The 279,052-nt window shown below is 55.2% G+C and overlaps 4 protein-coding genes and 3 long non-coding RNA genes across 21 annotated transcripts; 4 read left to right on the top strand and 3 right to left on the bottom strand.

Annotated features, from left to right (window-relative positions):
• Positions 1–45,684: 45,684 nt before the first annotated feature.
• LOC138845390 (uncharacterized) lies at positions 45,685–49,170 on the bottom strand. Its single transcript, XR_011382456.2, has 2 exons — positions 48,999–49,170; positions 45,685–46,954 (listed from the first exon to the last, which is right to left on the bottom strand). It is a non-coding gene; the product is annotated as an uncharacterized LOC138845390 (long non-coding RNA).
• Positions 49,171–60,196: 11,026 nt separating this feature from the next.
• RPS24 (ribosomal protein S24) lies at positions 60,197–65,840 on the bottom strand. 8 transcript variants are annotated; one of them, XR_016221693.1, is made up of 7 exons: positions 65,475–65,840; positions 64,061–64,126; positions 63,753–63,962; positions 62,927–63,037; positions 62,311–62,813; positions 60,636–60,656; positions 60,197–60,280 (listed from the first exon to the last, which is right to left on the bottom strand). XR_016221693.1 is itself a non-coding variant. In XM_070057904.2 (7 exons), the coding sequence occupies exons 2-5, from the start codon at positions 64,091–64,093 to the stop codon at positions 62,323–62,325; spliced, it is 360 nt and encodes a 119-aa protein (XP_069914005.1). In that variant the 5' UTR covers positions 64,094–64,126; positions 65,475–65,840; the 3' UTR covers positions 60,197–60,280; positions 60,636–60,656; positions 62,311–62,322. The 8 variants fall into 8 exon arrangements, 6 of the variants coding, with proteins under 6 accessions (XP_069914005.1, XP_008268134.1, XP_069914007.1 ...); XR_011382454.2 differs by having other exon boundaries at positions 65,799–65,840; XM_070057904.2 differs by having other exon boundaries at positions 62,311–62,328.
• Positions 65,841–67,537: 1,697 nt separating this feature from the next.
• Positions 67,538–117,296, top strand: POLR3A (RNA polymerase III subunit A). 7 transcript variants are annotated; one of them, XM_008269916.5, is made up of 32 exons: positions 67,538–67,759; positions 70,089–70,224; positions 70,369–70,506; positions 71,567–71,738; positions 71,919–72,073; positions 75,658–75,897; positions 75,993–76,155; positions 76,451–76,587; positions 79,587–79,690; positions 81,513–81,654; positions 84,395–84,535; positions 87,987–88,056; positions 88,869–88,996; positions 89,154–89,292; positions 91,430–91,594; positions 92,649–92,821; positions 94,474–94,585; positions 95,610–95,728; positions 96,358–96,495; positions 98,505–98,675; positions 100,302–100,415; positions 101,327–101,362; positions 107,898–107,984; positions 108,071–108,153; positions 108,703–108,873; positions 110,192–110,285; positions 110,482–110,574; positions 112,160–112,324; positions 112,755–112,919; positions 113,174–113,305; positions 114,334–114,466; positions 116,673–117,296. In XM_008269916.5, the coding sequence occupies exons 1-32, from the start codon at positions 67,716–67,718 to the stop codon at positions 116,819–116,821; spliced, it is 4,209 nt and encodes a 1,402-aa protein (XP_008268138.1). In that variant the 5' UTR covers positions 67,538–67,715; the 3' UTR covers positions 116,822–117,296. The 7 variants fall into 7 exon arrangements, 5 of the variants coding, with proteins under 5 accessions (XP_008268138.1, XP_002718445.1, XP_089170243.1 ...); XR_016221692.1 differs by having other exon boundaries at positions 67,544–67,759; positions 100,306–100,415; XM_002718399.6 differs by lacking the exon at positions 101,327–101,362.
• A 27,797-nt stretch (positions 117,297–145,093) lies between these two features.
• On the bottom strand, positions 145,094–156,146 carry LOC149122035 (uncharacterized). Its single transcript, XR_016221690.1, has 2 exons — positions 152,900–156,146; positions 145,094–145,335 (listed from the first exon to the last, which is right to left on the bottom strand). It is a non-coding gene; the product is annotated as an uncharacterized LOC149122035 (long non-coding RNA).
• Positions 151,991–258,921, top strand: DLG5 (discs large MAGUK scaffold protein 5). 2 transcript variants are annotated; one of them, XM_051823772.3, is made up of 32 exons: positions 151,991–152,542; positions 197,152–197,220; positions 207,135–207,297; positions 209,045–209,188; positions 209,787–209,970; positions 221,121–221,380; positions 222,606–222,918; positions 225,976–226,160; positions 227,514–227,639; positions 231,157–231,289; positions 231,627–231,754; positions 232,280–232,455; positions 232,718–232,821; positions 235,064–235,156; positions 237,061–238,080; positions 238,272–238,395; positions 238,788–238,932; positions 241,010–241,122; positions 241,572–241,661; positions 241,843–241,993; positions 244,584–244,746; positions 244,835–244,968; positions 245,530–245,676; positions 246,229–246,412; positions 246,749–246,897; positions 247,517–247,687; positions 248,261–248,457; positions 254,217–254,360; positions 254,465–254,592; positions 255,496–255,605; positions 256,222–256,331; positions 257,400–258,921. In XM_051823772.3, the coding sequence occupies exons 1-32, from the start codon at positions 152,239–152,241 to the stop codon at positions 257,501–257,503; spliced, it is 5,766 nt and encodes a 1,921-aa protein (XP_051679732.3). In that variant the 5' UTR covers positions 151,991–152,238; the 3' UTR covers positions 257,504–258,921. The 2 variants fall into 2 exon arrangements, with proteins under 2 accessions (XP_051679732.3, XP_089170242.1); XM_089314116.1 differs by lacking the exon at positions 151,991–152,542 and adding an exon at positions 176,122–176,142.
• Positions 258,922–261,358: 2,437 nt separating this feature from the next.
• Positions 261,359–263,079, top strand: LOC108178468 (coiled-coil-helix-coiled-coil-helix domain-containing protein 5). Its single transcript, XM_051823774.3, is given in 1 exon segment — positions 261,359–263,079. A coding segment is annotated over 1 exon segment (264 nt). The 5' UTR covers positions 261,359–262,687; the 3' UTR covers positions 262,952–263,079.
• A 2,348-nt stretch (positions 263,080–265,427) lies between these two features.
• Positions 265,428–276,724, top strand: LOC149122034 (uncharacterized). Its single transcript, XR_016221688.1, has 3 exons — positions 265,428–267,157; positions 274,087–274,265; positions 274,803–276,724. It is a non-coding gene; the product is annotated as an uncharacterized LOC149122034 (long non-coding RNA).
• Positions 276,725–279,052: the final 2,328 nt, after the last annotated feature.

Here is a 279,052-nt window from a genome sequence, read left to right as displayed (position 1 = left end):
GGGAGCTGGATCAGAAGTGGAGCAGCTGGAACTCAACTGGTGCTCTGACGTGAGATGCCGGCATGGCAAGCATCAGCTTAACCCACTGCCCTGCAAGGCCCACCCCTAAATCACGAAGTTGGGGAGTCGTTTGTTCCTGCATCTTGCATCAGAAGCTGCCCCGTGGAAGGCGTTCTGTTAATTCTCAGCGAGCATCTCCCACACACCAGGCGCTGCGTGAGGACCCAAAAGGAAGCACGCCAGGACAAGGTTCATGGTCTGAGGGAGTTCACACTCCAGATAAGTGGCAGGAGCCACGGGCATCCTCGAGAGCAGTCATTCATTAGAACTCCTTCTGATAAAGAAGCAAAGGAGCTCATCGACTCTCATAAACAAACTCCAGGAATGCGGCATGAAGCGGGGATAGATCCTGCAGCAAACCACATTAGCAAGGCCTGTTCTCCCCACCTCGGGCTCTGTTCCTCTCTGCATCTCCATTCTGACAGCCACTCCTCCTGTTTGGCAAAACAGCCACCAGCAAATCCAAGCTGCTCCTTCACGGGCCTAAGACCAACTCCAACCAAAGCCCTAGCCCCAGCTCCCAGAGCCACACGGGGTCAGGAGCCCACGCCTGTGCCAGTCAACACCCAGGGAGATGGGATCCACTGACTGGCCCAGGCCTGGGTAGGTACCACCCCTGCAGCTCTACCCAGTGCCTTCAGGAAAAAGTGCTGGGTAAGCAAATCACGCATTTCCACACAGTTATCTCACTCCCCTGACCCACAATGCACTGGAACCAGCTCACACTGGCTCCCGGGAAGTGAGGAGACATCTTCTGGGAGGTGATGAGACGTCTCCTGGGAGGTGAGGAGACATCTCCTGGGAGATGATGAGGCGCATCTCCTGGGAGGTGAGGAGACGTCTCCTGGGAGATGATGAGATGTCTCCTGGGAGATGATGAGGCGCATCTCCTGGGAGGTGATGAGATGTCTCCTGGGAGGTGATGAGACATCTCCTGGAGGTGATGAGACGTCTCCTGGGAGGTGATGAGACGTCTCCTGGGAGGTCAGGAGACATGTCTCTTCTTCAGGAAGAATTCCTTAACTTCTGTGAGCCTCAGTTTACCATCTATAAACAGGAAAAACAACCTCACACTGGTAGCATAAAATCAGCCATCGTGGGGGTGTGTGCACCATGGACATAGGCACGCACTATGAATCAGGGCTCAATGGATCCCAGGGAAGGTTGTCACACATCCACCTGCACATCAGAGCCCTGACCCCCACCATCCTGCTGGCTGCAGCTCCAGCTCTGCCCCAAGTCACGGTGTCACTGCACAGGTCTCTGCCTTCCCTACACTGGACTGTGTGCAGCTACCAAGTGGGAAAGTTGGGCTCCCTGCTGCTGAGTTTTTATTTTGTCTCGGACAGTTGTGAGTCTGTGAGACCCTGTAAGGTGTGAGTGTGTGTGTGTGCAGGCATGCATGCATGCATGTGTGTGTAAGTTTAAATTTGCTCTCTCTGCATCAGAAATCATAAAGGCAGACATTGGCTATAAACTCCACTACAATTTGGTGAGCTGTACCTCTTCACTTGGGCTGTTAAATCATTTTCCCTGCAAAGGTACACATGTTGTGGCATAAGGAGCAAACTGTTGACAGATGGTAGGGAAACTTCAGAGGCCCATAATTGAGACTTATTTTCATACATGCGTGCCAGTTTGAAATCTAATTGCCAATAAAACAATACTGTGATACTGCCACATCTAATACCTGCACCACTCTCCAAAGTTACACTTGAATCCACTAGTAAATTCTAATCTCCCAGAGAAAAATCTTTCCCTCTCTCCATCGGAAAAGCAATGCTATAAATCCACGTACAGTGGTTCATTTTCAAATGCAGGCCTCCTTTCCCTGGTCCCTAAAGAGCCCTTACTCGGCTAATGTTAGTGGCTGCCTGAGAGCAGTAGATATTCTTTGTTTACTTGACAGAAGCACAGATGTGGCTTGGCGAGCCTGGGATGCTGTCTTTTTGCAGAGAAAGGCAAAAAGATTCTCTGAGCCACTTTGCCTGCCTCCCCACTCCTCCCCTGGACGCTCGTCCCATTTGTCCCAAGGGCAGGAAAGTAGCCAGCGATCCAGCCCAGTCTCCCGGGGAGGGGAGTGGAGGAGCCCCCGTCACCCCTCGCTGCTTTCCCGGTCTCACTCCCCTGATGAAAAGGTTTGAGGACAGATCGATGCAGATCAATTTGAAGCTGTAAATAACAAATGGGCTTTCCGTGGAACGAAGGAGCTCAGGGCTGGGTTCGTTTGTGTGGACTGAGGAACACACCTGTCACCTCCAACCGCACGCTTGCTAAAAGCCCCCCCGCGCCATCCTCCCCAAGCCAGAGCTTTGCCCAGCTTCCAAAGCGATGACGATGGAGGGCAGGGCCCCTGCCAGGTCTGTGCCAAGCACAGAGATGCCGCGACGAAGACCACAGATGTACGTGGTCTGTTCCTACGCGGTCGGTATGCTGGCCCTGGGAGGCGGGTTACTGTTTTTCCTGTTTCACAGGTGATAAAATGAGGCTCGGAGTGATTAAGGATTCTTCCTGCAGGATACAGACTAATTAGCAAAAGTGAGATTTGAACTCAGATGATGGGATTTGCCTGCAAATCCAATTCTTTTGTTGCAAGGATCAAGAGCAGTGATTAACTATGGAAGCTTCGTAAGGTTCTGCTCCCTCCCTCCCACGCCAAGCCTGCCTCTGCCTGTGGCCCAGCCTCTTCCATTTTTGACTCCATCTTCCCCACCTGCCAAATGACAGGCTTTAAATATGTCAAGACTGTTATCATAGCTTCCCGGAGGCCTCTCTTGTGCATACAAAATGCGCTCTGTTTCTTCAGACATCCCAAATCATGGCTTGAAATTCAGGCCAGGGACTCTCAAACCACAGGAATCATCTGGGGAATTTGCTGAAGTTTCGACTCAGGAAATCTGGGTAGGGCCTGAAATGCTGCATACCAGCGGACACGGATGCTTTTGGTCTGTACCCCATGTTTGAGTGGCAAAAGCACACACCTACCCCATCCAATGTGGTAGCCACTGGCCACTGAGCACCAGAAGTGTGCTTGCAGCAACTTGCATTTTTATCAAGTGAAGGTCTTTAAAATTTGAATTAAAAAATTAAGAGTTGTATGAAGTATTTTCTCACTAAACTCAACTTACTGTTTTGATAGTGACATGAGCCAGGCAGGGAGTCAGTGAACAAAAGAGACGAGAGATTCCAGCCGTCTTTGAGTTGTTTTTTTTTTTTTTTTTTAAGATTTATTTATTTTTTACTTGAAAGTCAGAGTTACACATAGAGAGGAGAAGGCAGAGAGAGAGAGGTCTTCCATCTGATGGGTCACTCCCCAATGGGCCGCAACGGCCGGAACTGCACCGACCCTCCTCCTCCATGAAGATGCCATGATGAGACACCATAAAACCTTGATCATCACTCTCCCCGAACTCCACCTTGTTTGTGTATTCAATTAGGGCACCACCCCTTGCCCAATGAAGAGGGGCGGTTAGACAGGTGGGCGGGATTCTGCTCATGGGGCTGCTTGCATTGACTGCTGAAGGTGCGCTATGTCCTTAAGCTCATTCAACAAATCCTGCTCCCCACGCTTGCACTTCTTCTATGTCCCGGCTTTGGAATTCCTCTCTTACACAGAGACAAGAACTTGGAATAAACACAGCTGGGGTCCCCAGCCCCACGGCAGTGGGGCTACATTTCATTTGAACCACTGTAAACCTAGTACTGGGTAGAGATGCTGAAGCTGAGCCCCCACTCCATGCCTGTGATGTAGTCTTCTTCTTCTTCTTTTTTTTTTTTTTTTTTTTTTTTTTGACAGGCAGAGTGGACAGTGAGAGAGAGAGACAGAGAGAAAGGTCTTCCTTTGCCGTTGGTTCACCCTCCAATGGCCGCCATGGCCAGTGCACTGCGGCCGGCGCATCACGCCTATCTGAAGGCAGGAGCCAGGTGCTTCTCCTGGTCTCCATGGGGTACAAGGCCCAAGCACTTGGGCCATCCTCCACTGCACTCCCTGGCCACAGCAGAGAGCTGGCCTGGAAGAGGGGCAACCAGGACAGAATCCGGCGCCCCGACTGGGACTAGAACCCGGTGTGCCGGCGCCGCTAGGCGGAGGATTAGCCTACTGAGCTGTGGCGCCGGCCTTTGTGATGTAGTCTTACTCAGGCCCTGTCTGTCTCAGTCTACAGGTCCTTACTAAAGATGAACTCACTAAACTAAGCAGGTGACACAAGGGCAAGGCCCCACTTACAGCACTGACCTAGACCCAGGAACCCCCTGACGTGGACATCTCAGTGCTGGCCTCGCTTCTGAGAGCTGAGAAGAACTTCCAGGACCTGACCAAAGTAACATCTGGTCTACCCCTGGACTCCAGACAGAAAAGAACCCACCTTTACTTTACAAAAGAAACACACTGGCCAATCAAGGAAAGGCCACAAGTGCTGTGGACCAATCAGAGACCCACAGGCAAGCTGGTTGTGCGATACTCAGCCTCAAGTCCGTAAGATTCGCAGCCCTCAATCCCTCGGGGCGGGGTGGGGGGGTGGGGGTCAGGGATTGAGCCAGACCTGCCTGACTCCCTGCTCCAAGCATTGCAAATAAAGCCCTCCTTTCTCCCACTACCCTGAGGTCAGGGATTGGCTTGTCACACCCAGTTTTGGGGGTGTTCACAAAACTAGTGTAAAATACACACTTGAAGTCAGAGTCGTGATCACCAGGAGATGGGAAGGGTGGAGAGAGAGGGCTTAGAGAGACACTGGGTAACAGGTACCAAACGGAATTACATAGGAGGAAGAGTTCCAATGTTCTATGGTACAGCAGGTGACTACAGTTCACAACAATTTACTCTATATTTTGTAAAAAACTAGAAGAGGGGAGTTTGAAGTTTTCCATCACAAAGAAATGATAAATGTTTAAAAACATGGAAATGTTAAGTATCTGGATTAGATCATTACATGTTATATACCTGTATCAAATGATCACACCATACCCCATACATACGTGCAAACATTGCATCTCCATTTTGAAAAGACTTAGTACACAGAGGGAAAAAGCAGGATACAGCATTAATAGTGTGTTCGTTTTAATTACACACTGAAATGATAATGTTTTGGATATGTTGATCATCTAAAGAGTATCATTGGCTACTAGTAAATTTTAAATTATAATTGTAGGCATCGTGATTTTAAGGGAGATATATTTGGTCTTCATCTCATAAAATCCTTGGAATATCTAGAACAGTGTCTTTCGTGTGCTCATGGCTGACTGTCAGCTGTAAGTCCCTTGGTAGCTTCAGGATGGGGCTGGTCCCCAGAAACACAGAGGCAGGCTTGGAGGGTTGCAATGTCCAGCCCCACCAAACCCTTAATTTGTAGGGAGGGGAGAGGAACTGAAGGTTAAATTGATCCCCAGGGAGGGCCAGTGTTGTGGCGTAGCACATAAAGCCACCATCTGCAATGCCGGTATCACATATGGGCACCGATTCATATCCTAGCTGCTCCAGTTCCAATCCAGCTCTCTGCTAGTGTGCCTGGAAGTGCAATAGAAGATGTCCCCAAGTGCTTGGGCCCCTGCCACACACACGGGATATCCCAGCCTGGCATTTATAACTATATGGGGAGTGAACCAGCAGATGGAAGATGTCTGTCAATGTCTCTCTCTCTCTCTCTCTCTCTCTGTCCCCCCCCCCACACACACACCATGTAACTCTGTTTTAAAATACATGAATCTTTTCTTTTAAAGTTTTAAACAACCAGGATTTCATCATGTGGGCTCCACTTCCAAACACCACAGTAGGATTATGCTTCCACCCTCTTAGTACCATCAACACAAGACTTTGGGGACCAAACCCTGAGGCTAGGGGGAGAAATAGTCAAACCATAGCAAAGGGAAAAAGACCACATCACATCCGTCCCTGTATGTTTTCCGATGGCCTAACGCATCAGGAGGTCTCCCACGCCCTCCACTTGCATAGTTGAGATTTCTGAAACACTGTTATAAATAATCCATTACTGTCTTCCCTCTTCACTTATCCTGTTTGTTTCAGCCCATCCTCCTTGCCAGTCAGGGGCTCCTTGCTTCTTGGTTCTGTCACTCAACACATCCCTCTCAACCTCACAGCCTCCTCATACTGGATAAGCTTGCCTTCATGTCGTCAACTCAGGCAGCAATTAAATTGCTGAAGGGATCAGCCACATCTCCAGTCTTATCACAGGGCCCCAGAGTCCTGCTTCTGGGATGACGGCAGCCCTGCTATCAGCACCCTTTGGGGACCGGTGTTCACTCCGCCTGTCTGAGCCATCACCCACATCTGCTCGTCCTCTCCCTGCAGGAAGGTGAATGAGCTCCTCCATAGCTCAGCTGCAGCCCCATGGCCAGAAAACTGCCCTGGGGAATAACCGTGGACAGAGGTAAAATCGCAGCCACAAGGCCATTCATCACAATGCCATTTATAAAAGAAAATACTAAGAAACAACACCCAGGATGTCTACAACAGGATGTGGTCAAGACAGACTAGAAGTCCACCTGCTGGAATGACTGGCATACATTTTTTAATGATGTTACAAAAAAATATTAATGGCATGGAAAATTATCCAGAATATACTAAAGTGCTAAAAGCATGTCACAGAGCAGTGCACAAAGAATGACACTAACCTTTAAAGTGTATTTATACATCTGGAGGGAAAGATGACACAAAAATACATTGCATGGTAAACATCTCCAGGTAGAAAAACCACTTTGCTTTTCCATGCCCAGGTTCTGCTTGCATTATCTTGTTTAGTACCTGCTACAACACCATGGCAGAGGCGAGATTATCAGCATTCCACAGAAGAAACCAACTCTGGGCCTCAGAGAGGTTCTCAGCCTGTCCTGGGCTCCTCCTTGGAAGCACAGGGTCACTGAAGAGCGAGTCTCGCCCTGGGCAGTGAGAGGGTCACACCTACATGAGTAGGGTGGGATAGCCAGATGCCGCCCAGTGTCAGATGCCCCCCAATCACAGCCAGGCTTCCATATGCACCCCGCCACTGCATGAGGACATGCCCTCAGTCATCTCTCCTGGTCCCCACATTTTCACGTGTCCCCGCTCCAGCCTCTCCTAATTCCACTCACCCCCCACCCAGTTACCACCCCCCACTTCTTTCTTTTCCTTTTCCACAAAAGTCTTTGAAAGAGGGGCACCAGGGAGTACTTAGCAAACAGTGCTGGTTACTAGAAACCCCATCAAACATAGAAATGAGAGGATAGGGGGCCAGCTTTGGGGGGCATTTCATGGCAGCTGTGTCCACTGGGGCTCAGAGCCAAGGTATCAAGGCACAGAACATTCTTGCACTTTACCACCTGCCTCCATAAACAGCAAGGACAGTGAGTCTGCACTTGGCATGGCCAGAGCACTGCCCCCTGTTCCCCAGCGGAAGCCAACAGGAGTGTGATGGAGCCCCCAGCTCCATCTTTAAGGGTAACAACAGGGCCAGCGCTGTGGCTCAATAGACTAATTCTCCACCTGCGGCGCTGGCACCCTGAGTTCTAGTCCCGGTCAGGGCACCGGATTCTGTCCTGGTTGCTCCTCTTCCAGTCCAGCTCTCTGCTGTGGCCTGGGAAAGGCAGTGGAGGATGGCCCAAGTCCTTGGGTCCTGCGCCCGCATGGGAGACTGGGAGAAGCACCTGGCTCCTGCCTTCAGATCAGCGCAGTGCGCCGGCCACAGCGGCCATTGGGGAGTGAACCAACGGAAAAGGAAGACCTTTCTCTCTGTCTCTCTCTCTCTCACTGTCACCCAGCTTGTCCAAAAAAAAAAAGGGGGGAGGGGGGTAACAACAGCAGGGACGACTCCTCCTAAGGGTGAGAAGTGAACCTAATGCAGCTTCTGGGTACGTCATGAGGTCATCAACACCTTTTCACATTTCCTGAGCACTTCTGTTATCTGCCCTAAAGGAACGCATGTGCTCATGGAGTCAGACAGATTTACACTGGAATCCTAGCTCTGCTACTTCCTAGCTGTGTAACCTCGAGAAAGCCATCCTACCTTTCTGAACCCCGATCCCTTCCATTGTAAACTAACGTCCATGAAGACCAAGAGGGGCAGCAAATATAACTGTCAGAAAAGCTGGTGCCCGGCGCACAGAGGCCTGTCAGATTGTCCCAAAGGACGGGTGCTTAGGCCTTCACAGCAGCACTGAAGGTTGTGCGATGATGTGGGTCCCTTTCCGCGGGGGCTGGCCCTCCCAGCATATGTCCCCTCACATGAGGGTTTTCCCTTTTGGTCACCAGCCTGTCCCCTGCACAGATCAAAGCCTCTAGCCTCAAGTCATAAGGAAGGGCACACACTGGTCTCAGGTGCAGTAGTTCAACTCCCGTGCAAAAGTGACGTGATCTTATGACGTCATAAGACCACGTTAGCATTGCAGTGACCTAATTTGAAAGGTTGTGGTGGCTCTAGCTTGTGAAGACCTGGCTTTGTCCAAAAGAACACAGCCACTCCCAGGTAGCCCCACGAGAGAGCACCCTCCAGAGCCCTCTGAAGGGCAGCACACAGTACACTTTGGGGAGCCACCGTTACACCCCTGTTGGGACCTCCCATCTGCTCCTGAGCACACACAGTGGACACAGCCCTTCACAGTTCCCAGACGACAGCATCCAGTCCCTACCATCAGCATCTGGGCAGCCGGGCCTTGTAACCAGCATGGGTCAGCTTTTTGTTACTACAGTGAAGCATTCGAGACAAACTACTTAGGAAGGAGAGAGGGGAGCTTCACTCTGGCCCCCAGTGTTGAAGGCTCACACTGCAAGATGGGTGGCCCCGTAAGTTCAGCCTTTAGTGGTTGCCGCTAGCAGCGTCCCAAGCTGACACTGAGCATGACGTGGCAAGAGGGAGTGTGCGTCTACCTGCGTCCTCGTGGCCCCATCAAGCCAGGGGTCAATCACAGGGCTTGTCCCTAACAACCCAATCCAGGACAATCACTCCCCAAAGGCCTCTTTCAAACACCATCATCAAGTTAGATTTCCTCCCTCTTAGCACCATGAACATCAGACTTTGGGTACCCAACCTTCAACACATGGAACTTTGGGGGACGTTCAGCTTCCAAAATATCTGAATCATAGGGTAACCTTTTATCTCCCGAGGGTGGGGCTCTTCCATTTCTCCGAGCAGCATCCAAGGGGACAGGGGAACGAATCCTTGCTTGCGTGGGCTTTACTGACACCTGGGAGCGCAGGGGCCAGCGTGCTTAGAGGGAAAACAACCCAGTCTCAGTTTCTCAGAACCAAGGGGAAATTCTCTTTCAGCTGTGCCAGTCTGTACAAGTGAGATATTGTCACCTGGTAACAATAACAGTGCTCAGTGCTATGGCTTGAACTGGGCCTCTCCCCAGCCAAATTCATGTACTACCCCCCAATTTGATGATATTTGGAATTGGGGACTTTGAGGGGAGATTAGGTTCATACAAAGGTGGGGTATTCATTATAGGATTAATGTCCTTATAAGACGACACCAGAGAGCTCGCTCTCTCACTCTCTCGCTCTCTCTCTCTCTTGCAAATAAACTTAAACATTTTTTAAATGATGTGGCCAAGAGAGCATGTAGCTGTTTGGGAAGAGCCAGCAGTTCTGTGTGGCGGAAGACAGGCTCCCTGGGAGGAAGGGCAGGGAGAGGAGAGCTCAGAGCCAGAGCCAGAAAGGTCTTGAAGACCACACCCCAGTGTTTGACCTTTAGCCTGCAAGCTGGTGAGGCTCTCTCTTTTTTTTTTTTTTTTTTTTTTAAGATTCATTGATTGATTGATATTTTTTGAAGGCAGAGAAAAAGAGACCTTAAATGTTCATTTCCCAAATTCCCACAACAACTGGGGCTGGGCCAGGCCAAAGCCAGAACCCTGGCACAACACCCCAGTCTCCCACATGGATGACAGGGACCTAAGTACTTGAGCCACCATCAGCTGCACGCATGAGCAGAAATCTGGTTGGAAGCAGAGCAACTGGGATTGGATCCGGCACTCCAGTATGGGACGCTGGTATCACAAGGGTGGCTTAACCCACCGTGCCACAATGCCCCACACTAGTAAGGCTCTTTAAAACAGAGGGGTAATAAGAGGATCAGGTGGCAACAGGGGAAGAACGGTCTAGAGTCCAGAACATGGGAGATGAACTATTCTGGGCATCAGCTGCTATTGTAACAAATCACCACAAACCTACTAGCTTAAAACAACAGCAGGCTCATTTTTGCTTGCAAATCTACAATGTGGACAGGTCTCAGTGGGGACAGCTGTCTCTGCTTCGTATGGCACCAGCAGGGCAATTTCTTTTTTTTTTTTAAGATTTATCTATTTACTTGAAAGTCAGAGTTACACAGAGAGAGAAGGAGAAGCAGAGAGAGAGGTCTCCCATCCGCTGGTTCACTCCCCCGTTGGCCACAATGCCTGGAGCTGTGCTGATCCGAAGCCAGGAGCCAGGAGCTTCTTCCAGGTCTCTGACGTGGGTGCAGGGGCCCAAGGACTTGGGCCATCTTCTACTGTGTTCCCAGGCCATAGCAGAGAACTGGATCAGAAATGGAGCAGCTGGGACTAGAACTGGTACCCATATGGGATGCTGGCCCTGCGGGCGGCAGCTTTACCTGCTAGGCCACAGCACCGGCCCCCCCCCCCCCCAGCAGGGTGATTTCAAAGGCTGGGAATGACCCAATGGCTTAGGGCTGGAGTCACAATATGGCTGCTGCAGCTCCCCTGTCACATTCCCATCAGGAAAAGTGAGAGAAGGGCTCTCCCTAAGTTCCCAACAAACATCTCATTGAGTACCTGGCTGGACCATGCATATCATTCTCTGAGCCAGGCATTGCACTGCACCGATTGGCCCAGCTTAGGTCACATGGTTTCCCCCCACACACTTGAGCTAGCGAGCCCTCTCTGGCATGCACCGAGAATGGCGAAGGCAGCATGTCCAAGTGACAAGCAGGAAGGAGGGAGGGAGGGTGCTGGGAAGGCAGGGGTGCCTGCCCCCTCGGCCTGCTCTTCCACCAAGGAAGCTCCCTGCGCCTGCGCCTTGCTGGGCGGAGGAATGCTAATGCCTCAACCAGGGAGCCTGGGACTCAGAAGGGCCATTTACACTCTGCTCAATACGACTGATGGAGCATAAACTAATTAATTCTAGGAGTGAGAGCATCCCTATCAGGTTTTTCCCAAACAGTCGTGAATCATTCTCAGCCCAAATCTCAGCATCGGCTTACTTGATCCATCCACCACCAGTCACAGGCGATTAGTGTCACCCGCCCTGTCGCCCCACTGCCCGGCAGCCTGCATCCCCGAGTCATTAGCCAGGGCCGCCAGAGGACCTCAGGCCTGTGACAAGATGGGCTTTTATGACAAGCACCGGCTGCAGCATGGGGATCGGTGGCTGCAGGCACGGTGGAAAAGTGACCTTTTTCCAGCTCTTAGAATCAAAAAAGTCGCAGAGTAGAAGGGGTTGTTGAGCCAAATGCTCCCAAACTTCTTAGGCACCTCTGGTGACAGCGAGCTCATGACCTCACGCGACACACAGTGTAGTGTTTTGCACATCCGACTGTTAGCATTTTGCAGTCTGTGCCCAATTAATTAGTTAATTATCTGCAAACGTGAGGCGGCTTGAATGAACATGTCCGATGCAAATAGACAGCAAAGGACAAAAGGGCAGGAGAAAACAAAGCGAAGGGTATAATATTAGCGTGCCGAAAGACGGACTATTCTTTCTATAAAGCTACACATTTGACATTAAACTCCTGATGGACAAAGGAAGCAGGAGCCATGACCAGCTACAAATTCGCAGCGTCAGTAAGAAATATATAACTGGAAGAGAGGTAGGTCACTAGGCATACAGACACATATGTGCATGTAGCTCCAGGGAGACACAGTAGATATGTGGACACATAAACACATAGATGCATTCACATACACACACAGGAGGGGATTTCAAAAAGTTCCAGGAAATGGCCGGTGCCACGGCTCACTAGGCTAATCCTCCGCCTTGCGGCGCCAGCACACCGGGTTCTAGTCCCGGTCGGGGTGCCAGATTTTGTCCCAGTTGCCTCTCTTCCAGGCCAGCTCTCTGCTGTGGCCCAGGAGTGCAGTGGAGGATGGCCCAACTGCTTGGGCCCTGCACCCCATGGAAGACCAGGAGAAGTACCTGGCTCCTGCCATTGGATCAGTGCAGTGCACCGGCCGCAGTGGCCATTGGAGGGTGAACCAACGGCAAAGGAAGACCTTTCTGTCTCTCTCTCTCTCACTGTCCACTTTGCCTGTCAAAAAAAAAAAAAAAAAAAAACACCAGCCTAGTACTGGTACAAAAGAAAAAAAAGTTCCAGGAAATGGATTTAAAAGTTAAAAAAGTTCCAGGAAATGGATTTAAAAGTTAAGCTTATTTTGGTACCAAAATTTTTTAATTCATACTAATCTTTGGTAATCTACATTTTTCATGAACTTTTTGAAGACATGGATTCAAAAAGATTGCCTCAAAATCAATATCATTTGATTTCATTTTCCACTGACTTTTTAAAAAAAATTTGTATGTATTTCGTTGAGAGGCAGAGACACGGAGAGACAGAGCAGAGAGAGCGCCCATCCACTGGTTCACTTCCCAAATGCCCACAGTAGCCAGAGCTTGGCCAAGGCTGAAGTCAGGAGCCAGGAGCTCAGTCCAGGCCTCCCGCCTGGGTGGGAGGGACCTAACTCCTGGAGCCATCACCACTGCCTCCCCGGGTGCACATCAGCATAGGAAGCTGGAGTCAGGAGCCAGAGCAGAATCTGGGACACAGGTATCCTAACTTGGTTCTTTTTTTTTTTTTTTTTTTTTTTGACAGTCAGAGATAGACAGTGAGAGAGACAGAGAGCAGAGAGAAAGATCTTCCTTTTTCCATTGGTTCACCCCACAAGTGGCCACCATGGCCACCGTGTTGTGGCCAGCGCACTGCACCGATCCAAAGCCAGGAGCCAGGTGCTTCCTCCTGGTCTCCATGCGAGCACAGAGCCCAAGGACTTGGGCCATCCTCCACTGCCTTCCCAGGCCACAGCAGAGAGCTGGACTGGAAGAGGGGCAACCAGGACAGAATCCGGTGCCCCAACCGGGACTAGAACCCGGTGTGCCGGCGCCGCAGGCGGAAGATAAGCCAAGTGAGCCGCAGCACCAGCCTCAACTTGGTTCTTAACTACCATGCCAAAAGTCCACCCCACAAACTTCTTGAGGTATCCTTATAGATACATAAAGAAATACATAGATAACCAACAACAAATGTTAGCATAACTTATTACTGAGCCTATGTTTCCTGAAGGCATTTTCTCATATTGAACCAAAATCTATCTCTCCTATAGTCCATCCACATCAATTCAACTCAACAGACAAGGAAGAAAGCCCCAGGGACTTTAATCCACTGACTTCCAGTGTGCGCCTGTGATGGGCAAACATCACATTGGCTCTTGGGGAGTCATGCTCCCCACGTTATTCCATGTGTCCCCCATGTGGCCTTAGGCAAAGCCTTAACTCGTGAGCCTCAGTTTGCCGCATCACAACATGGAAACACAGGCCCGCATGCCTCCCTCCCCAGCTGGGCGGTGCAATGGTAGGCGAGTTCTACCTTCTCACCAGTCACCCGCGTTCACACACACTCTGCTCGTAACCAGTCTGGCTCCCTGGGGCATCCCCACACTTCCACAGCTCCGTCTTCCGCAGCTCAAGCCGTGCCTTCCACTTGGGATGCTGAACGCTTGCCTCCCTACCTTCCCCCACACCTCTAGTCTCTAAATCCTGCCCGCCCTTCACAGCCCAGCTCAAACGCCAGCTGCGCATTCTGTTTACCTTCCCCAAATTCCCTCGTGTACATCCCCTTCCAGACTAGTGTAGCCACTCGGAAATCCCTGCCAAAGTTTAAACTTTCTTTCTACACTTAAACTTCTCACAGAGTCTAAATGTTTTTCCAAATCTCAATTCCCAAGAAAAAGCCATCAAGGAAACAAGTGAAAATATCAAAATTCCCCTGTGAGAATGAAAGTGCATCAATATAGAGACATTACTGGCACAAGGGAATGCATCACCATCAAGCGAAAGTCAAGAGCAGGCGATGCTGACGCTGAGCGGAACGTGCAGCCTGGCGCCAGCCAATGTCACTCATGGCTGTCCTCATGTCAGCAGTGTGTGGCCGCGGCCCCTTTGTGATGCTTGCAAGTAAAATAAACATTAACGTATCCATATGCATAGGACCCTTTACACAAATGCTATGAATGGTTTCCAAGATACAATAAGTTCTAGAAGAAAAAGAATTCTTACATTGATCACTTTGAACATGATTCTGTGTGGTGCTGCTAATTTTACTAGGAGACCTCAATGTCAAATTATTCTAATATCGCCCAGCAAAGCTTGCTAGCCTTTTCCCAGGTTTTAATAGACACTACAGGCTATAGTTCTACTCTCATAACTTTGTATTTGTTATTAACAAAAAAATGTATCTATACATAATGAGTCAAGAGAATGAGGAAAACCACAATCTTAAAGATAACACGATTTTGGCCACTGCCGCAGCTCACTAGGCTAATCCTCCGCCTTGCGGCACCGGCACACTGGGTTCTAGTCCCGGTCAGGGCGCCAGATTCTGTCCCTGTTGCCCCTCTTCCAGGCCAGCTCTCGCTGTGGCCCGGGAGTGCAGTGGAGGATGGCCCAGGTGCTTGGGCCCTGCACCCCATGGGAGACCAGGAGAAGTACCTGGCTCCTGCCATCGGATCAGCGCGGTAGGCCAGCTGCAGCGCGCCGGCCACGGCGGCCATTGGAGGGTGAACCAACGGCAAAGGAAGACCTTTCTCTCTGTCTCTCTCTCTCACTGTCCACTCTGCCTGTCAAAAAAAAAAAAAAAAAAAAAAAGGGCGCTGATGTCATCACAAGGCCCTATCCTCATGGCTTCTTCTAACTACCTCCTGCTATGGTGTGAATCTTTGTCCCTCCTCCTGAACTCAGTTTGGTCGTCAACGTTGTTAAGTCAGTGGTACTGAGAGCGAAACTTAAAGCAATTACAGCATTTGGAGGTGGGGCCTTCGGAAGTGACTGGATTGGATCAGATCCTTGGGATGGCATCCTACAAGAAGCCACAAAGATACAGGTGACCCATGCACTCCCTGTCTCTTGTGGTGCAATGCTCTTTGTCAGTTGAGGACTCTGCCAGCAAGAAGACTACTGCTAGATGGGACCCCAGAACTTGCGCCTCCAGAACCATGAGCCAAGCTAGACTGCCTTGGGCACTTCACTATACTCATGCAAAGCTTGCTAGTACCTCCCAAGGACGCCATTTGCACACACCATCTTGCAAAGGGGTTAGGGCATAAAAATAGAAATTGAGGAGGACATAATCCTTCAGTCCCTAGCAGTCACCTAGCAAGGCACCAGCCAGTCCATTGTCGCTCCCCCTCTTCATGGAGGAACGACACAGGACCCTGCGCTGTTCTTTCTGTCTGCTCGGCCCTCCCCGGGTTTGCTGCTGGTTCTTCCCGGGTTGGCTACTATCCCTTCCACCTCCGTGGAAGGGCAGTTCCCCCTGGCCACATTCCCCACTTCCGCAGGGGAGCGGCACACCGCCGGCCGGCTCTCTCGGGGGCTGCACAGGTGTTCCCCTTAGATGTTCCCCTTAGATGTTCCTGGTGCATGCCGTCTCTCTCCTCCTTTATAGTCCTCCTCCGCCAATCCCAACCCGGCTGCCCACACGCCGAGTACGCTGCTCTCCTCCAATCAGGAGCAAGTCCTAAAGTTTATTGGCTGAACTGGAGGCAGCTGTGTAGAAGCTGTTTTCTTCTCTCCCAGCGCCATATTGTGGGAGAGCAGATGCATAGAATAAGTCTTAATTCCAGTAACAGTCTAGTCCGAGTTGCTCCCCACAGTCCATAGCTTTCACTCCCAGGAACATGAATAAGAACTGGTGGTTCATTTTTCTTTCTTTTCCTCATTGACAAGGGGCTTACTCCCATACACCCAACACTAGCCTTCAAGACTGGGCTACGTCAGACAGAGGAGTACCAGGGTTCCTTCAGCTGCCAACAAGGCAGGGGACAGGAATCCAGCTCACAGTGGCTTCAGAAAATGAATTCATTGTCTCCAGTGAAGTCCAGGGTACACTTGGCTTCCATCGAAATTGAATAGAGGATCTCAAATTCTTTCTTTGGCTCTCATATTCTCTCTCTTTCCTCCATTCTGGTTTTTTTTTTTTAAGATTTATGTATTTATTTGAGAGGCAGAGTTACAAGTAGAGAGAGGGAGAGACAGAGAGAGGTCTTCCATCCACTTGTTTGCTTCCCAAGTGACCACAACAGGTAGAGCTGAGCTGATCCAAAGCCAGGAGCCAGGAGCTTCTTCCAATTCTCCCATGTGGGCACAGCGGCTCAAGGACTTATGCCATCTTCCACTGCTTTCCCAGGCCATCAGCAGGGAGCTGGATCAGAAGAGAAGCAGCCAAGACTCGAACCAGTTCCCATATGAGATTACCAATGTGGCAGGTGCAGGCTTAACCTACTACACCACAGCGACAGCCCCTCTCCCTTCTGTTTCAAGTTCATTCTCAGAGAGACAGCCCCTCCTTGGTGGTCCTTGTCTGGCTCACCTCCCACCAGCTTAATAAACTCTAAAAATAAACTTCTACATTAGCAGCAGAACAATTGGAAGATAACATTTTTTTAAATACTTTCCATAATAACATCAAAAAATATCAAATACATAGAAATGAACATAGTCAACAGCCTCCAGACTGGAAACAGTAAATCACTGCTGAAAGGAATTAAAGAAGAACTAAACAAATGGCAAGATCTACCATACTCATAGGTTGGAAAATTCAACATGGATGAGAGGTCAGTTTCCTCCAAACTGATCTATAGAGTCAATGAGATCCAAATAAAAACACCAGTAGGCATTTTGAGAAATCAAAAAGTGATTCTAAAATTTATATGAATAGCCACCACTGTGGCACAGCAGGTTAAAGCCCCAGCCTGCAGTACCAGCATCCCATAGGGTGTCAGTTGGGTCCTGACTGCTCTACTTCCAATTCAGCTCCTTGCTAATGCACCTGAGAAAGCAGCAAAGGATGGTCCAAGTCCTTGGGCCCCTGCACCCACATGCGAGACACAGAAGAAGCTCCTGGCTTCAGCCTGGCCCAGCTCCTGCTGTTGTGGCCATCTGGGAAGTGAACCAGCAAATGGAAGACTTCTCTCTCTTTGTCTCTACCTCTGTCTCTGTAATTCTTTCAAATAAATAAAAAATATTTTAAAAAATGTATATGAAAACTCAAAGGACATAAATAGCAAAAGCAACCTTGACAAAACAAATTTTAAAATATATGCAGTCTGGTTTCAATATTTACTGGGGCCAGCACTCTGGCATTGTGGATAAAGCCACTGCCTGAAATACCAGCATCCCACATGGGCTCCAGTTCAAATCCTGGCTACTCCACTTCCAATCTAGCTCCCTGCTAATGGCCTAGAAAAGCAACAGAGGATGGCCCAAGTGCTTGGGTCCCTGCACCCACATGGAAGACCCAGACGAAGCTCCAGGCTCCTGGCTTCAGCCTGACCCAGCTCCGGCAGTTGCAGCCATTCAGGGAGTGAACCAGTGGATGGATGATCTCTCTCTCTCCATAGCTCTGTTTTTAAAATAAATAAATAAATCTTTTTTTAAAAAAAATTTACTATAAAACTGCAGCAATAGGTAGTGTGATATTGGAGCAGACAAATAGATGCAAGGAACAGAGTGCAAAGTCCAGAATGAAAGTTCTGTAACAGGAAAAATAATCCATGGTGGTGAAAGTCAGAACAGTGGTTGCCTCTGGTGTTTGTGTTAGGGAGAGGGTGCCCGGAAAGAGACGGGAGGGAGCTGTGGGGTTGACTAGGAAAGCTGGGGGAATTCCTTAAGGTGACAGAAATGACCTACCTCTTCATTTGAGATTACAGCTTTAGATACATGTGCATGCACTTGTCAAAACTCTTCAAACCCCACTCTAAGAAGCTACACCTTTTCACCCTACGCAAATTACATTGCAATTCAGAAGAAAGAGATAACTTGTCTGTCACCAAGTTCTGGTAAGTTCTCAGGACTGTCTGTCATTGCACAGATGTGGGTCACATGTCCATCCCTGAACCAATCACTGGCCAAGGGAATGAGATAATCTGCTAGTGACCTGGCCGGGAACTCTAACAGAAAGCCAGCACCCCTGAAGCACGTGGCTTGCAGTGGGCTATTTCTCCAAAGCCCTTCCTGTTCAAGGGATTGGGGGAAGGAAAGACGGGTGGAGGGAAGGAAAGACAGGTGGAGGGAAGGAAAGCCCAGGTGAGGTAACCCGTTCTACCTTTCCTCTCTCAGCTGCAGTCTCACTGCAAGGCAGGTTGAGAAGAAGCCGGGGACATGCAAAAACCTAGTCACTTCCCATGTCTCCTAGCCGGAATCTTAAGTCTCTGGGAAAAGCCACTCATGCAAACATTTCCATTTTTTTTTTTTAAGATTTATTTATTTTACTTGAAAGTCAGAATTACACAGAGAGAGGAAAGGCAGAGAGAGAGAGAGTTCTTCCATCCACTGGTTCACTACCCAATTGGCTGCAACGGCCGGAGCTGCACCAATCCAAAGCCAGGAGCCAGGAGCTTCTTCCGGGTCTCCCACGCGGGTGTAGGGGCCCAAGGACTTGGGCCATCTTCCATTGCTTTCCCAGGCCACAGCAGAGAGCTGGATCAGAAGTGGAGCAGCCGGGTCTCAAACCAGCACCCATATGGGATGCCAGCACTTCAGGCCAGGCACTAACCTGCTGCGCCACAGTGCTGGGCCCCCAAGCATTTCTGACACAGCAGAAAGAGGGCGGCACATCCGGGACTGCAGGAAATGGCCAGGTGACCCCCACCTCTTCCTCAAGGAGGTGACCCAAAGAGAGCACACAAAGCTACCAAAAGGCAAACAGCTGAAGTGAAGAGAAAGAGGCCACTTCAGATGGGGACAAAGGGCCAAACCACAGGCTCTCCTGCCAGCTCATCGCCCACAAGGCCAGGCGCCTCCGCGGGGACCGCCAGTCCAAGGAGCAGACCAGACTAGCTGCAGGGGGCATGGAGGACACAAAGGGGGCTCTGAGGCCCCCTCTCCCTGCTGTCTTGAGAATGCAGTAACCCCACAAATCCCCAGGCACCGTCAGCCTGGAAAGCCTATGCACTGACCACGGGAGTCGCTGAGCAGTCGCAGAGGCCGTTTACAGCAGCCCTGATGGGGAGATCCCGAGGAGGAGGGGAACACTTCACCTGGAAGGGACGAGACAGGCCAGAGATGCTGTGAGTCAGCGTGCTCTTGTCCTAGTCCCCTGCGGGAAGGTCAGAGAGCCAGAAGGGGTCACATTTTGGACATTAGAAGACAGTGCAGGCTGGCGCCACAGCTCACTTAGGCTAATCCTCTGCCTGCGGCGCTGGCACCCCGGGTTCTAGTCCCAGTCGGGGCACCGGATTCTGTCCCGGTTGCCCCTCTTCCAGGCCAGCGCTCTGCTGTGGCCCGGGAGTGCAGTGGAGGATGGCCCAAGTACTTGGGCCCTGCACCCCATGGGAGACCAGGAGAAGTACCTGGCTCCTGCCATTGGATCAGCGCGGTGCACCGGCCGCAGTGCACCGGCCGCGGCGGCCATTGGAGGGTGAACGAACGGCAATGGAAGACCTTTCTCTCTGTCTCTTTCTCTCACTGTCCACTCTGCCTGTCAAAAAAAAAAAAAAAAAAAAAGACAGTGGGCCGGCGCTGTGGCTCACTAGGCTAATCCTGCACCTGCGGCGCCGGTACTCCGGGTTCTAGTCCTGGTTGGGGCACCGGATTCTGTCCTGGTTGCTCCTCTTCCAGTCCAGCTCTCTGCTGTGGCCTGGGAGTGCAGTGGAGGATGGCCCAAGTGCTTGGGTCCCTGCACCCGCATGGGAGACCAGGAGGAGTCACCTGGCTCCTGGCTTCAGATCGGCACAGCGCCGGCCATAGCAGCCATTTTGGGGGTGAACCAATGGAAGGAAGACCTTTCTCTCTGTCTCTCTCTCATTGTCTATCTCTGCCTGTCAAAAAAAAAAAAATAGTGCGAAGGAGTTTGCAGGTTCTGTGTCACAGATCTTACAGGGGTGGTGGTGCCGAGTAAAACTGTATGGCCAGGGTCACACTACATGGGGGAAAAATTCAGATGAGGCCCGAACAAGGTGTGCCTCCGCCAAAGATGCACTCCTCCGGCTGGCTTTGCCTCCCCACACCACTCCCCCATCCCCCCTCCACCCCCACCCCACCCCCACCCCACCACCCCCACCTCCACGCCCTCTGGAAGCTTTCCCCAAGGCCTCCACGCCCAGACCTCCCTCCAAATGGTCTCCCAGGCCCTGGGGGAGCAAAGCCAAAGTTCTCAGTCTGGCTCCACCTGCCCTGTTGCCCTCACACAGGGTTGCACCTGCTCCGTGCGCTGTGTCCCCAAGCCCAGTGTGTGCGCCCTCAGCTCAGCACCGTGCCTGCAGCACACACCCTCTCCCTGGAGGTCTTCCTCAAGGATGTCTCTCCTGAAAATGTCTCTCCTGCCTCGCTCCTCCAAACACAGCCGTCGAGCAGTTATTCCAGGTTGGAAAGCAGAGCTGGGTTGAAAGCTTGCCTACTAGTTGCTTAACATTGGATAAGTCGCACCAACTCCTGGTGCCTCCATTTAACTCATGGGATGGGACTGCTTACCTGACACAGCTGTCCTGGGAGTTACATGGGATAATGCAATTGTAAAAAAAAAAAAAAAAGTATTATTTCAATATATAATCCATTTAAAAATTATTAATGAGATAATTCACACTCTCTGCTTTTAGATTTATTTTTATTTATTTATTTACTTATGTGAGAGGCAGGAAGACAGTAAAAAAGACAGATAGGCATGGAGATAGAGAGAGCTCCCATTCACCAGTTCATTCTCAAATGCATGCAAAGGCCAAGGTTGGGTTTGGCTGAAGCTGGGAATGGGGAATTCAGTCTAGGTCCCCACATGGGTAGTAGGGACCCAGCTGCTTAAGCCGACCCTGCTGCCTCCCAGGGTCTGCATGAGCAAAAAGCAGGAGGCAGAGCTGGGAACTGGATGCAGGTGTCCTACCTAGCATCTTAACAGCTAGGTCAAATGCCTGCCCCCTGCACATTCTTTTTTTTTTTTTTTTGCTAAATCTTTGTGATCTAGTGCGTGTCTTACATTTACAATACCTCTCATTCTGAACTAGCCACCCTCCAAATGTTCAACAGCCATGGGGCCGGTGGCTACCAGGTTGGACAGCACCTGATCTAGACGTCCATTTACCAGGCTGAGACTATGTGGGGAAGGTCTGTGTTTCTGTGAGGGCTGCAGGCACAACAGCCCAGCCAACGGCTTCTGGAAAGGTGTCTGTTGTTCTTTGGCCCTGGGAAAGTCTCAGTCACCTTGCTCCTAACGTGCAAAGCACTAGGTCAGTGCATATCCCAGTCTCTAGTGAAAAAAATGCTATTACACTACCTAACGCCAAATACAGGGACAGTTACATAGTAGGTGCCCAAAAAGCACTGAATGAATTGGCTTTTGCTTGGTCCCCAAGGGCTTGGTGCTGGCATAACTTGATAGGGCTTCCAGGCACAAAGCTGCAGCCAATTGAGGAGCTCAGAAAACAGATGGCAGTGGCTGGTGTTGTGGCACCGTGGGCTAAGCTGCCACTTGCCACACCCCACATCCCATATCTGAGTGCTGGTTTGAGTCTCGGCTGCTCCGCTTCTGAACTAGCTCCCTGCTCATGCAACGTGGGAAAGCAGTGGACGATGGCCCCAGTACTTGGGCCCCTGCCACCCACGTGGGAGAGGAGGATGGAGTTCAGAGCTTCGGCCTGGCCCAGTCCTGGTTGTTGCAGCCATTTGGAGAGTGAACCAGAGGATGGAAGACAGATTTCCCTCTTCCTCTCTCTCTGTCACTCGGCCTTTCCAATAAATGAATCTCTTTTCAGAAAAGGCAGCAGGTGAGAGTGTGGAACTTCTAGGCTGGGGTAAGAGGCCACCTCACCCTGCCACCTTTGTCTTATGGACTTGGAAGCCAGGGTCTAGAACTGGCTCGCAGACCCAGGAAGGGTGACCCCTGTCTCCTGGTCCCAAACCAAAGGCTCAGTGTTTTCCAACGCACTAAAAGTCACAGGAAGTGCTTCCAGGCCTTTATTCCTCTGTTCTGCCGCGAGGGGCAGGAGAGCTGTGAGGAGCAGGTCCGACGCTCTCATCTGGACTCCGCCTCCAGCTTCCCACAGGCTCCTGAGAGAGCCCCTTCCCCCTTAGGGTCCCCACAGGGTCTAAGGACAAGTAACCCACGCACATGAGATGCTGCTGAGCTGCTACCCAGATTTCATAGCCACACAATCCCATTTTCCAGACAGCAAAGTGAAGGCTCAGCGACGTCAGGGGAACTGAGAACGTTGACCCGGAAAACTAGTGGCAGAGCCGCACTGAGAAGCCAGGCCTTTGACATCGGCCTGGTGCCCTATGCCAGGTAAGAGCACTCACTTCCTGTCCATCACACTTCTGCACGGGCTGCCGGGCGAGGCGGGGCGGGTTCCCAAAGGCCAGCTGGGCTGAGACGGGCAACACTCAGGCCCCCCCCCCAAAAAAAAAAATGAAATGCAGCTAAAGAGGAGAAAAGCAGAGACCGGAGGCTGATTCCAGCAAACGCACACACACACACACACACACACACACAGCCTCCCATCCCACGTCATTCAATTCCCCTGCGTGTTCTAAACCTAGATGATCAGATAATAAGAGGTTGAGTGGTATGCATAACATCAAGTTGATTAAATTTGTTTACTGATAATTCTTTCAGGTTCCCATGAAGATCGGGTAATTTCCTTGCCGTATTTCAAACAGATTTGGGCTAATGCGTTATTGACGGCACCCTTGCAGGCCAACCCCACAATGTCACACAGGATAATTATTTCACAACAGATTTCCAGAGCCTCTGGTTCCTGTTGGGATTCACTTGGGCATAAATTACAGAGCCGAATATTTAATCAGTGTCCCCATTAGAACCCTGTGGCTTATTTTTAGGGATGGAGGAGGGAGAGCCGGGGTGGTGGGGGAGAGGATATTTGTATTATTACAGCATGAATACATTTCTTCTGTGCTGGGTGGATTGTTGCAGGGTATTTTTTTTTCCTCCCAAAGCTCAACCAAGCTGAAAAGCAGCCTGAAGCATCCTTGCCTTTTTTAGAAATAAACACAAGCATTAATCTTTTGACTGCATTAAATTAAATATTAATGTTAACGGATCACATAATGTGAAGTTAAAAAAACCATTAACATTTACATCGCATTCCCTCGCCGTGACTTTTCCATTACACAAATTAGTCCGTCTCTCGACTAATAAGATCTAAGCCACGTCACCTGGGAAAGGTAGGACCAGGGGGCAGGGGCTAGAGCACTGTTGGGGACATTTGTAAAGGAGAACTGGGCGAAGCACCAATGGCCAGCCACGGACCCCACCCGCCTCCCGGAGCAGGTGGTGCAGTCGTAACCCAGGTGCGATGGAGTTGCAGCTCACGAGGAACCGTCTCAAGGCTGATTAGCAACGCCAAGGGTGTTGTGCTGGATCTGCCAGTGTTTGCATTTCCAGCTACTGGGGTTGTTCAGGCAGCAGAATCCGTGACGTGGGGAGCCCGTGCTGGGCGCCCACCCGGGAGCCGAGATTGCCTGCCCCCTGCCTCCCACTGCAGCCCAGCTTCACCCGCACCACACCAGGATGCCAAAGGCTTCCCGCGGCCCCTCCAGCCACCTCGCCCAGCCCTCTCTGCAGTGAAGGGGCCACCACTCCTCCTCTTGTGCCCCTGTGGCTTTGGGGCTTCTTTTAAGCTCTTTGCCTGAGATTCTGTATCACTTCCGGCCATCACAGCCTCCTGGCAATGCTGAGTCCCCTCCCCTCCTTTGTCTCCGCCTCCTCCTCCTTCTCTATCTTGACTGCTAATTTCAGCTCTGGCCTCCCCCACACCAGGACTAATTCAGTCCTACCAAGTGTCCCCAAGCCTGCTGAGTCCTCCAGGTGTCCCCATACAGGCTCACCCTGTAGCCTTACCCTGCCAGACACACTTCACAACTCAGGGGGATCCAGCACCTCCACCTGCTCCCACTGCCTCCAGGGAAAAGTCCCACCGCCTGGAGGACAAAGAGCCTGGTCCAGTCTCGGTCCACTTCCCGGCCACGCAATTCTCAATTCTCGCCGTAAACGGCTCGCATGTGCGCTAAGGAGAAACCGAGGCAGGTCTTTGAGCCTTCACAAAACATCTCTGTGCACCTCAGATTTGCCGTGGGGTGGGGGACGTCAACAAACCCAAATCCCAGCCCCCAGCTCAGCCTCGGCCTGTGGTTCTAAATGAAGAGTTCTAAGTCCCAACCCCACCCCCAGGCTGGCCAGGGACCCTGCATGGAGAGGCACACACGAGCTGGGCCTGAGCAGAGAGCAGGATTTCAGCAGGCAGAGAGGGTCCGAGCCGCTTATTCCACCTGATCGGCCCAAGGTCTGGGCTATGGCGGAGCCTCCACAAGCAACCGCCCCAGCCGGAGGAATTTCTGAGGGTCGCCCCCTCTCATCTGCACCTCTCAAACCTGCACCCCAGCCCTGGCCTTGCAAGGGAAGCTCTCTGAATCCCAACAGGGTGGCACCCATTCCCCACGCAGGTAGTCGGCAGCCAAACCACCTCTTTCCACCATTCAGATCACGAAGCAACAGGTAATAGCGAACAATCCTGGCTCAGCCACTCACCCGCGATGCGAGGTGCTCATGGGGCGTTCCTGGAAGACGCGCGCCCCCTTTCTTCGAGTGCAGAAGCGGGGTGACGTGACTCCCATCTTAAGCACGCAGGAGGTCGTGTAGGGAGGGGGCTGAGCAGAGGGAGCCCCACCTGTGAATACAACACTGCGCTCAGCATTGGCCCTCAGCTCCCGCCCTGGCACCTCTGGGCAGTGCCCGGCTGCAGCCCACAGGGAGGCCAAGCCTCACGGCCAGGCAAGCACTGCTCCGCCCTCCCGGGCCCCTCCCCTCAGCCCTGTGCACAAAGCAAGAAGGGGGCCCACTGCACCCATGTCTCCCCTTCCTCTGCAAGGAGCAGAGAGAGGCTGAGGCAAGTTGGGCCATTTGTGTGGGTGCCATAGGGTGTAGTGCCGAGGGCCACTGCCACTCTCCCTCTCCTACTTAAGATGACAAGGGCTCCTCCAAACCTTCAGGTAGTGGCTTCAGATGTGAGCCAGCGGCAGTGTCACCTGCAGAGCGCTCCGGCCCACCTGGAGTTTCTGGCTCAGTGGGGGCGGGAGAGGGGAGGCAAGAATTTGCACTTTTCACACATTTCAAGGTGTCGATGCTGCGGGCTCCCGATAGCCTGTCATGGCCCCAATGCAAGATCAGGACCTCAACTCTCGGGGGTTCGAGTCTCTTTCTCAACACAACAGGAGACAGAAAGTGAACTCAGAAATAAACCAGAATTAACAAGCTCGGGTTTCAGCATCATCACGACCCACCGGTGGAGGTGCCTGGTGGTTTCTCTGGTTTGTCATTGACACACATCGCACTCAGCCTCCCCATTCTGAGTCTTCTCCTTACACTGTCCTATCGCCAGGGGGCAGAGCCTTCTGTCTAGTGCAGAAAACAGTGCAGGCCTGCCGGCATTGTGGTGCAGCAGGTTAAGCTTCCACTTAGAGAGCCAGTTCGAGTCCCAGCTACTCCATTTCCAATCCAGCTTCCTGCTAATGTGCCTGGGACAGTGGATCATGGCCCAAGTACATGGGCCCCTGCTACCCATATGGGAGACCAGGATGGAGTTCCTGGTTCCTGGTTCCTGGTTCCAGCCTGGCCCAGCTCTGGCTGCTGCTGCCATTTGGGGAGTGAACAAGCAGCTGGAAGAGCTCCCCTCGCCCCCCCCCCATACTTGTTTAAAAACCCCTGCTCCTCTTAGTGGCCAGAGTCTAGCGTGAGACCAAGGGAGAGCCAATCAGAGCTGCAAGACCTGTAAGTGGAAAGGCCGAGGCAGGAGAGAATGCAGCCGAGTTCCCGGGGTGCAGTCACAGCCCATACCCCTAAAGATGCAGGTCCCTCACGTTCCAGGCTGACCCTTGCCTGTGGCACAGCTCAGATGGTGGTCCTGGACCCCAGCCTTCTCACTGCATCTCCCCAGCTTTCCTACTGCTGCTGTAACCTCCTTACGTAAATTCCTTTACTGCCTAACATTAGCCGGGGTCCATTTCTGTGGCTGGCAGCAATGAACTTGAACTAATGCTCACCTGCAGTAGAGAACAGAGTCCTCTGAAGGCAAGAGGAATCTCTGTCCTAAACTTCCTGCCCTGAATGGTCAGAGTGAGGAGTCTGTACTACGGGCTCAGCCCACCAAAGCTTGGGCCGAGGCTTGGTCCCCAGCGGGGTGGCGTTGAGAGGTGGTGTGGGTATCGGCCCTCGGGAAGGAATGGGTTAACTGTTGTGAGCATAGGGGTTTACAAAGCAGGTCAGCTCCTTTTCCCCCTCTCTCACATCCATGTGCACCTGGTCCCACCTTCTGCTTTTCTACTATGCACAGAACAGCACATGGCCCTCACCAGAACCCAAGTAGGCGCCAGTACCTTTCTAATACCCAGAACCATGAGCCAATCCCTGTTATTCTGTTACAGCAACAGAAACAGGACCAAGTAAGACATCATCCCTGGGAGACTGTGGGTCCTTCTGTTTAGCCTGCTGGTTACAATAATCCCTTATGCAAAGGCACCCACTCCATTCCAGCCTTTCCAAAGCCGTCCCACCCACTATTCCACTTCACTGTGAGGGAGACAGGACAGTTCTGTTCATTGGAAGTGAGGCTGACAGAGGCCAAGGAAGAAGGAAACAGGAAGACGGGGACTCGGGACACTGGAGAGAATCTCCCCTTTTAGATTTACTTATTTATTGGAAATGCAGAGCAACAAGGAGAGAGGGAGAGAGAAAGAGAGAGAAAGAGAGAGAGAGAATCTCCCAGCAGCTGGCTCACTCCCCAAACGCCCACAACAGTCAGGGCTGGGCCAGGCAGAATCTAGGGGTCAGGAGCTCCATCAGGGTCTCTCCCGCGGATCGCAGGAACCCAAGTACTTAGGCCAGCACCCTCCACCTCCCAGGTGCATCAGTAGTGAGCTGAGTCGGAAGCAGAGGGAGGCCTGGATCCCAGGCACTCTGATATGGGAGCAGGTGTCCCAAGCAATGGCTTAACCCGCTGTGCCTACCTCAAGGGTATTTTTGTTATTGCTACTGTTGCCTTTTGCAAGTATTGTGCTAAAGGCTTCAGGTACATCTTGCTACCCTGCACTGTGGCTGTTTCAATGCCCAATCTCTCACTAAGGAAACAAACTCAGGGAGGTTAGAAAACGTTGCCCAAGGGCATTCAGCGGCTAAGGACAGAGGAAGGACTTGAACCCAGGCCTGTCTGGCTCCAAAGCCAGAATTTTCTGCTATTATATTAGCCTAACTAAAGCCTGGCTCTCTGGACAAGCCACGTGAACCCCTCTGTGCTCCAGCTGCAAAATGGGCACGTGACAAGACCAACCCCCAGGTTTAAATTCTCCAGGTGGAAACCAAGTTCCCCGGAGACAAGATTATCTTGAGCCAAACTCTAGCAGGGGAAGGAATTCAGTTAGAACACAGCTGCCCCAAATCCTAGCACCAAGGCTGGCTGGAGAGGCTCACACCCAGGGCAGACACAAGGCCCTGGTTTTGCAGCCTCATCACGTCCTGTCTCCTGCTCTTCAGGCTGCCTTACAGGCAGGGTGGCTGGCTAGACAGGTTGGCACTGCCATGTTGTTAACCCAATGCTGACTCCCTCCACCTCCTAATGGGGGGAAGGATTCTGCTTACAAAGCCCTGGGGAGCAAGTGCTGGGCGCCGTGTGGACTTTGCTTCTCCTTCCCTTGCCCACCCCAGGTGGGGAGGCAGAGCCAAGGAGGGCTGGCCAGAGTGGGGGGCCGGAGTGGGGAGGGGGCGGCAGCCCCACGTAGCAACAAGGAGAGCATTAGGGTTTGGGCAGCTCAGGCGAGGGCCCAGATAGCTGACTCTGCCCTTTCAGAAGAGGTGGAGTCACGCCTACCCCCTTGCTCAAAACAGGTAGAGCTATGCCCACCCCCAGCCCAGTGGGACCAATTAGAGCATTTACAGCTAAACATGGGGGGGGGGGTTATGCCTCCCGGCTGCATGACATTACGCAGATGAATACTCCACTGAGCAAATGAGTCCTTGGGATTTCACTCACTACCTGTGGCTTACAGATTTTAATTGGCTCTAACGCGCCACAGGAATGGACGCACAAGGGGGGTGATGCGAAAGAAGACAGCAGAAACGGTGCCAGCCACACACACAGGCATGGCTTCTAGAGGGGACGGGGCACCATATCCCAGGTGCTGGCCCAAATCAAAATGGCTTGGGGATGACCTCCTAAATCCCATGCGTGGCCTGCAGTGGTTCTCAGAGTGGGGTCCTGAGACCAGATAAGCCAGTCTTCAGAGCTCCCCCGACTTTAGCCAGAACCCCTGGGGTGGGGCCAAGGACCCTGTGTTGGATCAGAACCCCCAGGCGGTTCTGATGCCCCGGGTTACAGTCAGCCTTGGGGCCAAGGCTTCCACTTCCACAGATTGAAATATTTTTTCAAAGATTTATTTATTTACTTATTTGAAAGGCAGAGTTACAGAAAGACAGAGAGAGAGAGAGAGAGAGAGAGAGAGAGAGAGAGAACCTCCCATCTACTGGTTCATGTCCCAAATGTCCGTAAGCCAGAAGCCTGGATCTCTATCCAGGTCCCCCTTAAAAATGTTTTTGTTTTTTTTTTTTCACATTGCATCTAGGGGCTAGCACTGTGGCAAAGCGGGTTAAGCCACCACCTGCAATGCCAACATCCCACATGAGGGATTCAAGTCCCAGCTGCTCCACTTCCAGTCCAGCTCCCTATTATTGCCCTGGGAAAGCAGCAGAAGATGCCCAAGTGCTTGGACACCTGCCACTCACAAGGAAGACTGGAAGGTCTTGGCTCCTGACTTCAGCCTTCCCAGTGCCAGCCATTGTGGCCATTTACGGGAGTGAACCAACAGATGGAAGATCTTTCTCTAACTCTGCCTTTCCAAGAAATAAAAGAAAAAACCTTCAAAAAAATAGAAATTACATGGAAGTACTGAACATGTAAAACTTTTCTTCCTTTTTCATTATTTACTGAACAACACAGTATAACAACTATTTGCATAGCATTTACATTGTACTGGGGACAAGAAGTTACCTAGAGGGGCTGGTGCTATGGCCTAGTGGGCTAAGACTCCACCTGTGGCGCCTGCATCCCATATGGGTGCTGTATGTCCTGGCCGCTCCTCTTCAGATCCAGCTCTCTGCTATGGCCTGGGAAAGCAATGGAAGATGGCCCAAGTCCTTGGGCCCCTTGACCTATGTAGGAGACCCAGAGGAAGCTCCTGGCTTCAGATTAGCCCAGCTCCAACTGTTGTAGCCATTTGGGAGTGAACCAACGGATGGAAGACCTCTCTATCTGTCTCTCCCTGTCTCTCTGTCTGTAACTCTACCTCTCAAATAAATAAATAAAATCTTAAAGAAAAGAGTAACCTAGAAATGATTTACAGTATACAGAAGGGTGTACATAGATTCTCTCTAAATACGATGATATTTAACACAAAGGCCCTAAGTGTCATGGACTTTGGCGTGGACACAGACACTGGACAACTGTGTTTCTGTGTCGAGAGAGTTCCTGCAGGGGCACACCCTGCTGTCCCCAGCTCTCTGCACTCAGCGCCTGGCCCAGGGCTCTCAGGCAATGGGCCTCCCACAGCTCAATACATGTGCAATGAGTGAGCGAATGAACACACGCACCAGTGAATGGACAGAAAGTGAAAAACAAATAGGAGCGAAATTGAGCATCAGATCCCAAAGAAATGCAAAGAACTTCTTGTTAGGCGCTCATTTAGATCTGACCCAATGGGGACATGCAGTGAAAGGATAATGCAGGTGCTGCAGGCACCCCTCCCCCAACCAGACCGGGCTTCCCGCCCCCCACCCCACCCCTGTACTGCGACCTGAGTGACAGCCCTTGGGCACTCAGCCACGCCAAGTCCCAGGTGAAAACTCTTGTCCAGATGACTTCCTGCAAACCCAGGAGCAAGGGAGCACATGGCCCTGGATGGCCTGGGCAGGCCCCATAAATTAATGACTTAACATCATTTGCAGAAGGCCAGTTGGGCTGGAGATGAATGGAGCGAGTGCTGTTCTTGGCATCCAGCTTCAAGATTCAAGGCGCCAGAAATACAAAGGAAGGTTTCTTTCCACTTGCAGAGGTGGCTGCTGAATACCACGGACAGAGTGGGCTGGCGCGGGGGGCCTAGATGAGCAAGGAAGCGAGGTCTCTTTGGTGAAGAAATATTAATCTCAATCTTCACGCGGCATTAAAATATATGTTTGAGATCCGCAGAATGAGATGTTCATAAATAGATAAGCTCTAAGTGGATGATTTTTGAGCCTTGATTTTCCTTTACTGAAATATAATTAACACTCCCTGCAACCAGCTAGCTTGGGATAATTTAGTTCAATTGTAAGTATGCAAAACACTTAACAATTAGCTCCATGAAAGAGACCAGCCAGCCCTGAGCGGACTTCATTAATGCCCCGGGTGCATACGCCCTATTTCTAAGCGGCTGCGGAAATACGGTATAAATCTGAAATGCCCCCTCGGAATGGAACGGGGAGGGAGTTTCCGACCATCTCCATTCACTCGAAAGCTGCAGCTCATAAACGCAGCGGGCTAAAAGATGGTGGCAATTGGTTTTAATATTTTTACAGCCGCTTCCGAGGTGGTAAAAAGAAAAGAAATCGTGCTATTATAATGGGGTCTTTAAAGCCAAAGTGATTTAACCTGCCATAAAGCAGGGGCAGCCCGGGCAGCCGTATTGCCTTGCACACAACCTTTCCTGTCTGAGTTTTCGCATCTATAAAATGGGGAAGACCAGGGGTACCACGCAAACAAAGCTCCCTGACCAATCAGAATGGCCACTGAGAGACAGGACCTGCCTGTGCACCTGGTAGAACATCCTGGAACACAGACTAAATGGGACCAGGCTTCAAAAGTCACAGCCTTTATTCAAACTCAGGAGACTTGCATGAGAATGGAGGCTGAGGGCCAAGCCTCCCTCCACTTCCAGAAGCTCTGAGTGGAGTGAAAAGTGAAGAACTGCCAAAGCTAGAATGCAAACAAATAAAAAAGAAGTGGAGAGGCCAGCACCCTAGTGCAGTGGGTTAGGCTGCCGCCAGCAATGCCAGCAGCCCATGTGAGTCCTGGCTGCTCCACTGCTAATGCACCTGGGAAAGCAGGGGAGGATGGCCCAAATGCTGGGGCCCCTGCACCCACATGGGAGACCCGGATGGAGTTCTAGGCTCCTGTTTTTGGCCTGGCACAGCCCTAGCCGCTGTGGCCATTAGGGGAAAGAACCAGTAGATGGAAGATAGATACCTGTGTATGTGTGTGTAACTCTGCCTTTCAAATAGATAAAATAAATCTAAAAAAAAAAAAAAAAAAAAAAAAAAAAAAAAAAAAAACCTGTGGGGATTTTGAACATGCACATTTACCACACTGCTGTTTTAACCCTCTGCCCAAAACAAACTACAGGATACTGTGGTTGTGCCAGTCGTAAGTAAGTTCTAGATTCCTAAAATGCTCTTAAGGGCATGACAGGGGGTGAGGCACAACTTCAAATCCCACACATGCACAAGCACACCTGCTTCTTTCAGTCCCACTGGGGGACACTGGGACTGCAAGTGTGACCTCACAGGGTGACCTCACAGGGGTGTATGCCTGAAGCTCTTTGCGGTGTGAGGTCTGAGCCTGACGCTCCAGCCGTGCGCTGGGTGAGGACAGTCACAGCACCGGGGTCTCCCTGAATGAGGAAGGGCCCACAAAGCTGGTTCCATCTCGAGAAAACCCTGGCTGAGAGCAGTCTTCCCCCGCTGCCTGCCCCTGAGTCTGTCCTTGTATTAGGGACCACACTAATTTCCCAGGTTCTTTTACTCCTAGAAGAATTCTAAATACAGGTCCAAACATGGCACGTAGCATGATAAACTTTACAAAGTGAGAAAAATACACAGGCCCATTAGGGCTTTTTCTCAGGAAAGGGGGCCAAAGAAAGCTAATTATCATACCCTGCTCTGCTTGTCCTGAGTCCACAAGAAGGAGAGAGCATGTCCATTCTTCCTAGCTTCTTATGCGCATAGAAAAACAGAAGTGTTGGACTGGCACTGTGGCACAGTGGGTTAATCCTCCCCTTGTGACGCCAGCATCCCATGTGGGCACCGGCTCTAGTCCCGGCTGCTTCTCTTCTGACCCAGTTCTCTGCTATGGCCTGGGAAGGCAGGAAGATGGCCCAACTCCTTGGGCCGCTGCACCCCTGTAGGGGACCCAGAGGAAGCTCCTGGCTTCTGGCCGGCTCAGCTCCGGCAGTTGCGCCCTCTTGGGGAGTGCATCAGCGGATGGAAGACCTCTCTATCTGTCTCTACCTTTCCCTATCTGTAACTCTAGCTCTCAAATAAATAAATAAAATCTTAAAAAAAAAAAAAAAAAAAGAAAGAAAAGCGGAAGTGTTTACGTGGTACCACCCCAAAGTCCCGGGTAAGAGGAGGTACTTCCTGGGGAGGGCCCCCTGATTGGCAGGTAGATGGACATGGCAACACAGGGCGAAGAAGACACGGCTTCAAGCTCATGAATTTAAAATTATCTGTCTAAGCCATCCCGCATCACTTGGGGCTGCAGGACAGGCTGGCTGCACCCAGGAGAGCCCCCAGACAGGAGGCAGTGACGTGACCCTTAGAGTCCACTTCTACGGACACAAATGCTCCCCCAGGGAAGAGTGGTGAGTGTCTCTAAGCCAGGGAGACATGGGGCGGGTAGGGGGTAGGGAGACAGATTGGGTTAGAACCTGCTGAATGCCAGGCCTGGGTCAAGCACTTTTCATGGGTTCAAACTTCACAGATTGGGAAAGGGAGGCTCAGGGAGATCCGGTGAGTGGCCCAGGAGCACGCGGCTGGGATTCCTGCTCAGATCTTTGCACCCAAGCCCCTTTTGTTAACACACTCATCACGCTGCTTCCAGAAGCACGCTCAGGGGGACGTGCCGAGCACACATGGCCTGGTGGAGGGACTCCTAACTCCTTTAGCGTTTGTATAGAAAATGCCAAGGGTGTTTCAGAAAATTCATGGGAGAATGGAATTTAAACATGATGTGAATTTTCCACTAACTTTTTGAAGCACCCCTGTGTGAAATCAGGATCTCGTACCTATCTCCTAGTGTTGCAGCAACAGATAGCCGCACACTTAGTGGCCGTGAAACAATGCACAGGTGTTAGTTCAGAGGTCTGGGGTGAGACATCCAAAAGGGGCTGGCAGGGCTGCGTTCTTTGTGGCAGCTCCTGGGGACACTGTTCCCTGGCCTGTCCCAACTCCTAAAGGCTGCCAGGATCCCTGACTGTGGCCCCTTTCAACTTTGAAGGCAGCAACAAACCATCTTCAACTCTCTCTCTCTCCCTGAAATTTGCTTCCATCATTAGCTTTCTGACTCTGTTCCTCCTGCTTTCTTCTTTTTTTAATTGTCTTTAAAGATTTATTTTTATTTTATTTGAAAGGCAGAGTAATGGCAGCGAAGTAGGGTGGTGGGGAGGGAGACAGAGAGAGATCTTCCATGGCTACTTCACTCCCCAAATGGTTGCAACAGCTAGGGCTGATCCAGGCCAAAGCCAGGAGCCAAGAACTCCATCCTGGGCTCCCATATGAGTAGCAGAGGCCTAATTACTTGGGCCATCCTCCACTGCCTCCCCAGGCATATTAGCAGGGAGCTACATCTGAAGCCGAGACTTGAACTGATGTGCCAATATGGGATGCCAGCATTGCATGCGGTGCCTTAACCAGCAGGACCACAATGCTGCCCTCACCACTTCCTTCTTAGAAAGACCCTTGTTCTTACTGGGGTCTCCCCAGATGGTGCAGGACACTCTCTCCATCTCAAGAGCCTTCAGTAAGTCACAGCTGAAATATCCCATTTGCACTGAAGGAAACATGGACACGGGATCCAGAATTAGCACCAGGACGTTATTCAACCACAGACTTTAACAAATAAGACCGGAATAGCCATGCCTTCTTTAGGAATTAGCCAAAACTATAGTATACAATTGTTTGTAAAGATGTATTTATTTATTTATTTATTTGAAAGGCAGAGTTACAGAGGGGCAGAGGCAGAGAGAGAGAGAGAGAGAGAGAGAGAGAGAAATCTTCCATCTGCTGGTTCACTCCCCAAATAGCTACAATGGCTGGGACTGTGCCAATCCAAAGCCAGGAACCAGGAGCTTCTTCCCAGTTTCCCACGTGGGTGCAGGGGCCCAGGGAGTTGGGCTATTTTCCACTGCTTTCCCAGGCACATTGGCAGGGAAGTGGGGCAGCCAGGACCTGAACCTGCACCCACAGGGGATGCTGGTGCCACAGGTGGAGGCTTAGCCTACTACTCCACAGCACCAGCCCCTGTGCTTTGAGTGAATTCCAGAAATGTAGGGTGAGGCTCAGCTTCAAAGATTGGGACTTCTAATCAATCCCAATACTGATTGGGGGCTGCCATTTCCACACTTGGTATAAGAAGCGCCTTCCAGGCTGGGGGTTCAGCGCCGTGGTTAAGTCAGCACTTGGGATGCCTGCATGCCATACTGGAGTGCTTGGGCCCGAGTCCCAGCTCCTCTCCCACTCCACCTCACTGCTAACGTGCACCTGGGAGTCAGGAAGTGATAAAGGTTCAAGTGCTTGGGTCCCTGCCACCACGTGGGAGACCTGGATGGAGTTCCCAGATCCTGGCTTCAGCTTGTCTCAGCTCCAGCTGTTGTGGGCATTTGGGGAGTGAACCAGTGGGTAGAAGAGTTCATTCGCTCTCTCGCGCTCTCTCTCTCTCTCTCTGCCTCAGCCTTATGAATAAAATAAGTAATTTTTAAAGTGCTGTCCAAGGAATAAGTTGTTCCACTCTACTAAGTGCCCTGTGATTTAGACATTGTTACCCCCAATTTTCAAAGCAGACACTGGGGCTTCAACAAATGCATGACTTGCTCAAGGCTGCATTTAGTAGTAAGTGGTGGTTTTGAACCTGGGCTGTCTGAGGTTGCAGTGTCTGGCCAGTCAGGAACTGTTGGCTCAGGAAGTATCTCCTGGGCTGGCACTGTGGCACAGCAGGTTAATCCCCTAGCCTGAAGCACTGGCATTCTATATGTTCACCGGTTCTAGTCCTGGCTGCTCCTTTTCCAATCCAGCTCTCTACTATGGCCTGGAAAAGTGCTAGAAGATGGCCCAAGTCCTTGGATCCCTGCACCTGCGTGGGAGACCTAGAAGAAGCTCCTGGCTCCTGGCTTCGGATCGGCGCAGCTCTGGCCATTATGGCCATTTGGGGAGTGAACCAGCGGATGGAAGACTTCTTTCTCTCTCTCTCTCTCTCTGTCTCTCCTCTCTCTGTGTAACTCTGACTTTCAAATAAACAAATAAATCATTTTAAAAAAAGGAAGTATCTCCAGCAGACAAACAACTGAATAACGGAAGAGAAAGTGCTCTGGAATATATAAAGATGTTCCCGGAGCTGGGGCTGTGGAGTAGCAAGTAAAGCCACCACCTGCAGCTCTGGCATTCCACATGGGTGCCAGTTTGAGTTCCAGCTGCTCCACTTCCCATCCAGCTCCCTGCTAACACACCTGGGGAAGCAGCAGAGGATGGCGCAAGTCCTTGGGCCCCTGCACCCAGATGGGAGATCCAGATGAAACTCTTGGCTACTGGCTTCAACCTGGCCCAGCTCCAGCCGTTGTGGCTATGTGGGGAGTGAACCAGTGGATGGAAGATCTCCCTCTCTCTCTCTCTCTACCTCTGCCTCTCTGTAACTCTGCCTTTCAAATAAATAAATAAATATTTTTTTAAAAAAAAGAAGAAGAGGTTCCTAATAGTAAAGAGTAATACAGAAGCTTGTGGAGCTGAATCCTGTCTCTGCCTCATGGGCCTCAATTTCCTCATGTATGAAATGGGTTTACTCACACCTGCCTCCTTGCGTTGGGGAGGAGTTTAAGATGAAATGTTGCTTAAGCTGCCTGTAACAGTGTTCCAAAGGCCGAGTCTTCAAATTTTTAATTTTTTTTAAAGATTGATTTATTTATTTGAAAATCAGAGTTACACAGAGAGAGGAGAAGCAGAGAGAGAGGTCTTCCGTTCACTGGTTCACTCCCCAATTGGCCGCAATGGCCGGAGCTGCACCGATCCGAAGCCAGGAGCCAGGAGATTCTTCCTGGTCTCCCATGCGGGTACAGGAGCCCAAGTACTTGGGCCATCTTCCACTGCTTTCCCAGGCCATAGCAGAGAGCTGGATCAGAAGAGGAGCAGCCAGGTCTCGAACCAGCACCCACATGGGATGCCAGTGCTTCAGGCCAGGGCATTAACCCGCTGAGCCACAACGCTGGCCCCAGTTTTTATGTATTTATTTGTTTAGTTGAAAGCAGAGTGACAGAGGATAACCACATTGTAAAATCCCTAATGCCAAGTGCCCCCTAAAACCTTCCAAATAAACAAAGTTAAACATAAATAGAACAAAGCAATCCCAGCCCCCACCAGCCCTTCGGGAAACGAAGGAGCCACCGAGGCGCAGGTTCCTGGCCGAGTCAGCAGGTCAGGCTGCCGCAGAGCTCAGGACATCGTGGCTGTGCTGTCTTTGGAGATGAGAGCAGAGACCTGGAAACTGCTCCTGGAGCTTCAGCCCTTCTCGGAGGAAGCTTCAGTGCAGCCATGGCATGACAGACGGCTCGTTTGGGTGCCTGGGGTCTCTTCAAATCAAAATCTAAGCCTTGCAGGCCCCAATGTCAATGGCAAGCAGGCCCTTTGTAGTCCTAAGACTTGAGTTTAAATTGTGGCTCTGCTCTGTGGCAGGAGGAAAATGCCTAAGCTTGCTGTTGCTCCAATTTCTCATCTCCCGTAGAGATAGGAACTGACTAGTGCGGCTTGGAAAGTATCAGCAAAATAAGGCATCTAATGTAAAACATTGGCAAAGGTTGTCCAGCTGCTTGCCTTTCTTTAACTATAAGTGGCCAGCAAAAAGTAGGTACTAGGACCAGCATAAAGCTACCACCTATGATGTGATGCCAGCATCCCATATGGGCACCAGTTTGTGTCCTGGCTGCTTCACTTCTGATCCAGCTCCCTGCTAATGGCCTAGAAAAGCAGAGGAAGATGGCACAAGTGCTTGGGCTCCTGTACCCATGTGGGAGACCTGGAAGAAGCTCCTGGTTCCTATCTTTGGCCTGGTCCATCCCTGGTCATTGCAGCCATCGGGAAAGTGAACCAGCAGATGGAAGATCTCCCCCTGCCCCCTGTAACTGACTTTCAAAATAAATAAATAAATAAATAAATAAATCTTAGGGGAAAAAAAGTAGATACTAAATAAATGTGTTGTGATGAGGGAGGGGGTGGTGAGGCGGCTGATTGGCTGGCTGGCTGGCTGATTAGGTGGATTAAGCTTCTAAGAAACTCACGAATGGTGGCGGTGGAAATCCAATACAATGAGATAGAGGGAGAAGTGTGGGTAATGTCTGGCTTTTCATAGGCACTGCTCTTCTCTCAACACTTTCACAAATACTAACGTCTCCTGTGCTCATCACACTCACTCAGGGAGGCAGAAGCACTCTTGCAAACCTCAGGTGAGGCATCCGACTCCAGATCACGTCTCTATCCCTCCCCAGGGTGATCCAATTCTCTATGGGAGACTCCAGGAGGGAGCAAAGCCGAATCAGGTAGACCAGTTGTCCCTATCCTGAGCACTGGCCCTTCATCAACATTTTGGTTGTGTGTTCTAGTGGAGACAGAGCTGTAGAGAGAGCCAAGGGCCGGGCAAGGAGGCCTGGGGGTCCCCCACACGGAAGTGATCATGGGAGACGTGGAAACAATTTGAATTCTTTGAATTGGGAGGTGACTTCGGGGGACAGGAGAGCAGGAGAAAGAATGAGGATCCTGGTGGTGTTCCTAAAACCATCCCAGTCGTGGACACACCCTCACTCCAAGCACATGCAACAGGATCTCCATTTGGGTTTTTACTGTTGCAAGGAGAGCCGCTGTCTCTCTGAGGGATTCTGTGAGGGATGGTGCTGGCATGAGCTGGACTCCGCCCCAAGCACTCCAGCCCCGCCATCTACAGCAGGACCACCACGTCAGCCAAGGCAGCGCAGGGCAGGACCCGAGTACAAAGTCTTTCCACCACCCACAGGGACCGCTTCTCCACCCCTACCCCCCCACGGGAAGCCCTGCCACCAACCTCAGAGAGGTGAGACCCAAGACCCGAGTCTCTGGCTAGACGGGGTGGGGGAGGGGGGGTCGGGGGGAAACCACCCTGCTCCCTCCCCGGTTCCATCGTGGGCAGAGAAGAGCCTCCATCGGAGACAAGCCCATGGCTGTGAACCACGCGGGGCCTCAGTGACAGCAGAGCTGCGGCTAACACCGCTCCAGCCGGCGTCAGGGGTAACCTGGCAGAGTTCAGCAGGGAGATAAAGCCACTTCGTGTCTCTGCGCCACCACGCAGACTCGTGCACCGAGGCCCTAGGCAGAAGCCCCTCTGGGCCAGCGAGCAAAGCCACGAGGGAGAGGTGGCGCAGTCTCAGCCCCACCTCTGTTTCTCAATAAGATAGAACTTAAGTTAGAGCCTCCTCAGTCTTAATTACCAAACAAAAAAATAACCAGACGAGCCGCTCACTGTATGTCTTTATTTATACTGTCATCTGCTCCAGCATTTTAATATCCAACTTGCCGTTGGAAGACAGATGCCTGGATGTTCACACCCGTTCTAATGGCTTAATACCCTGAGTACTGGAGCGAGGAGGGGGCTTCGGGGAGGGGGCATGAAAGCCGCCACCACATTGAGTACAACTTTGGAGCAAATGGGTTTGAATATTCATTAAACAACATTTAATTTAAACACCCAAACTCTGAAAGCAGCAGCATATGGCCTGTTTTATTTTACATAAACTGAATAGGAGGCTGGGCCATTAGTTTCTACAGACAACATGTTCATTACCAATGAAGAATGCCTTCCTCAGAGGGCGCCCCACCCTGCGCCAGGCCCCACTGCCCCCAAGGGGTCAGACAAGCCCAGGCCCAGGCTCCCTGGAGGCCCACTCGTGGTGGCTCAGTGACATCAGCCAAATCCCCATCACCCATCAGGGGGTGGATTAGACATTGTCGGCCCCTTGGTTTGCATCCGGGGACAGTGGGAAGAATCCTTATCCCGGGACCTCCTGGGCACCAGGGACTGGGTCCAGATGGTATGAGCATGGCCTGGCAGCCAGACGGGGCCTGGGAGTCAGGGCTGTGTGCACAGGCACAGCCAGCACGGGGTAAGGCCAGGTGTATGTGTCCACGTGCTTCTGTGCTCACGCATGTGTCTCTGCAGCCCCATGGGCAGGTCTAAGTGGTGCAGGTGCTTCTATGGGAGCATGTGGTTGCACAGCCCCATGTGCGAGAGGTAGGTGTGTGCAGGTGCCCCGCTGGCAGCGTCTCTCTGGGCGTGCCTGTGGTCTGCATGTGCACACAGCAGGTCCACTGGGCGTGCCTGTGGTCTGTGTGAAGTACGTGTGTAGGAGCACGTATCTGTAGAATTTCTCTCTCTCTCTCTCTCTCTCTCTCATACACACACACACACACACACACACAGTACTTCAAAAAGTTCATAGAGATGGGCATTATAAGATGAAAAATATTTTGAAATCCACACATATGAAGGACCTTCAAAGAGTTCACAAAAATGTGTACAATTATAAAACTGTGCACGGGGGCCAGCGCTGTTGCACAACTGGTTGAGCTGCTGCCTGAGACACCGGCATCCCATACGGGCACCAGTGTGAGTCCCGGCTGCTCCTCTTCTGGTCCAGCTCCCTGCTAATGCACCTCGGAAAGCAGCAGAAGATGGCTCAAGTGCTTGGACCCCTGCATCCACACGGGAGACCTAGATGAGGGTCCAGGCTCTTAACTTCAGCCTGGCCCAGCCTCGGCAGTTGTAGCCATTTGGGGAGTGAACCAGCAGATGGAAGATCTCTTTCTCTTTCTCTCTTTCTCCTCCTCCCTCCCTCCCTTCCTCCCTCCTTTCCCCTGGGTCTTCCTCTAACTCTGGCTTTCAAACAAATTAATAAATATTTTATTAAAAAGTCATTTGTCGCTCCCCCTCTTCGTGGAGGAACGACACAGGACCCTGCGCTGTTCTTTCGTCTGCTCGGCCCTCCCCGGGTTTGCTGCTGGTTCTTCCCGGGTTGGCTACTATCCCTTCCACCTCCGTGGAAGGGCAGTTCCCCCTGGCCACATTCCCCACTTCTGCAGGGGAGCGGCACACCGCCGGCCGGCTTTCTCGGGGGCTGCACGGGTTCTCTTAGATGTTCCCCATAGATGTTCCCGGTGCATGCCGTCTCTCTCCTCCTTTATAGTCCTCCTCCGCCAATCCCAACTCGGCTGCCCACACGCCGAGTACGCTGCTCTCCAATCAGGAGCAAGTCCTACAGTTAATTGGTTGAACTGGAGGCAGCTGTGCGGAAGCTGTTTACTTCTCTCCCAGCGCCATATTGTGGGAGAGCAGATGCATAGAACAAGTCCCAATTCCAGCAACAGTCTAGTCCGGTTTGCTCCCCACAGATCCCCCTTTCTTTTTATTTTTGGCGTTGATACGCGCCTGTCTTCGGTGTCCCGCGGCACACACTCTGCTCTACTTGCTAGAGTTGCCACAGGCTCTTACAAGTCCTATCAATCAGGAAAACCGAATCCGGGTCCTCTCTTCGCCATGTTGTGAGGAGGTTTTTAGGCGCTGATGCGTGCCTGTGTTCGGTGCCCTGCAGCGCATGCTCTGCTCTGCCCGCAGGGGACTTACAAGACCTATCAGGCAAACCGAATCCAAGCCTTCTCATTGCCTTATTGTGGGGGAGACTTATTAGTGTTGGTTCGTGCCTATCTTCGGTGACCTGCAGCTCATACTCTGGTCGAGCTTTGCTGGCGCTTACCGCCTTAAATCAGGCAGACCGAATCCAAGCCTCCTAATTGTTGCATTGTGGGGAAGCTTTACTGATGTTAATTCGTGCCTGTCTTCGGTGACCTGCGGCTAGCCGCCCAGGTGCTCATCGCCTCACTAATCGGGCAGACCGAATCCAAGCCTTCTAATTGGCATGTTGAGGGGAGGCCTTATTTTTCTCTATTTCTCTATCTCCGGGCATTCCTACCTCTCCCATTTCACTTCTATCTTCCAGCATTCCCATTTCTCTTTTACTTCACTTCCAAACTTCTGTTTCTCTTATCCCTGCGGCTTTCCGGCACCTCGCCCCGCCGGCGGGTTCCCGGCTCTGCGCCGCTTCAGCCCGCGCGCCTCTCTCATCTGCGCAGCTTCCCGGCTTTGCGCGGCTCGGCTTCGCGCGCTCCGCGGTCTCCACGCTTAACCCTTTCGCGTCTGAACCACGGCCTACGCCAGCCCCGTTCCCTATCTATTCACGCCCCGTGCTCTCTCTGCACGCGGCGGCTTCCGCGAGTAACACAGCGTAGCTTGCGTCTCCACCACTAGCATTCAATCCAAGTTCCCCGGGCTAGCCTGGCGAATTCAACCCAGCGTACGTCTCCGCCCCACGATTTGGCTTCCCGTCCTTTGCTCCCCGGGCTAATCAGACGGATCCCAATCTGGCTTACGTCTCAGCTTCTGGTTTCAACTTTTCGCCCCCTATTCCCGGGCTAACTTGAGAATCCCAAAGTGGCTTTCGTGTCCGCCTTGGCCTGCCCCCCACGGCTTCAATTTCCCTAACATTTTTCTCTACCCGGTATGTTTCCCCAAGCTTTCCTCCAACGATATTCCTCCCTCATTTCTCCTGGCCTCTCCCCACAGTCCGCGTCCGAGTCTGTTTGTTCTAGCTTTCACTTTCGCTTTCGACCTTAGAGATTTCTCCCAGCTTCCCCCCGTAGTCCGTATCCGAGTCTATGCCTAGGCTTTCAATAGCTTCTTCCGGCTCCTTTTTCGTCCGGCTTTTCCCTAGGCTGTTTGCTAGTTTCTCTCTCCGATATTTTCCCAATTCTTCCCGTTTCTTCCCGTTTCTTCCCTCCTAAGTTTGCTATCCGTCCTAGGTTTCCTATCCGAGCTAGGTTTCCTATCCGAGTTAAGTTTCCTATCCGAGTCACGGCACCATTATGTCGCTCCCCCTCTTCGTGGAGGAACGACACAGGACCCTGCGCTGTTCTTTCGTCTGCTCGGCCCTCCCCGGGTTTGCTGCTGGTTCTTCCCGGGTTGGCTACTATCCCTTCCACCTCCGTGGAAGGGCAGTTCCCCCTGGCCACATTCCCCACTTCCGCAGGGGAGCGGCACACCGCCGGCCGGCTTTCTCGGGGGCTGCACGGGTTCCCTTAGATGTTCCCCATAGATGTTCCCGGTGCATGCCGTCTCTCTCCTCCTTTATAGTCCTCCTCCGCCAATCCCAACTCGGCTGCCCACACGCCGAGTACGCTGCTCTCCAATCAGGAGCAAGTCCTACAGTTAATTGGTTGAACTGGAGGCAGCTGTGCGGAAGCTGTTTACTTCTCTCCCAGCGCCATATTGTGGGAGAGCAGATGCATAGAACAAGTCCCAATTCCAGCAACAGTCTAGTCCGGTTTGCTCCCCACAGTCATTGTTTTAAAAAGTACTGCACTTGAATCACAGAATAACTTATCTTTTTTTATTTTTTTTAATTTTTTTTATATAGGCAGAGTGGACAGTGAGAGAGACAGAAAGGTCTTCCTTTGCCGTTGGTTTACCCTCCAATGGCCGCTGCGGCCAGCGCACCGCGCTGATCCGATGGCAGGAGCCAGGTGCTTTTCCTGGTCTCCCATGGGGTGCAGGGCCCAAGCACTTGGGCCATCCTCCACTGCACTCCCTGGCCATAATAATTTAATAAACTTATCTTTTAATTCCATTTTTCCATGAACTTTTTCAGCATTTAAAAAAAATTTTTGGGACCAGCACTGTGGTGCAGCGGGTTAATGCTCTGGCCTGAAGCACCAGCATCCCATATGGACGCCAGTTCAAGACCCAGCTGTGCCACTTCTGATCCAGCTCTCTTCTATGGCCTGGGAAAGCAGTGGAGGATGGCCCAGGTCCTTGGACCCCTGCACCCGCATGGAAGACCTGGAAGAGGCTCCTGGCTCCTGGCTTCGGATCACCGCAGCTCCAGCTGTTAAAACCAATTGGGGAGTGAAGACTCTCTCTCTCTCTGCCTCTCCTCTCTCTGTGTAACTCTGACTTTCAAATAAATAAATCTTTTTTAAAAAATCAATAATTTTTCTAGATTTTCATTTTTTTAATAGGCAGAGAGATACAGAGACAGACACAGACAGAGGTCTTCCATCCACTGGTTCACTCCCCAGATGCCCACAAGAGCCAGGGCTGGACCAGGCTGAAGTCATTAGCCTGGACCCCAGTTTGGATCTCTCATGTGGATGGTAGTGACCCAAGTACTTGAGCCATCACCTGCTACTTCCCAGAGTGCATATTAGCAGGAAGCAGGAATCAGAAGAGGAGACCCCCAACACAGGAGCTCAGAGAGGGGATGGGGGAATTCCACGTGGTGTCTTATCCACTGCACCAAATGCATTCCACTCACATCCATGAACTTTTTCTTTAAAAAAATATTTTATTTATTAACTTGAAAGGCAAAGTTACAGAGAGAGAGAAAGAGAGGCAGAGACAGAGAGAGATCTTCTATCTGCTGGTTCCTTCCTCAAATGACTGCAATGGCCAGGCTGGAGCCAGGAGCCTGGAACTCATTCCATGTCTCCCACATGGGTGCAGGGGCTCAAGGTTTTGAGCCATCCTCCACTGCTTTCCCAGGTACATTGGCTGGGAGCTGGATTAGAAGTGGAGCAGCCAGGACTTGAACCTGTGCCCACATGGAATGGTGGCATCATGGGTGGCGGCTTAACCCGCTATACCACACTGCCAGCCACATCTGTGAGATTTTTCAAGTGTCCTCATGAAATGCCCACAAAAGCCAGGGCACACCACGGACACACACACACACACACACACACACACACATAGAGAAACTTGTTAAGTACCCGTCACTTTAGGGTTTGTAATTTGGGGCTCGAGGACACCTCCCATGGGGTCTAGGGATAGAATGCAGGGACCCGTGGACTTGGGTAGAGAATGACACCTTTATTTCCTCTAAGACCTCTAAGACATGGTGAGCACAGACAACAAAACCTCAAAGCATGAGCAGTCCCGGTGACTTCATGGCCGACGGAAGTCCCACATAGGTTCACATGACATCACAGCTGCCGATGTCTCAGAACGCCACTCAGGCCTGTGTGATGACTTGGAATTATAGTAGCTCTCAGACCTGCCACAAGATACTGTTATCACTGACTGCATTAATAAAAAAACAGTCACTTCCAGCCGGCGCCGTGGCTCACTAGGCTAATCCTCCGCCTAGCGGCGCCGGCACACCGGGTTCTAGTCCCGGTCGGGGCGCCGGATTCTGTCCCGGTTGCCCCTCTTCCAGGCCAGCTCTCTGCTGTGGCCAGGGAGTGCAGTGGAGGATGGCCCAAGTGCTTGGGCCCTGCACCCCATGGGAGACCAGGAAAAGCACCTGGCTCCTGGCTCCTGCCATCGGATCAGTGCGGTGCGCCGGCCGCGGTGGCCATTGGAGGGTGAACCAACGGCAAAGGAAGACCTTTTTGTCTCTCTCTCTCACTGTCCACTCTGTCAAAAAAAAAAAAAAAAAAAAAGTCACTTCATTATAAATGTTTCAATATTTTGCTAAGTGTATTTGATGAGAATCAGTTTTCTCTTTCAGTAGATGCTTTTTGTCCATTTATAAATACTCCAGGAAGGAGCCCACCAAGAGCAAGAACCCTGTTAACAGGTGGCTTGGAGCACCAGTGGCTCCAGCATGTATCACTCACAGGTGCCCGTGTGGACATGTGCAGGGACCTCCGGCTGCAGGGTGACAGGTGCCATCCCCTCTGAGTGAGACCTTCCCAAAAGGCACGTCCACAGCGGGAGGAGGAGGAGGAAGTTAGTGACTCTGCAGGAAAACAGGTTTCTCTCATGCTGTCAACAGAGCTGGGACCCATGCTGAAAGCCCAAGTGAGCTCCCGGTGAGGAAGACACAGCACTGGCCATGGAGGGCATCTGGGCAGTGAGCCTGTGACCGAGCTCAGCACTCACCTTCCAGGCCTGGTGGAGCTTGGAAGTGGACAGTGCTTCAAGGCAATGGGGCAAGAGAAAGCCACATCCACCGCTCCCCTAGCCCCGCCTGCCACCCAGCATTAGCAAGGCTAGGGTTCCACAAGGACACCCAGGGACTTCTGGCTTCCTATCATAGGGGCCCTGTGTCTGCACACCATCCTGCTGACACTCAAGGTGGGGCACCTGCTCAGAAAGAAGTGGAATTTGTGAGTGGCAGGGAAAACCAACTCCAGGAAACCCAACGATTAAGGCAGAGGCCAAATAAACGACCTTTATCTGATTGGCGAGCTGCTCTAGGGACCACTCAGCTTTAGTTTCCAGCCCACGTGGCTCTGTGATGTTTCTGCTTCCCTTTCACGGCTTCGAGACTGTGTGTTCCCAGCAGCAAGAGTGGCGTATGTCTTATCCTTTTATTATATCACAGAACAAAACAATTTATTTAACAATTATTTAGGAGCAAGTGTTTAGCTTGGCAATTAAGAGGCCACATCCTATACCAGGGTGCCTGGGTTCAATTCCCAGCTCCGACTCCTAACTCCAGCTTCCTGCTACTGTAGACCCTAGGAGGCAGCAGTGACAGCTCAAGTGATGGGCTTCTGCCATCCGTGTGTGAGATCTGGACTGTGTTCCCAGCTCCTGACTTTGGCCCTGGCCTGGCCCAAACAATTGTATTTGGGGAGTGAAGCATTGGATAAGAGCTTTCTCACTCTGTGGGTCTCTTTCTGGCTTTCAAATGAATTAACTAAAGAATTTTTTTTAAGAGAAAAGCAGTCATTCCCCTCAACCACATTCATTAGCTCCCATATCTAACATCCGGGAGTGGGTTTGATCCAGGCTCCAGTGCCCAGGCTGCCTTCTGTCATGGTAACAAGCTGTCCACGGCAGGTGCACACCCTCCTCAAAGTGCCCAGCCATTGACGGGAGCCTTCTCCTCCATGCCCAGGATGGGGAGAGAATGGATTCTCCATAAGGCAACCAGAAGCTCCTCCAAGATCTGTTTCCATGCACTGCAACATGCGCATCCCACAGACAGCGCCCTGGGGCAGGAGCAACCTTATGATCCCCTACAGCGACGGCTGAGAAAATGCTTCCTGTGTGCCCTCTGTCACCACGACGGGCCCTCAGCCTGGAGTTCACTGTGAGAGGCAGGAATGCCCAGGCGTGCCACGGTCTCCCCACATGGACCAACTACAGCTGCAGGCTCTTCTCAACTGAATGCGTCTAAACCTTGGCACTGTGCAGGCACCGGACCACCGACCCCTCCTGTCAGATTCTGCCACAGCCTCTGGGATGGTCTCCTGCTCCGGTTCTCAGCCTAACTGCTGCCTGTACCAGTCAGTCACTCAACAGGACTTGCTTGTTCGACTGGGCACCAGGCATCCTTCTAGGGCTGGAGGCACAGCACTGAAAAGTCAGACACACATACACATCTCTGGTGGCAGGTGTTTGGCCCAGAGGTCAAGCTGCCACCTAGGATACCTGCATCCCACACCAGAGTCCCTGGGTTCAAGTCCCAGCTCCACTCCTGATTCCAGCGACCTGTCAATGGGCACGTCAGGAGGCAGCAGGTGATGGCCAAGTAGCTGGGTGCCTGCCACCCACACTGGAGACTTGGATTGGGTTCCTGGGTCCTGGCTGCAGCCCAGCTCCAGACTGTTGTAGGCATCTGGGGAGAGAACCAGTGTATGAGAGAGGGCACGATATCTCTCTGCCTTTGTAATTAATTACTTTCTTTCTTAAAAACAAACAAAAAACCTGCTTCCACCAAACTTTCTTTCTAGGGGGGCCAATAGGCAAGAAAATATTCAGAATGACCACTGAGGAGAAGCAAGGCAGGCAGGAAACCAGAGTGAGGGCCAGGAGAAGGGGGCAGAGTCCAGGGCACAGGGCCATGAGGGTCAGGGCGATGCTTCAGGCTCCGCTGGGTGGGATGTGACGCTCCGCAGGGACCTGCATGGCGGAGCAAGCTCTCACACGGTCCCAGTGTCACGCTGGCTGCTGCCTGGCTAAGACACTGAAGGCAGAGGTGTGATCAGGAGGCCAGAGAGGCAGCCACAGAGGACACTGGTGAGAGGGGCAGAGGCTCAGACAGAGAGCTGTGGGGACGATGAGGCTGCAGATTTAAAGGGAATAAAGTGCCAAGATGAGCTGATGGACTGGATGTGGGGGCTGGGAGAGTTCAAGCGTGCAGCAGGGCTTTCAGGCCGAGCAGGTGGAGAGTGAGGGTGTGTGGGAAGTATCCTCACCTGTCCACTCAAGAGATGGCCTTGGACTTAGGAAGCACAGTGGAAGCGAGACTTTATTATCTGCCTTGAAGACCGGGTGCCTGATGAGCAGCAGGCACACCCAGCAGGTACAGCCAGCAACTTGTAAACTTGTATCCTGGCTCACAGGCCCCTCCCCAGTTCCTCACTGGCTGAGTACTATAGGGTACACCAACTTCCCTAAGTTACAGTTACCCTCCTCCTCCCCTTCTGCATTCTAATTGATTCTTGTGAGTTGGCTACTCCATTACATCCTGTTTGCCTAGTGACTTGCTACACCTGCAAGTCAACTATGAGTAACTTTCCATTCTCTGTTTTCTGAAAATGGACCCCCAGAGCCTAGCACTGTGGTGTAGAAGGTAATGCCGCTACCTGCAGCACCCCAGGTGGGCCCAGTTTGAGACCTGGCTGTTCCACTTCCAATCCAGCTCCCTGCTAATGTGCCTGGGAAAGCAGTGGAAGAAGATGGCCCAAGTCCTTGGGCCCCTGCACCCATGTGGGAGACCCAGATGAAGCTCCTGTGTTTGGCCTGGCCCAGTATTGGCCATTGCAGCCATCTGGGGGTGGTGAAGCAACAGTTGGAAGTTCTCTCTCTCTCTCTCTTTACCTTTCAGATAAATATTTCTTAGAAAGAAAGACAGAAACAAAAGAAAATGGACCCCTAGACATTTTCTTTTTATTAAAGATTTATTTATTTATTTGAAAGGCTGAGTTACAGAGAGGCAGAGGCAGAGGCAGAGGCAGAGGCAGAGAGAGAGAGAGAGAGGTCTTCCATCTAATGGTTCACTCCCCAGATGGCCGCAACAGCTGGAGCTGCGCCAATCCGAAGCCAGGAGCCAGGAGCTTCTTCCAGGTCTCCCACATGGGTGTTGGGGCCCAGGGGCCTGGGCCATCTTCTACTGCTTTCCCAGGCCATAGCAGAGAGCTGGATCAGAAGTGGAGCAACCGAGTCTTGAACTGGCACCCATATGGGATGCCAGCACTGCAGACCAGGGCACTAACCCACTGTGCCACAGTGCTGGCCTAGAACCCTAGACATCTTACAAGAAGCCGCCCACCCAGTGGGAGATCAGAGTAAGGAGCTAGGAGAAGAGGGGAAGCCAGGGACTCCACGCCAGGCCAGTGCCTCTGTAGAAGGCACACCTGATGGAGCCACATCTCTGCTTTCAAATACAGCCCCCTGCACAATCCGGGCTCCACACCCTGGCGGCCCGTCTCCCCACACTCCCCAGTCCTGGCACTGCTCCTACCCGAAGCCACTGGTTTTCTCTTGACTCTCGGGTCTCCAGCACCTGCTCAGATTCTTGCTCCTGCACAGTTTTTTTGTACTTGCAATTGTAAACCGTAACACGCTCACCTGCGGAAGGGGAGGGAGAGCACACACCGGAGAACTTCCCAGATGCCTCCTTCTACACACTCTGCTCCTGGTTTTCTGCACGCACATACCTGCCTGGGGCTGGGGAAGATCGGCCAGAGCCCAGTTAACAGTGTGGTCTTGGATGGACAGGAAGTTGCAAGCCAGGCTTTTCTTTTCTTTTCTTTTCTTTTTTGTCCAAAGGGACAAATATCATATGTTCTCCCTGATAGGTGACAATTAACTGAGCACCTAAAAGGAAACCTGTTGAAGTGAAATGGACACTATGAGAAACAATGACTTGATCAGCCCTCGTCCTGTCAAGGAAAAACTTACTATTTTATTCCTTTTAGTATTTTTTTGTTCTATTTAATACCATTGGTTGAACTTTTTAATTAACACACAATTATTCTTATGCATTTAAATTTAACTGAAAAATTATCCCTGTTAAATATAAGAGTGGGAATAAGAGAGGGAGGAGATGTACAGTTCAGCACATGCTCACTCAGACTTACCCCTAATGGTAGAGTTAGAAACGTGCCAGGGGATTCCAATTCAGTCCCATCAAGGTGGCATGTACCAATGCCATCTCACTAGTCAAAGTGATCAGTTTCAGTTCATAATTGATTATAAAGATAGGATTAAGTGTCAAAGGGGTCACATAAACAAGATTAGTGTCTGCTAATAATAACTGATAGAATTAAAAAGGAGAGAACAATCCAATATGGGAAGCAGGATACACAGCAGACTCATAGAATGGCAGATGCACTAAACAGCACTCTGGCCTCAGAATCAGCCCTTAAGGCATTCGGATCCAGCTAAAAAGTCCATGAGAGTTTCTCAGGCATGGAAAGCCAAGACACTGTGGCAAAAAAAATGACCTAAATGAAAGATCTCTATGAGTGAGATCCCAGTGGAAAGAACGGGCCATCAAAGAAGGAGGTACTTTTCTCTGAAGGGAGGAGAGAACTTCCACTTTGACTATGGCCTTGTCTAAATAAGATCGGAGTTTGTGCACTCAAGAGGCTTCCATAGCCTTGGCAGCTCATGACGGAGATTCAGGTGATTACTGACGTCATAAATAAGAGTGTCAATTGTTAAATCAACAAGAGTCACTGTGCACTTACTCCCCATGTAGGTCCTCTGCCCTTAATGTGTTGTACTATGCAAATTAACGGTGAAACTACTACTAAAACAGTACTCTATACTTTGTGTGTCTGTGTGGGTGCAGTCTGTTGAAATCTTTACTTAGTATACACTAAGTTGATCTTCTGCATATAAAAATAATTAAAAATGAATCTTGATAAAAAATGGGATGGGCGAGGGAGTGGGAGATGGGATGGTTGTGGGTGGGAGAGAAGTTATGGGGGGAAAAAGCCACTATAATCCAAAAGTTGTACTTTGGAAATTTATATTTATTAAATAAAAGTTTTTAAAAAAGGAAGAAAAAACTGTAGAATTAACCTTTATGTTTCATGTTTTCTTTTCCAAATACGTTTTGGCATCAGTTTTTTATGCATGTCTGGTTTTTCAACTTAAGCTATTACACCTTAAGCTATTTTTTTCTCACAAAAGTGTTTGTATTATATGTATGCTAGAATAAGCTAAAAGCTGGTATCAAAAAAATGTTTGTGTACTTTTAAGATTTATTTATTTACTTGAAAGGCAGAGAGGCAAAGGCAGAGAGAGAGGTTTTCCATCTGCTAGTTCACTCTCCAAATGGTCACAATGGCCAGAGGTGGGCTGATCCAAGCCAGGAGCCAGGAACTTATTCCAGAACTCCCACACAGGTGCAGGGGCCCAAGGATGTGGGCCATTCTCTACCGCTTTCCCAGGTGCATTCGCAGGGAGGTGGATTGGAAGCAGAGCAGCCGGGACTTGAACCTGCACCCATATGGAATGCTGGCACTACAGAAGGAGGCTTTACCCGCTATGCCACAGCACTGCAGGCTGACGCTGCCCCGGAAGCGCCCTGTGCATGGGCCGGCCCTCCCCTCTGCTGGTGCTGCAACCTCAGAGCCAGCTCCTGCAGCCCCACCCAGGAGCTCGTCCTCCTCCACACACTCGCACTCTCCATCCATCAACACTCCAGTTGGAGCCTTAGAACCACAAAGCACACCCTGAACAACTCCTGGGGAAAGTGAGCTAGGAGGGCAAGGGCCTGTCCCCCGCCGTGGGACCAGGAGGGAGGAAGATGAGAGTCACACTCTTGGTGCCAGACTGCTACAGACCGGGGTCCTCTCCAAGACTGCTTCCAAACATGGCTCCAATCCTGCCCCGACCCTGCACCCCAGGAAGCCATCCTGCCACCTCTGCAGCCTGCTTAGCGGAGGCCACCCTGGTCACCCCCGACACACCTAGACCCTGGTTTCACCTTGCTCGACTTCACACCCACCCCTCTCACCTCTGACAGGGTCACCCGGAAGACTTCTGCGCAGCAGGTGCAGCATAACCGCTCTGTGGCATCAGATCCTCCTGGGAGACGCACCCACGTCCAAGGGCAGCCTGTTCTCGCTGAGGGCTACAATGCAGGCTGCTCCCAGCCCCGGCGGGCGCCTACTCCCAACACCTCCTCTCACCTTCAGGACACAAAGGAGCTGGAGAGGACTCCCTTCTTCCCTCACCTTCCGCCCAGGGACGTTATGAGAATTAATGGGATAACAGATGAAGTGCCTCCAAGGAAACGGGCTACATAAATCCAAAGTGTTGTTATTAAACTCCAAATTTAGCCCTCGGGATTGGCGAGACATGACAGATCTGGGCTGGGGGCAACCCCAGCGGCATGGACAGAAAGTCCCTGTAGCATCAGAAGCCTTTAGGGGGTGCCGGAAACCCCTAAATCCCCCAGGCCTACACCTGGCCCAAGGCCCAAAGAGCCCCCGCGGCAGTCCCACCAGGAAACCACAGGAAGCTCAGGTGCCTGCTCTCTTCCACCAGCTCCCGCCTTACCCACTTCCCGTGGCTTGCACACTCTAGGACGAACCTCACCCTGCCCACCTGGGAGCCCTCCATGCACAGTGCCTCCCTCCAGCAGGGGCTCCACCCCTCCTAACAGGCCTCGCCTCCCAGGCCGTCCCCTTGGTCCCTTTCTCAGAGAGCCCAGGAAGACTCGGAAGGACAGTGGTCCCTTCACTCCGGGTGCCCACCTGCTGTGGAAGCAGTGTGCTTATTGTTTGAGTGACTCCAGCACCCTATGAAATCGCAAAGTCTGCCGCTCATAATCCTGGCTGCAGCTAGCATCCGGCTGGCCACCGTGCCCCTGTGGGAACAGCGGCCAAGCTGGGGGACGGGGGCACCTGCTGCAAGCAGATTCCAAGCGCTGGGAAGGGCCCAGCCCCGCAGCCATGTCTGAGGCCCACGTAGCCACTCTCAGTGGTGTGAATCTCGAGTTTTAGATCTCTGAAATGCAGGTAGTAACCCCCACCTTGAAAAACTGTTTTGAGAGCAAAAATTAATCCAGGGAGTATGCCTGGCACAGAGACAGGTGGTGCGCAGTAAAAGGAAGGGCACTGGGTGCTGTGGCACAGTAGGGCAAGCCACCATGGGGGCCAGCCACGTCTCACATCCATGTGTCCGGTTCAAGTCCTGGCACCTCTGCTTCCGAACCAGCTTCCTGCTTGTATGCCCTGGAAGGCAGCAGCAGATGGCCCAAGGGCCTTGGCCTCTGCCACCCATATGGGAGATCCAGATGGGCTCCCAGGTAGGCCTGGCCCAGCCCTGGCTATAGGAGAGTGAACAGATGGATGAAAGATATCTCTGTCTCTGTCTCTCTCTTTCTCTTTTCAAGTACATTAAAATAAACATTTTATAAAATAATAAAATTAAGGTATTGGGGCCCGCATTGTGGCATAGCAGGTTAAGCCTCCATCCCACATGGAGCACTGGTTCGAGTCCTGGCTACTCCACTTCCAATCCTGCTCTCTGCCATGGCCTGGGAAAGCAGAAGATGGCCCAAGTCCTTGGGCCCCTGCACCCACATGGAAGACCCAGAAGAAGCTCCTGGCTCCTGGCTTTGGCTCAGCCCAGCTCCCGCGGTTGCAGCCATTTGGAGAGTGAACCAGTGGACGGAGGATCTCTGCCTCTCTCTTTGTAACTGTGTCTTTCAAATAAATAAAAAGAAATCTTTAAAAACATGAAGGAAGGTACTGTTGTCACATCCATAGCCTTGCGGGGACCCTGGCAGCAACTCTGAAGGAAGTGGCAACATCGCTCACTACCTTTCCAACAAGGTGCCACTAACTTTCCATGGGGGAAGAGGGTCTTCTCAGCAAGCGATCTTGGGTTAGGCAGTGGTTTCTTATGTATGATATCAAAAACAAAGGTGTCAAAGTAAAAATAATTGATTTGTAATTCCTTAAGATGTAAAACACTTGCCTTTTAAAGGACACCGCTGGGCAGGCTTTGGCATGGCAGTTACGACACCACTTGGGACGAGCACATCCCCTTATCAGAGCCCCTGGTTCACACCGTGGCCCTGCTTCCTAGCCAGCATCACCATTCCAGGCAGCTGAAGCTGCTGTCAGTGACTGGCAGCCGAAGGCCTGTAACTCCCATTCAAGCGATGACAAAGCCAGCTCAGGGACAGCAGTGACAGACGTGTCAATCCTTGGCCTCCCAGAGAACACTTCCGTACCAGTGACAGACGCTGCCAGACAGAACAGCGCGATGAAGGTGCCCCCGACACCACTACAGGGCTCGGTGCCCTTAAAAACAGGAGGGAATGGCCCCCAGGTAGCAGAGGGCCCAGCTGCTGTCAGCGGGAGACTGAAGACCCTCCCCAACAGCAGTGAGCTGAGGGACTTGGGCAAGTCACCTCCCTCTCTGTGCCCTCACCACAAACAGAGGAGGAACCAGCACTGCTGTGTGCTGCACGGGTGTGTCACAGAGCAGAGGAGCCTTCCCCGCCTTCTCCGAGACGGCCTGACGGGCCAGGGCCTCTCCTTCCACACGTTTCCTCCACCGAGGGTGGAGCCTATGGCTTGAGCAATCGCTTTCTTTTTTTTTTTTAAGATATATTTATTTATTTGAAAGGCAGGGTTACAGAGAGGCAGAAGCAGAGAGAGAGAGAGAGAGAGAGAGAGAGAGAGAGAATATCTTCCATCTGCTGGTTCACTCTCCCAAATGGCCACAACAGCCGGAGTTGTGCCAATCCGAAGCCAGAAGCCAGGAAACTCTCCCAGGTCTCCCATGCAGGTGCAGGGGCCCAAGGATTTGGGCCTTCTATGGCTTTCTCAGGCCATAGCAGAGAGCTGGATAGGAAGCGGAGCAGCCAGGACTCAAACCAGCAACCGTATGGGATGCTAGCAATGCAGGCAGTAGTTTTACCCACTATGCCACAGTGCCAACCCCTGATGCTGGCACTGCAGGTGGCGGCTTTACCCACTACGCCACATTGCCAGCCCAATTTGTTTCTTTTTTAAAGGCAGAGTGACAAGGGCTGGAGCCGTAGTATAGCAGGTAAAGCCACCACCTGCAGTGCTGGCATCAGGGGCTGGTGCAGTGGTATAGTGGGTAAAGCTGCCACCTGCAGTGCCAGCATCCCGTAAGGGCACCGGTTCAAGTTCTGGCTGCTCCACTCCTGATCCAACTCTCTGCTACTCACATGGGATACCCAAAGCCAGGAGCCAGGAGCCCCATCTGAGTCTCCCATGTGGATGTCAGAGACCCAATTACTTGGGCCATCTTCTGCTGCTTTCCCAGGGAACTGTTTGGGAATTGGAACGGCAGCCAGGACTTGATGGAGTGCCCTGATAGGGGACACCCAGCGTCGCAAGCCACAGCTGAACCCACTGCACCACACCACCGGTCACAGCTCGGGCGACTTCTAACCAGACTCTGAACATCACCAAAGACGGTGAGAGCAGCAGGAGGCTGGACCAGATGTGGTCTTGGGGGCCACATGGCTCTGGGATGTGTGGGCTTCCAGCAGTCTGGAAAGGCAATTCAGTGCCCTAGCGAGGATCAGATGCCAGTCCCGGGATGAATGAAGGGACTGCGAAGTGCCTCGGAGGCCGTGTGTTTGCAGAGGAAATACAGACTGCAGCGAGAGCAGGAGGGCGTGATGTATGTCTTCCCTTCTTCCCACAGCGCAGGATAGAAATCCACGGAGGCAAACCCTGCGTGTCTGAAGATCTGGACTTCTAAATAATCCATTTTGACAGGTTCCACCTTGCTGCCTGCAACAAGCCCCTGGCAACGCCTCCCGAAACGGAGACAGGACATGGATGTCATGCAGCGGGGCTCACAGCCCTGCACACCCAGGTCCTGCAGTAGCCCAACTGGTTTCTTCCTCGACTCCCTGGGCAGGGTTTGCAATCTGGGCAGAAAGACGGACGCCAAGAGCTGCCTACTCAGCACCTCTCCTCCATCCCACAGTGCAGGAAACCCAGGCCCAGAGGAGAAAGGAGGCTCACCCGGGGCGGGGGAACAAAGTGGGGGGCGGAGTGAAGGCTTGCCGACAGGGCTCGTGGCCCAGCACCCTGGCCCCCGCTTACGCTTGTTAAAAGAGCAGAAAGAAGCCCACAACACCGCACCGGCATCTGGCTGCCGGCTCCAGTGCTCTGCCTCCCACAGAAGCCGCAAAGCTGCCTGGCTGGGCAGCTGCAGCCGGGGGAGAGCTGTTTGCACAGGATCTGCAGAGGCCTCGCGGCACGGATGGGTAGACATGGCCACGCACATGTGAACAGCACAAAGCCCTCCAGGTTCAGCTTCCCTACCAGGGCCGCATCCTATAAACAAGATTACCACCCCCATTAGACCCTCTCTGAGAAGAAAGAGTGACCTCTCCAGTTGATCTGGCATCAGGCTTTTTTCAGGCTTCCACGAGGGTAGCGGCCTGGACAACAAAGCAGGCGCCTTCCAAGCCTGTGCCCACAGCGCCCCCTTGTGGGAGGCCGCGTGGCACGTCAGATCTCTTCCAGCAACAGGACCACACAAAGTGCTGTCTTTCCTGATCTCCACAGCGCTCCCTCTCTGGAATGTCACCCCCCCCACCGTGGCTCTGCCTGTATCAGTCACCTGGAGCAGTTGTTAGAACACAGACCGCCTGGGACCAGCACTGTGCAGTAGTAGTTCAAGTCCCGGCTGCTCCACTTCCGATCCAACTCTCCGCTATGGCCTGGGAAAGCAGAAGATAGCGCTTGGGCCCCTGCACTCACATGGGAGACCTGGTAGAAGCTCCTGGCTCCGGATCAGTCCAGCTCCACCATTGCAGCCATCTTGGGAGTGAACCAACGGATGGAAGATGGAACTCTCTGCCTTTGCCTCTCCCTGCCTCTCTCCGCAACTCTGCCTTTCAAATAAATACATAAATCTTTAAAAAGGAAAACCGCCGACTGCCCAGGTTCTGAGCATGGCCAGCAACCTGCATTTCTAACAAGTTCTCAGGTGATAAGGATGCTGCCCACCATCTTAGCCGATCACTGTGCACTGACGCAAGCTCACACAAACCCCAGCCCCGCAGTGAGATGTCCCCCGACATCCTACAATGTCAGAGCCGCACAACCTTGACCATGTGCCTGAACCTCCACCAGCCTCAACTTCCTCACCTGTGAAATTGGGGGGCCACATCCTTCCCTCAGAGTGTCAGTCCCTGGGCAGGCACTCATGCTACCCTCAGTGCCGCTCTTACTAACAGCCCTAACACATCACTGTTCACTGAGCGGCTCACCGAGGACAGACACTGTGTCCGGGTGGGGACAGAATTCTCGGAGGCAGAAGGGATCTCGGGAATCTTCAGTTCAAGGCTTCCCAAACCTGCCTGCTGTGCAGCATCCCCCATGCCACCCAGACCCTGAACCCTGGACATCTAGGGCAAGAGGCTGGGTATCGTTTTCAACCAGCCCCTGGGTGTCCAGCTTAGGAACCACTCACAAAGCCCAGTGGCCAACACAGAGACAGGGAAATGGACGCCCAACCCCCACCGAGCCACATTGCTTACATGCCATCTCTCGACCTCTGACCTCATACACAAACCCCCTCTCTGACACACACGATGGTCAGTTGTATGCATTTTCTGTGTGGAAGAAGTCAGAGCGTGACAAGCACACTTGCTCTACCCGTGAACAGCTAATGATCTAACTCGCTGCTGTTTTTATTCAACCAAAAATGTCGAAGGCTAAGAACTCCCTAGCCCAGCATGCCACATCCTCCCTGACCTCTCCAGTCCCACTTGCACCCGGCCCCTGAGGCTGCGGACACCACGATGGGGCTCTCACTGCTGACTCCGCACGTCTGACATGCAGGAGGCTCAAGGCCGAGTGGACAGAGAAGGGACAGAAGACAAGTGAAGAAATGAGTGGAGGCGAATTCACTCCCTGGTCCCCCTCCCCCACCAACTCCCATCCCCCGGCCCCGGCAGCCTCCACTGCGCTAGCACAGCCCTCACGTCAGACACCTGCACTCTTGCAGCCCATCTGAAGTCTGATTTTGGAACACCATTTCTGCTACCGGACACACATCATGCAAGACCCTGCTGGAGGCCACCGGTCACACAGGGCCTCCTGTCCTGTGGACTCAGGAAGTGGCCGTCTGCATCTGCTGCCACCTCCCCAGGCTGGTCCTCACTTTCCCCTGGTGCTCCTCCCTCCCTGCTTCTCTCACCTCTTTCAAGGCCTCTGCTCCCATGTATCCAGCAACCATGCAGTGCCCTTGCCCCAGTTGGTGCTACTCCTCCTGGAAGCCCACCAGGCCCAGGCTCCCTGCACTGGCCTTCATAGTCCTGGTTCCTTTGACACTTGGGCACTATCTGCTATCTCACGCTAAGAACACAAGCCAGGCTATGAGGTCCGGGGTAAGCTATTCAACCTCCTCTGAGCTTCAAGGGAGACACTGCTGTTTTATCTCCCCAGGCCCTAAAACAGGGACAGTCAGAGCTCAGATGGGGAGTCTGGTTGGCCTCTAACATTTGTTCAACAACCCCACAGTAAGTAGCACATCGCTGGGCACACAGTTGGTAAGCAAACCTAAGTCTTGGACACATCCCTGTAAGCTCAGAAAAAAGCTGCCGTCAGTATTTGAGACTGAATAAACGCACAGTGCTTGTCAGACAAGTGTGCTCCGATCGCAGCCCCACAACTGGCTGGCTGGGAGACCACACCTGGCATCGTGCAGCCTGAAGGAATTGTTGACTAGAGGCCTGCCTTAGCTCCATGACAGTATGGTGTAAGGTGCTGTCTTCCTGGGCACCCCCAAACCACCATCCTGCAAGGGATAGTCCAAAGCTGCCCGACCACACAAGGATATAGCAACAAATGACTCCAGGGTGCAGGGCGAGCTAAACAGCACCCCAAGAATTCACTACACTTTATAGCAGCCCCTTTTCCAGGACTGCCTCTAGCTTCTCTCCTTGCCACTCTTCAAAGATGCCTGCTACCTCTCAGTAAGCTAATCTCCCACAGTGCCAAGCCGGGAGCAGGGAGCAGGCGCCACTTTGCGTTTCTGCGAAAGCTCTTCCCACGTCTGCTGACAGCACAGCACTGTCTGGCTACCGTCAGGGCCCGTGAAATGCTCCTCCCCCAGGAATCCTCAAGCTCAACAGCACAAATGTCCACATTTAGAGCGAGGGCCTACAAGTTCTCGCTTCTTGCCACACAGCTGCCTACCACATACTCGTCTCACAGCGAGGGTACCCCTTGAGCCTCAAGACAGCCTCATGAGTCGGCAGGACAGCAGGTACCCATGAAAACAGCAGCTGAAGTTCACCCACTCAAGGGCCACGTGAGCACTCCCTCAGACGGACTCTACAGCAGAAAAGCAAGCAGAGGGGACAGGCAGGTGACAGTGGCCTGGACACACCCCCATCCCGAGGGTCCCAGCCATCACCCCACAGAGGGCTGGGCCACTGTCGCTAGTTCACAAGACTGGCTATCTGGGCCTTTACATAAAACTTGCCGGGTTCTGAACCGCTCTAAGCTCAGAGGAGACTGCCAGTTTGCCTTCTGTGATCCCCCACAATTCCCTTCTCTAGAGAGGCTACTGGCTGAACGACTGCATTCTGCCCGTGCAGAGACATGCCCAGCAGAAGCAGAATTCCGCCCTGCTCAGGTTCCCTGCAGCCGTGCCCCTAATCTTCCCATCACATCTGCAGCAGACCACCCGCTGCTCCCACTAGCCCCGCCCCTGGCCTCACCTTAAGCTCCCCTCCCAGCACTCCACGACCCTGCCCTGCCTTGTCCCACAGAACTACAGCTCCTATTGCCACCTTTGGCCTCCATGCACTACTGCCAGGTCAGGAGCTTGGCCCAGAGGTTAAGATGTCCACAGTCCATATCCAAGCATCTGGATTCCATAGCAGGGTAAGGATTCTGACTCCAACTTCCTACTAATGCAGACGCTGGGAGGCAGCAGTGACAGCCCAAGTCCCATGGGAGACCCCAAGCTTCAGCCAAGCCCAGCCCTAGCCACTGTGGACATTTCAGAGATGAACCAGAGATTTTTCAAATAAAAGAAATTTGGAAAAAGCCGGCAAGTTAACCCATCAACAGATCCTGTTTACTCCAGGGGAAATGACAATGTGATCCAGTAATTTTCATTCCTACTAAAGCTGGCAGTCTAGGAAGATAGAAGATCAGCTAACAGTCCAACCAACCAAACAGATGGCGAAGAGCAACACGAGCCAATCCAACTACACCTAAATGCAAGCCCGCTGCAGATACTCCACACCTGACAGCCTCACTGTTACAGTGAAAGGCAGCGTGCGCAGGGCTCAGCAAATACCAGACTGCCTGGTTCAAGCACTGGCTCCACCTCAGACCCCAACTTGCGAATACACATTCGACACAGCAACTCACACAGGAAACCCAAGCTCCAATTCCAGGCTCCTGGCTTTGAAGGGTGGACAAGTGGATGAAGATCTGTCTCTGGATTTCCAATTAAATGGCTTGAGTTTGAAAAAAAAAAAAAAAAATTGGGGTATGGCATGCACGAGGCACAGTAGTTAGGCCACCACTTGGGACACCTGCATTGCATCCCTTCCTGTGCCTGGCTTCAAGTCCCAGCTACTCTACTTCCAATCTCGCTTCCTGCTTACGTGAGCCCTGGGAGAAAGAAGTAGGTTGATGGCTCAAATATGTGGGCCCCTGCCTCCCAGGTGGAGGTGTGGAGTTCCAAGCTCCTGGATTCAGTTTGGCCCAGCCCTGGCTGGCACAGACCTGTGGGCAGTGAACCAGCCAAGGTGGAAAATCCCTCCGTCTGTCTTTCAGATAAAATGAAATACATGAAATCTGCAATAACAGCAAACTATAAAACCGCTGCTGAATTTCAAATATAGTTCAAACAAGAGACACGTGAGAAAGTTTTTACAATTTATTAATTCCCATGAAAAATTCGCACAATCACTGTAGATAAATTCACTGCAAAATCTTTACTCCTTCGGCTGTGAAGAGAAAAAGATGAAGTTAGCAACTATCTTTAAAATTCTTTTAAAAGTTCAAAGTCTTCAACAAATCCTAAAATTAATAACATTCATGCAGAACAATTAATAACCTAGAATCAAATTATGCGAAGTCATTAACACAATGTAACATTAAGAAATAAAACAAACGTTCAAGTTAGAAAACAAAAATGGGTTAAATATTAACTACATTTTAAAAACAAAACCATGCTATTAGTAATTTACAAGGTTATAACTCTGGTAAATCCATCTCTAAATGATTTTTACATGATCTTTAAACTTAGTACACTGGTAAACCAAGTAGGTGAACAATCTACAGGAAAAGCTTGAATTATACCTGTTATCCATCTCCAGCTCACTGAATCAGTGGCAGGGAAGGGAGGAAGAAAGGGGGAAAAAAACATTTCATTAATAGTCCCTTTTCAAACTCCAGAATCGTCTTAGTGCATGCAATCAGACACCTCAGAAATGGCCGTGTGGGTCCTGAGGGCTGTGTGCACAGCCTCCCCCAGGCCCACTGACTGATTAATCCTCCAATTCTGTGGACTCCTGCCTGTGCGAAGATGGCATGATGACTTCACAAATCATGATGCCAACGTGCTACCACGTCCAGGTGTGGATGAAATATGCACACCTGAGCCCTGGCCCTCTGCTCTGCCCAGCAGTGTCATGCCAGGCTCACGGACACTGAGCCAAGAATCATTCCTAAGTCTAACTTAACCTCAATGGAAATGCTGAGAGGTACCATGTCTTTTAAAAAGGTAGCTCGGTTCCACACTTTAAAAGACATCATTCACAGCCACAAAAGTAGTGCAAGTAAGAAGGAATTTAGCAGAAATGTTACAATAATCGCTCTTCAAATAGGAGACCACTACAGACAACTGCACTGCACCCGAAAGGAAGCACGTACACCTACTGCAGCATCGGAAGCAGACTGGCTTATGGTGTCGGTGCCAGGGTACGTGTGCTCACATGTGAACTCCTCTTCCAGGTGGCTTTTCGAAGCAGCACCAGGGAACTGCACCAGCACAACTGGAAGCAGGACTGGCAACAGCGCAGGAGCTCCCCCCAACCACGCCATACATGAGACTCAAAGGTCAAATGAAGACTCAGTACTAAATGTCGTTCAAACCTAGGTCAGAGGACAACCTCTGGCTCCTCTCTGACACTGTCTACAGGTCTAATGGTCCCCACCCAGAAGCCACCGGTGGGTAGTCTCACTGGCAGCTCATCACCACCAGCCACTCCAGTGCTGGGAAGTGAAGTCAGTGTGATTACAGTCCTGGGCAGGGATGCCACGTTGGCTGCTCTGCCTAAGGAGTCATAAAAGGAAGCCAGGAACAGTAGACACTACTGTTCCAAAAGCCCACTGCCCTGCCCTCTAGCCTACTTAGTGTGTTACAAATTTAGGCTGTTCAAGTATGTTTAAAATGGGGTGTTGGTCCATTCTGACCAAATGTTCACAGGAAGACTTACCTACCAAAGGCTTTGATGTAAATTTATAATTATCTCAAAAACCTTCCTACAAAAAGGGTTCAACATACAGAAAACCGGAGAATGAAGAAAACGCTGGGAGGTGGCTGAGTGGAGACTACCAGGACAGAGGCTGTGCCAGATGTCACTGAGCAGCTTTTACCGGAGCTGCCCAGGACCCACTGGCCTCGTGGCTCCTGGGGGAAGACGGCTCACAGGCGACACGGCCCCTCCAAGCCCAGCGTTAACTACTGCAGTCTCCCGAGCATGTCGTTATCTGAGACAGAGCACTTCCCAAGTGCAAGCTGCAAAGGTGGCACCTATCTTCCTCCCGTGAGTCATTTCTCCACTTAACATGCGCTTGAGTCTCCAAAGTGAACATGATTCCAAAGTCGTTCTCCTTTGCTCATAATACACTAGTTTAAAATGGCATTGACATTAAGCTGGATCACACTATAAAATCGTTATCCAAGAGCCGACATGCAAAGCAAACTCAGTGAAGGTGATGCATCCCCACACCGTGCTTACAATCTCAGTACCTGCTAGACACTTCATTTCTGATGAACAACAAATCCAAGAAAGTAGAGGGAGAAGGCAAAAAAATTCACAGAACACTTGATTATTTGATAATTTAACAACCCACCACCTTAATTCCACTATTACAACTAGCTAGCAAAGCTGGTACAAAGCTGCTTATCATTCAAATCATCTAGGTCTGGACTAATTGGAGGAAAGCAATGCTAGGATCTCGCCGCCTCTACAGCGTGCCAGGCAAGCATGGGCCACATTGATCCAACTGTTCCTTAGGCCAGGATCCGGGGAGTTTAATCCCAGGGACCAAGAGCTGCTCCCCTCTAACAGTCCATGCCAATGAGCAGCGAAAGGGAGACTCTCCGACAGGGCCTGCCAAGCGCCCACCAGGATCACTGCACCAATGCGGCCCCCATGCTGCGCTAATCAGAGCTAGTGGGGAGGGCCACACTACTCTACTGGTGTGTAGGCACACTACGATGCCACACAGCTTCGCAGAACACGTTACCTTCTGTCATCCAGAAGAAGGGGAGGGGAAGAAACATTAAGAAAAGTCATTAACAAAGTTGCTCCTTTCTCAACACTGAAGACCCACAAACGGCAGTTTTCCTGGAGAAACTGTACCTTTTTGCCAGCACCAACGTTGGCCTTGGCAGTTCCCCTGACCTTCTTCATCCTGTTCTTACGCTCCTTTCGCTGCTTTCTTGAAGTCTTTTTCTTCTCATACAGGCCATGCTGAAGGAACAAGAATGCATAGGCTAGCAAACATTAACTCATCAGCACCCACTACCCTGGGAGAAAAGCGACCAGGTCAACCAGGTCAGAGCTAAGAAACCTGCTAGCAAACCTGCCACCTCCCAGAGGGCTTGCCTCAGGCTGTTGCCAACTCCTCCCCTTGCCTGTCCAGAGAAGCAGCTACCCTTCTTCTCCCCCCACCCACCTTTGCCTTTGCTGCTCCTGTTGCCAAGAGACTTTTCCACAGCCTCAACATCACCCCTCAGCAGACCTCCCCAGAGCACATCACCAAGTGCCACAGCAACCACAAGAGAACAGGCACAGCGTGCTGTCTACTCAGATGAGCCAGGACTCCTGCCCAGTCCCCTCTGTAGTGTCTGACACCAAGCAGATGTCAAGAGATCCTGCCATGGTTGCAAGATATCTACAGGAGTAAGCCCAAACTCAAAGGGCCTCACTCAACTCGGTGCCAGTTTTCCAAACTACGTATTTCTCTGGAAAATGACCCTTACCCCTGGCCTGCTCTGTGAGCACTATTGTACCCGCCCTTCCAAACCTAACTCAGGCCTCAGACAATATTCTGAATCCTCATGTCCTATCTATAACACAAACCAAAGACCCTTCTCAGCCCCTTTAGGGTCCTTGCCAGACTGCACGACCTTGTTCCTCCTGTACACCCACAACACAATGCTGAACAAACTCAACAGACACATACTCTTGCAAGTCTGTGTTTGGGTTCATTTTTCTTAGCATAATCCAAGGAATCGTAAATCATGCCAAAGCCTGTTGTCTTGCCACCACCAAAATGAGTTCTGAATCCAAACACAAAGATGACGTCGGGAGTCGTCTTGTACATTTTGGCCAGTTTTTCCCGAATCTCTGTCTTCGGCACCGTCGCCTTGCCAGGGTGGAGCACGTCAATGACCTGGAAGGAGACACCTAGTTTACTGTCCGCCCCAGGGAACTTCACCTTTACAGTAACCACAGACCCCTGCACAGACGGGCTGGGGTGCCCTTACTTACCATCTGCTTCCTCTGCAGTAGTCGGTTAGTCATGAACTTCCGGGTCCGGATGGTTACTGTGTCATTCTGAAACAGAGCACAGAGTTGTTAGAAGACTCCATTCCCTAGTCTCCAAGAGCTGGTACTACCAACTGTATACACACTAGCTATGTGACTACTTCACCGACGTTTAAACAGTCCTCCGCTGCAGTGCCCCATTCCAAGCGCTCACAGCCCGAGGGAGGACTAACAGCTCGGAAGCGTCAATAAGAAGTAAAAGGGAAATGCGAAATCCCACTCCCGACAAGCAAGCGCCCGGGAAAGGGCAGGCCACAGCTGTGTGAGCCCACAAGCCCTTTCAAGGGGCTCGCCCCAGAGCGGGGCTCCTCTACCTCAGCACTGGCTATGGCCTGTGGTGGGGGCTGCCCCTGTGTTTAAGATTACCTGTAAGAATTCTTGGCCTCAGCCAAGAGCATCATCCCACCCCCCACCCCCATTGGAGACAACCCATCTTGTCTCCATCCTGCCTACGGATTGAAAACCACCCTGGCTCACGGTACCCTCCCCTACCCAAACCCGAGGCGAGCATTGCACTCACCACCTACACGGAATCTGCCCTTCCCAAAGGGTCAAGAACTCACGAAACTGGGCAGTCGCTTTGGAACGACCCAACTGTTTTTCCCCTAAGTTCTTAGCAAGGAATGCTGGCTTCCGGTAAGTTTACCATGACTAACCAGGAATTTTACCAAAAAGTTGGAGGTGGGGGCCGGGCTTAAAAGCAGCCAAGTGAGACCCGGGCCAAATTAAATTCCTCCCCATGGCACTCGTTTTAACTTTCCATGCATCGGTATGTGTTAAAACGGTTAAGACTTGGGTACTGCATTTCCGTTCACAAACCTCGCGGAGTTACCTTTTCGACATGACAGCACACCTAGGCAGATCTATAGCTTTGTCCCCTTCGACAAGTTTTCTTTGGACAACTCGCCAGTGGGTACACACGGGTTTGGCAACAAGGGAAGTTTAAGAAAAAAAAGACCCTACAAAACGAAACCCTAGCTGTCTTGGAAAACCTTTCTCTTTTACTTACATTTGTCCTAGTAAGGAGTCCGGCTTGATAGCCACAACACCTCGAATCACAAAGGTAACAGGGCAACGGCACTCATTTATTGAAAGCAAAGCGCCAGAGAGCCAACAGCCTGCAGGCGCGGCCAGAAACAGGTGCTAAGCCTTCGATGCCCGCGCCGACCGGTCGGGACTCACGCAAGCCCACCTTGTGATCCATCCCTTCCCGGGGCTAATTTTCCCCAATAAGAGCACCCATTCGCCCGACGGGTTTTCTAACTTCCACGCGGACACGGTCTCGCTCGTCGCCACGCCCCGGCGCCGCCAGCCCCTGCCTCGCCCCTCGGGCTGCCGTCCCCTGCAGGGCGCCTACCCCAGCGAGGCGCTCCGGGCGGGACGTGCCTCCGAGGGTCTACACTCCACCCAACCCACTGTGCTCCGCCAGGTCGTCAAGCGCCCTCCACCGTTCCCGCAGTCTCCAAAGCCAGGAGCCCGACATGACGGGATCAGCAGCGAAGCCCGACAGCACCAACTCTTCGTCCGTCGCTCCGAGGCCCTCGGCAACCGGCCCCCGCCAGACACGGCCAGAAAAAAATCAGCCGGGCTTCCCGCAGCTGCATGTCACACATAAGGACCGAGGGACGAAGGATGGCTCGGATATGAGACGGATGAGAGGGGTCAGTCTGGAGAAACTCACCATGATGGCGGTAGACCCTCACGCAGCCAGGGAGGAAAAGAGAGCCACCCTTTGCCGGCCAATCATATCAGCGCGCACGGAAGGCCCCCGGGCGACGTCGGCGTGGGGGCGTGGCCTGAGCCGCGGGGCTGGCCGCGCCACTGCCTGATTAAAAGTGCCTGGGGTCCCGCCTCACCGACCTATGGCCACACCCCAGGTTTGCAGACCGGCCAGTGCGAGGGCTGAGTTTCAGCGGCTTGCACCCCAGTGGGCCGAATTGTCGACGCAAGCCTGGAGGGCATCCTCGGAGGTCTTCCAGCGCCAGCCCCTCACTCTGCAGCTGCCTGTCTTTGCTTGCTTGGCCCGGATATCCGTGCTGCTTAACGTGAAGCAGACGTACCAAGAATGCAAGCCGGCGCGTTTCAGAAGCTCCGAGAAACTGGTGTGGACCGGGAGCCCGCAGTGTAGACCTGGAAGACCCAGGCACTGGTGCAGGCGTGGTGGCGCAGCGGGCCGAGCCGCCAGCTGGGGCTCCTGCAGCCCACGTCACCGTGCCTGGGTTCGAGTCCCAGCGCCACTTCCGACGCCAGCTCCCCGCTGCTGCGCACCGTGGAAGGCAGCGTGATGGCCCCAGTGCCTGGATCTCTCCCTTCCGCGCGGGAGAAACCCCGATGGAGTTCCAGGCTCCTGGCGTAGGGGTTCTAGCAGGGGCATGGCTAAGGCACAGAGACGGCAGCAAGTCTCTCCGCCCCTTTGCTCACCAGCTAGCTCCCTACCTAGCCCAATTTGCTAGGACACAAGGAAGTTAAATAACTTGCCCGGGGTCACACGACTATAAGTAGGGATTCTAGATTCCCATGGGCTCCGTGACTCCAGGACTGTGCTCTGTATTAGTACTTAAAATTCTCTATTTTATTTGAAAGGTAGTTAGAGAGAGAGATATCTTCCATACGCTGTTTCACTCCCCCAGACGGCCACAATGGCCGGGACTGTGCCAGGTCAAAGCAGCCAGGAGCCAGGAGCTTCCTCCAGGTTTCCCAGGCGGGAGGACTTGGGCCATCTTCCACTGCTTTCCCAGGCCATTGGCAGGGATGTTGTTTTACTACTGGGGCTCCATGGCATATGAACACGGGAGAGTAACGGGCTGGGGCTGTGGTGTGGTGGGAAAAGCCACCACCTGCAGTGCCAGCATCCCATATGGGTGCCGGTTGGAGTCCCGGCTGCTCCACTTCCTATCCAGCTCCCTGCTAACGCACCTGGGAAAGCGGTGCAGCACAGCCCAAGTACTGGGGCCGCTGTAACCACATGGGAGACCTGGATGGAGCTCCTGGCTCCTGGCTTCAGCCTGGGCCAACCCTAGATGTTGCAGCCATTTGGGGAGTGAAACAGTGGATGGAAGATCTCTCTCTCTCTCTTCCCAAATAAAGAAACCAAATTTTGTTTTAGGCTTTTAACTTATTTATTTGAAAAAGCAGTGACACAATTACAGGGACACAGAGAACCTTCCACCTGCTGGTTCACACCCCAGATGACCGCATCAGTCACGGCGAGGCCAGGCAGTAGCCAGCAGCCAGGGACTCCATCCTGATCCCCCACGTAAGTGGCCTGCGGCCTGAGTACTCAGGCCGCCGGAAGTGGAGCAGCCTGGACACGAGTTAGCGCATATGCCGGCATAGCAGGTGAAATCTCAGGAGGCGCCGCCGGGTGGCGCTGCAGAGAGAAGCCACAAAGCGACGAGTCGGAAGCCTCTCTTGACAGACAGCCGTGCCAGCGAGTAGCGGAAGAGGAAGCAGGCGCGTGGGACGCTCTACGGGGGCCGGCAGGGTTCCGCGGATGCTGTAGCCCCGAATCGAGAAGCACCCCGGGGAGGTGCGGGGGGCCTCGGGCCGTCGTTTCTCTAACCCGAGTCCCCGCGAGGGCTCCCCTGCAGCCGCCGCCATGGTGAAGGAGCAGTTCCGGGAGACGGACGTGGCCAAGAAAATGTAAGATGGAGCAAGAGCGGGTAAAGGGCGTAAAAGTGAGGGGCAGAGAGGTCGGGGGTCTCCACGGTGAGGCGCAGTGGGAAGGGGAGGGCCTGGAGCAAAGCCCACGAGTACGACGGCGGGTTCGGGAGCAGCGGCCGGAGGGTCACGGCCCCTGAGGGCCCCTGGACTGGGGCGGAGAGGGCAGAGTGGCCGGGGCCAAGCGCCCGCTCTCCTGAGCCTGTACGGCGGCCCCGTTCTGTTTCCAGCGAGGCTTCGCGCAGCCGGCGCGAGGGCAGTGCCCGGGATCGGGTCTGCTGAGCGGCCGGGGTGGGGTTGCCAGGGCGAAAGCGGCCCCCCCAAGGCAGAGGCATGACAGCCTCAGAGGAGAGGCTGCTGGTAGACATACGAGTGCATCGTCCTCGCCGCAGATAACGCTGCAGAGCCGAGCGTGCGCTGGGCCCCGCACTGCCTGGCCTCGCCGGAGGAAATGGACAAGCCAGCGTTGGCTGCGGCCAGTGCAGCCCCAAGCACGGGCCTGGAGGGCTCTGGGAGCACGCCACAGGCCCAGGCAGGGGGCAGCCCAGGGGCCGGGGGGCTGGGGCGAGAAGGAAACAGGACACTTGGAGCTGACCGGGGGAGTCATTTGGAAGCCAAGAGATTTTGATCAGCATTCTCCTGGAAGGGTTAGGGAAGCCTTGGAGGCCACGGCGTGGAGCCGGGCCCTAGTCATTCCCTGGGCTCCACGTTGCTTGTCCACCGGGTCGTCTTCTCCTGGTCGTAAGGCCGCCAAAAGTCACTTTTACAGAGACTTTGTTATTAGTTTTTTTTTATTTACTTAATTGAAAACAGCAGGAGGAAAGAGAGAGGGAGGGAGATCTTCCATTCGCTGGTTCATTCCCCAGATGATGGCAACAGCTGGGTCTGCACCAGACTGAAGCAGGAGCCGGGAACTCCATTCAGGTCTCCCAGACGAGAAGCGGGGGCCCAGGCCCTTGGGCCATCCTCTGCTGCCTACCCTGCACCTCAGTGGGAAGCGGAATAGCCAGTCAGGACTCGGACCGGCACTTACAGGGTGAAAGAGTTCCAGCAAGGAATGGAGAAAGAGAGAGAGAGAGATACCTTCCACCCACTGGTTCACTCCCCAGATGACAGCAACGGCTGAGGCTGGACCAGGCCAAAGCCAGGAGCTTCTTCTGGGTCTCCCATGAGGGTGGCAGGGCCCAAGCATTTCCACAGCTTTTCCAGGCCATCAGCAGGGAGCTGGGCACGAGCCAGTGCCAATACGGGATGCCGACATCCCGGGCAGCAGCTGCACCCACTACACCACAACGCCAGCCCCGCTAGCGCGGTTTAACCGAGTGAACACACCTGGCAGTGCAGGCGGGCAGCTCAGAGAAGCAGCAAGTGACCAGAGGGGCTTTCTGACCGTGCAACATGGCGTAGTGGCCTCCACGTCCCTCCACCCTGTCACATAAGCCTACTTCTCTTCACCTGCTTGTGGTTATGTGTCTGCGTGTTCATCGTCTGTTTTTCCCACCCTGCACTGGGAGCTCCCTGTTGTCTGTCTTGTCTAATCTGTGTCCTTAGCCCCGAGCCTGCCATGCAGCAGAGACGAAGCTTTGTTAGAAGGATGAATGGACAGGTAGAGGGGAGAAAGTATGTCTCAGATACGTCTGATCTGGAGTGCCTTGAGATGTCCAGGTGGAGCTGTCCAGCAGGAGCTGTCCTGTCTCCCAGTGTGCAGCAGAGCAGCAGCAGCTGACCTGCAGACAGATTTGATAGGCCTCAGCGTGTCTACACTTAGGAGGGTGTGTGGCCTGGGAAAGCAGTGGAAGATGGCCCAACTCCTTGGGCCCCTGCACCACGTGGGAGACCCGGAGGAAGCTCCTGGCTTCAGATCGGCTCGGCTCAGCTCTTGCCATTGCGGCCAACTGGGGAGTGAACCAGCAGATGAGAGACCTATCTATCTCTTGCTCTGTCTCTCTGTAACTCTGTCTTTCAAATAAATATATAAGTCTTAAAAAAAAAAAAAAAAAAAAAAAAAAAGTGAGCGAGCAGTCAGCCTGGGGAAGAAAATCTCCAGAGTATGACGTCAGCCAAGGCGGGAGAAGGAAGGACTGTGGGGTTTGGGGCAGGCGGGGAGGGACTCCTGGTGCATCAGAGAGTTGAAGTACCTAGGTGAGTCCTGCTAATTTCAGGGGCAGGAGACACTGGATTCCAGTGGGGTGGAGAGGTGCTGTGAGAGAGGAGCGGGGCCAGTTTGAACCGTTGAGCCTGCGGGGGAGGGCAGCACCGGCAGGTGGGCCATGGACAGGTGTTAGCGCTCCCCTGTGTCTTCCTGTCCCAGAAGCCACATCTGTTTTGGAATGAAGTCCCCCGAGGAGATGCGGCAGCAGGCGCACATCCAGGTTGTGAGCAAGAACCTGTACAGTCAGGACAACAACCACGCCCCGCTGCTGTATGGCGTGCTGGACCACAGGATGGTGAGGCCCTGGGCCCTGATGAGGGCCAGGTGGGAGGGCGAGGCCTGCTCTCCATCTCCCTGTCCCCTGCACATCTCAGGCCGAGCCCGAGTCCTCTGCCCCACAGTGGTCTCTGTTAGTCACTGCGTGTGCTTTTCTCCAAAGGGTACGAGTGAGAAGGACCGTCCTTGTGAAACCTGTGGGAAGAACTTGGCCGACTGTCTGGGCCATTATGGCTACATTGACCTGGAGTTGCCGTGTTTCCACGTGGGGTACTTCAGAGCCGTCATAGGCATCTTACAGGTAAGCATACAGGTGTTGTTCTCCAAGGCATACATTCTAGATTAACTGGTCCAGTGCTGTGGTGTAGCAAGTAAAGCTGCCGCCTGCAGTGCTGGCATCCCATTTGGGCACCGGTTCAGTTCCTGGCTGCTCCACTTCTTATTCAGCTCTCTGCTATGGCCTGGGAAAGCAGTAGAAGATGCCCAAGCCCTTAGGCCCCTGTACCCACGTGGGCCGGAAGAAGCTCCTGGCTCCTGGCCTTGGATTGGCACAGCTCTGGCCGTAGTGGCCATCTGGGCAGTGAACCAGCCTCTGTCTCTGCCTCTCTGTAACTCTTTCAAATAAATAAATAAATCTTTTTAAAAAATTACAAAACAAATTCTAGAGTGGTCAAGGACGTTAGGATTAGAAATTGTGAGTGGTAGAGAATACATCCAGGTAAAATTCTATACTAAATATGTAATGTTTTCATCTAGAACTATGGTATATTACTTAAGAATTCTTTTTTCTTTTGAGAAAGTGGTAGCTGTATACCTTAAAAATAACAATGGTGCTAGTAATTCAAATAATGCAGAGTAGTGCGAAAAAGTTAAAAAAAATCCTACCGGAGTGAGTATTATGGGGCAGCAGGTTAAGCTGCCACTTGGAGCACTCACATCCCATATCAGAGTGTCTGCGTTAAGTCCCAGCTACTCCGTATTTCTGGTCCAGCTTCTGCTGATATACCTGGGTGGCAGGTGATGGCCCAAGTACTTGCGTTCCAGCCACCCATGTGCGTGAACTGGATGGAGTTCCTGGCTTCAGCCTGGCCTGGCCCTGGCTGTTGCAGGCATTTGTGGAGTGAACTGGCAGAAGGGAGGTATCCCCCACCCCCCATCATTCTGCCTTTCAAATAAATAAGTAAATCTTAAAGAGAAAAACACAGACCGTGTCAGCTGGGTAGGAACGCTACCGACATTCTCACAGGGGCTTCCCCGTGCCTGTCTGCATCGCTCAGGGCGCCGGGCAGCACGGAGAAGGGCGTCTTCCAAAGGGAAGACCTTCCCTCTCTCACCCTTGCTCTGCTCTGCTCCCTGTTCAGATGATCTGCAAGACCTGCTGCCACATCCTGCTGTCCCCGGAGGAGAAGAAGCAGTTCCTGGATTACCTCAAGAGGCCTGGCCTCACCTACCTGCAGAAGCGAGGGCTGAAGAAGAAGATCTCGGAGAAGTGCCGCAAGAAGAATGCCTGCCATCACTGTGGCGCCGTCAATGGTGAGGCCCGGGGACCCCCTCCCGCGCCACGCCGTGCCGCCTCCTGCTGCCCTGGCCACCGCGGGCCCTGTCGGAGCGTGCAGCTCTCGTGGGGCTTCCAGGGCTCTAGCAGCTTCTGTCATTTCAGTGACCAGACTAATCTCAGGCCACCCTGGGGACCTGATAAATGCACTTTTCCAGGTACTGTGAAGAAATGTGGACTACTGAAGATAATTCACGAGAAATACAAGACCAACAAGAAGGTGGTGGACCCCATCGTCTCCACTTTCCTTCAGTCTTTTGAAACGGCCATTGAACATAACAGAGAAGTGGAACCGCTCCTGGGGAGGGCACAGGTGAGCCCGTGAGCACATGCCCGTCCCGTACACGGTACACACTCACGTACTCTCCCTCCCTCTCCTGCCCCGCTGTGCCTAACTGCTTCCAAAGACCAAGACAGCGCTCCAGGCGTACTGCACGTGACTGTCCTAGGCTTTTATCTGGCCCCAGCTACAGAGTGGCCTGGCCTGGGACCTCCCCTTATTTTTGTTTATAAAGTTTATTTAAGACAGATAAAGAGCTCCCACCCCTGATTTACTCCCCACATGCCCACAACAGCCAGGGTTGGGCCCGGCTGAAGCCAAGAGTTGGGAACACAATCCAGGTCTCCCAAGTGGGTGGCAGGAACCTATGACTTGAAGCATCACCTGCTGTCCCCTGGGTGCTCCTGAGCAGGAAGCTGGAATGTGGAGTGGCACCAGGATTTGAAGCCAGCCACTCCAGTAAGGCACCTCAGCTGGTGTGGTAACCACTAGGCCGACTGCTTATCCCTACTCACATTTTATGAGATAACGGGTTAGGTTTTATTATAAATGATTTTTTAAAAGGTTTATTTATTTGAGAGGCAGAGTTAGAGAGAGAGGTTGGTCTCCCATCCACTACTTCACTTCCCAATTGGCTGCAACAGCCAGAGCTAGGCCAATCTGAAGCCAGGAGCCACAAGCATCGTCCAGGTCTCCCAAGTGGGTGCAGGGGCCCCAGCACCTGGACCGTCTTCTACTGCTTTCCCAGGCCATCAGCAGACAGCTGGATCGGAAGAGGAGCAGCTGGGACTTGAACACCAGTGCTCATATGGAATGCTGGTGCTGCAGGCAGAGGCTTATTCTACTGCGCCACATCTCTGGCTCCATTATAAATGATTTTAAAATCACAGCTGTCAGGGCATAAACTGAGAGAGGTCCTGCTCCTCATGTGGATAGTGAGGGACAGGAAATGGCACATAGGAAGAATGAGGGGTAACTTGATGAGCAGCCCCCAGGGAGGGGGGTAGGCGGGGAGGGCTGAGGTGAGTGGGTGCCCACACATGTAGTCTGGAAAAAGCATGAACTTGGCTGGCGCCTCGGCTCACTAGGTTAATCCTCCGCCTTGCGGCGCTGGCACACCGGGTTCTAGTCCCGGACGGGGCGCCAGATTCTGTCCCGGTTGCCCTTCTTCCAGGCCAGCTCTCTGCTATGGCCAGGGAGTGCAGTGGAGGATGGCCCAAGTGCTTGGGCCCTGCACCTGCATGGGAGACCAGGAGAAGCACCTGGCTCCTGCCTTCAGATCAGCGCGGTGCGGCGGCCATTGGAGGGTGAACCAACGGCAAAGGAAGACCTTTCTCCCTGTCTCTCTCTCTCTCTCTCACTGTCCACTCTGCCGGAAAAAAAAAAAAAAAAAAAGGAAGAAAGAAAAAGAATGAACTCTTGATGGACCTGATTGAAGTGGAGTTGTCTGATGCAGCTGCAGCTAAGCTGTGGGCAAGGTTGAGGGGCCACTGGCAGCCTTGGTCAGTGAGCGTGAGGAACGATGCACACTCTCGGTTGTGGCTTTACCTGCAGGCTCCCCGTGCACTCACTCTGCTCCCGCCTCCACCTTCCACTTGTAGTTGTCTGCCCAGGACCCTGCAGCATTGTCCTTGCCGTGAGAACCTTCCCTGCCCCTGCTCTCGAGTGGAGCACCGACTCTCCGTGGGTCTGCCAGGTGTTTTGTCTGCAAGTCCTGAGGGGCTTGGTCCTGGAGGGACCCACCTCAGTTCAGACTCACTGTTGCGTTTGCTGCTCTGTAGCAGCACAAGCCAGCAGCCTGCGCGTGTGCCTCTCAGGACTTGGTCACAGCACCGTGGAGTGAAAGCTCTTGCTAGGAAGCGGTTTCCAGACTCCTACCGGCCGTGTGTTCTGACCCCCTTCAGTTCCCCGACGTTCCTAACTCTTGCCTGGTGCTCACTGCACTGTTCCGGGTAAGGTCTGGCCTTTGTCATACTCCTGCAGTTCTGCTCATACACATGGGTGTTTTCTGCCAGATCGCCGCAGGTGGTGGTAAGGTGTCCCTGGCTGGGAGGCAGCGAGGTGGAGGCAGGGAATTCCGCCCCAGCTGAAAACCTGGGCAGACACCTTCTCTGGCTGGGTTCCTTCCTCCTCCCCTGCTGCCCCCAGGAGTCCCCCAGAGCCAGCCCTCTATTACTTTTCTCTAATTGCAGTGCCCTACACGCAATAGCTAATCACGTGTCTTTTCAGCTTTGTTCTTAGGAAATTGTGCAGAGCAGCTCCTACCTGCAGCATACACTCGGGCATCTGATCTTAGGTTCCCAGAAACCTTAATGAGAGCAGTAAGACTCAGGCTGAGTCACTTACCATTGATCTGTGGGTCTGGAATAACTAGCGTGGTTGCCACATTATGAATAAGTTGCTAACTGCATGGCACATGTTGCTCCAAGGCAATGTAAGTTGATGAACGTAAATTTCAGGGTGGAAAAGGAGAAAGGTAATTCTGCTCACCTCCAGACAGCTCTTAACAACATGGTCAACAATGCCTTTTCTCTGCAGAGCACTGGGTTTCCCCTGAAGGGAGACTGTTCACATGTCTGTTTCATTGGGCAGTATTTTATGGACTCTTCCCATGTCGGTTGTGACATTTCTCTGGTGTGTCTCTTTGGGTGTCTTCATAGTTTTCCACATGTGAAATTTTATCTAGCCCGTAACCCATTTGGCTGTTTCCAGCTATTCATTATTAAGAACAGCTTTGTTGAACATAGTTTAATCTTTGTATTCTTTCTTCTTCTTTTTTAAATTTTCTTTGTATTTGAAAGAGATGCTTGGGGCCAGCGTCGTGGTTCACTTGGTAATCTGCCAGCATCACATATGGGTGCCAGGTTCTAGTCCCGGTTGCTCCTCTTCCGATCCAGCTCTCTGCTGTGCCCCAGAGGGCAGTGGAGGATGGCCCAAGTGCTTGGGCCTCTGCACCTGCATGGGAAACCAGGAGGGAGCACCTGGCTCCTAGCTTTGGATTGGCATAGCTCTGGCCCTGCGGCCATTTGGGGAGTGAACCAACAAAAGGAAGACCTTTCTCTGTGTCTCTCACTGTCTAACTCTGCCTGTCAAATTAAAAAAAAAAAAAAAAAGCTTTAGCTGGCTCCCCAAATGCCTGCAGCAGCCAGAGCTAGAGCAGGTGCAGACCAGGACCTTGAAGCTCCATCTCAGTCTCCCACAGCTGGGTGGCAGGGACCCAGGTACTTGATCCATCCCCTGCTGCGTCCTGGGATGCACATTGCAGCTGGATCAGAAGCAGAGTGCCTGGGGCACAAACCAGGCATTCATAAGGGATGTGAGGGTCCCAAGCAGTGACTTAACTGCTTGTCCAGACGCCCACTGCTGTTGTGTTCACTTCTGAAATTGTACCCTTTGGAATAAATATGACAAGGGAGTCACTGGCTTTAACTCTTAAATAAAAGGCCTCACATTGTTCAGGCTCTTGCAGCCTAGCATGTCATCACAGAAATCTGGCATCGCATACGCAGCTGAGTTTAAGTGGAAGGTAGGTGAGAGGGTGTGGAGAAGTCAGACCTTTGGCCGCCCTGTGCAAAGCTAACATACTGCCTCCACCCCTGCCTTCTCCCTTTGCACAGGAAAACTTGAATCCCTTAATAGTTCTGAACTTATTTAAACGGATCCCGGCTGAAGATGTCCCTCTCCTCCTGATGAACCCAGAAGCTGGAAAGCCCTCTGACTTGATCCTCACCCGGCTCTTGGTGCCTCCCCTGTGTATCAGACCCTCTGTCGTGAGTGACCTGAAGTCCGGCACCAATGAAGATGATCTGACGATGAAATTGACAGAAATAATCTTTCTAAATGACGTCATTAAAAAGGTCAGTGCATCGTGTTTGCTTGTAAGTTTTCAGTAAATCTGTCCTGGAAGATGAGATTGACAGGCCTGTTTGTGTTCACCTTCTGCCCATATTAGCACCGGATCTCAGGCGCCAAGACGCAGATGATCATGGAGGACTGGGACTTCCTGCAGCTGCAGTGTGCGCTCTACATCAACAGCGAGCTCTCAGGCATCCCCCTCAACATGGCGCCCAAAAAGTGGACCAGAGGCTTCGTGCAGCGTCTCAAGGGCAAACAAGGCAGGTTGCTGACGAAGTGTCTGGAAGATAAGCCCACTGCCCTTGGTGCCCTGTGTGACGTGTGCTGAGGGCACCTCAGAAGTATGTAGAAAGTGCAGTTAAAAGATAAGGTTACTTGGGGACAAAACACTCTGAAATCCATGCATATGCACGTGCTGTGGGCTTTGTGAAGACCCCACGCGTGTCTAGTTCATCAGTCGAAGGTCACGGGCCTCCTGCAGTGTTGCTGCTCAGGGCACTCCCGCTGCACACAGCATGCCCTGGGGACTGATGATGACATACTCTCTCTGTTTAGGTCGGTTCAGAGGCAATCTGTCGGGAAAGAGAGTGGATTTTTCTGGCAGAACTGTCATCTCACCTGACCCCAACCTCCGGATTGATGAAGTAGCTGTCCCGGTTCATGTGGCCAAAATTCTAACTTTTCCTGAGAAGGTAAGGACCATTTGGCTTCCTGGTTCTCTGTTTAAATACGGTCTTTTTTTTTTTTTTTTTTTTTTTAAATGATTTAGTTTATTTCTTTGAAAGAGTTACAGAGAGAGGTCTTCAATCAGCTGGTTCACTCCCCAGATGGCTGCAATGGCTGGAGCTGCGCTGATCCAAAGCCAGGAGCCTCTTCCAGGTCTCCCACATGGGTGCAGGGGCCCAAGGACTTGGGCCATCCTCTGCTGTTTTCCCAGGCCACAGCAGAGCTGGATTGCAAGAGGAGCAGCTGGGACTAGGACAGGCGCCCATATGGGATGCTGGAGCTTCAGGCCAGGGCTTTAACCAGCTGCGCCACAGCGCCACACCCTAAATACAATCTTTCATGTTCTGTTTTGATGTTCCATGTAGCATGCAGGGGAAGGGCCACGGTATCCCACCCAACCGACAGCTTGATGTTTGTTTATTTTTAAAGATTTATTTGAAAGAGTTACAGAGAGAGGGAGGGAGAGAGAGAGAGAGAAATCTTCCATCCACTGGTTTACTCCCCAAATGCCCCCAACAGCTGGCAGCTGGGGTTGGACCAGACCAAAGCCAGGAGCCAGGAACTCCATCTGGTTCTCACATGAGCCATCTGCTGCCTCCTAGGGTGCAAGCTAGCAGGAAACTGGATCGGAAGTAGAGATGGGACTCCAACCCAGACACTGACACGAGGTGCAGGTGTCCCAAGCAGCAGTGTTAAACTTTTTTTTTTTTAAACATTTATTTATTTGAAAGAGTTAACAGAGAGAGGGAGAAATATAAAGATCTTCCATCCACTCCCCAGATGGCTGCAACAACCGGAGCTGGGCCGTTCTGAAGCCAGGAGCCAGGAGCTTTTTCTGGTCTCCCACATGGGTGGCAGGGGCCCAAGTTTGAACTGTTCTCCGCTGCTTTCCTAGGCACATTAGTAAGGAGCTAGATCAGAAGTGGAGCAGCCGAGACTCAAACAAGCCAGTGTTGCAGGCAGCAGCTTTATGTTACAACGCCAGCCCCTAAATCTTTATTTATCTGAAAGGCAGAATTATAGAGAGAGGTATGTTCAATCTACTGGTTCACTCTACAGATGGCTACAGTGGCTGCGCCAGACTGAAGCCAGAAGTCAGGAGCTTTTTTCTGGTCTCCCACATGGGCTCAGGGGCCCAAGCACTTGGGCCATCTTCGGCTTTCCCAGGTGCATTAGCAAGCAGCTGGATTTGAAGTGCAGCAGCCAGTACTTGAATTGGCACCCGGGATGCCTGCATGTTAGGTGGTGGCTTTACCAGCTACACCACAATGCTGGCCTTTTTTTTTTTGTTTAATATTTATTTGGAAGGCAGAGTTACAGAGAGAGAAAGAGATCTTCCATCCACAGTTCACTTCCCCAAATGGCTGCAATGCCAGGGCTAGGACAGGCCAATGTCAAGAAGCTGAAATGGAGCAGCCAGGACTTGAACTGGTGCTCAAATGGAACGTTGGCATTGCAGGTGGCAGCTTAACTCACTGTGCTGCAATGCCTGGTCCTACAGCTTTTTTGTATTTTTTTCTTTACAGTTAGGATCTAGAATACTTTTTATTTTATTATTTTTTAAAGATTATTTATTGTTTGAAAGGCACAGTTACAGAGAGGCAGAGAGAGAGGTCTTCCATCCACTGGTTCACTCCCCAGATGGCTGCAATGGTGAGAGGTGGGCCAATCTGAAGCCAAGAGCCAGGAGCTTGTTGCAGGTCTCCCATGCAGGTGCAGTGGCCCAAGGAGTTTAGCCATCTTCTACTGCTTTCCCAGGCCATAGCAGAGAGCTGGATCGGAAATGGAGCAGCCAGGACTCCAACCGGCACCCATTTGGGATGCTGGCACTGCAGGCAGTGGCTTCTTACCTGCACAGCGCTGGCCCCTTAGAATACCTTTTTTTAGTGTTTCCTATCTCAAACTGTAAAGTAAATGATAAATACCACTCCTAATTGATTTTCCTGGACTAGGTTCTTAAAACCTTAGGGTCACTGAGTTGAGGAGTTTGAGGCTTTTAAAAGCTATTACTGCACACCCAGAAGGGATTTACGTTGAGGCCTTGAAAACTGTGGGGCCAGTAACACTAGCTCTCCCCTGAGATTGACAGTTAGCCTGGATCTGGTAGAGGTTGTCAGATAGCCTCAGTTGACTCCCTAGTGACCCTGAGGTTTCTGTCTCTGAATTGGCGTTCCCTGAGACTGTTGTCCCAAGAGATGGCAGCACACAGCCAGCGCAGGTCAGGGGCTGTGTGCTGCTGTTAAACTGTAAGACCTTAGCAGGCCCTGGCAAGTAATTTCAGATGAAGTTGCTACCTGTTTCTAGGACCACAGAATATACTAGAACATCCATGTAGATCAGTCCATCCTACTCTGTTATGGACAGGGACAAACAAAGGCAAGAAAAGAAAAGGACTTGCGGGCTGACACTGTGGTGTAGTAGATAAAGTTGCCACCTGCAGTGCCGGCATCCCGTATGAGCACTGGTTCAAGACCTGGCTGCTCCACTTCCAATCCAGCTCCCTGCTAATGGCCTGAGAAAGCAGTGGAAGATGGCCCAAGTCCCTGGGCCCCTGGTGTCCACGTGGGAGACCCTGAAGAAGCTCGTGGCTCCTGGCTTCGGATTGGTCCACCTCCAGCTGTTGCAGTAATTTGGGGAGTGAACTCGTGGATGGAAGACTTCTCTCTGTCTCTGCCTCTGCCCCTCTATAACTTTGCCTTTCATCTAAATAAATAAAATCTTACATGCCAAAAAAAAAAAAAAAAAAAAAAGAAAAGAAAAGAATCTAGCCATATCCCCCAGCAAGTAAATGACAGTTGAGGCTGATCCCGCTTTCCTGTTCTCCTCACACTCCAGGCTGTGGGCAGCAGGCTCCCCAGGGTGCCGCTCTTCTAAGACGCCATACCTAGGGAGTCAAGACTAAGACGCAGCCCAGTGTGGCTTGCCAGCCTGAGTATCTTACCGTTCTTTCCTTCTGGTCCTGCAGGTGAATAAAGCAAACATCAATTTTTTGAGGAAACTGGTTCAAAATGGCCCTGAAGTGCACCCAGGAGCTAACTTCATTCAGCAGAGGCACATGCACATGAAAAGGTAACAGCTTCCCCGTCAGCCACCTCTTACCCCCTTCCCGCGCTGCGGCTCACCATTGCCAGCTCTGCCACAGACCGCAGTGCAGAGCGCCATGTGGCATTTTGGCTAGAGGAAGAGATGCGTAATGACAGTGAGCCAAGGCGTGTGCCTGCGCTGTGCTCCTTTGTACCCGGGCCTGAACTATTTTGCATGCAGATGGTCAGAATACCTTGAGACAACTGTGGGTCATTTTCTGCGCCACCTCGGCTCTCAGGTGTCCTCCAGTGTACTCTTCGCCCAGAGATGCACATTTCACCCACTCTGGGTTTTGTAGCGAGCTGAACTGACTGACCACCAGGGCCCTGTGGGGGAGCTGGTTTATTGCTGTATTTCTGCTTCTGAGAGAGTTTTCAGTAGTTCAGCAAATTGTAGTTCTCAAATTGGGATACATCTTGCGATCGGTCTGTCACGAGTGGACAAATAGTTTTCTTGGTGGCAAGTACAATAATGTTATGATTTAAAAGTAGAAACAAAGGAGGCATTTATCCTAGCAGTTCAGATGCCCGCACCTCAAATGAGAATGCTTGGGTTCCAGTCCCAGAACCACTTCAACTCCACCTTCCTGATAATGCACACCCCAGGATAAATACCACTCCCAGTTGATTTTCCTGGACTAGGTTCTTAAAACCTTAGGGTCACTGAGTTGAGGAGTTTGAGGCTTTTAAAAGCTATTACTGCATATCCAGAAGGGATAGCTCAAGTAAATACAATCTAGTTATGGGAATTTAGAGGGTGACAGAAGCCTTCCCTTTTGGAAACTTGATAGACACCCATGGCACACCTGGATTGAGTTCTGGCTCCGTGATTTGGCCCCAGCCCGGCCCCAGCCCAACCCCAGCCGTTACAGGCATTTGGAAAATGAACCAGTGGGTGGGGGCACTCTGTCTCTCTACCTCTCAAGTAAATGAATTCTTTTTTAAAAATTGGAAACCTCAGCCGGCGCCGCAGCTCACTAGGCTAATCCTCCGCCTAGCGGCGCCGGCACACCGGGTTCTAGTCCCGGTTGGGGCGCCGGATTCTGTCCCGGTTGCCCTTCTTCCAGGCCAGCTCTCTGCTGTGGCCAGGGAGTGCAGTGGAGGATGGCCCAAGTACTTGGGCCCTGCACCCCATGGGAGACCAGGAAAAGCACCTGGCTCCTGGCTCCTGCCATCGGATCAGCGCGGTGCGCCGGTCGCGGTGCGCCGGCCGCAGTGCGCCGGACGCGGCGGCCATTGGAGGGTGAACCAACGGCAAAGGAAGACCTTTCTCTCTGTCTCTCTCTCTCACTGTCCACTCTGCCTGTCAAAAAAAAAAAAAAAAAAAAAAAATTGGAAACCTCTAGAGCTGATGATATGTAGCAGGTAAAACTGCTTGGGAGTCAGCATCCCATATGGGCACTGGTTCATGTCCTGGCTGCTCTACTTCCAATCCAGCACCCACTTAGCGGCCTGGGAAAAACGGCAGAAGATTGCTCAAGTGTTTGGGCCCCTGCCACCCACGTGAAAGACCTGGATGAAGCTCTTGACCCCTGGCTTTGGCCCAGCCCGACCATGGCCATTGGTGGCCATCTGGGAAGTGAACCGGTGAATACAAGGTCTCCTTCTCTCTCTCTGTCTCTTTGTCTCTCTCTCTCTCTCTAACTCTGCTTTTCAAATAAATATTTTTAACAATAAAAGTGGAAGTGTCTTAGAGACAACGGCATCTATAAGATATGGCCGTTTTAGAGATTGAACCCTGGTCTGAAGGGGAGGACCTGCTAAGGAGACCTTGTTCTCAGTGATGGTGTTTGCTGTTGCACCTTCAGGTTTCTGAAGTACGGGAATCGTGAAAAGATGGCGCAGGAGCTCAAGTACGGGGACGTCGTGGAGAGACACCTGATAGACGGGGATGTGGTGCTCTTCAACCGGCAGCCCTCCCTGCACAAACTGAGCATCATGGCGCACCTGGTGAGCACCGCCTGCTGCCCCTCCTCCGTGTAGCGGCAATTGCCGGGCGCCTTCCTGCTTGTTTCTGGACTCCTCTAGTTAAAGTTGCCCTGCTTTTGGTCTCCTCCTCTCACTTCTTAGTTGGATTTAAACTTTTTAATTTCAGACTTCCCTCTAGGAATTCTAATATTGATAATGTCACGCTCACACACAACAGTAAAAACAGAGGGTCAAATTAAAAATCAGTGTGAAAGCGGCTAGCCTGATTTCACTTGCAAACAAAAATGTGTAATACATATGTGTGTGCACAAATTTATGTTAAAAATAGGTCTGGCAGAAAATTGACTTGTGATTTAAAGTTGCATATTAACTAAGAAACTGAAATGCTTCAAAGGCTTTTCTTTGCAGTAGTCCTCCAAGTCCTTCAGCCATATTTTTTGGTGATTTAGCTTTATAACAGCAGTGGTTCCTTTTTCGAGAGATTGAAAATGGAAATGAGATGGCAATTTTAGTTTGCTAAATATTCATAAATGCTCTTCTGTGCAAACTTGTTAAATCTGCCAGCCTTTGCAAGTAGTGTGTGAGCAGGCACTTTATGGTCATTTTTTTCTGGATTCAGTTTTTGGGTAGTTCACATTGGCCTGTTAACAAGAGAAATTGCAGAAATCGTTAATGATTATGGGGTTGTGGTTATGGGAATCTAGAGCGTGACTTTGGGACATTTTACTATAGAAATTGCTTTTTGGAAATCTTCTAATGCACACAAAAGTAGAAAGAATGGTATGAACATATATTTTCCCATTGTCTATACACAGTGAATTTGCAAGCTTTTTGTCTCTTTTTCAATAATGTATTTTTTCCATGTATCTTCAGTTTGTAGCCATATGAATAACTTAGCTAACACCAGTGCCATAATCACACCTAAAAAAATAGCCACTTCTTGGTGTTCTGTAGTAACCAGTCCATATTCAGATTTCCCCAGCTGTCTAAAAAGTGTCTTTTTTTTTTTTTCTTAAGATTTATTTATTTAGTTGAAAGAGAAAATTAGAGAGGGGGAGAGAGAGAGAGAGAACTTCTATCTACTCATTCACTTCCCAGAGGGCCACTGTGGCCATTTGGAGCCAGAAGCCAGGAGCTTCATCTGGGTCTTGGATTCAGGGGCCCAAGCACTTATGCCATCTTCCACTGCTCTCCCAGGCACATTAGAAGGGAGCTTAGAAGGGAGTGGCAGTGGAGCAGTTAGGACTTGAACTGGTACCTATATGGGATGCCAACGTTGCAGACGGTGGCTTAACCCACTGAACCACAACACCAGCCCCTCAGCAGTGTCTTTGCAGCTAATTTCTTTGACTTGGGATGCAAACATTTGTGTGCACATTACATTTAGCTGCTATGTGCCTTAAATCTCCACTGATCTTCAACCCTCTTTCTGAATGTTTTTTTTAAATTTATTTATTTGAGATGCAGAGTTAGAGAAGTCTTTCATCCACTGGTTCACTCCCCAAATGGCCACAATGGCCAGAGGTGGGCTGATCCAAAGCTTGGAGCCAGGAGCTTCTTCCTGGTTGCCCACATGGGTGCAGAGGCCCATGTACTTGAGCTGTGTTCCGCTGCTTTCCCAGCTGCATCAGAAGTGGAGCAACTGGGATTCAAACCGGCGCCCAGATGGGATGCAGGCGGACACTTAACCTACTACACTACGATGCTGGTCCTCCCTCTTTCTGAATTTCTGCATTATTGTTGAAGAAGCCAGGTCATTTGGAGGTTGTCTTGTTCTCAATCTGTGTGTGTGAGGGCTTAAGCAGCCCTTCATTCTTCCTTTCATTCCTGTTAGCTAGAAGTTGGCACTGAGGGGCACCCAGATTTATGTGCAACTTTTTGGCAGAAACAACTCAGATGGTGTCAGCTGCTTCCTTTTGTTGTATCAGAGGGTGCATATGTCTGGTTGTCCACTTTAGTTATGCCAAGAAGGTTACAGATGCTGATGTTTCGGTTGATGCCTCTTGCAAGGTTCCTCACCAGTCTTTTCTGATAGCTTCATTCATTTATGATCATTACTTCCTTTGGAGCTGGAAAATGAAGCCGCAGTTTCTTTCTTTTCTTTTTCTTTCTCTGTCTCCTTCCTCCCTCTCTCCCTCTCTCTGTATTTATTTGAAACACAGAGTTACAGAGAGAGGTCTTCCATCTACTGGTTCACTCCCCAAATGGCTGCAACAGCCAGAGCTGGGCTGATCCGAAGCTAGGAGCCAGGAGCTTCTTCTGGGTCTCCCACGTGGGTGCAGGGGCCCAAGGACTTGGGCCATCTTCTATGCTTTCCCAGGCCATAGCAGAGAGCTAGATCAGAAGTGGAGCAGCCAGGACACCAACTGGCACCCATATGGGATGCCAGCACTGCAGGTGGTGGCTTTACCTGCTACGCCACAGCAGCGGTCCCTTAGCATTTTTTACTCAGTCGCTGCTGTTAATCATCTTAATACTCAAAACTGTGATGTGCAGGGGAAAAGGACAGTAGGATCTCTTCAAGTTGGCTCATGCTGGTGTTTGCCTGATAGTGTTAAATCCACCGCTTTGTATGATGGGATAAAGCATCATGAATGAGTCCACAAATGATCTCTGTCACTTGACAGAATACACTAGACATTTGCTTCCTTAATGTGAAGTGTCCTGTTCTCCAGGCCATTTTCTGCTGATTTCACACGGAGAGCCCTTTGGATAAATGCCTGAATCCTTTTCCTGCCTTGCTTTGCTCTGCTCTCCACAGGCCAGGGTCAAGCCCCACCGGACGTTCAGGTTCAACGAGTGTGTCTGCACGCCTTACAACGCGGACTTCGATGGCGACGAGATGAATCTTCACTTGCCTCAGACGGAGGAGGCCAAAGCAGAGGCCCTCGTTCTCATGGGGGTGCGTAGGGCTTTGTGGCCCCGCTATTAGGTCACAGCTCCTGGAAGAAGCGGAAGGGGAGCAGGTGCTATCTGAAAACACTCCCCAACAGAGCCAGGAAGCCACTCTGGATTCCTAGCCGTATGCCACTAACTGCCTGTGTTATTTCATCTGTTTCCATTGATTGCTTTGGAGCCTTTGAATAGCCTCCCTTGGAAGTTATGGCATATAAGTGACGTGGTGTCCGTCACGGTGCTTACTATGGGGAGAGGGGGTTTTCTAATCTAGGATACGGATTCCTGGGAGGAAATACGTAATAGGATATGAGGACTGGCTATGAAAAGGCGAGTGTGTGGCAGTATGAGCATTGGGTGTCGCAGGGAAGGAAGAATGTGCTACGTAAGTAGATTTTCCATCAGCCGAAGGTTGTTTCAGCATCAGTGCGTTTCACTGAACATTCTGAATAGAAACGTCCCTAAAGTGCCTTCCTTCCCAGTTGTCTTAAGGACACGCCAAACCTGCTCATTTTACCACCATTTCATTGCAAGCAGTCAGGGAGTGCCTATGATAGACGACAGGACTTCAGGTGCCTGCCCTTGGGGAGCTTCTAGTGAGCTCCAGCTCTGGGCCCGTTTGTGCTCTTCTCCCCTGAACCAGCCAGAACCCAGTTGTGGGCAGTACTTGCCAGGTAGGGCTCCGCCCTCCCAAACTTAAGGGCCCCAGCTGTTGAGTGTTTACACCTTTAAACTTTATTTTTCTCAGTATCTCAGCTTCCTCATGAACTGGTCGTCGTCCAGTTGTAAGTGTTCCCACCTCCAAAACCACCCCTTACTTACCATTTCAGGTGTGATGTTGCTAATCTAGTGGTTCAGGCTTTTTGTATTCTCTGCATAGTTTTGGAATTTTAACTTAATCTATGCTTTTAGGGTTTTTTTTTTTTCCTATAATTAACATTTTTATAACAAAAAGCCATGTTGAGGATGTAGCTATGAGTTTACAGTCAACCAGTGCTACCAGCCATGCCATGGACATTTTGTTAGAACAGCATGTTTCATGGGTTAAAAATGACAACAGTGAAAGAGGATAGTGAGGTGGACTAGTTGCTGTCTGGACAACTGCCTTCTGAACATTTTGAATGTGTATGTCACATAGTTTAGGAAAGTTTCTCTCTGACCCAGCAGTTCTAGCTTGGGTTTGGTCCTGGATTACCCAGAGTACACAGATCTCAGCCTCGCGCAGGGGATAGGATCTCTGCTCCTATCCCTAGATCACATGCCACTCTAGCTCAGGGCAGAAGGGAGTAACCTGCAAGTGTGGAATAGAGGCACCTCGGGCTCAGCGGCTGTCTCCACCCTGGCTGCAGAATCCCTGCTCTGGGTGGTGTTCAGAGGTGGGCTGTATCATACTTGCTTCCGAGGATCAGAGCCCAGCAGACCTGAAAGAGTCCGTGAGCGCCTCCAAGCCAAGATTAGAGCAAATGTACTCTGAGACACAGAGCCCCTTGACATACGTTGACTTTGCCCAGTGGTGCATCCTAAATGTAAAAATTCGGTTGTTGGCTGTTGATAGCATGCAATGTCTTGAGAATTTCAGCGGTTCTGCCATCATTGTGACATCAGAGATAAAACCACAGTCCTCACATTCACAGAACTGAATTACTTATCTTAGAGAGAGAGAGATTTCCCGTCCATTGGTCATTACCCCGATGCCCACAATAGGAGGGGCTAGGCCAAAGCCAGGAGCCAGTAACTCCATCCAGGTCTCCCACATGGGTGGCAGAAAAGCAAGCACTTGGGCCATCATCTGCTGCCTCCCCAGTACGTTAGAAGGAAGCTGAAGGCCGGCGCTGCGGCTCACTAGGCTAATCCTCTGCCTAGCGGCGCCGGCACACCGGGTTCTAGTCCCGGTTGGGGCACCGGATTCTGTCCCGGTTGCCCCTCTTCCAGGCCAGCTCTCTGCTGTGGCCCGGGAGTGCAGTGGAGGATGGCCCAAGTGCTTGGGCCCTGCACCCCATGGGAGACCAGGGTAAGTACCTGGCTCCTGCCATCGGATCAGCGCAGTGCGCTGGCCGCAGCGGCCATTGGAGGGTGAACCAATGGCAAAGGAAGACCTTTCTCTCTCTCTCACTGTCCGCTCTGCCTGTCAAAAAAAAAAAAAAAAAAAGAAGAAGAAGAAGAAGGAAGCTGAATCAGAAGCTGAGGCAGGACTTGATCCCAGGCACTACAACATAGAATGCAGGTGGCCCAACCTACTGCACCACAATGCCTGCCCCGCCCCCTTTCCTTTTAAAGATTTATTTATTTAGAAGGCAGGGTTACAGAGGGGGAGAAAGGTCTTCCATCCGCTAGATCACTACTCAAATGGCCGCAATGGATGGGCTGGGCCAGACTGAAGCTAGGATCTTTCAGGTCTCCCATGCATGGGCCCAGGGACTTGGGCCATCCTCCGCTGCTTTCCCAGGCACATTAGCAGGGAGCTGGGTCAGTAGTGGAACAGCTGGGACTCCAACCAGCACCTACCCAGGATGCCGGCACTGTAGGCCCCATCCTAACCATACCTATACCAACTATACCTATAACCAACTATACCACAGTGACAGCCCTGCCTCTCCCTATTTTGAAAGAGAAACCTCTCTGTTGGTTCACTCCTCAAATGCTCACAATAGCCAAGGCTGGGCAAAACCACTGCCAGGAGCTGAGAACCCAGTCCACATCTCCCATGTGGTTGGCTGGGACCCAAGTACTTGGACCATTAACTCTGTCTCCCAGGGTGCCCATCAAGAAGCTGAAATCAGAAATTGAGCCAGAACCTGAACAGAAGCACTCTCATGAGGGATACATGTATCCCGAGTGACATCTTTGTTTTATTATATTTATTTATTTATTTGAAAAACCCAGTGACAGACCTTCAACCACTGGCTCACTCCTCAAATAGCCACAGTGGCTGGGACTGAGCCAGGCCAAAGCTAGGAGCTATGAACTCCATATGGGTCGTCTAGATAAGTGGTAGGGGTTCGAGCACCCACGTGGCTGCAGGGGCCCATGCACTTGGGTCATCTACTGCTTTCCCAGGCCATAACAGAGAGCTGGATCAGAAGTGGAGCAGCCGAGACTCAAACCGGCGCCCAACAGGATGCCAACACTGTAGGTGGCAGCTTTACCTGCTACGGCACAGTGCTGGTCCCTCTTGACAGAATTCTTGAACAGCAACATGAGATGTTTCATTTTTGTGTTGGTAGGAACCTCTGAGGTCAGTCTTGCTGGTGTTTTTTTTTTTTTTTCCCCTCACCTTGACATTGAAGGAACTGGTAGGTGGCGACACAGCTGGGATTTAAGACCCTGGCTCCTATTCTCAGGTTCATCTTCCTGCTGCTTGTTCTTTGTTCATAACAATTCAAAAACTGTGATGCAGGTTGTAGGACTGCACCCTGCATCTCAGAATAGCTAACTTACTGTGATTATTTTTCCTTCAGACTAAAGCAAATCTTGTAACCCCAAGGAATGGTGAGCCCCTGATAGCTGCTATTCAGGATTTCCTAACAGGTGGGTCTGTGAAATTCACTTAAAAGGTGACTTCTGACTGGAACACAGGGATTCTTATTCAGTGATTCATGGGATGGCTTGAAAAGGTGTTTAAGGCCGGCGCCGCGGCTCACTAGGCTAATCCTCCGCCTAGCGGCGCCGGCACACCGGGTTCTAGTCCCAGTCGGGGTGCCGGATTCTGTCCCGGTTGCCCCTCTTCCAGGCCAGCTCTCTGCTGTGGCTCGGGAGTGCAGTGGAGGATGGCCCAGGTGCTTGGGCCCTGCACCCCATGGGAGACCAGGAGAAGCACCTGGCTCCTGCCATTGGATCAGCGCGGTGCGCCGGCCGCAGCGCGCTGGCCGCGGCGGCCATTGGAGGGTGAACCAATGGCAAAGGAGGACCTTTCTCTCTGTCTTTCTCTCTCTCTCACTGTCCACTCTGCCTGTCAAAAAAAAAAAAAAAAAAAAAAGAAAAGGTGTTTGATTGCCTGTGCTTAATTCCTTTTGCTTACCGAGTTTGAGCATGAGCTATTGGATATCTTGTATTGGCTGGTTATTCATTGGTTCAGCAAGTTCCTGCTGAGCTCTTCCCAGGGACTGGCCGTTTGTAGGCCTAGTATTCACCTCGAATGTGGCCATTGGTTTGGGGATATAGCAGTGAGTCCAACAAAGAGGCTGTGCTGTGGAGCCTGGGCTCTCGGAGGGAGCTCCATGAGCAGCTGTGTGTTGTAGCTCGCCCCGTTAGTGGTCCACCTTCGTTTCGGAACAGAAACCTTGGGTTTCCTCATGTTCTCATTCATTTCCTTAGTTTGGTGGTGTTCTTAACCTTCGCAGGTGCCTACCTCCTTACTCTCAAAGACACTTTCTTCGACCGAGCCAAGGCTTGCCAGATCATTGCCTCCATACTGGTCGGCAAAGATGAGAAAATCAAAGTCCGCCTCCCACCCCCGACAATATTAAAGGTACGTGTGTGCCCAAGGGTCCTTTTGTGTTTGCAGTGAGTGTGTGCGTGCTGCGGGGAGGGTGCCAGGCTGGAGTCTTGTGCACCAGGCCTGGGCCATCTGCTGTTAATTATGTGACCATATGTAAGTGATTGTCTGGTTTTCTGTCCTCCTGCAGCCTGTCACCCTGTGGACTGGCAAGCAGATCTTCAGTGTTATCCTGAGGCCTAGTGACGACAGCCCAGTGAGGGCCAATCTGCGGACCAAGGGCAAGCAGTACTGTGGCAAAGGAGAAGACCTGTGTGTCAATGACTCCTGTGAGTGAGGGCGCCTGGGCGGGGAGGACAATTGCGGCCCTGGGGACTTCGTTCAGCCACCAGATCCACGCTTTTCTGAGGCCTTAGGCAGGGAGTTTGTTCTTCAGAGTCGTAACTGGTGTTTCTCACCTGAGTTCCTCTGGACACGTGAAACAGTGATTAGAATGTTCTTCTCCAAATGTGTTTTGTCATAAGGGACTAGTTTTTTGTCAATGCAATTTGTCTTTTATTTTTCCTTTTTGTTATTTTTATTTTTTTCCCCTGAACAGGGTCTCATTACTTAAGGGTATCATTTATTTTTTGTGTCAAGAAATGTGTCTGTGGTCTTAGAGTGTATTTGCCTGTCTCAGCTGGTCTGCAGGGTCTTGATGACTAGAATATCAGGGAGAGTATTTCAGTGTAAGTCAGCTGAGCCAGCCCGAGCCAGGGCAACCCCAGGGTGGTCCTCAGCACCGTGGTGTCCAGCAGAGCACTCTGATGTACTCGGCGTGCACGCTGCCGAGCACCCACCACACCACAAGCCAGCATTCCCAGCAGGCCACTCTGGGCGGCACTGCCCTAACACGGACTTGGCTGGCCGGCTTGGAGACTAGAATGGACCTGCAGGATTCTGTACTGAAGAACTGAAGGTCAGGCTTTCTACTGTCTCCCAATGATGAGTTAATGTTTTAAAGGACACTCATCTCCTCAGGTTTATTTCTTTGCAAATTGACTGTTCAAGGCTGGGCATTGTGACACATTAGGTTAAGCTGCTGCCTGGGACACCCGCCTCCTGTACCAAAGTGCCTGGGATCAAGTCCCAAGCCTCTGCCTTGGATCCAGCTTCCTGCTAATGCACACTTTGGAAGACAGCAAGTAATGGCTCAAGCACTTATGTCTCTGCCCCCCCAAAATGGGAGGGTCGAATGGAGTTCCTGGCTCCTGGCTTAGCCTCGGCTGCTGCAGGCACTGGGGAATGAACTGGTGGGTAAAAGAAGTTCTGTCTCTCTCTGCCATTTTACCTTTCAAGTAAATAAAAATAAATATTTTTAGAAAATAAAATGCATTTGTGTATTTTAGGTTCCTATTTAGGATATATGAGATTCTTTTAGGTTATTTTTCTAGATATGAATTTCATTTTTAAGTATTTATTTTTCTTATTTATTTGAAAGGCAGAAAAAAATGAGAGACAGATCTTCCATCTTCTGATTCATTCATCAGCTGCCTGCAACAGCCAAGGCTGGGCCAGTTGAAACCAAAAGTCAGAACTCAGTCCAGAACTCCCATGTGGGTGGCTGGGACCAAAGTACTTGAGCCATCATTTGTTGCCTCCTGGGGTGCACATTAGTGGAAAGCTAGAACAGGAAGTGGAACCAGAAGTTGAACCCAACACTCCAGTTAAGACATGTGAGCATCCAGGCAGCATCTTAGCAGCTGTTCCAAACAACTGCCACTATTCGGTTTTCTTGGAGGCTTTTAATGGGGTGCCACTGCTTTTGAGTATCTTAGGTAAATAGCAAATGGCCTTACATTCTTACAAAGCACTTACCAAATTTCATCTGATACTCCAAATACCTGTAAGTATGACGTAAGAGTGACAAGTGCTTGACATTGTCATCCACAGTCCCAGATGAGAGGGTGGAGGTCAAGTAGTTTTCAGGATTAGAACTATAATTAACTGAGGCTCACCTGCTCTCTTCAGTTTATCTTTGTTCCCTCAATTAAGAAAGCTCTTGAGGAGAATTTCTGGGGGCCAGCATCTTGGCATAGCAGGTTGAGCCTCTGCCTGCGAGGCTGGTCTTCGGTGTGGGCTCCAGCTTAAGTCCCGGCTGCTCCACTTCAGAGCCAGCTCCCTGCTGATGTGCCTGGGAAAAAGTGAAAGAGGGCCCAAGTTCTTGGGCCCCTGCCATCCATGTGAGCGACCCAGATGAGGCTCCAAGCTCCTGCTTCAGCTTGGCCCACTCCTAGCCATTGCTGCCATTTTAAAAGTGGACAGTGGATGGAAAATCTCTCTCTCTCTGTCTCTGTAACCCTTGCTTTCAAATAAGAAAATAAATCTTTAAAGATGTTTTTCTGTTTCTCAGCTGCCTCAAGTTCATTTTAGAATGTGGCAAAGGGATATATGTCTGTCTAAACAGTAATCGTTGCTGTCCTCCAGATGTCACCATCCAAAACAGTGAATTGATGAGTGGGAGCATGGACAAAGGCACTTTGGGTTCTGGATCCAAGAACAACATTTTCTACATCTTGCTGCGAGACTGGGGACAGAATGAAGCTGCTGATGCGATGTCTCGGCTGGCCAGGCTGGCTCCTGTCTACCTGTGTAAGTGTCCTAGCATCCTTGTGTCACTGCTGTATGGCGGGTGTAATCTTGTATTGTGCCTAAATTATCAATTAAACCTATCATAGGTATTGGGTGCTATCCATGGTTACAGCATCCACTGGGGGTCTTAAACACATCTCATCAGATGAGGGACGCTGCTATTTAGTATGCATTATAGTAGGTTTATGAGAGTGCTTCAGAGAGTTTATGGGAAACAAAATTGAGGGCCCGTGCTGTGACATAGCGGGTAAAGCTGCCACCTGCAGTGCTGGCATCCCATGTGGGTGCTGGTTGAGTCCTGGCTGCTCTGCTTCTGATCCAGCTCTGCCATGGCCTGGGAAGCAGAAGAGGATGGCCCAGTTCCTTGGGCCCCTGCCCTCTCATGGAGACCAGGAAGAAGCTCCTCGCTTTGGATGAGCCCAGCTCCAGCCATTGCAGCCATTTGGGGAGTGAATCAGCGGATGGAAGATCTTTCTCTGTCTCTTTGCCTCTGCTTCTCTGTGGCTCTCTGCCTTTCAAATAAATAAATCTTTAATTAAAAAAAAAAGCAATTGAAAGATGAGTTTATTTTGGTGCAAAAAATATTTTAAAGATTTATTTTATTTATTTGAAAGTCAGAATTATACACAGAGAGAAGGAGAGGCAGAGAAGGAGAGAGAGAGAATGTCTTCTGTCTGCTGGTTCACTCCCCAAATGGTCGCAACCGCCAGAGCTGGACTGATCCGGAGCCAGGAGCCAGGAGCTTCCTTCAGGTCCCACACACGGGTGCAGGGGCCCAAGCACTTGGGCCATCTTCTACTGCTTTCCCAGGCCGTAACAGAGAGCTGGATCTGAAGTGGAACAGCCGAGTTTTGAACCAGCTCCCATATGAGATGTCTACACTGCAGGCGGTGGCTTTACCCGCTACGCCACAATGCTGGCCCCTGCATTTTTTTTTATTATACACAATTTCCATGAATTCTTTGAAGACCGCATCATAAATCATATCTGATATGTTTACTGAGTTAACATATGTGGCGCTCTCCTCTTGTGCTACCTGCCTACTCTTAAATAGCAAACCGCGGCTTCTCCATTGGGATTGGTGACGTCACACCTGGCCAGGGACTGCTGAAGGCCAAGTATGAGTTGTTGAATGCTGGCTACAAGAAATGTGATGAGTACATCGAAGCCCTGAACACCGGCAAGCTGCAGCAGCAGCCTGGCTGCACAGCCGAGGAGACCCTGGAGGTGAGTGACTGAAAGGGTGCCCACTGGGTTGTACCATAACCGCAAAGAGCAGGTGGCAAAGGAGAGCGAAGAAAAGGCAGCGGTGTTCCTCGCAGCTCTGCCCTGGGTCGTGTGTGTTCTCGGCTGGTCACTGAGGGCAGGGCCTCTGGCTAGACGCTGTAGTCCCTTCCCAGCTCTCCTGTTCCATCCGCTCATCTGCCACGTGGGGCTGCTCTTGTGCCGACGTCACACCCAGGCCCCTCGTGTAACGCTGCTTATGCTCCTGCCCTTCCCATTTTTAGCATCCTTCAAATAGAGATTGGTACCACAGTCTTGGAATAGATGCGCTTTGCTTGGCTAGAGAAGAGGGGGAATTCATGTCAGATACTCACATACCCAACCTCTGCTCCCTCACACTGGAAACCCACTTAACTGAGCTCGACCCGCGTGGGTCAGCGTGGGAACCACCACCAGCTGCCGAGAGTCTCCAGGTCTCAGGCAGCCACATCAGCAGTAGGAACTCACCAAGGTTTTGCCTGGCTCTTTTGTGTGTCCCCCACAGCCTGTACTCTGAGTGGTAACTCCCCGAAGTATGAAAGAAAGCTCTTTAATGCATGAAGAAGTTTTCTGATGAAATCGATGTTTGAAGCAGGGAAGGGTCAGGATTGTGTGAGGTTTTCACTGTTAACTCAGTTATTGATCTCACCATGTCCTAAGGAGAGAGAAATAGATGTTTCTCACTCATACCTACCTAGCAAATAGCCTGAGGCCCTGGCAGGGCCGGGGTTTGAAGAGCCTGTGACTGACGGATGGAATGTCTCGTGTTGTGAGTTGAAGAGTGACATTCTGTGAACAAACACATGGGCCAGGATGTTCCAGAAGAGTCGCCTCATCACTGCTCAGCTTGTGGCAATCCACATGTGTACTTAACCAGAAAAGGGAGACAAGTTACAGGTAGCACAGGCAGTTCTCTGTTATGTACTCCATATTGTCTATTTTGTGTTTTTAAAGATTTATGTATTTATTTGAAAGGCAGAGTTACAAAGAGGCAGAGGCAGAGAGAGGTCGACCATCTGCTGGCTCATTCCTCAGATGGCCACAACGGCCCGAGCTGTGCCATTCCGAAGCTAGGAGCCTGGAGCCTCTTTGGGTCTCCCACATGGATACAGGGGCCCAAAGACTTGGGCCATCTTCCACTGCTTTCCCAGGCACATTAGCAGGGAGCTAGATTGGAAATGGAGCAGCCAAAACTTGAATCGGCGCCCTTATGGGATGCTGGCATTTCAGCCGGCGGCTGTGCCCACTACACCCCAGTGCCAGCCTCTCCATGTTGTCTTATATTTATTTACACAGGGATGGGGGTGTGTGTACACGTAGCTGTATATATGCACATACGTTGCTGCATACAGTACTGTAAACAGAGCTAGTGCATTCTACGTTGTAGACCATTTAAAGGAATTTTCAGGTGTTTGTTACACATTGATGGTAGAACCTTTGGAGGATGCAGCTGTACAGCTGATCATGGTGGTCCTCGAATGCTCTGCAGCCTTCACTGATGGGAAATCAGACAACTTGCTTCCAATTTTGAGATGTCTGTAAATGTCGGATGGAAGATCTGTCATCTGCAGAGCGTGGGAGGACCACCCACCACCGATTACCTTTTCTTCCACCAGGCTCTGATCCTGAAGGAGCTGTCTGTGATCCGTGACCACGCCGGCAGTGCCTGCCTCCGGGAGCTGGACAAGAGCAACAGCCCCCTCACCATGGCTCTCTGTGGTTCCAAAGGTGTGCGCCTTGCCTGCTGGCAGTGTGTGCTGCACGCAGGCCAGCTGGTTTGGTTCAGAAAATGTGACAGTCACAACTTCAGACAGGCACTTTACTTCTTATTTACCTTTTCTCTTTCATTTTTATTTATTTGAAAGGCAGAGAAGGACAGGGACATAGAGCTCCCATCTGCTGGTTCCCTCCCCAAATGTCTGCAACAGCTGGGACCGGGCCAGGCTAAATACATGAGCAGGGAACTCAGTCCAGGTCTCCCATGTGAGTGCAGGGACCCAGGTTCTTGGGCCATCACCTACTGCCTGCAAGGGTGTGCATTAGTGGGAAGCTGGAATCGGAAACAGCCTGGCCTCAAGCCCAGTCACTCCAGTATGGGTTGTGGGTATCCCAAGCAGCATCCCAACTACTGTGCCTACACAGTAGTGCTCTCCCCCCCATTTCTGTCTCAAAAACAGTTTAAATAAATGTTTATGAAGTGAAATCCAAGACTTTTTGAATAATATACTTAGTGTTGTAACAAAACTCTTTAATTTCAGTTACCCAGGCCCTTAAAGCGTTGGGTTTCATGGAACTGCATTCACATGTAGTCTCTGTGCTGCTTCTTCTGTACATTTTTTAATGGAATGAAATCTAGTCTCTTTAGTTTTGTTTCCTACTTCCTGTTCCTGGCACATACCCCAGGCTTTCCAGTTTCTGCCTTTGCTTCTGCTCTTCTATCCACTTCGGAACTCCCCCAACCCTCTTGGTGTGCAGATTACTGTGTCCTCCAGTGCAGTCACTGCTGTTGCCTTGAATGCTCACCTGGCTCTTCCCCAGCCTTTCCTGCAGCTCAGACGTGCCGCAGAGTCCTCGCTCAGCTGTGCCGTTACTGACGGCTCCACCCTGTCTTCATCCTGGTGCTGTCTTTCTCTATCCCTGGACTCAGCTTGTTGAGAATAAGCCTGTGCCTGTTGTATCCCTCCCTGCTGCTCGTACTTCAGTTAGTGCTATTTCGATACGTGAATGTTGTGTTGCTGACCTGTTTCCCCAGGTTCCTTCATTAACATATCACAGATGATCGCCTGTGTGGGGCAGCAAGCCATCAGCGGCTCCCGAGTGCCAGATGGCTTTGAAAACAGGTCCTTGCCTCACTTTGAAAAACACTCAAAGGTAAGACCCTTGAAGGCTTGTTCATAAGTTGTCCTCTAGGGAAGACAGACTTGTGTAGATCAAAGGCCATTGGCCATTTCATGTGCTGTTTTGTATGTGTGTTTTCACCATCTTATTGAGATGTACTTAATATCATAATATTCACCTTTTATAAAATATGGAGTTCAGTGACTACATTCAGAGGTGTGCAGCCATCACTGCCCCACCATGAGCCCTGTAACCCTTAGCACTGCAGCTCAAAATCTGAGGGTGGGCAGGCCTGGCCCCTGGGAGGGATGTCTTGAGGTGAGTCGTTCCCTAGGAAATGGACAGATTTTCTCCTGAGGTCCTTGGTTGCTCAGCTGCTGCCTTACACAATGCAGCCCAAAGTTGGCTTTTCCCTCTCCTGAGCCAGCTGTCCACCCTTGGCACCAGCACCAGCTCTGGCTTGGAGCTCACCTCGTGTCTGGGAAGGATTGTCCAGGTTATTTCTCCTGCAAAAGGCATATATAGCCTGCTGCTGCTTTGTGAGTGTACGTGGGCCAGGTATTTAAAGTCCAGAGGTGGGGCTTTCTCTGGTTTGAATGAGTTTTAGAATTATGGACCTTGAACTCTTTCTGTTTGATTTTTTTTTTCCTACCTCTCTGTAGCTCCCAGCTGCCAAGGGCTTTGTGGCTAATAGCTTTTATTCCGGTTTAACTCCCACTGAGTTTTTCTTCCACACAATGGCTGGTCGGGAAGGTCTAGTCGACACAGCCGTGAAGACAGCAGAAACGGGATATATGCAGGTAATGAGAAGAAATGAGGGCCGTTGGCGAGCGAGCAAGACAGGGCTCTACCAGATTTTACTGTTGAGTGTGTGCATGTTTTGTGCGTGAGCTATAATTTACCTATCTTGGTATTTAAAGGGAAAAACTTAGAAACAGATGCCATGGAAGTAATGACCAGGGGGAGGTGATATGTTCCAAATCATGCTGCATACCTGGCCTTGTCGAGGCCGAGCCCAAGCCACACATTGCAGAGCTCCCCTGGAGGAGACCGTGGACTGCATGTCGTGGAACCTCACTGAGCCCGTATCTTCCAGCACACACAGTGGGGGTGGTAACCGAGGGGATCCTGCCTCCCACTTTGTGGCTGTGTATGTTACTCGTTACTTTATCATGCTCACCGGCTCCACGAACCTAGGCCAGCGCCCATCAGAGGGCTGGGACACAGAGCAAAGCTGTGTCAGCCATGAGTGTGACTCCAGCATGGTTTGCTCCCTGGTACAGGGCTGCACTTTGCCTTTCACACTTCCCACATCTACCCCTAGTGGCAGAGGACTGCAAGTGTGACCTTATTGTACTCACAGACCACACTGTGGGATTTCTTTTCAATCTCCAATGATTTTTTTTTAATTTATTTATTTATTTGAAAGAGTTAGAGAGAAAGGGAGAGGCAGAGGGAGATGGAGAGAGAGGTATTCCATCCGCTGGTTCACTCCTCAGATGGCCTCAGCGGTTGTAGCTGCGCAGATCCGAAGCTTAGAGCTTCCTCCGGGTCTTCCCACGTGGGAACAGGAGCCCAAGGGCTTGGGCCATCTCTACTGCTTTACTAGGCCATAGTAGAGAGCTGGATTGGAAGTGGAGCAGCTGGGATTGAACCGGTGCCCATAGGGATGCTGGCACTGCAGGTGGCAGCTTTACCCACTGTGCCACAGCACCGGCCCCAACAATGGTCTTTCTACTCCGTCCTCCATAACTTTACTATTTGTTGGGAAAAAAAAAACTGTGAAAAAAATACTTTAAACTGCTTACGACGTCAGGTTGCTGGGCCAGGAGCCTGCTGTGGCCGTGTGTCCTCTCCCCGTCATGCACCCTGGGAAACGTGGATGAGTGCAGCAGAGATGCGAGCGAGGGCCAGGGAATGGAGCCGTCGGCGGGCTCCTGCTCCCACAGCCCCTTCTGTGCCTCGTGCGTCGGTATCGGATGCGTTTCATCATGTCTCGATGGGAAATTGCCCTTCAGTTCTGGAGCGCGCTGCTTTTGTCAGAAGCGTGACATGCTGTGAAATGCTTTTACTGCTCTTGCCGTGATGTGTTTTGACTTTGTTTTTCGTCTGTACCTTTTTGAAGTAGACAGTGTGACTTTCCCAGAGCAGTGTGTTAACCTAGAACAAATTAGTTTTGGCATGAGGGATTTTTGTTTTTTTAAATTGCCTGGAGGAAGATTTCCTCTGTCTTTAATCCACCAAGCTGCCACGACATTACTGGCTGGGGCACTGTGCTGGTGCAAGGTGCCCCGAGCAGCAGATCCGAGGGCTGGCTGCTGCCTGCTGGGTCAGACACAGAGCAGTCCCTGTTCCCTCCTTCCCACTAACCCAGAAGAGGGCCCCCACCTGATCTGCTGTAATTCATACTGAACTCTACAGGGGTCCTGGCTCAAGCTGTGTTTGGAAATGCAAAGCTCTTGCATTAATTTATACCTTGGGGAGAAAGAAAGGGAAGGCAGAACAGCCTAGGAAAACAGTTTTTGTTTGCAGAGTCCTTGTGGGTGATGGGGTTTAAATTGCATGTGTTCTAAAAACCACGCATGCGCCAGAGGTTGGAGCATGTTCTAAATCCCACTGCACAGGCTGGTGAGGCATGCTTGGCCTTTCTGTTCTTGGGGTGAGGGGACTCTTTTCAAGGGATTTCAAATGAAATATTTTTATGTGATTAAAGTGCGTGTGACCTTGAAGCTTAGAATCACAAATCTCATCCTCTGCACATGTGACTGGTCTTCTCGAAGCAGCTGAGCTTTCTCCTCCCTTCCTTTAGAGAAGGCTTGTGAAGTCTCTTGAAGACCTATGCTCCCAGTATGATCTGACGGTCCGAAGCTCTACCGGCGATATCATCCAGTTCATTTACGGGGGAGACGGCTTAGACCCTGCAGCCATGGAGGGAAAAGATGAACCTTTGGAGTTTAAAAGGGTCCTGGACAACATCAGAGTAAGATTTAGCAGTATATCTGGGACAGGAGTGCTTCTGAATTTAAATATGTATGCCCTTTGACCCAACAGTTCCACTTAAGAAGAGTTGGCCCTGGTGGGGAGGAGGGTGTCCAGCCCACGGGCGACGTTCAGGCCCAGGAAACCATCTGTTCTGGCCCTACCAAGGCAACCACAGGTGGGACTTGAAATTCAATAAATGTATAGCAAGTCAATTAAAAAAAAATATTTATTTGAAAGGCAGTTTCAGAGAGAAAGCTCTTCCATGCACTGGTTGACTCCTTAAGTGACTGCAACAGCCAGGGCTAGGCCAGGCCAAAGCCAGGAGCCTGAAACTCCATCTGGGTCCCCATCTAGGTGCCAGAGACCCAAGCACTTGGGCCATCTTCTGCTGCTTTCCCAGGCATATTAACAGGGAACTGGATCAGAATTGGAGCCTCTGGGACTTGAAGTGGCACTCATACAGGATAGGGGAATTTCAGGCAGTGGCTTAACCCTTTGTGCCACAATGCTAACCCCTGTAGCAGTCATGCAGATAATGTTATAAATACACAAATGGTCCCTGGCAGAAAAAAGGTTCCCCACCCCTGCCCTACAGAAATGGACCAGATGTTCCTAGGATATATTTTCCAAGTTGTTAACAAGAGAGGCAAACCATCAGAAGGGCAGGTCAGACACGCAGTGATCCATCCTTACAACAGAATAATGTGCAGCCATTAAGATATTGGAAAGATGTTTGCATCCTACAGTGAAGTACCTGGGCTTGGTTTCTGGTTCTGGCTGCTTACTCCATCTTCCTGCCATTGCAGATCCTGGGAGGCAGTGCTGATGGCTCAGGTAGTTGGATTCCTGCCACCCACAAAGGGGACCTGGGTTGAGTTCTGGGCTCCCACCTTCAGACTGGCCCAGTGCAGGGCATTGCAAGCTTCTGGGGGAGTGAACTCATGGACATGAAAACTCTTGTCTCTCAAATAAATGAAAATCGAAGAAACAAGTGTTGTAGCACACTGTGTTAAGCCCTCACTTGGGGCACCCACATCCCATATTGTAGTGCCTGGTTCAAGTCCCGTCTGTTCCACCTCCGATCCAGCTTCCTGCTAACGTGCTTCCTGGGAGGCAGCAGATGATGGCTCAGTTACTTGGGTCCTTGCCACCCATGTGGATGACCCAGGTGGAATTCTAGGCTCCTGGCTTCCACCTGGCCCAGCCCCAGCTATCGTGGCATTTGGGGAGCAAATCAGTGGATGGGAGATCTCTCTGTTTCTCTCTTACTCTGCCTTTCAAATAAATAGGAATAACCATTAATTGAAATTTTAATGTATGAGGGAAATCCCATGAGCTTGAGAGAGAGATTATTTTCACCCTTGAAATGTTTGGGCTGTTTTAAACAACTGTGGAGATGCACATTTGGGGTGCTGTGAGGGTTGGGAGTAGTGGAGACCTCCTGAAGAGCCTGGAAGTCCGTGGTGGGGTGCATTGTCAGGGTCTGGTCACCACTGTTCTGAAGGCAAAATCGCCGATTACTGAAACGCACTCTGGGTAAGGTCATTTACCGCTGGTACCTAGTAGCACCCCCTTCTCCGTCTGCCCCCACTCCAGATAACATGACTTCCTTTTAATACTCGAGGCAGTCTTCCCGTGCCAGAACGAGCCTGCGCTCAGCAAGAACGAGTTGATCCTGACGAGCGAGGCCATCATGAAGAAGAACGAGTTCCTGTGCTGCCAGGACAGCTTCCTGCAGGTGAGCTGCACCGGCCCGTGTCAGTCACGGGACACGGCTGCCGGGCACCGCCTGCCGGCTCTGTCTGTGTCTGCTTTGCTTCTTTTTAACAAGGGCTCGTTGCTCTGTTAAAAAAAAGTTTAAAATGGCCTGGGCAGACTCTCACCAGACAACAGGTAGAATGTGTCGCACATCTCTTCTTAATGTATGTCTGACACACAGGCAGCACCTTATTAGAAGCAAAATGCTTTAGTTAAAAAACTGACCTTTTTTTTTGAGCCCTGTCCCTCTCACCTGCATTCCCACCTGTGGACCAACTCTTCTCAGTCATTCTGCATCCCAGTGCTTGCTCACAGTAGCAGGAGCAGCCGCAGGAGCTCCTTCTCTTCCTGTATGAGGAATCGGAAATCCATTGGGTCAGCCTCCTTGTTCTTCCAGGGAGCCACTGCCTGGTGTCCTGTTGGGGTTTTGTTGTTGTGACTGACTTGGTTTCTGTTTGTCATTCATGCTGACGTGCTCCAGCAGCTTCCTCGAGCTTGCAGGCACGGCTGGAGGGAAAGTGAGGAACGCAGGGGTGCGTAACTGGCTCCCTTGCCGTCCTGGCTGGCGGCTCACACGCAGCACGCGCTCAGCAGGCCAGGGAAGAATGTGTCTCCCTTGGATTACTCGCTAGAGCCTGCTGAGCGTAAATAGACTGGCTTGCTCAAGGAGATTCTTCGCTCCTTCCGTTTGCATGCGGAGGTGTAGAATAGAGAGCACTCTTCTGGGCTTTAAAGTTTTCAAACCAAGAGCATGGTGAGGCTGAGCGCCTTTATTGTTTTCTCCCGAGAGGTTTGCTTTACTTCCTGTTTTTGAACAAACAAGTTAGAACTGCAGTTTGGTTTTTCTGCAAGCTTACGTTCACATATTTATTTTTCTGTTTATCCTCAAAGACCTTCACTGAGACAGGTTATGGGAAGTACAACGAGGTAATGTGTTTAGAATGCCGTGAGTGCTGAGTGGAGCGGGGCGAGCTCTGGCAGCAGCCCAGCGGTTTGCCGGCGCTCCAAGCCTGGCAAACGCAGCTTCTCTTGTTTCTTGCCTTTGACGCAGTGTGGCACGTGATCCCTTGACTGGCTGTATTTGTTTGTCCGGTGTGCACTGGTTCAGCCTTCACCGTACGTCATGCACACTGCAGATGCCGAGATCACGAAGACGACCAGATGTGCCCTAGCCCCCAAGATGCTCACAATCTGATGAGCTCAGATTTGCCGGGAGGGTCTGAGATCCACTGGCCAGAACAGCTTTGTCTGAGCTGTGAGATGTTCTTCAGCCCTAGCCCGCCCCAGAGCTGAAGCAACAAAGCCCACTCTTGAGTGGCTCAGAGCCTGGCCCCTGCCCAAGGCCGATGCCCCTGCTCGCACTCTGTGGAGTGTGTGTGACAATCTAATGGCTGGTTACTCATGTAATTAATTGCCTGCTGATTGCCGTGGTGTGAGTTCCCTCTAGTGTGCATGGGCTGTTTGATCCGAGTTCTGTTTGTTTCTGTTTTCCGTTCCACCAGGGGAGCACTGGTTTTTACCCTAACTTCCAGAGCGTCTGCCCGAAACCCTCTTGTAAGGAAAGCACTCCGCTAGGCAAAGCCACTGAACGTGTGTTCATTTCCAGTGCTCAGCTGAGGAGCAGGTTAGGTGTGTGCAGAGTCCATGCCTCCTGAGGCTGCTTGCCCTTCTGTCTGCTGCTGTGTCCCCTGTATGGCAGCCCAAGCAGCCCAGAGCACCCAGTGATGGAGTAGCAACATCGGAGCCAAGGGGGCTCTCGGGAACTTTCTGTAAAGACCCGGCCACAGCCAGATGAGTAGCTGGGGGAGGACACTCTGCCCTGAATGACACGGAGGAAGACTTCGGTGCACCAGGTGGAAATGCCTTTGAACAGCCCCTCCGGGAGGCAGAGCCGTGCCGAAACAGTTGTGCCACTGCCCGCTCCAGCTGCTTTCCCCTTGTGGTTTGTGGTGACTGCCCCTGTCTGAAATGGTGGTCTCAGGTTTCTAGTGAATGAGTCTGAAGGGCTTTTCCTTATTTTTAAAATTGTTAAGAAACTTTATTTGAAAGACATTACAGAGAGAGCTTTTCCGTGCACAGGTTCATTCCCCAAATGTCCATAACAGCTCTGGCCAGGTCAGGCTCAAGTCAGGAGCCTGGAACTCCATCCAGTCTCCTACTGGGTAGTAGGGTCCCAAGCACTTGGGCCATCTGCTGCTTTCCCAGGTGCATTAGCAGGGAGCTGGATCAAAAGTGGAGCTGCCAGGACTCAAAACAGCATCTGTATGGGATGCCAGTGTTGGAGGCAGCTTAGCCCACTGTGCCACACACCAACCCCGAGTTTGTCTTTAAAAAGAGCCTTTTAAGATGTTCAATTTCTTACAAATTAAAAGTCCTTTGTTAAATAAAAGTCCTTTCTGTATAGGGTCATTGCTGAGCTGCAGGGTGATCATTCATGTATGTCTGCTTTCCCTTTGGGAAGAAGAGTTGGTCAGAGTGGGTAGTCGTAAGGAAACTGTGGTCATGGGAAAGGACAGTTGAGGGGTGATAGACACCCCCCCGCCGCCCTGGTAGCCTGTGTAGCAACTAGGCTCCTGGGAGAGAGACTGAATTCCACAGAAACTTGAGAGAGAAGACTATGGAGAGGCACTATCACCTCGGCCACCCCTAAACCCCACCAGCTTCTCAGTGTCCTCCAGGTGACAAGGCTGATGCCAGACTATCCCAAGGGCTGGGGAGAGCAGGTGGCTGTGGAGACAGGTGCTAGGGCTATTTAAACCCAAGAATGTAAAGTTCTAGTGTTGTGCTTTCAGAAAAGGCAGGAACTAGAAATTGCTGGGTAGTCTGTAGAAACTTAAGAGATTTATTTTTGCAAATTTAAGATTGAATAGGACTAGGAAGTGTTAAACTCTCTGAGTTCCCTGCAGGATTTGATTTTTGCAAAAGTAAGCTTCTGGGTCGGTACATTTTAAAACATTTGTTTCCAGCTTACACGTTTTCAGCCGAGAAAGCGAGTAGGCTCCGGGCAGGGTGCGCTAGCCTGCTCTCTGGGGGCGTGCAGGCCACCCTGGGATTGAGCAGGTGCAGGCCACCCTGGGATTGAGCAGCAAGGCTTCATGAGACTCTGGAACAGTCTGCCGTTGTGCCAGCCCACACGTCCACCTCTATGTATGCCTCTGTCCTTAGCCAGCCACATAGCAGCTGGACACCTACAGCGGGCCACAGTCCATTCAAGCTCACTACGTGCGTGGTTTTCCCACAGTCATTGAGGGAAATCCCATTTCTGGGAAGGAGCTGGAGAGAAGCAGTCCGTCCGCTCCTTCTCATATCTAACACACATGCCTGGGTCAAAGCAGAGCACCTGATTGCCAGCTCCCAGGGCCGCTGAAGACCGGTGCTCCTGTACAGCGTGTGCTGCAGTCTGCCCCAGGAGTGCTCACAGAGCCAGTCCTGGGTGCTTGGTGTTTGCCGCGTGAGCAGCTAGTGCATTGCTCCTGGGAGCCCTCCCCAAGAGAAGGCTCTGCGACCCCAGTTCTAGGAGAGGCAGTGTGCCAGGTTGGTTGGCTGGCAGGCAGCAGATCATGAAGCCACATGTCTTCCCCTCTGGGTGGTCACCAGAAAACTCAGGTCTGTCATCTCTCAGCCTGGCCTGTCAGCCCCATCCCTACCATCACACACCTTCTGTCTTCTTCCTTGCTGCATGTTGTTGTCTTCCCTGTTCTGAAACAGCACAGACAGCCGCAGTGGCTGTGAGGGCGACGGCCAGGAATGCCTACAAAGTTCTAACTGTGTGTGGGAGGGAGCATGAGGCTCAGGGCTAGGGGTGGGTCGTGATGCAGAGAGAAACTGGGGTTTGCAGAGCTTTCTTGGAAATGAAGATCAGCTCACAGCACGATGTACAAAGCTGTGGTTTGGCTGATGGCACTTAATTTGATCATCATAGCTTTAGGAGAAGCCCTCAAGAATTAATCAGTGTAGAAATGAAAGTGTAAATGTATGCTTAGACCTGTTCGGGGCTGTAAGAATTTAGGCCATGTGGTGCTGGGAGAGCAAAAGAGTATTCCCTAGCAGCATGTAAGCTCCCCAGGTGGCAGTGTCACGGCAGAGTAGGGGATGGGCCTTAGAAGCACTTGCACCAACAGATTGTGGACGGGATGCCACTTTGTAATGGAGCCCAGATCCATGGTAACCTTTGCTACAGGTGCAACTACCTGTACTCACTACAGGAGCAGTCCCAGCACTGCAGTGAAGCATAGGTTGCAATAAAGGTAGGCACTCGTGTATTTTGGTTTCCTAGTACATACGGAAGTAGGCTTACACTCTACTATGATCTGTTAAAGGTGGAGCAGTGTCATGTCTAAAGAACCAACATATGTACCTCAATTCTAAAACACTTAAATGCTGGGGCTGGCGCTGTGATGCAGCAGGTTAAAGCCCTGGCCTGCAGCGCCAGTATCCCATATGGACACTAGTTCAAGTCCCTGCTGCTCTACTTCTTACCCAGCTCCCTGCTAATGTGCCTGGGAAAGCAGCAGAGGATGACCCAAGTCCTTGGTTCCCTCATCCATGTGAAAGACCCGGAAGAAGCTCCTGGCTCTTGGCTTCTGATCAGCTCAGCTCTGGCCATTGAGGCCATTTGGGGAGTGAACCAACAGATGGAAGACCTCTCTGTGGCCCTTTCAAATTAAAAAAAAAAAAAGTCTTAAAAAAAAAAACAAATGCTAAAAATTGCTGACGATCATCTGAGCCTTCAGTGAGCCATAATCTTTTTGCTGGTGCATGGTTGTGGCTCAGTTTTGGTGGTTGCTGAAGGCTGGGGTGGCTGTGGCAGTTTCTTAAAATGAGCAGCAATGAAGTGCACCACCCAAACTGGCACTCCCCTTCTGTAGCGGGCAGTGCACTTTGCTAGCCCCTCACCTCCCGTAGGACCTTCTCAGAACAGGAGCCCATCCTCTGCTGCTGCTTTACCCGCCAAGTGTATGCAGAATTCCAGACCTCCTGCTGCCATCTCTAGAAACACAGCCTCTTCACCACGAGCAGGAGCCATCTCTAGAAACCACTTTGTCTGCTCATGCGTCAGAAACAACGCCTCATCTCTGAAAGGTTTATTGTATTTTAGCAATTCAGTCACTTCTTCAGCCTCCCCCCCCCCCCATTGATTTTGTTTGCTTTTAATTATTCATTTGAAAAGCAGAGCAACAGAGAGAGATCATTGAACACTGAATCACTTCCCAAATGCCCACAGCAGGCAGGTCCAGGCCAAGCTGAAACCAGGAGCTGCACGTAAGCTGTGTGGGTGGGAGGAATCCAAGTACTTGGGCCACCATTTGGTGGCTCCTGAGTGCTTTCTAGGTGCATAAGCAGGAAGCTAAATCCTACAGAGGCACTTCAGTATGGGAGATGGGCAAGCTTGACCCAGTGTGCCACAATGCTTACCCCCTAGGACCCACTGCTCATTCTAGTTTTCTTGATATTTACACCACATCTTCAATTTCTTCCTTCACTGAAGTCTTTAGCCCTTCAAAGTTATCCGTAAGAGTTGAAATCCAAACTCCTGATAATACTGATATTTTGACCTCACAAGAATCAGAAGTGTTCTTAATGGCATCTAGAGTTGTGAATCCTTTTTATAAAGTTTTCAATTTACTTTGCTCAGATGCATCAGCAGAATCACTGACTATGGCAGCTATAGCCCTACAGGATGCATTTTGTTTTCAAGATTTATTTATTTATTTATTTGGAAGTCAGAGTTAGAGCGTCCATCTGCTAATTCACTTCCTAGATGGCCACAGTGGTCAGGGCTGGGCCAAGCCAAAGCCAGGAGCTTCTTCCAGGTCTCCCACATGGATGGCAGGGGCCTAAGCACTGGGGCCATCTTCCGCTGCTTTTCCCAGGCCATTAGCAGGGAGCTGGATTGGAAGTGGGGTAGCCAGGACTCAAACTGGCACCCGAATGGGATGTCAGCATTGCAAGTGCTGGCTTTACTGGCTGTGCCACAATACCAGCCCCACAAAATGTATTTTTTAAATCATGAGACTTGGAAGTCACAGCTACTTCTTGATCCTTAGCACACACACTGAGAACCTGTGTCAGGATTCTCCATGTGAGCTCTTGGGTGACCAGGAGCCCAGTCAGCAGTAGTATTTTGAAAAGAATCTTTTTGACTAGTAGATCTCAAGAGTGGGCCTTAAGATACACATTAAAGCATGTTGTAGACAGGTGCTGTCATCCAGGCCTTGTTTCATTTATTAAGCACCGGCAAGGTAGATTCTTAAGGGTCTTAGGATCTTCAGAATGGGATGTGGGCAGTGGCTTCAACAAAGTCACCAGCTGCGTTAGGCTTCTCTTTGGAGCTTTGAAGCCAGGTGTTGACTTCTGGCTGTGAAAGTCCTGGATGGCATCGTCTTCTAGGCTGAGGCCACGTTGCCTGCCACCCTCAGTTGCCCTCACTGGAGCTTCTGGGTCCCTTGCAGCGGCTGCCGCCTCAGCCTTTACTGCACTTGGATGTTGCCTAGATGGTGCCTTTCCTGGAACCTCATGGACCGATCCCTGCCAGACTCAGGAGTTTTCTCCTGCCGCTTCCTCACCCCTGTCGACCATCACAGACCCGCAGAGAGGTCGAGTCTTGCTCTGCATTAGGCTTTGGCTATAGGGAATGCCATGGCTTCGTGGTTTCGTTTTCTTACATGTGTGTTCACTGCAGTAGCACATTTCGGTTCCTTCAAGAACTTTTGCTCTACATCCACAGCTCAGCTGTTTGGCACAAGAGGCCTAACTTCTGCCCTGTCTCCTCGGATGTGCCTGCCTCACTGAGCTTGATCATTTCCAGCTTCTGCTAAAACTGAGATGTGCAGCTCTTCCTTTCACGTGAACACTTACAGGGTTATTACATGGCCAGGTTTCAGTATTGAAGAATCGGGGCCATGAGGAGATGGAGAGAGATGGAGGAACAGCTGGTGGTGCAGTCAGGACACATCCAACATCCCTGGGTGTGGTTTGTGGAACGCAAAACACAGAGGCATCAAAGGTCACTGATCACAGAGCACCACAGCAGATTTAATGAACACGTCAACAGGACGCAGAAATGAGTCAGGTGTGACTGAGACAAGTAAGCCCCTGCTGGTGGAAAAATCACACAGACTTCGTCACCACAAGGCTGCCGGAACCTTCAGTTTGTTAAAAGCTCAGTTGTCTGCAAGGTGCAATAGAGCAGTATGCCTATGTCTATTCAACTGCTGCACAACTTTGAGAAACTCATCATGTATTCCTGAAGTTTAATAGATAATGAATGTTACCACAACTATCATAGTTGGCCACGTTAAATGAATGTTACCATAACTTTCATAGTTAGCCGTGTTACCTGAATGTTACCATAACTATCATAGCTAGCCATGTTACCTGAATGTTACCGTAAGTATCGTGGTTAGCAGTGTTACCTGAATCACTAAGAAGCACAACTGATGTTTGCTGTGTAATCTTTCAGGAAATAAAAAAATTCATTAAGGGGGTTTCTGAGAGGATCAAGAAAACCAGAGATAAATACGGCATCAATGATAACGGCACGACAGAGGTAAGAGCCTTCCCAGTTGTGTCAGGACACCAAGGTGTTTGCAGGCGCTGCCAGCCCTAACTCTGCACTTGGCATTGTTCTTCCAGCCCCGTGTGCTGTACCAGCTGGACCGGATCACCCCCACCCAAATAGAAAAGTTTCTGGAGACCTGTCGGGACAAGTACATGAGGTGGGGGGCTACTTTCTGGACTGCTGGGCATCGCATGGGTCTCCCACCTCCCCTGTTTCCCCAGGGGTAAAGAATCCTGTGCCAGCACAACTTAGTAACTGCCAGTACTAGAGCAGATTCTGTCACCTCAGATCTAAGGACTCCAGTGCATTGCTTGACCAGATGCTGTAAAATATATGGAATTAACCGCATAGAAATGTCCCCAGAAGAAATTCCTGACACGTGCGGCAGGTGCCAGTACTCTGTGCCTTCTGTGCCATTGGGCAGGAGACCTCGGGTCTTTTCCAGGCCACAGATGTCCAGCCCGTTCGTCACATGCTGACCACGAGTAGCCACGCAGAATTCAGCTGCACAGTCATCTGCTTTGATCTTCCAGTTCCCCCATCTGCGCCTATTGCTGATCAATGCAAGGCTCTTACTCCATCTCAAATGCAGCCTAGCCCATTGCCAATTCCATCCTGACCCTGGTGGCGTCTGCTTATTTTCTGTTAAGAGGGGTCACCAGGAACCTGATGATTTCATCTTTGTCGTGTTGCCTTTTCCCTCCAGAGCACAGATGGAGCCGGGGTCTGCAGTGGGTGCATTGTGCGCCCAGAGTATTGGGGAGCCAGGCACCCAGATGACCCTGAAGACTTTCCACTTTGCAGGCGTGGCCTCCATGAACATCACCCTGGGCGTGCCTCGCATCAAAGAGATCATCAATGCTTCCAAGGCCATCAGGTTGGCTCCCTTGGTCCCACACACATCTGTCCTATCCCTGGAGAAGCAGTGAGCCTTGTGTTGCACGCATGCCTGTGATGCTCTCCTGGGACAGTGTCTCACACTCTGGACAGCACGCTTGCTGCACCAATCCCGTTTTAGTTTTGTAAAAAGTCACTCAGAAGCATAAGTTGAAACTGCATATAGTCAGAATGGAAGCAATGGCTTTTTATGGACACAAGTCAGATAATAGAAAGAAGTGAAAGTGACTAGGAAAATTGGAGCCATATGTCAGTGGAGGTTTCATCTTTTTGATGTCATTGCTCCCAGCCTGAATAGGCCCGACCGGTATGTCTGTCGGTTGGCCTGTGGTCAGACTCTGCAACATACACACACCCCGCAGTAGTTTCATGATAGGACTGGTAGGTGATCTGAGGCTAGAAGAAATCAGAATACATCACAGTGCTTTTGATGAGAAAAATCATTTCTTCCATGATCTCACTACAAAAATGAGAATGCATGGCATTTTTTTTTTTAAGATTTATTTATTTTATCTGAAAGGCAGAGTAACAGAGGTCTTCCATCTGCTGGTTCACTCCCCAATTGGCTGCAACGGCCAGAACTGCATCAATCCAAAGCCAGGAGCCAGGAGCTTCTTCCAGGTCTTCCATACGGGTGCAGGGGCCCACGGATTTGTTTTCATAGGCCATAGCAGAGAGCTGGATAGGAAGTAGAACAGCCAGGACTCAAACCAGCACCCATATGGGATGCCAGCACTGCAGGCAGTGGCTTTACCTACTGTGCCACAGCGCCGGCCCCAATGCATGGCATTTAATCAGATAGCTACACTTACTTCTAGAACAGTCACCGTGGATGTCCAGGGAGTTAGGAGCGCTGCCTGCCTCCCTGGCCTGGTCAGGTGAGTCCCAGGAATATGTGTTCAGGGTACACGTCCAGGACAGTAAGGATGGAGGCTGATGGATTTTGCTTGGAGGAGCCAGAGGTGTGCCTGGACAGCTGTGGTACCTGAAAGGTCGGTTCACGCAGGGAACAGAACTAAATAACTGCTCTGAGGACCAAAGAGAAAGTGGTAGGGCTCACTCTAAGGAAGAGTTTTCTGAAAGCCTTTTCATTTCTCTGGTGGAGAAATGCCTGGGGAGCTCCCAGAATAGTAAGTCTAAATGAGAACGTGCACAGCCCTTCGCGGCATGTCCGACACACAGGGAGCACTCAGGGAAGGGCAGCTGCGGCGCTTGCCCAGTCTTCAGTGTTACAAAGCCGTCGTCCTCAAGCAGGCCCCGGCCGTGTGCCGTAATCGTTTCTCCCTTGCCTGCCACAGCACTCCCATTATCACAGCACAGCTGGACAAGGACGACGACGCGGACTACGCGCGCCTCGTGAAGGGGAGAATTGAGAAAACCCTCTTGGGGGAGGTAAGAAATCCCTCTTGGAAACCAGAAAACTGGATCAGCAGTGTCGTAAGAAGTTTAAGAGCGGCCACTGTGTGTGGACCCATCAGTCACGGCCACACTATTCCTGCTCTCTAAAAAACACATTGAAAAGGCAGGAAGCCGTCTGCTCTTAGGGGAGGGAAGGACTGATGACCGTTCTGACATTTTGCCACTGCAGATTTCGGAGTACATCGAAGAAGTGTTTCTTCCTGATGACTGCTTTATTCTCGTCAAGCTCTCCCTGGAGCGGATTAGGCTGCTGAGACTGGAAGTGAGTCACGTGATTAAGTGGTAGAGGAAGGAAGTCATCCTGCTAGTGCCAAGACAGGTGCTGATAAAGCAGGGTGACAGGGAGCGCTGCAGAGGCTCTGTCCCGTGTCTGGCGTTGGATTCTGTTGTACCTTCTCGTTCTCTCTTGCTGCACCTGAGTTGGGGTGGGTGTTCCACCTATCAGCAAAGATCCCCAAGTCCTCCATCAGAGTCTCTGTGTGCCCAGCTGAACTCCTCACTCCACTTTCCTGCTACTGCAGACCCTTGGAGCAGTGGTGATGGCGCAGGTAACTGTGTTCCTCACACCCGTGTAGGAGACCGGGGTGGAGTTCTTGGCTCCTGGGACCATCATGAGCATTTAGGGAATGAACCAGACCAAAAATAGAATGGGAATTCTATCTTAGAAAACAATAAAACTAAAAAAAAAAATATTTAAAGCCCACTCCTGACAAAAGTTGTGTAATAAGACTTGGGACTTCAGCTGCAACCCCGTGGCGTGTTTTGTGATAACGGGTCACCTCATCCACCTTCCCAGTTTCTGGAAGGACCCTAGGGCCAGCTGTGTCTTCCTCACCTCTAGGCTCCCAGTGCAACAGTTGGTTGGGTCAGTGGATGATTTTTTTTTTCTACTCATCTGAAAGAATGACAGAGAGAGAGAGAGAGATCTTCATCTGCTGGTTCACTCTCCAAATGCCCACAATAGTCAGGGTTGGGCCAGGCCAAAACCAGGAGCCTGAAACTCCATCTGGATCTCTCATTTGGGTGGCAGGGCCCCAAGTACTTGAGCAATCTCCTGCTTCCTCCCAGGATGTAGTAGCAGAAAGACGAATTGGAGGCCAAGGCTCCGCGACTCAATGCCAGGCGCTCTGATACGGACACAAGTGTCCCAAGTGGTGGCTTAACCCCCGGCTTGTCCCAGTGAATAGTTTTTGTTGTGTAGATGAACCTAACTTGTTACACTGGCATTGATGAATAGGTGAAGCTAAAAGACGAGCAGCCTTTCTCAGACTCGGGCAAGGTACACGCTGTGAACTGAGTCATGTCCTGGCACCCTCCTCGTAGGGAGTTACACCTGAATTAGTCTTTAAAACACATTCTCTCAAGTGTGAAATCCATGTGCTGCCCGTGTGACTGTTGACTCAAGTCTGGCAGCCAGTTCTCCAGAGTGGGGACTGCTAGAGCATGTCCCTAGCTGCCTGCCTGGGGCTCTGTTACCAGAAGAGCATGTGGCACATGGACAGCCATGGTGATGGCAGATAGTGGGGTGCTCCACTGAGGCTGGATGCGTCCTGGCCTCCAGCCACCGTGGAGCCACCCAGAGGCAGCACGGGCCTCCCTGAGTCGAGCATGAGTTCTCAACAGGGCGAATAGTGGTTCTTGGGGGGAAAAACACCTACTAGTTTGATGCGTAAAGCACAGATACACAATACGTAAACAGGTATGTGCATAATAACATTTTTGTGGTTTAGAGGGAGGAAAGGGTCTAAAAAGGGTTCTTAGAGGGGCAGTAATGAAATACATGGTGAAAAGCGTGTGGTTGAAGCCTGCAGACCTGTGTCCATAACAGCTGCTGGGTTGCCGTGCAGGTGAACGCTGAGACCGTGCGCTATTCCATCTGCACGTCCAAGCTGCGCGTGAAGCCGGGCGACGTGGCCGTTCACGGCGAGGCTGTGGTGTGTGTCACCCCCAGAGAGAACAGCAAGAGCTCCATGTACTACGTACTACAGTTCCTGAAGGAGGATCTCCCCAAGGTGAGGCAGGAGTCGCACTGCCAGAGAGCCTGTGTTTACCTGGAGTGGGAACACCCAGGAGTGGGAACCCTAGGGACTTTGTTCATGACCCACACTGGGGACGGCGCCCATTTCTTTGTTTCTCCTTGGCCCCATCCCTAAGGGATCAGTCGGGTTCTTTTTATTAGCACACCATCCCCGCCCATCGGGCTCTGCCATGCTCTCTAGTGCAGCTGATGGTGGATTGGGGCATAGCCCTTGACCCCCCAAGGTACACCACAGGCAGTTGGGTTTAAAGTGTTACTGGTGACCTCTGCCGAGCACTGGGGTGAGAAGCCCCAGCCCCAGGGCCTCCCCTTCCCTGCTGTTAAGCTGTTGTGATTTGAGGCTCTCAGGTTGGTGGGGCCATGGATGTCGCAGTGTGCAGAGCCCGCCATGTCTCTGAATCCAGGTGGTGGTACAGGGCATCCCAGAAGTCTCCAGAGCTGTCATCCACATTGACGAGCAGAGCGGGAAGGAGAAGTACAAGCTGCTGGTGGAAGGCGATAACCTGCGGGCAGTCATGGCCACCCACGGCGTGCGGGGCACCAGAACCACCTCCAACAACACGTATGAGGTATCGCCCACCCCTCAGTGTCCACTCAGGGTCCTACTGGCTCCCTCATGCCGCTTGCTGGCCCCCGGCTCGCTCCCAGCACAGCTCACTGAGCCTTCTGTTTGCACTGGGTTTACCACGAGGAATGGCGTAAAATCCACTTCTGGGAAACAGTGCAGGCTGGCCTTGAACCTGCAGGGCAGAGAAGGAAGTGGGTAGACATGGAGGCACCGTTCCCAGAAATCTCCACTCGCACTCACCGCAGCTCTCCACAGGTGGAGAAGACACTGGGCATCGAGGCTGCCCGGACCACCATCATCAATGAAATCCAGTACACGATGGTCAACCACGGCATGAGCATCGACAGGAGGCACGTCATGCTGCTCTCCGACCTGATGACCTACAAGGTGTGTGGGCGGGGCCTCTGCAGATCACTCTCCGGAGGAGAGAGACACGTGGAGTGCCCTGGAGAGGAAACCAGAAACCAGAACTCGGTGGGGCTGGATGTCATGTGAACTCTCAGCGGGAGAACCGCAGCGTCACGGCACCCCCGGGCCACGTTGGCGAAGTGCGGAGCCCTGCCTGGCCATGGCTCTTGTCCACCTCTGGATTTTAGCTAGTGCCCAGCTAGCCTTTGCCCAGAGCCCAGAGGGCCCATGCTGAGCGAGGTGTTTATTCCCTGTCTGGTCCTCTGCATAACTTCTGTGAGCATTTCTAGGAGGAAATTAGGTTAGCAGGATCTGAAGCAGGAGGCTGAGGAGTGGGGTGCTAAGGCTAGGCACTTAATTTTTTCTGGTGGTTTCTTTTTTTTTTTTTTTTTTTCCCAAAATAATGCTTTCCCTCCAGCAGCGCTATGGGGCAGTGGGCTTTCCTGTGCTGTGTTACAGGGCATTCAGAAACCAGCTGAGGGTGGCCAGTTTCTCACCCCCACGAGGGAAAGGCTGCCTCCCAGTCCGCCTCCCCAGGCTTGTTCTGGACACGCAGCTCCTCTGTGTGCGCAGTGTGCGGTATGCATGGGATGTGTAACCTTGTAAATATTTCCCTGTCCCACAGCCTTTACAAACACTTCTGTAGTGACGGTGCACACTTTCATCCTTGGAATGAAAGGCCCTACATGTAACGAGTTCTTTTCCTACTGGAGTCTTATTCTTCTTTGAGCCATACTGAACACCTTCAGAAGCGTTCCCGTTCTCTGCAGGGAGAGTCCCAGGTCTCTGTTAGGTCGGGGGTGGGACACCCCGAGCCAGCAGCGGCTCACCTCCTCATGGGCACAGAGGCTGGACGCATAGCCACTGAGGTCCCTTTCAGACCTGCTTTTGCAGCTTGAACTGCCTCTTGGCTGATGCAGGTTTGCTCTGTCGAAGGGCAGCACAGTGCTTTAAACGAGCTCTTGGCAGTGGCCCGAGTGCCTCTGACCCTCTGTCTCCTGGTGCAGGGGGAAGTCCTGGGCATCACCCGGTTTGGCCTGGCCAAGATGAAGGAGAGTGTGCTGATGCTGGCGTCCTTCGAGAAGACCGCTGACCATCTCTTCGACGCTGCCTACTTTGGCCAGAAGGACTCCGTCTGTGGTAGGTTTGGCGTGTCAAGGAGTGCAGTCAGAGGCCTGCCTTATTTACAGCAGGGACCGTGGCTGGATTCTAGGGATACCCAGGGAGTCAACTAAGGCAGAGCTTTAGTTTTTTGGTTTCTTTAAATTTATTTGGGAGGCAGAGTTACAGAGAGGGATCTTCCATCTGCTGGTTTGCTCCTCAAATACCCACAACAGCCAGGGCTGGGCCTGACTGAAGTCAAGATTCAGGAGCTTCATCCTGGTCTCCCGCATGGGAACAGGGATACAAGCACTTGGGTCATCTCCCGCTGCTTTCCCAGGTGCATTAGCAGGGAGCTGGATCGCAAGTGGAGCAGCCAGGATTCAAACCAGCACCGATATGGGATGCCAGTGCCACAGGCAGCTTAACCCACTATACTACAACACCAGCCTCCAGAGCCTTACTGTTTTAAGAATAAGGCACAGGTCATAGCATCGGAACCCATCAGTCTTGCACCTTGCATCTCCTCCATGAGGCAGTGCAGTTTTTGGTTCAAGAAGGAAAGGTCGAGCCTAGGCTGGTGGAAAGTTTTCCTGAAGTTGTAGTTGGCCACACGATCCAGCTCCCTCTGTGTGATGCCAGCGTTGCAGGAGGGAGGCAGTGTTGCAGCCGCCCAGGTGGTGGCCAGAAAGGCAGCGGCACCCTTTTTACATCTGTTGAGCCCTCTGCCAGGCACATGGATGCAGTGTCTCAACCCACTGTGATGTGTGTGGTCAGTCCTGTCTCAAGCGAGCAGAGCAAGTGGCCTCATCACTGTTGCCCAGGCCAATGGCAGGGTCACACCCTTGTGCGTACCTTCAACCTGCCCACTCCACAAAGTCCCCTCTGGAGGCAGTGTACTGGCCTGGCCGAGAGGGAGCATGAGCAGGAACTGTCACCTCAGTGTCTGAATGACCTGCTGCCTCCCCTGAAGACTGGGGCCAGGGAAGGGGTTGGGGCCCAGGAGGGTCCATAAGCTGTCGGGGTCATGTGCCGTTGAGGCCCAAGCAGGGATTTAGAGCCTGGCCACCATTCTCAAACCAGAGTTGTGCTTCCCGTTAGCCACGTTCTGCCACCTCTTAAGCAGTTGCGTGGATTTGTGAACTGCACAGTGGTCAGGTGAGGCCTCATGCGGAGCATACGATTATTTTTTGTCCCTAAGATGCAGACGAGAGATGGAAGGAAAGAGAAATTACATGATTATTTAAGCTAAGGGTAAACGAAGAAAAGCAGCAGAGGTTCAGGAGGGCCAGAGGGAGGTGTAATTAGCAGAAGAGGGCAAGGCCAAGGCAACATGAAGAGCAGGTCTGCCTGACACGCAGGAGGAAGTGCCAGTCCCTCAACCCTGACACCAGGAGGCTGGGCCCCTGCTACCTCTCCAGCGCTGACCCTCTAGGGACCTGGCCTAGTCCCTCACCCACTTTGAAGTGGCCTCCTCCTCTTGGTCCCTCTGCACATCGTAACCCCCGCTAACCTTCACTCCGCGTAGGGTTTTAATTTGGTTGTTTGCCTCTCTGCTTCCCCGTTAGCACAAAGCCTGGCACGTAAACGCCAAAGCCTGATGCAGGGCCAACATTTGTGTCTGGTTAGAGCTGAAATGGAGCTTGGAGAAAGAATCTGCACCGCCCCTTCTGTAACTCCATAGGAACCATGCCTTCTGAATGTTTCTCATTAGGGCTGAGGGTCCCCATGGCCCGGCTCGGGGGCTGTGAAGGCTGGCCCGGCCCCTTCCCCCAGCCACAGCTGACAGCTGTCTGTGGTCTCCTAGGGCAGTATCATCTGCTCACTACTGTGCCCCATTGTTTGCTTTTTCTTCTAAGGCCCAAGCTGAGGAAGTGTGGGGTGAGCCTCATTCAGTATCCTTGAATCTGAGTTGAGCGTTCTCAAAGGCAGGGCCCACAGGGTGCCTGTGACTCAGATGGGAGAGGAGAACCGGCTGGGCTGACCCAGTCTCCAGGCTGTGGGTTGGAAGCCGGTGCTGTCCTTCCCCGAAGGTGCCGAAGTCCTCACACCTGCCCAGGAGCACAGCGCTGAGCTGTGTTCCACGGCCACTTGCAGACAGGAAGGAAGATAAGCTGTCCAAGTTGAGCCAGCTGATGGAGTGGAGCTGGGGGCCAGACCCCGACTCCCTGCTGCCTGAATCACGTCTCCGTCCCGACGGCCCCTGTGTAGACAGGCTCTCTGATCTCCGCTCTGCTTGTTGCAGGGGTGTCCGAGTGCATCATCATGGGAATCCCGATGAACATCGGCACCGGCCTCTTCAAGCTGCTCCACAAGGCCAACAGGGACCCCAACCCTCCCAGAAGGCCCTTGATCTTCGACACAAGCGAGTTCCACATCCCCCTTGTCACGTAGTCCCGGGGAAGAGGAACCATTCCCGGCCTCAGCTGCTTGTCCTGTCTGCAACTGACTGGGAGAGCTTTGTGCTCCCCGGGACAGAGGCCCTGATGTCCCCGCCTGTGCCAGACGGCAGAGAAGGCCTCTGCATCCCAGGAGCAGCTCCTCCCCGAGGGGGAGCGGCCCACACCGGTGACCCTGCCTGCACCACGCTGCTTGGAGAGAACTGAGGGTTTTATTGTTTGTTTGAAACTCAATGTACAGATGGCTCCACACTGCCTGCCCATCCCTAGGCTGGGGAGGAGACCCCAGTTGGGCGTTGCTGCACATCTGTCCGTCAGCTCCCACTGGTGTCTTCACAGCTGGCTGGGAGCCAGGTCTGAGCCCCGCACAGGCCAGGCCACATTCCTGGTCTCTCCTTTCCTTAGTCGGGCTGGAATCTCATTATGTGACGTGCTCCTTAATATACTGCTTCCGTTACTTATTTGTTCCATTTGAGAGAGTTAGAATTTTTGCTTTTTACTTTTGAACCCAAGAAGCTACAGAAACTGGGAAAGCCAGCACAGAAGTGCCACAGAAAAACTGGTCAAGCAGAGGGAACCGTCTAGGATTCGTAACCGGGCTGAGCCTGTGGGGAGGCCCGAGCTGCACTGAAATGTCTTTGTGGACGCCTCTGACTATCCTGTTGTGTTCATCGACCTCTGACCCCTTCGGGACAGGGCTCTCTCTTGTGACAAACCAAACCCATTCTTCTTGACCACAAGGCTTGCCGAGGTGGACGTGGGATGGCTTGGAGCTTTTGGGGAAGGTTGGTCCGGGCCACTGCACCTCCTTGTGCTGGCGTCCACGCCATCCGCACGTTTGGTGCAGAACTGGTGGCTATGCAATGCCCCAAAGGTGCTGATGGGAGAGGGACTAGCATAGGTCCAGGAAGACACCAGCTGTAAGGAATAAAAGGGTCACGGAGACAGAAGGGCAGGAGGGTTGGGCATCAGCTGGAGCTGAGGTCATGCACCAATTGGCCACTGTAGGCTTCTTGGGCGGCATCCACCTCCTGTGACAACAGAAGGCAGGGACTCCTGGAAGACGCGTGGTCGCCACCTGCTCAGGCTCTGCTGCTCACTGCAGCGTTGCTGGGGGAGGCTAAGGCGGCTGAGGGGCTTTCATGCTCCACAGGAAGGAAACGTAAGCAGCTTGTCTTCAGACAGTGTGTTCTTTGTCCTGTCCTGAGCTTGCTCCGTGGCGTTGGCCAGGGGCCAGCGAGAGCAGTGGAGAGGGCTGTAGCACCCTCCTTGGAAAGAACAGCGTCCATTCCCAGTGCTGGCACCTCTTCTGGCCCTTCCTTCCTCCCCAAGGGGGGCCCTCCCCAGCCACGGCCCCTTGGCTGGGAGTGACACAATGGTCACAAGTGGGGACTTGACCCTCCTGTGTGGCCCCGTGCACTGGGGCAGGTTCGTTTGTGAAATGACACGGTCAACCTGTAAGAAACAGCGGCCCATACCTAGGAGGCAGGATTTGATTGTGGAAGTGAAACAACCAGTATGGATTAAAGAGATGGGTACAATAAGAGAAAAAATAGGGGAGGTGCATGAACTTGAGTAATCTATAGATTGCATGTTCCTGAGTTCAAGGTAACGCTGCTGAGGTTCGTGGCGGGTGGCAGAATGAGCGTTTTTCCCCCATACTGTGGGGTTCTGAATTAGAAGTCCTGACCTTCAGCCATTGCTCAGGTGAAATCTTGCATCAGGACGTGTGGTTGGACCCTGAGTTCTCCCTGTGCCCACAGTGATAGGAAAACGCCATCCGTGGTCCCTGATGTTTGGCCCCCTGTATCTTGGAACTGAGCCAGCCTGGTTCATGACAAAGGATGGAGCTGTTAATAAGGGCTGACTCAGTGTTTCCACTGGAGCCGGCCGCCCAGGGCACTGCTGCTCTCACGCAACCCAGGGGAGAGCCACAGAGGGCGCCCACCCCCCGCAGCTGCCAGCCTGGGAAAGACGCCATGGGCCTGATGAGATCCAGAGGCAGTGGGGTGCACGCATTGGGCGCGGAGGGGCACAGGCTGCTGGCCTCTGCTGACACCTTAGGGAGGAGCTCTAAAGACGGCACCGCCGCCTCCTGCTTGGGCCTGTGAGACAGGTGTGGCTGGTGGGTGCAAGTCTGCACTCCAGAACCAGCTGGCCTCGGGGTGGGCAGTTACAGAGGAGCACGTCTCCCAGGTGCCCTGGTCCTGCCAGCCCTGCTGTGACCTGTGACACGGGCCACACTGAGCAGTACCCCATTCTGTGCCCCTCCTGCATCCCATGCTGAGTGCTGAAACCCCAGGCCTCTGCCCGGGCACGGGGCTCCATGCCAGCACAGAGCACCGTGACCAGGCAGCAGTGCCATCCTAAGAGCTCAGTGGAGGGCTGAGACTTTGTTCTCACCTACTGGGAAGACTGAAGAGAAACACATTTTGAGTTCTGTCTCACCCTCGAAAATGTCCTTGTTTCTGACCAACCATCCGTGCACTCTGCCCTTTTGCATCTTTTGTACAAAGGGAACTAAGCTAGCCCCCGCGTGGTCCGATCCTTTGTGGGCGGGGTTGCGTTCTGGCATCTCAGCGTCTGTCAGTTGTCATGGAGCCAGGTTCCAGTTACAGTGCAGCGCCATGCAGACTCAGAGTCATGTCTGAACCTGACACTGAACGGTGGTTGCTTCCCTTGAATTCTTACTGTGCCTTGGCAGAGCACTTTATTTTTCTACCGAAACTCAGGAGGAAAACCTGCTGCCTCTGAAGCTGGGAGAGTCATCCCTGTGGGTTATGAATGAAGCAAGGCAGTTGGGCTCCACACAGACTTAGCTCTGACTCAGCTAAGAAACATTGCCCCCCACCAGCGCTCCTCTGCTCACCGTCCTTCCCACCCTCGCCACCTAGAAGCTGGGAAGCAGGGGCGGCCCTGTGGTGTGGGGGATTCAGCTCCAGCAGGACATGCCACCTGACCAGGGTGAGCCACCTCGCGAAACCATCCCTTAATTCCAGAGACAAAGGGCCTGCTCTAGCCAAGGCATTTCACAGTGCTGGGAGCGCAGCAGTAAACACAATAGGTGCCTCAGGTATTGATCCAGCTGCGAAGACCCCAGCAGATGGGGTCAGAGCCTCAGGCTGCACCGGACAGGAAAAGGCCCCTGTGTGCTGCAGCCCTCTGGTCCTAACTGCCCCCACAAGGCCTTCGGGCCCCTAATTTGGCCTCCTTCCCTTAGGTTTGGGTTCCTGAGGGTGTGTCCTGAGCCGAGGCCACAGCCTGCAGTCACTGGGAAAGGATGCTGCCCGCCATCCCCACCCCGGCCTCCTGCAAGGGTTAGGGTGTGAATCACTTCTGCTCTGTGTCCGGCTGCACTGGGCGCCTGGGGAATGACCGTGCCTGGTCAGTGTCCTCTCTGTAAGAGCCTGGACTCTGCTGTCAAAGTCCCAGGATTCAAATCGCAGTTCCCTTCTCTGGGGACTTGGAACCCATGGCAACCCCTCCTGCCCTCACTTTGCTGGTTTCTAAGAAAACCTGAGTAGTGTCTACCTCGGTCGGGGTCAGTGAAGTTTAATGGTGATATCTCAGATCAAGGTTTTAGTACAGTGTTCGGCGCACTGTCCACACTGAATGTTTTTTAAGATAATTTGAATGGAAAGATTTACTTGAGGGGCCAGTGTGGTCCAGCAAGTTAAGCCACTATATGCAGTGCCAGATTACCACATGAGCACCTGTTCGAGTCCTGGCTGGTCCGCTTCCAATCCAGCTCCCTGCTAATGTGCCTGGGAAAGCAGTACAAGATGGCCCAAGTGCTTGGGTCCCTGCACCCATGTGGGAGACCCGGAAGAAGCTCCTGGCTTCAGCATGGCCCAGCCCTGGTTGCTGTGGCCATTTGGGGACTGAACCAGCAGATGGAAGATATCTCTCTCTCTCTCTCTCTTTCTGCCTCCCCCCCCCCCAGTAACTCCACCTCCCAAATAAAGTCTATAGAAAGATTTATTTGAAAGAGGAAAAGAGATCTTCCACTTGCTGGTTTACTCCCCAGATGGCCACAACAGCCAATGCTGGTGTGAGCCCATGCCAGGAGCCAGGAACTGTGTCCAGAGCCCCTACGTGGGTGGTAGGGATCCATGCACTTGGGTCATCTGATGCTGCCTCCAGGTGCGTTAGCAGAGAGCTGGTTCAGAAGCAGAGCAGCTGAGACTCAAACTGGCGCCCCCATAGGGGATGTGGGTTTCCCCAGCAGCACTTCAACCTGCTGTACCACGATGCCTGCCTCTGTGTCAAATATTTGCAGTTGCAGTGAATGTTAGTATTTCTGCTGAAAAACATGCTCTGTGAACGGGAGACCAGTACTCTGCTCTCCTTGTTTTAACTGGAGGAGTTGGGCGACCTCATGCTCTGGTTCGCTCTCCAGATGCCCTTACTGGCTGGGCTGGAGCCCTGGCCCTTTTTAATTCACCCAAGCTGGGCCATCTTTGTGGCCCTGGGAGTCCGGCCTCCCTGGACACAGCGCGTGTCTCACCATCTGCTCAGTCGGTAGATCCTTAGGAGTGTTTGTCACTGGGAGGAGGATGGCTGTGACACTGGCAGGTGAATTGCTAGAGGCTAGAATATGTGAATTGGGAACTTGATGTGGATGGGATCTGGTTCATGAGTGGTTAAGACCAGGATAATTCATAGTGACAGGTTTTTCAGAGGGAGAGATGGGAGTTGACTCGATCATCTATTCAGGTCTGTCATGTAAGAGGATTTCCCAGAAAGGGGAACTTGACTTTCTCTTAAGAAGCTGGTTAAGTGGCCGGCGCTGTGGTGCAGGGGTAAAGCCGCCGCCTGCAGTTCAGGCATGCCGTATGGCCGCCGGTTCAAGACTGGGCTGCTCCACTTCCGATCCAGTTCTCTGCTATGGCCTAGAAAAGCAGTAGAAGATGGCCCAAGTCCTTGGGCTCCTGCACCCTTGTGGGAGGCCCGGCCGAAGCTCCTGGCTCCTGGCTTCAGCGCAGCTCCGGCTGATACGGCCATCTGGGAGTGAACCAGTGGATGGAAGACCTCTCTCTCTCTCTCTCTCTCTTTCTCTCTATCTCCTTCTCTCTCTGTGTAACTCTAACTTTCAAGTAAATAAAATAAATCTTTTAAAAAAAAAAAAAAAAGCTGGTTAAGATGGTTGCCTCTGGGGACAGACCGACCCAGGGTGACTTAAAGAGAGAGGAAGTGGCGTACTTTTCCCTCTGTTGTACCTTTCTGATTTTGTACCTTCTGAGGTCCTTTTTTTTTTTTTTTTTTAAGCTCAGTCCCTGACAGTGGTGAGGAAGTCACAGCACCTTGGAGCTTAGCTGGTTCCAGGAAATCCCAGGTGCTCTGAAGGGAAAATGCCCTCCCAGGGGCCCCGGTGAGGCCACGGGTCCCTAAGACTTCCCTTGCTGACCCAAGGCCCCAGCAGGCATGCCGGGCTTGGGAACAGCAGTTTCACAAAGTGGCCAGGGGGGCCCGGCTCCCTGAAGCCAGCATTAAGCTGCCACCTGTGACACCCGATCCCGCGTGGAAGCACTGCTATGAGTCCCAGCTGCTCCACTTCCCATCCTGTTCCTGCTAATGCACCCGGAAGGCAGTGGAGGAGGGCCCAAGTGCTTGGGCCCCTGCACCCATGTGGGAGACCTGGCTGGACGTCCTGGCTTCATCTGGGCCCAGCCCCAAACCATCATGGCCATTTGGGGAATGAACCTGCAGGTGGAAGATCTCTCTCTCTCCCTCTGTTGCTCTGCCTTTCAAATAAATAAAAATACATCTTAAGCAAGCAGGGTGGCCGCTCGAGGTCCAGGTCTTAGAGCCAGGAGGCGGGGAGGTGGCGCCGCTTCCCTTTGGGGGAAGTTGCCAGAGCCACCTGACACCTGTGCTTTGCTCCCCTCAGCAGGCCCAGGCTTAGGTCACCCAGCCCAGCTCCAGGGGACCGGAGACTGGACTCTGGTGGCCATGCGCCCAGCTAAAAATAGGGGCCTCTTAGCAAAGAAGGAGGGGGTGGCAGGAAGCGGGGAAGATCATCTCACTGATCCCTGTGTCTCCGCTCTCCTGGGTCAGGGCCTGGTTTGGTTTTTTTGGGGGTGTTTTTTTTTTCCTTTGGCTTGACAAAAGTCAAACTATTCCCCTTAAGCCCCTCAGAACTGGAACTCTGCTGAGCTTGGTTGAGCCCCAGGAACCTCTTAAAAAAAGGGGGGGGAACCAAGACCCCTTCCTGCCCCCTCACTCTCCCTTTTCCTACCCCTTTCTTGACAGTTTTGTGCCTGTTCTTTTTTATAAGCTGTCCCTTAACTTAGATCATATTCCCTTAGCCGGCTGATGGAAAAATGACTTTCCAACGTTCATACAACAAGAAACTCTGCCTGCTGCCCACCTGCCAGGGCCTGGCCGCAGTGCCAGGTTCTGGGGGCAGAAGTGCTGAGCAAAGCTGCCGTGGCACCTCGGCCAGTGCAGCCGTGACAGACTGCGAGCCACGTGCCTCCCGTCACATCTCCCGTATCCGCCTTGGAAAGCGGTGAGCAGCTGGGCGCGGCTGTTACAGCACCACCTGTGCCCGCATCCTGTATTGGAGGGCTTGGTTCCAGTCCCAGCTTCCTGCTGTGCACACTCAGGTGCTTGGGCCCCTGCCACCCACGTGGGAGACCCAGATGGAGCTCCAGGCTCTTGGCTTCAGCCTGGTCCAGCCCTGGCTGTTGCAAGTATTTTGGGAAAGAACTAACAAATGAGAGATAGCTTTCTCTCTGTGACTCAAACAAAATGAAAGTAAATCAATAAAAATGTAGAAGAAACTGGAGAAATTAATTTGAATGATGCATGTGAAATGTTCTAAGAAGCCATGAGCATATCGTGAATGAGCTGGTTTACGTTCTTGATGCTGAATTTTCGTGTGGAACCTTGACTGCACATTTCAGGTGGCAGGTGCATGGGACCGCACAGCCCGAGCGAGTTTGCAGGTGGATAATCCACACTCAGAAAAGGCTGAGAGAGGCTCAGTGTTGAGGGATCAAGACTGGCTACCGCCTGGAGAAGCTTCTTGGCCTGGGCCTGCAAACCTCTCCATTCCCTGCAGGGGTGCTGATGGCCGCAAGACTGGATCTTTCATCACCCGCGTCAGGCAGTAGTGCACTCTATGAAATTCCAGGTCGGGGCGCATGGCAGAATCACCTGAGGTCTGTTAGAAACAGACCACATGCTCCCCAGGTGCACTGCACTGGGCTCCCCGTTGACCAGACAGGGCTTAGGGTAGGTATGAATTGGCAGACCTGGTGATCGATCCAGTGGGCCTGGACTGGGGTGTGCGAGACTGCGAGACTGCATTGCTCTCATCACCGCTCTGCCCACCAGTGGCAGCATGGCCTCAGGTTTTCCTTCCCAGTTTTCATCTTTGTAATCTTACTTCAGCTTTTTGTTTGAATGGAAAAGAGACAGATGGAAAGTGAATGCTGGTTCATTCCCCAAATGCCTGCAACAGCCAGAACTGGGCCAGGCCAAAGCCAGGAGCCCAGAATTCCATCCAGGTCCCCTCCATGTGTGGCAGGAGCCATCATCTTCTGCCTCGCAGGGCCCTTCTTAGCAGGGAGCTGGATCAGAAGCAGAATAGTCGGGACTCAAACCAGGCTCCAGGGAAGAGGCAGGTGTCCCAAGTGGCAACTCAGCCTCCGTGCCAGCCGCCCCAGGCCTCCATCCTTCTGGGGCCTGAGATTCCCAGTCTGAAATGGAGGCTCGGCCCCTGGCCAGATCTGTCTGCTGCAGAGTTGCTTGTGAGGCATCCAAACGCCGGAAGGCTTTGTGTGCCACGTAGCTACACTGCCAGAGCACATGGAAGGAGCCAGACACTGCCAATGGGGTCCCTAGTGCCAGTCCGTTCCTCTCGTGCCGCACCCTCCACCTTTTCAAGGGTCGTCCTGGGACGGCTAGCCCACCCCCCCGACACTGAGGCCTCCACCCAACCTGCCTGCTTTCCTCCCTTATTGGCCCATTGTCTGTCTCGCCCCCCACAGAACACAATCTCCGAGCAGACCTGGATCTGCGTTTTATTTATTTATTTTTAAATATTTATTTGAAAGGCAGAGCTACAGAGAGGCAGAGAGAGAGAGAGAGAAGGAGAGAGAGAGAGAGAGAGGTCTTCCATCTGCTGGTTCACTCCCCAAATGGCCACAACAGCTGAAGCTGAGATCATCTGAAGCCAGGAGCCGGGAGCTTCTTCCGGGTCTCCCATGTGGGTGCAGGGACCCAAGGACTTGAGCCATCCTCCACTGCTTTCCCAGGCCATAGCAGGGAGCTGGATGGGAAGTGGAGCAGCCGGGTCTGACACCCATATGGGATGCTGGCACCGCAGGTGGTGGCTTCACCTGCTATGCCGCAGAGCCAGCCCCTGGATCTGTGTTTCATAAACTGCAGCCCTATCACAGTGCCTGGTACAGCGTAGGTGCTTTGAAAACACTGGCCAGATAAATAAACGTGGGAAGGAGTGGATTCCATCTCAAATCCTCTCTTAGAATGCACCATCAAGACAGCAGAAGAGGCTGGCCGTGTGGCCCCGTGGGTTAAGCCAAGGCCTACACTGCCCACATCCCTTATTGGAACTCTAGTTTGAGTCCTGGCTGCTCTGCCTTCAGTTCAGCTCCCTGCTGATGCACCTGGGAAAGTGGTGGTAGAAGATGGCCCAAGTGCTTGGGCCCCTGCATGCACGTGGGGGAGACCCCGATGGAGTTCCAGGCTCCTGGCTTCAACCTGGCCCAGCCCTCGCCTTTGCAGCCACTGGGGAGTGAACCAGTGGAGGGAAAATCTATGTCTGACTGTCTGTCTCTCCTTCTCTCTCTCTGCCAGTCTACCTTTTCAATAAATAGATACTTTTTGAAGACAGCATGGAGCCCCGGAGGCCTGGATAGAACCCCTGCCAGCCACCCCATGGCTTTCCGTGCTCATCCTGCTGCAGCTCTCGCCATGCAAGGCGTGCACGAGCCCGACTGCCTCTCGTCCCTCCGCCACTTTGCAAAAGGCTTCTTTCCAACTTTCCCAGAGAGGGCCCCTCGCAGAGCTGGACCGGGGGCGGCAGGCCCTGACCCCTGCCTCCCCCCTTCCTCTGCCTGTGGGCCTGGGCCCCAGCCCTGGCCCCAAACACAAGAGCCAGAGCCAAACGCTCCGCGCATATACCACCACGGGTGATTTATTTAAGGGTCTCCAAATAATCGCTTAAGTGTCGCCATGGCAACCTGAGGAGTTGCCATGGAGACCGGAGCAGGAAACGTCCCCATGGAGACACCTGGGAGACTCCATAGGAAATCATTACCAGGTGGAGGGGGCGAGGGGAGGGGGTTTGGATAAATAAGGGAGGCCCGTGGTCTGCGTGCTGGCATGAGAAGGGGGGCTGAAGGGACGAAGCGGGAGAGGCCAGCTTGGGAAGGCGGGCCGTTAATGATCTCCACCAGCGTCAGGCTCCTGTGCAACAAGTCACTTCCGTTGCATGCACAGGAGAGAAGAGAAAGCAAAGGCCCGACCGACCGCGGTGGGCAGTGGTGCCCCCTGGGAGTCGGTGGAGGCATTAGATTTCAGCTACCCCAAAGCATAAGTACGGTATCTGCTCTGCTCCAGATGTTGTATCCTTGGAACAGCCCCTTCTGATGGGCGTTGCCTGCGTGGTATGAATGGGGCAAGTGCTGTTGGGAGAGCGGCACAGGGTCGCACAGGAATCTCAGGCGTCCTAAGCAAGTCTGCATTGGCTGATGCCAACGCAGCTCCCCCACGAACACTTCCCTCTGGCCTCAGCTTGGTCTGCCGGGAGCCAGCATTGTGACTCTGTGTTAGCTGCAGCTTGCGCCACTGGCATCCGTATCAGAGCGCCTGTTCCAGTCCCCGCTGCTCCACTTCTGATCCAGCTCCTTGCTAATGCGCCTGGGAAGGCAGCAGAGGACGGCCCAAGTCCTGGGGCCTCTGCCACCCACATGGGAGACCTGGATCGAGTTCCTGACTCCTGGCTTCTGGCTTTGGCCCAGCCCAGCCCTAGGTGTTACGGCGGCTTGGGGAATGATCCAGCAGATGGAAGATTCTCTCTCCCTCTCCCTCTCTCTTTCTCTCTTACTGTCACTCTGCCTTTCAAATAAATAGATTTTTTAAAGGTATGTCTTTTAAAAAACACAATGAAATAGTCTGGCAGTTTGGGGTGAATGAACACCAAGGTCCCCCTAGCCTGAGTTCCTTAGGGCTGTTCTCACACCCTGAAGATTGGCTGCTGTGAGTGAGAACCCTGGCCTGCAGTACAGGAGAGGGGGAGGGGAAGGTGATGGGACAGCAGCTCTCAGGGCCTTTGAGAAACCTGTGGATTCTGCCTTCCAGAAGAGAGGGGTCTTTCTCCACCCTCAAAACCTCCTCGCCATCACCAGAATGGCTAAAGTAGAAAGGACGACCACAACATGGGGTGGGCATTGTGGCACAATGGGCTACGCTGTTGGTTGTGACACTGGCTTCTCATATTGGAGTGCAAGTCCTGGCTGCTCTGCTTCTGAGCCAGCTTCCTGCTAATGTGCCTGGGAAGACTGGCCAAGTGCTAGGGCCCCTGCACCCACATGGGACACCCAGATGGAGTCCCAGGCTCCTGGCTTCAGCCTGGCCCAACCCCAGTCCTTGTGGTCATTTGGGGAGTGAGCCAGCAGGTGGAAGAGCTCTGTCTCTCACTCTGCCTTTCTAACAAGTAAGTAAATCTCTGGAAGGAAAAAGAATTCTGGAGATTGGTATACAATATGAGTGTTGTTAGTGCCGCTGAACTTAAAAATGCCTGCCAGGGTAGATTTTGTTGTGTGTATTTTGCCGCAATGTTTAAAGGCACGTAGCTGAGCCATGATGCTCCTGTTGTTGTCCTATAGAGAAGCTGCCCAAGGCAGTGGGAATTAATATTTAAAATGTCTCTCCAGTAGTGAGCTTCCAACACTTACTAGGATTCCCTTGGCACCCTGTCTGTGTTGTGGGCCGCTTTGCCCCCTTGCCAGCACTAGCTATTACCATGTCATTATACGCAACGTTTATAGATTCACACAGTTGAACCTTTGCTAATGTGACAGGAGAAATAATCTCTCCCTTTTAATTTGGGATTCCTTTTTTTTCTTTTAAATTATTATGCATTTATTCATAAGACAGAGAGCTAGGAAGAGAGAACTCCCATCTGCTGATTCACTCCCCAAATGTTCACAATGACCACAGCTGGGCAGGGCCAAAGCGGGAAGCCGGGAACACAATCTAGGTCTTCTGCACGGGTGGCAGGAGCCCAATCACTTAAGTCATCTCTTGCTGCCTCCCAGAGTCTGCACTGGCACGAAGCCAAAGCCAGGTATGAAACCTGGGCACTCTGATATGGGACACGGCCTCTTTCTCTCTCTCTCTCAAGATTTATTTATTTATTTGAAATACAGAGTTACAGAGAGGCAGAGACAGAGAGAGAGAGAGGTCTTCCGTACTCTGGTTCACTCCCCAGATGGCTACAATGGTCAGAGCTGGGCTGATCCAAAGCAAAGAGCCAGGAGCTTCTTCTGGGGTCTCCCATGCAGGTGCAGGGGCCCAAGCACTTAGGCCATCTTCTACTGCTTTTCCAGGCCATAGCAGAGAGCTGGATGGGAGGTGGAGCAGCTAAGACTTGAACTGGCGCCCATGTGGAATGCCGGCACTGCAGGCGACAGCTTTACCCACTATGCCACGGTGCTGGCCTCTGGCCACAGCCTTAAGCTTCCTCAACCTTTAGGCCACGTGCCTGCCCTTGGACTTCCTTGTTTACCGCTGGCAGTCCCTGTTTTATTGACTGTTTTTCTGCAAGTTGCCTGTTGCTAAAGCTGAGAGAAAGACCTGGAGAGCAAGCGCCCAGACCGGGGCCCTCAGCCCCACTTGGGTTTCAGGCCCGGTTGCCCTGTTCTTGATAACTTGCATCATCTTTGGCACCAGATGTATCAATCGCAGTTCCTGCTAACAAGAAATAGAAACCAAATCTGGCAAACACAGTGGAAAAGCTTTGTTTGGGTTTGGTTTTGGAAACATATCCCGAAACCATCATGAAGGCTAGAAGCCCGGGATGGGAAACCGGGCAGGCACCAAGGGTGACTGGCAGCAGAGTCTGGCTCGCTCACCCCAGGCCTGGTCCGGGGAGGACTCAGCACCTCACCTGGGCCCCACTGCCAGAGTAAGAGTCTCCATTCTTCCTTTGCAGGAGCCTCCATTCAGCCACATGGGCCACGAGGGAGCAGGGGACGGGGTGCTGACCACCTGCCATTCTTGTGCAGTGAGTGGGAGGGGAGGGGAGGCCTAGGCACAGTGTGGAAGGGAGACTTGGATGCTGGGCTGCCCAGAAGACTTAGCAGGTACAAAGCATCTTCACGTGGCGGCTGCTGACCCTGCTGCGGACTGTGTCATTCATTCTGAATGAGAAAACCAAACCCACAGTGGTGCCATCGCTTTCCCTGGCACACAGGGAATACAAACCCGGCTCTGCGTGACTCTCAGCCACAGCCTGCGGGGTTGACCTGACAATCACAACACCCACACACCACCCCCAAAGGCCAGAGGTCAGCCAGGTGAGCAGGATACAGCCCTGCCCTTCTGCCTGGGCGTCTTGGCTGTGCCGCAGGCCCCAGGCTCCCGACGCCGGGGCTCCGCATCTGACGGTCATGGAGCACGCTGTGACCAGTCGTTTTCTGCATGGTCCCTGTTGCAGACAGCATGTCAGGGAAATGTATAAAATGTGGAGTTGAAGGCCGGCACCATGGCTCACTAGCTAATCCTCTGCCTGCGGTGCCAGTACCCCGGGTTCTAGTCCCGGTTGGGGCGCCGGATTCTGTCCCGGTTGCCCCTCTTCCAGGCCAGCTCTCTGCTGTGGCCCGGGAAGGCAGTGGAGGATGGCCCAGGTGCTTGGGCCCTGCACCCCATGGGAGACCAGGAGGAAGCACCTGGCTCCTGGCTTCAGAACGGCACAGCGCGCCGGCCGTAGTAGCCATTAGAGGGGTGAACCAACGGAAGGAAGACCTTTCTCTCTGTCTCTCTCTCTCACTGTCTAACTCTGCCTGTCAAAAAGAAAAAAAAAAAAGAAAAAGAAAAAAAGAAAAGAAAAAAGAAAAAAATGTGGAGTTGAAAAGAGATTTTAAAACTTCTGGTTCTAGGGGCAGGTGTTGTGGTGCAGTGATGAGTTAGTGGATGGAAGATTGTGTGTGTGTGTGTGTGTGTGTGTATCTGTCTCTCTGTCACTCTGCCTTTCAAATAGATGAAAACAAATAAAAACGAACATTAGGGGCAGGCACTGTGGCGCAGTGGGTTAAGCTGCCATCTGGGACGCCCATGCCCCATATTGGAGCGTCTGTTTCAATCCCAGCTGCTCTGCTTCCTACTAGCACAAGTGCTTGGGTCCCTGCCAGCCCCATGGGAGACCCAGGTGGAGTTCCACACTCCTGGCTTTGGTCGGGCCCAGCCTTGATTGCTCCAGGCTTCTGGGGAGTGAACCAGCGGATGGTAAAACTTTCTATGTCTTGGCCGGCACCACAGCTCAATAGGCTAACCCTCTGCCTGCGGAGCCAGCACCCTGGGTTCTAGTCCCAGTCGGGGCGCTGGATTCTGTCCTGGTTGCTCCTCTTCCAGTTCAGCTCTCTGCTGTGGCCCGGGAGTGCAGTGGAGGATGGCCCAAGTGCTTGGGCCCTGCACCCCATGGAAGACCAGGAGAAGCACCTGGCTCCTGGCTTCGGATCAGCGCGGTGCACCGGCTGCAGCAGCCATTGAGGGGTGAACCAACAGAAAAAGGAAGACTTCTCCCTGTCTCTCTCTCTCACTGTCCACTCTGCCTGTCAAAAACATAAACAAAAACAAAAACCTTTCTCTGTCTCTCCCTCTCTGTCACTCTGCCTTTCAGACAAATACATAAGCATTCAAAAAAGAAAAATCTTTTGACTCCAGGCATGATGGAGTAGTTTGTGTCAGATTCATCCTGTCCTGACTTCCGGTGTCAATAACTATAAATCCTGGACAGAATGTGTCAAACCAGCTCTGGGATAAGAAGCGTCAGCCTGTGCAGGGCTCCAGTCACCAAGACCGTCCTCCTAGCTTTGCCCTCGCCACGGTCTGGATGTTGGTTTGGATGTTGAATGTCCCTCCTAATGCCCGTGTGTTAAAGGTGTAGCCCCTGTGGGCCGGCATGCGGCACAGTGCGGTAAGCTGCCTCCTGCAGTGCCGGCATCCTATATGGGGAACAGTTTAAGTCCTGGGGGCTTCACTTTTGATCCAGCTCCCTGCTAATACACCTGGGAAAGCAGAAGAGGATGGCTTGAGTACATGGCCTTTGCCACCCACATGGGAGACCTGGAAGACGCTCCTGCCTTTGGACCAACCCAGCCCCAGCCGAGTGGCCATCTGGGGAGTGAACCAAGGGATGGAAGATTTCGCTTTCTCTCTCTCTGTAACTCTGCCTTTCAAATAAATTAATTAAGTCCTTTAAAAAAAAAAAAAAAGGCAGAATAACAGAGAAAGAGATCATACTTCTGCTGGTTCACTCCCCAAATGGCTGCAATGGCTGGAGCTGGGCCAGGCTGAAGCCAGGAGCTAGGAATTGACCTGGGTCTCCCACGTGGGTGCCAGGGCCCAAGCTCGTGGGCCGTCTTCTGCTTCTTTCCTAGGAGCATTAGCAGGGAGCTGGATCAGAAGCGGAGCAGCTGGGACTCAAACTGGCTCTCTGATGTTGGTATCACAGGCAGCACACCTGCTGGACTGCAGTGCCAGCCCCTGGATAGTAGAGTATTGTATAAACATTTAAGCTGTGGGAAAGCTGATCCAGGAGGGATTTTCTATGACTCTAAATGTTACAGTTACTCCCTGTGTCACCGAAAATACCACAACCAACAAGCTAAGATTGTGGCAGAGGCTCCGGCAGGGCAGAGCTCAGCCGCTCACCTGGACAGCTGAGCCGAGTGCTCAGGGGCTTTCCAGGTTTCCAGCGGGAGTGGAGAGAACTTGTCGCAGACTGGAGGTTTCAGCTGTGGCTCCAGAAAGCCCACACACCTGCAGAAAAGCCAGGCCTTAGCAACAGAGCCGAGGACAGCAACCAACTACGCAGCTTCCTATCCTGGAAAACAAAGGAACCAAAGGAACCAGCGGCAACTAACTTAGCAAATCCGAAGGAGCTGGATCCCCAGATGGCAGGGAGAAGCTACAAGCAACTCCCATGACTCTGGCACCCCCAAAAGGCTCCAGAATGGGGAGCACTGGAACTAGGGGTGAAGGGTGGAGCTAAGGATGATTTGACATCTCCAGAAGAAATTGGACACCCCAGGTGCCCTCTCCCGTTCTCCTGTCCACATTTGTTCTCAAGAGAAAGTAAGCCAGAGGGTCTCCTCATTGAGAGGATATGAGGCTCAGCTGGCCAGGGGCCCTGCACGCACTGGCAGCTGGAGTGCCCCTCCGGGAGGCTGATGGGAGCCTCCACTTTGGGGAATCCAGGCAGCCCAGCACCAAAGACCTGAGGGTGCTGCAGCGAAGTCATGGGCAAGAAGCTCTCAGTGCCCACAGTCAGATGGCAGCCATCAGACATTTGGCCAAAGCCTCTAGCATGACAGAGAGCAAAACAAACAGAAAAAGCAACCTGGAGGACATGGTTAGTGCATGGAGAGGGAAAAAATTTAAATATACGGGGCCAGTGTTGTGATTTAGTGAGTTAAGCCTCTGCCTGCAATGCCAACATCCCATGTGAATTCCAGCTTGGGTCCCAGCTGATGCACTCCTGATCCAGCTCCCTGCGAATGTGCCTGGGAAAGCAGCAGAGGATGGCCCATGTACTCGGGTCCCTGACACCCACACAGGAAGATTTGGATAAAGCTCCTGACTTTTGACTTTGGCCTGGCTCAGCCCCGACTGTTTCAGCCATCTGGGGGAGTGAACCAGTGGAGAGAAGACCTCTCTGTCTCCCTCTCTCTGTAACTCTGCCTTTCAAATCAATAAATAAATCTTTATAACTTTAAATATAATAAAATAAACCTATCATTAATATTTCTTAGATTTTAAAAATATCATACATCTCTGAAGCAAGAACAAAATACCATTAAATATATATCTACTATATTTGGATATGGCTTTATATAGACATTATATACATGTACATATAAACTTGAGACAAGAACAACGATACTAGTGTTTTAGTATTTTAACAATATTGTCATTTTGTCTCTTATTTTTAACTATATTATTATTTTGTGTTAGATAACAAAAACAAACTCTTTAGAATTAAAATTCAAAAACTCAGTAGAGATTAAAATATAAAGTTGAAGAACTCTTGCAAAAAGTGATATAATTCATAGACATGGAAAATAGGAGAGACTAGATAAGGAAATTAGAGGAGTAATCCAGGAATCCCACCCTCTGAATAACAGGAGTTGCAAGTACAAAGGGAACAGAGAAAACACATTGGAGGAAATAGTCCAAGAATTACTGGAAAAACATTTCCTGAAACTGAAAGACAACCATTTCCAGATTAAAAGGGTCCACTGAGAAATGCATGGAAGACCCTCATCAAGACAGGTCATTATTCATAACACTGAAGACAAAAAGATCCTAGGAGTTTCCAAAGGGAAGGGAGAACAGGTCAGGAAACAGAATGGCTGGAATGTCTCCATAGACGCAGTGCAAGTTGGAAGACAAGGAATGCTCTCAAAATTCTGAAGGGAGATTACCTTGAAAGACAGAGTTACAGACAGAGATATCTATCCACTGGTTCACTCCCCAAATGTCCACAAAGCCAGATCTGCGACAGGCCAAAGCCAGGAGACTGGAAATCCATCCAGATCTCCATGTGGGTGGCAGGGACCCAAGCACTTGGGCCATCTTCTGTTGCTTTCTCCAGCACATGAGCAGGGAGCTGGATTGGAAGTGTAGCAGCCAGGATACAGACAAGCTGGCCCTTAAATTTTTATACCCAGCAAAACGATCAATGGAGTTTGAAGGTAGAAAAGAAATGTTTGGTCATTTAAGGTTCAGAAAGATTTTTTTACATGCTCATACACTGGAGTCTGTGTTTCACCAAAACATGATGGTAAGCCAAGAAAAAGATAGGAAACAGGTATATAACACAGAGAGAGGGGAAGAAAATCCCCCCAGGATGTTGGCGAAGAGAAGGGTGAAAACAACACAGCGGCCTTCCAGGACAACCAACATAGAGCAGATCATCTCAGACAGCTCCAGGAGAGAGTTCTCTGAGAAAATAAAGTTAGGAGAGTTCCCTGAACACACTGAGGGTAGCATTCAACAACAGGAAGAGTTTGATGTGGAGCACATAGAAAGCCAAATGAGCGAGGGAAGATAAAAACGTGTGCATGAAACGAGAAGTAGTCATGGCCCATCACATAAGGACACACAGAGGTAGTGGTTATGGCATGGTCCTAATGTACACATTGGCTACTGCCCTAACCAGATTACTATCTGACCATATTGAGGGGCCGGGAAAGGGATGCAGGTGGCTGGGAGTAGGGAAGACAATAAATAGAGCCTAAACCCAAAGAATCGTATTACTATGATTTCACTTGTGAATATGGTATCATTGTGAGAACAGATCACAGTGCAGAAGTCCAGGGTGGAGCTCTCCAAGGAAAGATGACGGCACAGGGCTCTTTTTCAGAAACTTCGTACCGTACCTCGATTTTTTAAGCTAAGCGAATGAATAACTTCAATAATAACCATCAACAGTGACCTAATTTCTTTCTCTCAGAACCTACAAGCCGAGGCAGGCAAGCCCAGGAAGCAATGCTGCAGAGGTACACGGCATCCAGACCCCTAGGAGGAGAGTTGGGTTGTGGAAGGTGCTAGGAGTAGAACTTCCAGAAATAGGCTGGGGATGAGAGCGAGACCTCCTTAGACGGACCTGAGAAGCAACCCGCCCTGGGCTGTGTGCTGTTGCTGTGACAGAACACCTGCGACCAGGTACTTGACAGAGAGTTGAAGCTCCTCGGGCTCTCGGTCCTGGAGCTGGGAAGCTGCAGAGTGTGATGCCGTGAGGGCTCTTGCTGGGTCATAACATGGAGCAGGGCATCCCGTGGTGAGACAGAGCAAGCTGCTCGCTCAGGTCTCTCTCCTGCTTCTTATAAAGTCACTCAGGCCATCACGGGGGTGGGAATGGGGCGCCCTGCCCTCGCGACCTCGTCTAATCCTAATTCCCTCCCGAAGACCCCACCTCTGAATCCCATCGCCATATGAATGTGGGGACTAAGTTTCCAACACAGGAAACTCTCCAGGGCCATATTCAAACCACAGCACCCTTATATGTAACATGACCCTGAACTTGACCTTCCAGGGTGCAACCCTTTTCTTCCAAGGTTGGAAGGCAGGAGCTTCCCCAAGGAAGGTGGCATGGGATAGAAGTCTCTCTACCTGTTTCCTGCTGTCCTGTTCTCCTCCATCCTGTCTGAGGCCCCTGTTCCCCACACGCTCACATGGGACTCCTGTGCAGAAGCATGGCCCTGTGCCCGTGTTTGCAGAGATCAGACCAGCGGAGGGGATTACGATGTGTTTCAGAGCTAGCAGGCAAACCTGGCTTTCCTACCACTGCTGCATCCTCCGTCCCCAGTCCTGTGGCTGGTGTCTGGGCAGCCAGCCCACCTGCACACCTCCCAGACACTCCACACCCAGACAGTGGTGCCGGGAGGAAAGCTGCGGAGAGGGGAGGTATTAGGGGAGAATTAAGGTGAGGAAGTGACTCAGCCCAGCCTAAGCCTGCAGGCATCCGGAGGAGTTCCCACGAGGCAGTGGCTGCCACTTGTTTCAGCTTTCAAGTTGGCCCCGGGAGTGCTGCTGAAATGTGACCGCTCTGCCCCACGGAGCAGTCTAGGGGATGGGAGGGGCAAGCTGGCTGGGCACTTGTCTCCATTCTGGCCCCCAAGCTTGCCTGGTGGGCTGGCAGCGGTCTGGGTCCTTGGACTTTGCATGCCAACAGGCTTCTGTCTCCTGGATTTGTTTGCCTTGCATGGGGGCACCAGGTTGGTGACTCTGAGTGGAGGGTGACTTCACCCCTGAGAAGCTACTGACCCGGAGGACAGAGGCTGGTGGGTCCTGGGAGCTGGCTCAGAACAGAGCCACTGTTCCTAGGAGTAGGGCCTTGTATGCAATTCAAATGCAGCTTCTTCTCCTTTTTTTTTTTTTTTTTTTTTTTTTTAATTCAGAAGGCAGAGAGAGACAGAGACAAAGGTCTCCCATCTACAATATCTACATTCATTTCATGGTAATTCCCAGTGTGGTTATGATCATTGTCATTCTCTTGTGGTTCACATTGGGCAGTGATATGGATAAAGCTGAACCAAGTGTCTTCGTGTGGAATAGCCAAGAACTGGGTCATGTTCTTCCAGCCCTTTGGGGGCAGGGATGTCAGAATGGATTTGCTCACAGCTCAGTTTTGTGTGTTCCGGGGCTGGATATGTCATGTGTCTGGATTGCAATGTGCTGTCTGAGGGGCTGGAGGTATCTGTTCCTTGGGGACAGACCCAGCAGAAAATCTCCAGCCGTAAAAAATCAGAAATAGAGGGGGATGACAAAAGTGTAACGGGGCTTTAAAAATAGGCACTCATGAGCGCAGCCACGTGGCCTAGAGGTTAAGACGTCTGCATCCCACATGGGGAGTACCTGGGTACGATCCCAGCCTCGGCTCCTGGCTCCAGCTTCCTGTTCCTGCAGACCCTAGGAGGCCTGTGGTGGCTCACGTGACTGAGTTCCTAGCACTCGTGTGGCAGACCTGGATTCAGTCCCCAGCTCCTGGCTCCAGCCCTGGCCATTGCAGGCATCTGGGGAGTGAATCAGCAGATAGAAGCTCCCTCTCTCCCTCTCTCTCTGTCTCTCTGCCTCTCTCTGCTGTGTCTCTCAAAACAACAACAAAAACAAGCCAGGTTGGGCACAGGTTCTAGGTGAAAAGACAATATACCTTGTAATATTTAGAGATGTGGCCGTAGGGCCGGCATTGTGGCATAGCCAGTTAAGGTATCACGTGAATCCCATGTGGGTGCTGATTCATGTTCTGGCTGCTCCACTTCCCACCCAGCTCCCTGCTAATGCACCTTGGAAAGCAGCAAAAGATGGCCCAAGTGCTTGGCACCTGCCACCCATGCGGCATACCCGAATGGAGTTCCAGGCTCCTGAGTTTGGCCTGGCCCAGCCTCTCTCTCTCTCTCTGGGTGTGTGTGTGCGTGTGTGTGTCTGTCTGTCTCTCCCTTTTTTCTCTGTAACTCTGCCTTTCAAACAAATAAATATAAATCTTATAAAAAAAAAAAAAAGAAAGTGGCCTTCCTCCATATGGATGCTAGTTTCCTACACTCGGAGTTGTAGGAATTGTATTTTCATAGAAAATGGAGTTATTTGGTAATTTTATCTTGGTGCAGAAACACTTGAAAACACGCAGTTTTTCCTAACCTGAGCTGCCTGTGAGCCTTGCACAGTTCCATCCTGTCTGCGAGTGCACTCACGGTGAGCGTTTCAGGCAAACCCACTTAGGCAAGAACATCCACGGAGAGATTGCTCAGTGTCCCGCAAGCCCATTCTCTCCTCTTCCTTAATGATGGGACCCCAGTTTTCAGCTGGGAGCAGACTGCATTTCCCAGTGCCCCTTGCACGCCGTTGGGTCTGTAAGGTTCAGCTTGGGCTCCTAGGATAAGAGAGTGCCTCATGTGATTTTCTGGAAGCGTGTTCAGGAGCCGGCATTGTGGCGCAGTAGGTTAAGCCACTGCCTGTGAAGCCAGCATCCCATATTGGAGCTCTGTTTTGAGTTCCACCTGCTCTGCTTCCGATCTAGCTCCCTGCTAATGGGCCCAGGAAAGCAGTGGCAGATGGCCTGTTTATTTGGGTCCCTGCCACCCACATGGGCAATACAGATGGAGTTCCTGGCTCCTGACTTCAGCCTGGCCCAGCCCTGGCCGTTATAGCCATATGGGGGAATGAATCAACGGAGGGAATATATTTCTCTCTCTCCTTCTCTGTCTCTGTCACTCTGCCTTTTAAGGAAATAAACAAATCTTGAAAAGAAAAGAAAGTGCATTCAAAGAGAAAGAGTAAATTTTTCTTTTTCCTTCCTTCTTGTTGGCAGGACTATATATGTGATGTGTTGTGATGTGATGGCTGGAGCTCAAGCAGCTCAGGAAAAGTACAGAGGATGATGGAACAAGATCAGTTCTACACTGTGTATTGCTTAGTGTCATGGACACTCATGGTCAAACAATAACAGCAAGGAAATGGCTCTCCCTGGAGGGAGGGAAGAGGTCGGTGAGGGCAGGACCGAGGCGGCAGTGCTGTCATGGAGCGGGCCGGGGCAGGCTTCCGAGGCTCTGCCGCGTTCTGGGTGGGAGAGGCGTGTTTGCTGTGAACTATCCTGGGTACTCTACACACACATCGTCTGCTCTCTTCTGAATGTAAGGGAGCCAGGCAGGGAGGAAGCACTGAGCCGCTGTTTTGACAGAGGAGGGAGAGGGGCGAATGCCTTCCCGCTCTCCCTTCATGCCAGCCTCGGTGACTCTCCACGCTGCTGCAGTTACTGTTCACTGCTAACACGTCTGTCTCCCTCTGCATTAATTTATTCATTCAGCCGACAATTGCCGCAAGTCCCCGGAGCATCAGCAGGAGGGAGAGGGCGACAGAATGGAGCCAGCGCCCAAAGATGCACAATCCTGGCCTCACCGTCTGGATGGGGAGATGGACAAGGCTGCACCCTGAGGCTGGGTTCTGACAGCCCTGACTTCCCGAGAGCTGGGACGGGGCTTCCTGCTGCTCTGTGCTCCACATTGCCTGGCCCAGCTGTGGGACACGTGGCCAGCGTAACTCAGGGCCCTTGTGCAAGTCCGCGTGGAGCTTGTAAAGCTTGGACTGTAAGCTGCACCTCCAACCTCACTGACCGTCCCTAGGAAAGGACTTCACAGGGTCCTGGGTCACTCGTCTTGTTTGTCTGCTTGTTTTTAATATAATTTATTTGAAAGGCCAAGTGAGAGAGAGAGAGAGAGAGAGAGGTTTTTCCATCAGCTGGTTCACCTCCCAAATGGCCACAACATCTGGGTCTGGGCCAGGCCATAGCCAGGATCCAGGAACTCCATCCACATCTCCCATGTGGGTGGCAGAAGCCCAGACACTTGGGCCATCCTCTGCTGCCTTCCCAGACACATTAGCAGGGAGCTGGATCAGAAGTGGAGCAGCCAGGACTCCATCCAGCACTCTGATAGGGGATGCTGGCTTTGCAGGCGGCAGCTTAACCTGCTTCGGCACAAAGCCAACCCCGGGTCCACTTTTTCCCAGACTTACTAATCCACCCAGGGTGCTAGTTACAAAAAATGCAGCTTCGCAGGCCTTTGTGCTGGAGGGCCCTGCCTGCAGGTCTGAGCCGAAAGCCCAGGAATCTGGGTGTCCAGCCAGCCCTGCCCATGTTCTGTGTGTTGTCCAGTAGCACATACACCCTGCTGTCTTCTGAATGGGAGCCATTGTGACAGCCTGGGAAGCCCTGGGCTGTGTGACTGGTGGGGGCTGGCAGAGCAGGGAAGTGTGGGCCGAGGTGGAGAGAGCTTTCCACCGGCCTTCCAGTTCTACCCTTGGTGGTCAACGAGCATTTGTAGAACCAAAGTGAGCTAAGAGTGCATGAGAGCAGTCTCCACATTCCTCGGCAGCGTAGGTGACTTTTGCTCCCAACTGAGAACACCCTCAGAGATCGCCGATTCGCACCTGCGTTCACCTGTGAGCATGCGGAGGGGGTTCCAAGCCGTGGTTAAGAGGTCATCTCGATGCCGGCACCGCGGCTCACTAGGCTAATCCTCCACCTTGCAGCGCCGGCACACCGGGTTCTAGTCCCGGTCGGGGCGCCGGATTCTGTCCTGGTTGCTCCTCTTCCAGTCCAGCTCTCTGCTGTGGCCAGGGAGAGCAGTGGAGGATGGCCCAAGTGCTTGGGCCCTGCGCCCCATGGGAGACCAGGAGAAGCACCTGGCTCCTGGCTTCGGATCAGCGCAGTACACTGACTGCAGCGCGCTGGCCGCAGCAGCCATTGGGGGTGAACCAACGGTAATGGAAGACCTTTCTCTCTGTCTCTGTCTCTCACTGTCCACTCTGCCTGTCCAAAAAAAAAAAAAAAAAAAGAGGTCGTCTCTGGGCCCAGGTTGGAGTCCCTGTTCTTCTACTTTCTGCTGGTTGTGTGACATTGGGCACACCGCTGGACCGCTCGCTAACTCGGTTCCCCCATGTGCTCAGTGGACGTGCTCAGACAGCAGAGGACTGTGGGGGACTGAGAGTAGCTGTCAGGACAGCAGGTGGCCCGGGAGGAGCCCGAGTCCTGGGAGGAGCAGGTGGATAGGTATTGGGGAAGGAGGGACCGTTCTGGAGCTAGTGGGCCTCCCTATATCGAGGGGGCGTGGAGAGGCCGGTTGGGGCTTACTTTCCCTGAGTACTTTCTGAAAAGGCTCCTGGGCAGTGAGGAGGGAGGAAACCCAAGACCAGTACTGGTTTCTTGGGGCTGGCACTGTGGTGTAGCGGGTAAAGCCACCAGCAATGACACCAGCATCCCATATAAGCGCTGGTTCATGTTCTGGCTACCACTGATCCAGCTCCCTGCTAATGGCCTGGGGAAACTAAAAGAGGATGGCCCAAGTACTTGGGTCCCTGCCACCCACATGGGAGACCTGGATGAAGCTCCTGGCTCCTGGCTTTCACCTGGCGCAGCGCTGATAAATGAGTTTCTAAATAAATCTCAAAAAGTGGCCAGCGCCGCGGCTCACTAGGCTAATCCTCCGCCTTGCGGCACCAGCACACTGGGTTCTAGTTCCGGTCGGGGCGCTGGATTCTGTCCCGGTTGCCCCTCTTCCAGGCCAGCTCTCTGCTGTGGCCAGGGAGTGCAGTGGAGGATGGCCCAAGTCCTTGGGCCCTGCACCCCATGGGAGACCAGGAGAAGCACCTGGCTCCTGCCATCGGATCAGTGCGGTGCGCCGGCCGCGGCGGCCATTGGAGGGTGAACCAACGGCCAAAGGAAGACCTTTCTCTCTGTCTCTCTCACTGTCCACTCTGCCTGTCAAAAAATAAAAAATAAAATAAATCTCAAAAAAAAAAAAGACAAAAAACAGACAGCTATTCTCATTTCAAAAAACTGGTTTCCTTTTCTCCTTTATTTATTTATTTTGACAGGCAGAGTGGACAGTGAGAGAGAGAGACAGAAAGAAAGGTCTTCCTTTGCCGTTGGTTCACCCTCCAATGGCCGGCGCAGCGCGCCTATCTGAAGGCAGGAGCCAGGTGCTTCTCCTGGTCTCCCATGGGGTGCAGGGCCCAAGCACTTGGGCCATCCTCCACTGCACTCCCTGGCCACAGCAGAGAGCTGGCCTGGAATAGGGGCAACCGGGAAAGAATCCAGCGTCCAGACCGGGACTAGAACCCGGTGTGCCGGCGCCGCAAGGTGGAGGATTAGCCTAGTGAGCCGCGGCGCCGGCCCCTTTTCTCCTTTATTTTAAAGATATATTTACTTATTTCAAAGACAGAGTGACAGAGAGAAAAGAGCCAGAGAGGTCTTCCATCCGCTGGTTCACTCCCCATATGGTTGTAATGTCCAGGGCTGGGCCAGGACGAAGCCAGGCGCCTGGAGCTCCATCCAAGTCTCTCATGTGAGTGGCAGGGACTCAAGCTCTTGGGCATCAGCAGGGAGCGAAACAGTGGGGACTCAATCAGTGGCAATTGTATGGGAGGCCGGTGTTGCAGATGCAGCTTAATCGCCTGTGCCACAGCCACACCCGGTTTCTCAGGGACTTGGAAGTGAGGACCTTGGGTGAGTGAGTGTTTTCCTGCCTGGGCTCCACGTTCCTTCCCCGATAAAAGGAGGGAACTGTGCAGGTAGCCATTCCCAGATGTGCTTACAATAAGAGGGAAGCAGGCTACGTGGCACTGAGTTGAGGTCAGCCCCACAGAGTGGGAAGCATCCTGTGGCCCCTCCCAATCTGGAAGAAGCAGACCTAGGATTAGCATCCCATTTCACAGATAAGAAAGCTGAGTCACAGAGCAACTAGGAAGCGAGGGGGCCTGGAAGTAAACGAAGACCGCCCAGACGAGGACAAGCAAAGGTTATTCGTGCCGGCTTGCCCCCACAAGGGAGTCAGCCATGTCCCTCGCCTACAGAAAGCTGTATAGTGAGAAAGCGGAAGTGTCAGGTGCCTGATTGGAGGTTGCCGGCCTGCGGCAGGTGGGCTGATGAGAAGCCAGGGTCCCCTGTGTGAGAGGCGAGTGGCCGAGGAGGGTGTGTTTGGTCTGAAGTTGAAAGCAGGTATGCAGATGCCGGGAGCTGGCGGTTACTGGTAAGTCCTGGTCGCTGGGGCCAATCTCTGCTGGGGCTGTGGTCTGGCTTCCTCGCCTGGCTGTAGGTAGTGGGCTGGCTCTCAGATTGCAAGTCTGAGTTCTGTTTTTATACACAGAGAGTCTGGCCACTGTCCATTTGTAAATTCAGTTTCCAGAGGCCTTCCCAGCCTTGCCTGCCCTCAGGGCAAAAGCCCCTGGGTGGCTGGGTTTGCCTGAAGGAGGCGCCCCCTCCTCCAGAGGCACCTGCCCACCAAGGAGCACCCCCAGCAAAACTGGAAGCACAAGGCCGGTGTTGCATCTGGCGCTGTTTCTCCAGCTGCTGCTTCTGCACAAAGAAGCCTTGCTGGGCCGGGCAGCCGCGCCAACACCTGCGAGGCGTTGTTGGAGGGTGACTGGCAGCTTGGGCATAGGTTCCTGGCACTGTCACTGCTGCATGGTGGGGGGGAGGCACAAAGGTTGCCAAGCAGCCCTGTTCCTGCCCTCGGGGCATTCTCATCACCTCCAGGAGCCTCACCGGGCCCCTGGGACTATTTGCATCTTATTAGCATATGTGTGCTCTGACAGCATGGCACCATCCTACATTTCTGACCCATTCCTCAGGAGCTGGGTGTCATTTTTTCATTTATCCATCTACTTATTTGAGATGTAAAGAGAGCTCCCACCTGCTGGTTTACTCCTCAGATGCCCACAACAGCTGGGGCTGGGTCAGGCTGAAGTTGGGAGCCAGGAACTCCATCCAGAGTTCCCCTGTTCAGGGCAGGAAACCAAGGACTTGAGTGATCCCCTGCTGCCCCCCAGGGTGTGCATTAGCAGGGAGCTAGAATTAGGAGCAGAGCTAGAACTTGAACCCAGGCTCTCTGAGACGGGATGCGGGCATCCCAACCACAAAGCCAAATATCTGCCCCCAATAGAACTGATTTTGATCATTTTTTTGCAGGGTGGGGGGGCTTCCGTGGAAATGACATTGCAACCGAGGGCTTACAGGATGGCAAGGACCTTGCTTCCTTCTGCTTTTCCCTCTCCCTTCTGCTTGGGTTCTTCCAGCTGCTCCAGGTCTCCAGTCTCATGAACACTCCAGTCTCATGAACATGAGCCACCAGGACACAAACCGGAACCATACAGGATACCGGTGCAGGTGGCGGGATGTGGGGAAAATGAAGACACAAGGTCCCTGACTCCAGTGGGCTTGGAGGTAGAGCACAGGCCGGGAGGCGGGGCATAGTGACAGGGGGAAAGTGACTCAAAGCACGAGCACATCAGGACTTTGGGGAGGGAGGTGAGGGTCAGCAGGGGGGTTTCCTGGCTCTAAAGCGGGGGTGGGGAATGTCATGAAGCCTGCTAAGTCATTTGCTCTGGCCCTGCCAAGGCAACCGCCACAGCGACTCAACATTCACTAAATCTACAGCAGGTTAATTTTTCAGTTGATAATTTGGTATGGCCCAGGGGAAAAAAAAAAAAAAACAGGCTCTCCACCCCATCCCTAGAGAATGACAGGGGTTTGGACAGGCAAAGAGGAGCCAGAAGGCGTGGGCTCCACAGGAAGGGGGCCCCGTATATTGTTGGAGGACAGAGCAGCCCAGTCACTGGACCAGGAGATGAAGCGGGAAGACAACACAGCTCAGGTATCCATCTGAGGGTTATGGGAATGAGTAGCCTAATTGTTATTCCGAATGCTCGCCCGTAGAGATGAGAATTCAAAGCAGAGGCAAAGACCGTGCACACCTGAGAGTGTGAACACAGATTCATGTGTGAACGTGGGCAGCCCCGCACGGAGAGACACCCATCCTGAGTGGATCAGAGAGTGGCCTATGAGCAGAGAGTGTGGGAGGAGGCCATAGGACCCAGAGGCCAAAAAGTAAAAAGGGCCACTCCCACGCGTAGCAGTCCCCTTTATGGGGTGGGGGTGGTGCCCTAACCGAGTGTACACACAGGATACAGTTTGGGTGGGATTTAGTGTGTGTGAGGCCTCTGGGCACTCCACAGCACCTGCACGTGGAGTTGGACTTCTGTGTGGCCTCAGTGGCATCGCCTCCTGCCTGGTCCCAGATGAGGAGCAGGTGCACCCTGGGCAAGTGGGTGTACTGGATTGGCAGGTGAGGGGTGGAGTTTCAGTGCAGGGCAAGAGGCAGACATGACCAGGAGCCTCTTCCAGCTCGCCTATTCCTGCCTAATCGTCTAGCCTCTCTCGCCCATGTCAGAGGAGACGCACTTTGTCCTGCAGGCCACCGGGAACTAGGCAACATCCTGGGACGTGACCCAAAGGGGTGAGTCTTGCAATATGTGAGGTGTGGTGGAAAGTGAGGCCGGCCCCGATATGGGCAGCTTGGCTGGCGAGGGTTCACCAACAAGGCGGCTCAGACCTTCAGTCTAGCTCCGTGGTCGTTAAACTGCCAGTCCTCTGGGAGAAGAAGCCAGGAAGATGTTATCCCACAGCATCAGATCCTGTCCAAGTGTGACCTCAAACTGGCTTCTGAAAAAGACACACACCTTAGGAGTGTTTTAGCAGGTGGGAGGGACAACAGGTGAGGAGCTGGGGCGTGGGCCTGGGGCTTGCAGCTGGAAGTTTGTGCAGGGGCCCGAAGGAACGAAAAACTGAGGTTTCGGACTCCATAGGAGGCATGGGCTCCAGTAGGAAGAGCCATAGATTTGGGTGATGGACGGTAATTGGCTTGGGGTTGGGGCCAGCGACTTCTCAGCTCCTCATTTGCAGAGTGAGGTGGGTAGCCTTAGGGCCCAGCTTGGTGCCTGGCACACAGCAGACACTCAATAAATAATTGTTTATTTAGTTGTTAACCATTAGTTAATCCTCCATAAGGCTTAATTGAAGGTTCTCAAAGGCTTTGAATCTCTGGTTCAGAAGTCTGTCTTGTTGCCGGCAGTCTGGGCAAGATTCCCTGCTAGGTACTGGCCACTTCCACAGCTGCTGTTTTTTAAATCATGGGTTATCTGTCTCTGGGCCATGCCCGGAATAAGAACAAAAGCAGTCTGGAAGGACAATGTAAATTTACTGACTTATTTGAAAGGCAGAATTACAGAGAGGCAGAGGCAGAGAGAGAGAGTGTGTGTGTGTGTCTTCCATCCGCTGGTTCTCTCCCCAGTTGGCCACAACAGCTGGAGCTGGGACGATCTGAAGCCAGGAGCCAGGAGCTTCTTCTGGGTCTCCCACATGGGTGCAGGGGCCAAGGACCTGGGCCATCTTCTACTGCTTTCCCAGGCCACAGCAGAGAGCTGGATCAGAAGTGGAGCAGCCAGGACTTGAACCAGTGTCCATTATGGGATGCTGGTGCTGTAGGAGGTGGCGTTACCCTCTACGCCACAGCACCAGCCCCATAAATAAATAAATCTTAACAACAACAGTAACAAAAGGCCGGCTCCTGCGCTCCCACACGCCCAGGTGTTCACACCCCCACACATCAGGTCTGTGCTTACAGAGGCACAGAGAGGCAGTCCCCTTCCTGCCTGCAGAGCCCTGGCTTTGAACTTGGGGGTGTGTGCTTACACTCTCGCAGGCAGCCTCACGTACTTCCCAAAGGGCTGCACACTCGGAGCAGAGCTCCAGGATCTGCTTTCTCCAGGGAACAGCTGTTGCTCATCCATGAGGACAGAAAATCCAGGATCAGAGGCCGCTGGCGCCCAGAGAGAAGGCCGGGCTTCTAGATGTCGGCACTTGAACGCCTCCCCCCCCCAGCAGTTGCTAGGAATAACCTCCCCAAAGCACGGCTCCATGCATCCATGCAGCAGGCGTTTCCGAACGTCGCCCAGGTGCCAGGCACCGTGGTGGGTACACTGGCTACAGCAACGCAGAGCTCGCCGTTGCTGGGGGCTGTTAGTCCTCCGTGGCGGCCATAATGAAAGCTCCACACGGCACCCATTTAGTGCCATGCTGTGCCGTGGGTCGGGGGTGCAGGCTGGCTGCACAGGCATCTGCTGAGGTGCAGGTGGTGGCCGGCTGGGGTCCTGCTGGGAGGCGCCGAGAACCCACGTCCTGGCTCATCCAGGTGGCTGACGGGGTCCTGTTCCTCGCAGCTGTAGGACGCAGGTCCGCGTTTCCTGGCTGGCTGAGCTGCGGGCCGCCCCTAGCTCCCAGAACCCCTCTCTGGTCCTCCCACCTGAGCAGCAGTGGCTGGTCAGACCCCGCTCACACTGGGCATCTCTCTTATGTCCCTTCTCCCGCCTCTGCCCGAGACAACACTCGGCTTCTGAGAGCTCGTGGGACACGACTGGGCCCCCGTGGGTAATCCAGGGGCCTCTCCCTATGGCAGGTCCACAACCTCAATCACATTGCTAAGTCCCCTTAGCCAGGGCACGGGACATGGTCACAGGCTCTGGAGACTCCCATTGGCATCTTTTTTGAAAGGCAGTTAGAGAGAGAGAGACAGAGACAGAGAGACAGAGACAGAGAGACAGAGAGATCTTCCATCTGCTGGTTCACTTCCCCAATGGCTACAATGGCCAGGGCTGGGCCAGGCCGAAGCCAGGAGCCTCATGCAGGTCTCCCACATGCGTGCAGGGGCCCAAGCATTTGGGCCATCTTCTGCTGCTTTCCCAGGAGCATTGGCAGGGAGCTGGATAAGGCCGGAGCCACCAGGACACAAACCGGAACCATACAGGATACCGGGCAGTGAAGGCGGCAGCCTAATCCACCATGCCACAGTGTCAGCCCCCGGCCCCTCTTCAAAATTTTTAGTTTTGACTGATCCATAAAAACTGCACACACGTATGGGGTACCACGTGATATTCCCATACACGTGTACGTTGTGCAGTATTCATATCGGGGTAGATGTGTCTGTCTCCTTAAGCAGGGAGCGTTCTGTCCACCAGAGATGGCCAAAGACACTGGTAAGTGGAAGGGCAGATACTGGCACAGGCTAGTAGAGGCGGATGCTGCCCTGCACAAGGAGCAAACACGCCACAGCCTCCTGCGAGGCGGTCGGTAAGACACGCCTGGCTTCCTACGGCGGCCCGCTCCCAGGGTATCAGAGAGCATCTGGGACGTCCCTTGCTTTGTCTCTGGTGCTGCTCCTCTTCCAGGTACTCACTTTCTCTGTTCTTTTTTTCAAATCTTAATTTTTTCTTATTTGAGACAGGGATCTATCTTGCATTTGTGGGTTCCTTCTCTGAATACCCACAACAGCTGGGGCTGGACCAGGCTGAAGCCAGGAATCCAGGGGTCAATCCAGCTCTCCCACGTGGGCGCCAGGGACCCATCATCTGCTGCCTCCCAGGTACCCAATAGCAGGAAGCTCACTCAGAAGCAGAGGAGCTGGCACTGGAACCGGGCAACTCACTATAGGCTGAGGGTCCCAAAGGGCAGCTGAACTGAACCCAGTCTTGGCTGATATTATTTTATAATTCAAGAGGCAAAGAAAGAAGGATAAAGTAGGATAAAAGGAGAAAGAGAAAGGAGACAGAAACAAGGAGGTGGGAGGAGAGAGAGAGAGCGCGCGCGTTTCCATCTACTTTTTTTTTTTTAAATTTATTTTGATAGAGTTATAGACAGTGAGAGAGAGAGAGAGAGAGACAGAGAGAAAGGTCTTCTTTCTATTGGTTCACTCCCCAAATGGCTGCTATGGCCGGCACTGCGCCGATCCGAAGCCAGGAGCCAGGTGCTTCCTCCTGGTCTCCCATGCGGGTGCAGGGCCCAAGGACCTGGGCCATCCTCCACTGCCCTCCCAGGCCACAGCAGAGAGCTGGACTGGAAGAGGAGCAACTGGGACTAGAACCTGGCACCCATATGGGATGCTGGCACTGCAGGCGGAGGATTAACCAAGTGAGCCATGGCGCTGGCCCCTCTTCCATCTACTCTAAATGACCACAACAGCTGAGGCTGGAGCCAGGAGCTGGGAACTGAATCCAGGTCTGTTACTCGGGGGCAGAGACTCAGGTACTTGAGCCAACACCTGCTGCCTCCAAGGCTTTGCATTGACAGAAGGCTGGAATTGGGAGCTGGAGCCAGGTCTTGAACCCAGACACTCCGATAGGGAATGTGGGTGTCAGAGCCAGATTCTTAACTGGTAGGCCAAATGCCTAACCCTCGCTGATATGGTTTTGAAGTACGGCCTCAATATAAACCCCTCTAGTTTATTCATTCACTTGTCTCTTACTAGTGTTTACATTTACAAATAAAAATTTAAATAAAATTTAAATTTAGTCATACATTTACTAATAAAAAAATCTATTGAGCACCTGCCTGGCGCAGTGCTAGGGGAAATAGAGCAGAGAACAGGTCTGGCACAAGCTAAATGGGAGTCTTTCAGGCACAGTTTACAACTGTTCGTTCAGGAAGCACAAACCATCTGTGCAAACCCTGCAGCTCCAGGCTGCAGAGTCTCTCAGACAAAGGCCCGAGGAACAGTGGCACGCGTCATGGGTTGAGCACTTCCCTGCCACTGTTGTCACCATCCCTTTCCTACATGGCAGGAGACTGAGGCACAGCAAGGCGTATGCCACACTCCCCAGCTAGTGAGCTGCAAAGCCAGCATTTCCACCAGGTACTCTAAGGGGCAGGAGTCGCCTGCTCAGGCCCTGAATCGGGAGCTCATCTATACACTGCATCCAAAGTGAGGCTTATTCCCAGGTTCAGGATGAAGAATGGAGGAAAGGCAAGTCCAGCAAGGAACCCAGGACACACAGGTGGGGTCAGCATCTGCCTCCAGGGCGCTTCCTGTGTGTGAGGGGGGGGAGGATGAGGAGCCCCTTCCAGGAGGGCTGACCGCTGGAGGAGGTTGAGGACAAGGGAGGCTAGCAGGGAGAGGGCCGTTTCCATGGGCTCAGAAGTTGGACTGCAAACACATGCCCAGGAGTGAGCCGCCAGGATGCCTGTAAGGGTCCCTGTGTTGGGCAGGGACCCTCCCTGAGGATGTGGGAGAGGGAAGGGACACGGGAATGGGCAGATGGAGCCCGTTTTGGACACAGGGGAAGGATGCCTGGGGGAAGTAGACCGTGTGTGTGTGCACACGTGTGCATGTGTGTGCAAAGGTTGAGGGTGCAGGACTGAATCCAGAGCCCGAGAGGGCTCCTGTCAAGCAGGAGGGACCCTCTTCTTCCCAGCACAAGAGGAGCATGAAGGGTCGCTGAGTTTACAGAGGAATCCTCGGGCAGTGGAAGAGGTGACAGGATGATACTAATATGGGGACATTCATCTTTTTAATTTTTTTAAAGATTTTTTAAAAAAATATTTATGCAGGCAGAGTTAGAGAGTGACAGAGAGAGAAAGAGAATGAGGTCGCTCACCCACTGGTTCACATCCCAGATGGCTGGGCCAGGCCAAAGCCAGGAGACTGGACCTCCAGTCTTCACGGCATTCTCTGTCCCAATGTTCCAGACGCCAGCCACTGGATGGGAGCACACCCTAATCGGCTGTGACCTCATTGTAACATGGTGACGTTATGTCCCATCCACAGGTACTGGGAGTTAGGGCTCTGAGCTCTCTTCTATTGGGGGCTGGTTTACATAATTCAACCTAGTGCATGGGACAGAGGAGACAGTGTGTAGGAAGGTGTCCCAGAATGGGTTAAAAAAAAAAATGTGCAGAAATATAAAGTCATAGGGCCGGCGCTGTAGTGCAGCAGGTAAAGCCACCACCTGTGATGCCAGCATCTCATATGGGCACTGGTTCCTGTCCCAGCTGCTCCACTTCCAACCCAGTTCCCTGCTACTGCACCTGGGAAAGCAGCAGAAGGTACTGGAAGTGCTTTGGCCCTTGCAGCCATGTGGGAGACCCGGAAGGGGCTCCTGGCTCCTTAAACAAATCTTTTTTTTTTTTTTTTAAAGAAAAATGAAGTCATACCAAGGTGCCCGGTTAAAGGAATATTAAAGTTGAGTATATTTATAAAGTATCTGCTTCAGAATGTATGCTTTCCATACACCCCAGAGGGACCAGTACCGCAGGGCCTGGCAGCAGGCCTGCCTAGTACACGGCCCCGCACTGCTTCGGAGGAAGCACGCACCCTCCGCACCATGTCCTCAGGGCTGCTGGCCACCACCTCCCAGGTACCTTTTGCTTCTGGGCTTATGCTCAGTTCTAACCATAAACCAAACCAGCCTCCAATTTTCCCTCGTTCCTTCTCCCCTGCTTCCACCTTCCTCCCATCTCCTGGATTTTAAATGAATGCAGCCGAGAGCACAAGGTCCAGGCACGCCCAGAGAGACGGATACTCTGCAGATGACCATGGCTCTGTGGCTGCTGGGAAGGAAATGGTGGCGGGAAGAGGAGGGAGAGGAAGGCAAGAGCTGGCAGCCTGTCTAGAGCCCTGGTGCGGTGCACATGGCCCGCCTTCCACTCCCCTCACACCGGGCTCAGCTGCAAAGCCCAGGCCCTCTGGGCAGAGAAGTATGAGACCTGTGAACAGGTGACTGCCCCCACGCTGGGATCACGGAGGCCCTAATAAACTCGGACAAAGCCGTGGACTCTCATCCTGCCCAAGTACATGAATGCCCGCACAAAAAAGCTGTGATAAATTGAAAAGTCTCGCTGACTCCCTTGGGTGTTATTTAATTCAAGAGGCAAAGACACAGAGACAGCTCCCCTCTGCAAGGTCACTCCCCCGATGGCCAGGGTCCGAACCAGGAGCTGGGGACTCCATCCAGGGCTCTGGGGACGGAACTTAAACACTTGAGCCATCACCTGCTACCTCCCAGGGTTTGTACTGGCAGGACGTTGGTCTCGGGAGCCGGATCTGGGGATGAAACCCAGGCACTCTGATGTGGATGTCCTAACCAAATGTCTGTTCAGGAAGCCAAGCCTAAGCACCCCTTGCTCTAGTCCCCTCAACCCTCTGTATTTCTTCTAAAGACAAAAAAACAGATCAGCAAGGATAACTGATTTGTTCTCACCTGTGCAGCTAGAGGGAGATCCAGCATTAATCCGTGTTCTAAGCACTACACGGGGACTGTGTTCTCATTAGACCAAAGAAGCAGCTTTTGCTTATGGGGCAAGCGTGGGGATGGAAACAGCAGTGGCAGTAAACAGAGTCCCAGGCCTTGGGTGTGGGCGAATGAGTTTCACCCCTTCCCACACAGGCCTCTGGAATGGACCCCCAGGAGTGCTGTGGGGTCACTGGGAGCCCTGCACAGGGCCATGTCCCCCAGAGAGAGGTACGCAGCCTTGTCCACACTCAAGTCGGTGGCAATGGGGGACTGACTGAGGACTGGGGGCCTTCTTGGAGCTGGACCTGGTCCCTCTTGCAGTCATGGGGGGGGATGCAAGGCAGCCCATTGATTTGCCTCCTTCGGAGACGGGCTACCAGCTGGGGGGTACCATCCAGACGTCTAGAGCGCCTGGGGGTACCACCGCCACTCCTCTGTTTGCCCCCTCCTCCCGCCAGCACCCAACATCTGTAGATTGGGGACTAGCTCCTCTCAGATGCGGGTTAGGGGAAGGACCCCATTAACAGGGTCTTAGTTTGGAGACGTCTGAGTTTAGGGGACACTCCCTTCCCTCTACTATGATCAGTACGAGGTGGGTCTCCGGTAGCTCCGGGGCTGCAGCCAACCCGGGGTAGGGGCCGGGACCCCTGCCTCTCGCCCACCCCCTAGCTCGTCGCCGCCTCCCGGAGGGACGGCCAGGGGGAGGGGGAGGGGAGACCGGAGGGGCGGGCCCGCGGTGGGGCGCGGGCCTTGGCGGAGCGGGCGGCGGCCGCGGGGCCCCGGTGAGCCGGGCCAGAGTCGTCGAGGGGCCAGCGCCCGGGTCCCGGGCCGCTTTTCCCGGGGGGCGGCGAGGCACCCTCGGCGGCGACTCCTCTCGCGGGCCGGCGGCGCGCGGGGGCGGAGGCGGAGGGGGAGGGGGCATGCCCGGCTGGAGCCCGGCCTCGGGGCGCGCCCCGGCCGCCGTCCCCACCTCCGCCTCCTCCTTCTCCTCCTCCCTCTCCTCCTCCTCCTCCTCCTCCTCCTCCTCCTCCTCCTCTTCCAGTCCCGCCGCCGCGGCAGCCAACATGGCTGCGCTCCGGAGCCCGGGAGGCGGCCGCTGCTGAGCGCCGTGCGCCGCCCGCCGCCCCGGGCCCCCCAGCCCGCGCAGGCCCGGCCCCGATCCATGGCCCCCGGCGCGGCGCGGCTCCCGGCGCGCTAGGGCTGCGGCCCAGGCGCGGGCCCGCCGGCCTCGGAGCCGGGCGGCGCGGCGCGGCCGCCGCCACCATGGAGCCCCAGCGCCGCGAGCTGCTCGCCCAGTGTCAGCAGAGCCTGGCCCAGGCCATGACGGAGGTGGAAGCCGTGCTCGGGCTGCTCGAGGCCGCGGGCGCGCTGAGCCCCGGCGAGCGGCGGCAGCTGGACGAGGAGGCGGGAGGCGCCAAGGCGGAGCTGCTGCTCAAGCTGCTCCTGGCCAAGGAGCGCGACCACTTCCAGGACCTGCGGGCGGCGCTGGAGAAGACCCAGCCTCACCTGCTGCCCATCCTGTATCCGAACGGCGTCGTGGGGCCGCCGCAGCCCGCCGAGGGCGCGGGTGAGTGTCCGCCCCCCGTCCCTTCTGCCTGCGGCGCGCGCGAGGGGGCATCTCGCCGGGGCCCCCGGTCCACCTGGCGGCGGCCGCGGGTGGAGCCGCCCCTCCTTTAGCCCGTTCGGACAGGGGGCCCAGCGTGGACCCTGAATTCACGCCCGGGGCCCCAGGCCCTCCGGTCGCCCGGAGCAACGTCTCCCGGGCCAGGGGCCCTCGCCCTCCCACTGCCAGGCGGCAGCGTCCTGCCGCGTCTCCCAGGTGCCTTTCCCAAGGCTTTTCCCCGGTCACTGGCCCTTTGGGAGCCCCTGCTGTCCTTTGACCAGCAGACCCCGATCTCGCTGCTGCCCGTCCCGGCTCCCTTACCTCTGCCCGGCTCAGCCCCTTAGCTGGCCTGGACCTGTGGTTGGTTGTGCACAATGCCTGCCTAGGTCTCTTTGCAAACTGTGGGCCGGGAAAAGTTGGGAAGTTGCATTGCACCATGGGAAAATCCTAGCAAACGGCTCGGGGCTGAGCTTCCTCCCAGAACGCCGAGCTGCCCACGGGTCCCCTTGGGTGGTACCTTTTGGCGCTTCTGAGTTCTCGGTGTTGGGGGTGACTGGTGTGTGTGTGTGTGTGTGTGAGCTTGTGAGGGAGGGGGAGGCTTGTCCTGACCAGGTTGGGGAGGGCAGAGAACTGGTCATTTGTCGGGCACCAGGCATTCTGCTGTCACCTTTAATTGTGGCTGCCACGCCGCGAGCTGTGACTGCTCCTGCTTGGCCAGAGAGAAAGCTGGTGTCTGGGTGGTTAACATGCTCAGAAAGACCTGGGCACCGGGAGTTCTGAGTTCTGACCAAGGGTTTTAACATGTTCAGAGCCAGGAGCGAGCAAGTGGCCATCACATGCCTGTTTTAAGAATGAGCCAATGTATACAGGAAAAGTAAATAAAGACGCACGCATTAAAGTTAAAGAGAATGAGCCAGGAGGGCCGAAGTGCTGCCTGAGCAGCTTGTGGGCTAAGGGCTGACAGGACCCATTTATGTGGCTGTTAAAAGCTTCTCTCATTACGGGGATGATTTTATAAGGTGTTCCTGGTAACAGCTCTCGTGTCTGATGGCCGTCTCGGCCTTACTGATTTTATAGCCGACGCACACAGAGGGACCTGACGCTGGTCACCCAGCTGTGGATTTCATCGGCGGCCCGTGCATCTCTGTCCCTCAAACTTGCATTCCGTCCCCCCACCTGTGGGCCCATCAGAGTAGAGGACGAACCGCGCCCTGGCCTGGGATAGTACCTTGGAAGCTGCTAAGGAGGGGCTCTTGGTGTAGCCAGGGGTCTGAGGACAGGGGAGGGTCTTAGGGGAAGTGCCATTCTTTCCCCTTGTTAATTGCTCCATCTATCCACTTGTGAAGGAGGAAGTTTATCAAAGATCCGTGTCCAGCAGTTTCTTGGAAGCACAGACGTGAGAGTGCGGAGCAGGCGTTCTTGCTGGATGCCTGAGACTCAGCCCCCCCCCCCCCCCCCCCGCCCATGAATGGCCGTGGATTCGGTGTCCCCTGAAGCTGTGGGAGCAGAGTCCCGACCCCTTTGCATTTTATCCCTCGGGGCAGTGATGGCGGACCCCAGCTTTGCCACATTGCAGAGTTCTGTGGCTTCACAGAGGGTCATGAGATTCTTAAGACAAATACTTGCCAAGGGGAAGTTGACTTCATTTGATTCAACACGTTAGGAAGAAAAACGTTCATTTGCCGTTCTGGAGCCTGGGGGCAGCGAGTGATGTGGTGTGCAGGTCAGCAGCGGCACGTGGGGCTTTTTCATGGGGGCAAAGCTCTGTGCACGAAAGAGCGGCTGTGGTCGGAGGGCTGGAGGCCCCGGCCTCACCCGGGAGCAGCCACTGTCAGAGAGACCCAGCGCTGTGCCCTGCCTCCTTTGACTCCTCAGCGACTTCCGCAGCTTCCAGGTCCCGGGTTGGCATCAGCATGGAGCCCGAGAGGAAGTGCTGGCGCTCCTAGGACCCTGGCGTCAGGGGGTGGCCGCTCTGTCACTGTCTCTACGTTGGAGGCCATGCTGTCTCCCACCTGGGGGCGTTCATGGTGGATTCAGCACTCTGTGGTCTGGTCCAAAGTGCCATCCAAACCCCTGGGCCCCTGTGCCCTCTGGGAGTCTGCAGTGGCATGGACACAGAGACGCTGCCAGCCCTCCACGTGGGGCTGGAAGGGAAGGAAACTCGTGGCTGCGTGCGGCTGTGCAGGTGAGCAGACCAAGCCCTCTGGGCAGGTTGGGCTCAGTTAGATCCCCCACGTTTATAACCCACTCCAATCAGGCCTGGGCTGTAGGGCTGACAAAGAAGTGTCCAGTATGGTTGTTCTGCCCTTGGCAGGGCCGTTCAGCACTTACCTTCTATTCTTTATTGTTCTTTTACTAAGTCATTAGTTAATTCGAGAGACACAGAGAGAAAGAAATCCCACTCCCATCTGCTGGTTCACTCCCCAGACAGCCAGGGATGGGCCAGGCCAAAGTTGGGAACTGGGAACTCAATCTGGGTCTTCCATATCGGTGGCAGGGACCCTAGAACTTGAGCCTTCATCATCTGCTGCTTCCCAGGGTGTGCTTTAACTGGAAACTGGAATTGGGAGCACAGCTAGGACTCGAACCCAGGCACTCTGATACGGGATGCAGGTGTTCCAACCAGCATTTTAACCTCTAGGCCAGATGCCTGCCCTCTGGTTTCTTACTCTCCTGTCTCACTGATTCTGTGGCTGAATGTGTGATGAATGGAATCTTTTGGCTTCATTATATTGGGTTCCAGGGCCGTATCTGTAAGGTCTAAGGAAGAAGTCACAGGATGGAGCCCAGCGTTGCGGTACAGCAGGTTAAGCCACTGCCTGCAACCCAGCATCCCATATGAGTGTTGGTTGGAGTATTGGCTGCTCCGCTTCTGATCCAGCTCCCTGCTAATGCGTCTGGGAAAGCAACAGAAGATGGCTCAAGTGCTTGGGCCCCTGCATCCACCTGGGAGACCCGGATGTAGCTCCTGGCTCTTGGCTTTGATCTGGCCCAGACCTGGCCATTGTGGCCATTTGGGGCGTGAACCAGTGAATAGAAGACTTTTCTCTCTCTGCCTCTGCTTCTCTTTCTCCCTGTAACTCTACCTTTAAAAAAATAAGTAAGGGTCTGGCATTGTGGCTCAGTGGATAAAGCCACCACCTGCAACACCAGCGTCCCATATGGGTACCAGTTCGTGTCCAGGCTGCTCCACTTCCAATCCAGCGCCCTGCTGATGGCCTAGAAAAAGCAGTGGAGGATGACCCAAGTGCTTGGGCTCCTGCTACCCGTGTAGGAGATCTGGAAAAGCTCTTGGCTCCAGCCTCGTCTGTTGTTGCCATTTGGGGAGTGAACTAGTAGATGGAAGATCTCCTGTCTCTCCCCCTGTCTCTGTAACTCTGACTTTCAAATAAATAAATAAATCTTTAAAAAAAGTGGAGCAGCCAGGACATGAACCGGCACCCATATGGGATGCCAGCGTCGCAGATGGTGTTTTTACCCGCTATGCTACAGCGCCAGCCCCTCAAATAAATCTTAAAAAAAAAGTCTCAGGACAGAAGGTGCCGGAGTTGAGGCTAAGGACAGTGGTCCTGGTTCTGTGTCAGGGGTGTCCCCTGTACCCAAGGAGGCCTTCCCACCAGGGTCGGGACATTTCCTGCCAGTGGTGGCACTCTCTTGTCCCCGATGCGTGCCTCTCTAGGGAAGAAGCGACTGCTTTTGCCCAGCTCGTGGCTGAGAGGGGGTGGCTGTTCTCTAGCTCGTGTGCTTCTCTTGGTTGTATCCTTGTTTGGAGGATACAAAGGAGCCCAAGGAAACTCTCCCCTTGGGGTGAGCCTCAGTGTCTTCACCTGTGAGCCGGGTACAGCGTGCTGCACGGTCTGCCTTGTTCCCTGGGAAGGCAGGATGTGTTTGTGGAGGATTGGCGCACCTGCCTCTGTGCCGGGCCCAGGAGGGTTCAGGTGCAGAGAGATGCAGCCTGTAGCTTGCAGCCTTGCGGAATGGGATACTCAGAGCGCAACATCACGAGACAGGTCAGTGAGTAATACAGCTACGCAAGCAGGCGCTCCCCTCTGCTAAAAGCTCACCGTGGCATGCTTCCCCAAATACTCTCATCCACCCCTGGTGCCTGCAGTACTGCGTAAATGGCAGGGCTCCCCATACCAGTTCACAGCAGGCCTCTCTGGGGAGGCAGAAACGGCAGAACGTGGCAGTCGGCTCACTGGAGAGAATGGAGCCAGCAGGGTGTGCTGGGGAAGCCGAGAAAGGCAGGCTCCGTACAGCGCCTGGCCCTGGAGCCCGTGTCGAGGGAGCCTGGGTGCACCGTGGGCAGTGGGCAGAGCAAGGAGTGAGACTAGCGCAAGCTGAGCCGGGGATCAGCGTGGGCCCTGGGTAGAAGGGAGAAGGGAACCCAAAGGCGACGCAGAGGCTGAGGGAGGGGCATGGCATCACTCAGGAGTGAGGCGTTGTGCGCTGGCAAGGGTTCGAGCCGGGAGGCGTCTTGTTCTGAGCTTTACAGGAACAGCCCTGCCAGGCCTTCCCGGTGGCGCCAGTGCAGGAGGCTGCAGACTCCGCGTGGGCTATTTATTATTCAGTAGAGGTTACCTGGCCCTTTGTTCTCTGCCAGCTCCCTCAGGTGCTGGCCAGGCCTCTGTCCACTCGGCCCTGCCGGGCAGCAAGGGCTGGGACAGGAGTGGAAGCCCCAGACGTGGTAGTTTTGTGTTTGGGCGGGGGCTGGGGGTTGTTTGAATTGTTTCAGTTGACAGGAGGTGGCAGAAGAACCTGAAGGTAATGGTTGAGAAGAAGTGTTTTTTGTTTGTTTGTTTTTTGTTTTTAAGAAAGATTTATTTATTTGAAAGGCAGAGTGGCATAGAAGGAGATAGATCTTTTGTCTGCTGGTTGACTCCCCAAATGGCTGCAACAGCCCTGGCTGGGCCTGGCCAAAGGCAGGAGCCTGACACTTCATTCGGGTCTCCTGCCTGGCCGCAGGGGCTCAGGTACCTGGGCCATCCTCTGCTGCTTCCCCAGGCGCTTTAGCAGGGCGCTGGAAGCAGAGCAGCGGGGCTCCAGGTGGCGCTTGCTGTAGGGAGTCGGGTCACAGGCAGCGGCTTAACGTGACAGGTTTCTCAGTGAAGGGATTTTATTCATCTGTGTGTGTGTGTGTGTGTTTGGGGCACCTTTTTGCAAGTGATAGCAAAGTTAGCCCAAAGCATCTTATGCAGGAGAGAGGGATCCATTGGTTTTTAGTGTTCCCCAGCCTGGGGATGCACAGGGGAGGGTGACCGCCTGCGTGCTATGGGCTTTTCCCATGGGCCTGGAAGGTGGCCTCAGGCCCCTCTGGGCTTCATGTTCACAGCTGCTCACCAGAGAGGAAAGGCAGCAAAACCTCCCGGAAGGGCTGTGACTGGCCTGGCCAGGTCCTGTGTCTGGCCAGGGCTGGAGGAGTACGACTGGCCCTTCCTCGGAGCTGCCCGGTGGGGGAGGGGGAGGGGAAGGCTGTGGTTGGGGACCCGTCCCTGGAGCGGGACAGTTAGCCTGTCTGAGCTCATCTCCTACTGCACAGGGTAATTCCAGTGCCAGCTGCTTCATGAAGCTGTTTGACAGTCAGTGGTAAGAAGACAGGAGGAACCTTCCGTCACCGTGGGGACAGCACAGCACAAGAACAGAGGCCGCAGGAGGCCGGAGACAGCTTCCAGGGAGAGCCAGGCTCCTGGGAGAGCGCCCTGGAGAGCAGGCTGAGCAGGTGTCAGGGTGCTCCTCCTGGGGCTGTGGGTCGTCAGGAGCAGAGGATGTCCCTCTTGGGCGGAGTAGCTCAGGCGAGGTGTTGAGTAGCTTTTTGTTGAATGGATGAGCAGTCAGCTGTGTGTAGAGTGAATGGGGCATCCCCATGCAGATCCTCTGGATTCCTGAGTGGTGACTTCACAGTGGCAGGAGGCTGTGAGAGAGGAAGAAGGCGCGAGGGAGCCCCAGATGCGCACCCCCAGACGTCACCACCCACAGTGCGGCTGTGGTGGAGCAGGCGGTGTGACATTGGTGTCTGACGTCCCCAAGGTCGCCCGTCAGGTGCTGGCAGCGTGGGGCTGGCTGCCAGCAGCCATGTGGAGTGCCCGTATTGCCTCTTGGAGAATTGGAGTCTTTCCCTTTCCATACTTGGAATTTGAATGTCAGCTTGGTGTCCTCGAAAGAGCGCTGGCTGGGATCCGCTGCTCAGTGCAACACCCTGACCTTGGCTGAGCCTGCTCGGAGGTGGGGCGCTGCCTGGGGTGGTGCAGGCCTTCTGAGCGCTTCCCGGGTGGCATTTGGTGCGGAGCAGGGCGGTGATGGACTTGGACCAGCTTGCTGGCTCCCCTCACGGCTTCACACCCCCATTACCGCTCATCCGATTTAATACTAGCGTCGAGTCGTTTTTGGTACTCTGGCTTTTCATTTCCTGAACAATAAGCGGAGTAGGAAAAATATTTTGTCCCAGTTTTCTGTCCCACTCCACTGCAAGCCCCCTGCGTGCGTGTCCTGCAGGCCCGAGGGGGAGGGGCTGTCATCCTGGAAGGTGTGAGCTGCAGAAGCAGCAGTCCCAGAGCAGGAGCGGTGCTCACCGAGAGGAATTTTGAATGGGGCCGAGCTGCAGGAAACGGGGTCCCTTTTTGCTGGGCGCCCAGGGCAGCTTGCCTGTCTCTGCTCCCTTCGAGACACGGCCCCACCACAGTGCAACAGAGGCATTTTGAACTAAATAGAGATGCTCCCTGATTGGGGATCGGCCCGCTTAAATCCTTTGTGAGTTGTTACAGGTTGACTCTTGACCTGATGTTCAGTTCGTAACCCCTTAGCTGTTTTAAAAGAATCATGGTAAAGTGTATATAATATTCCATTTACCGTGTGAACACTAATTATGGCAAAATATACGTAGCATAAAATTCTATTTTTTTTTAAAGATTTTATTTTTATTTATTTGAGAGGTAGAGTTACAGAAAGTGAGAGGAAGAGACACAGAGAGAGAGGTCTTGCTTCTGTTGGTTCACTCCCCAAATGGCCACAATGGCCGTAGCTGTGCCGATCCGAAGCCAGGAGCCAGGAGCTTCTTCCAGGTCTCCCAAGCGGGCAGGGGCCCAAGCACTTGGGCCATCTTCTACTGCTTTCCCAGGCCATAGCAGAGAGCTGGATCGGAAAAGGAGCAGCCAGGACTAGAACTGGCACCCACATGGGATGCCAGCGCCACAGGTGGAGGATTAACCTGCACCATGGCACCAGCCCCAAAATTCTGCTATTTTAACCATTTATATATTTGAGAGGCAGAGAGACAGAAAGAGAGGGAGCGCTCCCATGCATGGGTTCCTTCCCCAGATTCCCGTGATGACTGGGGCTGGAGCCACGAGCCTGAGAGGGAACCCAGTTACCCAAGCCATCCCAGGGTGAGCGTTAGCAGGACGCTGGATTGGAAGTGGAGGAAGCAGGGTTCAAATCAGGCACTCTGATGCGGGATGTGGGTTCTTTAGGCTCCTTTTGTAAGTGGAAGTCGATATGGTATTTGTCTCTTTTGTGACTACCTTATTCTCTTAGCATAACGTCCTTAGGGTTCGTGCGTCTCAGAGCAGTTGCCAGAGTTTGGTTTCTGAAAGGTAGTAATGCCCTGCTCTGCGTACATGCCACGTCTCATTTCCCCATTCATCTGCTGCTGGGAGCTTGCGTGGCTGCCACCATCTTGCTGCTGCGGGATGCTGCCACGGGCATGGCTGGGTGACTGTCTTTCCTGGTTTCACTTCTTTGGGGTTGATACCTAGAAATTGGATGGCTGGATCACATAGTAGTTCTTGGGTGTAACTTTTTGAGGAACTGCTGGACTGAGTTTTGATTCATAAAGTCCGTGCTGTCCGTGGCACCTTGTGCTAGGATGAGTGGCCTGGCTGGGAGTCCTGGTTCCAACATTTTCTTTCCATTTGTCTTCTAAAAAGTGTATGTGCGTGCGTGCGTGCGTGCGTGTGTTTCTCTCCAAATGCCTTTTGAGAGTCTCAGGCTTGTTCCTGTGGACTTAGAGGAAGCAGTGTGGTTCCAGCGGTCACCTGTGCGACTTTTGGGCCAGGAGTTAGCCAGGCAATCCCAGCAGCATTCCTGCCTGGCCGCTAACGGGGTGTTCACACATTGTCCGTGTTAATATCTTCATCCCCAAAGACCCTGAAGTATGTGAGTTATTTCTGCCTTGTAGACACTTCTTCCTCCTCCTCCTCCCGTGCGGGGTTGGTTTGGTCTCTCAGTCTTGCGCGCAGGGTAACCAGGCCATGGTGATTTTTCTTTGTAAGAGGCCGAGGTCTGCGTTTCCCAGGGACACATCCTCTGAACCCTGCTTTGCGGGGATGTCAGTGGTGTTGCTTGCCAAGCGGCCCCTGCGGTCACATGGGTTTGGGCCATGAGCAGCTCTCGCACTGTTGGCCTTGTGAGAGTTCACCAGAGCAGTGGTTCCCTGGTGGATTTGACCACACATCTTTTTTTTTTTTTTCATGGAGTGGCTTGCAACATCCGTGTTCTGAGGAGTGGCCCCCTGCGGAAGCTTTGGCTCTGCCACAGGGACCTGGAGCGGCAATGGATACTGTTTACTGTTTATTTTTTTGACAGGCAGAGTGGACAGTGAGAGAGAGAGACAGAGAGAAAGGTCCTTCCTTTACCATTGGTTCACCCCCTAATGGCCGCTGCGGCTGGCACACTGCGCTGATCCGATGGCAGGAGCCAGGACTTCTCCTGGTCTCCCATGGGGTGCAGGGCCCAAGCACCTGGGCCATCCTTCACTGCACTCCCGGGCCACAGCAGAGAGCTGGCCTGGAAGAGGGGCAACCGGGACAGAATCCGGCGCCCCAACCGGGACTAGAACCCGGTGTGCCGGCGCTGCAAGGTGGAGGATTAGCCTATTGAGCCGCAGCGCCGGCCCTGTTTACTGTTATGTGCATTTCCCCGGGTGCTCTCCCTGTGGCACCAAGGCCTTGAACTTGAAGTTCTGATACCAGCCGGGAGAGTGCTTGTGATTCTCGGGAGCCGAGAGCGGTTGTTTTTCAGATGCTTTGTTCTTGCTCGGCCTCAGTCCTCCCCTCTCCCGATGGGACTCGGCGGAGATGAAGCCTGATTTCCTGGTCATTATCCTTGGAGATGGTTCAGTCTCTCATGCTTTTCTCTGGGCCTGAGTGCGCTGGGTTTCTGGGGTCCCCGGCCATTTGTCTGCTGTAGGTCTGGAGACGGCACGGACTCAGCACTGGGCACGTCCTGGACTGGGGAGCGGGGAGGATGGTCTCTGCCCTGGGAATATGTGTTACTTCTGGGAGGACAGGTGACTCGGGTGAATGACCCCGGTTGCCTGCACATAGTTGATGGGCTTGGAGTGGGGGAGGGGGGTAAGGCCCGGGGGCTAGAGACAGCTGAGTGTCACCAGCCCACTCTCGGGAACGCCTGCAACCAGGGTTTCAAATCTTGGCTCTCCCACCCCACGCTGGGTGATTTCAGCAAGTCTCATCACCTCCTGAGCGCTCTTGTCCCAATCCGTGGAGGCAGGGCTGACGCGTACCCGTGTTTTCCTCCTTGGGCTGTGGCGAGGATGGAGGTGCCTTACAGGAAGACAGGGCCCCCGAGTGCAGAGCCAGCCCTCAGCCTGTGCGTGTGGTCAGGCGGTGTCACAGGCACGGGCAGCACTTGGGGATAGAGCCACAGCTGCCCGAGGGAGGGATCTGCAGTGGCCACAGACGAGGAGGCCCACGCTTCTGTGTTGCACTGCTTTGGTCCTGAAGCCTACATTGTTGTCGCTCTAGTTTGAGAGGCAGAGAGCTCCTGCCCACCAGTCTACTCCCCAGATACCCACAATGGCCAGAAAGGGTGCTGGGAACACATTCCAAGTCTCCCACGTGGTGGGCAGGGACCTGGTTCCTGCTGCCTCCCAGGCCTGCACTAGCAGGAAACTAGAACTGGGACTTGAACCCAGGTACTCTGATGTGGGTGTCTTAGCCACCAGGCCAAGCACCTGCCTCCTGGAGTCCACAGCTCAAGGAGGGCGTCCCCGTGACCTCTGAGGAGTTTGGCCTAGAAAGGACCTTGGGGAAATTTTATATGGGGATTTTACAAGATGCCCATTTTCACACGGACACAGGGCAAATGGAGGCCTGATTCTCTTTGACCCCAGAGAACTGAACGTGAGCTGAAAGACAGGAGAGGCTGGGAGGCAGAGTGGAGCTCTTAAGAAAAGACCTCTCAGGGCCAGCGCCGTGGCTCACTTGGTTAATCCTCCGCCTGCGGAGCTGGCATCCCATATGGGTGCCAGGTTCTAGTCCCGGTTGCTCTTCTTCCAGTCCAGCTCTCTACTGTGGTCCGGGAGGGCAGTGGACGATGGCCCAGGTGCTTGGGCCCTGTACCCGCATGGGAGACCAGGAGGAAGCACCTGGCTCCTGGCTTCGGATCGGCACAGCGCTGGCCATGGCAGCCATTTGGGGAGTGAACCAACAGAAGGAAGACCTTTCTCTCTGTCTCTCTCTCTCACTGTCTATAACTCTACCTGTAAAATTTAAAAAAAAAAAAAACCCTCTCTTCCTCACTCTCCTTCCTTTTGAACTTTCCCTCATCAGTCTTTCAAAGACATGTATAAAGAGACAGGAAAATGCAAGGAACACCCATGCAGCCTTCACCTACCTCCGCAACAACTTTTTGCTTGCTGTGATATTTTATGTTTTAAGATTTATTTATTGGGGGCTGGCCCTGCAGTGTAGCAAGCAAAGCCGCTGCCAGCAGTGTTGGCATCCCATTGGGCGCCGGTTTGAGTCTCGGCTGCTCCACTTCCAATCCAGCTCTCTGCTGTGGCCTGGGAAAGCAGTAGAAGATGGGCAAAGTCCTTAGGCCCCTGCACCTGCCTGGGAGACCCGGAAGAAGCTCCTGGCTTCAGATCGGCCTAGCTCTGGCTGTTGCAGCCATTTGGGGAGTGAACCAGCAGATGGAAGACCTCTCTCTCTCTCTCTCTCTCTCTCTCTCTCTCTGCCTCTGCCTTTGCTTCTCTGTAACTCTGCTTCTTTTTTTTTTTTTTAAAAGATATATTTATTTATTTGAAAGGCAGAGTGACAGGAGAGACAAAGAGAAAGTAATATTCCATCTGCTGGTTCACTCCCCAGATGGCCCAACAGCTGGGGCCAGGCCAGGCCAAAGTCAGGAGCCTGGGATTCTATCTAGGGATCCAAGTACTTGGGCCATCTCCTGCTGCTTTCCCAGATGCATTAGCAGGGAGCTGGATTGGGACTAGGGCAGCTAGGCCCTGAACCTGTACTCCCGTACGGGATGCTGGCGTCGCAGGTGACAGCTTAACCTGCTGTGCCCCAGCGCTGGCCCCTGTGGTATTTAAAAACAAAGCGCGGCCGGTGCCACCGCTCACTAGGCTAATCCTCCGCCTTGTGGCGCCGGCACACCGGGTTCTAGTCCCAGTCGGGGCGCCGGATTCTGTTCCAGTTGCCCCTCTTCCAGGCCAGCTCTCTGCTGTGGGCAGGGAGTGCAGTGGAGGATGGCCCAAGTGCTTGGGCCCTGCACCCCATGGGAGACCAGGAGAAGCACCTGGCTCCTGCCTTTGGATCAGGGCAGTGCACCGGCCGCAGCGCGCCGGCCGCGGCGGCCATTGGAGGGTGAACCAACGGCAAAGGAAGACCTTTCTCTCTGTCTCTCTCTCTCACTGTCCACTCTGCCTGTCAAAAAAAAAAAAAAAAAAAAAAAAAAGCACCAAAACCAAATCGCATGCCTCACTTCATCCATACTTACTAAAGGATGTGTTCCTAGGAGATAAGGCCTGAACAAAACAGCAATATTAACAATAATATCTTAATGTAATCCAGTACCCAGTTGACGTTCAGTTTTCCTTGTCTCAGAAAGGTCCTTTCACGGGTGGTTTGTTCAAATCAAGATTTAACAAGGGCTGCTGGCTGCGTTTTGTTGATAGTTTCGTAATCGCAGGCAGTTCCCCTGGCCTAGGTTGTTTCAGGAAGAACTCTTTTTTTTTTTTTTTTTGGACAGGCAGAGTGGACAGTGAGAGAGAGACAGAGAGAAAGGTCTTCCTTTTCCATTGGTTCACCCCACAATGGCCGCCGCGGCCGGCACACCACGCTGATCCGATGGCAGGAGCCAGGTACTTCTCCTGGTCTCCCATGGGGTGCAGGGCCCAAGCACTTGGGCCATCCTCCACTGCACTCCCGGGCCACAGCAGAGAGTTGGCCTGGAAGAGGGGCAACTGGGACAGAATCCAGCGCCCCAACCGGGACTAGAACCCGGTGTGCCGGCGCCACAAGGCGGAGGATTAGCCTAGTGAGCTGCAGTGCCGGCAGGAAGAACTCTTACGATGTTTGGTGCCACCTGCCTGTGGGGTGGTGTGTGCTGGGTGGCCTCCTGAGTGTGCCATGTGCAGGGACTGGATGGGTCCAGCCTCAGTTTCCCTCACAGGGCCCCTGCAGACACTTGTGAAACAGCGGGTGAAGGGCCCGTGTCCATGTGGCTTGTTAGTTCTGGCTGCGGGCTGCTTGTTCAAGGTAAAGAGACTTGCAGGTGAAATGAGCGGTGTAAGAGACCACAAGGGGTCCCGTGATGACTGGGAGTCCAGAGCGCGGCCCCCTTACCCTGGGACTCCGGTGAGGCCCCTCAGCAGGGTTCTGCAGAACACGGCCTGGAAATCCTCGGCCTGGACCTTCTGTTTGCAGCTGTGGGAGAGAGAGGCTCCTGGGGAGCCCGGCCCCACCCCGGTCAGCGAGGCTGCCGGGCATGGCTGGACCCTGTGTGCCCTCCGGCACCCCGTCTCCACCTGCCTCCTGCTAGGTGTCCGTGTCTCCAAAGGACGTGTGACCACAGCGTGCCCAATAAAAAACCCTGTCTGCTACCCAGGATGGAGATGTGGGGAGGTGTGGCGTGAAGCCCAATCAGTCCGTCACTCGGTACCTGTTTCTGAAAAATACTCTCTCTCTCTCTCTTTTTTTAACCTTACCCTGCACTGCATAAGAGGACCATTTGCAATTGGTGAATAATTCAGCCCCCTAATAGGACACCTGCTGCGGGGTCTCTGGCGCCCCCTGCGTGGGAAGCAGCAGTGCACTGTGGCCCAGGTCGGCCGTGACTGAACCCCGGTGGCTGTCTCCAGCCAGGCTGTGTTCTCTGCCCAGGGATTTTATGGATGTGAACTGGCTCTTGGGCAGCCCTGAGTCTCCTTGAATCCACTTCAGCGCTTGTCTCGCTCCTCAGCATGGCCCCTGGGAACCCCACATGCCCCTTGTGTGACATTTTGGCCACTGCCAAGCTACTGTCCAAATGTGGTGAAGATCTGTCTGGCCAGTATTTTTTTTTTTAAGATTTATTTATTTATTTGAAAGACAGAGTGACAGAGACAGGGTGGGAGACAAAGAGAAAGAGATTTTTCCATCACTCCTCAAATACTTATGAAAACCAGAGCAGGGGCAGGCCAGAGCCAGGAGCCGGGAGCTCCATCTGTGTCTTCCTCCTGGGTGCAGGGACCCAAGTACTTGGGCCATCATCTGCTGCCTTCCCTGGCACATGAGCAGGGAGCTGGATCAGAAGCAGGGCAGCTGGGACTCAAACTGGCGTGCTGGCATCGAAGGCCGCAGCTTAACCTGCTGCACCCCAGCCCCCCCCCCCCCCCCCCCGAGCCAGTGTTGAGTAAGAAGATGAAACAAAGGGAAAGGAACTGTGTGTATTTCTGTATTGCAGTGTAAGAAGTGTACTTAGGATGCCTTAATTCTTTAAGAAAATAGTGACCTTTTTAGCGTCACGGTAGCTTCTGTTTTCACTCCAAATAATTCTCTCTTTCTCTCTTTTCTCCCTCTCTCCCCTCTCCCTCTTCTTCTCCTTGTCTCTCCCTCTCCCTGCTTCTCTCTCCCTCTCCCCACTCCTCTTCCCTTTCTCCCCCTTCCCTGCCTTCCCCCTCCCCCATTCCTGTCTCTCTCTCCCTCTTCCCCCTCCATCTCCTGCCCCCTCCTTTCCCTCCTCCTCCCCTCCTTCCCCCTCTCCCTCCCTCCCCCTTTCCCTCATCTCTGGCTAGACCTTTCTTTCCGGCTTGCATTTCTTACCTGCTGTGTGTGAGCCCTGTGGCTGGACAGGATCTTAGAGACCTCTTTGCCCATACTCCATGTTTTACAAATGAGAAGCAGTGGTCCAGAGACACAGGTGACTGGCTGAGCCTCCTGTGGGATCCAGGCCTCTTCCCAGACTGGAGGCGGCTGGCTGGGGAGTCTCCGTGTGGGTGCTGGATTGTCCTGACGTGGGCCTGCCTTAACTGCCACCAGCCTTTACCACGAGGGTGGGCAGGTAACAGGGCTCCCTGTGCACGGACTGCCCTCCCGTTCCTGATCGTCGAACACAACCTGTTACAAGCCCGTGCACTTAGTACTTGCGTGATCTCGTCAGGGGAGCCCGGCAGCTTCTCTGCGGGGCCGGGCAAGCTTCGGGGTCCTTGTGGGTGTCCTTGTAGAGACCGCGTGTGCTCCCCGCCCCCACCCCGCCCCATGAAAGTCCATGCTGAGATTGTGGTGTCCTAGGCCGTTGTATCACAGAGTCGTTCCTTCTGGGCACCTGTCTCGTGATGGGGCCGGCACGTCTACATCTAGTGCTGAGTCACAGTGGGTCTGCCATTGGCAGGACCTCCGTGTCGCCTTCACTTATGATGCAGCAAAACCTCAGGGTGCTGAGGCCGTGCCTGCTCAGTGCTTAGTCACAGGACAGAGCTTGGGCAGGGAGAGGCCCCAGCCTCTGGACAGAGCCTTTGATAAAGATAAGAGGATAAAGGTCCCTGGGCGCTGAGTTGGGACGCACCCTGATGGCCAACCTCAGTGGGAATTGGATCCAGGAAATGGGCAAGAAAGTAAACAAAACCAAAACTTGCCGGTTCTGGGTCCTTCTTCTGACAAAGCCGCAGAGCCGTGGCGGCACTGCTCGGGGTGCTGAGTGTCTGCATGCCGGTGTGTTTTTCACTCATTCCTGCCAGAGCTGCAAACCCCCTGTGTGTGTCTCACTGTGCCCCACTCCCCCAGTACTGTGGGCCCCGGGAGAAGGAGCAAGCCAGCGACCAGCTGCCCTGACCTCCTGTTTGCCCTCAGCCTCCTGCATGTGGAGGCTTCTCCCTCAACCCTGCGGGGCTGGCCCTGGTGCCCGCATCTGGGTGTGGACCCCGGGCAGATTCAGACCCAGGTTTTGGATCCATCAGTCTGTCCCTGCAACTTGCCGCCTCGGCCCTGCTCCTGTAGGCTCTGCACAAGTGCCGAGCACACAAAGATGAGAACGGTGCTGTGGTCCCTGGGGGACACTGCAGACCAGTGCTGCACCCTTGGCCTGGGTTTGTTCTCTTGGCTGGGGCGCATGTCGTCGGGATTGCTGGAAGTTTTCCTTTGCGATGGCCCCGTCTATTCTGGGAGGTCCTCTGCCTGGCTGACTCAAGGCGCCCTGAGTCTGTTACATTGCGAATGGTGGCAGTGTAGATGGAGCGGGACAGATGTTGCTGCCCAGACTTGGGGCACCCAAGGAAGGAGGATGTCCAGTGAGCGGGGGACGCACAGGGCTGGGAGGGGCAGGCTGCTGCTGGAGGCTTGATGGCAGCCTTGCTCCTGCATTCGCTGAGCAGGCGCTGGGAGAGCCTCTGGCTGCCGCCCATGCAAGACGGGGCAGGCCTGGCTGCTGCTTCCAGCCCTGCTCCCTGGGCCTGGAAGGAGGAGCGGGCTCAGGGGCGGGCTGTGTCATGTGAAGAGGGCCCCGTGGCCAGCGGTGAGTGGGTCAGAGTACAGGCCAGCTGGCTCTCCCAGGTGTGGGTGGGCTTGTGTGAGTTGTTGGTGGGTTTGCAAAGCTGGCTTTTTCCTGTTGGGAGTCTGAGAGTGAAAGCTGAGATGCTGGAGATGAGAGAGTGAGGCCTCTGGGGAGTTGGAGATGCAGTCCCTGCAGTGGGCTTCTCTGTGGGGTGCAGGGAGTGGCCGAGGAGTGAAGTCGTGAGTGACCATGCTCTCCATTGGTGTCCCCATGGCCACCTCACCTAGCCTCTCCAGGCCTGGTGTCCTCTTGTCTTCCACGGGATCTGTGATGCCGCCTCCCTTCTGGAGCTGGAGTGCCAGGCAGGCGTGTGTTACAGGTCGATGGCACACATACACCATGCAGTGGCATGTACACACGCTAGGCATCATTGGAGTGCCAGGCAGGTACGTGTTGCAGGTAGATGGCACACGCATGTAGGTAGTGGCATGTGAACACGCTAGGCGTCACTGGAGTGCCAGGCAGGTACGTGTTGCAGGTAGATGGCACACACATGTAGGCAGTGGCGTGTGAACACGCTCGGCGTCACTGGAGTGCCAGGCAGGTGCATGTTGCAGGTAGATGGCACACACATGTAGGTAGTGACATGTGCACACGCTAGGCGTCACTGGAGTGCCAGGCAGGTGCGTGATGCAGGTAGACGGCACACACATGTAGGTAGTGACATGTGCACACGCTAGGCGTCACTGGAGTGCCAGGCAGGTACGTGTTGCAGGTAGACGGCACACGCATGCAGGCAGTGCCGGGTCGGTGTGTGTTGCAGGTCGATGGCACACATGCAGGTGACAGGTGTGCACATGCTAGGCATCAGCATTGCATAAGCACACGGTCTGTTTTCTCGTTCCATCGTACCAGCAGCCCTTGAGAGGTAGTGATCTAAAAATGAGGACCTGGTGGGGGCGGAGGCCAGGTGACTTGGGGATCAGTTTAGGGGGGCGGATCAGAGCCAAGGTACTGGGCCTAAATCATGGCTCTGCCCGAGGGTGACCCTGGACAAGTCACTTTCATTCTCTGCCTTTGTTTGTTTCCTCATCCGTGCAGTGGAGTCAGTGAGACGGCTTTGTATTGCGAGCGAGGATTAAATGAGCTGCCGATGGGAAGTGTGCAGGGCAGGGCCTGGCACCATGAGCCCGTGTGCGCACGGGCTGTGGTCTTTATTGCCTGGGCCATGGTCATTTGTTTCCCACACAATCCCACACTCAGGGTGTGGTCTACAGCCCTAGGCTGGTTTGCAGACTCTCGGTTCCTGGTCCGTGATGAGCTGTGCGTAGAGACTTAGGGTAAATGTTTAGCAACCTTGAGAATAGCTTACCCTTGCTGGGACTCAGCGAGCACACGGCTTCAGGTGCTGTTGGATCACGCGGTGAGTGCCATGTGGCGTGGGTCACAGGACCACAGGACTGCAGACAAGAGGGTGGCAAGATCAGAGGGGGCTTGCGTCACTGCTGCCCACCTCTGGACAGCCAGCCTCCTGTGGGGAGCCTCAGCCAGCAGCAGCAGGGGGCATGGACAGCATGTTGTGGGCCAGTGCGTGGCGACTCCAGGTGGTGAGGTCCCGTGATGGAGACTTTTATTAATGAGCAGTTGTCTCTGTTTCACTCCTGTGACGGGTGCTTTTCTCGTCTCTCCCCTGGCAGGTGTGGTTCAGGCGGCCTTCCACTCAGGAAGGCACAGGATCCCTTTCTACCTCTTAGACTGATGGGGACTGGAAGCTGGAAACTGTCGGTGGCAGGTGGGTGTGCCACCCCTGCTGCACGGCTGTCCTGAGCCACCAGCTCCTGTTTCTGCAGGGCCCGCGGGGAAGGTCCAGGATGCTCACGGCAGTGCCGCAGGAGGGGTGTAGAGGGTGGAGAGCAGGGCAGGCCGCCAGTGCGACCGTGATGTGTCTTGAAGCCCAGCGGTGCTCAGGGGAAGGTAAAAAATGCGGCGAGATGGGTAAGGCAGAGCTGGTATGTAAATGAATGCAGAAACAGTGCCCTGGGTTGCACGAGCAGAAAGGAGCAGACAGACAGAAGAGGAGGGGCGCCCATAGGCGCAGGAAGGGAAATGAGAAGTAAAAGGAAACACGAGAGGGAGCGGAGAAGACACGCTGCTATCTTTGAGGCAGGGCCCTCGGCTGTCACTCGGCTCCTGGCACCGTGGCGTCTGTGTGTCTGGGCAGAGCTGGCAACCTCAGCGTGGCCTCAGTAGGGTAATCCGCGGTGTCAGAGGCTGAGAAAGGCTGGGGGTGGGCAGCGTGGTTCATGGCACAGGTGGCACACTAGGGACATGGATGATTTTAATGATCTAGGTGATTGCAGGAGCAACAGGTGACCTGGTCTTTGATTAGTTTACTTTTACTTTTTTTTTTATTTTTTTTATTTACTTGAGAGGCAGACAGAGGAAGAGATAGAGATGAACAGGTGGAAGAGTGAGCGTCTGTCTGGTGGTTCACTCTCCAAATGCTCACAACAACTGGGGCTGAAGCCTGGAGCTCGGAACTCGATCCAGGTCTCCCGCGTGCGATGGCTAAGATCCAGTTGTCTGAGCTGTCGCTGCTGCTGCCTCCCAGGACATTAGGAGGTGGAGTTAGGAGCCAGAGCTCGTCCCCAGGCCGAGAATGCTCTTTTATTATTGTCCTGAATGTCTCTGGATTTTTATCTACTTTAAAGGCAGCACGACAGAGTGAGAGCGAGAGAGCGAGCAAGAGAGAGAGAGAGAATCTTCCATCTGCTGGTTCACTCCCAGATGCCTGTAATAGCTAGGGTTGAGCCAAGCTGAAGTCAGGAGCCAAGAACTCTATTTGGGTCTGGCATGTGGCCCAAGCACTTGAGCCATTGTCTCCTGCCTCCTAGGATGGGAAGTGGAGTAGCCAGGACTTGAACCAGGCACTCTGACATGTGACACGGGCATCCCAAGTGGCAGCTAAGCCTGCCGGGCTGAACGCCTGCCCCAAACCCAGGCACCTTAACCGCGAGGCCAAATACCCGCCCGTAGTGCGCATGTGCGTCAGTGATGCATAGTCTTACCCTGGCCCTAGTGGAAATTCTGGGTGGTCACCCCTCCAGGCAGTCAGTTAGGAAAACACGTGCTCAGTTCCTTGTGCTGTGGACTGCAGGTCATGGGACACGTAGGACGGGGACACAGGAGGCAAAATTTGCTTTAGGAAGGGGAAATCCCATGTGGCATCAGGAGCAGCGTTCTTTCGGGGAGACAGCGCGCTCCTGCTGGTGGAGCGGCGGGGGGTGCCTCCACCAGTTCCTCGTCCCCGCCACCTGCGGCCCTTGCAGCTCTAACTGAGCTGGGCTTCGGACTTTAGATTTGGGGCTGGCAATTCAAAGCAAACGAAACAAAATATTACAATAGGGTGAGTGTCCCTCACAAGAAACACAGGAGACCAGAAGTGTTCCAGATTCCGGGACATCGGTGTAGACCCTACCCGTGAAGCATCCCTGCTCTGCAAATCCAGAATCTGCAGCCTCCTAAACCCAAGACCCTCTGAGCGTCGGGTCGGGGCTCTGCAGCTTCTGGATTTTGCACCTTACTGGATTGTGGGTTTTCAGAGTAGGGACCCTCAGCCTGTATGCGATTAACCAAGTTATTGTAGAGCATTTAGAAAACGCTGGGGACAAAACAGAGCAGCAGTTGTAGGTAACGTTATTAACCAGAGATAGCCACTGGAGGCTTTCTCTCTCTCTTTTTTTGATCATAGCATGAAAAGGGAGGTGGCTCTTTGGGGTAGCAGCTGAGACGCGGCGTGGGACACCCAAATCCCATCCTGGAGTTGCCTGGGTTTAAGTGCTTGCCCTGTGCCTGATTCCAGCTTCCTGCTACTGTGCATCCCGGGAGGCAGCAGTGGTGGTGGAAGGCTTGGGTCCCGGCCACTCATGGGAGAATGAGATTGAGCTCCTGGCTCCTGGCTTCAGCCTGGCCCAGCTCTGGCTGTTGCAGGCATTTGTATAGGAAGACGGGACAGCTCTGATCAGTGAACCCGTGGATGAGATCTCTCTCTACCCCCTGTCTGTCTCTGTCTCTGCCTTTCCAACAGATAAGAAAAATAAATAGATTTAGAGAGTAAAAAGGTGGTCTTTTTTTTTTTTTTTAAAAAAAAGACTTATTTATTTTTTTGAAATGCAGAGTTACAGAGAGAGAGAGAGAGATCAATCGATCGATCGATCAATCTTCCATCTGCTGGTTCACTGCCCAAATGGCTACAACTACTGCGGCTAGGCCAGGCCAAAACCAGGAGCCAGGAGCTTCTTCCAGGTCTCCCACATGGGTACAGGGGCCCGAGCACTTGTGCCATTTTCCTCTGCTTTTCCCAGGTGCATTAGCAGGGTGTCGGATTGGAAGTGGAGCAGCCGGGACTCAAGCCAGTGCCCATATGGGATGCTGGTGCTGTAGGTCCTGGCTTAACCTGCTGTGCTACAGTGCCAGCCCCCAGGGGGTTGTTTTTAATGAGTGCCCTGTCAAGATTAATGTCCCCAGTTCCCCTTGACCAGAGATCAGAGCTGTCCCGTCTTCCTGTACAAAGGGCACTGCAGTGCAGCCCTGCATTCACAGGTCTCTGTCCACCTCTTTGTCTCTTCACACTGAGACCGGGCCAGGGGTGCTGTGGGCATCAGAGGTGTGGACGTGGCTGAGGCTGTGCATACAAGTTGCCCGGCTGCCCCGTGCTGATCCTGAGTCGCTGCCGGGTTTCTCAAGGTGTGCTCTTCGCATGGCTCCTTCAGAACCCCCTGGGCAGCTTCTAGAAGGCGACTCTGGGGTCGGGTCCCCAGGAGGTCGTTTGCACAGAGGCCTTTGGGAAGTGGCACATGGTGTCTGCACCTGCCCTGGAAGGGACGCAGACAGGCCACACCTGTTCCCTCACACCTGAGGCAGCGCCGCCACTTGAGGCCGGGTCCAGGGACAGCCAGGCCGGGAGACCATAGCTGGGAGATGCGGCTGTGCGGGCCTCTTTCCTCAGACGGAAGTGGGGGCTTCGCGGTGGCTCTGCTGAGCCCGAGTGCTGTCTGGCATGTGTCTTACCAGTGTCCCCAGGGGAGACGGCCCTCACAGCTGGCTTTGGGGCGAACGTCCGGAGAAGTGGGTCAGGACAGAGAGCTCCTCGCTCTGCCCCTCCCTAGGGAGCCAGCTGTTGGCCCGGGCCCACCCAGGCCCTGGCATCTCTCCAGGTCGGCAGAGGAGCTGTCTGTGTGCCTCGGCTGGTGCCTAGGTTTGAGGGTGTCAGGTGGTGTGGGGGCGCCACTCAGCCAACGTGGGGAGGACGCAGAGGACGGCCCAGGATGCCTCTGGTGCTGCCGCTCGTAGCTGCACGGTCTCTGTCCTGGAGGCCAAGGCCTCGCTGTGTGGGGCGTGCTGCTTCCTTGCACTGGGCTGGGGAGGCCAGGTGAGTCGCCCAGGGGCAGGCAGCCGAGGAGGCGCTGTCTGGCAGGTGCAAGCCGCGGGGCTGCTCTGCACGGCTGCTCACGCCTGCTCTGCCTGCCCTCTGTCTCCTGGGGTGTGCTCCTTGGCGTATTCACACAGCCGCGCTGTGGCGGTGTCAGCGAGTGAACGGCCCACACGAGGAGCCCACGGCAGTGAGCTGGGCCCTGATGTGCCGGGCCCATCCAAGGAAGGGAGCGTGGGCTGAGGGCCAGCCTGCTGAGGGAGGTAGCTTCAGAGCCAGGCTTTGAGGGCTGGGTTGAAGTCCGTCAGGTGCCAGGGAGACGCCTTCTGGGCAGGGGGAGCAGGAGCCCATGGGTGAGGCGGGAAGAGCCAGGCCTGCTGGGTGGCTGTGGACACGGGGGTGAATGGAAGGTGGCCTGGCTGGGAAGGGTTGGAGGAGCTGAGCTGAGGGAGGAAGGAGTGCCCGTGCCGCGCTGGCCTCCGTGTGTGTTTCCCTTGCTTCTGGGCCGTGTGGCTCCCACAGGTCGCCGGCTATCCGGGAGCCTTGGCTGTGTCCCCCGTATGACGCAGGCAATGGGGCAGCTTGAAAAGGAGTTTGTGTTGGTGATGTGAGCCACATGAGTACGTGGCAGGGAACTGGGCGTGCAGTCAGATGCGCAGTAAGCACTTGTCTCCTTCTTTGAATGTTGGGGTGGGACCGGGTGACTTTCCCGTGCTGAGCCACAGGGAGCCCGGAAGGCTGTGGCGTGTGGAGTTGATAAGCTAATGCCCCTTTGCTGTCATGCCTGAAGATGACGGTGGTGGTCTCGTGGGGGTACTCTGGGGGTGTAGGGTGGTGGGCGGGATGCATGGGCCAAGGCCAGGCTGAGGGGAAGCGTCTTGCCCATCACAGGCAGCCTGCTGGGGCGGGGCTGCCGCCGTGCACTGCTGGTGCTCTGGGCACAGGTTCTGGAGGGAGAGGCCAAGGCTTGAGCTGTGGTCTGGTGAGGCCTAGCCGCTCCCAAGGGATCCTGGGTAACCGGGCACTAGCTGAGTGGGAGTGGGATGCATGGCAGGAAGCCGGGCCACAATGGCCGTCGTGCAGCGTCATGGTGGCCATAGCCAGCGTTTATCCAGCTCTTACTGTGTGTGCCTGGAAAGTGTTTGCGGTTCATCTCTTTTTTTTTTTTTTTGGACAGGCAGAGTGGACAGTGAGAGAGAGAGAGAGAGAAAGAGAGAAAGGTCTTCCTTTTGCCGTTGGTTCACCCTCCAATGGCTGCTGCGGCCGGCGCATTGCGCTGATCTGAAGCCAGGAGCCAGGTGCTTCTCCTGGTCTCCCATGTGGGTGCAGGGCCCAAGGACTTGGGCCATCCTCCACTGCACTCCCGGGCCATAGCAGAGGGCTGGCCTGGAAGAGGGGCAACTGGGACAGAGTCCGGCACCCTGACTGGGACTAGAACCCGGTTGCCGGCGCTGCAAGGCGGAGGATTAGCCTAGTGAGCCGCGGCACCGGCCTCGTGGTTCATCTCAACCGGACCTCCCATCAACCCTGAGATCCAGGTGCTTGCAAGGACACGCGTGAGAGCCCATGGTGCGGCAGAAATGACCTCACCATGTCTTAGTGTCGCTGCTCCGGCCTGGGGGACCACGGAGACCTCAGACATCAGCCTGCGGGTGGGCACGGGGGGCAGCTTGGCCAGGAAGTCGTCAGCAGGTGTGGAGGAGCAGCCCCTGCTGGCTTCCCCTGCCCGCTCAGTAGCCAGCAGCTGTCCCGGAGCTGCACACCTCTGTGCTGCATCTGGGGAGGGGGCGATCCCAGGACCCACTCGTGCCAGGGCTGGCCTTGAGCCAGAGCCCTTCCTCCTGGGGTCTTCCCGTGACCTTGCCCCGCATCGCACCGCCGCTTCCTCCCCTGCCCCACCTGCCGGCTGGGCCTCCAGGCGTGCACAGGCCTGTCGGGAGCCAGGCCTTGGAGGGGCAGGGGCCACTTCCTCTGGAGCATGGGCAAGCTCAGGCTTGAAGGCGCAGATCTGGGGCCCAGCCTCGTGACTCGTGCCCTCAGGAGCTGCTCCTGCGCGGGTGCCAGGTGGTGTCCTCCGGGGGTCGGATTAAAAGATAACTCTTGGCAGGAAGCAGCAGGCCTCTGCTGGCCTTACTAAGCAGGCCTGGGCAGCTCAGCGCGCCATCTCCTGGGCCCTGCTCCTGGCTGCCTCTGCCTCTCCTGCTCCCCCGTGCTGTCCCTCTGCTGCACGCCCGCCCTGGAGCCCAGGCAGGCAGCCCCGCCCCGTGCGCCTCACCTTGTCACCAACCTCCCTTCGCTTCCCTTTCTCTCCCGCCTGCTCCGTGAAGAGCAAAGTCCCAGAGAATCGCAGCCTCGAGGTGTGGTGGGAGGTGGAGATGCGGAAGCGGAGAGCAGGGCCCCTCGCTGGGCCTGAGTGTGGCGCTGGGTGAGCCGAGTGTCATTCGTCACCAGCAATGACTGCTGGGAGGAAGGTGCTTGTCTGAGGCCAGGGCTTCCTGGCAGCAGTGCTGGCCGTGAGTCGGCCCGGGTGGCCCCCGTTCCTGGACTGTGCGTGGGACGTGTGTGGATCTCTGGGAGGCCCACAGGGCTGTGCTGACCTTGGGCAGTGGGGACGGAGAGGGCGGCCCTGTGGGAATGCCCGCCACCCTCGGGTAGCCCAAAATGCTGTGACGTGTTTTCAGACTTCTTCCCCATGTCTCCGTCTTGGTGTAGACCCTCACTTTGGGAATCATATACCTTCATTGTTTGACCCTGCCATTAGGAAGCGGTACCATAGATTCTCTGTCTCTCTCTCTCTCTCTTTTAAAGTTGCTCTTTATGTATTTTCCTAAACATTAATTTTCTAAGAGAGAAGATTCTTTTAGGAATATTTTCCAGGGCCTGCACTGTGGCTCAGCAGGTTAATGCTCTGGCCTGAAGTGCTAGCATCTCATATGGGCACCGGTTCGAGACCCAGCTGCTCCACTTCCGATCTAGCTCTCTGCTATGGCCTGGGATAGCAGTAGAAGATGATCCAAGTCCTTGGGCTCCTGCATCCATGTGGGAGACCCAGAAGAAGCTCCTGGCTTTGGATCGGCGCAGCTCCGGCTGTTGCGGCCATTTGGGGAGTCAACCATCAGATGGAAGACCTCTCTCTCTCTCTCTCTCCTTTCTGTGTAACTCTGATTTTCAAATAAATAAATAAATAAATCTTAAAAAAAGAAGGAATAGTTTCCTTTTTGGGTACTTAGCACATGGCTGCATACACAAGACTGACCTATTTTTATTTTTTATTATTTTTCATCCCTCTCTCTTTTTTTTAAGATTTATTTATTTATTTGAAAGGCAGAATTATAGAGTAGAGGCAGAGAGAAAGAGAGAGAGAGAGGTCTTCCATCTGCTGGTTCACTCCCCAAATGGTCGCAACAGCCGGAGCTGTGCTGATCCGAAGCCAGGAGCCAGGAGCTTCTTTTGGGTCTCCCACGAAGTGCAGGGACCCAAGCAATTGGGCCATCTTCTGCTGCTTTCCCAGGCCATAGCAGAGAGCTGGATTGGAAAAGGAGCAGCCAGGACTTGAACTGGTGCCCACATGGCGTGTCAGCACTGCCAGCGGTGGCTTTACCTGCTACACCACAGGGCCCCCCACCCCTTTTTAAATGATGTATTTATTTGAAAGGTAGAGTTGCAGAGAGAGAGGGAAAGACAGAAAGAAAGAGGGAGAGAGGGAGGAAGAGAGGGAGAGAGAGAGAGAGAGGGAGAGAGAGAGAGAGAGAGAGAGAGAGATCGTCCATGTGCTGGTTTACTCCCCAGGTGACAACAACGGCTGGGGCTTGATCAGGATGAAGAAGCCAGGACCGGGAACTCCACTCGGGTCTCCCATGTAGCCCAGAGGCTATGAGGCACATTAGCAGGGAGCTGGGTCAGAAGTGGAGCAGCCGGGATGCCGGCATTGCGAGTGGTGGCTTAACCTGCTGTGCCACAGCACCGGCTCCAGCGCCCCTTATTTTTAAATCAACAGTGAAATAGTGAAATAGTAAAAGTGATTTTTAAAGATTTATCCCAGTAGTGAGATTATTTGATTTTCTTCAGACTTCTGTTTTAAACAGATTTTGAGTGCTGGGATTTTTTCCTCCGAGTTGGCTTTGGAAACTGTTCAGAGCTGCAGACGAGTTGATCGTAAGGAAGCTCTTGTCCGGTGTTCACCTGGACTCACCGGCAGCTAGCAGCCGGCGCGCCAGCTGTCTTATCCTCTCTCTCTCTGCCTGTGACGCCACGTTGATAAATTTCCTGACCCATTTGGGAAAAATGGTGTGGCCACGAGGATGCCTCTCCCTGGGTCCCAAAGTGTGCATCGCGCTCTCAGAGGGTGCGTGGGGAACCAGGACACAACTCCTGCAGCACCCAGAAACAGGGCCTGCTCACACTGCCCTGTGCACCTGTTAGACTCCTGACCAGCATGTTGTGCCTGGTGGCCATCTTTATGTTTTAAAAATACGGGGTATAGGTTTGGTTGTCGGTGATTGGCCTGTGCCTGTGAGGTAGCTGTGTAGGGCCCCTCTGCTCTCTGTAGGCTCTGTGGTCACAACAGCCCGGAGACTCTTGCAGCGGCTCCAAGTTGAAAGCTTCTGTGTTCTGAATCCCTTCGGTCTCTGAAATCTGACACCTCCAAGGCTGGACATTTTGAACAGTCTTGCTAAATTCCTTTAAGTACCCAGGGCTCAAATGTCCCATTGCCCACAGGGCTCCAGGTCGTTTGACATAAAACAGAGAAAGGCCAGGAGCCTCTCCTTCCAAAGCAAAGCTTCTCCTCCCCTCTCCTGGTAGTGTGGGGTCACTGGCCTCCTTAGCTCTGGACACCCTCAGAGCACAGCGTCACCTGCCAGGGGAAGAGGGTCTGGCTGGGGGCTGCAGACAGAGCGCCCCCTCACTCTCCCCTTCTCGCCGCCCTATGCTGGCAGGTGGAGGTCTGTGAGCTGAGCTGAGCAGCACAGTGAGGTCTGTGCTGCAGAGAACGGAGGGAGCAGGTTCAGGGGAAGGCGGCCAAGTGGTCACAGCCAGCAGCATGCCACCTCCGCACAGCACGCTGCCCTGCCGCACCGAGAGCTTTGTTCCTTCCGGACTTAATCCAGCACCCACGGTGTTCAGTCTGAGCGCAAAGGAGGAAGCCAGGGCTCCACAGCCAGCTTTGTTTGCCCTTGGGTGTGTGGCTGCCTCTCCCTCTCCCCTTCCTCCCTCCCTTAAGATTTATCTATTTATTTGAGAGGCAGAGTTACAGAGAGAGGGAGAGAGAGAGAGAGAGATCTTCTCTCCACTGGGTCACTTCCCAGATGGCCTCAACGGCTGGACTGGGCTGGGCCAAAGCCAGGAGCCCAAAACTCCATCTGGGTCTCCTGCGTGGGTGGCAGGGGCCCAAGTACCCGGCCACCCTTCACTGCTTTCCCAGGCGCATTAGCAGGGATCTGGATCAGAAGTGGAGCAGCCGGGACTTGAACCGGCACCCACCTGGGATGCCAGTGTTGTAGGCAGCAGCCTAACGTATTGCGCCACAATGCCGACTCCCTTTATTTTTTCATTTTGAAATTAATTTAAAAAAATGACAAATTGTTTATATTTGTACACATACTGTTTTGGTTTTGAATATTTTAAAATTCGAGAGGCAGAGAGAGAGAGATGGAGAAAGATCTCCCATCCGTGGGTTCACTCCCCAGATGCCCTCAGCAGCGGGGGCTGGGCCAGGCTGAAGCCAGGAGCTGGTGGCAGGGGCCCAACCCCTGAGCCTTCCAGGGTCTGCATTCGCAGGAGGCTGGCACTGGGAGCAGAGCCTGCGTTTGAGTGTCCCAGGTGGCCTCTGAACTGCTGTGTCCAGGGCCCGCCCACCACTGAGTCCCTCCTGGCTCCCTGGCCCTGTGGGAGCTTCTGGGGCTGCAGAGGTCTGGTCTCTGGAACGCACAGTGTGCTGTGGGTGGTGGCGCACGAACAGTGGCAACACAGTGCATCAATGCAGCATCCAGGGCATGCATGCGGGGTGGGGGTGGGGCTCCCAGAGCACAGCCAGCGCCTGACCCGGCTGGAGCCTCAGTCTGGCCGTCTGTCCGAGGAGCGCAGTGAATGACCTGATCTTTAGGGTCCCTGCCATCTGTTACATCTCCTGGCTGTCCGTGGTGACCGGTGGCGTCTGAGGGCCTGTGTGTAGAAAGTGCTCCTGAGCCAGACAGACCTGTGTCCTCTGTGTTTATCTTTTCCCAGGTACTTCCTTGTTCTCTGATGGGCCAGTGACACTTGTTTTGCATGGCCGGAGTGTTTTTCTCACAAGTTGGCTTGGCTTGTGGCCGTGTGCTGGTGCCAGCAGGCCACTTATGGGTCACGGGGTAGAGAGGGATTGAGGGCACGTGTCAGATGTGCTGCTGTGATCGGAGCCAGGATTCGGTGTGACTCCATCTGCTGCCGTATCCCTGGCTTCCTAAGGCCTCATCCCGCTCGTGGGGGTGTCTGTCCCCCGGAGTGTGGACTGGGAGGACAGGGCCGGGTGGTCACCGTGGGCTCACGTCACAGAGCCCACCCACAGGAAGAGACAGGGCCCAGCCTGCAGGAGGGGCCGGGATCTCCCTGCAGCTCCTCGTCCCTGGGCCTCCTGCTAGGAGCCTTGGTCAGGGCTATGCAGCCAGCAAGTAGATTGGTGTTGCTGTGTTCTGGAGCCACACAGAGAGGAGCAAGATTTGCAGCACATCAGCTCACAGCCAGCTGCTCGGGGAGGAGCTCCTGGAGCGTGTGTGCTGACGCCATCTGCGTAGGTCCTTGGATCTTTACCGCGCTGCCCTGCGGGAGTGACGTGTGGCACGGGCTAGGGGACCGGAGCTCTTGGAAATGATGTGAGCGAGGAACTGTTTCCATTGCGTGTGAGACAGCGAGAGACAGGCAGACAGGTGAGCTTGCCAACCTGTGAATGGCTTGCCTGGGTGGCAGCTGCTCCCTACTGCGTGTCACCTCCTTTGCTGCGTCCCCACTGTGTGTGTCACGCGCTGCTGCCTGCTGTGGGATGCAGAGATAAGCCAGAGGCTTGTCCCTGGGCAGCTTTAGCAAGAGCACCCGGCACAGAGAGAAAACACAGGGCTCCTTGCTCATAAATTATTGAAGATTTCTAGACGATGACAGCAGAGCGTGAAGCCACCTGTGGGGCTTCCTGGGACTGCAGCAGTCACATGCCCGTGCAGCTGCCCTGGTCTCCAGCGTCAGGAGAAGCCAGGCCTGGTAGACATCGGCTGAAGCTGCGGAAAGGCCCACATCTCCCAGTGGGGTGATGACGGCAGGTTGTTTCCAGGCGGGACCTGGGAAGCTCCAGAGCCTGGAGGGATAGCCAGGATGCCGGCAGGGGTGGTGAGCGTGCTGGAAGCACCCGGGCATCAGCGTGTGGTACGATGGCCGGGCCAGAGGCCTTGGGGGGACTGCACTGAGTCCTGCCGTGGAGACCCTAGACCGGCAGCTGCAAGGCAGCCAGGAGGTAGGTCTGGGGACACACAGGGGACACGCTCTGTGCAGGTGGCATTCACAGGGGCTTGAAGTGGCTGTGCCGGAGCTCCCCCGTGACCCTTCCATGTGAACTGTGGTTATGATGCTCTGTGTCGTAAGATGTTAAGATGAGGAAGCAGAGGGACACAGCGGTACCCTGTCCCTTGCCATGGAGGAAGGTGGCAGAGCTGGGACCCTTGAGAGCCCAGGTGAACTGGGAGGTGGCTGAGATGGCTGAGCCGCGAGAGGTGTTGGCAGTGGAAGGAGGTGAGTGTGAGAGGCAGGGCGTGGTGGGAGGACAGTGGACCTTGTGGCTGCTGGAGTCTCCCAGTCAGGAGTTCCACCAGCTGTCCTGTGTGGGCCACCAGTGCTGGCAGGAGCACCCCCAGTCGGGAGCTGCTTGCCGGTGTCTGGTAGACCTGCCAGGTGTTACCCCTCGAATTTGGCCCCCGTCTGCTTGGAGGCTTCCTCTTTTCCTCATTAGCGCCCTTTGGGCGTGAGGAGATGGTGTTCTCCCAGACTTTCTCAGCCTGCCATGTCATGGCTTTGTGCCGAATGCAGCACTGCAGGGGTGGATGGAGCCACCTGCGGCAGCTGCTGTGGCCTGCTGGATCTTGTGCACGTTTAGGACAGTCCTCTCTAGCCCCCACCCACAGGGACCTAGTGCCCCTCCTCCTCAAATCAGCCGTGTCCCCATTTGTTTCCTGACAGCTCCAGGAGGGCGGTTACCAGGCAGGGGACCTCCGGGAGCTTGGTAACCCGAAACCGCCTCTCGAACTGTCTGCCTCGTCACCACCCTTCCAGCGGGACCTCGGCCTCCGACTGGGCCAACTGGTTGAGCCACTGTCATGGGCACTCATGGGAAACAAGTGGCCTTTGTGGTGAGCCCGTGGACGGAGCGTGCCGTCAGCAAGGGCGAGGTGGCCAGGCCCTGGGCAGCCAGCCTGGAGCCGGGAGGCCCAGGGCAGACTCGTTTTTCTCATTGGTGGGGGACGCAGAGCTGCAGGAACTGTCCTCCTTTTCAGGCTGCAACTCTAGACTGTTTCCCAATGTTTTTAGTTTCAGTTAAAAAAATTAAAATTTGTTTGAAAGAGAGACAGAGATAGAGCTCTCTCATCCGCTGGTTCGCCTCCCTAACACCTACAGCAGCCAGGGCTGGGCGGGGCCAAAGCTGGGATTCTGGAACTCGATCCAGGTCTCCCTTGTGGGTGGCAGGAACCCAAGAACCTGAGCCATCACCGGCTGCCTCCCAGGGTGTGTGTCAGCAGGAAGCCGGAATCGGGAGTGGAGTTGGCACTCGGCCTCAGGCCTCCAGTTTGGGATGCAGGCACCAGGTGGCGTCTTGAGTGCCCAGCCAGATGCCTGCCCTGTCTAGCAGTTTCCAGGGCACTTGCGCCTTGCGCCTCTGGGACCCCTTTCCGGCCAGGTGTTTACCTTTTCTGCACAACTTGCAAACGCAGAGGAGGACCAAGACTTTTGGAGGTTTCTTTTTTTTTTTTTTTTTTAAGATTTATTTATTTATTTGAAAGTCAGAGTTACAGAGAGAGGAGAGGCAGAGAGAGAGAGAGAGAGAGACAGACAGAGAGAGAGAGAGAGACAGGTCTTCCATCCGATGGTTCATTCCCCAATTGGCTGCAAAGGCTGGAGCTGGGCTGATCCAAAGCCAGGAGCCAGGAGCTTCTTCTGGCTCTCCCTCAAGAGTGCAGGGGTCCAAGCACTTGGGCCATCTTCCACTGCTTTCCCAGGCCATAGCAGAGAGCTGGATCAGAAGAAGAGCAGCCGGGACTAGATCCGGTGTCCATATGGGATGCCAGCACTGCAGGCGGAGGACTAACCTACTGTGCCTTGGCGCCGACCCCATCTGAGTATCTCCTAATTCCACATTCTCGCGAGCCTTTGGAGGTTCCCCCTCCTGTGCGTAAGAATGGATTCTCCGTACCTCGGGACTCCGCCAGGTGGTCATGGGCCCAGAGTGGATGTGGGCATGTTCTTGTCTGCTCTGGAGACTGTTTTAGGAGGCGTCGGTGACTGATGGCAGAGCTAGGAAGGGGCTACCCTGTGAAATGGTTCCAGCGGGGTTGGTGTCATTCCCTAGAACTGTGTCCTGAAGCTGTGCCCTGCTAGTGTCCATGGCCCTTGCAGTCTGTCCCCGTTGAACCCTCTGCCCAGAGTTCTGCTGTCCTCTGTCGCAGGTGGGGTACGGTCTTTGGAGGAGGCAAGGGGGTGGGACCCTGGCCGGCCCAGGCCGTTTCTGTGGGGCTGGCTGAGGGGCTCAGCCTGCAGCCTGCACCAGCCCTGCTCTGCCGCGCTCCCCCCAGCCCTTCCCACCTTTGATGCAGTCACTGTGGGCAGAAGTGCTGGGAAAATGAAAGAACACGTGTGGACTCAAAGTGTGCCCCTAGGACAGCGCGTGTTTGCACACCATCCTCCCTGTTTCCATCTGAGTTGAGAAGCTGGGGGCCCAGCAAGCCCCAGGACACAAGAAAATTGGCACTTTGTTGGGCTGCGTGCTGGTGGCCGCTGGCTGTCTGAGCCCCGTCTGCCATGAGAGAGCTGGATTTTCCAGATGGAAATGACTGGCCACTGCAGCCCCCCTCTCTACTCCCTCTCCCTCTCCCTCTCCCTCTCCCTCTCCCTCTCCCTCTCCCTCTCCCTCTCCCTCTCCCTCTCCCTCTCCCTCTCCCTCTCCCTCTCCCTCTCCCTCCCTCCCCCTCCCTCCCCCTTCCTCCCCTCCCCCCTCCTCCCCTCCCTCTCCCCCTCCCTCTCCCCCTCCCTCTCCTCCCCTCCCCCACCCCTCCCCTCCCCTCCCCCTCTCCTCCCCTCCCTCTCCCCCTCCCTCTCCCCTCCCCTCCCCCTACCCCCTCCCCCTCAGGGGCTTCGTATCCCTTATCTCTCTGCTAAGGTGATGTCTGCCCGCAGCACAGCACGTGTGTCTCCTTTATTCTCGGTAGTCTTTCCAAATTCATTCTTTTGGATTACTTCCTTCTTTGCACACAGGCTGAAGATTTCAACAGAATCTCTTTAACTGTTAGGTTTTCTTTTCCTTAATAATTTTCCCCCTAATTAACCAAAGCAATATGATGCTTATGGAAAAAGAAAGATTCTAGAACTATGCATGGTAGAAAGGCCAGGTTCACTTTAAGTGTGTGCTGGTGCCTAAGGCTGGGAAAAAAGTCACAAGGTCTGGTGCTCACCCAGGCAGGTGAGGGGTGGGGACAGGGGTGGGGGAGGGTGGGACTTCCAGGTCCAGCAGTTGTTAAAAACTTAGGGCTTGAGGCTGGGTGCCTCAGGGCTGCTTCCCTGACCTTGGAGAGCCTCAGGGTCCTTGTCCATAAAATGGAGCAAACAGCAGCACCTCCCTCCCCGTTGCACACTGGGCCCCGAGTTCGGTGATGCCCCCGTCTGTGGTCGATGCCTGCATGGCCCAGCACTGGGGGAACCGCCCAGCCGCGTGCTCTTGCCAGGGCTGCCTTCACACAGTACCATGGACCAGGAGGCTTAACCAGCTCACCTGTTTCTTGTCTCCAGGTCTGCAGGCTGCAAGCCAAGGTCAAGGTGTGGGCAGGTTGGTTTCTGCTGAGCTTGCACACAGTGTGCTCTGAATCCCTGGACGTGTGTGTGCTCATGTCCTGGTCGCACACAGGCGCCAGTCACCTGGGCTCATCCTAGCATGGCCACCTCTCCCAAGACCCTGTCTCCAAGGGCGGTCGTGTTCTGAGGTGCTGGGGGCTGGGGCTTCAATATGTGAGTTTGGGGGAATACAGTTGAGCCTGCAACAGTAACTCTACTGATTTTCCAGGGTCCTAGAGTGACACCTGGGGGACCGGGTGTTTCTGGGTGAGCATTAGCAAAAGGAGTCAGCACGCGCTGAGGGCAGGCAGGAAGGTTGAGGTGCCTGTGCAGAGGCCCTGGTGCCATTCCCGAGCTGCCCGTGCGTCACAGTCACTGAGCAGCTCCTGACAAGTCCTGGGGAGGGCGTTCGGCCCATGGTACAAGTGCCAGCTGGGAGGCCTGCATCCCCCAGCCACGTGCCTGGATTTGAGTTCCAGCTCTGCTCCTGGTTACAGCTCCCTGATGATGGGCACCCTGGGAGGCAGCAGGTAATGATGGGCCAAGTCCTTGGGTCTTTGCCTCCCACAAGGCAGACCTGGATGGAGTTCCTGGCTCCCAACTTCACCCTGGCCCGGCCCTGGCCATTGCAGGCATTTGACGAGTGAACCAGCAGGTGGAGGTCTCTGTCTCCGTCTCTCTCTCTCTCTCCTCTCTGCCTCCCATATAATGAGAATACATAGAAATCCTAGTTGCTGGAGGTGCTGATTTTGGGAGCGGGGCCAGGTCCTGAAATGTGGCATTTTAAAAAAAAGGCTTGAGTGATTCTGACCAATGGCAGCTTTGGGAGCCTGGGGCCGGGAGCTGTGTTGAGTGACTGGTGGCTCCTGGAGCTGGCGGAGGGTGTCTGGGCACTGGCTGGGGTGCAGTTGCGTTACCTGCGCAGCAAGCACTCTTGCCTTCCCTGTGGGCACGTCCTTCATCCCTTTGCTTCCTCACGTGCTACCCATCAGAGGGGCTAGCACGGGCCCCTGACCCAGTCAGGACCCCCTCAGGATGTCTGGGGTACAGAGTCCCCAAGCCACATGGGTGCTGCATAGTCTGAAACCCAAGGTCTCCTGCAGCAGCTCCTCACCCCTGCGTGGTCTCCACAGGTGAGCTCGTGCACCTGTCTGCTGAGCAAACCATCTTCTGAGATCCCCGCGGTTTGGGAATGGACTCTGCAGCTACCTGTGGCAGGCCACCACTGCAAAGCACTTACCCAGCACTGTGTGGACAGGGCTCCCCCTCCCGATGGTATCGCTGTGCCTGTGCTGTGTCAGGAGCCGCGAGGGCTCCTCTGGGGTTGGGAGGAAGGTCCTGTACTTTGGGCCCGATCTCCAGAGCCCCTCCCAGCCAGATTCTTATTCTCTCTTTCTCAGGGCTTCCCTGAAAGAATTGATAGAAACATTCTTTTTTTTTTTTTAAATTCTTTTCCCAGGACTTTCAATCCCAGTCTCCCCCCATCCCCCATCTCTGTCTCTCTCTTTCTCTCAAAGATTTATTTATTTGAGAGGCAGAGTTACAGACAGAAAGAAGGGGGAGAGACAGAGAGAAAGGTCTTCCATCTGCTGGTTCACTCCCTAAATGATTGCCAGACACCCTCCGCCAGAACCTGGCTGTGGTAACTGCTCCATCCGGCCATGTCGCCTGCCTCCCTTGCCTTGCCCATGGCAGACATCACTAATCCATCCCACATCGTCCCCTAGTGAGGGCAGGTATGAACTCCTGTGCCTTTAGCACAGTGCTTGAAGCAGGCCTGGCGGTTCTTCTAAGATGCACCTCTTCCCTTTTCCAGTCTAATTGGCTCCTCTTGCCAACCCAGTCAAGTCTCTCTGCCTCCTGAGTCCTCCCTGGCCTTGTACCGCCCGCACCCCGTAGCCTTCTAGGGTGCATTGCTCTCTCGCTTCCCCTTGACCCCCCCCCCCCCCGTGGTCTCTGTCACCTCCAGAAGAGGTTCTTCCTCCTCCCTGTCCACAGGCAGATGGTATTTCCCAGCATCCCCTCGGGGTCCTCCCTTTGGAGGCCCTGGGTGTGCCCTCCCCTCTGTTTTATTTTCTTACCCGAGGACTGCACGGACCCACTCTGTGCCTCTGGGCCCCTCCATTGTGTGGCCCACACTTGGTGGAGGACTCCGAGAGGCCTGGGGGAGCCTGGGACTGCCTTGCTCGTTCCAGCTCCAGTTCTCGAGCTCCCGCAGCCCGTCATCCCGGGGGTTCCCCAGCACTCACACCTGGTGGGTCCCGGCCATCCTGGCCTTCCTCTTCACTTCCCTGTCTGTCCCCTTCCCACACCCTCCTGCCCCCCGGCCGGCTGGAACCTCAGCCCCCTCGCCCCATCCTCCCCACCTCTGCACCCCGCGACCTGTGGCTTGGGGGCTCTGGCAGGAGCAGCCTGTGTGTCCTCTTTCCTCCCGTGCCTTCTCCCTTTCCCGAGCCTTCCTGTCCACCACCTGGCCACCCGCTCCCGCTGAAGGCAAGGCTGAGCCCCAGGTGGGACCTTTGCCTTGGGGTTTTACTGCTGGCTTATTCCCATGCCCCAAGCCCCGGCTTGCCCAAATCCCAAGGCTGTGACGCCTGGTGGGGTCTGGCGCACAGCGTGGACAGCGCCGTGGAGAGGGCTGGAGGTGAAGCCCTCTCTCCTCCTCCATTACCCAGTTCTGCATGCGCTGGGTCTTGAGTGGAAGTGGCAGAAAGGAGGAAGAGGAGGAGGAAGGGGCTGAGCGTAAAGGGGAGACGGGGACGGACTCGCAGGGGAGTCGGAGCGGGCTGGGAACATGGCATTGGTGGTCAGACGGCACCTCGGCACACGGTACCTCCTTCTCTCGGCCCCACAGCCTGGGGAGCCCTCGGGGACGCTGGAGGGAACCGAGGCTCAGACTGTGTGTGTGTGTTGGCCACACCGGCGAGGGCCCAGGTCCGGGCAGCTCCTGACCCCGGCCCCCTTCCCCTGTACGGTCATTTGTCTCGCGCTCCTGCGGTAGGGGTCTCAGTGAGTTCCGGCCCGCATAGAATGGTGGGCGAGGGATTCTCCACAGCTGCCGAGCTCTGGTTGGAGTTGCCTGGGTGGGCAGGAAGAGGGTGGTGATGACACCGATGGACAAAGCCTTTGTAGTTGTCCCCTTCGGCCTCTGTGGATGTCATGACCTTGACCTGTCCAGCCCGGGGTGTCACGGTCACCTCCCAGCTTGCACTAGGGCTGTTCCCAGCTTACCTGGATCTGAGATGAGTGGACACAGGTGGCCATTTGAGGGCTGATGTGGCATTTAAGGGACACTGGACAGAGACACCTTGCACACTCAGAGTCACCAGTGGGTTCTTGGAATCCCAGTGTGTTTCCTGCTGCTTTGTGAAGACCTATGGTCGAGACTCTTCTCTAGCTCCTTCCAGAGATTTCCCTGGTCTCTTCTGGGGGCCAGGAGAGGCTCATCCTTTGGTTGGAGGAGTGACAGGGAGAGAGAGGGTGAAGCAGGACCAAAGGATGACACCAGCAGAGCTGTGGTGGAACCTGTCTCTTTCTTTCTTTCTTTCTTTCTTTTTTTTTTCCCTAAGATTTATTTATTTATTTGAAAGGCAGAGTTACAGAGAGGCAGGGGCAGAGGTCTTTTATCTGCTGGTTTACTCCTCAACGGCCGCAGCAGCTGGAACTGGACCAATCTGAAGCCAGGAACCAGGAGCTTCTTCTGAGTCTCCCACGCAGGTGCAGAGGCCCAAGCACTTGGGCCATCTCCTACCGCTTTCCCAGGCCACAGCAGAGAGCTAGATCAGCCAGGACTTGAACTGGTGCCTGTATGGGATGCCAGCACTGCAGGTGGCGGCTTTACCCGCTATGCCACAGTGCCAGCCCCCTGGAACCCATCTTTCATACGCTTGCCTCCCTTCCTTCCTGCTGTTGAGAAAGAATGACCTTGCCACAGTGCTGAATGCTGGCCCTGAAGCAGGTGCACCTGCTCCTCAGAGTTCCTGACCCATCAGGTGTAGCTCCCAGGTGCTTCTTATCACCCGAGTGGTGATTGGGCAGATGCTGATGGTTCACATCCTCTGCTGGCCGCTGGAGAAAGAACTGGTGAGTTTTGATTTTTCTCGTGTGCAAAAGGAGGTACCACAGGGTTGGTGGGTGGGAGTTGTGTGTGCACTGGGGCTCACCTATTACCTCGGTGACCTTGGGCAAGTTACTTGGCCTGTCTGGGCCTGCACGTTGTCTAGAAAAACAGTTGACAGTAGTCTGTGTCTCATAGGGTTGTTAGTGTGAAATGAAATAACTCATATAAATAGCATGTTTCCTGGGACAAGTACTTATTAAACACTGCCTGCTGTTCCTAGTGAGAGTGCAGTGGTATATTCTAGAAAACTGTGATATGTAACATGGAAAGTGTCCAGAATGCACCGGAGGCTCTCTCTGACCCAAGCTCTCTTCTGACTCGTCTTCTTGATGCCCTGGGAGATTCGGTGGTAGGTGGGGCACAGGTGCAGGGTGGCCCAGAGCCAGGAGGGTTGTGTGTCTGTGCTGTGCTGTCTGCACTGTCAGGCAACCCAGGCCATCTCTGAGCCCTGCCCATGTGCTATTGGGCTCAGTTTCCCCTCTGGGGTGGTTGGTGGTTGACTCCACCCTTACCCTTACCGCCTGCTCCCCCTCTGATTTCTTGGTTGATTCCTCTTCCCCTCCCTCAGCGCTGGAACACTCGCGTCCAGTCCTCGGCCCTCTCCACTGTCCGTTCTCTCCACACGCCCTCCTTGGGTGGTCCCGTCAAATCTCCTTGCTCTGAGTACTGAGCGCGCACTGACAGTTCCCAGATTGTTCCTCTGGTCCGGATGTCGTCCCTCAGCTTGAGAGCTGCACATCCGGCTGCCTGCTTGACATCGGCGCTCGGGCGTCTGCAGGCGTCTCACAAGCTCATGCCTCCCACCCCTCCCTGCACCTCTTCCTCTGCAGGGCCCCCTCTCAGCCAGGGGCCAGCTCCGTCCTCCCCGCGTCCTGGCCCTTGCCTCGCCCTCCCCTGCTCGCTCTTCGCTGGTCCGCGCTCCCTGCATCAGCTGACCCTTTCTGCTCTCCCTCAGAAACATGCCCGGGGCCGGCACGACACCAGCATCCTATATCAGGTTGCTGGTTCTCTTTCCAGCTGCTCCACTTCCGACCTGGCTCCTGGCTCATGCACCTGGGAAGGCAGCGGAAATGACCCGAGTACGTGGGCCCCTGCCACTTATGTGGGAGCCCCGGATAGAGTTTCTGGCTCCTGGCCTCAGCCTGGACCAGATGTGGCTGTTGTGGCCATGTGGGGAGTGAACCAGTGGATGGAAGCTTGGTTGGTCAGTCTTCCTCTCTCTCTCTCTCTCTCTCTCTCTCTCTCAAATAAATCTTTATAGAGAGAAAGAGAGATCTTGCGCCCGTTGGTTCACTACCCAGATGGCCACGTTGGCTGGGACTCTGCCGGGCCAAAGCCAGGATCCAGGAGCTTCTTCAGGGTCTAACACGCGGGTGGCAGAGCTCCATGCACCTGGGTCATCTTTCTCTGATGTCCCAGGCCATTGGCAGGGAGCTGGGTCACAGGTGGAGCAACCGGGACACAAACTGGTGCCCATATGGGACGCCAGCATTGCACAGAGTGCTTTCACCTGCCATGACATAGCACCAGCCCTGAAATCCAGCCACTTGTCACCTGTGTCACTTGTCACCCTGGTACAAGCCACCAGCTCAACTTTCCTGGGTTGTTGCATCGGCTTCCCCCGCTTCCATGCCTCCCTACCTATGGAGACAGCGTGTGTCTCTTCTACCCAGCCATGCAGAGATTGCCGGTCTTACTTGGGCGGAAAGCCGACATCCTCCCTGCTGCTTCACACAGGTGGCTGCACCCGAACCACACAGGGCTTCTTGCCCGGGCTGGCCCCAGGGCCTTTGTGTGTGATGCTGCACCTTGTGGAACAGTCTTCCTTCAGCACACACTTCTTTTAGGTCTCTGCTCAAGGGTGACCTTCTGAGAGAGACCTCCCCTGGCCATTGCACCCCAGTCTCCACCTTCTATTCTGTTCTTCTTTTATCATTTATTTATTTATTTATTTACTTGAAAGGCAGAATTACAGAAAGACACACACAGAGAGACCTTCCATCTTCTGGTTCATTCCCCAGATGGCCACAATGGCTAGAGCTGAGCCGGTCCACTTTCCCCAGGCACATTAGCAGGGAGCTGGATAGGAAATGGGGCAGCCAGGACTCGAACCAGGGGCCACACGGGATGCCAGCATTGCAGGTGGCCAACGCCAGCCCCTCCAATCTGTTCTAACCTGCTGTGTTTTTCTTCATTGCCTTTACTGCCTGATACACTTTACACTTGTTTATCTCTTCTTGGCCGTGTTTACTGTATCAGGCAGTAATTGCTGCCGCCTGCAGTGCCAACAAGCTGCAGAAGATGGGCGCAAGTGCTTGGGCCCCTGCACCCACGTGGGAGACCCGGAAGAAGCTCTTGAGACCGGCCAGGGCAGGGATTTGTTCATGTTGTTCTCTGCTGCGTGCAGCGCTCACTGCACTCCCGCAAGACTCTCTGTACTCTCTGGGCACAGATGTGCCCACCGTGGGCGGGGCGTCCTCTTGGGAGTGCCTTCACTCCTTCTCTCTTGAGGTGGGCTGCTGACGACTGTGCACGGTGGTAGTGAGGACTGGAGGAGCGTCGGGGTGGGGCCTGCTGGGCTGCCAGGGACGTGATGAGCACTCTGCTGTGTCCTATGTGTGCGTCAGAGAATGGCAGATCTGCGAAGGAGCCCGGGGCTGGGATTGGCTGTGGCCGGGCAGGAAGGTGGAAGGAGCCAGGAGCCCCCTTACCCTAAGAGAGAAGAAAAACGGAGCTCGTGGTTGGGAGTGGGGCGGGACGCTGGCTCCCGAGGGAGGTGGCACCGGCAGACACACAGGGTGCTCAGCGGAGAGCCTCTTGCCGGCGGCAAGACTTCCAGAAGCAGAGGGGTGGCCTGGCAATCAACTTCCGGCCCGGGACGTGCTCTGTGCTGTGCAGGCAACTGCGTGGCCTGCCTCGCGAGCAGTCCGCGTCCAGGGCTCCCCTGGGGGGCCTGCCCCTGTGTGCGGGCTCCACCTCTGTGCGCAGGTCTGCCTCTCTGCCTACGGAGCCCCCTCACTCGTTGTCCCTCCTGTTTCTTACACTCGGAGCGAGACCCAGGAAGTGGAAGCAGCTTGCTCAGGCTTGCGTGGCCTGGTGCCGAGACCCTGAGCTGGTGGAGGGCGGTGGGCTGTGCCGTGGTGGCTGCCACTGTTCCTGTTTACTGCCGTGTGGCGACTGGGCCCCAAGCAAGCCAGCTCCGCTGGCACCTTGCAGAGAGCCGCCTCCTGCTGGTGTGATTTCTGGTGCCCACCAGAGGTTTATTCCGGGCGGATGTGCCCACGGGGGGGCTTGTCTGGCTGGAGCCTACGGAGGAGGGGCCGCCCCTCCCGTGTCCTTGTGTCTGGGTGTGGTAGGGGGCAGGGGTGGGGGGCAGGGAGGGGATGCCATGGCCTGTCCCCCACTCCCTCACCTGTGTTCCCTGTTTGTAGGTATTGGGCAGGCTTGGCCATCATCCTTCCCTCCCTCCCTCCCTCCCTCCCTCCCTCCCTCCCTCCCTCCTTCCTTCCTCCTTCCTTCCTTCCTTCCTTCCTTTCTCTCTCCCTCTCTCCCTCTCTCCCTCTCTCCCCTCTCCCTCTCTCCCTAAGGATTTATGTATTTGAAGGGAACAGGGGAGATAGAGACAGACCAAGAGCAAGCAAGCCAGTCTTCTGACTGCTGGTTCACTCCCCAAATGGCTGCAACATCTAGGTCTCAGCAAGACCAAAGCCAGGAGCCAGGAGCTCCATGTGGGTCTCCCACGAGGGTGGCAGGGGCCCAGGTGCTTGGGCCATCTGCTGCCTCCCAGGCCTGTTGACAGCACTGTGGTCTCTGTCCAGCTCCCCGAGATGCTGGGTCTCGGCGTCTGCAGCCGTGGGCCAGATTTTGAAAGGTTAAGGAGTGGACATGGTTCTGCAAGAGGGCTTCCTGTCAGCCAGGGAGCCCCGCTCCCCCATGGCATCCTGGGAAGTCCTCAAAGCAGGGGGGTGTGGCTCTGCGGGAGGGGGCCAGTGCACAGTGGCTTCTCTGCAGTACCTGGAGTTGAATGGCCTCGCTCTGGGACCTGCCTGTGCACCTAGCACGGGTGCCCATCAGCAGTAACACTCCCCTACCTCTCCTTCCTGCATAGTTCCTGTGCCCAGCTCAACAGTGCCCTTTGAGGGTCCTCTCGGTGGGTGGAGGGGGCAGTGAGGGACAAGGCCACTGCCAGGCCCGCCCTGCTCTGAGGCGTCTCGCCTGCACAGGGGTGGTTCTGCCCGTCTGCCTCAAGCTGCTTGGCTTTGCAGGTTCTTAGCCATGGCCACCCTCTTCCAGGGCCAGCTCCGGCCCCTTCCTCCGCGGAGTCGTCCCTGACCGCTTTTCTGTGTTTGGAGCCAGCAACAGAACTGTGGGCTGGGGTTGGGAGCGTATGCTCTGGGCTGGACGGGCCTGGGCTTCTCCACCGTTTGTCCCCTTGCTGCCTCTCTCACGACCCAAAGCAAATGACTCAATTTTTCTAACCCTTAGTTTCTTCCTCTACAGAATGGGCCTAAGGACAAGCCCAAGGCTGTTGTGGGCGTTAACCGAGGCGCCGCCTGTCAGGGGCTTGGCGCAGCCCTGGCGCAGGCCGTGCCGCATTCCCGCTGGCTGCTGTTTCCGTGCAGCGTGCTGTGCCGCCAGTGGTTTGCCTCCCTGGGCTGCGTGAGCTCCCTGCGCTAGCGCAGCAGGTGCTGCAGTCGGCAGGCAGGGCAGCCCCTCCTGCTGTCCTCGGGGACCCCAGAGAATAGCAGCTTTCCTTCTGCCTCCCTGTTCCCGGGTGATTGAGGTGGGGGTGCTGCACTCCCGGTGAGCCCAGTCTCCTGGTGGGCTCCCCGGGCCCCTCTGGGGGACGTGGAGAACTGTGTGTGCTGGTTCGGATGTCGTGGGTTCCATGGGAGGAGACCATGAGTCACTGGGGCCTTGTCCAGTGCCAGGTGGACGGAGGGGCGTGTTAGGGGCTGCAGGCGTTGGGCCTTGCGGGCGTTGGGAGGGCTGGGGCGTTCCCTTATCGCTTGGGTGACTTTACTGGAAGCTCTTTTGAAGTGGTCTCGGTGACCCAGTGGGGCTGAGTCAGAGTAAACAGAATTAGCAGAGGCCGGCTCCTCTCAAGGACGAAGACAGCGCCTGGCCTGGCGTGGCGTGGAGGGTCCCCAGGCCAGCTCTCTGTCCAGGCTTCTGCACCTCCCGAGCCACTGCTGCCTCACCATCTGCTTCCCCCTTACTCCCCCCAGCCATCCACGGTGCCCTGCGCCTCTGTGGTCTGTGGGCCACCTTCCCCAGGGGCGTGTTCTCGATGCAGAATCTCAGGCCCCACCCTAATGGGCTGACTCAGAGCCTGTCCTGTGCAGGGCCCCAGGGAATTGCTTCGGCAGTGAAGAATGCCCCGCTGGTGCAGCTGGCGGCAGAGGCTGGCCTCCAGCTCACCTGTCTGAGTTACTTCCCCACCGTGCCACTGGTGCTGACAGCTTGCTCCCGGGCAGCCCCGGGCCTCTCTGGCCACTGCCTGCTGCCCTGTGCCTGGGGTGGGGGGGCATGCTGATAATGCAGCCCTCGGTAGCCTGGCCGCCTGAGCTGAGCATCGGGAACCGGCTTCCCCGCTGTGGCAGCCCCGCTCGCCTTTGAGCTGCCTGAGGTCTAAGGGCTGCCAAGGTGGACATGGATGTGTCTGCCAGTGATCCCGGGGAGGACCCTCCCTCCTTAGGTTGGGCGGGGGCCAGGAGCAAGGGGCTGTGCGGGGTGCGGGTTCTCCTGAGAAAGGGCTCTTAGGGAAACCCCAGGCCCCGCAGAGGCCACTGGCTGGGAAAGGACACCGTGTGACTCTGGGAAGAGAGCCTCCTTTCTCAGCAGCCCCGACCACGCAGGCGTCCAGGACAACAAGAGCCGCAGAGACAAAGCCTGACCACGACAATGTCATCTTGGGGCCCTTTTGTCCTCTTCGTGACGTCCAAGGCTCTGAACAAACTGGGTCCTGTCCAATTTCACTTGCTGTTTCCTGCCAGCTCCTAGGAGCCCTGCCAGCCACCTGGGCCAGGGCGGGGGGCAATGCCCAGCGATGCAGATGAAGATGTCACCCCGCCCTGGGTCAGGCCTGGGGCCCAGCCAGGACTGCGGGGACAGAGACCAGGAGCAGAATGTGTCGCCCGGCCTGTGGACTCCCTGGCCAGGGTGAGAGGCGGGGGGAGGGAGAGAAGGGCGCCTGCCAATTTTAATTATCAGTGGAGTCTCGCCACGGGGAGGAGAGAGACGGTTGCAGAGGAGGAGCGGTGAGCTGGGGGATGGGGCGCTGCCGGTGTCAGCCGGGAGGAAGGAGTCAGGCCCGGAGTGCGGGCTGCTGGTGTCGCAAGCAGTGTGGAGCCGGCCTGCAGAGACTGCTGGAGTTGGGAGTGGGAGGGTTTATTTGCGCCTGGTTTTCTGAGTAGGAGTCTTTCGAAAACAGTCCACCCACATACCAGCTGGCTGGCCTGCCTCGCCCCCATCAAGGAGGAACGAATGATTCAAGGAACGACAGCTGAGTTTAGAAAGTACCTCAACAGACATTGTGGTGGGTTCTTGGTTCTACTATCAGTGGATTGCCCTAAAGTGTGTCTGACTTAATCCTTCAGGTCTTGAAGCAGCACTCAGCGTGTGCTCAGGTAGGGGATGGTAGGGGATGGTTTGAGCGATCCGCGAGGCTCACTGTTTGGTGGAGACGCAGGTGCAGAGACGCTGAGCACGCAGCAAAGTGGACAGCACGGGTTGGGCTTAGAGCACCGGACGTGGGACGCGGCCTATTGTTTTTCAGTAGGACCACAGAAGTCTAGAGCTCAGTGGCGTTTCGGCTGCATCTCCCCGAAGTGCTGTGTGCGTTTCTGCTACGACGGCCGTGCCAGGTGCACTGACTGTCCTGACCCGTTCAGAGCAACAGCTTTCTCCAGCAACATGCTGCTGTCCCCGGTTCCTATGCCTGAGGCCCCTCGGACAGTCCTATGGGAGGACACGACGCCTGCCCTCCTCCAGTCCCCACTGAACACCTGCAGGCTTCTCAGAAAATGCCATGCACCCTGGCCACTGCCCCCGTTCCCGCGGCCACTCAATGTTCCCTTTCGCTTGTGTCCTCTCCCTGCCGTCCCTTTTCCCGCTGGGTGCACCTGCTTGCTCACCTGCTTGCCTTTATTCTAAGGCCGCCTACCTGTGTGGCCCTCACCGTCCACCCAAAGTCCAGAGTTTGAGAAATGGAAGCAACTTTCCCCAGTCGCTGGGGTGCGGGCAGGGCTAGATTCAGAAAGTAGGTGCTCTGAGACAGGTTTTTCCCATGCCGGGCAGGTAGCACCTGGTGTTGAAAACGTTGGAATTCATACCAAGCCGTGACGACTGTGTGTTCACAACCGGGAAGGAACCGGAAGCGCAGACCCAAGGCCAGGGGCCGGCGGGGTGGGGGTGGGGGACAGGTGCCACTCACTCCCCGGCTTTGATGACTGTAATTGCTCATAATGTTCTGGGTGACTTTTTTTTTTTTTTAAAGATTTATTTTATTTACTTGAAAAGGAGAGTTACAGAGAGATTGAAAGGGAGAGAGAGAGAGAGAGATCTTTCATCCACTGGTTCACTCCCCAAGTGGTTGCAACAGCTGGGGCTGGGCTAGGCCAAAGTCAGGAGCCTGCAACTCCATCCAGGTTTCCATGTGGGTGGCAGGGGCCCAAGCACTTGGACCATCCTCTGCTGCTTTCCCAGGTGCATTAGCAAGGAGCTGGATTGGAAGTGGAGCAGCTGAGATTCAAACCGGTGCCCAGACGGGATGCCCGTGTCTTGGGCGGCAGCTGAACCCCCTGTGCCACAATGCTGGCCCCCATGGGTGACTTTTAGTAAGGGGGCAGATGTTGATTGAATCGTTGGGGACTGAGCTAGGATGCGGTTAGAACATGAGTGCGGAATGGCTGGGGAGTGAACAGGAAGTTTTAGTTGATGTTTAATTTGTGTTCTCTTACCCTCGGCGTGGGGTAAAGAGCTGTAGGAAATCCCCGCCCCACAGCAAATGCTGCTCCCTCGCTCAGCCGTGCCCCACGGGTGCCAACAAGCCCCCGGGCAACTGTCTCCCGAGCCAGGGGGCGTGGGCACAGCGAGGGGGCAGGGCCTGCAGAAACCGAGGTCCAGACCCTGCCCTCTGCACAGCTTCCGCCCGGCCTCTCGGTGGCAGGTCCCTGGCCCTGGTGTGACAGTGGCTCGGGCTGCAGACGAGGGACGCCTTTGGACTCCATCACAAACGGTCTCCCCTTCCATCCCCAGGTTCCACGTACAGCGTCCTGTCCATCATGCCGTCAGACTCGGAGAGCAGCAGCTCCCTCAGCAGTGTGGGTGAGTACCGTGGCGGGGCTCCCTCCCAGAGCTGGGAGGCGAGCCAGAGGGACAGGGAGCCGGGGGACGGGAGGCCAGTCTTGTTCTTGTTGAACCACCCTCTCTCTAGGAACCAACTGGAGTCCACAAGGCCTGCGTTACAGGTGCCTGCAGCAGCCTGACCGCCTCTCACATGGCCTCCCCGCCCCCACACCCCTGGGGACACTCACCACATCCAGGCACAGCTGTGGGCTGTGATGTTGGAAGGGAGGCAGGTGCCAGGGACGTCCGTGTTTTGCTGTTCACCACCTTTGTTGGGGCAGGGGTCCTTCCCAGTGCTCTGTCATCCCCCCTCCTGTGCAGAGGCCGTGTAGGAGGTCAGGGGTCACCGTCTGTAGCCAGCCCTTCTGGGACTGTCTTCCAGACAGGAGCAGCCTGGTGGGCAGTTTGTTGCATTAGGAGCAGGAGTAGCCAGTCGGTGCCTCTCTGACTGTGGGGTGCAGAGGCCGGCCCTGCTGTCAGCTCACCGACAGTGGTGTTGGCAGGGAAGTCGGCCGTCCCTCCCCTCCGTGACCCTGGCCCCACTGCTGAGCACCCCCAGTGTGGTTTCCGATGTGCCCGTCTGACTGTGGTGGGTGAACGCACCTGCAGTGCTGAGTCCTGGAGTGCTGGAGCCGAAAAGGCTCATGGAGCTGATCTGGCCCTGGACATCGGCATTCCTGGAGGGGAAGTCGCCCGCCCGGGATGCCAGCACTCTCCGGGGCAGACTGTCCGTTGGTCAGCCCGTGTACTGGACAGCTCCGGTGTGCTGCTGGGGGTGTGGGAGCAGCGGTGAATGGGCAGACGTGGATCTCGGGGCCTGTAGGGGGACAGTCACGTAGGTCAGTGTGATGAGTGAAGGAGGAAGACAGGTATTGGTGTTAGTTTGCTCGGGCTGCCGGCACTCAGCACCACGGACAGGGTGGCCTGCCCAGCAGACATTCACCATCCAGGTTCTGGGGCAGAAGTCCGAGATCAGCATTGGCAGGGCCACGCTGTCTGGAGGCACCAGGGAGGGGAGGGTCTGTTCCAGGCCCCTCTCCCGCTTCTGGTGGGTGTGATGGCCTTCGGCGCCCCTGGCCTGCCAGGCTCACAGCACTGATCCCTGCCCTCCTGTCCCCGGGGCGTTCTCTCAGCATGTGTGCCTGTCTCCAAGTTTCCCGTTTTCATGAAGGACGCTGGTCACAGAGGGTCAGGGGCCTGCTCCGTGTGACCTCGTCTTATCCTGATTGTCTGTGCTGTCCCCGTGCATCCGTCAGCCTTTGCTTGTGTTAACTAACATACCCGAGAGGAGCGACTTGGGAAGTGTGCGGTTGGAGGTCCGTGGTCTGAGCTCAGGTGGTTCCATAGCATGGCGTGTGGTGGGGGCTGGCGCTGGAGGGGCTTGTGCAGCAGGACGGTCACATGGTGGGCCCTGGAGCAGAGAGGGCACCGGAGGCAGGCTGCAGAGAACTGCCCCCAAACCTCCCCACTCCCAGATGCCATAAATGGAGCCTCCCCCTGGCCCCCGCAATCCATCCACGTGAATTTGTTAACCCTTAGCATAAGACCCCGGGTTTGAATGTGTGCATGAGTTCAGGGGAGCTAAGTTCCGTTCAGTCCAAGCACTACATATTCCAAGTAATATTTCACTTCCACGTCACCTCATTAGGTCCCAGCATCTGTTGGGGACCACACAGTTCGCCCCATGGCTCTCGTGCTGTCCGGGGTTCAGGGAGGACGCCTTGTGGGGAACCAGGGCTCCTGACAGCCTCACATCACATCCTTGTTGTGCATTACCCAGTCTCGGTCAGCGCTGGGCAGAGGGAGGGCCCGATGTGCTCCCGAGAGACCGGGTAGCCCTGTCGTGTGAGTGCACCCAGCATGCACGCTCAGCCACCTCTCGGTGCCCGTCTCAGAGCGCACCCTGCCGCCCAGCGGGACGTGCCCATGCTTTGTCCTGCCTGCTCTGGGGGCCACGAGGCATGTCCCCTGGGTGATGGGGTTTTCGGGGCTGGTCCTTTGGGGAGCACGTGGGGTGGGGCAGTCAGGGCAGTAGGAGGGGTCCCGGGGGGCTTTTGTGAGTCCCAGTCGTACCCCTCTTACTTGTCTCATGCCTCTCCCTTCTCGTGGTCTGAGCTCTACTAAGTCGTGGACGTTGACAGTGCAAGGCACGGGTGCCTTCTGAACAGGGGCTCCAGGGAGCAGGCTCAGGTTATCAGTTAAGCAGCTGGGGGCCTACACCAGACTGCCTGCTGGCTACCTCTGGCTCCTGATCGCAGCTTCCTGCTGGTGTAGACCGCGAGGCAGCGTGATGGCTCCAGTGACCGTGTTCCTGGATGACCAGTGCTTGGCTCCTGGCTCTGGCCCCGGCTCTTGTAGGCATTTGGGGAATAAACCAGCAAATGGGGGTGCTCTCTGTCTGTCTTTGCCTCTCAAATGAACACTTTTTTTTTTTTTTTTAAAGGAGGCTCCCGGAGAGATGCTTAACTCCCAGCGGTGCTGTGAGTGGTGGCATTTCAGGCCTGAGTAGGGACTTTGTGTGCAGCTGGAGGTCCGTATCCCCTGGAGAAGCATCAGGGAACGACCGCCAGTTGGCTGCGGGTGCACTGGCAGCTGGCTCGGCCCCTGTCAGCGTCCCCAGGTACTCCCTGGGAGTCGCAGACAGGTGGAGAACAAGGGCCCTGACCTGCTTCCTGGAGGGCTGAGCCTGTGCCGGCTGTGCCCGCATCGTTGATGCCGAAAGCCCTGCCCCCTCTCTGGTCAGGCCCCCTTAAGTCCGTGGGAAGCCAGCGTGCCTTTTCCTGCTCTGCTGCTCCCTCGTGGCCGACACTGTGCCTTGAACCCCCTCGTGCTGCCTCACCCCGTAGGGAGACGTGTGACCCCGCACAGCAGGTGGCACTTCGGGCAGCCTGGGCGTGTCAGGATGTGGGCCAGCCCTCCTGTGCATCTGCCTTCCCCTGGACTCCGGGTGGCGTGTCCAGCAGCAAGTCCAGCCATCCCATCCAGACCTGATGGTGCTCAGTGCTGGGATGTCCGAGACAGGCTAAGGTCGAATGGACAAAGCAAAATGGAAGTTTCTGGTGTCTAAGTCACACCAGCCACATTGCAAATGCTCCCAAGTCGCCTGTGGCTCAGCAGCGCCCCTGTGGGACGTCACAGTGAGGACCCTCTCCATCGTCAGGGGTGCTCCCTCTCTGTGTGAGCCACGGAGCCGTGCCCCGTGTGCCTGCACGGTCCTCCTGCATTGACCACAGCTGGGTTGCCTGACTGTGCCCCAGCCCAGGACCCACACAGCCGGGGCCCTGGCCCAGCAGCACTTGGGCACTCGTTCAAGATGCAGGTTCTGGACCTTCACCTTGTGCCTGCTGTATCAGGAACCGAGCGAGGGTCCAGTGTCCATGTGACGGCCTCACCTGATCCCTGGCAAGGCAGCTGGAACATCTGGGGGGCTGGGAGCAGTGCCCCAGGGTGGGGACTGAGTGCGAGGACCAGAGCCCTCCACAAGCACACCCCTGCCCTGGCAGTTGGTCGGGCACTGCCTGCTTTGTCTGGTCTTTGTAAATCTGAGGACAAGGAGAGCAAGGCCCTTAGCATCTTGACCTTCCCACGTGTATCTCCCTAAGAAGAAACCATGAGGCCTGTGTTGTGGCACAGCAGAGGTTAAACTGCCACTGGCGTTGCCAGCATTGTGTATCGGTTCACCGATTCGAGTCCCTGCTGCTCCGCTTCTGATCTGGCTCCCTGCTGATGCACCTGGGGAAGCTGCGGAAGATGGGCCAAGTGCTTGAGTCCTTGCCACTCACATGGGAGACTCAGATGGAGTTCTGGACTTAAGGCCATCTGGGGAGTGAACCAGCGGATGGAAGACCTCTCTCTGTCTCTCCCAATCTCTCTGTCACTCTGATTTTCAAATAAATAAAATGAATCTTTGAAAAAGAAAAGCCAATATGGAACAGAATGGCAGGTTATATTCAGGAATCAGGAAGCAGAGCCTGGGGTGTGTGTGTTTTCTGATGGCCAGGGCCTGGGGGGGCTCAGGTGAGGTGCATGGGCCATGAGATGTGTCTGTCCTGTTCCCCATCTCCAGTGACGTGGGGACCTGTCCTCTTCTTAGATCCCCGTGCTGTCCAGTCAATCGAGAGCTAAGCTCTTCTTCGGATAGAAAGCAATAGCTCAGGGTGGGGAGCAGTTGGTTCTGATAGAGAAATCAGAGAAAGCTTTCTGGAGGAGGTGGCACGTGAGCTGGGCTTTCTGGGAATGGTGCTCCTGGATCGGAGCTGCCGGGAAGCCCTCGGCCACTGCTGCTTGTCTCTGTGCAGACGTGAGTCAGGGATTCGAGGGCAGTGTTCCACCTGGCTGGGGTGCTGGGCCTCGCCCCTTTCACTCCGAGTCCCTGATGCCGTGGGTCCTCCCTGCATCCTGGCCCGCAGCGGCTGCTGGACAGCCACACCACAAGCCAGAGAAAAGCTGCTCTGGCCAGCAGGTGCAGCGTCCCTGGGTCCAGACTAGCGCTGAGCAGGCGTCCAGCAGGCGTCAGACTCACCCGGAGGGCTCAGGACACTCAGTGCTGGGAGTCGCCCTCGGGGACGTCGTTCAGGAGGTCTGGGTGGGACCTGACGGTGCGCATTCCTGATGTGTTGCCAGGTTCCTGGTAGAGACTGGGTCTTCCCTGGCTGGCTCCGGCGGCCCTGGGCTGTGGCTGAGGCTGGCTCAATGCCTCTGAGGCTGGTGTCCTGCCACTGATTTGCCTCCCCTGCCACTTCCCCCCAGCCAGGGCCTGGAGGTGGCCGAGAAGGTCACCCGGGCGTCTCCATGCCACCAGGCCACTTTTCGCCACTGCCGGCCTTCTCCTTGGTTTCAGGCAGCACAGGCCCCCTGGGCTCTGAGGCGAAGTTGTGCCCGGTCCAGCTGACAATAAGATGGAGGCCGCAGCCTCTGGGGTCAGCGGGAGCCTGAGGGGGAGGGAGTGCAGGACAGAGGGCTCAGGGGCCCTCAGCTGTAGGCGAGCTTGGGTGCGGTGGGCAAGGGGCTCTGCTCCCGCTGCCTGCTGGCACCCCCTCGCGCCCAGGCCCAGCTGGTGCTGCTCGCTGTCCACCATCCAGGCCTGTGCGGCCCTCCAGGTGTCTCCCAGCAGCGCACAGCGAATGCCCTCCCTCCCGAGTCCTGGCCTGCACGCCGGAGGGAAAGGGGAGGCCTTTCTCTTCTCTCGGTGGGTTCTGGACGTGGAGCAGGAAGTAGTCAGGTCTGGGGAGTGGGCAGCTGTGCATCTGGACGTGAAAGATGTCGCAGCAGAGGGTGAGGCCTTTGGGGTCCCACTGACCGCCCGCTCCGTGGTCGTCTCCACTTCACTTGTTTTCACACCACAGGGGTGGCGGGGTGACAGTCCATCCCCCTGTCACAGCACCCCAGGGATGCGGCTTGGGTTCAGGCTACTGCCTGCAAAGGTTTTTTTTTTTTTTTTAATTTAAAGAACATATTAAGCCGGCGCCGTGGCTCACTAGGCTAATCCTCCGCCTTGCGGCGCTGGCACACCGGGTTCTAGTCCCGGTTGGGGTGCCGGATTCTGTCCTGGTTGCCCCTCTTCCAGGCCAGCTCTCTGCTGTGGCCAGGGAGTGCAGTGGAGGATGGCCCAAGTGCTTGGGCCCTGCACCCCATGGGAGACCAGGAGAAGCACCTGGATCCTGCCATCGGATCAGCGTGGTGCGCCGGCCGCGGCGGCCATTGGAGGGTGAACCAACAGCAAAGGAAGACCTTCCTCTCTGTCTCTCTCTCACTGTCCACTCTGCCTGTCAAAAAAAAAAAAAAAAAAAAAAAAAAAAAAAAAAAAAAGAACATATTAAAAGTTGTGTCCATTGGGGTGTGAATTCCATCAGCAGTTACGGTGTAGAGCAGCACCCTCCCCGGGAAGGTCAGCAGCCTTTCCCTCCGCCCCGGGCCTGGCACGGTCGCAGCTCTTTCCTCCTCTCGTGGGGTTGCCTTCTGGAGAACGGCTTGTGTCACTCAGCCGAGATGTTGGGCGTAGGGGCCGAGTTGCACCCCCTCTGCCGCCGTGCGGGTGTGACGCACTGGACCCTTCACCAGCCACTGCGAAGAAGAGCTGCACACTGCTCTTTACGGGGAGTGTACACTTGCTTGTCTCGTGGGTAAAATCAAACCCCAGGAGTGGGGCTGCCAGGGGCACGGTTCGGCTGGGTAGGAGGCTGCCGCCCTGTTGGCTGACGCGGCTGCTTCACTTTGTGTCCCGGCCGGCAGCGTCTGAGGACCCCGTTTTATGAGCCCAGCCACATCCTTGCCAGCCTTTGGTGGTGTTGTCCTGGGTGTGTGCGGCCGTCAGGGCCCTGGCAGGGGTCCTTGCAGACCTGCAGGTGTGTTTTATAGAAGAGGAATTAGGTTTGCCCCCATGGCCCTCGGCCAGGTAGGTCACAGGCCCACGGAGGGCGCATCCAGAGGCAGGTTCTACTGTCGTGCGGCCATGGGCTCCCCTCCACGCAGGCGCTGAAGCTGTTCTGGTGGCACCCGGCTGGACAGCGGGACTGCCCCGTCCTCGGGATGCCTCTCAGTCCTGAGCCGTCTCCGTGGTCAGATGGGTGGGACGGGGCTTCGGCAGCACCTGCTGCTGTTGGGAACTTCCTGGCACAGCACAACTTGGGGTCTGGCTCGAGGCGCCTCGGCCCTTCACCTCCCTGGTGTTTTCTAGGCCTGAGAGCCTGGCCCCGGGTGGGCTCTCAGGCCCAGGTGGCCCCGTGCTTCTGTGCTTCCTGTGTGGGGAGGGGAGAGGATGCCGCTCGTGGTGGGGGGTGGTGTTGCCTCGTGGTTGAGGCCTTGCCTAGGACTCACAGCTGGGGGTTCTCCAGCCCTGTGCCCTTCCTGGATGTCCCTTTCTGGGGGTGACGCTGGCACACACCTGGCAGGACCCATGGGGGCGAGGGGCGTGAGGATGGGTGTGTCTAGCACAGAATGCAGCACGTGGGCTGTGCTCAGTACACATCAGTGTTCAGTTCCTTGCTGTCGTCGGCATCATCATGTGCATGGCTAGCTGCCCCCAAGTCCTGGACACCGAGACAGGACGTACCTTAGGACAGTCTGCTCTGATGGCCCCTGCTCTGTCTCCTCAGCTTCTCAGAGCCAGGGGTGCATCTTGTTGTTGCCTCATTTGCAAAATGGGGGTGGGAACTCCTTACTTCCCCGAAGGCACCTGCTTTCCAGTCCTGAGCCTGGGCCTTTGATGTTTCTCTGATTATGGCCCAGAGCAGCTGTTGTCCAAGTGCAGCCTGTCTCTCTGAGGTCCTCTCAGGGCCGTGAGCTCCGAACCGTTCCCACAGTGGTGCCGGGACGTCACCGCCTTCTCCACGCTGGTCCTTGCCATTTGCAGAGGCTGCGTCCGGCGTATGGCGGCGTTGCTGGGTGACGCTGCAGCCAGCTTAGGGAGGCGGGCATTAAATGGTGATGCAAAACGCAGACACTGTGACTCTTCTCACTGCATTTGTGTGTTTGGTAATGGGGAAGGAAAGTTAGTTTTCTATAAAAAAAATCTTAAGACTATGCAATGGGTTTTGTTGTTTTTAAATAAAGAAATACTTTAAAATCCTGTTAGTTTTTTCTGTTATGTTTTTAAAGGTTTGTTTATTTGAAAGGTGGAGTTAGAGAGAGAGAGCCCAATCTTCCATTTGCTGGTTCACTTCCCTGATCGCAGCAATGGCTGGGGCTGAGCCAGGTGGAAGCCAGGAGCTGGGAGCTTCATCCGGGTCTCCTGTGTGGCTGTCAGGGGCTCAGGCACTTGGGCCATCTTCCACTGCCTTTTGCCAAGAGCATTAGCGGGAACTGGATTGGAAGTGGAGCAGCCAAGACATGAACTGGTGACCATATGCTATGCCAGAGTCGCAGGCGATGGCTTTACCTGCAGTGCCACAACACTGGCCCCCTCTCTGTTGGTTTTACTTTTTAAAAAGAGTTATTTATTTACTTGAAAGGCAGAGTTAGAGAGAGAGAGAGAAATCTTCATCTGCTGGTTCACTCCCCAAATGGCCACAACGACCAGAGCAGGGCTGAAAAGCCAGGACCCAGGAGCTTCCTCCGAGTCTCCCATGTGATTGCAGGAGCCCAAGAACCTGGACCATCCTCTGCTGCTTTCCCAGGCACATTAGCAGGGAGCCAGACTGGAAGTGGAGCACAGGAGCTTGAATCAGTGCCCATATGGGATGCTGGCTTTAACTGCTATGCCACAGCGCCGGTCCTCTGCTTTTAATTTTTAATCTGGTAGATGCTATTATATAGCTACAGTGCATTTAAACCAGAGTTTGTTGGAGTCCTCAGTCCTTTTAGGAGCATACAGAAGTCCTAAGTTCAGAGCTTAGGAACTTTTTTTAATTTTTTTGACAGGCAGAGTGGACAGTGAGAGAGAGAGAGACAGAGAGAAAGGTCTTCCTTTGCCATTGGTTCACCCTCCAGTGGCCGCCGCGGCCGGCGCGCTGTGGCCGGAGCACCGCACTGATCTGATGGCAGGAGCCAGGTGCTTCTCCTGGTCTCCCATGGGGTGCAGGGCCCAAGGACTTGGGCCATCCTCCACTGCACTCCCGGGCCACAGCAGAGAGCTGGCCTGGAAGGGGGGCAACCGGGACAGAATCCGGCACCCCGACCGGGACTAGAACCCGGTGTGTCAGCACCACAAGGCAGAGGATTAGCCTAATGAGCCGTGGCGCCTGCCCGGGAACTTCTTGGTAGTGCCTTGAGCTCCAGGTCTGAGTCCTGGCACTGAGCTTCCTTGGCTCTGGGACTGGACAGCTGCTTAACCCCGATGAGGTGGTGGTGGTTGGTTTTTTTTTTTTTTTTTTAATATTATTTTTATTTAGTGGAGAAGCAGAGAGACTGAGATTGAGAGCAAGGGAGAGAAATCTACCTGCTGGTTCACTCCTCAAATGCCCACAGTGTTGACTATGGCTGGGTCAGGCTGAAGCCAGGAGCCAGAAGTTTGTTCCAGGTCTCCAAAGAGGATGGCAGGGATTCGGCCACTTGAGCCATCACCTATTAACTCCCAGGTTGTGCATCAGCAAGGAAACTAGAACGGGGGGTCCAGAGCCGGGACTTGAACCCAGGTCCTCTGATACAGGGTGGAGGTTTCTCAGCCACAATGCTAAATGCCCACCCCTCGGTAAAGTTTCGTTTCCTGATCTTCACGGTGAAGACAGCAGCAGTATCTGAACGGGATAACATGGAATGCATTTCAGAGACGGCCACGCGGGCCGGGCACGCAGTCAGTGCTGCTAACAGCTGTGGTTTGGGAGGTGGTGGGTGCTCCCCACCCTGGCTTCCCTGGGCTCTGCTGTTGTCCTGGCTCATCATGGCTTTCTTGGTCGATTACCTAACCTGCTGGGCCTCAGTTTCTCACCTGTGAAGTAGGGATGATACTATCAGCACCCACCTATGGGGTTGTTGTGGAGACTAAATTACTACCTGGGACGGCCGTGTCAGCTGCGGTTGCGTGGGTGGGTTGTGGGTCGTGGCCGTGAACACTGAGCCCCCTTTCCTGGGTGCTCATTGGTCTCTTCAGCCTGCGCTGTCTCGGGGTGATTGGTCCTCCATAGAAAATTTCCCCCTGCACCTGCCTGGTGGGCGGGTAGTGGGCGTGTCCAGGGGAGGCCCCACATGTCAAGAGTCAGGGAGGATCCCCCGCTGCCTCTGGGCTTGTGATGGAACTGGACAGAAATGACTTCGTGTAGTGGAGGAGGAGGAGGGAGAGGAAGCTGCCCAACCTGCTCAGAGCCCACCAAGCCGAGACAGCGTCTCGCTGGGAAAGGGGATGCGGGTGGGACCGCCTCATGGGGTTGTCAGGAGCGGCGAGCTGCAGCCAGGAGGCGAGAGCACAGGGCGGTGGACGGGGCCTGGGTGCAAGTTCACGCTGCTGCCACCTCTCACAGGCACCACCGGGAAGGCGCCGTCCCCGCCACCCCTGCTCGCTGACCGGCAGGTGAACGAGAAGGTGGAGAACCTGTCCATTCAGCTGCGCCTGATGACCCGGGAGAGGAACGAGCTGCGCAAGCGCCTGGCCTTCGCCACTCACGGGACGACCTTCGACAAAAGGTAGTGACGTGCCTGCCAGCTGTCCTGCCGGAGCTGGGGCTGGGGCCGGGGCCCGGGCTGCTGTCCCGACACCTCTCTTAGCTCTCAGGGGCCCGGGCTGCAAGGCTGGGCTGTCCCCTATCTCGAAAGCTCTCCCCCAGAGGCAGTATCTGCAGGCTGGGATGCAGGGATGGGGCCCCCAAGCTGGTTCTGTGTCCTCCAATCAAACTCAGAGCCTGTGGCCTGAACCCCACCCCCGGGGATGCGGTGGGGGAGGGGGGCCATCCCTGGTGTGCTTTGGCAAGGCTCCTGACAGTACTGTACTTCTGTGAGCTGTGGTCTCGTGTGTGTCCACTGCAGAGGAGCCTCTGGCCAGTCTCCCAGGCTTTGTCCTTGCCTTGCAGATAACTGTGGAGGGGGGCGGTGATCCGGGCAGCAGCTGGAGGGGCCTGGCGCTGCTCTGGTGCCCTCACTGATGGCTGGGATGGCCTCAGGCTTGTCACTGCCCTTCTGTGGGCCCCCGCCTTGTGACTGGAAGACTGTCTTCCTCCTCCTTTGTTCCCTGTCTGCTGCATGCCGTGGCCAAGTCTGTGTGCAGGTGCACCTCCTGAGTGTGTGTGTGTATGTGTGCGTGTCAGTGGCTGTTCCTTGCCGCGTGTGTAGATTGAGGAAGGACACCTTGCACCTTGCATCTTGGTGGTTTTAAAGAAAATCTGTGCTTCCTCCGTGGGGCTCTAGAGGTAGATACCAGGGAAGGGTGACCCACGGGCTGGGGCAGAGAGAGGGTCGTTCCCTGTCTGTGTGATCCCAGAGGGCTTCCTGGAGAGACAGAGCATCAAGCATGCGTGCCTCTGGAATGCCTGGGGTCTCTGCCTGGTCTTTGAGGTCATCCTCATGGGGTATGCCCCTCAGTCAGATGGGCAGGGGGAGCAAAGACACGGGTGCTGGCCCAGGAGTTGGTACACCACGGCCCTCCACGGACCAAGCATGGCCTGCTGTCTGTTTACCCATAAAGCTTGGTTACAACACAGCCCTGCTCATGGGTCAGTACTGTCTGTGGCTGCTCTCGTGCCACCAGGGCCCAGGTGAGTGCCTGCAGTGGGGCTGCAGTTTCCCGTGTGGCCCTCCTCCTGCTGGCCCCGGCACCCACCCCAGTCCCCCGCGGAGCTGGTGCCTCCCTCCTGAGCACCTGATTCATGGGCTCTCGGGCTGTGCCTGAGAAAGGACTTGGCTGGTGAGCTCCTGGGTGCTGCCAGTGCCGCAGGTCTAGGACCCCCCACTCTGAGGACCACAGCTCAATGCCAGCATCCTCAACCTGGGCTGCTCGCTGCAACCCCCTGGGGAATTTAAGACAAGTCCTGATGTCTGGGTGCGCCCCCGGGGGATGCTGCCGTAACTGGCCTGGGCATTGGTGCTTTAGTGTGTGCCCAGGATGCAGAGTCAGTGTGCCAAGGCGGGGAGAAACTCCACACAGGTTTGTGGGGAGGCCCAGGCCTCATACACGGACTTCTGACCAGAATGACCCCTTTTCAGTCCCATAGACCCACACAGGGAGCTCGGGCCACCCAGGCTCCCTCCCTCCTGGGGGCTCTGAGTTTGCTGGCCGGGTGAGGCCAGGGTACCCGAGTTTAGCAGGCAGCCAGGTGGTCACGGCATGGCAGAGACCAGTACTGGGGAACTCCTGGACTGGGGTGCTGCAGAAGATGGCTCCTGGTCAGGGGGAGTCGCGGGGCCTGAGTTCATGGGGGCTGTGTGTTCTCTGGGCCAGGCCCTCCCACAGGCTGAACCCTGACTATGAGAGGCTCAAGATCCAGTGTGTGCGGGCCATGTCGGACTTGCAGAGCCTGCAGAACCAGCACACCAACGCCTTGAAGAGGTGCGAGGAGGTGGCCAAGGAGACTGACTTCTACCAGTGAGTGCCGCCCGCCGGCCAGGGGATCCCTACCCGTGCCATGGCTGCCTTTGTCCCTCGTGTCTGGGCTGGGCTTGAGCCAGGGCCGCTGGTTCTAGTCCCGCCTTGGTCCCATGGCAAGCCGTCTTTCTTCCACAAGAGGATTTGTGCCCTTGGGCCTCAGTTTCCCTAACTGTAAACTGAGGCTACCAGCCAGTCCTGGTCGTCGTCCCACCAGCTTCAGAAGCCGCGGAGACGGGAAAGTGGAGCAGTGGAGGCGGGAGGCAGGTGCAGGGCTGGGCTTTGGAGCCTGCAGCCTGCTGGGGGGGGCGGGGGCAGGCGGATGGGTCAAGCTCCCTTTTGGTCTCCTGGCGCCCCACCCCCCACGGTGCTGCATGTGTTTGAGGGTACAGAGTGGGACTTGGCTCCTTTCTTTGAAGACCCGTGTGCCCTGTTTTGCTGTCAGGTGTTTAAAAGGCAGCTTAGGTCTTTGAGCATTCGGCCGTTGGTGGGTCTCTGCTCGCTCTGAGTGCCGGGTGGGGGGTGGGGGAAGTGTTGGAGGCTGCCTGGCATTCACACTGCGTGTGTGTGTGTGTGTGTGCGTGTGCGCGGTGCTCAGCACACTGCACAGCCGGCTCCTGAGCGACCAGACGCAGCTGAAGGACGACGTGGACATGCTGCGGCGGGAGAACGGGCAGCTGCTACGGGAACGGAACCTGCTGCGCCAGTCCTGGGAGGACATGAAGCGGCTGCACGAGGAGGACCAGAAGGAGATCGGCGACCTCCGCGCCCAGCAGCAGCAGGTAGGCCGGTGCTGGGGCTGCCCGCCTCCCCGCCCGTCACTTAGCGAGCGTTCCCAGGAGGTTGGCCTCGCGTGAGACGCCGGGACCGCCGGGACGCCTGTGAACAGACAGCACCTGCTCCCCTGGGAGCTGCCGTCCAGTGAGGACGACACGTGTGCACCAGAGTGACGCACATCGCAGCTCCACGTGAGCTCTGCGGGGGCTGCCCTGTGGGGTGTGACCGAGCGGCTTGACCTGCTCTGGGTTTGGGGGTCTGTGTATTTCCGGTGTTTGAATCGTGTGCGATGACCGCCGGAAAGAAGCGTGGACGGTTGCTGGGGTTCTGGGCGTGGCAGTGGGGAGCGTGGCCCGTTGCTGCCGCCGCTCTCTGCCTCCAAGTTAGTTTCTTTGCTCGGTTCAGCTCTTGTCACGATGAGTGGCAGGCTGGCCAAACGCTGGCTGGCCCCCCTCGTGGCTGACAGGCTGTCCGGGCTGTCCTGGGATCTGAGGGGTCTGGCGGCTGAAGTCTGGGTGTTTGGGGTCAGGAGAGACCTCCGGGACAGCCTACACCCACCTGTTAATTAGACTGTCTTTGTTGTTTTCTTTGCATTTGAAAAACTCTTAAATGGGGAACTATTACAGATGCATTAGAAAGTTGCTAAGTGGGAGATGAGGAGTCCGCCTCCTCCCCACCGGAGTGCATTGCCGCCCTGGCTGTGCGGTGTGAGCGCATTCTTACCAGCAAGGAGGCTCTCTCGGAGGCCAGAGGGCTGCCCTCAGCCCGGGCAGTTGACGTTGGCGCGTGGGCACCATCTAGTGCTCAGGCCCGGTCTGCAGGAAGCGCCTCTGCCTCTGGCTGTCCCATGTCTTCCGTTACCTTCATGGGAGCGTTCGGGGTCTTTGCTGACCTTCAGCACCCGGGTGCTTTGAAGGCTGCAGGCCAGCGGTCCCGTACGTCATCCACCACCTTGGCGGGAGCGTCCCATATTCCACCCCATGCCTCCTGTGGACTGGGGCATGGTTTGATTTGCTTGTCGCTGGTCCCGTGACTAAGGTGGCGTCTCTGGGTAGCTGTCCTCTCTCTCCATGGACTCGTAGCTCCCTGTTGTATTCAGCAGGTTGTGACCGCATGCAGCTGACCGCTCCGTCTGCTTGACCCATCCTTCCTGTTCTTTGAGTACCTCTTGTTCTCTGGCACAAGATGATGTCCTGCACGGCCCTGCCACCAGAAATTGGCCATTCCTCTGAGGCACCCTTGCTCCTTCTCGTGGAGCCTAGGGCTGGTTTGTCTAAGATTTATTTATTTGAGAGGCAGAGTTGCAGACAGAGAGGGAGAGACACAGAGAGAGGTCTTCCATCCGCTGGATCACTCCCCAAATGGCTGCCATGTATGGAACTGGGCCAATCTGAAGCCAGGAGCCAGGGGTTTCTTCCAGGTCTCCCACACAGGTGCAGGGGCCCAAGCACTTGGGCCATCTTCTACTGCTTTCCCAGGCCATAGCATAGAGCGGAATCGGAAGAGGAGCAGCTGGGTTTCGAACTGGCACCCGTATGGGATGCTGGCGCCGAACACAGAGGCTTAACCCACTACGCCACAGCACTGGTCCCTCTGGGGCCACATCTTAAGAAACACGACCGGGGGCCAGCACTGTGGTGTAGTGGGTTAAAGCCCTGGCCTGAGGCGCCGGCATCCCATATGGACACCGGTTCTAGTCCCGGCTGTTCCTCTTCTGATTCAGCTCTCTGCTTTGGCCTGGGAAAGCCGTGGAGGATGGCCCCGGTCCTTGGGCCCCTGCACTGCGTGGAAGACCCAGAAGAAGCTCCTGGCTCCTGACTTCAGATCGGCTCAGCTCTGGCTGTTGTGGCTACTGGGGAGTGAACCAGTGGATGGAAGACTGACTCTCTCTCTCTCTCTGCCCCTCTGTAACTCTGTCTTTCAAATAAATAAAATAAATCTTTAAAAAAAATAGAAACAAGACCCGAATGCTGGGTGTTCCTGTAGTTCTTGGGGCATCACTGCTCCCAGGCCCCTGCAGTGCACAGAAACAAGGAATATCTCAGTGCGCACACACACACACACACACACAAACCAATATTTTTAATAAAAGCGTTATTAGTTTTATTTGAAAGGCAGAGAGAGACAGAGCTCCCACTGGCTGGCTCATTGCCCTGCCTACAACAGCTGGGGCTGGGCCAGGCTGAAGCCGGGAGCTCGGAACTCAACCTGGGTTCCCTGCCGTGGGTAGCAGGGACGAGGTTACCTGAGCCATCAGTCCTGTCTCCTAGGGGGCACAGTAGGAGGAAAGTGGAGTCAGGGGCAGGGCTGGGACTGACACCCCGCAGTCCCCGTGGGGGTGGACGGCCCTGGGGCGTCCGGGCTGCTGCGCCAGATGCCACCCCGGCCTGGCCCTCAGACACTTTCAGGACCCCAGGTGCATTCCAGTGTCTCCCTTTTCGTTTTTGTAGCTGCTTTTCCACAGGGAAACCTGGTCCTTTTATTCTTAATCTGTTTCCTCACTTGGTCCACGCCTCCTGTAGGATGCCCTTCTGGTCCTCCCTGCAGTCCCCTCCCCTCTGCAGGCCCTGCCCACCCCCCCACCCCGGTGAGCGCTTGCCTGGCTCTGCCTCTCCTGACGGCTTTAAGGGTAAGTTGTTCACAATGAGGGAGCCTTCTCATTTTTTGGATTATTTTTTAATTGCAAAATTAATATATATCTTGTAAGAAATAAGAAAATGGTTTCACAATACAGAAATTTGTAAAATGGACATCAGCCTCCCTGTAGAGAGGCGAGCGGCAGGGAACAGTCGAGTGCGTGCCCGAGCCCCTTGCAGCACAGAGTGGAATCATACAACACCTTTGGTTGCTAACATTGGTGTTTTGTTTTGTTTTGTTTTTTGGGTTTTTTTTTTTTTTTTTTTTTTTTTGCTTAACATATAATGTGCATCTTTCTGTTTTTGTACAAACTCTGCTTCATCGTTTTCAGCCGCCGTGGGTATTAAGTTACACAGGAGCACAGGATCGGTTTAGCCCGGCCTCTGTTGACTGACCCGGGTACTTTCAGTCTTTTCCCGTTAGAAACCGTGTTCTGTTGGAAAGCTTGCTGCCTTCATGTGATTTCTTTCTCTGATACTCACTCACGGTAGGCCTGGGGACCTCGAGATGCATGTGTTTTTGAGCTATCGGAAATCTTTCTTTGTTTTTTTTAAGGACTTATTTAAAAGGCAGAGTGTCAGAGAGAGAGAGAGCCAGAGAGAGAAATAGTTTATCTGCTGGTTCACTCCCCAAATGGCCCCAACAACCAGGGCTTAGCTTGGCCAGGCCAGGCCAGGCTAAAGCCAGGAGCCTGGAACTCCATCCAGGTCTCCCCTGAGGGTGCGGGGGTCCAAGCACTTGGGCCGTCTTCCACTGCTTTCCCGCGTCTTCCACTGCTGGATCGGAAGCGGAGCAGCGAGGACTGCAGCTGATGTTCCCGTATGGGCCGCCCGTGTCCCAGGCTGTGGCCTAACCCACTGCGTCGCGGTGCCGACCCCTCTGACTGGGGGTGTTGGTTTGCTTCAGGCACAGGGCTGGGATTTTACCCATAGGCCTTGCCCCAGTCTTGGTGCTGGGAGAAGTTGCCGGAAGGGAGGGGAGTGCGGGCTGGCTGCAGCACCCGGGAGGCGCACCCCCCACCTCGCTGTCCCCTGCCTTTAACAGCCCCAGAGCGGGGGCAGGGGACAGGGCGCCCTCGCAGCTTCGCGTTGAGGGTGACCCGAGACAGACGCCAGGCGGAAGAGCCACCCCAGCTCTGCTGAGCGCCGATTCCTCCTGCCTGTTGGCGGTGATCCCTGGAGCGAATGGATCTTAAGGCTGTAGGCTTTCGAGCTCTCTAGTGGGAACCGCTTTGGAGGAATGCGTGTGTGAGGCAAGCGAGGAGGAGCTGCTCTGGTGGCTCAGGGAGCCCCGGGGTTGCCTGTGGGGGCAGGACCACCCCAGCCGGCCAAGAGCTTGCACCCCTCGTCTGCGCTGGGCGGGGCGGCTCCCTGTGTCCGCCTGCACCTGTCACCTTGCTCCAGGTGGCTGAGTTAACCTTTGCCTCGGGCTTCACTTTGAAGCTGGCTCTGCTTTGAGAGGTTGGTAGTTGTAGGTGTGTCTGTGGCCCGGTCTTAGTCCGTGGGAGGTCCCACAGCCCCTCGTGGTTGCTGTGGAGGCTGAGAGGTCATCTGGGTGGGAGTCACTCGGTGAACTGCTGTGGGTGCCGCCCAGTCCCGTCAGGCCTGCGTCGTCAGGGGCGCGGGGACACTGGGCCCCTCGTCCACTGCCAGGAGGGATAGAAAACGGCATGGCCGCTGTGAAAACTGCCCCGGAGTTGTGCAGGACGTTACACCAGTTGCCAGGTGACCTGGCCCCTCCAGTCACAGACGCCCACCCGGGCGCGTCGGAAATGCGCGTCCTCACAGAGAGCGGAGGCGCGACATGTGCAGCCTGAACGTCCATGGCCCCGTGCGTTCTCGCTCAGCCGGAAGGGAGTGAAGACTGGGCGTGCGCCACCGTGCGGGTAACTCCCAGAGTCCCCCTCTTGTGACTCGTGACCTCGAGTGACCACGGTGACAGCAGTGTGTGGGTGTCTCGGGCTCAGGGATGGGAGGATGGCCACCGTGAAGCTGATGGGGTGACAGGAATGTCCTGGAATTAGACGGCAGTGGTGGCTGCACCGGCGTGTGGACTCAGACCCTTGCGAGTCCCCCAGAACGCCGCACCGAAAGGGGTGAGTGGTGTGCTGTGTAAATAACATGGAGGCATGGGGCCGGCTCCGTGGCTCACTTGGCTGGTCCTCCACCTATGGCACCGGTATCCCATATGGGCCCCGGGTTCTGGTCCTAGTTGTTCCTCTTCCAGTCCAGCTCTCTGCTGTGGCCTGGGAGTGCAGTGGAGGATGGCCCAAGTGCTTGGGCCCTGCACCCTCATGGGAGACCAGGAGGAGGCACCTGGCTCCTGGCTTCGGATCGGCGCAGCGCAATAGCCGTAGTGGCCATTTGGGCGGTGAACCAGCGGAGGGAAGACCTTTCTCTCTGTCTCTCCCTCTCACTGTCTGTAACTCTGTCAAATAAATAAAATAAAATAAATCTTAAAAAAAAAAAAATAACATGGAGGCAAAGAGACTGTAGCCTCCGCCCCGCGCTCCTGAGCCGAGGCTTCTGTGCCCCCACTCTCCTACGTCTCGGGGTCTTGCCACCCCCACTTCCCCATACAAACGCCCTGGGGAGTCCCTTTGCCTCCGCCCATCCTCTGCTCCCCTTCTGCCGTGTGGTCCTTGGTGACTAACCCTGGGTAGCTCCCCAGGTCCGTTGAGCTGGGCCAGCGCCCCTCGGCCACCTGCTCCTCTCACCTTCCTGGAGTCTGGGGCAGGTGCCTTGTGGACCCCTCGGGCAGTGCGGAGGCCACAGGCCCGCTCCCTCCCGGCCCGAGGGCAAAGGTCAATCTTGCTGGACGAGGCAGGTTTTGTTGCCTGGTTCCTCCCACGCCTTGTAAACTTGAAGAGGCCCTTGCAGGGTGAGTGGTTCTGTGTGGCTTGCGTGTTTGCTTGGGGATTTATGGGCTCCCCGGCCCTCTGCATGGTTGATCTCTGAGGAAATGAGGCAGCCCTGGGGAAGGGGTGGGGGTGGGGGTGGGGGCACCACAGGCCCAGGCCTTGGCCCCCCTCCCGCTGGAGAGGAGCAGGCAGGTGCTGGGTCCCGGGTGTTTGGGGGTGGGGGCCCAGCCTGGGGTGTCCACACCCCTTGTCCGTCAGATGGCTCCCTCTGGGGTTCTGTGGGCTGCAGCAGGGGTGCTGGGAGGGGGGAGGCAGAGTGGAAGGTGTTTTCGCTTCATTTCCCCCACTTTCCTAAAATGCATATTCTTCAGTCAAGAAAGGAAACTGCAGTGAGGAAGTCCCCCAGCCCCTCCCCCAGCAATGGCTGACTCCTGGGATGCGTCCTGGTTGCACGCGGGAGCACACACACGCACACGCGTGCAGGCGTGTTTCACCCAGCACTGTGTCAGCGCCTCTGTCGGTTCCGTAGGTGTGAGTGAGCGACGTGGCGGTCAGCCCTCACCCCCACCTCCCCCACAGGCTTTCAGTGCACACAAGTGTGACCTTATGCTCTCCTGTACATTTCTTCAAAACGTAACAGAGCTGGTTCACTCCCCAGATGGACACAATGGCCAGCGCTGGACCAGGCCAAAGCCAGGAGCCAGCAACTCAGTCAAGGTCTCAAGCACTTAAGCTACCCTCTGCTGCCTTCCCAGGTGCACTAGCAGGGAGCTGGATTGGAAGTGGAGCAGCCGGGACTCGAACCGGCACCCGTGTGGGATGCTGGCACTGCACGTGGAGGCTTAACCTGTGTGCCACAGCGCCACAGCGCCAGCCCCTGTGCATACATTTTTAAGTTCTTTCCTTGGAGATACAGTTGCTGGGACCAGCGCAAGGTGTGATTTCCGTCGGGCTGCCGGTTTGTTTGAGATACTGCCGGAGTCCCACGAGTCTTTCCTCCTCCTGTCCTCTCCCCCGTCCTTGAAATACACGTTCTTCCTCTTGGACTCCACTCTCTCCTCCCAGATACCCCAGGTGTTCCCTGTCTTCTGTCAGCCTAGCTGGCTGGAGCTGTGAGTGTGCGTGTGCGTGTGCGTGCGTGTGGGTGATGCATGCGTGCTCATGTGCACGTGGCGCTGGCTGCGGAACGGGCATGATCCAGTGACGACTGATCTGCGCATTGTTACTCGAATGCTCTGCGGGTGACCGTGCCTCGGTCCCTCGGATCTCAGAGGCCGGTGACTAGCGGGAGCAGCAGGACCCTGAGCCTCCCGCCCCGCCTCCAGTAGAGACAGTGGAGCAGTGCGGGGGCCTGGGCGCCTCTCTGCGGATCGGGTGATTCCCCGTGACTCCCCAGCCTGTGGGGAGGTGGACCTCCCCCACGGGGATGCTGGCCGGAGCAGTGCAGGGCCCGGCCCTGCCCTCTCTGACCCCTGCATCCCGCCATGTGTGTCACAGCCGGGTTGAACATCGGAAGGGATTCCTGGGTCTGCCCTGGGTCTCTCCCTAGCTAGCCCCTTCTCCCCAGGAACTTGGGGCTCATCCTGGGCCCCGGATTGCCCCTGGATTGTTGGGCCTGTGAGCTCCTGGAGGCTGGGGCACTGGAGCACTGGGGGACGGTTGTCCTCTGGGCAGATTCCAGGCTCTCCTGTAAGGTGCTCTCTGCCAGGCCAGGGCTCTGCATTGGGTGTTTGTATCATTTCTAGGCCACCTTCAAGGCTGGTTAGTGAGGCTGGAAGGCAGGACCGCCCTGGGAGCACATCTGTCTGGTCTGCCCAGCACTGCCCCCTTGTGGAGATGCGGGTGATGGCTGCAGTGCCTTGGTCGGGCTGTAGGGCGGCTTCAAGTGGAGCCAGTGGGGTTCTCCCCCACTCCTTAGGGGCTGTCAAACATTTGAAGCGATTACAGTTTTTCCAGTTCGTTTGTGAGGCAGACGTGCGTGCACGCACACACGAGTCAAAGATCTCCCATGTGCTGATTCCCGGCCTAGATGCCTGCAGTGGCCAGGACTGTACCTGGGCAGAGATGGGAGCCCTGAACACAAGTCTTCTGCATGGGTGGCAGGCCTGAGCCCCTGCCACCTCCCAGGGTGTGCATTAGCTGGAGCTGGGGGCCGAGCCGTCCGACCCGGGACGTGGATGAATGAAGACATTCTCCATGGAGCCTGGAGGTGCTGCCCACCAGCCGGGCTGGTCCCATCTGGACCTCTGGACCCCCTGCCGATGTGGTCGCCCGTGTGGTCCGGGGGAGCCTCCTCACTTCTCGGTGGCGGGCACTGGGCCACGTGACGTCCGTGGTGTCTTCCTGCTGTCGGCGCTGCCCGGCGCTCCTCGGACAGGTGACTTCCAGAGAATCTCGCCGTGCCTGCTCCTCACACCGCGCCCGGAAGTGCATCTCTAGAGTTTAAAAGACTAAATGGGGAAAGTGGAGCTTTTGTGCTTTTTTTCCCCCAAAAAACAATAGAAGAGTGTATTTACTATCGCAAGGTAGGAAGGAAAGAATTCCATAAATAAAACAACCAGAGCACAACCGGGAGGAAGCAGTGAAACCGTAGTGTAACAAAAGGTGCAGCAGGCCAGTGTGAGAGCCACAGCCCCGGGAAATGGAAAACGGGAAGAAAGGGATGGGGGTGGGGGCACAGGGAGGAGGCTGGGGGGAGTGGAGAAAGTGAAGGCCTAGGAGCAGGCGCTGAGTGGAGGGAAGTCTGTGTCATCTGTAGACACACGGGTGGTTGCGTCGTCTTCTTAGTGATCGGAAGTATAAGTGACGAGAAAACAGTGATGCAAAATTTTTTTTTTTTGTCCCTGAGATTGCCAGTCCCACGTGTCCATTGCAAATGATTGATGACCAACATGTGATACATAGGTACGAGAGAACATTACTCAGTTGTAAAAGGAGGGGAATTCTGGGTGCTGGCGGCGTGGCACAGTGGGTGAAGCCCTGCTTGCAACGCTGGCATCCCATATCGGAGTGCCCTGTGCCGGGAGGCAGCGGCAGCCGGCCCCCGTTCTCGTGCCCCTGCCTCTCTCTGGAAGACCCGAGTGCGGCTCCTGGCTCCCGGTTCCAGCCTGGCCCAGGCCTGGTGTTACGGCCGTTTAGGGAGTGAGCCGGCGGGTGAAAGATCTGCCTTTCAGATAAATAGATACATAAATCTTTTTTAAAGAACGAAGGCGATGCGGACCCGTGCTGCAGCGTGGTGCACTTAGATGACGTTACGCTGAGTGGATTCTTCCTGCGTGAGGCGTCTGCGGGTCAGAGTCACAGGACACAGAGCAGGCAGGCGGCCGTCAGGGGTGGCAGCAGCTTGGCGGCTGTGGCGCGTTGCTTTTGCAAGGTTTCTGGACGTGCGTTTCGCTCAGGTGAATGCGCTTATTTAACACGGGCGGGAAGGGTTGTGTTCCTGTATTTTACCGCAAAGAGAAGCAGCAGCTGCCCGCGGGACACCTTGGTGAGAGGTGGCGGCTGTGCCGAGCGTCCTGCTGATGGTGTGTGAGCTGGCGGGGCTGTGGCCACTTGGGACCGCATTCTGGTATCACACAGCAAGAGTGATAAGCCTGTGTGCCCTGGGCACACAGGGAGAGGAGACAGGTGCAGCCAGGTCGTGGCCGTGTTACGTGTGGTGGCCAACACAGAGGCGTGTGAGTGTCCTGGATCAGAAACAGGAGCACGTGTGGTGCCATCGGATTGCAAGACACTGCCTGCCTCCGTGATGCGTCTGAAAAGCAATGTGGAGGCCGGTGCCGCAGCTCACTAGGCTAATCCTCCGCCTGCGGCGCCAGCACTCTGGGTTCTAGTCCCAGTCGGGATGCTGGATTCTGTCCCGGTTGCCCCTCTTCCAGGCCAGCTCTCTGCTGTGGCCAGGGAGTGCAGTGGAGGATGGCCCAGGTGCTTGGGCCCTGCACCCCATGGGAGACCAGGGTAAGTACCTGGCTCCTGCCATCGGATCAGCGCAGTGTGCTGGCCGCGGTGGCCATTAGAGGGTGAACCAACGGCAAAGGAAGACCTTTCTCACTGTCCACTCTGCCTGTCAAAAAAAAAAAAAAAAAAAAAAGCAATGTGGAGGGACAGTCACTCTGGTTACTTCACCCCCCCCCTCCCCAGTCAGAGTTCCTGGTTCGAGCCGCAGCTCTGCTTCCAGTCCCGCTTCCTGCGAATGGAGGCACCGGGAGGCAGCGCTGTTGGCTCAGGTGTTACCCACCTGGGAGACCTGGGTTGCGTTCACGGCTCCTGGCTTCCGCCTCTCCCCAGCCATGGCTGTTGCGGGCATTTGAGGAGTGAGCTGTGGATGGGAGCTCTCCATCTCTCTACCTCCCTGCCTCTCCAGTAAATAAATACAGCAACGAGAAGTTTGAGAGGCAGCGTGGAGTAAGAAGAGGCACCCCAGGTGTGCAGGCTGGCTATCAGTCGTGTGTGTGCACGCGTGGTGGTGCACGGCTGTGTGTGGAGACGGCGATGGCCGCAGCAGGCTCGGGGCCTGGTTAACCTGCAGGGGAAGCTTGAGCAACACCTGTCGTGTTTGGTTTCCTTGACGACACTTGGGGAGGTGCAGTAGCGAGATTGCAGCTGAGCAGTGGGTGTTGTTACCGTGTTCACGGTGCCTTCCCGGATGTTTCCTTGTTGTGAAGAAAGATGTGCGATGCCAGCATGGGGCTCGGGTCAGTGGCTCTGTGACTTTGTTGGCGTGCACTTCTGTCCTGCAACAGGGAAGTGTTTTAATGAAGCAGTGGCGATGTTAGGCCTGCGCACTGGGTCTTCAGATGAGTCTTGTATTTTGGTTTCCTTGTAACATTTCCTTTGCAAAACAGAGTTCTGAATTAAAACAAAGAAGAAAGAAAAAGGGGGCGAGATCGAGGCTGGGCTGGGGTGGGCTGATGGCCGAGGGGGCTTCCTGTCTCAGCCTGGGAGCCGAAGCGTAGGTCTCGGGCAGCGAGTTGGCATCCTGGTCCCTGGAGGTCTGATTTGGAACTAAGTCGTCGTCTGCTGTTTGTCCTGATTGTGTCACCGAGGGCCGGCCCTGCCGCCACAGGGAGTATTCCATCATCTCGAGTTCTGGCTCCCTGTGCTGCCGTGACCTGATAGCCCAGGGCCCGGGGTGACTGCGGCAGGGCCAAGCAGGCCTTTCCGGTTCTGTGCTGTCATTTGGGGAATAGGGAGACTGAAGCCCGCAGAGACGGAGTGACTCACGCCAGGGCTCGGCTCGCCTGCGGGGCTTGGCAGGAGTCAGCAGGCTCGGCTCGCTGCTGTTTTTTTTCGCTCCAGAGCTGCACCTCGAGTGAACTTCAGTGCCTGTAGTTCAGGGTAGAACCATCTCTCGCGGTGTCCCGTCTCACTCGGACACAGTCTTCACCATGTGCGTTGGAGCTGTGCCCTGGGCTCCAGCTATCCTGCCCCGACCTTCTCTCTGCCCCCAGAACATGCCTGGTGGTCCCTGCCTCAGGGCCTTTGCACTTGCTCTCCCCACAGCCCGGTGTGCTCTTACCACCACCCTTCACGCGTCCCGACTCGGGAGTCACCTTGGTGAGGCCTCCCCGGGCTGTGGCCTCCCTCGCAGCTGTCCTCTGCGGCCCACAAGCCCGCCCCCTAGCCTGCCCTTGGCCAGCTTGACTCTTTGGCCCCCAGGTGTTGAAGCACAACGGGTCCTCAGAGATTCTCAACAAGCTGTACGACACGGCCATGGACAAGCTGGAGGTGGTCAAGAAGGACTACGACGCCCTGCGGAAGAGGTACAGCGAGAAGGTCGCCATGCACAACTCGGACCTGAGCCGCCTGGAGCAGCTCGGCGAGGAGAACCAGCGCCTGCTCAAGCAGACGGAGATGCTGACGCAGCAGAGGGACACGGCCATCCAGCTGCAGCACCAGTGCGCCCTCTCCCTGAGGAGGTAGGAGCCGGGCGGGGACAGGGTGGCGGGCACTGGGGGCTTGAGGTCACCCGTGAGAGTGCCTGCCCTGCCAGGAGGGAAGTCAGCCCTGGCCGCCCTGCTGGACGTTTATTTGTTTTTTTTTTTTTAATCATTTTATTTATTTAATTTATCTGAATGGAAGAGAGCAAGCACCCATCTGCTGGTTCACTTCCCAAGTGCCTGTGACAGCCAGGGCGGGGCCGGGCAGAAGCCAGGAAGGAGGAGTGCAGTCTGGGTCTCCCATGGAGGGCAGGGACCCACGCATTTGCAGCCAGCTGCTTGCCGGGGTGTGTGTCAGCAGGGAGCTGGAATCAGGAGTGGAGCCAGGACTTAAACCCAAGACGTTTTGATATGGCACGGGGACATGGCGAGCGGGGGATTGAGTGCTGTGCCGAACACCGCCCCTCAAGTTCCGTTTGCTGTTAAGGAGTGTCCTCTGAGAGCCGGGACTCCCACCGCCCGCAGTGTTGCGTCAGCACCTGTCCCCGGGAGTTTGCAGGTTCGCCAGGAGAGATGCCCCCTGGTGTCAGCAGGTCCAGGGACTGCTGGGCTGAATCCAGACAGGTGCCCTGCTGCGGGCCTTCCCAGAGCTGTCCCCGAGGCCCTGTGTGCCGCCCTGCGGCAGGAGGCCAGGATGCACAGCTTCCTAAGCGTGGGTCATCGGGGACCCGTTTTGTTTCTCAAGCGGTGCCCCCTGCTGGTTTGGCGTTCCTCTGCTGTGGGACCCAGGCTTGCCTTTGCCGCCTGCCTGTGTGCAAGGTGCCTCCTGGCCTGGCAGGGTGGAGCTGTGCTCTGGAGCCAACCTCATGACCTTGGGCCAATTGCCTGCGTCCCAAGGCTGCACCGTCCGTGTCTGGTCAGACTGAGTGACCCTTAAGCCCGTGCTGGTCTCTGCTGGCCATGGTTTTGGCATTGTTTCGTTCTGAGTATTATTAAACGTGCTGATATTTCCAGTAAAGCAGAGGGCGTGCCGTCCTCAGTTCCGCTTCTGGTGTTCATAATAGGCTGAGAGAAAGCCCAGGCCCAGGGCACTAGGACCCCGGGCTGTTCCCTCACTGGGCTGCAGTGAGTGACCTCATCCGAGGTGCCACGCCTGGCTGCCGTCCAGCAGAGTGGAGCTGGCGGGAGGTCGTGGAGTGGCCCGGTGGCCAGCGCAGCAGGCAGGTCTCTGCCCCGGCCACGTCCCGGCTGCCTTCCTCTGCAGGTTCGAGGCCATCCACCACGAGCTGAACAAGGCCACGGCCCAGAACAAGGACCTGCAGTGGGAGATGGAGCTGCTGCAGTCGGAGCTGACGGAGCTGCGGACCACACAGGTGAAGACGGCCAAGGAGTCGGAGAAGTACAAGGAGGAGCGCGACGCCGTGTACAGCGAGTACAAGCTCATCATGAGCGAGCGCGACCAGGTCATCTCCGAGCTGGACAAGCTGCAGACCGAGGTGGAGCTGGCCGAGTCCAAGCTCAAGAGCAGCACGTCCGAGAAGAAGGCGGCCAGTGAGGAGGTGGAGGCGCTGCGGCAGGTAAGCGGGTTCGAGAGAAGAGCTGCTCGGGTTAGCCCTGAAGCTCCATGCCGGCCGGGTGATCGGCCGCGCCCAGGGGACGCCTGGGCTCTTGTTAGAGTCCAGCTTTGGTGTGGGCTGCAGGACGCCCAGAGGTAGGTGCAGGTGCGGCCCCAGTCCTGGACGTCTGGGGCTTGCAGCCAGTGTTGGTGGTGCACACAGACACTCTCGTGCCCAAGGCCATGGTTATGTGATGGTGGGCGGGTCAGGCTTGTGCTGGAAGTCGGCACATGAGCCCAAGGCCAAGTTCCCCAAACCAGAGACCTGTTTCTCGGGGGCTTTCCCTGCTGGCCACGTGCATCTGACCGTCAGCTCTTTAAACAGGGCCCTCGTCATAAAGCTCCGTGCCTCCGGGCTAGGGGTTACAGTGTGGGGCAGGGTCCACGTTGAGCCGTCCAGCTCACCTCGCCAGCCACCTTCTGGGATCCGCGCGTCCCCCCTGTGAGACCACTTCCACATCTTCATGGATGCTTGTCCTCCCCGGGTGCAGGGGTGCCTGCCGGGGCTGGGACTGCCGCGAAGAGTCCGTTCCTTGTGGGGGGCCGGGTGTTGTGGCTCTGATGAGTGCTTCTAGCCTTGATCGTGAATAGCGTTAGCGTTTTAGGCCGGGTCATTTCCCTCTCAAAATAGTTTTCTGTTCTGGTCTCCTTAGAAGGCGGGTTTTAAACGTGGTCTCTGGGAAGCGGAGAACTTGTTGTTGGAGGTCAGGCATGTTGCAGGAAGGGTGTGCACTGGATGCCGGCGATGAGGCCTGGGGCGACCAAGGCCGTCCTGCTGCCAGCCAGCCAGTGCTGGGGGCCGTCGGGCATGCGAGGGACGCAGGCCTGTGCGTGATACAGAGCCCACCTCGGTTGTGTGACCACTCGCCTCTCCCCGTCTGCGTCTCAGCTTCCTCTTCCACACAACGGAGCTGAGAACAGCATGACTCTCAGGGTAGTTATCGGCAGGAACGCTGTCTGCCTGCGGTGCCCACGAGGCCAGCGCGGCAGATGAGGGGGAGCTCGAGTCTGTGTTGCTGAGCTCACGGTGGCGCCCGTCTGCATCCAGCTGGCCCGCCAGGGCTGGGTGAAATGGGCTGCGTGGTGCGGGTTCCCACGAAGGCTCCGAGCTGTGTGCAGAGGCACAGGTGCTGTGCTGCCACCTCGGAGAAGACCCGATACCAGGAGCTCCTGGCCCTGTCGTCGGCCCAGAAGACCCGTCGCTCAGTTCCGTGTCCTGGTGTCTGAGCCTACATCTTGTAGGGGGAGGATGTCTGTGTCAGCTCAGACAAGGGGAGGAATGAAGGAGACGCCAGCCAGGCCATGTCCAGGCACGGAGCGTCGGCCACCTGACAGGCGAGCCCGAGGCAGGACAGCGGCCTACTCCACAGGCTCTGTGGAGTTTGGAAGTCACCGCGAAGGCTCTCGGTGGCAGTGTGGTGCGCACAGAGGAGTGTGAGCCCCTAGGCCTCACGAGCAGAGCAGCAGGGTCCCTGCCGAGGCCGGGCGTCCCGGTGGCCCGCTCCTTGCTCCCGGCACCTGCTGTGTCCTTCAGCCAGAGCCGGCGCCTGGCCTCCACAGGGGTGCTGGCTGCGTCCCATCAGCTGAGGCAGGACTCTCTTGCGGGCGCTGTTCCCAGTCAGCAGGCAGGAGAGGGAAGCCCCCGCCCCATCCCGGCAGCAGCCAGAGCCCCAAACCCCAGCTCCTTCTCCAGTCGCTCCCGCTCCATGCACAAGACCCCTCCCATGGACCAGAGGAGGCCCAACTCCCAGGTCCTAACTCGCTTCCCAGACAGGCCCTGCTCGCTGAGCTGTGTGCCAGCAAAGGGCCAGCTCTGGGCCCTGGCGGGCAGCAGCCTCCATGCCCCTGCCTTCCCGCTGCCCCCGCACGCGGTAGAGTAGCTGGGCTGCATGGCCCTGGGGAGAGCCCACGGTAGGGAGGCAGGGGGCACCGCAGGCACTTTGCGGGCAGGGGCTGTGGCCTGACAGGTGCCCCCTCCTCAGGGAGCACAGGCAACACGCTCTGCCCACCCTCCCCCTGGAACCTGTGGGTGTAGGGACAGGGTCTCAGCCTGGGCAGGGCAGGGCAGGTGTCTCCTGAAAGCCGGCTCATCTCTTCCCAAGTACCAGGTCCCAACCCTGGGCAGGCAGAAGGAAAGGCTGGGGTTGCTTCTGCAGAATAAGGAAGGTCTGACACGGGGTGGGGGAGGGGAGGGGAAGGTTCCTGGTGTGGAGGTGCAGCACCAGGGGGCGCACGCCCACATCCCCGTCCCCGTCTGCGTCCTCGTGGGTCCCTGCTCTGCCCTCTCACCAGCTCCGACTGCTTCTATGTCCTTCAAAAGGAGCAGGCTCAGGCGTGAATGCATTTTGGAGACCAGCAGTGACGGGGGAAGGGGAGGTGGAGGTGGAGCCGCCTGGACTCCTCTGGGGCCAGGAGTGCACGGCCTGAGCTGCTCTGGGGTGGGGGCGTCCAGTGATCCTGGCTCGCTCACTCGCAAAGCCCAGGCGCTGGAGTGGGGTCTCTCGTGGGAGCAGCCCTGTGGCCATTGCTTTCCCGTGGTTTCTAAGGGAGTGGGGCAGAGGCGGAGAGAGGGCTTCCTGTGCCAGTGCTTCTGAGGGAAGCATCGAGACGCAGGCGCGAGAGAGCCGCGGTGCTTCCCGGCAGCAAGGTGCACGCGCTCCTGGAACTTGGAATGCCCGTCATAAGGTGTGGCGTTGTGGACGCGGAGGGTGGGAGTCATTCTGAGCATGTCTGGCCCTTCCTGACATCCCTGCGTGTTGTCATGGGGCCTCTTTGGACAGTGCAGTGGGCTCTGTACCAGGTAAACCAGGTGGGAGGCGGGTGGAGCCGGACACAGCGGTCCGTACGTTCTGCCCAGGGCTGTGGCCCTGGCTCAGGAGGGGTCAGGCACTGCGTGGGGCTGTGGCCATGGCTGTGACCGTGCATGGTGCAGGAGCCCCACCCCTGCCCTGACTGGCAGGTGCTTCTGGCCCAGAAGGCTCAGTAACCTGCCGCTCTTGCCTCCCCCTTGCCCCATCAGATCAAAGACACGGTGACAATGGACGCTGGGAGAGCCAACAAGGAGGTCGAGATCCTTCGAAAACAGTGCAAGGCTCTGTGCCAGGAGCTGAAGGAAGCCCTCCAGGAGGCGGATGTGGCCAAGTGCCGGCGGGACTGGGCCTTCCAGGAGCGCGACAAGATCGTGGCCGAGCGGGACAGCATCCGGTACAGGGCCGGCGTGGGCCGGCGTCTCCCTGGGACTCACTGGGGTCTGCTGGGAGGGTCAGAATGGTGTGCTCCGTGTCCAGGCGGGTGGGAGGCAGCGGGTTCCTCTCTCCTCCAGACGGTGTCCTCGCCTCGCCTCTTAGCCTTAGGGTTTGCCTCGCGCTGTGTCACCCTGCACATCCTGAGCGCACCAAGACCCCCGCGAGCTGGTGCAGGCCGTTCTTTTCTCTTTGAGCAGCGCATCAGGAATGTATTCTTTCAGCATGTTCGCTAGGCACCTGCTGTGAGCCAGATGCCAGATCCCTCAGACAGGAGACCTGGGGAGAGGCTTGGGAGCGTGTGAGGCCTGTAGGGGCCTTCAGGCAGTGTGGACAGACATACACAAGCGTGTGCTCAGGGCTGGGGTGTGGGCCTGGCTGGGCCGGTCATGTGCTTGGGGAGTCACGAGGAGGGGAACTGACACAGTTCCTGAGGACAGGTGCTGAGGGCCTCCAAAGCTAAGCCAAGGAGTGTGGACGTGATCCTGGGCCCGGGTAGAACCGGCGGGACCCCTGGTGCTGGTGGCAAGCAGCTGGTCATGGAGGGGTTTCTGAGAGACCCTGTGGCCGTTCGGTGTCCCTGGGGGTGGCGGAGGCCCAGCAGCTCTGTGCCCAGGCCCCTGGAGCTCCCTCTGTCCCTGCTCCTACCTGTTGTGTAGGTTTCTCCATGGTACAGTCCCAACCTGGGCTCTGATTGAGGTGGGAACAGGACTGGGGCTGGGAGCGGTGGGGTCCAGCCCTCTGGGCACAGCCAGTTCTGGAGGGGGCATAGGGCACAGGCTCCTGCTGTCAGGTCATTCGTCTCTACCTCCTCTCTGGCAGCTGAGGCGATCTGGGGTCCCAGTTGCGCAGAGCCCTGCCAAACTTGCACTTAGCACCTGCCTGGAGCCCAGGGCTGCAGAAGTGCGTGAGGACGGAGTCCTGCCCCAGGGGGCCCTGCGTGTAGGAGATGGCAGAGCTGTGGAGTGGGCTGGGGCTCGAGGGCCTGCTCGGAAGGCCGGGGGCTCCACTGCAGTGGCGAGTCTTTGCAGAGGGTGGTCCTTAGCCCCAGGCATGCTGGGGATGGACCTGGACAGGCACTGGACCTTGCGATCTGACGTGTGTTGCCTGGTGTCTGTGGGCGTGTGTCTGGCACCCCTGGTCCTCTGTCCCATGATGGGGGCCGGCCTGGGTGGTCTCATCCCCTGGCCCCCGTGCACTCCTGTGCCTCTGGAGAGTAGGCAGGTGCTTGCAGGTGTTCGGGAGAGGGGGCTGCCAGGTCATCCACGGCTGACCTGCAGCCCTCGAGGTGACCCTGCCGCCTGCCCCCCACCAGGACGCTGTGTGATAACCTGAGGCGGGAGCGGGACCGGGCGGTGAGCGAGTTGGCCGAGGCCCTGCGCAGCCTGGACGACACCCGCAAGCAGAAGAATGACGTCAGCCGGGAGCTCCAGGAGCTCAAGTAGGTGGGCTGGGGAGGTGGGTGAGGGGCGTGAGCCCGGGACTCCTGGGTGTGCACACCTGCCCGTCTGTCCCTTCCCCCGCTGCTCGGAGTGTCAGGCAGCCTCCTCTCATTTAAACTCCCGTGGCCCCCAGAGACTGGGGTCTCACACTAAGAAGTGGCTGAGCCTGGTATCCACCACCGTGGTGCTGAGCTGGACTTGGGAGGGGAAAGCAGTGGCCCCGTCCATGTGACGCTTCCTGAGCTGGCTGTGTGTGTGTGTGTGTGTGTGTGTGGCTGGGGGGAGAGCTGGGCAGGCCCTGTGTGTGTGTGTGTCTGGGGGGAGCACTGGGCAGGCCCCATGTGTATGTGTGTGTGTGTGTGTGTGTCTGGGGGGAGTGCTGGGCAGGCCCTGTGTGTGTGTGTATGTGTGTGTGTGTCTGGGGGGGAGCGCTGGGCAGGCCGTGTGTGTGGCTGGGGGGAGCAGTGGGCAGGCCCTGTGTGTATATGTGTGTGTGTGTGTGTGGCTGGGGGGAGCGGTGGGCAGGCCGTGTACGGGGGGGTAGGTGTGTGTGTGTGTGTGGCTGGGGGAAGCAGTGGGCAGACCCTGTGTGTGTGTGTGTGTGTGTGGCTGGGGGAAGCAGTGGGGGGGAGCAGTGGGCAGGCCCTGTGTGTGTGTGTGTGTGTGTGTGTGTGTGGCTGGGGGGAGCGGTGGGCAGGCCCTGGGGGGAGCAGTGGGGGGGGCAGTGGGCAGGCCCTGTGTGTGTGTGTGTGTGTGTGTGTGTGTGGCTGGGGGGAGCGGTGGGCAGGCCCTGGTGGGGGGGCTGGGGGGAGCGGTGGGCAGGCCGTGTGTGTGTGTGTGTGTGTGTGTCTGTGGGGAGTGGTGGGCAGGCCCTGTGTGTGTGTGTGTGTGTGTGTGTGTCGGGGGGGGTTGTGGGCAGGCCCTTTATGTGTGTGTGTGTATGTGTCTGGGGGGGAGTGGTGGGCAGGCCCTGTGTGTGTGTGTCTGGTGGGGGGCGGTAGGCAGGCCCTGTGTGTGTGTGTGTGTCTGTCTGTGTGTGTGTGCGGGGGGGTGGGCAGGCCCTGTGTGTGTGTGTCTGTCTGTCTGTCTGTGTGGGGGGGGCAGTGGGCAGGCCCTGTGTGTGTGTGTCTGGTGGGGGGCGGTAGGCAGGCCCTGTGTGTGTGTGTGTGTCTGTCTGTGTGTGTGTGCGGGGGGGTGGGCAGGCCCTGTGTGTGTGTGTCTGTCTGTCTGTCTGTGTGGGGGGGGCAGTGGGCAGGCCCTGTGTGTGTGTGTGTGTGTGTCTGTCTGTGTGGGGGGGTGGTGGGCAGGCCCTGTGTGTGTGTGGTGTGTGTGTATGTGTGTGGGTGTGGTGTGGGTGTGTGTGGGTAGGTGTGTGGGTGTGGGTGGGTGTGTGGGGGTGGGTGTGTGGGTGTGGTGTGGGTGTGTGTAGGTAGGTGTGTGGGTGTGGGGGTGGGCGTGTGTGGGGGGGGTGGGTGTGTGTGTGGATAGGTGTGTGTGGGTGTGTGGGAGTGTGTGGGGGTGGGGGTGTGTGTGGGTAGGTGTGTGTGGGTGTGTGGGTGTGGTGTGGGTGTGTGGGTAGGTGTGTGGGTGTGGGCGTGTGTGTGTGTGGTGTGTGTGTGTGTGTGGGTATGGGTGTGTGTGTGTGTGTGTGTGTGCGCCCTGCGTGCTGCAGTGATGTCTTTCAGGAGGGCCTGGCAGCTTCACCTCCTGCCCGCCCCGTGTCGCCTAACAAGATGCACGGCTGCATTGATTAAGTACAAGCCCAGACCCTCTGGCATGCTCTGGGCTGTTTCAGGCCTTAACAGGCAAAGTGACAGACTGCACAGGCCCCCACCTGGGCCCCAGCAGGGGCTGGAATCAAGGAAGGGATGGGTCCCTTTCCAGGACGAACCTGGGAGGAGGTCTGACGCCTGACTCCTGACTCCTGAGAAGTGTCCCTTTCCTGTGTCCACGTGCCTGTTGGCACTAGCACCGCCTCTCTGCCAGGTGGTGGGCTGAAGGCGAGGGAGTCCCCGCCGCTGCACAGGTGGCTCGGAGCCTATAGAAGCCGCAGTGCAGTGAGCGCCCTGCTTAGTGCTTCAGGCTGTGCAGGCTGGGAACGGACTCCCAGGAAGGGGGCTGCGAAGCATCCTGGAGCCAGCGAGAGCCCACCTGGCCGGGGCTGTGAGCCTGGGCGCCTGTCCAGTGGAGCAGGAAGAAAGCAGGCCGTGCGTGCCGGGGGCCCCGTGGGCAGCAGGGATGAGCAGGAGAGCTGGGTTAGGGGAAAAGGACACATGCCAGTCACCGGGGTTTCACCAGGTGTCTCGTCTTTTCCCCACCCTCCTCCTTGAATCTTTCTCAGAGCTCAAACTTGGGAGTTCTGTTGAAGTCTGCTTTGCTCTTTTTCAGTCGTTTTAATGGATGAGCATGTCTTAGAGCCTAGCCCTGGAGCTCAAGGATTCTCTCCTCCTTCTAAAGGGTTCGGAGTGTTTTACATGCCACGTGTAATCCAGGGTGTGGTTTGGGTAAGGCGTTTACACGCGGTGAGGGGTCAGGGTGAGACTGACCTTGGGCCCTGGGTGTGGACTGGGGCTGCCTCGTGGGTTGCAGCCCTTCCTGCTGCCGAGGGAGTCTTTATCCTGCTATGTTGGTCTTTATAAAGGTCTAGCTCCCTGATCGTCTGAGGTGACCTTGTGTGGAAAAGTGGAATTAACAGATAAGTTTATTTTGGTGCAAAAGATGGAAATCCTTGCACAGGTTTTTCACAATAATCATTTTCTACAACCTTTTGGAATACACCTCAGACGTTAACTACAGTTGATATAATAAGTCTTAAAATCAAATAGATTCCTCCTCCTTTCTTCTTCTTGTTTTTTAAAATTTATTTATTTACTTGGAAGATAGAGTGTTGTAGAGAGAGAGAGGGAGAGAGAGAGAGAAAGAAAGAGATCTTCCACCTGCTGGTTCACTCTCCAATTGGCCTCAATGATCAGGGCTGGGCCAGGCCAAAGCCAGGAGCTAGGAACTCTACCTGGGTCTCCCACATGGAGGGTAGGGCCCTAGGTACTTGGGCCATCTTCCATTGCTTTCCCATGTGCGACAGCAGGGAGCTGACACTTGAACCAGAGCTCCACACGGGAAGCCAGCAGCACAGGTGGTAGGTAGCTTAACCTGCTGCGCCCCAGCGCTGGCCCCTCCCACTATGTTCTTCATTGTAAATGGTTTGAGCTATTCTGACTCCTTTCTGTGTAGGTTTTGAGATAGTCCTGTCTGTGTCTGCAAAAATTCCTCCTGGTGTTCTGGTTTGACTGCATTAAACCTCTAGATGAATTGGGGCAGGATTTCTGTCTCTTTTTAAAAAACCATATGAAACCCCCTGGAACCCCAGAAGCTGTGACCGCTCGTCCAGGCTTGCTGGACGCCCGGCGTCGAGGACGATGGGGAAGGAGGCACGTTGGGCTTTAGTGCGGGGCCCACCTTGGTTCAGAGCTGTGACCTGGTAGGAGGCACCGCCTGCCCAGGGGCCTCTGTTCACAGGGAGCAGATGGAATCCCAGCTGGAAAAGGAGGCCCGGTTCCGGCAGCTGATGGCCCACAGCTCCCACGACTCTGCCATTGACACCGACTCCATGGAGTGGGAGACGGAAGTTGTGGAGTTTGAGAGGGAGACGGTGAGCCGTCTTTGGTGGCTTTTCTCCCTGCCCCCCCAGTTTTGAAGGCTTAGGATGGGAGAGGGGAGAGGATGATTGTCTCACAAGGCGCCCCCAGGTCTCGGCTGCCAGTTTGGAGGTTTGAGTCCTCCTTCCGGGGTGCACCTGCATCCTGTCCTAGGAAGAGGCTGGTGCAGCACTTGGAAGGCTGGGGGAGGAGCAGAGTGCCGGGGGGAGATGCTGAAGGGGTCGGAGGCCAGGTGGCAGCTGCTCACGGGTTTCCACCATGGGAGCGGTGCGAGGGGCTACGATACGAGCAGGGGGTTTCTCGTCCCTGCTTTATGACGTGTGTTGACAGGAGGATGTCGACTTGAAGGCGCTGGGGTTTGACATGGCAGAAGGCGTGAACGAGCCTTGCTTCCCCGGGGACTGCGGCATATTTGTCACTAAAGTGGACAAAGGAAGCATTGCCGACGGCCGCCTAAGGTGAGCAAGCGTCGAGGAGGCCCGGGCTGGGGCTCTGCAGCCTGTGGCAGCAATGAAGCAAGTGTCTTCCAGCACCGGGGGGCTCAGTTGTCCACCACTCATTTCTCCCTGGAGGGCAGGCGCTCTCCTTGTCTCCTCTGGTGGGAAGGGGCCAGGCGATACTTGTGCCTTGCCCACGCGTGCCCTGAAGCAGTGAGGGTAGTGCAGTGACTCGGGCTCCCTCAACGTCGCTGCTCGGTACTGACGTGAGAGGCGCACTTTGCATAAACCTGTTTTCGCAGGCCTGTGGCTGTCGCCCGCATTTGACAGGTGGGGGTGCTGAGGTTCAGCGGGGCTGGGGCACATGGCCAGTGAGTGGTGGAGCCGGGGTGTGAGTCCAGGCTGTCCAGCCCCAGCGTCTGCAAGCTTTAACCACTTGTGCATGGGCACGAGGCTCTGGAACGGGAGTGGCCAGCGTGGGGAGCACTCTGCCCCCCCCCAACCGAGGCCCGTGTGGGGCGCTGACCTGGCCGTGCGCCTCCTCAGGGTCAACGACTGGCTGCTGAGAATCAACGACGTGGATCTCATCAACAAGGACAAGAAGCAGGCCATGAAGGCTCTCCTCAACGGGGAGGGCGCTATCAACATGGTGGTGCGGCGCAGGAAGTCGCTGGGTGGGAAGGTGGTCACGCCGCTGCACATCAGCCTCGGGGGGCAGAAAGGTAGGGGCTGCTCGGCACCGGAGGTGACTGGGGCCCTGCCCCGGGTGATTTTAGTGCACCTGGGCCCCAGAGATGCGGTGCTGGTGCTGCTTAAATATAGCCCCATGCACTTTCCTGGAAGGAGGGCATATCGGGTCCTGGGTCTTGGTTGCCTCTGACTCACCGGGTTGGAAGTGTCCTGCGGGGAGAGGGGGCCGCTGACCTCCAAGGAGGGGGTGGGCGGCCAGGCCGGGGGCTGTGTGGTGACCTCCTGTGGTTGCAGACAGCGGCATCAGCCTGGAGAGTGGCGTGTACGCGGCTGCTGTGCTGCCCGGCAGCCCAGCTGCCAGAGAGGGATCCCTCGCCGTGGGCGACAGGATCGTCGCGGTGAGTTCCGCGCGGAGCTGGGGTCCTCAGGGTGTGCTGGGCGGGTGCGCTGGACGGAAGCCGTGCGTGTTTTTCTGCTCACCTGGTGGTTGAACATGGCATCATGCAAACATCTAACACTGATTTCTTTTTATTACCAGTATAGTTCTATTTACTGTAGGAAATCAGGGAATGTAGAACAAGCCTAGGAAGGAGCTAAGACTCACACCCTCTGCGAGTGGTTTTTGTGTGTTTCTCTGTCCTTGGGTGTATGAAAGTCTGCAGAAAATTCGTGGAAAGCGTGTGTTGTAAAGCAACTGCATGGATTTCAAACTTTTGAGCACCAAAATATTTCTATTGATTTCCATTTTTTCCCATGAATTTTTTGAAATCTTGTATAAATTGACATTATCTGTGATTTTTTTTTAATTTGTTTAAGAGACAGAGAGACATACAGAGGGGAAAAAGAGAGAGAGCGCCCATCACTGGTTCACTCCCTGAGTGCCCACAGCAGCCAGGGTTAAGGCAGGCCTGTGCCGTGAGCTGGGCACACAGTCCCAATGGCAGCAGCCTAACTGTTGATCCGTCCCTGGTCTGCATTAGCAGGGGTAGGGAATAGAGGTTAGGCATTCTGCAGGCGTCCCAAGTGGCATCTGACCCACTAGGCCTAACATCCACCCTTATGAGAAGTTTTTTTTGTGTGTTTTGTTTCGTTTCATTTTCTAATTTGAGAGGTAGAGTTATAGACAGTGAGAAGAAGGAGAGAGAGAGAGAGAGATTCACTCCCCAAATGGCTGCAATGACTGGAGCTGGGCCGATCCAAAGCCGGGAGCCAGGAGCTTCTTCCAGGTCTCCCAGGCAGGTGCAGAGGCCCAAGGACCTGGACCATCTTCTACTGCTTTCCCAGACGCCTTAGAAGGTAGCTGGATCAGAAGTGGAGCAACCTGGATTAGAACCGGCACCAATATGGGATGCCAGCGCCAGAGACAGAGGATTAACCTACTTTGCCACAGTGCTGGCCCTGAGAAGTTTTTAAATGTGGAAAAATTGTAAGGAAAACAAAATCCATCACTGTAAGAGAATCACTCTGGATGCTTTTTTTAATTCTTGGAAACAATTCGTTCCGGGGAATTCCGTGTCTGCTTCATCTGGCTTCCCCTGTTGGTTGCATCATGTGTAACTAGAATGCGCGAGCCACGGCTGGCATCGGTACAGCGTGTGTGCGTGGTTCCTGGAGACTGTACCCCCTGCTGTCCCGTGTAACCACAGCCAGAGTCGCACTTGCCATCACCACAAAGCTCTCTCTGCTGCCACCTTTGACAGCAGCACCTCCCAGCCCCCACCGTTCATCAGCCCTGGCAACCAAGGCTTCCAGCATCTCCTCGATCTTGTCGTAAGAACGTTGTGTAAAGGAAATCCTGTCATCTGCGACCTTTCACGAGTGGAGCTTTCCGCTCGGCATCGTGCCTGTGTACCTGCGCAGGGGGCTGCCAGCAGTGTGTTCCATTCAGCGCTGAGTAGTGGTCCGCAGGGTGGACGTACCTCCGGTAACCTCTCCCCAGCGGCACGGCTGGCCCTCTGCACCCACAAGTTCCACGTCCCAGGTTCCAGCCCCCTGCGTCTGTACTGAACACGTACAGACGTTTGTTTCTGTTCTCCTCTTGTGTGGCGTGTACACCTCCCAGCTCTTACACTGTCGCTGCGAGGTGGTTGAAGGTGGAAGGGGAACATCTGTGGCTTACATGCAAATACTGCGCATTTTCTAGAAGGGGCTGGAGCAGCGGCAGATTGGGACCAGGCCGCCGGGTCTGTGAGGGGAGTCTGCACTGGGCAAGAATCCCTGGCCCCGTGCGTGAGGGGCGTGGAGTCCCCGGCGAGCAGTGACAGTGCACTAGGCACTCGGCCTCTCCGAGGGCCTCTCACAGCCACAGTCCTGGTCTTGGTCTCCTGGCCACTCTGTGCGGTTCTCTCCCATCTCACCTGCCGAGGCAGGCCAGGAGGCTCTGAGCCCTGGCCTAGTGTCACGGGGCGGGAAGTGGCGAGGCCAAGGGGCTCCACGGACCCCTGGGCAGGCTCCTTTGCGTCTCATGATGTTGAGGGTTTGTGTTCCAGTTGCCTCGGACTTTCCTTACCTGGACTGCTCAGCCTCGCTCCTGAGTTGGGCGCCTTAGAGAGCCAAGCTGTCTGACGTGGGCCTGTGCTGGGCCACACCCCCACTCTGCCACCCACCGGCGGGCCTGACCAGCTCTCTGTTTGGCCCTAGATCAATGGCATTGCACTGGACAACAAGTCTCTGAACGAATGTGAATCTCTGCTGCGTAGCTGCCAGGACTCCTTGACCCTCTCCCTGCTGAAGGTACGGGCCCCGCGCTCTCTCCGCTTCCTCCGTGGGGAGCCCAGACAAAGGCAGACGCCCCACGTACCCCAGCTGCTTCCTGTGTCGTCAGGATCCTGGAAGAGAGAGCCCTGGTTTGCAGAGTGCAGGGTGTGCACAAGCCTGGGTCCTGGCTTAGACAGTTATCCAGGCCACGCTGGGACGGTTGGGTCCACGTGAGGCTGAGCAGGGTATTTTCCTAGGTTCTGTAGTGGGTGGCTTGAAGGTGCTGGAGGCGCGTGGCCTTGTTTGGGGGAAGTACTTGCTAAAGCCAGGGCCCTGTGAAATGCGTCAGTTGTAACTTTCCAGTGTTGGGTGCTGTTGACAGAGATATGGACCATAAGACCTTGGTAAAACACTACTGGATCCAGATGGGGGTTTGTGGGCATTCGTTAGATGTTCTTTTTCTTTTCTTTCATTCTTTTCTTTAAGATTTTTTTTTTTTTCAAAGACAGAGATACAGAGAGAGAAGATCTTTCATTCGCTGGTTCATTCCCCAAATGGCCACAATGGCTAGGGCTGGACCAGGCTGAAGCCAGGAGCTTCTTCTGGGTCTCCCACGTGGGTGCCGGGGTCCAAGCACTTGGGCCGTCTTCTGCTGTTTTCCCAGGGGCATTTGCAGTGAGCTGGGTTGGAAGAGGAGTAGCCAGGACTTGAACCAGTGCCCATATAGCCCATATGTAATGCTAGCATTGCAGGCAGCGGCTTAGCCTTCTACACCACAGTGGCGGCCCCCTTTTCAGATTTTCTTACCAACTTCTCTGTGTAGTTGAAAACATCAGTAATAGAAAGCAGGACAAAAAGACAAAGAGACCCATCTCTTTAATGGATAGCTGTTTTCCAAGTCAGTTATCTTTGATTTAATAGGATTTTGAGAGAGCGGTTTTAGGTGTGCAGAGAAGCTGGGCTGCTGCAGAGTTCTCAGGCTCTCCTTGGCCCACCCCGTCCCACCCCGGCACCCCGCACCCCCAGTTTCCCCTGTTAGTGACGCCTGTGTCTGTGTGGTACACTGGTTACCAGGGAGGAGGCAATATTGGTGTATGAGTGTTATCTGGTGTTAACTGGGGTACACAGCTGATTGGTGCATTCCCTGGGATAGGTGTGGGAGGACTCGTGCCCCCTGTCACCGTGTCCTATGGAGGACGTTGCTGGCCTTGGAATGCTCTGTGCAGGGCTCTCATCTGCCCTCCCTGCTCCAACAGCCCCAGCAACCACTGATAATTTCCCAGTGTCCACGTCCTGTCTTTTCCAGGATGTACGTAGTGAAGTACAGAGCCTCTCCAGCCTGGCTTCTCTCGGGGATAGGCATAGAGGGTTCCTCTGTGTCTTTTTTTTTTTTTTCCCCTAAAGATTGATTTATTTATTTGAGTGGCAGAGTTACCAGAGAGAATGAGGGACAGAGAGAGAGAGAGGGAGAGAGAGAGATCTTCTATCTGCTGCTTCACTCTCCAAATGACCGCAATGGCCTGAGCTGGGCCAGTCCAAAGCCGGGAGCCAGGAGCTTCCTCCAGGTCTCCCACATGGGTCAGGGACAGATGCCCAAGAGGGCTTCAAAAAGTTCGTGGAAAAATGGAATTCAAAGATGCTTATTTTGATGCAGAATTTTTGTGGAATCTCTGCCATTTTTCCATAGTATGTATTTTCATGAACTTTTTGTAGACCTGTTATATGCGTGGATTTCAGAATGATTTTTTGGTACCAGAAGAAGCATGTTTTAAATTCTATGTTTTTAGGGAGCCCTGGTGCCTGCATGTGTGTCCTTGCATGCATGCTCTGTGTGTCTGCCTGTTTCGGGGGTGTGGCTTGTTGGGGCCGTCTTCATGGCCGTCCCAGGCCGGCGTGCCGTCTCACCTTGTCGCTCTCACTGCTCTGCGCCCCCTGCCCAGGTGTTCCCGCAGAGCGCCTCGTGGAGCGGCCAGAACATCTTCGAGAACATCAAGGACTCCGATAAGACGCTGAGCTTTCGAGCCCACGGCCCCGAGTTCCAGGCCACTAGCAAACGGCACTTGATGCAGCACAATAACTGCACGCAGACGGATGTGTTCTGCGCCGACCGCCTGGAAGACAGGAAGGAGCCCGGCCCCGCCGGGGGCAGCAGCCCCTATCCGCACAAGCAGTTCCCCGGGGGACCCTTTCCCGTCTCTCCCCAGGCCTGTCCCAGTGCCTCGGAGCGTAGCCTGAGCTCCTTCCGCTCTGACGCGTCTGGGGAGCGGGGCTACGGGCCGGCAGACGGGCGCGGCCGGCGGCCGCTGCTGCCCTTCGAGAGCGAGCTGGGCCCCTGCGGGGCGGCAGATGCCCCCCTGGAGCAGTCGGACCCCGAGGGCTCTAACAGTGGCGGGACCTGGCCCAAGGCTGTGCTCAGCTCCACGGCAGGGCCCGAGAAGCTCTCCGTGTACAAGAAGCCAAAGCAACGGAAGTCCATCTTTGACCCCAACACTTTCAAACGTCCCCAGACACCCCCCAAAATAGACTACCTGCTCCCAGGCCCCGGACCTGCTCACTCCCCCCAGCCCTCCAAGAGGGCGGGGCCCCTCACGCCCCCCAAGCCGCCCAGGAGGAGCGACTCCATCAAGTTCCAGCACAGGCTGGAAACCAGTTCCGAGTCAGAGGCCACCCTGGTGGGCAGCTCCCCGTCCACCAGCCCCCCGAGCGCCCCGGCCCCCGACGGGGGTCCCGGGGAACCCATGCATGCCTCGCCCCCACGCAAGGCCAGGGTCCGCATCGCTTCCAGCTACTACCCCGAAGGGGACGGGGACTCCTCCTGCCTGCCAGCCAAGAAGTCCTGCGACGAGGACCTCACCGCCCAGAAGGTGGACGAGCTGGGGCAGAAGCGCCGCCGGCCGAAGTCTGCGCCCAGCTGTCGGCCCAAGCTCGCTCCCGTGGTGATTCCCGCCCAGTTCCTGGAGGTGACGTTCAGCCCCAGGCCGGCGGTGGCTGGCGGGGGCCAGTCCTGCCGGCGTCCCCTGTCTCGCGCTTGGCCGGGCTCCTTTGCTTGGGAGGAGGCCAGGTGGCAGGGGGGTGCCAGCGGGGAGGGGAGAGGAAGTGCCTGGTAGTGGGAGTCGGATGCCAAGGAGGAAACCCTTCTGTGGGTCTGCAGGAGCAGAAGTGCGTGCCGGCCGGTGGGGAACTCTCCCCAGAGCTCCAGGACTGGGCCCCTTACTCTCCAGGACATTCCAGTAGGCACAGCAACCCCCCGCTGTACCCCAACAGGCCGTCTGTGGGTGAGCTGGGGACCAGGGGTGGGCAGGAGGCTTGGTGCGGACTTGGGGCTGCCAGTCCCTGGGGAGAGAGGAGGCAGGCATTCCGGGAACTGCCACGTGGCTGAGCCTCTGAGGCCCACAGAACCAGCTGCCCTGTCCGGTTGGACAGTCTTGCATCCCTGACTTTCCTTAGCTTGTCGGAGTGCTTTCTCCCCATTGCAGCCTGGGAAGTAGAAAGCATGAGAAAGAGAATTACTCCTTTTCTACAGGTGATGAAAGGCCAGTAGCCAAAGCGCCATGGCAGACTGGTGGTTCAGACTCTGGTCTCCGGGGTCCTTTTCCCAAAATCCTGTGTCCCTGGGTTACAGGGGAGGCTTACCCCGAGTGACTGTCCTCACCCCGCCCATCTCCAGGCACCGTTCCCCGCAGCATGACCCCCAGCACCACGGTGAGTTCCATCCTGCGGAACCCCATCTACACCGTGCGCAGCCACAGGGTCGGCCCCTGCAGCTCCCCGCCTGTGCCCCGAGACGTCGGCCCCCAGGGCTTGCATCCCAGGTATGTGAGGGCCCCCTACCCCTCTGCACCCCCGGTGCCCACGTCCGCCTGGACAGAGACCCAGCAGAGCACAGAGGGGCTGGTCCCCGGGCAGAGGCGCTTCCTCGCCTCTCTGGGAAGGGGCTGGGTGGAGCAGGGAGAGGACTTGCAGGGTGTTCTGAATTCACCAGTGTGGAGTTTCAGAGGAGGTTGTGGTGGTCAGTTTCGCATTACTCAGTGCAATGCCCAACACCGCTGCTTACGAACCAGGGGGTTTAGTTGGGCTCTTGATTGTGGCCAGAGGGAGTGGTGCATCTGTGACTGTCCTAAAAAGCCACTGTGGTTCCGTCACATGCTCTACATAGCAGCCTGATCCAACCCACCCTTTCTCAAAGGCCCACCTTCAGTCTCCGAAATTGAGGTTTCTGCCTTCTAGTACCGTGAACGTAAGACTTCAGGAGCCAAGGGCCAAACGGATATCCAAACCAAAGTAGTATTTATTTATTTGTTTATTTATTTATTTATTTTTAAAGACTTTATTTAATGAAAGGCAGAGTTAGAGAGAGAGAGAGGGAGAGACAGAGAGAGGTCTTCCATCCACTTGTTCACTCCCCAAAATGGCCACAACAGCTGGAGCTGGGCCAATCCGAAGCCAGGAGCCAGCAGATGGGAGCTTCCTCCGGATCTCCCATGTGGGTGCAGGGGCCCAAGCGCTTGGACCATCTTCCACTGCTTTCCCAGGCCACAGCAGAGAGCTAGACTGGAAGTAGAGCAGCTGAGACTCGAACCGGCACCCGTATGGGATGCCGGCACTGCAGGCAGCAGCTTTACCCGCTACGCCACAGCGCCAGCCTCCCAAAGTAGTATTTAAAGAAAGCTGGTAGTGCTTGCTGCTGATGGCTGAGTGTGTGGGTCCCAGGCTCTGTGCTCACACCTGTGTCAAGGTCATCTCATCTCTCATCCACATTGAGAGGTGTACTATTGTGATCTCCAGTTCAGCAGTGAATGTACTGGTCAGGGTCACTCTGTTCATTCCTTGTTTTTGTGTTTTGATCATCTTCTATACCGTGTGCCACGGGCCACGAACTAAAGAGAAAGCTTCCTGTTCACATGGGGCTCTGTGTTCAAGTGTGGGAGTAGGTGGGGAAAACATGAACCAAGAGGGTAGCAGCTGCTGGTGCTGAGGGGCCTTGGACCTAGTGCAGAGGTGGCCGGGCAGGCTGAGACCAGAGGACAGTGCGAGTTAGCTTGAGGGCTTAGGGAGGGTGGTGGCCGTGACCAGGAAGGTGAAAAGACCGGAGGAGAGCCTCCAGGAGTAAGGACTCCGGGCTGAGGTCCAGGCACCTGGGGACAGTGTGGGGGCAGCTTGGCCAAGGACCGTGAGTCAGGAGGAGGCAGACACCTTGTAGGACCTGCAGCTGTAGGAAGGAGTTCAGGTTTTATTTTGAGTCCAGAGGCAAAGAGACCGACAGAGATCTCACATCTCTTGATTCCCCCCTCAAAAGCCTGCAACGGCTGGGGCTGAGCCAGGCTGAAGCCGAGAGTCCGGAACTTAATCCGGATCTCCTAAGTCGGTTACAGACACTTGAGCCATCACTGGCTGCTTTCCAGGGTGCACAGGAGCAGGAAGCTGGGATCAGGAGTAGAGCTAGGCCTCGAACCCAGGGATTCTGATGCAGAATGCAGGTGTCTAAGTGGTGGCTTTAACTGCTCTGCCAAATGCCCCTCCCTCCCCCAAAACCCCTTACCCTGGGGGGAAGAGCCATCATCTCATCCCAGCCGGGAAAAGAGCCTGTTGGGGTCTGATCAGGGGCCAGCCTGATGTGGGTGAGACTGGGCTCTGTGCCCATGCAGCCCTTCCCTGCCCACCTCCTAGGACCAGAGTCCCCCATCCCCAGCCCTCCCAGGTTTCCCTGCAGCCACCCCTTCCTGCCCGTGAGCCCCATCCTGGCCCCATGGCTGAGATGCTGGGTGCCTCCCCATTGCTTGTCCCTCTGCACAGCAGCCGGGGCGGAGTCTGCTGATGAGACAGGTGGCTCCTGGGCCTCCCTCCTGTCCACTCGGTGGGGTCCCAGCCCTTCCTCTCTCTGGTTTTCAGTGTCCAGCACCAGGGGCGGCTGAGCCTGGACCTGAGCCACAGGGCCTGCAGCGACTACTCGGAGATGCGAGCCTCCCATGGGTCCAACTCGCTGCCCTCCAGTGCCCGCCTTGGTAACTCGGACCCTGTGCTGGGGGGACGGGGGGGGGGAGGGCTCCTGCTGCCTGCATGCACTACTCCTCTCTGCCCTGGGCAAGCACCGGCACCTCCTTGGGCCGCCGCCTATGTGCCACGCCCAGGGCCCTCCCTCTCACCGCCTGCAGCTCTTCCTGTGAATGGGTGTCTCACTCCCTGTCCCGGAGCTGGGGTGGCCTTTCCAGGGTGTCCACTTAGGGAAGACTCTCAGTGCTGGGGAGAGGAGGCCAGCAGCCACTGTGCCTGGGTAGGAGATGGGAGTGCAGCCTGTGCCAGCATGGCTCGTTCAGAACCGGGGCCGAGGGTCTGCTGCTCCAAGCTGTGCCCCACCCAGGACCCTTGGGGATGCAGTGGCCATGTGGGAGTGAGGGTGGGAGGGTGGTGGAAATGACAAGGCCTAAGGTTTCGTCTCCTCATGCAACAACAGGGTCTTCCAGCAACCTGCAGTTCAAGACAGAGCGCATCAAAATCCCGTGCACCCCGAGATACCCGCGCTCTGTCGTGGGCTCCGACAGAGGTGAGCACCGCCCCCGCACTGCCCACCCCCCACCCCAGGAGGTCTCCTGCCCGGCCACTGTTTGTTCAGCCCCGCCCTGGGCCTGGGGATGTGGGGGCAGAAGGCAGCGCGGAGCCAGGTCCTGGCTGCTGCAGGGCTCGGGGGTCAGACCTGGGCCGTGACCCCGCCCCTCCCCCCGCAGGCTCGCTGTCGCATTCTGAGTGCAGCACTCCTCCGCAGTCCCCGCTGAGCGTGGACGCCCTGTCCTCCTGCAGCCAGTCCCAGGCCTCAGCCTCCACGTTGCCCAGAATCGCCGTCAACCCGGCATCCCTTGGCGACCGCAGGAAGGACAGGTGAGCACGCGGGGCGTCTCCAGACAGGGCGCTGGTCCCTCCTTCCTGGGCCTTCGGCTCAGCCTCTTTGTGTGCTGGGCCATGGAAGCCTTGTGGGGTCCCAAGCAGTGTGTCAGCTGTCTTCAGAGAGTGGGAGTGGTCCGCTGTGGTCACGTGGTTAGGGACTGGCCCAGCCCCCTGCTGTTGCCCCTCTGGATGGAACTTAGCAGGCCCTGCCTGTATTAAAGGGTTCTCTCTGCTTCCTGGGTCCTCACAAGGTGTGACTAGGCTCAAACCTGCTCCTCTTGCCCACCTGAATCCCAGGAGCCCAGGCTGCTGTGCGTGTAGCCCCGACGGGCCGTGTGCGGGGTGGGCTCCTGTCTAGCCTCAGGCTGGGAACCGTCAGACAGCAGACGTGCAACGGTGATGGGCCTGGACCTCCCTACGGGGAGCAGCAGGGCACCTGAGCCCCAGGGCCCGGCCCTGCTGGGGAGCCCGGTGCAACTGACAGGGAAAAGCTCGTGAGTTCTTGGCATGAAGCGCACACAGGGACACAGACGGGCGGCTCTACCGCTTTACCCCGCCCCGGCTTTGGTCGCTGGGAGAGCAGGGACTTGTCCTGCGTGGAGTGGTGCCCAGAGTGGGGGAAAGGCCTTGGCACACTTGGTCAGGCCTCCCTACAGGGAGCTCCTGTGCTCGGGGAGGGTGCCAGGCCTGTCCCCGCCGCACGTCCCACCGGGCTAGACACCTGCTCCCGCAGCGGCTCCCAGTGAGACAGCCCCTCCCTCTCGATGCTAAGGCTTACCGTCATGCACTCGTTAGAGGGAACCAGGAGTGGTAGAAAGTCGGAGGGGGAGAAGGTCACCAGCAGTCAGTCAGCTCTGTTCATCTGAGATCATGTGTGTAAGTGCATACATGCGATCCCGTGAAATCATACATACAATCTCAAATGTACATATATGAGGGTTTTATCTATATCATATATAATCACATCTCTCTTAGTATGTGTTAACCGCTTACAACATTAAAAGCAGACTTTACGAGTCTCTTATACAAAGCAGCTTTATTTTTGCGAGAAAACCTGTGTGCCTGTCACTGAACGATGACAAAGTCACAATGGCCTTGCCCCCCTTGCTGGAGACAGGTTGTTTGCGTATGGTTTGGGCTGCAGGAGTCTGTGCACACGTACGCACGTGTGTGCAGATGACCGTGCCCGGAGCTGCGCCTTCCGTCTGGCCCTGTGCGCCATGTGGGTAATCCTGATTGACATCGTTGCCATAGCTGCCTCGTGGCTCCTCTCACGTGGCCTAGTTACTGGCTGCTCTCTGGAGACAAGTGGGCTGTGTGGCCGTGGGACAGGGGAAAGGGTGTTCAATGGGGCTTGAGGGTCCCCACGCTGGAAACCAGCTCTGTCCCCAGATGTGGGGTGGCCTGGGGAGGGTGCCTCTGCTCTGTCAACCTGGGCTGGACAGGAGGTGGGTGCTGGGATGACTGCTTGAAGGGTCTTGCCACTCACCACCTCCTGGCGCCCTGGCATGTGGTCAGTCACAGAGGTGGCAGTGGGTGCAGGCCGGGGCAGAGGGTCAGGGGACAGACTGTGGAGGGGTGGGTTTGGAGGTGAGAGACAGCAAGGAGAACTTGAGAATTTTAATCTCATTCCGAGAGGGCTGGGCCCTGGGTTGCGGAGACCCAGGCTGCAGCCTACTGACCTCGTACCTCCTAGCGGCAGGGGTGGGGGGCCTGGGGGTGCCTCCGGAGCCTCTGCCCTGCCGCTCCCTCACCACGTGCTCTGCAGGGACCGAGAGAGGTGGAGGTCAGGCTGGCCCCTCCGGCAGCCTTTGGCCGTGGCTTTGCCCAGAGAGGAAGAGCTCCAGGGTTCACACCCTGGAGGAAGAAGGCCCCGGGAGCCGGAAGCGCCAGTCCCTCCTGTCCCGTCCTCCCTGTCGGTTGTGTGCTTCTGTGGTGTCTTCTCTGAGCGTGCCTTCTCTTCTTCCTGACCTCTCGCACCGTCCAGACGTGCCCTCCACCACAGATCTCTGCTGAGGCTGCCCGTGGCCACCAGGCCCAGGTCCTCCTCACTGAGGAGTCTGAGGTTGGCCTGACATGAGGCTCGCTCCCGGCCCCCCGCCCCTCCTGCCCGTGGGAGTGGGGGCCCGAGTGCATGGTCACTGCCTTGTTCACTGCCTCTCTCATGGCTTGGGGTTTGCGGCAGCTTAGTTCCATCATCACCGTGCATCGCCCCTCGTAGCTGGGGAATAGAAAAACCCACGTTCATCTCCTCCCCTGGGGCGAACGTCACCCCAGAGCCGTCTCTTGTCCTGGGAGAGAGGCCTCAGCATCTAAGTGGTGTCTCGTGAGGCGGCCCCTCCCGCGCTGACCTCGGGGTTCCTCCCAGTGTTTCCCGTGTCCGTGGGACTGCATGAGGTTGCAGGAGTGTGTGTCCGTTGCTTCCTAGGGACAGGTCCCTCGTGTCGCCGTCCGGCTGAATCACCACAGGAGCCTCCAGGCTCGGGGGCCATGGCTGCCTAGCCTGCCTGCATGCCTCATCCCTGGGTCTCCCCGAGCCTCTGTTGTGGGTCTGAGCCCCACAAACCTTTGCCCCCTTCCCAAGGCCTTACGTGGAGGAGCCGCGCCACGTGAGGGTGCAGAAGGGCTCCGAGCCGCTGGGCATCTCCATCGTGAGCGGCGAGAAGGGCGGCATCTACGTCTCCAAGGTGACCGCGGGGAGCATCGCTCACCAGGCCGGCCTGGAGTACGGGGACCAGTTACTTGAGGTAAGGGGGCGCTGCCTTTCTGGGCCTGCTTTGGAGGAGCGGCGCGCCTGAGGTCGCGTCGCCGAGCGCGCCCCGTGTGTCTCCCCAGTTCAACGGCATAAACCTCCGGAGCGCCACGGAGCAGCAGGCGCGGCTCATCATCGGGCAGCAGTGCGACACCATCACCATCCTGGCCCAGTACAACCCACACATGCACCAGCTCAGCAGCCACTCCCGGTCCAGGTGCGCGCGGCAGGTGGAAACGTGGCTGCGGCAGGTGCAGCCGGGGGCTCTGCTGCTGGTCGGGGGGAGCTGACCAGCCCTGGGTGTCAAAAAGCATGTAAAGAGAGGATGCGTCCTCCAGAAGTGGGGGTGCAGGCGGATGGCTGGGGCCCCCTGCTGGTGTGTGTAGCTGAGGACAGGCCTCTCCCCGGAGGGGTTGACTCCACTCCTGGAGCAGGTGCTGGACGCCTGCCTCCATCTGCCCCTGTGCTGTGGCTCATGTGGTAGACAAGGGCAGGGGGAGACTGTGGTTCTGCAAGGCTCAGTGAGGGGGACAGGGTGCCCAGGGGACAGTGGACCATGGATTCACATGTGCCCTAGCCTGGACACCTTGGGAGAGGGTCCCTGAGTGTGAATGCAGGCCCGGAGAAGGTAGGCACGTCCTGTGGGCCGGGTACTACATGCCTAAGCTTCTGATAACTACTTGATGTCTGCAAAGAGCTGTGTGGCCCGGTTCCCGTTCTCAGCCAGTGGAGAGGGAGTGGCCGTGAGCTGCCTTTCACTCCAGTTCTCCGTCCTCAGCTCCCACCTGGACCCTGCCGGCACCCACTCCAGTCTCCAGGGCAGCGGGGCCACCACCCCAGAGCATCCCTCTGCCATCGATCCGCTGATGGAGCAGGACGAGGGCCCTGGCACACCCCCAGCCCGGCAGAGCACCGCCGGCTGCAGGTCAGCACATGTGCGCTGCGGGCCAGAGGGGCATGGGCTGCGTACCGGGGCTGTCGGCACCGCACGCTCCTCGCCCTCCCTTCCTTTTTTCTCCCGGGCTGGCTTCTTCCTGAGCCCCCCTTCCTCCGTCTGCATCGCTGTCCCGCTCTCTTCACTCGGTTTGTCTCCTCTGTCCAGCTTCCCTTGCTCGGTTATCGGTGCTTGACTGCAAGGCGCTGCCTGTTTGGGCACGGCAGAGTGCCTGGGAGCTGCTGTGCCCTGGACAGGGGGCCGGCACTGGCGTTCCTTGTGCAGTCCAGGCAGGGGAGTGGCCTCCTGAGGCATGAGATGGACAGCTGGGCCCAGAAGCAGGGGCGCTGGTTGTGGCTCTGCCCCTAACAGGCTTGGGTCCCGGAGTCGTGCATTCACCTCTGCCCCCTGGCACCCTGCCTGGTACTCTACGTCGGTAGAACCCCTCTTCTCCCCGTGGTTCTAAGCCTTGAGACGCAAAGCCACTCCTCAGCCTCCTCCTTCCCCAAGCTCAACTCAGGCCTGTGCTTTCCTTCCCGAAAGGATTGCGGGGGACGCCCCCAAGAAGCCCCCGGAGCCTCGTGTGGTCTTCATCAAAACGTCACAGCTGGAGCTCGGCGTGCACCTGTGTGGCGGGAACCTGCACGGCGTGTTTGTGGCTGAGGTGGAGGATGACAGCCCCGCCCAGGGTCCCGACGGGCTCGTGCCAGGGGACCTGGTCCTCGAGGTGAGCTCACGGCCACCCAGAGTGCTCCCCTGAGTGGTCCCTGGGAAGCTGGGCCTTCCTGGCCAGAGTCCTGGGTGCCCTCGTCAGCGGCTGCACTCGGAGCCCTCCCAGTGGCCCTCCTGTCCTGTAGGGGGGGCCAAAGGAAGGGCCAGATTTTGAAAAGCCCTTCGTTGCTGGGGTCCAGCCTGGGACAAGTCCAGGGCAGAACAGCCCCTTGGCCGGGGCCCCGGCAGCGTGGGAGACCATGAGGACTCAGCTGCCCCGCAGAGGGGAGGCCGCGGAGTTGCGGTTTGGGGGGTGCTGACTCTTGGCCGTGGTGCTCCCATCCCCGGGCAGTACGGCGGCATGGACGTGCGGACCAAGACGGTGGAGGAGGTCTACGTGGAGATGCTGAAGCCCAAGGACGGAGTCCGCCTCAAGGTGCAGTTTCGCCCCGAGGACTTCGCCAAGGTCAGGGGCCTGCCGGGAGACAGCTTCTACATCAGGTACTGGCAGCCGGGGTCCTGGGGACTCAGGGCCAGGGCTGGGCTTCCCCTGGAGACCCTGGTCCTCGTGCGACTGTTCTGTGTCCCCGAGGCTGTGGCCGCAATGGTGGGAGGGGACCCTCCGAGGCCCATGCCGCTCTGGATGAGCCGCAAGGGCGTGAAGGGCCAGGTGGGCACTTGCTCTGGGGAGTTTTGGGCCCGTGGTCCCTCTTATTCTGGGTTAGGGTTAGGGCACCCCTCCCGCAGAGCACCCCACAGTGCGGGTGGCCCCCCCAGGCATTCCTGTGCCCCCAGTCCTGTACGGGGCTGGCAAGTGCATCTCCCGGGAAGGGCTCAGAGCTGTCCTCACGCTCCCTGAGAGCTGAGACCCACGGAGAGAGTGGTGACGCTGAGGTGGGCCAGCTCCCTGTCGCACCCGGGCCTCGACTTCGGGCAGAGGGCTTACCAAGAAAGGCCCGTTGCTTTCTCCCGCCTGTCTCGGGAGGAGGGGCGAGGTGTCTGGCCCTTGCTGAGTGGCACCGGGTGCCCTCCTTGGGAAGCCGCTGCCAGAGCGGGCGGTGGCCTTGGGGGCCGGGCAGCTGGCGGCCTCCTCAGCGCCTGCCTCTGTCCCTGGGCGCAGGGCCCTGTATGACCGGCAGGCGGAGGTGGAGCACGAGCTGAGCTTCAAGAAAGACGACATCCTGTACGTGGACGACACCCTGCCCCAGGGCGCCTTTGGGTCCTGGATGGCTTGGCAGCTGGATGAGAACGCCCAGAAGATCCAGCGTGGGCAGATTCCCAGCAGATACGTGTAGGTGGTCCCCGCCTTCGGACTGGTTCAGGGCCGTCCCTCTGGTCAGGACCGCTTGTCCGGAGAGCAGGCGCGCGTGTGAGCCGGCAGCTGGGCCTTTCCTTTTTAATGAGCCGGATTTACGGCGGCGCAGCTCCCACACCCCGCAGCCCACCCGGGGTGTGCGGTTCCATGGCTTTTCAGGCGCCCGCGGCTGTGCAGCCACCATCAGTCAGTTTTGGAGCCTTTTCCCCATCCCGGACCCATGACGCTGTCACCCCCTGCCCTGCGGCCGCCCCAGCTGCCCCGGCCCCAGCCCTGCGCGGCCACTCACCTGCTTCCCCGTCCTGGACTCTGCGTGGGAGGGGCCCCCGTGGCCCGTGGGGCCCGGCTCCTCTCACTGCTTCCCTCCCTGCCACGGCAGAAGCAGCGCGTGTTGTGTCCCCGGGCGCCGGCTGTGCCAGCGGCTCCTCTAGGCCCCGAGCTTGTGCCAGCCCCAGCGCCCGCCGGCACGGTGCCGAGGGGTCCTTGGCGTGGGAGGGCCCGCAGAGGCGAGTGGGGGCCGGCTCACAGCCTGGGTCTCTGCGGCTGCAGGATGGACCAGGAGTTCTCCAGGAGACTCAGCGTGTCGGAGGTCCGAGACGACGGCGGCGCCGCCAGGACGCTGTCGGCAGCCGCCCGCCGCTCCTTCTTCCGCCGGAAGCACAAGCACAAGCGCAGCGGCTCCAGGGACGGCAAGGACCTCCTCGCCTTGGACAGCTTCTCCGGCGACTCCATTGCACTGTTTGAAGGCGAGTGCGCTGCCTGCGAGCGTCTCCGCAGGGCCTCGCTCAGGGCTGCTGCTACGTTCCCAGTCTCCCAGCCCCAGGACCTGGCTTCCATCCCCCAGGTGTCCTCACGAGCGCCACCCGCCACTGCAGCTCCAGCCATCACATCCATGCTCCGGGCAGGACGCGGGAGGAAGGGGCAAAGCAGACATATGTGCCAGCTGAGCGTGCCTCTTTCATCGGCTCTCTGCAAGCCCCTGCCTGCTGCCGCTGGGTGCGCCGCTGGCCCCAGAGACGCAGTTCCTGCTGGGAAGGCAGAGTGAGGAGCTGGCCTTGGCAGGCGAGAGCAGCCCCGCTCAGTGCACTGCCTCCTGCTTGGGTTTTGGAGCTTGAGGGTGGCCACGCACCACCCGACTCTGCAGGCCGCTGGCCGTCTGCCCTCACTCCTACTGGCTTACAAGAGCCCCCGAGGGCAGGGCGCCAAGCCGGGGCTGGAGTTGAGGATGGGGGGTGTCAGGCACCCCTGGCAGGAGGCCCTTCTGAGTGTGGCTCCCAGGACCCCAGTGTGTGCCGGGTCCCCGGGGGCGGGCTGTGAAGGGCCAAGAATGGCAGGGAGTGGACAGCTGGCCGCCGCCCCTCCCTTCTTCCTCCTCTCCTTTGTTCCTTGTCTTCTAATGTTGCCCTGAGGCCTGGCAGCGTGTGGCTCACTCTATCGCATGATGCGGGCAGAAGAGACAGCACGTGGGCTGTATCTGGGCTGCTGCCAGTTCTTGTGTGGCCCACGGGCTCCGCATGGGTTTTTTTTCTTCTTAAAGATTATTTATTTATTTGAAAGAGTTACACACAGAGAGAACGAGAGGCAGAGAGAGAGAGAGAGAGAGGGAGGGCTTCCATCCAATGGTTCACTCCCCAGTTCGCCACAACTGCTGGAGCTGCGCCGATCAGGAGCCAGGAGCTTCTTCTGGGTCTCCCGTGGGGGTGCGGAGCCCCAAGGACTTGGGCCATCTTCCACTGCTTTCCCAGGCCATAGCAGAAAGCTGGATGGGAAGTGGAGCAGCCGGAACTCGAACCGGTGTCCATATGGGATGCCGGCACTATAGGCGGAGGCTTTACCCGCCACACCACAGCGCCAGCCCTCAGCATGAGTTTTTACTTTTTTTTTTTTTTTTTTTTTTTAAGATTTTATTTATTTGAAACACAGAGTTGCAGAAAGAGAGAGAGAGAGAGAGAGACAGGGAGACAGAGGGATCTTCCATGTGCCGGTTCACTTCCCCAGTGGCTACAACAGCCAGGGCTGGGCCAGGCTGAGGCCGGGAGCCAGGAGCTTCTTCCAGGTCTTCCATGTGGGCAACAGGGGCCCAAGCACTTGGGCCATCCTCTACTGCTGTCCTAGGTGCATTAGCGGGGAGCTGGATCAGAAGTGGAACAGCTGGGACTGAAACAGCTGCCCGCATGGGATGCTGGCATCACAGGTGATGGCTCACCCTCTTTGTCACAAGACCAGCCCCGGGTTTTTACATTTTTAAACATAAGGTTAAAAAAAAAAACACCGTCAGCCTTGTGGTGGTCCCAGGTGCTCGCTTGGGACCAGGTGCTCACGCCGGGTCTCCCCAGAGTCATCGGTGGACGCAGGAGCGAGGGCAGCACGGCCAGTGGCCTTCTGGGACGGTGGCGCGTGGCCACTACCAGGCTCTGAAGCCAGCGCTTCCCGCCTTTGACCTGTCTGGCAGGGCGAGGCGGTCCGCCGTGCCCTTGCTGTTTCTCCTCTGTTCTCCTGCCCCTGGCTCTGACTCCTCCCGCCCCTTTCCCCTCGAGCGATGGCTCCTGTGTTTGTCATGCTCGGCGGATGCGTTTGTGTCTTTGGGAAAGTAAGCCATTTGTTCTACCTTCTGCTTCTGCGTGTTTTAGAGTCGGGGTTGGTCGGTGGCTGAATTGTTGCCTCCTGCAGGTGCGTTGAGCCTGCTGTCGCCTCCCTGAGAGTCTGCGTCACGAGGTGTCCCCTGCCGTGCCAGTTCCCACGTAGCGTGGGCACGGCTCACCTTCTCTCCTTCCGTGTTAAACGTCTCTTCTGAGCACCACGCAGGCTTTGAAAACAAATCTGTGACGATCCCTCTTTCCAACATTTTTACCCAAGCATGACAGGACAGCGGAGTGCACGTCCACAGCCTGGGTGCACCTGTGACGGTCTCGCTCACTGGTGTCTCATCCGCTGCAGGGCACCTGACGTGCGGCACCGTCTTACTGTCCTTCTTGTTTTCCACTCCCTCGTCTCTGCTCTTGCTTATTCTGTTTTTTTTTTTTTTTTTTTCAAAGATTTATTTATTTATTTGAAAGTCAGAGTTACATGGAGAGAAGGAGAGGCAGAGAGAAAGGTCTTCCATCTGATGGTTGCAGCCTCAGAGGTTGGAAGTCCCATGTCGGGGCGTCGGGGCGTCAGCATGGCTGGGCTAGGGCGAGGACTCCCTGCCTTGTTGTGGACGGCCACCTTCTCCTCATGTGCGAGAGAGCTCTCTGCTGTCTCCTCCCCTTAGAAGGCCACAGTCCTATGGGCTCAGCGCCCTGCCCTGTAACCACCACTGCCTCCCAGAGACCCCATCTGCAGGTATAGGCATGTTGGGAGTTGCAGCATCAGCATAGGAATCCGGAGGGGACCCCATGAAGCCCCCACGAAAGTTCTTGCAGTGAGGTCTATGACGGCAACCCCTAAGGCCTCACCTTGGCCGCGCCCTGATCGGTTGTGACCCAGGAAACAGGGCAGGATTCTTCTCTGGGTTGGGTCAGTGCCTGGACAGAGCAGGCTGTGCAGTGATGAGCAGACGTCTCCTAAGTTGGCACTCTGCGGTGTAGGATGTGAATAGTCGTTAAGTGCAAGACGTGCAGTACCTTCCAGTGTGGTGGCTGTGCGTGCGTGGGCTGTTCCCAGGCCCTCACGGGCCCATGTCAAGTCTCCCCAATGCTCACACGTATGCATATGCGTTTTCTAGTATTTTTGGAACACTTGACATCAGTTTACAAGAGTAGCAGAAGCGTGAAGGGACATGAAAGGACACTTTAAAACAGGGGTGGGGAGCCTCTTACCTGCCAGGGGCCATGGGATATTTATCACATCATTCGCAGGCCACACAAAGTTACCAGCTTAGAAACCAGCCTGCTATAGACTAACTGAATTTCAAGTCCCACCTGCAGTTGTCCCAGCAGGGCCAGACGTTCCCCACCACCCCCGAACCTGAAAAGGTTTGTGGAAATGGAATTAAAGGATAAGCTTACTGTGGTGCAAAAAGAAAAAAAAAAGTCTGGGGGCTGGCACTGTGCAGCAGGTTAAGCTGCTTGCGATGCGGGCGCCACCTATCAGAGCAGGTTCCAGTGTCCCTGTTATCCAGCTTCCCATCCAGCTCCCCACTGATGTGCCTGGGAAGGGAGCGGAGGAGGGCCCAAGTGCTTGGGTCCCTGTCACCCACATGGGAGACCCAGATGGAGCTCCTGGCTCCTGGCTTCAGCCTGGCCCAGCCCTGGCCCTTGTGGCCATTTGGGGAGTGAACCAGGTGATGGAAGATCTCGCGCTCCCTCCCTGTTGCTCAGCCTTTCAAATAAAGAAATAAAACTTTTTTTTTTTTTAAAGCTTGACATTGTATATATGAAGGGATCTTCAAAAAGTTCCTGGAAAATGTATATTATGAAAAACTTAAGCATGGATTTCAAAAAGTTCTTTTGCACCAAAAGAAACGTCTTTCTCAATTCTTTTTTCGGCCATATTCTGGTAGTTCTGATTTTTTTTTAAACAAATTTTGTTGGATCAAAATTTATTTTTATCTATTTTTATTTATTTGAAAGACAGAGTTACAGAGAGGTAGAGAGAGAGAGAGAGAGAGAGAGAGAGGTCTTCTACCTACTGGTTCACTCCCCAAATGGCTGTAACAGCCAGGCTGGGCCGATCTGAAGCCAAGAGCTGGGAGCTTCTTCTGGGTCTCCCACATGAGTGCAGAGGCCCAAGCACTTGGGCCATCTTCTGCTGCATTCCCAGGCCATGGCAGAGAGCTGGATGGGAAGTGGAGCAGCCAAGTCTCGAACCAGCGCCCATATGGGATGCCAGCACTGCAGGCAACGGCTTTTCCTGCTACACCACAGCGCCGGCCCTGGTACTTCCAGTTCTAAGAGTGGTTGTCTCCAAGGAGACTGGTGGGGCCACGCCTTCAAGGAGGGTGTTGGCTCTGTCGCTAGGTTCTCATGTTTAGAACAGGAGACACACAGGGCTGCCAAGGCCGTGATGGTGCCCCCCGAGCCCCGCCCCTGCCTGCGGGTCTCCAGCGGGGGAAGCAGCCTCTGGGGAATGCTGATCAGGGGGCCCATATTGACCTAGCACGTGGATCATCGGTCTTCAAGTTAGCACCTGAGGCAGGACCTGTGCTGGGGAGAGGCCGGGCCCTGCCCACTGGGTGCTCTTCATGGAGCTGGACCTGGTACGCGGTTTTCTCACCAGCCTCATGCCTCCCGGCCGCTCCTTTCCTGTCTCCCAGCCACAGCTTGCTCCACTGGCATGTTCAGGTCCCTCTGTCACAGCCATGCACAGGCCTGCCTTGGTGTCTCCCAGCCCACAGCTATGTGCAGGGGTGGGGTGGGGTGTGGGGGGGTGGGTCCTCCTCCCCTCCCCGCCCCGGGACTTGCCCCACCCCTGCCTGGAGCCGTCATGTTGAGTGTGAGCTCTGTAAGGTTGAAGTCCTGCTTTCCCTGTTTCTGAGCTGCTGCCGCGCAGTGACCTACACCAGGGAGAGGCTGAGAAGGTGTTGGCTGGTTTTCAGCCGACTCCCTGCAGGGGCTTTATTCACTGGGTGGCTGGGGAGGTCGCCGGTGCACGTCTAGAAGGCTGCTGGATGGGCTGCTTTGACTGAGATGACTTAACAGGGGCCTGGCCTGACACCTGCTGCTGCTTCTGCCATGGGGGTGAGCGGGGGTGGTCCGGGCTGGGCAGCTCTGTTCCGAGGGTCGCCCAAGAAGCCAGCTCCCTCTGCCATCGAGGTTCAAGAGCTGTCCCCATCTGTGCCAGCTGTCAGCACCCACTCTTTTTGCCCACAGCAGGGGTTGAGGAAGTGGGAGTCTTACCTTTTTTTTTTTTTTTTGAAGATTTATTTATTCTGAGAAGCAGAGTTACAAAGAGAGGGTGAGACTTCCATCTGCTGGTTCACTCCCCAAGTGGCGGCAGTGGTGGAACAGGGCCGATCCGAAGCCAGGAGCTGGGAGCTTCTGCCGGGTCTCCTACATGGGTGCAGGGGCCCAAGCACTTGGGCCATCTTCCACTGCTTTCCCAGGCCATCAGCAGGGAGCTGGATCGGAAGTGGAGCAGCTGGGACTCCAACCGGTACCCATATGGCATGCCAGTGCTGCAGGCAGAGGCTTAACCTACTACACCACAGTACTGGCCCTGGGGGTGGGGGCTTGCCTCTTATCCCCTGGGCTTGGTCCCATGCCTTTGCCTACCTGTGTGGGCAGCTGTGTCCCTGTTGAGCAGAGGTGGGGGCAGCTGCAGCAGTGGAAGATGGGCAAGGAAGACTTGAAGCAGAGAGAGGGGCCCCGACGGCTGGCCAAGGTTGTCTGGCTTCCGCTTCCAGAGTGGGCTCTGTGACTGCCCCAGTGCACACTGGACACGCTAAACCTGGGGGAGCCCCAGGCCCTCGTGCCGCTCTGGGTTTGTGGGCTGAAGGCAGTGGAGGTGCCTGGGCTGAGGGAGGCCGGGGGACAGAGTTGAGCAGGCTGTGCCTGTGACACGGCGGCGTCTCTCCTGCCCACAGACTCAACGAGCCTGGCCTATCAGCGGGTGCAGAAGGTGGACTGCACCTCCCTGAGGCCTGTCCTGATCCTGGGGCCTTTACTGGACGTGGTGAAGGAGATGCTGGTGAACGAGGCTCCCGGCAAGTTCTGCAGATGCCCCCTTGGTAAGGGGCCCCTTCCGTGCCCGCTGGACTGTGTGTCCCGTGTCCCTGCCCCCAGCCCCTCGCCAGCCGTGCCCGGGCGTCCCGACCGTGTGTGTGCCCCGCAGAGGTGATGAAGGCCTCGCAGCAGGCCATCGAGCGCGGCGTCAAGGACTGCCTGTTTGTCGACTACAAGCGGAGGAGCGGCCACTTCGACGTGACCACGGTGGCCTCGATAAAGGAGATCACGGAAAAGGTACCTGTCACTCAACCCAGGGGCAGGCACCTGTGGGGGCCCCCTGGTGCTCTTCCCTCAGAGCTGCCCTGGGCTCGCCCTCGTGGCTGCTGGCTGCCCGCTGAGGGGTTCTGATGAGAGCGCTGAACCCTGGGGAAGGGTCTTCCCTAGGACCTCCCCAGTGGGGGCCCCTGACTGCAGGAGCCAAACCTAGGTGCACAGTTCCATGGGCCTATGCCAGCGAGCACCGTGCCTGTTCCCCTGAATCTGGATGCCTTGGAGTGTCCAGGGTCCATTTGCTGGGCAGCACTAGCATGGGGTGGCCATGGGTTTGTGGCCCACAGGGTGTGGGGCGTGGCTGCTCCTGTACTTTGCTGGGCTGGCATCTCTTCCCATGAGACAGGCGTAGCTGCCCCCCGTGGCTGCCATGGCTCTGCCCAGGTGAGTTGGGTGAGCCTGGCAGGAGGCCCATCTGTGGAGGTCCTGGGGATTCAGACAAACCACAGGACCTTTGGCTCGCTCTCTGCTAGAGGCTCAGGGGACCCCGGGATGAATTTCAGTCCCAGCCATGCAGAGGCCACACCACTGCTCCCCCACCCATGCGTAGGCCCCCGAGTGCTGTGTGTGCAACCAGCCCTGTGCAGAGGGAGCCTCATCTCGGTCGGTGCATGCACGTGTGTGTGCGTGGGTGTGCGGGCAGGGGAGCCCGCTGGGTCAGGTTCCCCATGGTTCACGTGTGGCCTTTGAGAATGGCTGCGCTGCCTTTAATATGGGCAGGGCTATTCATCCATGGTCCATGGAGGAAGATGGAGCTGGCTGGAGCTGGGTGCGGTGCAGGTGGGCCCCCTTGGGGCAGGGAAGCAGCCTTGCCGAGTCCTCCGAGGGTCCCCCCAGGGCTCAGTGTGTGCCTCCCCCCCCCGCCAGAACCGGCACTGCCTCCTGGACATCGCCCCCCACGCCATCGAGCGGCTGCACCACATGCACATCTACCCCATCGTCATCTTCATCCACTACAAGAGCGCCAAGCACATCAAGTGGGTGCCTGGCTCTCCTGGGGCCCCGGTGGGGTGGGGTGGGGTGGGGGCCGTGTGTGGAGATGACCCTTTACCTAGAGCCCCAGTCCCAGTTCAGACCGAGGCGGCGTGACCTGAGTACAGCCCCTCCTTCCCCTGTGGGGCCCTTTGCCTTGTATGGGTGCTGCCAGGGTTCCCTGAGCATGGCGTCTGTATGCTCACCTCCTGCCCTCCGCCCTCCATTCCCGTGCTACGAGCCCGCTGGAACGGGGCGGCCTGGGCCTGGTCCTGCTCAGCTGCCCTCTGGCTTGCAATGTGGACAGCCTCCGCTTTCTCTGAGCTGTTCTTGCCACGCCAGTCGGGCGACCGCTGGGCCAGGCCTTGTCTGTCTCGCTGTCTGGGCTGCCAGGCCCCTGGTGCCTGCGCTGGTTGCACACAGGCGGGGGTGCCCTCCCTCCCCGCCTCTGCCCGGAGCTTCCGGGAGCCTCGAGGCGTGTGCTGTGCTGTGCATGAGGGGTGTGCAGGGGAGCACTTAGAATTTCCCAGCACGACCCGCCCCTGCTGCCCCGGACACAGGAAGCCGGGCGGAGGGCCTGAGAGGCACGAGGCCCAGCTGCTTCCTTGGCTGTCCCCACAGGGAGCAGAGGGACCCCATCTACCTGAGGGACAAGGTGACTCAGAGGCACTCCAAAGAGCAGTTTGAGACGGCTCAGAAGATAGAGCAGGAGTACGGCAGGTACTTCACAGGTAGGTGTGTGGGGACACTGTGGGCAGGGGGACCACGGGGTGAGATGCACGGGCCTTCCTGAGACAGCTCCTGGGTGCCGGGGTGCAGTGTACCTTCCTGGCAGGCGGCGTGCACAGGTTGTGGCCACAGGTCCCTGTCAGGATTCACACAGGGTGCAGTGTTAGGCCCGCTCACTTCTGGGCCAGGATACCCGTGTGCAGTGGCCGCACCACGTGGGGAAGCTGCAGTGTCCCCGGGCAGGCCGCGGGCGGGGAGGCCTCTGGTGCTTGGCAGCATGGGTGGTGGCAGCCAGGGCCGTCCTCAGCCCATCGTCCATTGTCTGTAGGGGGTCAGTGCTGTGGGCCCAGAGCCCAGGGGATGGGTTTTCTCACCCTGTGGAGACCGTCCTCGTCTGGGCTAGCACTTCTGTGCCGCTGGAAGTTGGTGTATTGCACACCCCCACAGACTGATAGCCAAATGCATCAGCAGTTTCTAGATAGGTGACATTTGAAAATTACAGCAGCATTTTAAAGTTACAGCAGGCGCACGCGTGCATGCACACACACACACACAGGAAGTGAGGCCGTCCTGTCTCCAGAGTGGTTCTTTGCAGCTCGCTGCGCCTTCAGGTGCACCTTGCCGCCGCGGCAGGGGCAGTGTGTGTGAGTCTGCACACCCCGGGGCCGGCGTCCCCCTCTCCTGCGCCTGTTTCTGTGCAGGACTGTCCCAGTGGCCCCCACACTGCTTTATCAAGTGCTCATCAGACACACACGCACACGCACACATGAAGTGACACCATCCTGTCTCTAACACTCACACGCACACGTGACACACACACACACACACACACACAGGCAGCCCTAGGCCAGTCCAGCCCAGGGTGCTTCTACCAGGGCATGGGCAGTTCGTATGAGGGAGGCCAGCGCCCAGGGGGCCGAATGCTTCTCATTTTCTTCTCCAGTGTCCCGCTGATGGAGGAGCTGGGTAACGATGGGGCGGGAGTGCCAGGTAGCCCACTGTGGGTCTTGCCTTGGACTGGGGGCTCCCCTGGGCTGAGGGTCGTGTGTCTCCTGGGGGCTCTCTTGCAGGGGTCGTCCAGGGAGGAGCCTTGTCAAGCGTCTGCACTCAGATCTTGGCCACGGTCAGTGAGGAGCAGAACAAGGTCCTGTGGATCCCCGCCTGCCCGCTCTAGGGCCGAGATGGCAGCTGGCCTGCCCAGCGCCAGGGCTCCAGAAGCTCCTCCTTTGTGGACAGAGGGCAGTGGCCGCCCGGGACCCGGCCCAGGCCAGCAGGCTATGAGCCGCCCACGCGCGTGCTTGAAGACACGAGCTAGCAGACAACAAATGACTTTGGTGGAGGGCTCTCGCCGCCGCCTTCCTCGAGCCACAGCTGGTCCGCGGTGCTGCACATGGGTGCCCTGGGACCCCCAGTTTACAAGCCTTTTCCAAGTGTTGGGTTGCTCATGTTTACTTGAACGGCTCCCTGATGCCGGGGCCCAGCCCTTGCCCCCGTCAGCCCCCGTGCTTTGGTGTAGGTTCGGTGCCTGTCTACGGCAGAATGACCCTGGAACCTCGTGGGTGGCTCTTGTCCCCAGGACCAGAGCTCTGATGGACCCCCTGCCCCCAGCGGCACCTCTTCTGGAAGGACGTCACGACTGCAGGTGCTCAGGCCGCTGCTGGGGGCAGGGCCAGTGCCTTCGTGGGCCTCAGTCCCCGCCCGCCCGGGGCCGGGGGCTGCTCTAGGCCTGTGTCTGCTGCCTGCCACGGCCTCCCGTTTCCTCGCTGCATCCGCCCGGCCCGCCAGAGCCCCGCGGTTCCTGGTGGGTGCCGAGTCCGTCCTCGGTTCCGGCTCCGTGGGCTGTGGCAGCCTTCCCGGTGCAGCACTGCAGGGCGGTCGGGAGCCTGTCGGTGCGTGGCAGGCACAGCCCCTCCCACTGATGTGGAAGCAGTCGCGTTTCAGGATTGGGCTGCACAGCAGTGTCACCGCATCTGAAACCCACAAAGACAAACCAGGGTCTGGTGGTTTTTTTTTTTTTTTTTTTTTTTTTTTGGTAGTTTTGGTTACCGGACTCTGCCAGGCTGGCTGAGGGTTTGTTTCTTTGTTTCTATCTTCGTTCCTTTGCACTCTGAGCTGCAGGTGGGCGGGGGTTCCTGCTGGCACTGTGCATCCCATTAAACATAGGTACTGTACTGGGCTCCGTGTGTCGGTGGGGTAGGACCTGTATTTTAATACTGTTCCCAGCATTTCATTTTACTAGCAGGAGATCCTCAATTTCATTTTATTCTTTGTAATTCTAGATGCTAGATTGTAGTTTAGCCATTACTGACTTTTTTTTTTTAAAAAAAGGGATCTATTTTCTTGCACCATTGTTCAAAAAAAGAGACAAGTTTCAGCCCTCGACGCTGTCGCTTGTTTCACAGGTACAGGCAACTGAGAAAAACCCGAGGCCCCTCCCCGCCGTGGGGCGGGCCCACGTGGGCCACGATGGTACTGTGCACCTGCCCGGACAGGTACTGATCCGACAGACTGGGCGTGTCTGTACTAAAATGTTACTTTGTATCAAAAGTTAAAAAGACTTTAGTACAACAAATAAAGGTCAATTTCTGTAAATGCCTGTGTTTGAAAACAACTGAGCCTTGGTGGGTTCTGCCGGCCTCCTGCGCCCCCAGCTGTGCCGAGCTTCCTTCTCGTCGTCCTGGTAATCGGAGGCCTTGCTGCCTGCTGCTGGGGCTTTTCCCGCTCCACCTTCTGTCTGTCTGTCCGTCCATCCATCTGTCCATCCATCCGTCCAGCATAGCAGCCGATCCAACACATACAGCCTGCGCTCAAGGCCTCCCACACAGGCCTGCAGGTAGGGGCTGGGCCGTGGAAAGCCGTGGGACGTGAGCCTGGTGCTGTTGAGGGGGCTCTGGCTGAGGCCCAGGGTGGTTACAGCCCTGGCTGGCTTCACATCGTGACGTCACACAGCATCGCAGGGACCCCCAGAGCAACCTGGAGGCGGGAGAGCCGAGAGGCTCAGCCTGTGCCTGCCAGGAGCTGGACCGGGCCTGGGGCACGGCAGAGCCCCCTGCTCTGCTCCTTCTCAGAGGAGGGGCTCGAGGCTGGATGGTTGTGCCACAGCCTCCGGCCACTGTGGGGGCAGGACCGATGGGCGCAGACTTGATGGCGGTGCCTGCTTGTCTCTTCCTGCTGGGTCAGGTTCCCCCTGGCCCAGCAGGCTTGGCCTTCCCTGGGTGGGGGGGGCTCTGGCAGCTGAGGGGCGTGGAATCTGGAGTCCACTCCATCTCCCTGCCCCTCCTTGACCGCCCGGACCCCATGCCATAGCCTTGAAGCCCCGCGCCTGGTGGGGGAGGGGTGCGGCTGCTCTTCCAGAGCTGAGTTCCGAAGCTTTGGCCGTGACCCTAAGTGCTCCTGGCCTGTGGTTTCTCTGTGTTTCCCGGATTTTCTAGGGGCAGCTCTGCTGCTCGCCTCCCTTGTTCCGTGGGCACAGCGTCTTCTCCGAGGGTGGTACACTTTTTCTTCCTTGCACCCTGTAATCCTCATTGTCTGTCTGTCCTGGTGTCTGTCCGGCACGTGCATGGCTGTACCCTTTGGCATCTGCCTAAGTTCGGGCGTGGAACATCGGAAAGTCCAGAACGAAGGGGATAGGGAGGGTGGGTTCTGAGTTTGGCTGGGTGGGGGTGGGGGGGCGGACTCCTGAGCCTTTCCCTAAGAGTCCCCAGAGGACCCCTCCCTCCCTCCCTCCTGGAGCCCAGCAGCGACTCCAAGCCCCACATAGGAGGGAGGCCGGGCCTCCTCGCACCCTGCACCATCATGGCGGCCCACAGCTGCTCAACCCTCTTGTTTTCCGAGTGGTGCCAATTCTGAGACTGAGCTGCCCGAACACCCTCCCTCAGCTCCCCAGGGAGCAAGCCTCCTGGCTGAGTTGAGCCATCACCGCCATGATTCCTTCTATTTAAAGCTCCTTTCCTCTGCGGGTTTGGCCTTGGGTCTCCCAGGTGCGTTCAGTAATTGGTCACTGGTCTGTCTGCTGCCCAGCTCGTGTGGTGGCTGTGGCTTCTCCGAGCTCCCTCATGTTTCTGGAAACCCTTCCGCCGTAGGCCCCGCGTTCTAGAGGTGGATCAGCCGAGGAGCTGACTGACGGTTGTGTGTCAGCCTGCTTTCTTGGCCCACAGATAAGTCTCATACCTTTTTGTATGCCTTTACTATGCATCACTTTCTTTTCATTGACTGGGGCCTGGAACCACAACGGCCGAGGCTGGGCCAGGCCAAGCCGACACCAGGCACTCCATCCGGGTCTCCCACGTGGGTGGCAGGAGCCTAACTTGGGCCAGCTTCTGCTGCTTTGTAGAACTCCCTTCCAGTGTGTGCCTGTACGGGAAGCCAGCAAAGGAAATACACGCCATGCGCATTTGCTCTAAGGAATGGGCTTCCGGGATTCCCTGCTGGCTGAGCAAGCCCAGAATCCAGGGGTCCGGCTGTGAAGCCAAGTGGGGGCGCCAGGCTGCTTTCAGGGAAGCATCGGCTCTGAAGCCCGTGGCCCTGATGGGACCCGGCCCGCACTCTCCCCACCTTGTCAGCCAATCAGGGCTTCAGTGACACCTGCAGACAACTTGGGCGGCAACTCTGCAAACAGCATTTAGTGCGGTCATTGGCAGCTGTAGCCCAGCCAGGATGACCCCTCCCCGCTCAGAAAACCCCCCACACTGGGCCAGCGCCATGACTCACTAGGCTAATCCTCCGCCTTGCAGCGCCGGCACCCCCGGTTCTAGTCCCATTCGGGGTGCCGGATTCTGTCCCGGTTGCCCCTCTTCCAGTCTAGCTCTCTGCTGTGGCCAGGGAGTGCAGTGGAGGATGGCCCAAGTGCTTGGGCCCTGCACCCCATGGGAGACCAGGAGAAGCACCTGGCTCCTGCCATCGGATCAGCGCAGTGTGCCGGCGGCAGCCATTGGAGGGTGAACCAATGGCAAAAAAGGAAGACCTTTCTCTCTGTGTCTCTGTCCACTCTGCCTGTCAAAAAAAAAAAAAAAAGAAAAAAAGACCCCCCCCCCCCCCACTGGGTTTACTGGCAACTTAAGTGGTTCCTATAAACAGACATCTAAGTCTGTTGTTTTTATATGCTGATCTTTGGGGAGCTTCTGTGGGCAGTTTATGGACAAGGACTGTGTGGCTCGCCTGAGTCCCTTTCTTACGCCACCTGTCGATAGTGGCTTCTCACAGAGGCTGCCTGTGCAGAGCAAGCAGACCTCCTAAGCCTCTTTCGCCGTCTCCCGGCTTAAGTCAGAGACGGGCAGGGAGCCGAGAACGAGGTGGCCGTGGTCCTGAAACGTAGGAATGGCAGGGCGCTGGGCCCACCTGCAGCCTGGAGGGCCCCACGGGCGGGGCTGGCCCCAGGCACATCCGGGGTACCCACCTCAGAACTCGGTGTGGAAGCAGCGCAATCGGAAGCTGCTTGGGTCCGGCAGCAGTGCGTGCCGGTGCTGGTTCTCCTCGCCAGTGCCAGAATGACAAATCCAGAATTACAGCCAATAATTTGCACTGGGTTTTCTGGCTTCAACTCCCTCCCCTGGCTGCTAGAATTTGGGGGAGAAAATCAGCAGGTAGGAGATCTGTGTCCATCTCTTTCTCTCTGCCTCTCAAATCAACATTTTCAAGTTTAAACCTACAAGATACTTTGCTGGAAATGATGGTGGCTTTTTTTTTTTTTTTTCCAGCAACAGCATATTTTTTTATTAAGAGTCTCTGCTAGTAATTAGAATGAAGATAATATACATTTAACTTTTACATTTTAGAAGTTGAAATTTTTTTCTTGAGGTTTGGTAGCTTGCATGTTTGTGTTTGAAATACATTAAATACTTAGCTTAACAGAGATTCTAAATAGTTCCTTTTGTTCTTAAAAGCCAACGACGTACCTTTGAAAAATGGTATTTTTAGAGCATCCTAAGTAATCTTAAGTCTGCAGGCTCCCCGGCCTGGGGGCTGCTGCTTGCAGCGACCGTTACTTGTGGTGAACCTGCTTGTTTAAAAACTACCAGTTCTGGAGTTGTGTCTGAATGGTACGGGTCATAGAGACACAGAATCCATAGGACGTATGGATACGCTTATGAAAGACAATTGGGCCGCCATGACAACCTGATACCGGAAGAGGCGGGTTGCGGCTCCCTGACTGATCCCACGCCGGCACCTGCCTCGAGATGATTCTCGGACTCCCGGATTTGCCCACGACCCCTAGCCCTAACTCAAACCCAGATGAGAACTCTTTTCCTTGCCAGCTGCCCGGAGTTATCCTCAGCCCATCCTGTCCCACAGGCAGGCAGCCCTGGAGGTCACTGCTCGCTACTGCGGCCGGGAACTGGAGCAGTACGGCCAGTGTGTGATGGCCAAGCCTGAGTCATGGCAGCGAGACTGTCACCACCTTAAGATGAGCATCGCCCGATGCACGTCCACCCACCCAATCATCCGCCAGATCCGCCGGGCCCGTGCTGAGTCCTTCGAGGCCTTTGAGGAGTGTCTTCGCCAGAACGAGTCAGCTGCGGGCAACTGCGCAGAGCCCGTGCGCCGCTTCCTGCAGTGCACCGAGCAGGTGCAGCTGCCACAGTCGTCCACCACCGTGGAGGCATAGCCACTTCCCGCCTCCTGAGGACTCCTTGGACGCCAGGAAAATTGGACATGAGTGCGTGGTCCCTCGGTGTGCCCAGTCCTACAGAGTGACCAATTGGAGTCCTGACTTTCCTGGATGCCAGGACTCCCAATAAATAAGACTGTATACTGGGCTTTGATTCTTGCTTTCAGCATTGAGGGGCCTTAGGAGAGCTGACTGAGGAGAAACCCTGGTCCTCCAGTCTTCAGATTCAGGCGCTGCACCAAGGGATGGCCAGGGAGGTGGCAAGGTGCTCCATCTGTTCACTGGGACTCACACAACCCTTTATTAAAGCTGCCAGAACTACAAAAGAAAAAAAAAAAAAAGACGATTGATCCGGTGGGGCAGGGGGTTGGCTCCTGTGACCATGGTAGCTGAGAGGTCCCATGGCAGGTCGCCCGCAGGCTGCAGAGCCTGGGATGCTGGAATGCCGGAGGCACCACTCAGTCCCAGTCCCAAGGGCCTGATGCCTCCATTCCAGGCCCAGACGGCCGGGGGCCAGCTAGGGGGACGCGGGCATAGACCTGGGGTCAGAGGCCAGCCACTGACACCCAAGACCGGAGCCCCTCCCCAGGGGAGCCCCGCAAGGAGGCCGGCTGGTCCCACTCAATCCCTGCGGTCTCACTTGGAGGAGCCCTCACAGGCACACCCAGAGGAATGACGCCATCAACGCCATCACAGTGGCCATCACAGTGCGCGTTGTGTGGATGTCCCCGGAAGGCGGCAGTCAGCCCAGATAATCGCCCCTTAGAAAGGGAGGGGTGGGGCCAGTTCTGAGGAAGCAATCGCCTCCTGGCTTGTTCGTTCCGGCCCCTCTCCACCGGTTTCCCCAGCAATCAGCGCGCTGTCGGTCGGTCAGTGCCTGACCCTGAGAGGCGTGCGATCCACCGGGTTTGATTTTCCTATGCCGGGTAACTGTAGAATACCTCCATGCTAGACAAGAGGGCAAGAATGACCACTAATGGTGTGCATATGGCCCGAGAGTTTGACCCCATGCATCCCATATCCAAGTACCTGGGTTCAATTCCCCAGCTCTGCCTCCCAACTCCAGCTTCTGGCTCCTGGGAGACTCGGGAGGCAGCTGTGACAGCCCAAGTGACTGGATTCCTGCTGCTCACAGGAGAGCCCTGGATTGAGTTCCTGTCTCCTGGCTTTGGCCCTAGGTGGGGCTGTTTACACATTAGGGGAGGGAATCACTGGATGGGGCCTCTCTGTCTCCCTTGGTCTCTCTGCCACTCAGGAAAAAAAGAACCCAAATACCTGTACCACAAAAGATGGCGCAGTATCCACTCTGCAGGCAGGGGGAGCAGGATGGGGGGAGGACTGTGAACGAGGGTTGTCACTCTGCAGATGTGTTCCCAATGGCCTCCTTGGCACTGTCGTCAGGTCCACGGAGAAGAGAACTGCCAGTGCTGACCAGGTTCAAGGCTGTTGAAGGCTGGTTTTGGGGTGTCTTCACAAGCAGGAACTCACTCGACACCTGTTGGTTGGGCCAGTGAACATCATTATGAGCCCACTCAAGTGCCCAGGGAAGGACCCCGCTGAGCAAGTCAGGGTGGCCACACGTGTCGATGACCTCGGCCAGCGCCGTCCGGGGGGCACTCAGGCTGCCACGCGGACAGGACATTTGCAGCCCCTGAGATTCCATTCTTGCCCCAAGGGGTTCCCCGGCAGGGTAGTCCACAGCACCCACTTTGCCAAATGTGAAACATACATCCTCGTGGGCTGGGTTGCAAGCCCCAGGAAGGACAGCCACAGCTGCGGCTCCCAGGGTGGAGCCGGTGGAGCAGGCAGGGGACAGTGGGGTGCTGCAACTCATCCCATCTGGAGGGGGTGAGCGGAAGACAGAGGCCGCACGGACAGAGGGTGCGTGGCGCCGGCATGGAGTACCTAGCTGTGGCCTCCCCTCCTCTGGGGCCAGGTGTGGGCCTGGCTTCCCTACTGCACGAAAGGACAGTGCCTGTCACACAGCAGCAGTGAAAAGATTCCAGGATTTCAGGGTGCGCCGGAAACAGCCCCTGTGACAGACTCTGCACCGACTCTGTCATCAGATTTTCCTGGGAATTTTTTTTTTTTTAATTTTTTTGGCTCCAAAGCAGGTCAAGATATAAAAATGTGTACACTGAGATACCTTGTCTGTGGTGGAATGAGAAGGCCATGCCAAGATGGCCGCTGGCAACAAAAACTGCCTGGCAACAGGCTGTGATTGGTTAGGGCATAGACCACCCCTTAACCGGATTGGCTGTCTTGGCTATATAAGCTGCTGTAGCAACTGAGTCTGCAGGCTGCCCGCCTCAGCTTTCACTAGACTCCCGGGGTCTGTCCTCTCAGAACGAATCCACCGCAACACTCATCTGTCTCGTTTCACCCCTTATCCCAGAAGGATAACACATTTTTATCCATTCCTGTGTCCCTGCTGCTGTTTTATGCAGATGCCAGCTAAATCAGACATGAGTTCCTCTCCCCCGTTTCTCACCTGGAAGGCGACGTGCGTAGCGTTGCGTTTTTTCATTCTTGTCACGTGACACGACACGAGGCACAGGTGCGGTGACTCTGGGCTGCAGATCTCAGGGAAGCAGAATTCTAAAAATTCCAAAAGTTAGGAAGGCAATATAGTGTTGCCAAGGAGAGGGATGTTCTGTTGCCTTTGAGAAGGGAATGTGTGGGGATTTTAAAAAGCTCGTGGGAAATGAAATTAAAACTTACGTTCATCTTGGGTGCAAAAAATTGATACCCTTTCCCACTTCTGTCATTAATACACGTTTTCCATGAACTTTTTGAAGACCCTTCCCTCATAAGAGGCTCTTGGGGCCACTGAGGACAGGCAAGGTGGTAATAGAAGGAAAGAGTTTTGAATGTAGTTTCTGCCCCAGCAGGAGACATCGTGCGGCTGTTTATCATCAGTAGGTTCTGGGGAACGTTTCATAGGATGGAGAAGGCGCAATGCGATTATCCTATGGGAAGATACACAAAAACCATTATGTCCAGGATGGTTTCACTCTTTAAAAGGATGCATAAGGGAACGAGGCGTGAGGCTCACACAGGTGAGTGTGGCTATCCGCCAGCCAGGGAAGCGTCCGAGGGATGGAGGAAGAAGGAGCCAGCCGGCAGAGCAGGCTGCACACCGAGGGAGGCCGGCCAGGAGGAGCTGTGCACACAGCAGCGTTTTGTGCTGCCCCGTCGTGACTAGGACTGCCGTGCTAACCCCATTGCTGCTCTCCTGAGTCCTTTGTTGCCGGGAAACGGCGCACACGTGCAGAATGTAAATTACGCGCAGGCAGGCAAGCACCTGCTGCTGCGACCCTCCCCGCCCCGCAGGCCCCGGAACCCGGTTGGGGGGGGGGGGCTTCAGAGCAGCTGCTCTCCCACCTGCGGCTGCTGTCGCCCTCCTTTTCCCGCTTCTCTAACGTCGTTTTCCTGGCGATTTGCTTTAAGAGGGAGCGGTGGGGGGATTTCCTTAAAACACTAGGGCTCATCTCCTACTCTTGAGTTCTGAGTGCTCTAGAAAGGCGGGGCCTCTGGAAACCCCGCCCACCCGTGAACAGAGCCTCGTGATTGTTGCATTGTGACGTCAGTCAGCTGGGACGTCCCCCCCACCCCAGCCCGCACCGTGGTGGGTGGTGGCCCCAGCCCACCAAGGGATTCTAATTTGCAGCCCCTGAATTTAGGTTCTGTGGATCCACAGAGATCCACAAAGATCCACAGCTAACTCAGACACCGGTGAGGATTAAGCTGGACCCTGAAGTGTCAGGGCTTAACAGGAAGCAAACTGGAGACCGGCAGGCTCCAGCCTTCCAAATTAGGAATAAGTAGACAGAAAATGCGTGTCTGGGGCCCTTGAGAAGCCTCTGCTTAGTCCCAGCCTCTTTCTCTCCCACCAACAGCGCCCCGGACACAGAACACCTGTCAAGGAGGCGAGAGCCTTAGGAAGCCAACCCCCTGGCCTCTATAGACGTACCACCAGTTTCTCAACGGCTTGTTTGGCACTGGCGTGGAAAACCAAGGGTCCCCATGTCCAGTGCTAGTGGGCACTTCCTTCTTATTAACTTAGCGTAACTTCAGGCCAGCCCAGCAATGGGAGCTACTGCTGTGCCCTTTCACAGACGGCACAGCTGAAGCCCAGAGAGTCAAACTCGCCCAATGTCGTCCAGCTAACCAGCCGCAGTGCCGGGCCGCCCTTCGCTGTGCTCCTGCTATGGCTGCCAGGTCGGCTGAGAAGGGGATCGGGCGGGGCCTAGGGCTGGGTGGGTGGGTGGGGGGAGACAGGAGGCACAGACAGGTGTGCTGGACCCCAAAAGACACAGAGCATAAGCACAGAGAGGCTAAGACGCACCCAGACCTGGAGCCTACCCTTGAACTTGGTCAGTTTCAGCGCGCGTCCTGGGCCTTTGGGTCAGGGGCTGGGCTGGGCGGGGCAGGAGCCTGGGGCAGGAACAGCTGCCTTTCCCGCCTCTGTGTACTCTGGGGAGGCAGTTTCTGTGCTGCCAGGGCTCACGGGTGTCTGGAGGCCTGAGATGAACGGCCTTGCCAGGGCCACCCCCAACGAGGTGGCAGGGCTGGCGTTGGCCAGGGCAGGCGTGTACGTGGACTACCCTGGGACCCCACTCACTAGCAGGTGTGGCCTGATCGGCCTCCTGAACACTGAGGGAGGTGTCTCTTCCATTAGGACAATGACAAGAATACTTCAAATGTCATCTCACAAGAGGCCCTGGGCGGTGCTCTCTGCCACCCCCTCCCCCTGCACCTCCTAGGAGCTGCTAGGGGAGTGAGGGTGGCCCGCTTCCAAAGTGCGTATGGCTGACTTTGGGAGACGTGGGCTCCCTAAAAAATTCTTTTTTTTTAAGACAAAATTTTAAATGATTTAAAAATTTAAAATGATTAAACTGCTGGAGATGCAGTGTAGGAAGGCTGCCCGGTGGCGATGTGTCTTTCAGAAGTTTTAGCAACAAAGCTGCGGTTTTCAAGCATTCTGCTACCCGTGTGTGCAGGTGGGAGCCCAGGTCAGGACCTGTGCTTGCGGCAGGGGTCTCCAGAAAAGCCCCTCTTGGTTGTGTCTATGGGAGATGAGGGGGCAGCCTTGCCCTGCGTATAGGTCAGAGGTCTTGGGACAAAACTCCAAGCTCATGGAGGTCGCGTGAGTCCATACGCATCTGTCCTGGGTCAAGAGACACCCTTCTTGGGTGGGGTTCTCGGGCTTTGGGCCCTTTGGCCGAAGGCCATTAAGAAGAAAGATTTCCCTTGTAGTGTTCGGCCAGGCGAAGGGTTGCGGCGCCGCCCCAAGCTCAGTGGGGATCTGAACCATCAAGAACACCATCCTACCTGTGGGCAGGAATGCAGTTTTGCTGTTCAGTAACAGTGGTGGGCACCGGCCCTGTGTGGAAGCAGCAGAGGCAAGGGCACCAAAACGCTTTGTTGTCTTTTTCCCTCTCTTACCAGGGACACCAGGGGCCTTCATTCTTTTTTTTTTTTTTAAACCCCTAGTAAGAAATAAGACTGAGCCACCTCCTGCTTGGACAACTCCAGGGGACCAGGGGCTCCCCAGGAGACACACCAAACCTGTGTACTCATCTGGAACACAGAAGATCGATAGTAGGTTTGAACTGAAATCACATAAAACACAACACCAGCCCAAACTCATGAAGCAGGTCATATGTTCTCTCGGAGGAAGTCCCCCGAGCTGCTGCGGGGGGCTCTGGCCGGCTCAGCCTGACCCCAAGTGCTGAGGACAGCCCCAGAGCTGATCAGGGACACAGCATGGCCTGCAGGTATCAGAAGGGCCAGCAGGACCTAGCCTGAGCGTTCTGGCGGGGTCCCCTTTTGCTCAGCATGGGGGACTTCCTCCCTGCCACTGGTTGGGCCAACAGAACAACCAGTTATGGGACCCCGGGCCCCGGTGTGGCCAGCCCGTGACTCATCGGAGCCACAGGTCTCTGGGGTCGCCTCCCACCCCCACCCCCAGTGCCATTCCTGGGACAATTTTCAGGTTGCAGCTGCACTCGCCCTGGGGCACTCACAGCGTGCCTCTGGGGCCAGCTGCTCCTCCCTGGCTCGCTCTGGGGCCAGCAGCCCCTTCTCCCTGCTCTCGCCTTCCTGGGGCACAAACAGAGGCCGAGGGAGGTTTCAAGTTCTCTCCTTGAGGGGCTCCTGGGAATGCAGTGGAGTCCATGAAGCCAGGCCCCACCGGCAGCAGGAGGCTGAGAACTCGGTCTAGGTTGATCCACTACTGAAAGGACTTCCGAGGTCCCAGCTTCATCTTAATGAAGCTGCTAGAAAGTAGCAGCGTCAGCAGTCATAAAGCATCCCTGGAGCATTGGTACCAGAAGCTCCCTGCTGGAGGGACTGGGGGGCTGGTGGCTGCTGCCCGGGTGACCCGTGTGGAGGGTCTTCGGTCAGCATGGGTGCTCTCTTGGGTGGCATGGTCAGCTACTGCTCTGGGGATGGAAGTCCCCTTAGATGCTGGGGAATCTGTGCTGGGCGCATCCTGCCAGTGCCTCCGGGGCCTGCACAGAATCGCCCCCGGGTCGTGGGTCCCAGGGTGCCCATCCGTAAAGACAGGGCTTCAAGACCCACCCCGGGGGACTCTTCTATGGGAACAGTCACAGCAGAGGAGTCCAGTATGCCGGAGCCCGAACGGTGTGGAATTCCTAGAGGAACACGTGGCAAGGCTGACGGCAGCTCCAGTAATGACAATGAGGTCATGGAGCAGAGGTAGAGTTGGGTCTGGGTGCCGCCGGAGCAGGGAGCTTAGGGTCTGCCTGCAGCGCTGCACCCCGACTGGGGCTGGGCCCTCTTCCAGACTCTGGTGCTCGGCTCCCGAGTGTTGGAGCAAGGCCGGCCCTCCCCTGGGCCCTGTTGCTAGCGCTCTAGTAGGCCCGCTGGGCTAGGCCAAACTGTGTAACTAGTATAAGACCGCTTCTCTGCTCAGGTGATCCTGATGAGCAGAGAGTCCCCCCCGACCCCCCCCGACCCCTGTGACACAATTTGAGACAAGTACATCCCTCGGGACTTAGCAACCATGTGGCCAGTACCTCAAATCCTAATTCTTTTGGAATTGGACTTTTAAATCAGAGACACGACAGCTCAGGCTTGCTTGTGTTCAGAGAGCACAGAGGAAGAATTGAAACATCTCCAGGAAGGGAGAAGCTTGCCCGGTTGTCCAGAGCCTTCCACACACTCAGGGGCCGCCCAGGCCTGTCTCCACTCGGGTGGCGCACGCCACCGTCTGTCCACATGCACCTGGGCTCCTTTTCATGGCTCAAATGAGGCAAAAACTAAGTTTATGTGAACTCACTGCAGTAAGAGAGAACCTCGCCTCCCTGGGCTCTTGGCCCCGTCTCCGAAGGAGGCAGTCAGAAGTGGGAGCACTGTGGAGCTTGGGGGTTTGGGCTCGCGGGGGCTGGCTGGGGCCTGGTCAGCAGCCTGGGCAGTGAGTCTTGGCTGTTGGCTCAGCTTTCTGCGGGCTTCCCCTCCTCCTCTCCCTTTCTGACTCTCTGTGTAGATCGAAGTTTCCACCTGGAATCAGCCTCCTCCTGCCCGGAGAATTTTCATGCCTTCCTACCCTGGAGCTGGTGCTGCTGCCCATGGCTCCTCTCCCCTTTTGGTGGTGCAGAAAAGTCACCTTCATTTAAAAACAAATATTTTATGTTATTGTTAGGCTTGCTGGGGTTTTCATGTTGACGCTTGGCGCTATTCACGACGCTGACTCTGAGCGCCCGTCTGTCTAATAATGGCGTGCCTATGTCTTCAAAGTGCTCCGTGTTCGACAGCTTGAGTGTCTAGACACAGCTATTTGAAAGCGGAGAATTAAGACTTAGAATTGCTATTTTTTGTCTGTGATTTTTTTTCCCACGTCTTCTCTTTTTTTCAGCTCAGGTGAAATTTACATAACGTAAAATTGACCGTTCTAGAGTCACAATTCCATGGCATTTTGTCCCTTCACGATGTGTACGGCCGTCGTCTCTATCTACTTCCGGAACATTTTCACCACCCCAAGCTGTCCCCGCCCATTCCACTCACCCCAGCCCCTAGCCATCACCAACCTGCTTTCTCTCTCTGCTGATGAATGTATTCTGGAGAGCACTAATAAACAGAATTACACAATGCAAATCATTTTGCATCTGGATTCTTTAATGTTTTTGAGGTTCATGCACTTTGTGCCAACTATAATACTCAGTTTTTTTTTAATGACTGAGTAATATTTCATTGTGTGCATATGACACATTATTTAGCCGTTCTCTACGAGTGGACATTTGGCTTGTTGCTGCCTCTTTGCTATCATGAGTAGTGCTGCTGCACAGGTGTTTATTGGGATATGTGTTTTCCATTATTTTCATTATCTAAGAATAGAACGGCTGGTCATGTGAGGACTCTATGTTTAGCTTTTCGAAAAATGTTTTCCATTGTTACAGGATTCCGAGATGGCTTTTTTTTCTTTTGATAATTTTTCTTTTTTTTTTTTTAATGTTTTTTTTTTTGACAGGCAAAGTGGACAGTGAGAGAGACAGAGAGAAAGGTCTTCCTTTGCCGTTGGTTCACCCTCCAATGGCTGCCGCGGCCGGTGCGCTGATCCAATGGCAGGAGCCAGGTACCTCTCCTGGTCTCCCATGGAGTACAGGGCCCAAGCACTTGGGCCATCCTCCACTGCACTCCCTGGCCACAGCAGAGAGCTGGCCTGGAAGAGGGGCAACCGGGACAGAATCTGGCACCCCAGCTGGGACTAGAACCCGGTGTGCCGGCGCCGCAGGCGGAGGATTAGCCTAGTGAGCCGCGGCGCCGGCTGATAATTTTTCTTAAAGATTTATTTATTCATTTAAAGGCAAAGGGGAGAGAGAGGGAGAGCTTGAGATCCATCTTCCATTTGCAGGTTCAGTCCCTGAATGCCCACAACAGCCGAAGCTAGGTAAAGCCGAAGCCGGAAGTCAGTAACGCCAGCTGAGTTTCCCGCGTGGGTGGCGGGGAACCCAAGTACTCGGGCCAGTGTGTGCTGCCTCCCAGGTACATTAGTGGGAAGTTGGGCTGGAGTGCAGAGGGGCTGGGGCTTGAACCAGGCTCTCCCACATGGGGATTTGCTGCCTTTAATTTTGGTAAATTTGGGGCCGTTAGCTCTTCAACTATTTCTTCTGTTTCCTCTCTTTGCCGTTTGGAATTCCAATTATGCTAGACTGTTTTGACATTATTCCACCAGCTCTCGGATGTTTATTTCTGGATTTTATTATTTGTTCACTTTTTTTCCCCTTTCTTTGTGTTTCCACTTTGGCCATGTTTGTTAACCTATCTTTCAGGCTCAGCTGTGTGCTTTGCTGATGAGTCTGTCCCAGCAATTCCTCCTCTCTGATGTCATGCTTCTAGCATTTCCTAGTTTCCCTAACTCAGCTTTCTGAAATTCCCTCTCTGTTCATGCCTGCTGTCTACCTCTTCACTGGGGTCATTTGACATGTTAATCACACTTGACTACAAAGTCCTTGACTGATAGTTCCAGGATGGGAGTCATCTCTGAGTCCGGGTCTGTTGAGTGCCTCATCGTTCCACAAAAAGCTTGCTTTGTTTTCTGCGTGTATTGCAATTTTTTATTTGGTGCTGGACATCACTTCAGAAGGCCAGGAGACAGTGAGGTAAACCGTGTTCATGTCCAGAAATGGGCAAACCTCTGTTAGCTTCCCCATATAGTGAGTCAAGGATGGGCTGGCTAGGTTCTCTTTCTTTGGGGGATAGCATTACCTCGGTGTAGCGGATGTCAAATTCCTCTAACCGGTTGTTCATTGGTCTGAGTGGGGCCTGTGGAGCCACTGGGGGCAGGGGTGCCGGAGGGTTTTTTTGTCAGCATTCTGGCTGCAGCATTAGCTTTCGGAGCCTTGGTGTGGCTGAGCCGTGGAGAAGGGGCCTTGCCGTGCTCCTGCTTCTCCGTCAGTGGGAGGCTGTGCTACTGCTTGTGACTTACTGCTAGCCCGTGTCGGGAGTGTTAGTGCATTTCTCTCTGCCTCTGGTCGCCCTTAATCTTCGGCAGGTCCGTCCACGTGTGTGTGGGTGTGTGTTTCTTGGCAGTGGGTTTTTCTTTCACCATTTCTACCCCTCCTCTGCTGTGGCAACCAGACTCTGCCTTCTGCCTGTGGTTGGTCGTGAGTGGCCTTGCTTCCGGCTGCTCTCCCTGCATGGCAGACCTGGATGCGGTATGGGCCACAGGACCTGGGGTTCAGAGAGGGCTTGCTTTTTCATTGCTGCCTACCGTTCCAATAATTAGTCATCCAATTATTCCCCTAACAGTGGTGGACTTTTCCAACAAAAAACCATAAAAATGGTGCAAGGTATATATGCCAGTTGAATGGCCTACAGTTTAGGGCTCTGAGAGGGGACAGAAGCGTGGCCTCATGGTTAAGCCACCAGTTAAGATTGCCTGCATCCCACATTGGAGGACCTGAGTTCCATTCCCAGCTTTGACTCCCAACTCCAGCTTCCTGCTAATGTGAACCCCAGAGGGCAGTGGTGGTGGCCTTCGTAGCTGGGTTCCCGCCACCCATGTCAGAGACCTGGATTGAATTCCCAGCTCCCAGTTTGGTCTCCTTTGCTGCTGCAACATTTGAGGAGTGAAAAAGTGGATGGGGGCTCTGTCTCTCAGATACTAAACATTTTAAATATACCTTTAAACATTATCTGAATTTAAAATTTTCACTTTGTGTTGACCTTCTTTCACGTTAGTAAAAAAAAAATGCTTTTATTGATAGGATTCAAACCACAAAAAGAGCTCAGTTAAGGTGCTGGTGCCAAGTTAGGACACCTGCCAATATCAGAGTACCTGGCTACGGCTCCTGACCCCAGCTTCCGGCTAATGCAGACCCTGGGAGGCCGCAGCGATGGCTCAAGTAATTGGGTTCCTGCACCCACGTGGGAGATCAGCTTTGAGCTCCCGGCTCCTGCCTTTGGTTTGACCTAGCCCTGGCTCTTGTGGGCATTTGGAGAGTGAACCAGAGGCTGGGAGCTCACTCTGATTCTCAAATAGAAGTATTATAAAGGAGCTGTGATTAAAATTGGTATGTGCCTATGATATTTTTTCAGAAAGGAAGAATTGTCTTTTTTTTTTTTTTCTACGTTTCCATTCCACATCTTAAGCCTGTCTGATGGCCTTTTTGTGCCTCTTCAAGTGTCCACCTCTGCCATCTGCTTTGCCAACCTTGCTGCTTCTGGGCCAAGCCTGCAGGTCACAGCCACTGAGCGCCCAGGGCTACCAGATCTTTCTCCACAGTTGGGGCACACTCCACTCCCCCTTGTACCAGTCTCAGAACGCCTCACACCTTACCTCTGCGACGGTTAGCAGACTCAGGTGCGTTGAAATTTTCCATACAATTATTTTAACTGAAAGGAAAATTTCTCACTCATTTTATAGTTGAGAATATTTAGCAATACCCCATCGGTATAGAAAAGTCTTTGGCCTGGCAATCAAACAGTCAAGAAAAGGAAAAGAAAAAAAAATGCCAACCACAGTTAAAAAATAGCTGCTAGCAAGCCATGTGCGTGGCTCTGCGAAGAGACCCTTCCAGGTCCTCGGGACGTTTCTGATTCTTAGTCATTAACACACTATTATTGAGCGCGCATGCGCGCGCGCGTGTGTGTGTGTGTGTGTGTGTGTGTGTGTGTGTGTGTGTGTGGTTTCCAGCAAGGACTGGAGAGGACAATTATAGGCACAGACGTGCTGAACCCAACAGACTGAGCAATCACTGAGGGAGACCATGGTCGCGGGGGCAGCCTGGGCTGCTGGCAGGAGGGTGTCCTTGTGGGGCATGGTGGGCAGGGCAGCAGCAGTGAGCCAGCACCCAGAGCCAAGGGCACGCTCATGACAACGCTCATTTTGTCTTCTCAGAGACTGTCACGTGCCAGACGCTTGACACGGCTTTCTTGTGTCCCCAGAGTGATTTGGAAAAGGACCTGCTGCTTCTCCTACTTCAATAAACAAAGAATCCCACATTCGCTCCTGGGTCATACGCCTTTTTAAGAAAGTGGCACAGCTGGGATTTGAAGCTAGGGGGTCTGCCTTTTACCCCTTCCCTTGTCCCTCTGCCAAGAGACATGACTTGGAGAAAAGGAGAAAATTAAAGACTGCACTCCTGAAAACAGGGGTGGGGTGGGGGGCGCCCTGCACAGGCGGCTTCGGCATAGGCCCAAGAACTGAACCCAAGGCTGGGCCAGTGGGGCTGCGGGGGTCCTGGCTCAGGCAGTGGGGGCTTTGCAGGCTGATTTTGCCCAAGCCTGTGCTGGGACCTGAGGAAGAGGAGCACGGGATGACCCTAAGCTACCGAAGCTTCGGGATTAGCTGCGAACACAACACGCACCAAGAAAGATGGCAAAGGCTCCGCAGCAGGCCTTGGCTTTTAATCTTGTGTCCCCGCACGCGTCCTGTCCTGCGCGCACGAGGGGTTGCGTGGACGCCAGTCTCCTCCTGGTCAGAGGGAGGCCGCTCCTCTTGGGGACCTGGGGGAGCTCAGGGAGGCTGCCCAGAGACAACGGGTTGGAAACAGGCCTTGGCCTGTGGCCACAACTCAGGTAAGAGGAAGGCCAGTGAGAGGCCGGCTCTGCGTAGTGACCCTCAGAAGCCCCGTTCCCTTGGGTCCCCTGGGATATTCTGGTTTAGTACTGGGCTGGCGGGCCGGAGAGCGACTTGTCGCCTATAGCTGCATCGTCTATAGCTGGAGATTCCATCCAATCCTAGTGGACAGTGGAGACCTGGCACGTGTCCCAGCCCTGCTGCCCCCACCAGCCCCTGTGGGTGCCGTCCTTGGCTTCCATTCACAGAGTCACTTCCCGCACCAGCCACAGGCGAACAAAGGTGAATAAGACATGCTCCCTGTCCTGCAGGCGCATGGTCCCAAGGGACAGCGGCCACACACCCTGCTGTGTGCTGGAGGTCTCAGCCCTTGGCGGGGCGGGGCGTGGTGGGGGGGAGCCCTGCCCGTGCAGGTGGCTGTGGCCCCCAGGCCTCCTCCGTCCAGCAGGGCCCTTCTGCACGGCTACCGCCGCTGGGGCCAGGGTGCATCTGTCTCACTTCTGGCTCCCCGCACCCGACCCCACCCTGGTGGTTCCAAGTATACTACCCATGGCTCAAGAACCTGAGGACCAAGGTGCTAATGGGGGGATGAATCCCGGGGTTTTCTCAGTGCTGTTGGGCTGAGGCTGTGCCCGCAGGGCAAGCTTTCAAAAAGAAGATGCAGTGGAAGCTCCTGGGCAGGGTGGGGGGAGGGGCTCTCTCCTTGCCAGTGTCACGGGTGCCGGCAGGCAGGGCAGGGCAGGACGAAAGGGCTTCTCTGTGGATTGTCTTTGTCAGAATACTGTCAGCCATCCGTTGGGCAGCTGAAAAACTGCATATTTAATTGAGTATCTTTGAAGACAAGAAAACCCAAGATCTCAACACGCCTCCAGTTCATGGACCCCCTCCTGGCTCACCTTTGGCAGGTGTTCTGCGTGGAGCACCGGGGTGGGATTCCCGATAAGAGGGGTGTGCCCGTGCACTTCAGCAGGCGTGAGCTGCTGGCTCACAGGGCTCGGAGCACTGATCCCGTGCACGTCACCCCGACAAAGCAGAAAGGGAGCTTAGATGCCGCCCTGCGGTAGTGAGTCTCGGCTTGGTTCTAGGATGGGGCGTACGGTGTTCTGAGGTCAGATCCCTGGACTGGCGCTCAGGAAAGAAATGGAGTAAAATGCTCTATTTTTCGGCAGGGAAAAGGGATTTCCTGACAGTTGGATGGGATAAGATACCAGTTTGAAAAATTCCCCTATCAGAGCAACATGAATTCTGCCAACATTGAAGCAACAGCATCCATTGTATCCATTGTATGGCGAAGTTGGGGTGGGAGAATGACGACATCGTTGATGCTTTAGCAAAAAAAGAAAAAAGTCAACATTTTACAAATGGATAACTCATTTTGAGAAGGGAGGAGACGATGCTAAAGACGAAGCCCCCGGCAGCAGACCACACATACACGCTGGTTTGCGAGGACAGAAATGAATTCTGTTCCTGTCCTAATGGCAGTGGGCCAGCATTTAACCGCAGAAATAAGAGCCGGCACCCTCGACTGCTCCGACGTTGAGTTTCCTTCCGCAACTGGGACCGAAAAATTGAAGCGGAGCAAAGTTGTGCGCCAACACCCTTGCACCCTGCTCCGCTATAGAAGCAAAAGTGCCAGTGGACATTCGGACAAGAGGGAGCTGCGTGCCCAAGCATTGCTTTGAAGAACTCGGACGGGAGATGACATGGGCGGGCCAGCCCAGAGCAGAGGTCGTGGCAACAGCTTTTTAGGCAGCTGGGGGCATTTTGCTTGTTGACTCTCTGTAGGCCCAGAGAAGGATAGCATCTGCTCATTAGGAGAGAGTTTTGAGAAAGTGAGCCGGAGGGCGGGCGGGCAGCCACACGCCCTGGGGGAAGCTTCACCAGAGAGTCCTTCTCTACCATGGCACTGCTTCTGCTCACCCCGCTCATCAAACCAAGGGGGGCTCTGCAGGGTTTCCAAAGGAAATTAGGCATCCACCTTACAGTTGCCATTTGGCTCCTTCTGACTGCATCCCAAGACATTTTTTAAGGGCTCCCATTTTTACTTCAGTTAATAATGTCAAAAAAAAAAAAAAGATTGCACTCATGTCCTTGAATTCCCAGAACCCTCAGTTCTTTAGGGATGGACTCAATGCCCGGTATCATCGCTCACAGAAGTGCTTGAATTTACGGCAGCTTCTGTTGACTCAATGCGTGGTTTTCATTTTCAGCCTAATTCCATTTTTCCACAAACCATTTGAAGTCCCCTGGCACACCTCTTCCAGACAGGTTTGCATTGCTTTGACGCGCTGGGAGAGGTTGTCTGTTAGAGCTTGGCCTCTTTAGCTTGTGTGTGCACGCGTGGGTGTGTGTTTAAAGTCACTCTAAGGACCCTCAAAGGACAAAGACCATGAAGAGGGAACGCCAATGGAGGTGACAGAAAACCACTTTGGTCTGCCTGGGCCACTCAGCAGATGCCTTCACGTGGGAGCTGGTACTCTCTGGGCAGTGAGGGGACAGGTGGGAATAGTTTGAGGCAGACCTGGGGAGCTTGGGGTCGGGGAGGACCAGCGCAGGTGGGCAGTCCGGGACCTGTAGGGCATGGGTCTGTGAGGGAGGAGCCCAGCTGTTAAGATTGGCAGCCTATAGGGCATGGGGAGGGACAAAGCCGGATAACTGATGGTTGAACATAGCATTGTGGCCTTTTCCCCTGGAAGCCCATGCTTCGAGTCTCAGAAAAGCGCACGCCACCTTTGAGCTGATGGTCAAGTTTGTCCGCTTTAGAACTTGAAAGTGCCACTCTGCCTGCAATTTAAGTGGGCGTTGCTCTGCTGTTGGGTTGGGAGGGGCCAAGCCCAAGAGCAGAAAGCTGAGGACTTCCGGGGGGGGGTCTTAGGGATGCAAAGATGAAGGCAGCAGGACCCCAGCCAGGGTCGCCTCTCTGTCACCGGCGTTTCGAGCACGAGGAGGCCCAGCTGGACACAAGCTGGCCCCGCCTACCCGCACGTCAGCTCCAGGAAGTTATGTTCTTCCTCGTGCCTCTCTCGGCTTGTGCCATCAAGTAGCTTAGTCACAACAAAGACCATCAATGCAACCAACCAGACACCTTAGCAGGGTGGGCCACGGGGGAGAAGCCGTGTGCTCCATGTGGTTGGTCTTGTACAATAGCGGGTACGTTGTAGCCAAGAAGAGGGATAGGAATATGTGAGCCACGAGAAGGGTGGCTGCTATCCGTGTGAGCTCAGTCCAGGGCCTCCCAGGGGCCTGCCAGCCCCACGTGGCTTCAGAGCTGCCTGCAACACTGCACTCCCTCACTTCCCTCCTCACCGCCCGCGCCTTCAACATGGGCTTGCAGAGCCACGGATGTTGGGGGACCCCGGGTCACTCTGCGGCCTCTGGCCTGACTCTGCTGGGTTGCCCAGATTCTGCAGCGGCCACGTGGCTTGCTGGCGGAGTGCTGACGGCATGCCACCGTCTCTTCTGCGTGGCTCCCAATACAAGGGTATTGAATCAGACATGGGCCCCACCCTTGGGAGGCCGGCAGCACCCTGCTTGCTGGCCGCGAGGCCCGGGGAGCCGGCTGCCACTTT

This window comes from Oryctolagus cuniculus, chromosome 15, assembly GCF_051225735.1.
Source record: "Oryctolagus cuniculus isolate XC-2025 breed Fujian yellow rabbit chromosome 15, ASM5122573v1, whole genome shotgun sequence".
Taxonomy (NCBI): domain Eukaryota; kingdom Metazoa; phylum Chordata; class Mammalia; order Lagomorpha; family Leporidae; genus Oryctolagus; species Oryctolagus cuniculus.
This window is presented reverse-complemented; position numbering and strand designations above follow the sequence as displayed.

Bases quoted from the DNA above. Each gene is read 5' to 3' on its own strand.
- RPS24 (XM_008269910.5), bottom strand. The intron at 63,963-64,060 runs GTAAGTAAGGGC...GTCTCCTTCCAG, and splicing joins TACTGCAGAGGAAGCAGATG to GTCATTGACGTGCTCCACCC. The intron at 63,038-63,752 runs GTATGTGTCTGT...TTGTTCCTTCAG, and splicing joins CCAAACACAGACTTGCAAGA to CATGGCCTGTATGAGAAGAA.
- POLR3A (XM_008269916.5), top strand. From the start codon at position 67,716: ATGGTGAAGGAGCAGTTCCGGGAGACGGACGTGGCCAAGAAAAT. The intron at 88,997-89,153 runs GTACGTGTGTGC...GTCCTCCTGCAG, and splicing joins CACCCCCGACAATATTAAAG to CCTGTCACCCTGTGGACTGG. The intron at 100,416-101,326 runs GTGAGCTGCACC...TTATCCTCAAAG, and splicing joins GCCAGGACAGCTTCCTGCAG to ACCTTCACTGAGACAGGTTA.
- DLG5 (XM_051823772.3), top strand. From the start codon at position 152,239: ATGGAGCCCCAGCGCCGCGAGCTGCTCGCCCAGTGTCAGCAGAGCCTG. The intron at 226,161-227,513 runs GTACAGGGCCGG...GCCCCCCACCAG, and splicing joins GCCGAGCGGGACAGCATCCG to GACGCTGTGTGATAACCTGA. The intron at 256,332-257,399 runs GTAGGTGTGTGG...GCTCTCTTGCAG, and splicing joins GTACGGCAGGTACTTCACAG to GGGTCGTCCAGGGAGGAGCC.